General features: G+C 38.3%; 3 protein-coding genes across 3 annotated transcripts; all 3 read left to right on the top strand.

Moving 5' to 3' along the window:
- Window positions 1-4,008: 4,008 nt before the first annotated feature.
- KIF6 (kinesin family member 6) lies at window positions 4,009-162,333 on the top strand. Its single transcript, XM_037405664.1, is given in 22 exon segments — window positions 4,009-4,074; window positions 4,948-5,057; window positions 8,155-8,229; window positions 22,329-22,476; window positions 23,932-24,041; window positions 33,549-33,678; window positions 43,063-43,269; window positions 48,290-48,433; window positions 52,696-52,782; window positions 56,800-56,903; window positions 71,370-71,475; window positions 72,312-72,462; window positions 102,676-102,682; window positions 105,460-105,600; window positions 112,051-112,106; window positions 132,065-132,115; window positions 146,200-146,284; window positions 147,268-147,403; window positions 149,012-149,100; window positions 156,574-156,663; window positions 158,596-158,696; window positions 161,810-162,333. Coding segments are annotated over 22 exon segments (2,211 nt in total). The 3' UTR covers window positions 161,827-162,333.
- Window positions 162,334-168,853: 6,520 nt separating this feature from the next.
- On the top strand, window positions 168,854-177,903 carry LOC119156288 (potassium channel subfamily K member 16-like). The gene is made up of 5 exons (XM_037405902.1): window positions 168,854-169,112; window positions 172,516-172,630; window positions 173,149-173,315; window positions 175,730-175,895; window positions 177,213-177,903. The coding sequence occupies exons 1-5, from the start codon at window positions 168,900-168,902 to the stop codon at window positions 177,434-177,436; spliced, it is 885 nt and encodes a 294-aa protein (XP_037261799.1). The 5' UTR covers window positions 168,854-168,899; the 3' UTR covers window positions 177,437-177,903.
- A 4,713-nt stretch (window positions 177,904-182,616) lies between these two features.
- KCNK17 (potassium two pore domain channel subfamily K member 17) lies at window positions 182,617-209,644 on the top strand. Its single transcript, XM_037405901.1, has 5 exons — window positions 182,617-182,835; window positions 193,955-194,069; window positions 203,884-204,050; window positions 204,622-204,790; window positions 207,617-209,644. The coding sequence occupies exons 1-5, from the start codon at window positions 182,617-182,619 to the stop codon at window positions 207,910-207,912; spliced, it is 966 nt and encodes a 321-aa protein (XP_037261798.1). The 3' UTR covers window positions 207,913-209,644.
- The last annotated feature ends 34,149 nt before the right edge of the window (window positions 209,645-243,793 follow it).

Raw genomic sequence — 243,793 nt, 5'->3', positions numbered from 1 at the left:
GTCTTGGCTAATGGAAGCCTTGTGTTATTTTAAGGTTTTTGTTATTGTTTTGTTACTTGTTACTTCTGTTACTATTCTTACAGCTTCAAACAAAATAATTAATTTAATTAATCCTTTAATTGGCTTTTAAATGCACCAAATAACTTCTGTCCTCAGATATATATATCTGTGAATACTACTTAGAACACTTCTGTAACTTCTCTGGAAAAAGAACACTAGTTTAGAGAAAATTTCACTAGGCTAACACACCATTCTTGAAGGCAATATACCATGGAGCACAACAAAAGACTCTAATTTTTCTCCAAGAGCAGCTGTGTAATAAAGCTGTTTAAGAAAACAATTGCAAGTCTTTTCTGTTATCTTTGTTCTTCTCCAGCTGTACAAGTGACAATTCTGCAGGTGGTCAAGGATTCCGGCTCCCCTTTCAGAAATCAGACTATGCTTTTATGCTGGAAGCAGCTTGAGTCTGAGATGTCTCATTGGCTTCTCTGTGTAGGCCATATCATATTCAGACTAGTCCTATACAAACTCAGTTGGGTGCTCTTCACTGTGCCATTGGTTCAGTTTACAACTCAACTTCGTGTTGAAGAAGGACACCTAAATTATTTGCAGATCAGACTTTGTCCCAAAAGCAGTACAGTCTCATTCACCCAACTTCATATTCCAGCTGCTGAACACCAGCAGATGTAAAGCAGCTTTCCACACAGCTATCTATAGTGTTTGTGTCCACTTCCCAGTTAACTCACAATTCAGCTAAAGTCCTAAATAACACACTTGGCTGTTACATTTGCAGTTTTCCAAGAACACTGTATTTTCCTGCATCTGTTTCAATACAAAACCAAACCAGTCAACAAACAAGGCAACAAGTAACCACAGTTCCTTGACCTTCAATTAAATATCAAATCGTTTCAGAATTCGGGGACTGAAATTCTCTACTCTTCACTTCCAAATCTCTGTCACCCAGCATAAAGTCCAGCCACTTCAGTCAGTAAGCCAGACTCATCAGTAGCCTAACTTAAATGCCTCTATGCAAACACATGCAGCGTGGGGAATGAACAAGAGGAGTTAGACACCTGTGCACACCTGCAGGGCTACAATCTTACTGGTGTCACAGAGATGTGGTGGGATGGCTCCTATGACTACAACTGTGGGAATGGGAGGATACAGGCGCTTTAGGAAGGGTAGAAAAGGACAAGGTGTCTACCACCATGTCAATGACCAGCTAGAGTGCATGGAGCTCCATCTGGGGATGGATGAGGACCTGGCCAAGAGCTGTTGGGTCAGCATTAAAGGGAGGGTGTCACAGCACTATCAAAACTATCAAGCTGCAACAAAGCTTTTACCACCCCATACCAGGTTAACTTCAGTAAATAGTTCCCACACCTTGCCCCAGCATAGCCACCAATCCCTCACAAGGTTTTAAAGGTTCATCTACTGTTTGTGTCATTTTTTCATACTATTCAGGCCAGTCCACCCTGCTTTTTACCCCCTTCTCCTTATCTCTCCTACATCCAGAGAGTACTTACACTCTCTCTCTCTCTTTCTCTCGCTCTCTCTCTCCTTCCTCTGCTCCTTCCCAGTCTCTCTTCATTGGCTGCTCCTCTTCCATGCCCCTTAGAGCTACTGGACTTGTGCAAAGCATTTGACGCTGTCCCACATGACATCCTTGTCTCTAAATTGGAGAGGCATGGCTTTGATGGATGGACCACTTGGTGGATAAGGAATTGGCTTTATGGTCACACTCAAAGACTTGCAGTCAACAGCTCAGTGTCTAAGTGGAAACCAGTGATGAGTGGCATTCCTCAGGGGTCAGTACTGTGACCAGCGCTGTTCAACATCTTTGTTGGTGACATGACACTGGGATTGAGTGTACCATCAGCAAATTTGCTTGTGACATCAAGCTGTGTGATGTGATTGACATGGTGGAGGGAAGGGACGCCATCCAGATGGACCTTGACAGGTGTGAGAGGTGGGCCCATGCAAGCCTCATGAAGCTCAACAAGGCCAAGTGCAAGGTCCTGCACATGGGTTGGAGCAATCCCAAGCACAAATACAGGCTGGGCAAAGAATGGATGGAGAGCAGCCCTGAGGAGGATTTGGAGGAGCTGGTGGATTAGAAGCTCAACATGACCCAGCAATGTGCACTGGCAGCCCAGAAAGCCAACTCTATTCTGGGCTGCATCAAAAGAAGCATGGCCAGCAAGCTGAGGGAGGTGATTCTCCCTCTCTGCTCTGCTCTTGTGAGACCCCATCTGGAACACCGTGTCCAGCTCTGGGGCCTCCAACATAAGAAAGAAGTGGACATGTTGGAACGAGTCCAGAGGAGGGCCACAAAGATGCTCAGAAAGCTGAAGCACCTCTTCTTTGAAGACAGGCTGAAAGAGTTGGGGGTTTTCAGCCTGGAGAAGAGAAAGCTCCGGGCCCTAAAGAAGGGCTACAAGAAAGTTGGAGGGACTTTTTACAAAAGCATGCAGTGATAGGACAAGGGGGAATGGCTTTGAACTAAAAGAGGGTAGATTTACATTAAATATTAGGAAGAAATTCTTTACTGTGAGAGTGGAGAGACACTGGAACCAGTTGCCCAGAGAAGCTGTGGAAGCCCCGTTCCTGGAAGTGTTCAAGGCCCAGGTAGGATGGGGCTTTGAGCAACCTGGTCTAGTGGAGGGTGTTCCTGCCCGTATCAGGTGGGTTGGAACTAGACAGTCTTTATGGACCCTTCAAAGTCAAACCATTCTGATTCTCAATTCTTTGATTTCTATGGGTTCTTCTTCCCTCTTGGCTGCAGTTATTCCACCTCACACTTCCTTCCTGTTTAGTCGCATCACACATCACATTAGTAACCTCTAACATCACATTCAGCAACCCCATCCCTACTGACAAGGGACAACATTTTTTTATAGTTTCAGAGAAATGCTGAGAAGATACTAGTTATTCCATTATCCTATTCCAATGTCCTGTTTTTCCTTCACCCTCTAATCATCAAGTAATATTTTCCATTTGTTTTCATTTTTACCCTTTTGACTTTTGCACTCAACTTTAGTCGGTGATTAGTCCTTTTCCATTTCATTCCCTGAAGGCTCACTATTTATGCCTCATATGCTTTCTGAGACAGTTATTTGTTCAGTTGGGACAGAAAACCTTTCCCCTACTGTTTTTCTTATTTAGGATACAAGTTCAACATACTTTTGCCATATCTGAGTTAAAGAAATTTCTACCCTCTTCTTTAATCAAGTCCCTGATTTTCCACTTAATTTAAATTAGTGGACTTGTAATCACTGTAATTTGATCTTTACCACTATGTCTCACCAAAACTAAGGCCAAAATTCTGTCATGTTGTTCGTGTGACTTTTTGGTAACCACTTCATAAAATAACAGAGTTGTACTATTACTTGTGTGTAAGTTTAGCTCTCCTAACAAGACAACAAACTGTTTGTCACTAGCAGGTTTTTCAGTACCTTTTTGATATAAAAATTTAAAAAATTGATGTCTTCATTGCGTGTAATCTAGGTATTTTCCCACAATTTCTGTTCCTCATGTTTCAACTGGTTAACAACAGACACTCCTCTTCAATCGAGTGGCTTTACATGGATGGTTTCAGCCATAGGAGGGCTGTGTGGCCACACAGGTAACATACAGTCCCACAGACCTGGCAGGGAATTTCAGGTGTGCTGCAGGAGAGAGATAAACACCGCACCTCTCAGGTGGGCAGTGTTTACAAGCTCCTTTTTCTCACAGCCATGACACTTTGGCCTCGGGGGAAAACAGCTGGTGGGGAATTGCCATTAAGGGCTAAACAGGCAGTGACCGGTCACAGAGGGAGCCCCGTTGCTCCCTCCTCCTCTAAGCCCTGCCGAAGCCTCTCAAGGGCGTGAGGACGCTGAGGGGAGCGGGACGTACCTCACACGGGCGCGCGCGCTCGCCTTTTCCCGCCCGCCGCCGTGCAGGCTGGGTAGCGTGCCGTGGTTACCGTTGCTAGCCGCCGGCCGCCCAGCGCTGTGCCGGGCAGCGATGGTGCAGGAAGCCGTCCGGGTGTACGCGCGGGTGAAGCCACTGGGCAGGCGGCAGCAGGCGGGGGTAGGATGGGGACCGGCTGCGGACCGGCTGCTGCGCTGCTGCGGGGTGCAGCGGGGCGAGCCAGAGGGCGTCCGGTGAGGCCGCCTGAGGGCGGGAAGCGGCGGGCACCGGGCGGGCACCCCCTGCAAGGTGCCCTGCCGCGCCCGCAGGCCTGTGAGAGCTGCGGGGTTTGCCCGGGGCCGGGAGCGGAGGGCCGCAGCCCTGTGCTGCTCTCCGAAGCCTTAGGAAGTTAGTAACACCACGAAGTACAGCAGCTTAGCCTGGAGCTATTGGGGGAGGGGGAGAGGAGCTGCTTTCCTGCCTAGTTGTTACAGAAAGGCTCCAGGGAAAACGTTTGGTGCTGGTCACTGGCGGTTCGGTGCTGTTCCGAACATTGGAGGGGAACGTGTGGCTCCCCGTCTTCAGCTGCCTTTGCAAGAAATAATAAAGATAATGGAAGTGTTCCTCAGAAACCGTGCATTTAGGTCTCCATCGTCTTATCTTTTTAAACCAGCCTGACTCATTCTGTCATAGTTTTTCCTGATAATGTCCTTCCAGGCGTTTTGGAGGGTGTTGCTCCAGGGGCTGTGCTTTGTTTTTAATAACAGCTCAGATAGTAACATGGTTTAGTAAGCGAAGCCTGTGAAATTGACTATGTTTCTGTTTCAAATCTTACTGTAGTGTTCCTGTGGCAACAAACAGGATAACATTAATCTGTGCTTGTTTTCTTTTTTGTATAATAGCTGAAGGAAGTTTTGCTCACATGCTGAGTGAAATTTGTAAGAAGTTTTTCTTTAGGCAGTTACAGGTGCTAAGCTTACACGTGTGTTCTATACTTAAGGGCTATGCTGTTCTGCTGGTAAAATTATTTTAATACATGTCCATGCTTATTAGATTTATTCAGTTGACAATGATGAGGAATCTCTGTCCAGTCTGGAGATTGTCGTGCCACATGATTTAGCAGACGGGTTCGTCAATAATAAAAGGGAGAGCTACAGGTTCAAGTAAGTAAAAGCCTTATCCTTACAGTGATTGATATCGCTATGTGTAAGCCTATTCTTAAAATTAAGGTTTGGTATAATTAGGTTTATTTTTATATAACTCCCTTAACACAAGGAATACTTCAGCATATTATGCTCCTCACTTGAACAAGTTTGATAGCATTTGCTAAAGTTGTGGAGTTTTTGCCTATCCATTGCAAGTAATTATACATTTCTAAGTGTTATCTCAAAGATTGCATCTTCATGTATCAGTTCTTCCATTTTTACAGTTTATTTTGAATTTGCATGTGAAGATTGAATGCAGGACTGTGTGTTCTCTTGTGATATAATGAGTTGGCATAGGCTAGCTAAAGATGTCTCGACGTGAAACACTCTGTTTAGAAACTGTGTTTCAGACATAACCAAAACACGGTAAAGAAAACCAGAGATTGTTGAAAGAAAAAAACCCATGGTTGTAGAACATAAATATTTTTTAGAAACTAAAAGTAAGTACCAGCAATATGAGTCAAATATTTTTATCTTTTAAACAGAAAATTTGGAGGCATACTTTACAATTTTGATGATGAAGAAAGCTAGATGTCTAAACACCTCTAACGACAAGGCTGAGGTTGTCTTTTTCCAAGTGGAATACTTTTTATTTTTTATAATACCAGATCAAGTGAATTTGTTGCTCTATGTTATTCAAAAAGAGATCTCCAGACAAACATTGGCAGCTCAGACTTATGTCATTTTACATTGGCTAAGGAAATACTTTCTGCTTGGGAAGAGAGGAGCTGCCCTCTCTGACTAGATGAATATGTGAAACTAGCTTAGGTGGCAGATGCCAAAGCTAGCTATAATTATTTCTGATATTTTTTTCTGATTTTCTAATTTATTAAAAAGTCTCTAGAGATGGATTTTGAGAATCATGCCTTGTTATCCTTAAGACAATGCAAAAATAATGCTATGGAGTAAGAATTTCCGTTTTCCCCCGTAAAACTCATGCTTTCACGCACTGTCTATCCTGGTCACCTCAAACATTCTTTTTTGTTCTTACTCTTTTATATGGGAATCAAACACAATTTTTTAATGACTTGACTGATAAAGCATTAGCAGATAGAATATATGTGTCTATTTTTTGTGTATTGCTGTGTTCCCTTGTACTCCATGGTGCCTTTCTATAAACCACGTGAATTTCTGTGTGAGAATATGGTTCCAGATAGGACAGACAACACAGCAGGGCACAAGCAGTCCAGGAGGTTTCCAGAGTGTAAGGATGACAACTTTCTAATATAAGATTAAAAAGCTTATATCTGCTGCACCTCATAGTTGTAAACATGGAAAAACTGATCAGGGATATTAAACATCGGGCTTGCTTTGGCTGTGGTGGCCATGAGATAATGAAATTCAGGATACTGAGAGAAGAGAGCAAACCAAAAAGGAAGATCATAACCCTGGCCTTCAGGAGAGCAAGCTCTGGCCTGTTCAGGGACCGGCTTGAAAGAATTCCATGACACAGCCCCGGAGAGAAGTCCAGGAGAACTAGCTGATTTTCAAGGATCACCTCCTCCAAAATCAAGAATCATCAGATTGCCATCCAGATGAACAGGAAATGATGCAAAGGCAGCAGGAGGCCTGCATGGATAAGGAAGCAGCTTCTGACTAAATGCAAAAATAAAAAGGAAGTTTACAAGAGATGGGAGTGGCATTAGGTGTCCCAGGAAGGCTGTCTGAGGTATGGCATCGGGAAAGCCTAGATAAGTGCACAGTGAGGGGTGTTTCAAATGAGCTGAGCTGCTAGGATCAGAGGGTTGTCATCGGGTACAAAGTGCAGCTGGAGGCCAGTCATTAGTGTAGTCAATAGTGGGACCCAGTACTGTTTAGCATTAATGACCTCTGTGATGGGACCAAGTAAAGCTTCAGCAAGTTCACAGATGATATGAAACTGGGAGGGGTGATTGATGCACCAGATAGTTGTGCTGCTATTTAGGGGGACATCAAGAGGTTGGAGAAATGGGCAAATAGGAATTTCATGAAGTTCATCAAAGGGAAATGCCAAGTCCTCCCGCTGGTGTGGAATAACCAGACAGGCTCAGGGCTGACTGAAAGCAGGTTTGCAGCAGGCAAACAGCCTCTGGGCTGCATTAGGAGTTGATCCTTCCCCTCTAGTCACCACCAGTGAGATCACACCTGGAGTTCTGTGTCCAGTTCTGGGCTCCAGTGAAGGGATACAAAGATGATTAAAGGACTGGAGCATCTGATGTGAAGAGAGGCTGAGAGACCTCAGACTGTTTATCCTGGAGAAGGCTCAAGGGGATCTTATCAACGTGTATATAAACACTTTATAAGGAGAAGGCAATAAAGAAGACAGAGCCAGATGCGTGTCAGTGGTCCACAGTGATGGGACAAAGTTAATGGGCACAAACTGAAATGCAGGAAATATTAAAAAAAACCCAAAACTTTTTGTACTGAGGGGTGATCAAATACTGGAACAGGTTTCCCACAGAGGTTGTGGAGCCTCCATGTGTGAAGGTATTCAAAACCTGACTGAACAGACCCCTGCTCTAGCTGACACTCATTTGAGCAGGGGGACTGGAGCAGATGGCCCCTTCCAACCTCAGGTATGCTATGATTCTGTAAGACAACTGAAGATATTTTACATAGGAAATGACAAAACTTAGATTGAATTAAATGTCTCCTTGTGACTTACAGTAACTGTGCAGCAGAATGAAGGAAGTAGTTATGAAATAACGTGAGCCTGGCTGTACTGGTGGGATGCTGTATTTGCTTATAGTGTAATCTATTTATCCAGGTTTCAGTGCGGTGCTAGTTACAAACACTGATTCTCTTGATAGATTTTAAAATACGATTTATTTTTTTCTAAGCCACATCATTTTATCAGAGGATTTTATTGTACAGATCTTGTCAAAGCAGCACTGTGTACAGCCTATTTATGTACAATAGCACAACAGCACGCTGTGGTTAAGACTACAGGGAAAACATTGTACTAAGTTATGTAAGCCTAATGATGTAAACATTGACTATTACAAACAAACAAAACTGTATGAATCAAGTAGTGTTTTAAGATTCTAAGCAATTATTATTTGCTTAATATTTTCAGATTTCAGAAAATTTTTGATCAAGAGGCAAAACAAGATGTGGTTTTTGACAGCATTGCCAAACCAGTAGCAGAATGGTACGTTGTTGATCCTGCAAGTAATTGGGGTAACACAGGGTCAAAAATAGCTTTCATTGTACTACTTGGAGGAGAGCTGGCAAGTGTTTGTCTCATTGCCATAAAAGTGGATTGATGTTTTAATTTTCTAAAGACTGACATGTCTGAATCTAGGAGATATGCAATAAACCCCTGAGAATTTTATGTATGGTAAGCTTCCATTTTTAACTCCTAAAATAACACTGCTACTGTTGCCTTTTTTCTTTCATAGGCATAGAAATCCATGTTTAATTTGTTTTTTATCTATACTATAAGCTCACTTCATTGCCTTAGGAAAGTATTCCCTATATTGTTCCATGAAGGGGTAAACCTAATGAAAATCTTATTCCCCCCCGTTTAGTTTTCATTACGTTAAGGACACTCTTGAATTAATACCTGTGGAGATATTCTCAAATTTTGCTCTTGTTATTTTTGTCTTAATGTGCGAGGCAGATATTTTGGCACTGTTTTTGTTTTTCTCCTCCATATAATAATCAAACAATGCTCATGTTTTAAAGTTTGCAAAGGCAAGCATTTAAGACCGACGTAGAAGCACTCTTCGTTCATTGTGTGGACTGAATGCCACTCTGAACCAGGTGGATTTTCCAATACGCCATTCTCTTTGCTCAGTTTATGCCCACATTGCTGAAGTTAGTACTGGTTTTAGTGGGGGAGAAAATCCTACACTGGAGGAAGTAGAATTTCTTCATACTGTTTGTTTGTTTATCAAACTTACTGCTCAGAATCCAAATTTGTAGCAAGTTGAGAAGTATTACTTTAGCTACCAACTTCTTTCTCATTCGTTGTCTGACCCATCTGTTGATTTAAGCTATGATTCTGCAAGTTATTCTTAGGTCTATCGCACTGTCATGTGTACTGTAGGAAAACAGACATCCTCAGCTGGATACGTAGTCCTTCTCAAACTGTTACTTGGAAGTAAAAATATAGCTAGCTCTTCAGAATTTTTTCTTGATTATTTTTCCCCCTCTATTTTCTTCTTAAAAGTCCCACATAAAGCAGGACAATAATTGACAGTGAAATTGAAGACCAGGTGAATTTGAAATTTCACTAGAATAAGTTAAATATAAATTTTTTGTTATATTCTTCTTTCACTCAGAAGGGATTTCTTTGCTTGTCTGACTTTATAACATATAACTTCAGGTTAATTCATTTACTTAACTTTAAATATTTCTGGGTTTAATGGTAACTGCAGAAAAAGTTCTTTATCTTATTTGTGCTTGGAAAGAGAAGGGTTAAAAGTCTCATTGTTACGTACTATGGATTGAACTATCCTCAACAAGAACTTGGAGCATCAAAGCTAACTAGCAACAGACTGACTGATATTTTTCTTTTCCTTTGGAGTGTTTTGCTAGAATACAGAAATTTTTTGAGTTGGATAATTCACCTATACAGTGCTATAGTGAACAGGAATTTATATTGTTTTCCTTTACTTCAGTGCTGGCTGATAAAAATAACTAAAAATCAAAAAACTTAAGTCTATGTCATGAAGCAAATCAATTTATAAAAATCTTTTAAGTGCTTGAAAGTACTGAAATGCTGTTAAATTCAGTGGTGTTTAGGCATACAGTTATCTCCAAACAGCTGAGTCCTTAATGTTAAAATCAATTTATAAAATCATTCTTAACTGAATCAAGACTATTTTGACTCTGAGTGTTTGTGTTAAATGTCAATTAGAATATAAGCTTTGTGTTGTTACTGATAATACTGAAGGATAATTTTGCTTGTGTTTTTATATCAGAGTAGGCAATACCTGAAGTATGTTCCTGTGTCTCATCCTCTTCCTTGATTTTTATGTTTTCTTAGGTAAAACATGTATTTCAAAATTCTTCATAGTCATGAGGTTCCTTGGCTAAAGGAGTCCTGAACTGTACCTGAAACGTATTTCATTCTATAGTTAATGACTCAGTTTTCCTTTCCATTGTGGGAATTAGGGAATAAGAATTGCCCTGTTACTCTGGAAGACGACAGTTTTTCCTAGCAAAGTGTTCTTTTGTTTCTTTTTAAGTCAACGTTCTATTGCAGGGGAAAACTTGAAAATGTACTCAGTTCTGTTGTTGGAGTCACTTTACTAAGGGAATGGTTTTTGTCTGTGTATTGCCAGGGGAAGGAAAGTAGCAGCAAAGTATCAATGAAATAGTTCAGTAACATTTTGAGGCTCTTTGCCATGCATACTTACAGTCATGACAAAATTCAGTTACAAACTTGAATGCTCAGAAGAAAAATCTTGGACATTGTTTAAACTAAAAACAACAATGCAATGTCGTTTTAAAACTAAAAACAACAATGCAATGTTCAGGATTCTAAAATCTTTCCAGTTTTTTCTTGGATGGGTGGGAATTGGAGGCAACTTTTTGGTTGTTGGTTTTTTTTTTTCTTTTTAAGTGTGCTTTCTTTGATGTTGGGCCACTACTTTTTCCCTCTTTAAGTCCAGTTAAATTGTAATCTTGCCTGTGGTTTCAGAGGCACCAGACTTTAATTTTCTTCTTCAGTCGGAAGTGCCAGCCTCTGCAAAACATTATAACCATGTGATTTGCTTTTTTTATTACGTTTTGTTTATGCTTAAGCCATCTCTTACATGGTTTCTTTTTGTCATTTCTTTGTGCTTTATGCTTTTCCTTTTAAATATATATTCTTGTGTTTTTTTTCTGTGCAAAGCCAACTTGATCTTTAAGAAGCAACACTAAACTAACTCTATCAAAAATTACAGAAAATAAATAACATCCATCTCTTACAGTTTGTTAACAATTAAGCATTGTTTTAGTCTAACAACAGAACAAGGTTACTCTTATAATGCTTCAAATATTAGTGTTATGATGATGAATGCAATTAGAAATTAAGAGTAGAAAATGTTAGTGTTTTGGATGAGTTTTGTTTTCAATTCTGATATGGCCAGTGTTTTGTCTTGATCTATGAAAATGTAATACTGAAAATATTTTATCTTCAGAAGTATCATGCAAATAAGAAACAGCTCAGCTGTTTATAAACCTAATGGCAATGACTTAACATTTTTTTTGAAAGATCTCGTAGTCTTCACGTTAGTACTCTTACTGCTGCAGATTTTAGTTTCTTCTGGTGTGCTGTGTTTATCCTAAGAATTAACATCTGTAATACAGAAAGTACTTCACTCTTTTCTGTTTTTTTTTTTCTGCTGCTTATTCTTACAGAAAATGTGGTCAAAATATTTGTATGAACAATTATCCATTCAGACCTGGTTATGTTTGTGACAGTGTGGGAAGTAGTGGCTTGGCTCACCTGCAGGCAACCTCACATCACAGCTGCATTATTACTAATGTGGTGATTTGGGCACAATTTTGTGACTTGGGCACAAAAGACCTGTGGAATCTATATATAGTAAAAGGACACATTTTTTTTGGATGTCAGCCTTAAACAACTGTAGCTTAAAATTTACCCTAAATTGAGAAATTAGAGCAGTAATGCTAGCAGTTATTCCTGGAAGTGAGTACAATTATGACATAATAAAAAGTGAGAGCTTCATTAATGTTTCATTTTAAATTACTGTTAGTACTTCATATTTATTTTGACTTAGATTGCACAGTTTAGAGTTGTTAAAGAAGGCTGCTTATTATAGGTTACAGTTTGATAGCTTTGGTTCAGAGTACCTTTGTGTCACCTTCTGCACTGCTTCTGGTGAAATTCTAAATATATTTACAGTTTTTAGTTAAAATAAGAAATTGTGTTACAACTTATTCTTTTTAGGAAAGCCCTTTTGAAATTTCTAAGGAAACCTGCTTGCACTAAGCTCTCAAGGAAAAGTTACATGCAATTTGGAAATTGGTGGTGTTTTTTGAAAGATGAGGCATTTTGAGATTAGATTTGTTTCATAAATCTGGCAAAGGCATAACAAAAAAATGTCATACTGAGATGATTTATTTTATTTAACATAAACTTTAATCTGAGCTCCAAATGATAGAAGATACCTAAATACTGAGTCTCTGTAAAGACAAATCTTTCCTGAAAACTTGTCTTCCAGATCCTGCAAATGACATTTTTCCTTCTTTTAGTCTTAAATATCATGTCTGAGGTCTGTTTTTTCTAGGATTGTGTTGATTATTTTTATTTTTAATAAAATAACTGTGAATTGAGGTTTTCAGAGATAGAAAGAAGGAAAGTAAGGGACATGGGTAAAATATTTCAGATTAACAAGAACTGAGATGAGGAGAGGGCTGACTGTTTCCCATGATCAAAGATACTGGTGTGTTTTCTCCTTTTTTCATTAGTCTGGTATTTTAACAGTTATTGAATATTTGTTCTAACCACACGCATTTGTTACCATCATTTTAAATGATGGTGTCAGAACTCAAGTCAAAATAATAATATGAAGCTGAAATAATCTAACAAAGTCTAAGTAATTAATTTTTAAAGCTGAAATCTGTTTCTTGTTTCCAGGTTTTTCTCTTATCTACATATACACACAGAATTTAGTCCTTACTTAATAACGTCTCTTTTCTAGAAATGTTTTATTTATGCTTATTATAAACTTCATAAAACCACTTACTTTGAACTTTTTCATTTTAAAACAAAACAATATTAAAAATTACATATGTCTTCAATGTATCTACTTAAATGATCTTTAATCCTTTTGAAGATTGGGAACTATGTCTTGCAATAGGAATTCAGTGTCAGAACAAGCGAATCTTTCTGCCTAGACTTTATACTCATCGTTGCTGTGATGGCTTTGGTGTTCAGGATAAGTTTCATTTACCAATTGCTGGAACAAGATTTCCACATTGTCTGTAATACCTGCCAATGTAAAAAACTTGAAAATAAGGTTCTATTTCTTTGTCCTTTTCATAATGAAGTTTGGAGTAACACAAAAGGAATCAGAGCACTCTGACTTCCCTGAGAGAGACTGTCATTGGTGGTTATAAAACTGATGCATTGAGACCAGTCCGAAGCAGAGCAGGATTTGTAGCAGTTTGTAGCATGTTTTCAGGGATTGTTAAGGACTATTTACTTTTTCTTTCTCTTGCTGATGATTCTATGTGAATTATGCCTACTGCCAACAAATTAGGATAATTAGGTCAGAGGAATCTCTGCAGGTCATCCTGTCCAATCTCCTGAGCAAAGCAGGTCTAGCTTCAAGATCAGGTTGCTCAGGCCCTTGTCCAGTAGAGATCTGAAAATATCCAAAGGTGGGGATCCCGCAACACATCTGGGCACCTGTTTCAGGGCTTAACTACTCTCATCATGAAGAACATTTTCCTTGTACCCTCTTGGAATTTCCCTTCTTGCAACTTATGTCCACTGCCTCTTGTCCTACCACTGTAAGCTTCTGAGAAGAGTTTGAGTCCATCTCTGTAACGATCCATTGCATAATGGCAGGTGGTAATTAGGTACATGCATAGCTTTCCCTTCTCCACGTTCACAGAAAACACCTCCCTTGGCTTCTCTTTGTGTGTAACGTGCTGCAGTCCAAACCAGCTTGGTTCTGTTAGGCTCACTCCAGTTTCTCTGTAGCATGCTGCTTCTGCTGGGGATTTCAAAACTGGATACAGAACTCAAAGGGGAGAGTTTGTTTTTTGTTGATTTTTTTTTTTTTTTTTTTTTTGCCAATTCTGATGGTAACTTCTGCTTGTTCTGTTTGACTCAGCAAAACTGGTGTAGCAGCAGAGGAAGCGGAATTCTTCATTACAAGTAGGCACAAGCCTCCCTGAAGTCATGTTAACGATGAACACAGAAGCAAAAGAAAATTTCGGTGTCCTTAAACTTTAAATAGAACAAATGATCTTCACTGGAAATTAAAACAAAATGTAGCCAGAAAAACCAACCACAAAACAACCTCAGTCTGCTTCCAACCTCTGTCTACTGTCACTGGGCTTTATACCACATTTATATTGTCTCAGATACTCAAGGACGAGGTACTGAATGATATTTTAAACTGTAGTAACTAACCATAAATTGTCTAGCTCTCAGTTGAGGAATTTCTCACTTGAGGAATGTTAAGCAGTTGTAAACATAATGTTATCTATCAATTAAAAAGGAATTGCTTGCATGAGTTATGCTTCTGTATCACACTCTATATTTAGGAATTAGACATCTTTCAGGCATGAGGCAAGTCAGCTGAGTGACTGAAAAATGCCAGCACATAACTCTGTAACAGTCATTTATTTAAATAGGAATCTAAAATGATTTTTAAAGAAAAAGTTAATTTCTCACTATGCACACTTTTAAATTGCCACTAATTATGAATAAATTAGAAAGTGCAAGTTAACTGGTAATTAAGTAAGAAAATTTGAGGGGGAAAAAACACATGGCATTGCTCTCCTTTAACTACATTCATATGTGAGTCCATACTAGAAATAATTGTCCTATGCCTGATAATTTATACAAAGTTGTAGTGACACCTTTTGCTTAGCAAGTTTGTGAGGGAAGAGGCAGGGTCTTTCTAATGTAACCAAAACACCAGTAACCCACCAAAGCCCTGAGCCTAGTCCTGTTCTACCCCAGTTATGTTAGAGAGTCTAATAAAAGATGCTACCTCTCTCTAAATAGCTGGTTTTACTTCTACTTTTAGACCATCATAGTTGCAGCTATACTGTTAACAGCATTTATTTATTCTTCATCAGTGTTACTGGCTAAGTCTTTACATGTAATGACAATTTCATATTAACAGGTTTTTGTCTCTGGACTGTGAGGATCTTTTTTATGACTGTCTTACAACTGGTAAGGGAATTTTTGAAATATTGAACCCTTGCTATTTTAATCAAGCATTTAATTTTTTTTCCATCAGTTTCTCAAAGTCTAAAGGGCAGAAGAGAAAGCATGTTAGAATTCATTTTTTATAAAGCCAAAACTTATTTTCCTGAACAAACATCATTACATAAGCTTATATACTTATTACATGACAGTATTTGGGTTATTAAACAGTTTTAAGGTTGTACTGAAAGTGGAATAATCGAGAAACATTTACTTCAGCTTGCAGCTTGCCTTATTATGTCTCTTCTCTGAAACAAGAGAAGTATTAGGAGTATTCCAAGTTAATCAGAAAAAAATGATTTTTAGAATGTATGTTGGGAGTTCATAAAGTATTAGAAGTACTTTAGAAGTACTTTTGATACATGCAGGCATGTTTAAAAACTATAGTGTGTTTAAGCATTTACACCAGCAAAAAATCTGCATCAAATTGTCCCAAACTTTGGATCCCACCTAAAACTCAGTGAAATTATTTTAAAGGTGGTCATTGACTTAAATAGGCTTTGGTTCATGGTCTTAGTTAATGGGACTTTGCAAGTGGAGAACTCTCAGTGTGTTTTCTAAACCTCTGGTGGGTTAGTTTTTGCTTTTTTTTTTTTTTTTTAATATTCTGAACAGGAAAATACTGAAAGTATTGCAATTTCTGTCTCAAAGATTGTCATTTGGGAGATTTCTTGGTAGTCTGTGCCATAGCTTGGAGGTAAAACTTGAACATTTTTGGTTTATCCCAACACATCATGATAAATTATGTTGCTGTCACAATATATGGTTAAATCTATATAGCAGTGTGATCAAGTTAATCTCCTTAGTTGTGTGCTCAAACTATTTGTTGCTTGGAAAAGGTATACTTTCAATTCTATGCAATCTAGAGGACATGGTCTATATTTTCTTTGTGTTTAAAAAATGTTGTTCTTTAGGTTTGTAAGGTCAAGTACAAGCTGTTGTATTTCTAAAAACCAGCAATATTTTTTGAGTGCTTAAGCAGAAAAGAAGCATTCAGTTCTTTGAGTAAAATGTGAGAACAGATCTAACCTTTTTCGATGTTAAAATCTTCTTGAATTTGGCATATAATTAGATTAGAATTTATACTGCAGAATAAAAGGATAAAGAGGATTTAGGACTGTAATAAAATGATACTTATTAATGGATTGGGCTTGTTTGCCTGCAATTAATGTTGTTATTTCATTAAAACTGATATTAGCTATTGTTAAAATTTTCTTGTTGGTTTATGACTATTTCCTTCTTCTTTTCTCTGTGTGTATTTTCGTCCTCTGCCTTATTCCACTAAGGGAAACCTTTGTTGTATAATTTCAGGTTGTTTAATGATACAAACTTTACTAAACAGACCTGCTTATTACATAAACACTTGTGAATGTATTCAGAATACTTAGCAGGTAACCATGATGTTTTCTCACCAATATCTTGCTTTGAATTGACTTTTCTTACAGTGATTAAAAGCAACAAGACTAAAATTTATCATCCAACACACCTTTAATTACAGCAAACATATGTAAATATAGCCACAAGGGTTTGCATGGTTCAATTTCAAATTAATATATCCAGCCAACATTACATTTTTTTTATGTACAGCTTTGTGATATGTGAGTCTTCATATGGTTTGATGAGATGTATTTTTACAGAAACACAAAAATACACAATTTAAAAATATGTATTGACGCAATTATTAATTATGCTACAAAATCTGGGAAATCCTAATATTGTGGCATAATAAGTTAAATCTAAAATATTAAGATTTGATTTGTTATGTTCAGAGGTTCAGGCCAATGACACTTGTCCATATTCAATGAATCTTGTTCACAGGTACAAAGTCCAACAACTCGGATTTACTGCTCATGCACATGACAACTCAGGTTTTTCCTCTACACATTTAAGTTGGTCCGTATTTTCCAGATAGGAACATGGCATACCTGGTTGTAAAGTAATAGAAGCAAAGCTGAAACAACAAATTATTTGTTGGAAACTGACTTTTTGTATATATTTTTCTGTATTTCTTTGGTTTAAAGCTAGCCTTTAAAATTTTTGTAGGTAAAATTGATATGCATTTTACTATGTAAAGATTGCTTTATGTGGCTTGTGATGAATATTACTTTCTCTTCTTTTTATAAAAGCTAAGCCTGTCACAATATATTATAGATATATGCCTGCATGTTATAGTGTGTAAGGAAAATGAAGTCTCTGAATTTCCTAATGCTGTGAAACAAATGTACAAATGCAGACAAGTTTTAGTCATATTTTAAAACCTTATTTTTCTCTGTAGTAGACTTGACTGAGCTTGGTATTATTAAAAAAAAAAAGCGGCCTTCCAGGAACTCTGACAATCATAATAGGAGTAACTTTGCTAAAATATACTGGAGACAGATTTCTTCAGCAACATTTTAGCTAATCTGTTTGGAAGTAGTCCGTGAACTTCTGAACAGGGAGCTATACAACATTGCATAAGTTCATGAAAAATCGTTTCAGCAAAGCTTCTCCTTGGATTATGTCTTTGATGTGTTTTGTTTGAAGCAGTAAAGAGAAAATTTGTTCAACAAAGTGTTTCCTTAAGCATGCCAAAACTCAGCTTCCTGGGAGAAAAAAAAAATAAATGCGAGCTTCTGGATATTCTGATAACACTGATGATGGAACATGACTGAAAATATCCCTGTAGCGTATGATTTTTATGTATGTGTATTTTAAAGTCTTTACAAGACTGCCGTCAATAACCATGTCAGCCTGTGTACTTTCAAATGCTAAGTTTAACAAAGGTTTGGGATTTTAGTTCGGAGAATCTGAAGAGCAAAGATGCAGATTTTGGCTGGGTGAACTGCAATCTTGCAAAGTAGATTTTGCAGAACAGGCAGAAAAGACATGCTGATTCTCTACCACATTTCCCAGTAGAGAATCAGTTCCACTACTGTTGGGGACAGCTTTAACTTGCAGACTTAATTTGCATCTTCAAGGATTGTTTCGCTGGATGCTGTTTAGAAAATACACTCTTTTTGTCATCTTCTAATTGGTATTTTCAACTTTTTTAGGTACCTATTGCAATTACTTTTTTGTGATGAAAGGGCGAATGCACAGATTTTCTACTCACTATACTAACTCATAGCATCTGAGAGATGCTTCATGTTGACAAGGGTAATTCTGCAGTGTAGATTACTGTTTTTTTTAAATAGCAGTTTGTGAATGGCTAAAGGCTTATGAAGCTTTCTATGTTTTTAGTCTCCTAAAGAGATTGTGCATCTTAGGTTGAAAACAGTAAGTACGTACCTTAAACTTCCTGAGTATTTAGTAAATAGATATTGGTTTGATTTATTGATTAGGTGCTCGTCACTGGTCCACCTACATATACTGTTACTGTTTCAGTGTAAAATGCCTTGGGACAATGAACTAAAATTACATTGATTAAGTTTGGTATTTATTTTTGACTTGAAAATCCTAAAACTGGAAAAAAAGCAAAGTATGCATAGCAAGTATTTGCTATGATAAGAGTTTCTCCACAAGCCTTGCTGCTAAAAAATCCTGTATTCCCATTGATTCCAAGAGAATTTCCTAAAAAAGAAGTGTGAATTAGTAACATCAGGCATGGATTTTATGACACAATCCATGTAGACTTTATCACATACAGACCTTCAAAACTGATATTGACTAATATTCAGAATATTATATCCAGACTGATGGTTACACATCTTCAGTTTTGAAATTTGTCTTTCATAAGCATATATGTGTACACATATAAGCTCTAGTTCTGTTGCGTTTAATTCTTTGTGAACAAGCTGATACAGTAGGGACTTTTCTTTTTTGGTGTGTCTTCTGATTTACTCTTTTCAGGAGGTAAGATCATAGTCTTCAGCTTGCTTCTAAGCCAAAGGAGCTCCATCAGTCCTGCTTGAACTCCTAGTCCCTCATCTCTTATAAAGGTGGTTTTCTTAGAAAGGGAATTTATTCTCCATCCTGTCTTCATGGGGTTGCGCTTCACTCTTTGAAGGCTTTGCCACCAGTTTCGCTGGTGTTATTGGTGGTCCTCTTCCCTTACAGGCTTCCTTAGCATCTCAAGCAGGCTTTTCTTAAATAGGCTTGGTTGTTAGTTTTAATACACTCTGAATGAAATGAATGCTGTAAATATGGAAAGGATGCAAATTATATATGCATGTATGTATAATTATATATAAAAAAGATTGACTGGATTTTAAAGTGGAATTCAACTGTGGAATCATGACTAGCACTTTCATAATGCATCTATGCAATGCAATGTTAATATTACCTGTAATTACAATGGACTGTGGGAATACATTATTGCCACTTATATGTTCACATTTTCTGAACTTTCAGTGTTTTCTGGAAAACCGTTCAGAGCTGTGCTGATGCACTACAATACATTTAAGAAATATATGAGTAAAATAACACAAAGAAAATGCACTGACTGTTGTAGCTGTTTTGACAGCATAATGTCTGTCACATGTGATGATCCTAATCAACAGCTTTCTGTGAAGTACAGGGACCTCAAGTTAATAGTTTGCAGCCACACCTTTACCCCTTTTTTAGACACATTGCAAAACATACTTTTCTGCAGGAGCCACGTCACAGTAGCTGAAAATATATACCTTCAACCACTTTAAAGAAGAGAAGGAGTAAGAAAACTTAACAACCCGAAATGCCAGATCTGGATCAGCCAAAGAGCAGGGATGTAAAAACAGAAGAGTAACTGTGGTGGGTCAGGCAAAAGTTCCAGCTAGCCCAGTATGCTATCTCTGACGGGGACTAACAGGCAGTGTTTAGGGGAAAACAAAACAGCGCATGCATGTAAAGTGACTTCCCCCAAGTGTTATGTTGACCTCTAGGTGTTCATAGTTTAGAGACTTTCTAATTTCTCTGTGTTTAGTAGTCCTGAGAGAATTTTTTTCACTAATTAGTGCAATCTCTACTGAAGCCTGTGTGAACTGTTAGCATCCAAAATATCCCACTGCAAGGAGTTTCACAGTTTAACTACCTTTTGCATGAAGAATTATTTCCCTTCACTTGTTTCAAATCTGCCATTTCTGAGCTTCTTTTGTTACCCCCTACATTCTGACAATGTGTTACTGGCTTCAGCTTCCACGTACTGTGACAGTGGGCACTAGAAATTCCTAAGATAGATGAATGAGGTGTTTTACAATAGTAATTGTTTTGATTTTTAACATCTGGAATCTAAAATCTATATATACTCTGTCTTTGGGCATTTTGATCTTTAGAAACAGATGTTCAGTGTAGTTGCTTTCAATGTATTTCTGGTTTTGTCTCTGACATCCTACTATAATGGATTAAAATAAGCAACTTGGCAACTACTCAGGCCTTTAAATAAACTTTAAGAACCATTGCATCTCTTTTGGCACCAGACCAGCAGCTATCTATATGTGGTTCTTTTCCTCTTATGCAAGGGTTGTTTGCCCCCTTTTTACTTTTTAAAATCTTAGCTTATTTATCACTTTATTCTTGTGCATTTTTTTTATTGAAAATTCTAGCTTTTCTTTAGCAAAATTAGTAGGTCTTCAAGCATAGTAAATCAAGTACAAAGTAGATATTGCTTTTTAAAGTTTTATCAAAAAAATAAATCTTTCGTGATTACTTATTTGTTTTCAAATACTCTTGCTTTATATTTTGTCAGGAGATGTTGGAATTATAGTAGAACAATTCTGAGATGGATGAATCTAGGACACTTTTTTTTTTAAATTGACAGCTGGTGAAAAGAAAATGAAAAACTTCAGTCTAATCTGATTTCTTAATCATATATTCTGTCAAATATAGACTCCTATGAATTCTGGTTTGATTAGCCATCTAAATATTAGTAACTGATTTCATCGCTACTTAGTTTCTGATTTTAATAATTTTTGATGGTTTTATACAGTGTTTGTTTGCTTTTACAGACAAGTGAAAATTCAAAATAATTGTCCTCCATCATTTTTACCTCATTGTTTAGAGTCAGTCAGTGTGAAGTGTAAAACCTCAGAGCACTGAAAATATTTTTCAAGTTAAGGGCATTTAACAATAATTAACAAGAAATGGAATTAGAAATGTGGAAATAGATTTTTAGTATTTTTGTCTTTTGAGACAGAGCTGTACAAGGGAAATGCATGATAGTGAACTATGAGTATCAATAGAAATTCTAAATGTTGGATAACTGAAATTTTACTTTTAATATCAAGGAGGAAATGAAACATTGGCTGATATCTGAAATGTAAATACAATCAAAGGGGACTTAACTGAGAAAGATATCACACTGTCATCATAAACAGTGCAAGAAATTTTGCCATATATTAATAAGAAAAAAGATGCTATATTTGTATGTAAAAGTTGCTCCTTCAAATTTTACTGACTATGGAATCTAGATTACCATAATTTAGGGCACTGCTTTTTGTCCATTGCATTAATAGCCCTCTCTTTTAGAACAAAATCAGGACCAAAAATCTGTTAAGTCACAACTTGAAAATTCTGTTTAGTTAGCCATGGCTGCTGAGCTGTATGTCAGCTGCAGCTAAGTCCCACATTTCCTCCACGGTGTATAGCTATACCACTGTCATTAAGCTTATTTACTGTTTGGTGGAAATCATGTGGAAGTTAACAATGAGGTTGCGATGAATTAGAGAAAGATATTTGAACTGGAGTTTTGTTAAGCACTTCTGCAAGTAGAAAAGGTGAGGAAAAAAAAAAAGATTATTGTGTCTAAATATCATTTCAAGCTATGCCATTGCATCGCTACTATTGCTGTTCCACAGAAGCTTCTTGTACAGGCACAGTTCCAACAGGAAAGTTTGCTTTTACCAGTGTGGTTTTGTGTGTTATCATAGTAAATAAAGATTTTACTACACTGATACAAGCACAGATTCTCCTGCATATCGTAATCCAAGCTAGCAGTAGTCTGCTAGTTTAGTGTAGTAGTATTCTCAGAAAGAAAAAAACACCGCTGATATAACTGTATCCTTACATGAGTTTTCTGTTTGCAAGTAATGAAGTCTCATGAAATATTTCCAGGTTCTTTAGCTGTAATGTATCAATGGTCACAATTCCTGACATCTACAGTCTTTTTACAGACTAAATACCATCCTAGCAAAAAGTTATCAGCCAAAGAAAAAAAAAACATACAAAGGCAGTGTAGATAGTAATAAATATGATCAACTAATGACGACATTGAACAATGGGGCAAGTCAAGGCATCAAAAAGCCCTTCAGTTCTAGACAGCTTAAATTCCATTGAATCTAGAGCACATATCTTGAAGTTCATTCTTGTATTACTGAAGACAGCTTCTATGTAATTAGGAATTACTGTTAACTATATTTTGGTTCTATCTTCTCATTTTTTTTATTCCGTAGTGTTTTGGCAGGATACAATGGTACTGTCTTTGCATATGGCCAGACAGGCAGTGGCAAAACTTTTACCATCACAGGAGGAGCAGAACGTTACAGTGATCGAGGCATCATTCCCAGGACTCTGTCTTTTGTTTTTGATCAGTTGCGGAAGGTATGGGACGTTGTTTTCTATTTTGTGTTTCCTTTTTCAGACTGGATTTTGGATCAAAAGCTCTATTTAGTTATGCTTACAGGGATATTTCTGTCTACCTGCTTCAAAATCTTTGTTTTGTATGTTTTCTTTCTTGGTGCGTCTTAAAGCATCTCTTCTTGTTGCTTTATCTTTCCACCTGCCTTTCTTTTCATACCTTTCACTTGTTCCATTTCTTTTATCTACAACAGTGCTTTGGAAAGTGCTGACACAGTGAAGAGTCATCTGCTTCCTAACCCTAAGTAAGATGGAACAAGAGAAAGTGAATTCGGAGACAGAAAATACAAGACTTTTGAAGCTCTTACTTGTGCTGAGGCAGTGCAATTTGAAAAGAAGGAAAAAAACCTTTTTGCCCAAAATGAGAAACAAATCAGGCCCTTTGTTTTAATAATTTATTGGTTAGAAATTCTATTTCCACAGCTTCCTGTTTGAACAGTTCCTTACTATGTTTTTTCCATCCATCCGTAGTGTGTCTTTTTAAATGGTGTACCTTGAAATAGTGAACTTTCAGTATCAATAAAAAACCCCATGGGAACTAACTAGTCTATGAAAATGAAAATTTCCTATCTCAAAGTATTTTGCAAAACAACTCTAGTGGATTGGATTATTAAACTGCTACTGTGATACTGCTGAAAAGTAGTGACTAATATTTTTTTATTATTACTATTTTGGAAATCATAGCCCATTATTTTGAGGTTTATGTTGTTTGGATTTGGCTTTGGGGAAGGAGAAAATTCTGTCTGCAAAACCTAGTTGTGTTAAGTTACATTTGGCAATGTATTATACAAAAAATGAGAAATACAGGAAACAGCCAACATCATATACAGTGATTAAATGTTACAATAAAGGGAGTGGAAAGCAGTATGTCACTGATGTTTCTAAAAGTAGATCTTTGTTTTGTTGTTGTTCCTTAGTGTTGTTTGGGTTTTTTTAAGCATAGTCTTTCTATCCATGAGAGTTTACCTCTTTATACCATTCTTTTTGTGCTGTAGAAGAGAAAAAATGGCATGTTGCATGGTTCCCGAAGCAGGCTGCCATGTTCTAAGTTTATAAAGAGTTTTCCAGATATAAGGAACCGATAAAATATCCCCAAACTAAACTCATTGGCATGGTGGGGTTTTGGTTTTTTTGGATGGGTGTGTGAGTATGTTTTTTGGGGGGTGGGGGGGGTGGGGTGTGGTTTTTCCTTTTTCTTCTTGAGATGTTATACTTGCGGTAACAGAAAACGTAAAAGTATCATGAATTGACAATGTAACTCATACCCAGGAAAAGAAAAAGAGAGTGAGGAAGCAACATAAAAGTTGTAGTGATGAATTTTTTATTCAGAGGAATTTGTCCTCTGATCTAGCTCTGACATCTCTTTACAGCTCTTCCTTTTTTCTGTTGTGTTTTTTTTTTTCTTTCTTTCTTATCCAGGATAGCAGTAAGGTGTATACAACTCATGTTTCCTACTTAGAAATCTACAATGAATGTGGTTATGATCTGCTGGACCCAAGACATGAGGCCTCCAGACTGGAAGATTTGCCGTAAGTAACGAAACTACAGAGAATCATCAAAAAACAACAGAAATAATTTTTGTGTGTCCTGTTGCATTTTTGGGGGTCTTTTTTGAAACTGTGCTATTGAACTCAGTGTTAATTAACTCAAAGTACTTTATTTTCTCAATTTTAATGACACTGTCTAAATTGTATTTTTATGTATGGAGGATAGGGAAACTAAATGGGAGTAACTGAAGGTAAAAGTGTTAAAAACGGATACTGATATTATGCAGAAGAGATCTATTGCAGCTACTGAAAACTGAAGGTATACTTTTTTTCTCATGACAGCCTTCTCTTTATGTGGTATGCACATGTGTGTGTGTGGCAGAGACGCATTTAACAGGCACTATTTCCTCGCAATAGTAGGGAGAAAAACTCCTTGCTTCTACATGGACCTATTTCTTCCAGGACAGTTATTTTTCTAGGATAAGCAATAATGAAATAAAGTAAGTAACAGATAGAAAAGGCCACAAGGAACTCCAAAGGGCAATGTATTTACTTCAAAATAAATGATTGTTATAATATTTTTCATTGATAAGACAATAGCACCTACTAATACATGGAGAAGGGTTGTAAAGTTTTGTAAATCATGAACACATAAGCTTGGTGCAGTTAAAGTTCTTATGTATAGAAAATTCAAATCCTAGTTTCTATGTTTCTTCTGAAAAAATAGTTCATAGTATGTGTTATTCTTAAAACAGTAAATATGTATAAATGAGTTATTGACCAGATTTACAAATGCCCTGGAATAATGCTGGGAACCACTTTCCCACTCAACCCACTTTCTCACTCAACATGATGGTGACTGAAACATGTAAGTAGCAGTTAAATCACTGCTGATACAAGAGCAGGAAATGTGCTGAAAACTGCCAATGGAGCAATAACAGAAAATCAATAGAATTTTATATTAAAATTTCTAATTATGTTATTAACATATTAAACCTATTTTATTTATTTTAAAAAAATCTTCCAAGTTGTCTTAAAATATAGCTTTAGTTTTCTACACCATATGTAGTATCTAGGATGTATATCTACAAAAAATATTCAAGATTTTCTTTAGAAAAGCTGGTCTAGACATAAGGAGGGCAGCAGACAAACTCAGAGTATGAGACTGGGCTGAATACTGGTCTCATTGCTTTGCTTTCTTCATCTATAAAATGGAGCTAAATTTTATCACTTTATGACATTGCTGTAATAAGGACTATATTTACTGATGTCTTTCATGGTAAGGTTTAGGAATTTAATTTTGTTTATTATCTGCTTCCTGTGCTATACAGAGAGAAATTTTAAATCAGAGACTAATGTGAATAGTTTAATTTTTGTGCCCATTTCTACAGGTGCAATTTTTTTTGCTGTGTGTAAAAAGAGGCTAATGTTATGCTTTTATTCAGCTTATTAAAGTTAGTGCTATTAAGTTATTTAAATTTATTAAATTATTAATTTCATTTATTAAGCTATTTGCAATATTTTATTTTAACTCATTCCATTTATTCATTTTATTAAATTGAATTACTCAATTGAACTAAACTGAATTTGATTAATTTAAATGCAACTTTAAAACAGTTATTTGGTGGTCATATGCCCTGAAAACTACGTCACTTTTTAAAACTAGGTTCTGAATAATTACTGATAATCATGCATTTAAAATCTTGAAATTATTTTATATATGGTGATTCAATTAATCTAAAGAGCAACTCCTTGTTATGTATTAGTCTATTTTAAAAAAGTAAAAGTTGAGAGATAATTTGGTTGTCAATTAAGGATAAAGCACACTGGGATAATCATAATTACCTGTAAACTTACATAGTGTATACTATTGCAGAGTGGGTTTTAGTGAGACAATAAATTTTTCTTTGCAGAGTAACTAATCTTAAGTGCTTAATGGTTTTACTATACATGGTCATTATTGTTTCCAGTACATTGTCAGAAAAATATGTACTGTACACTTAAACTATACCTTCACAGGTCACATTTAGCATTGTATGAAAGTATTTGTTCAATAAAATATAATTTTTTTAAGATAGTAATTTAGGGATTCAAAGTTTAAAAATATATAGTGTCATTCTGAGCTAAAAAGGGAGAACAAAATTGCAGGAAAGGGTAGTTGCGTGATGAACTATATTTTAGTTACTTGATTAATTTTTGTAAATGACTAGTAATAGTTACACATAAGTAAACAGTAATCGAATACTTGAAAATCTATCAGGTGTTCATTACTTAAAACAATTAATTTTTCTGAGAATTTTATGTTCTTGAGACCTTTTAAGATGTGGCGGTAGGAAGCGAAATACAGGATAACCTATAGGATGGACAAGAAAAGAGTTGAAGATAATTGTCATTTTAGAACAGTATACAAAAGATGAGTTAGCCTCGTAAAATATGCATATTGTTTCAGAACAATATTGTTATCCATATTTTTGCAAAAGAAGGGGGTAAAATTTGAATCAAAGATATGTACTTCTGCCTAGCAAACTATGTTAATGACTTTGATATCAGTTCGATGGAAGAGATAAACGCTGAGTGATAGCACAGTAACAGAAGTTGTGAAAAGCGCACAACAGACTTGTTGATAATACTTGAAGAATGAGACATTAAATTGTATTTGATGTATAAGGCAAAGTAAATAATAACAGTGTTAAATATTGCCCGTTGCATCTAATCATCGCATTATTGGATTTGGAATCTCAGCTCCTGAACTCAAGATTTTGTATGTAGCCATTTTATATTCTGTAGACCAGGGGTCCTCAAACTTTTTAACCGGGGGGCTGGCGCGCGGATGAAGTGGCAGGCAGTCATCTGCGGCTGCTTCGTTTCCCCCCCTCAACCCCCAGCGGGGGGGGGGTGTCTGTAAATATCTGGGGCCGGATTGAGGACCCTAGGGGGGCTGTATCTGGCCCACGGGCTGTAGTTTGAGGACCTCTGCAGCAGACTATTAAATTTTCACCTTAATACTGCTGAATCATTTCATTAGAGTCTGCCAGATGAGAAAGGAAGAGGCTTTCACAAAAAATCACTAACTTCTGGAAATAAATTCCTGACAAATGTGTGAATGTAGTTCATGTATCTATATATCTAAATGTGTATAGATTCATATATAGAATTACATAATTTTTTATGTATGCATATGTAGATATATGTATACATATTGATTTATATGTGGATCATGTTTCTAATAGGTACAGATATTTATGCATCAACTAAGTTTGGGGTTGGAATCCCATTGAACATTTATTTTTACAGGAAAAGAACCTGTTTTCATGATGTTTACTTGTAATAGTATTATGTGGCCCAAAGAAGATATAATCTGATATACCTTAATGCTTCAAATACAATGTGCCTTAGTTTACAATTGTAATTGTTTTGCTTATGCAAAGCTGACAGTGTTTTAATTTTGTGACACTGTAGCCGAAGCACAGCATATGCAAGTACAAATATGTTTGAAGAATCTTACTTGTTAGAATGCAACAATTGAATTTAATATTGACAATCTAATTCTGGTTGTAGCTGTAGAGAGTTCCGTGTTTATACAAGGAAATTATGATTGTTTTCAAACATGCAAGAAGTATAAAACTATTTCTTTAAAACACAGCTGCTAGAAGACTATTTGAATTCTTACTGCCATCTCTTGTTTCCATAAAAGATTTGCAGGACTGCTCAAATCAGGAAAATTATTCTGAAGCTCTTTAGATTTGCTCTGCAGTTGTGCAAGAGGCTTTCTTCTCCAACAGGTTTTCTGTTTTACAGTGTATTTGTAATTTATATAATTCCATGATACTGAATCAAACAAATTTCACTCTAGTTATAACCTGGCAGTACAAAAATTAAGAATTTCCTTGGCATTGAGCAATAACACAAAAATAAAGACTGAGATTATAGAATCGTTAGTCATAGATAAAGTCAGGACAACAAATAAGTTACTGCTTTACCTGTCTGAACTGTGGCAGGTGACATTCTTGCATGTGAAAGCAAACTAAAATTAATGCTATTTTATCTTAAATTGTCAGCCTTTAAACTGCCGTAGTTGAGGACTGTTGTGGTTTGACCCCAGCTGGCAACTAAGCACCGCACAGCCACTCGCTTACTCCCCCCACAGTGGGATGGGGGAGAGGGTCAGAAAAGTAAAAGTGAGAAACCTCATGGGCTGAGATAAAGACAGTTTATTAGGTAAAGCAAAAGCCATGCATGCAGGCAAAGCAAAACAAAGAATTCATTTACTGCTTTCCATTGGCAGGCAGATGTTCAGCCATCTCTAGGAAAGCAGGGCTCCGTCACACATAACAGTGGCTTGGGAAGACAAACACCATAACTCCAAACGTCCTCACCTTCCTTTCTCCTCCCCCAGCTTATATACTCAGCACAGTGTTCAGTGGTATGGAATATCCCTTTGGCTAGTTTGGGTCAGCTGTCCTGGCTGTGTCCCCTCCCAATTTCTTGTGTTCCTTCAGCCTTCTTGCTGGCAGAGCCTGAGAAACTGAGAAGTCCTCGACTTAATATAAACACCACTTAGCAGCAACTAAAACCATCAGTGTGTTATCAACAATATTCTCACACTAAATCCAAAACACAGCACTGCCGTAGCTACTAAGAAGAAAATTAACTCTATCCCAGCTGAAATCACAACAAGGAGCTGCTTCACAGGAAGCTCAACCATTAATCAGGAGTGATGTGACCAGGAGAAAATGTAATCTAAACTTCCATCCAACATAAATGATTCCCCATTTTTGTGTGAAGATTCTGTAAAGTCCTCTTTCCTAGGGAAACATACAAGTTTTAGTGTGATGCTGCCTGACTTTTAAAAGAAAAGAAACCCTAGCTAATTTGTATTGAATCTTCTGAGAACTCACTCCCAGCTTATGTTTCAGAAGTTTATTTGAACTATAGATTAATGAACTCAATTCCACAAAAGGAAGACACTTTTAGCGAAGAGCCAATTAACTGCAAACATCAACAATGATACCTATATCAATATATATTTGTAACATTTAGAACTGTTGTGTTTCATGGGGTCAGTGTCAAATATATTAACTTTAAAAAAACCCAAAATATCTGTAACTGAATATTGGTTAACTACATCAAATGAGTTTACGGTTTTCCGTTTCTGCACTGCCCTCCAAGGGCTTTAAGAGTTAGTGAACTACTGACATGCAAAGTTAAAGCCACTAGTATAGTAATTCCTGTGCTGCTTAACAAAGGGGGGGGGGGGGGGGGGGGGGGGGGGGGGGGAAGTACTGAATACTAAAGATTAGGAGAATACAAATATTTGTAAATTTAAGCTTTCCTGTTTGTTAATGGGGGGACAACTGAAAATTGTTCTGAATCATTTCTTCAAAGATTTTGTTTATTATAGTTCAAACAAATTTAAATGTGTAAAATACCTTCACCATACATTATATATTATTTATTCCCATCCAGTTTTTATGTTGATTTGTTTCCTAAAAAACAGTAGGAAGTCACTGAAACTTTCCTAAGGTGACTTCTCTAAAGGCATCAGATGAGTACATTAATTCAGTTCAGGTTATTGCTGTGCAGTTCAAGGCAGTTTTACTTTTGAATATCAGACTTTTTTTTGTAAGATCATTGCAGTTGCCTGCAAATTCTAACAGTTCTTACATGTTTTGCTTGTACATGAACCACCAATCTCATTGTTTCAGTTCTGATTCCTTGTTCTGCATGGTAGGATGAGAGGGGAGAGAAAGACAGTGCAGGGCCTCTTTCTGGATCTCTGTAAGAAATGCCTGATGACAAATAAGTTAATAAGGTAACTGCTTAAGACAGTTTAAGAAAAGGAATATAGATGGCAAGTAAATCTTGTGTCCTGCCAGATACTGGGCACCCTGCATCGAACAGCAGTATTGGATGGAGCCTGAATGGATTTTAGATTTCATCGCAGTATACTGTGCAGAGCAGCACAAACCCTGTCTGTGGAGAGAAAGTCTCCCTTTTAGTCATTTGAGCTATTATATTATTTCCTTACAAGAAAACAGGTCCATTTCTAAAAGGTGTTCTCATTAGAACTTCTTGCGGCAGGTGGTGTGATGACAGGTGGGAGTTGCCTGCAGGCTCTTTGTTGTAATGACCTGGCTGAATTCATCCTATAGCACCATACGGGTCTGAAAGCACAGCACAAGCTGCACCTGCTCAGGTTAACCATTATGTGAATCCTAACTCCTAAATGTGCAACAGTCTCTCAGTCAGTATCAATACACTCCTGTGTCCATAAAGTATAGAACAAGCAAACTGTTTTTCCTGTCTCACATGTTGAATTTGTTGGAGACAGTGGGAAGGATTTCCTATCACAATATGATGTGTCAGGAGTACAGTCCGCACCAATACTTACTTATCTCGTAGTTCTGCCATGTCTCACAAGCTAAGGAGATTATGCTCTAGGTCTATACTTGAAAATCAGGTCTTTGTGCTGTTGAAAGCTGTGCTGGTAGTTAAATAACTGTGAATTTGCTTTGTAAACTTTGCCTCTTGAATCACTGTTGACTTTGTCCTCTGATGTGGTACTCCGAGACCTATGTGTCTGAAAGTTTTTTGGGGTTGGTTGTTTTTTTTTTTTTTTGGATGATACATAAAATTATGATCTTGATCATTCTTCCTTATAACCTAAAGCTCCTTGCAACTTTACATAAAGATTAGCTATAATTATCTATTAGTTTATCCTGTTCTTTGGGACAGACTCCTAGATGCATGCTTGCTGCTTTTCTCTTTTATCCTTTTCCTAAATTTATTATTGGCTGTATGGTCTACTCATGCTGAAGTAGTATCACTATATCCTGCTAACGTGTTGTCATAGAAGGTATGTATCCTCATATGTTATTTTTTTACATCATTATGATTAATTTTTAAATGTTTATAAAGTTTAATTTCTTCAGTTTTAAACCCTAGAGACAGTTATCATCATAGGAAACTTGATTTTTCAAATTGGCATTTTTTTTCTAAAATATTTAAGTTTTTATTTTTTATATTACACAAATGAATGAGATTATATTAATTAATCAAAGGAAGCTTTAACTTCATTGATTGCTACTAACAGAAATTTCATAAATCAAAGCATTTAGTTTGTAAGGCTCCCTTGCATTAATGGCAGCAGCTCAGATGATGCAGGGAAGGACTTGAGTTAATAACAGTATAAAAAAGGCTGATCCCATCCTACAGGTTTCCTAGTCAGCTACAAATTCCATCCATTAAGCCAAATGGAAAAGATTCTTTGTTTATAAAGAAAACCAAACCTTGTCTCTGCCTTCTTTCAGTCATTATGGATAACTCAACTGAGCTTTTCCATTCCAAGATCCAAGTTTGGGCTATGAAATGTAAAAATTTCACTAATACAGAGAACATTCTATAGAAATGTATTATAATATTGTACAGTAACTTTATTAGCACTATAAAATAAATCGTTTTGTTGTTTAGGAACATGTCTTTCTGAGGAAGTTTTGACAGATGCCTCTCAAGATGTGCAAATTTAGACTTCCATCTGGAAATCCTCCTAACAGCTGCAAAGCCACTGTATAGGAGGCTGCCAGTGGTTTGTGATGTCCCCACTGTCTCCTTTCCAAGACAATAATCTTCCAGAACTTTTTGTCCAAACTAATACCTTCCTTGTCTGGAAATTATTTATAACCATTGGTCAATATGTAGTCTGAAAATATCTTTAGGAGTTTAAATATTGTGCCAAGTGTGCATAGTAAAAAAGCATTGTTTTCCTAAACTAGAAAAGAGATAGACAATGCTTACTGTGCAATTTCAAAATATTAAAATTATTCAAAGCATTACAACGTAATCAGAACCACTCTGGGCTTTAGCATGTGATGCATGTACAGATGGGATTGCAGACAGAATTCAAGTTGACATTATCAAAACATTGTTATATGAGAGCAGAGTTATGCTTTTGGGTTTATGCTCTGGATGGGGGACTGTACTAGTTCTCTATTACCTTGCCACACAAAAATAGGGCTATAAGTGGGAGGCAATCATACTTGAAAAAAAAAATTATGACTACTAAAGAAGCATTTTGTGTAACTTTACATGTGTTTTTTTCTTGAAAATAGTGAGTGTATTGCAATGTATTCAATTTCTGTATATCCATTCCAATGTTTTGACCATCAGAGTGTGAACTACTTCTCTATTACTTAAGAGTAATACAACGGAAGGCTGCTTAGCTGCTCAATTTGATTCTGTCAGCTTTGGAGAAAAAAAGACGAGCAAAGCAGAACATAACTGAACCAGCCTGGTTTTAAAGCAGCTTGGAGTAATTAACATGCAAGGACTATCTAGAGAGAAAATCTCAAGCCCCATACTCCCTCTTGTGGTTAACCTTGAGGAATATGGGGGGGAAGTGTGTATGTATATATATGCACACACAAATACATATATTTATGTGTATACATATATATAAAGTATTATCTATACTTACAAGCGGGAAAGTGTTTTTTAAAGAACTTCTAACTTTAAAAAGTTCTAATTTTCTTGTTATAAGTTGTCACAGAACATGTAATTCACCCTGAAGAACATGTCATTCATCCTCAAAATTAGTGTACCTCAGTTTTAACAGATTCCTCACTCTGACAGTTCTCCAAATCCAGTGATGCAACTACTTGGCTTCCATGTTGGGTACTACAGTATGTCCTAACAGAGGAGACCCTAATGGCTACTCAGTAAAGCCAATAAAGTTTAACTCTCAGTCACTTAATCAAAAGAAAAAAAATCTTATGTAAAAGTGCTATTTAAAGAAGTGGAAAGGAGTTTCAGTAATATTTAGTAGCTCTCCTGGAGTTTTTTACCATGTCCTTGGTACTGCCATGTAATGTTCTTTTTCTGAATTTTAAGTCTTAAAGCAGTACAACTAAGAGCATTTGTAACCTCAGTGAAAACAGATAAAATCATTCTGTTTTTAGAATTTGAAAGAAAAGAAGAAAATCTGCTTGCTTTTAATTTAAGAAAGGGATAATTTATATTTGTAGTTATTACCATTTGAGAAGAATGACAAGAGAAATAATCTTGACAAGTGTTATTACAAACATTTTGGCTACAGGTGTGTTGATTCTGAAATAGGCCATGCCTATTTGTTTATCAAGGATATGGTATGGTTTATATACCATTTGTGCTTAAACAGCTGTGGTAATGGCAAAAAAACCTTTTACTTGTTATTTGTTTGTGATCATTCATTTCACCTCTTGCTCTTGAGATTTTACTATATCATTAAAAAAAAAAACAACAAGCTTTTCCTAGGTTATAGATTTTATATATTTCTTTACTAAGTGGAGGCTTATAATAAAGGAATAAAAAGATAGTGACAGAGGTAAAAAAAACCAAACCACTTCCTTTAATGTGTATTATTTACTTATGTTTCTAGTTCTTTTATAATTGGTTTTGGGTTTTATGTGTCACCTTTTAGGCACAATCAAAATGGAAGTATGGAACAAAGATTGCTTTACAACTCTAATTTTAATTTTTGACTTGGTGTTTGTTGTTGGGTTTTTTGTCATGTAGAAAAGTCGTAATAATGGAAGATCCTGACCAGAACATTCATCTGAAAAACTTGTCTCTTCAGGAAGCAACCAGTGAAGAGGAAGCTTTAAACCTACTCTTCTTGGGAGACACCAACAGAATGATTGCTGAGGTGAGAATTGCTGCTGCAAATCTTAGTTAGCACCACCACAGTTAAAATGGTCATAAGCTTTTCCACTCTAAGATTTATATTTTGGAAGTCCTTGGAGATAAAGGAGTATGTATCTTCTTTCTGAGTGTATTTCCACAGTGAAATTAAATAAGCATTTCTCTGATGATAGTTTTCACTTTGCAAAGAGCTTTCTGTTTTTCCTTAGTGAATCTGCTGGTTGTTTATGTCATAATTTACTGCAATTTAAAATAGTGGGGGGAAATTTTTCACATAAACCATATGCTTACTTTTGAATATAGCATGTATCAACATACATACACATGCAAAGATTAGAAAACATATCCTTACAAAGCATTGTCAAACATTCCCACAGAAGTACTAAATTGCCTTTGAAGGAGTTGCTGTAAGAGTTAGCAGTCCCCCTTTTTTTAATTCTTATTGCATAAAGATGTGGTGTTATGTGTAAAAAACCAAATGGTAGTACACGGCAAATTCAAAACAAATATTTACCAATTTGCAAAGACAAGGGTGTTTTAACTGATTCTGGAAAATTCAAATTAAATGTTTCCATATTCAGAATCTGTAGGGTTCCCCCCCCCTTATCTTCATACTAGAAAATACAATGTAAATATAAGAAGTGTACTGTATAATGGGAGCACTGTCAATGTATCTTTACTACAACAAGCTAATTCTATTACAGAGATTTGTGGGTTTCTTCCACTGACCAAGAAGATAAATAATACATCAATGAGGGGAAAAACATTTAAGTATAAGAAATAGTCAGGTAGCTCTCTGTTCCTGCTGGTTGGCAATGTACACCTGGGCACAGAGGAAGAAGCATTTGATTCAGAAAATATAAATAGCCCAAAAACTCTCTTTCTCAAGGAGACTATTTCAGCAGTGACATTTTGAGAGGCAGAAAGATGTTAAGGCAAGAGATAAGTAAGCTGTACTTAAGGGCTGTTAGTAAATACAAATGTTGAGGCAAGGAACCATTTGATGATATTGAAATGGAAAAAAATATACAATTTATAGAGGAGAGGAACTTGAAAAAGTGTAATAGAGGACACAAAAAGATAACATAGAGTTCAAAAGCCTGAAGACCTATCATGACAGTTGGTAATGAGAACAGAAAAAGAAAGTTTATTGCATGGAGAAAGGTCTTCAACATATCTCTGATCAGTTTAGAGGACCTGTGTGTGAAAATGAGAATATTTAAAGAATATTGTGCTGCTGGCTGACAGGGTCATAAATCAGCAATTGTAAAGGGCAATTGTATTACATATTTGGAAGATGTTGCCTAAAGAGAAAATATATCTCAAACACTGAAAGTCATGAACAAATAGCAAGACTAATGAAGATGGTAAGTCATTAAAGGTCAAGATGAAGTAATTCTCAGTAAAACTAAAAGAATATTCTTAATGGGTCAGACCAAAGATATGTCTGCTGCAGTTTCCTATTTTGAACAATGGCCAATAGCAAATATATAGAGAAGAGTAAAAGAAAAACCAAGTAAATAATATTGTTTTTTTAAAAAGCTAACTCCTAACCTTCATTAGTTTGTGTTTCAGACTATTTATAGCTAATAACCTCTGTTGTATTTTTCTTTACATGAATTTGCCCAGGTGCTTTTTTTAGCTTCAGCAAATTTTTATCATGAAATCTCATGTGACACAAAGTTCCATGATTTAACTGTGTTGTGTAAAGAAAAAACTCCTTTAGCTTATTTTTTAATCTGCAACTTGGTAGTTTTATTTGGGGCATGCTAGTACTTGCAAGAAAGCATAAGAATAGACACGAGAATGTTTGGGACCCCAATAGCAGAGAATTCGTTAATCTGTGTGTCTTGGGTTAGCAAATGGCATGCCATTGTTGCTTTGCTGCTTTTGCCACAGCAGGAGTTTTTTGTTATATGAACACTATAAAAGTACTGTTTAATAGGTCTTTAACAAAGAGTACTGAAAAGAAAAAAATGCAGAGAATACTTCCTTGGAATAACTACTACCTATTGCAGTAATATTTACTTTGCTTAGCCTGAATGCTAATATTATTCCAAATACTTCATATGAGGTGTATATTATTGTAGATGTTATGTGTATGTAGTTATCTCATACATTGTTTCTTTGCAATTGCAGCAGGTTCATTGTAGTACAGTTCAATAAGCTTACTGAGCGCTGCTTCCTTTTAGACATTACAGAATTTATCATTATCATCTGGCATTTTTGGCTTTAGGTGACTGTGGTACTTTATATGATGACTTCTCAGAATGAGAAAATAGTGTTTGCAGAAATGAGACGTTAATGCAGAGGTCTAGGGAAGAGGATATACAACATCAATGATAGCTTCTTCTCCAGAGATCCATGTTTTTAAACCTTATTGAATTATGATAACACTTCCTGACCTCAAAAAAGATTAGGATCCTATTTAAGTAAACTTTAAAGAAAAAGACAGAAGATGGATAAATGTAAATAGAGAAGAAAGTTAAAGAAATGCTTGATTCATCTTTTTTAATGGTGAGGAGTTTGGCTATGGGAAAACTAAGACGACTGTCATGGATCATATATGAAATCCATGGCCTCTAAAATCGCATTCTAATGCTGTACCCCTGAGATAAGCCCTCTTTGAAGAGCTGCAGGACCATTTTGAAAATAAAATGACAGTTTAATTTCTGCAATGCCTCTGCTAGTGAAGCCTAACTTGATTTGAGGGCTGCACCACTGACTATGCTGTAAAGAAAGTGATCATAATAGCAGAAGTATTCTGTAGCCTACATTCATTCATTAAATGTCGTAACCTAAGGGGACGTTTATAACTGAATACTTCTTTCCCACACATAATTATATAGCTCATAAGAAGGAAAAAAAGAGGAAGCTAATCTAATTTGTGCAGGATTGGTTTATAAGTCAATATAGGACCGATCCTTTCCTCTAGTTTTGACCTTACTACAGGTTGTAGAAATGGCAAGATGGGATACATCTGTGCACAAATACTTCATAATGTAAAAATCCAAATAGGAAGTTTTTGTTTCTTATGTTTTGCCAGGGAGAAATAGGCAGAAAGCAAACCCTAAAAGCAGATTTCTTTGTTGGCAGCTCTTCCAACTCTAAAGCATGTATTTTTGTTTCCTTGTTTGTTTTTCCCATAAAACAGTTTCTTGTTACATTTGAATGCATAAGAATTTCAGCAACAGATTATATAAAGTAATCTGAATTTAATATTTATATTTTAATCTTTTTAAACCAACTTTATGGTTTAGGTATCTCACATACAAACAAAGGATTTCAAAATCTAATTTGCACATATGACACATAGTAGCAGCAGCATCTAAAAAACCACATGTACAGAAATAAGTGGCCATTTAGGTTGTGTTCACAAAACATTGTATTTTGGTAGATATACAACTAATATGTCTTAAGCTGAAGTGGTCTTTTCTAAATTCTTGTGATCACTGTCCTTTGAAATAATATGTCTGAATCTCTGCAATTTAAAGAATTCTTGGTACGTTTTTTAGTATTTCTCTTAAAATAGCAGAGTAAGGGAGACCTAGTAGTGTCCCAAGGCCATGCATCCATTTCAAAAATGTATAATATCTTTATATGAGATTGGTAGGTCTGAACACTGCAGTTGCATGTATAGTTAGCATTTGTTTTTCCTTTAATGAAAAATTGCTTCATTTTAATTAGAAAGTAAATGTGCGTGGTTTTATACATATAGTACTGCATTGTTTAAATTCGGAAGACTGTGCATACTACACAGTATTTGCTCCATCATTTCAAATGTTTCAGGAACACATGGGGCAAGCAGTAAGCTTTTGGCAATGCTTGAATATGTTTATTTCAAGAAAGAATGAAACTTTTAAACATCTAAAGATAGTTGTGGGGACTGACTTGTGACCTCTGAATTGGACTCATTCCCTCTGTATTTATTTTTATTGTCCATTTGTATTCTCTTGAATATATTTAGAAAGCCACTGGTAGTGTTTGAATGCATTTTTTTCTTGAATGAAATATGAAAAATAAGATTTGAATGTGTGAACATATAAGATTAAATGGCACTTTTGGCAAAAAGGCATGTTATCCATGTTAGAGCTGCATTCCAGAATAGATTACAACTTTCTGCTTTCCTAGGTTGCTCATTGGTGTCAACTGTTAATTTATTTCCACCCTGACAAACCTGTTCTGTAGTATTATTAACACCAAAGGCATCATCATTTCAGCACAGGTGCTTTCACTTCTGTGTGTGGTAAAACAATCACTGGTCATATGTACTACTTTGAATAGTCCTTAAAGCACTTTGGGATTTATGTGGATAAAGGCATTGTATAATCTAGAGTTTAATAATGTCCTCATCAGGGAATATTAGTTACTTTAGAAGTTACCTCAGTTAGCATGGTCTAACTGTGAAACTGTACTTGTAGTAAATATCGAAAGATATATTGCTTTTAGAAATCAGGAAAGTGTCAGATTGCACCTATTCTGATCCTTATATTTTTTTTTAACAATAAGTTTGCAATTTCAACTGTATCAAATGTACCTAAGTACACCTGAAGAGCCCCTTCACTTGTACCATATTAATCAGGAAGGAAGCTAAAGATGTATTAAAGTCTAACTGATCTACTACATGTAAAGGCAGGAACTTCTTATTCTTCAACTTAGATAGCATCATTCTGTTGGAGATGTTGGAGTTTATATTAATTAAACAGATATATCCACTGTTTCTCAACAACTGCTCCCTGAGCCTTGCAGAGACTTACGATGTTCTGTGCTATAAACCAACAATGTGAAAGCACCAGATTATTCTAAGGATGAGTTTCAGCCAGAGAAACAAACTGTGTTATATTCCTTTATTATCATTGGTGTAGGACACAAGAACACTTTTCTTACCATCTGAACAGTGAAATGACAGGAGCTGTCAGAACTTCTTCCTAGAGGTATCCATCCATCTGATTGTAGCTTGAGACTGGAGAAAATCAATTTGATATCAGCCGTGGCTCATAGCAGTGCTTTTCTCTTTTCCCTTGACCTTCTTAAAAGATTTAAAAGTGAAAAAAGCTTCAGAGGAAAAACCCATCTGAAAACAAAATTCTGCACTTTTTCACATAGACATTCTCTAAAAAAAATGGAAACATTCGGAATCAGCCTTTCTTCATTTATGCCTTGGCTAGTCACTAACTCACTCATACAGGAAAATCATGTTCTTCTGATGTCCAAATGTTTTGATTCAAAGAAGAAAGATTCCACTGGAACTGTATAAACTGCCAAGTGGAGATGGTTTGCAATATGGGCTGACTGACTGCATTTATCACCTGTGAATTCTTTTTGTCCCAGCTGTTCTGAACTCTTCCATGCATTTTCTCTGAATTTATTTGGCAGCCATAATCAACACACTATTCTCCCAGATAGTAGCAGCTTCTCTTAGTCTAATGGTGATTTTCAAACAGCTTTTTATATGTTTTTCTCCTAATTAAGAAACTTTCTCCTTCTTAAGTCCTCAATTATTAAGAACTCTACTTAAACCAGTAGCAGCCTATTTCTGGCGATTCTTAGTAAAAACATTTTTAATAGCAGCTTCAACAAATAAAGGATTTAGGAAATATATAAATTCTTGTACAGGGAGGAACTCCTGCAGTGTTTTGTTGATTTAGGATAGACAACACTCAGATTTAGATCTATAACTTAGTCTCCAGTGAGTTTTTTGACCTTTCATGACCTTATATTCCTTGACAGAAACATCTGACTTGGATGCTTCTTGCAGTATAGCTGTGCTGCAGCTTCTCATTTAAGTAGAAACCACCTTCTTGCAACTGTTGTGTGAATGGATTTAATGGTGTAAGTCACAAAGCTTCCATATAGTTTTTATTTCAGCGAACGCAGGTATATCCTGGTCCTGGAGAAAAAGGAGACTGGGTTGCATAGCTTGAAATATCTCTTGTACATATTTTCTAAGATCAAACAAATCATTGATGCTTTACCAGATCATGATCCTGAAAGAAATGTTAGTGAATTCCTCTCTTACCATGACATATAATGGGCAGCAACAGATAACCTGGCATTAATTCCTTTGTAGTGTTCATGTGATATCACAAAGCATCTGAAATCTGCTTATGTGGTTTATGATGTCACAGAATTCCTGGAAAAAATTATTTCTTTGTAAGTAACTGCAGCTCATCAGTTGTTCTATATATAACTTGCACAATAGCAACCATCTGCTGAGAGCCAGGCCACTCCCTTCTTTCTTTTTTTACTTCATCACATCAAATTAGTGTGAGGATGATTTCATATACATATGGTTTGGATACTGCTAAACAAAGCCAAAATGAACTCTGAAAGCTACTAAAGGACCCTTTTAGTAGGCTTGCCGACACTGTCTAGAAAATTGTGTTTGTTTTCAGTTTTCAAACTTTCTGAACAGCTGAATAATGATACTCTGAAATTGTATATGTAAGATAGCAAACAAACAAACAAAAAGGCTGATTTTTGGACTGAGGATGCTGACAAGTTGTCATTTCTGTTGCTGTGTGCTTTGCATCTACTTGTGTGGTAAAAGTAGCAAAGTGTGGGGGATTATGACTGCAATTAACATTTCATGATCACATCCCATTCAACAGTTTAACTTTTTATTGCTTTACTCTTTCTGCAAGAGTTCTAATAAGCTTTCTACATATGGGAACTGCAAAGTGAAGATAGAATCATATTGTAAAAAAGGAGTATTGGTGTATTGACTCTGTATTTATTGGTGTATGGTCTTTATAAAAATAGCAGTTTGGTATTCTAGGCAATGATTTCCAAATCATCTTCATTCATTTTACATGAAAAAAAGAAGCTGTGGAGAGAAAAGCAATGGGATTTCTAATGACCAGTCCAGCAACATCTCCCTGGAACATGTAAAACCAAGCTGTGGCTAGTATATAATAGACAATAAAGACCTAATAGGTCAAATATTGCCCTAAGATTTTGGAACTCAGAGTCCTAAAACTATTTTATTTTTTTCTTTTTCCTTTGATTTTTCTTTCCCCTCTGTTGGGTTTAAACAGGTGTAACTAAAAGCACATTTTGAAATACTTGAGGTTTTGTTGCATAGCAACCTTTACTTTATGCTTCCATACCTGGACCTGTATTTATATTCAATCTGTCTTAGACTTATCTGCAGTATAGTGTGACTGATACCATGACTGTAGTGCAAAATGTCCTCAAATATCAATTGTGTTGAGAAGAATGTCCTTAAATACTCATTCTGTTGTGGATTTTGAGCTGGAAAAATAAAACATCCTGTCCTGCTTCTCAGAGCTGCAAGCAGTAAAATTATAGCTCTCCTAGTAAAATGAGTGAAGCTGGCTCTCATTATTCATGGAATCAGAATTGCTTAATAAAATACATTTTAACAGCATATAATTTTTTCTTAGTATAACTGCATTTAAAATATGATTGGGAGTGTTTTCTTGCTTGACACCTTTCCTGGAGCCTGTTTCCCATGCTGCAACTCACTGCCCCTCCATTTGTTCAGCTTTGCTTCTGAAGACAGCATAGCATGTAACTGCACTCTGATGCTCATTTCACAGGATTGTGAAATGATCCTTAGAAACAAGGCAGTTAAGCAGAGCCAGTGGTTTACCTATATTATTCCAAAATTCCTCATCTGTATAAACTAATGATGAAAACTCTTCTCTCTCTCCCTCTGAGCTTGGCTTTATTAGTTAAAGCAGCCCAAAAATAAAATGGTGCTAAGGCTGTAACTTCATTACAGAATTTTCATGAACAACTAACTACAAGTGTACGCTGTTCCTGCACACCACCTACTTGTTCACACCCTGTATGCGGCCCTTTTCAATTATTCTAGCAGAACTGCTTTCTACAGCTATGCTATGGCTTAATTGGGAAACTGGTCCAGGCTAAATATCTATGGTTTGCAGATTATTATTTTTTTTTTTCCTCTGTTGAACTGAATCAGTTCCCAAAAACAGTTTAGTTGGGCTGGCACTATAAAGGCTGGAAAAAATACTGGGAAACTGAAGGGGAGACAATTCAGCCACAAGTTAATAGCTGTTCATGTTATTCCTGGTTGCAGTCTTTCTGTTAAGAGTTGTCCTTTCTGGATTAACAAGATACCACCTTCAACACCTGCAATGAGCTGGCTATTTTAACATCTAGAATGTTTCATACAATAGCAGGCTGTGGAAAAGCAAAAACCCAATATGTTGGTATATTTAGTCTGAATCACAGGGTATGCCTAGATAAATAATTACTCTAGAATAAAAGAGGAATAAAATAAAGATGAGATTAATGTATACAATTTAGCCAGGAATGTTTTGTCTTTTTAAACAGCTAGAAGTAAGTATAGATTTAGGTGCTAGCTCAATAATATTTAGTAATTTATTTCACTGCCCTATTTTTCTTCAAGTCAGGTATTTATGTCCTGATAACAATGTAATCATACCTGTTACAAATAAAAATACCGTTTGTATGGTATACCTATAATCTCCTATAATCTATATTCTAAAGCTTTAGCTATTTATAAAATGAGGATAGTAAAGGATTCTTTTAGGTTTTAGTTTCCAACAGCAGCTTGATATAACTAAATGAAAGAAGCTTTAGATGCTTCAAGAGTTTTTTAGATGCTTAAGAGAAAAAAAGGGTGTATGTGTGATAACATGTGGTCATTTGAAATCTAAAATTAAATATCTGAGAGGTTTGCAAAATTTTCTGTTTGGCATTTCAAATATATTGGGACCACCACTGAAGTCATACTAAAGCTGAGCATCTCTAAAAATTGACCAAGACTTTCCATGCATCTAGTTAAGAAAGTATGGCAGTAGGTATTCCAAATAGTTGTATTTAAAGCCAAACTTTTAATGAAAACTCTGTCATGCCACATAAAATTCTGACACCGATTTTGCCAAGTTAAATTTTTTCATAAAAGTAATGAAAATGTGAAAGTCTAAAGCCTTATAGAAAGTCCTAGTCTTAGTTACTCTGGTGGCTATCTTGAAAGAAAAAAAAAATTAAAAGTGGGCTTACCAATGGGAAAATTGATAACCGCTTGGAGATCAGGAATTATTAGCTTTCCCTGCAGTTAAGGCACCCTTTTCTAGTGTTCGTCAGCATAGTAAGGCTAGCTGCTTTGCTGATGTATTCACTGTTAGAGTATCTTGGAAGAAGGATAGGTACTTGGTTGCTTGCTGTACAATTTGTCCAGATTAAAGTTATCTAAGTATATGGCTAGAACATGAGTGCCAGGTAAATCCTTCTGGGTTCTGCTTGCATATTTATCACATGTACGATAGCTAAAAAATTTATAGGTGATTCAATTGCCAGAGTATTTAGCTGTGAAAAGCTAAATTTATTTATTAAATGAACATTGCATACTCTTCCTTTCCTTTTGTTGTAGACGCCAATGAATCAAGCCTCAACCCGATCTCACTGCATTTTTACTATTCACATCTCCAGCAAAGAACCTGGATCTGCAACTATCAGACGCTCCAAGTTACACTTAGTAGACCTTGCTGGATCAGAGCGTGTTGCAAAGACTGGAGTTGGAGGTCACTTATTAACAGAAGCCAAATATATCAACCGGTCGTTGCATTATTTAGAACAGGTAAAATTGGAATAGATTGAAATATTTCTCCCTTTACTACATTCCTGTTTACCAATGTGCAATGTTTTGTAAATCTTGATTCCAATATTCACTTAGTTTTAGGATAGATATTGCAGGTTTTTAAAATGATTGAGTTGATAGATCTTCATTTGCAGTAACATATTTTAATTTGGGAAAAGCTTAACAATTAAACAGTGAAGTTATAGCAAGTATACAGGGTTGTATTTCAAAAATAGTTTTCTTGTTAAATTTGAAATAGTAAAGATATTTACAAGATTGCAGCTATATTTCTGCTAAAAATGTCCTTTGTGATCTTCCCCTTCCATGGCTGGGGTCAGGATGTATCACTCAAGAATCATTGAACTAAATTGATTAGTTGTATGTAGTTTAAGGATTGTAATATGATAAAATATTAGTCTTTTCTCTCATGTGTTGTTTTATTCCTCTACCAATGTGAATCTTCAGCCTCTTTGAGACAGGAGTTGCATTTGTTAATGTATTTATGGATTAACTACCATAACTGGTTTTATAGTAGTAGGACTCATAGATACAGCTGCAATAATAGTAATAAATCTCCACAAATCTATATCATTCAGCTGTTATGGCTGAAAAAGTTTTAGCCTGTTTATTTAAGGTGTACTAAACTCCCTATCCTCCTTTCACTGTTGCTTTTTAGTTTTCCTCTTTGGAAAAGGCAAATATTGAGAGAGTAAATTAATCCTGACTAGTCTTACTTTTTTTTTTTTTTTTTTTTTTTAAGAAAAAAAAGACGGGTTAGGATAGTGCTGGTGAATGGAAACTAAAGATGAAACATTTCAGTAGGGAGTTGGTTAACAGTGTAATAATTATTATTGTTGTTAATAATAATTATAATTGAGTGTTTTGTATTATCTTTCCTCCACTGATCTGATACAATCATTTTCATTTCACTATTAGAAAAATAAGATGTGAATCTTAGCATCCTCATAATTTTTGTGGTTGTGGTATCATGGTGAAGGCAGTTCACGCTCACCGATAACTTCTTTTCGAGTATATATTCTTTTCACCAGGTTTATGGGTATTTTCTGGTTTTGATAGCATTCCTTTCAGGTATTTCTTTTTGGCTTAGTATTTGTGGCATTGCTAAAAGACATTTATGCTTATTTACAAAAAGTCAGTGCACATTACATTTATGTCTCCCTTATCTGCTGTGATGCTATAAAACACCAAGCAAGGTTAAGAAACACTTGAAAATCAGTTAAATCTTTTTTATGGATGTTGCTCTATTAAGTTGCAATCATTGATGATTTTCAAGTGTGGATTTCAGACTTCACACCTGTGAGAGAAATTAAGTTCCTTCTAAGATTGAATACATAATACTGTTTTCACAGCACAGTAAACACTGTTCCTGTTGCCAGAAATTTGTTATTTTTTGGAATTCTGCTGGAGACTACATGATTTTTTCCTAAGGCTTCTTTAAAAAATTTTATATACAACAATATCAAGTTGTATATATATATATCAAGTCATTTCATGGGAGAAATAAGGGGCAGGGGGTGGGGGGAGGATAACATGATTAAGTGCAGTATTCAGATTTGTCCCTTTTAATTTATACTCCAGTATATGTGTTATTTAGTAAAATTTACAGTTGAGGAAACCCATTAAAACATAAAATTTTGTGTGTGTCTATAATTGAAAATTCTTCAATATTATGATTGGGAAATATAACTGACTGTTCCACTTACTGGGAAGAATATTCTTCATTTTTGTGTTGTCTGTTTTTCTGTTAACAAGAACAAATCTCTTAAATTTCATTTAAACTATGATCAGAGGTATTTCATCTGTCAAAAAAAGCTTGTCACAAAAGGTGGCAATCAGTTATTTACTATTATGCTGATATTTCTTTATACCCCCCATTTGTTTAAATTTTGCCTTGAAGTAAAATGTCCATATTTCATTTGTACTTAAGGGAAGTCATAAGGATAAGTGCTTTTACAATGGACCTCTTCAGAATCATACAGATTATGCTCAGGATCCTTCTTATTTACTGTATGATTTTATGTATTTATAATGCAACATTGCATGAGCTTCTGTGAGGTTGAATTTAATAATCAGTGTTGTCTGTTTTGAGATATGTTTGGAGTGCTGTAGAAGCAGAAAATATTAGTTTTGCAATGCAAGTTCTAACTTAGTTTAGAATAAAGTTGGAGACAGCACATTGGGTTCTGTCTGGGATTGTGTATTGGTAATAAAAATGTTTTCTAATACTGAATAAAAGACCACTGAAGATGGTTGAAAATAAGTTTTTCTTCAGTGGCAATTGTACCGTTCAATCCTGACCTTACAGTGTCTAATATTAAAGTGCAAGGATTCCTCCAAATCAGCTTAGAATTGTAGAATCATTTAGGTTGGCAAAGACCTTTGAGATCATAAAGTCCAACCGTTAACTCATGACTGCCAAATCATCACTAAACCATGTCTCTAAGCCCTGCATCTACGTGGTTTTTAAACACCTCCAGGGATGGTGATTCCACCACCTCCCTGGGCAGCCTGTTCCAATGCTTCACCACCTTTTCAGTGAAGAGATTTTTCCTGATATCCCATCTAAACCCCCCCCAAGCATAATTTGAGACTGTTTCCTCTTGTCCTGTCACTTGTTACCTGGGAGAAGGGACCAACTAGAGCAAATTGAAGTTGAGACAGTGTGATGTAGCTGATGGCAGTAGGTACAGTTCAGTTTTAGTGTCCACAGCAATGTGATGCATAGGTACTCTTAAAAGTCCCTACTACCATATCAGGGTAGTTTTTGTTGTCTGTAAGATGTAGTAGCATGTTCTGGAATTACAACTGTGGGATTTTTGTATACGTGTAGATGCTCCCTTGTGATAAACAACATAGGGCATCGTGGACCAAATTTAGAGTTATAAATTAACAGTGACACAGCCACATGATTTGACACTATAGTGGAATTAAAATTATATGTATTGCCCCAAAATAGCAGAATACAATGTTCCCGCTGCTGTGATGAATATGCCCATTAACTGTTATTTTAACAAATGCTCCATTTGGGGGATGCTGGAAGATTTTATTTGTTAGTGAATGATTGCTACCCACACCTACCAGAGTTTTTGCTAATAAAATTTGAAATCACTGCCAGCCATCAAATCCTAGATTTATTCACATCCTATAGAAAACATAATTTTCTGGTTTTATTTCCTAATGAACATATACTGACGTTAGAGTAACAGAGAAAACAGGAAATTTTCAATAATTTGAAGTCAAACACCTGCATTTTTTTCTGATTAGCAAATCAGATAATCATAAAATTATCTGTGTTTTGGTGAATTATTTCCAGCAAGACCTGTAGCAAATACTGGAGACAAGCATATGTTGTCCAAACCAAAGTCCAAATCTTTTTTTTCTTTTTTTTTTTTTTTAATATCGAAAGGATAATAACACCTTTGAGTGAGACAATTTTCTGATTATCACAGTTGGGGTTTTCTGTTAGTAGATCCAGGTTCAGATCATGTACAGGTGGTCTCTGTCACTTTGTGAAAGAACATGATTTCCCTCTCCTTCAGATTTCTCCTCTTTCTGTTCAAGATTCCTTGATTGGATTGTAGAGATTGATTTAGTGGTTTAGGTGAGGTTTTACTAAAGGGACTTAAAACCATCATCTTCTGTGTTATGTGAGTCTGTCACATGACAGTACAGTGGCTTCTGCGTCATGAGAACTGGTCCCAGCCTTTCAGTGCCAGTGTGGGAGGCTTCAGATTCTACCTGGGCTACAGACTTCCGGCATGAACTTCAGAAACAAGTAGCTTTTCTGTAACACAGTTCCCATTTTTAATGGAAATAACATATCTTCCCTCTGTCTCTTTTCCTATCTTGTCTATCCAGATCGTAGTCTCTATGTGGCAGAGACTGAGAATGTGCTTATTAAAGTATATGCTAGACTACTATGAGTTTTTTATGCAATATTATAAACTACCAGAGATACAATGTATTTCCATCTAAAAAGTTGTAATAAATGAGATTTGAAAACCTTGATCCAGGAATGGGTTTCCAGTTTCCTTTACAAGATAGTAATTTTCATATTATGCATTTGTCCCTCTCAGGGCTGCCAGTGTAAGATTTAAAGTAATAAGAAATTTTATCTTTCTGAAGACCATTAAGAGAAACTAGTACCAACAAAAAAGTTGATACTAAATTTTCTAAATTAACTATTTTCTTAAGTGTAGCATAAACAAAATATATGCTGGTGTGTAACATTTATTAAAGGAAAAATAGCTCCCAACCATTTAGAATAGCTTACACAACTCATATAGGTACAGTTTTTCAGTACAGTCCTTGGCCAGATAACAGTTCAAATCTTTTATATCACAACAGATCATGAGGTAATCTAGCTTTTTATTTAATAATAATTAGGTCCCATAATGTAAACAGCTGAGAAGGGAAAATGAGAATAGTAGGTGTACCATTTCCTTTTTGGCCAGGGCTTATATATTCTAAACTGAATTATTTCTTTCCAGCAGTACATTGTAATCATGCACCCTTTTATTTGTGTTTTACTTTTCAAGACATTTTCTAGGAAATAAATACAGAACCTTTTAAGAATCACGTGCTTTAAGGTCTCTAATTTTGAATACATGCTTTAGCAAATATTAAGGAAGTTTTTACTTTAATACTACCCATACTTTATTATTATGATAGAAAAAAATACAAGGAAGATTTTCAGTAAGTTTCTGTGTCTTAGGAAAGTCTGTGCTTTTTAGTTTATTGTGTTCAGTTTCCACTTAGCTGAGAGGCTGTAAAGTGAAGGTATGATAAAATTAAATTTATTTGGTCTTTCAGGTCCAGCTCCTACAAAGACATATAAACACACTGAAATTTAAGTTGAAATTACTTCAATAAAATCAGTGGGTTTGCAGCTAACTGTGTATATAAGCATAGTTTTGTTGTATCAGAAGTTCTTTTTACCTGTCAATCATGAATAGACATGTAAATTTAAAAGTATTTTCCATTTTTACTATTGTTTCAGGTAATAATTGCTGTTGCAGAGAAAAACCGGTCCCACATTCCTTACCGAAATTCTATGATGACCTCAGTGCTAAGAGACAGTTTGGGAGGAAACTGCATGACTACCATGATAGCAACACTCTCTATAGACAAAAGAAACATTGATGTATGCTATTTCTATTTTCAGCAAAAATGTTTTCACTTCTCTAAAGATCTTTTGGCTCTTTTGGCTTTTATTACAGTTTGCAATTCAAGTGTGTAAACTTTCATACTTATCCTTAAATGAAAATACTTTAACTTTATTTCCAGGATATGACTTTATCAGTGGAAATCGCAGTAAGATGTAGACAAATCCTTTAGGAAATGTGCTTTTTTCTAGATAATCTTGAGTCAAGGAGCAGCTGGGAAACAACTTGCACCTACCTAGTAATAACTTTTATTTATTTATTTACTGTTTTCTTGATGAATACATCTTTGAGTTATAAAAATGCATTACCAAGGATTTTTTCACAGGACATATTGGCAAGATCTGTAAGTAGGCTATAGATCACACTGAAAGCCTTGGCAGAATTTCTGTAGACTTCTTTAGAGGCACGATTTCTTTGAGTATGGTAGACAACTGGAGAGTTCGCTGGCAGGAAGAGGGAGTGGGGTGATTTGGGGTTTTTCGAAATGTTTTGAATACTTTTGTCTCCCTTCACGAATTTCCTGCCCTGGAACTATATGTAGGGATGTTTTCTTCTCTTTGTTTGCCAGAAGAGCTGTAATGTTTATCAAAGGGCTGTAGTGAATGGGGCTACATCTGCTGGTGACTGGTCACCAGCGGTGTTCCTCAGGGTTCAATCCTAGGGCCAGTTCTGTTTAATACATTTATCAGTGATCTGGATGCAGGAGCTTAATGCACCATCAGCAAGTTTGCTGATGATAACAAACTGGGAGATGCTGTTGACTCTCTTGAGGGGCAGGAGGCATTGCAGAGGGATCTGCACAGATTGAAGCATTGGGCTATGATTAATGGGATGAAATTTAATGAGTCTGAATGCCAGATTCTGTACCCAGGAAGTAATGCTGATCACAAGTGTAAGTTGGGGGAGGAGTAGCTGGAGAGCAGCCATGCAGAAAGATCTGGGGTGCTGCTCGCCAGCAGGCTCAGTCAGCAGAGTCAGCAGGGTGCCCTGGCAGCCGGGGCAAACCACATCCTGGGGTGCATCAAACAGCACAAGTAGCCGGTCAAATGAGAGGATTACACCACAGTATTCAGTGTTGGTGCGGCCTCACCTTCAGTGCTGTGTGCAGTTCTGGGCCCCTCAATTTACGGACATGAAGGTCCTTGAATGCATCCAGAGGAGGACAACAAAGCTGGTGAAGAGCTGGAAGGCACATCCTTTGAGGAGCGGCTAAGGACTTTGGGCTTGTCTAGTTTGGAGAAAAGGAGGCTGAGGGGCGGTGACCTTGCTCTCTACAGCTTCTTGGGGAGGGGAAGTGGAAAGGCAGGTGCTGATCTCTTCTCCCTGGAATCTGGTGACAGGATGTGTGATAATGGTTCAAAGCTGCATTGGAGGAGATTCAGACAGGACATTAGGAAGCATTTCTTTACTAAGAGGGTGGACAAACACTGGAACAGGCTTCCTAGAGAGGCTGTCAATGCCCCAAGCCTGTCAGTGCTTAAGAGGCATTTGGACAATGCTCTTACTAACATGCTTTAGGTTTTGGTCAGCCCTGAAGTGGTTGAGCAGTTGGACCAGATGATTGTTGTAGGTCCCTTCCAACTGATATAGTTTATTCTGTTCTATTCTAAAATACATTGCAATATGAATACATAGAACCCTGCTTAAAACCATTTATAATCTGTTTCCTGGTTTTTCATAACATCAAAACATTCTAATGTGAATAAACAAGGGAAAAACACCTATTAAGCCCAAGACTGTTCTGAAATACAGCGGAAAACATTATACTAAAACTGTACTTCATCTAGTTGAATTTTTTTTCTTGAGAAAATGGACTTTGCTGTTAAATGAAAACAGATAGTTCAGACTTGTAAACATGTAATTATGCAAGCATGATGGCTGGTTACAAATACGTCTCTGTAAGTTTGTTAATGAATTTTTTTAGGCTCTGTGGGATAGGCACTCTTTTGTATATCGATTCATCAGGTGTATGTATCTCACACTGCAATCTAGGTTTTGTATTTTGGGAGCATTTATCCCAAGCAATTATACAGAGTAGGCTACTGACAGTTTTCATGTTCTTGCTTTAACATATACCATCTACACAACAGACCTTCACAAAATCCCTTCCCTGCTCCCCAAAAGCTGGTATAATATTAAGACAGATGTTAAGTCAATTACTAAACATTAAAAAATGTCAGAATTAGGATAGCTGCATAAATATAATTTGGAGTTTTGTGAGTCACTATGCATAATTATGTTTGGTTTGCTTGTCTGCTTGCTTTTTTCCATTGGGTATATGTTTCATTCACAAAGGAAGCATGAGATAGAATTGCCCCCCCCCAGTAGGAGCTGAAATTGTATAGTAAAAGCTACTTTCTTAAGGACCTAGCTTTGTCTCTTGCAATGAAAGCAATGAAGCAGAGAATTCAAAGTAAGAAAGGCCACTCATCTGAAAAGCACAAACAGAATGTTATCCTAGAGAACTAGATTATAATCCTACTTCTACCAGGGTTGTATACAATTTCTTACATCACCTACATTGCATTTTTTGTGTTAGTTTTGCGGAGTGCTTGAAAGATCTTGATTCTGAATTGTAGATACATTAATTATTATAGCTGTAACTGAAGCTGAATGGAAGCTGTTTTGAACAGATGATCATGAAATGACAATAATCAAATATCTTTTTTTTTTTGGTACTTTTGACTTCAGTTTCCCTTCCGTTAAGTGTAGTCATTCCACATACTTGCAGCAAAGCAATACCTGGAGAGTTAATTGATTAATTTCTGTGAAACCTTCAGGTACTGTACTAATAAGCATGGCAGAAAAAGTTGTTAGGAAATTAGTAGCTGTCAGCTTTGATTATAATTTTGATGGCATAGAATAAATATAGCAGAAGCTTACACATTGAACATTAGCTACTCATTAATTTAACATATGGTTCACACTAAGCAGGGCAAAGTGATCTGGTGGAAAATTATGTATGTATTGTACATATAATTGTACTTAATATATGTATAGAACTTATTTAAAATCACATCATCATGGCACAGAAACTGTACAGCAGAGGCAAAGGTAGAGTCCAGCTAAGACTGTGTGTAGCTCTCTCAGTTGTAAGGTCTTCCTTCCCTTTCCTTGAAGACTTATTTGATTCTACATTTATATATTTGGCAATAAACCCTAGTATCTTTCATTACGTAGCTAATTCAGATACCACCCCTCCAAGGACTGAAAAAAGGCAGAAGCCCTGTGGAAAAAAAAGAGTATATTAGCATATGTTTAAATTAGTATTTTAATATGTTGGAGGACTGAAAACTGAAGATATGACCTTGATTCTGAAATACAAGTTTATAACAGTAGTAAAGTTCTCTTAATGTAGGGGTTATATGTACATTCTTACATTTTAAATGCAGATTTAAGCATCTCAGAAAATTTTGTAATACAGTTTATCACTAGAATTTCTAAGACTCCTGAATGGTATTTTTTAATTTGAGCTAACTGAGAACAGTTGCTAGCTTTTGATTCGTTAGATACATGCCAGACCCTGCAAGAGAACTTCTGTATCAGCTGATCTCTAAGGAGGGAACAATACTTAGGGATCCTCAAATTTATTCTGTGCCCTAGATGGGAGTATACACTGGTTGTCACGGAGTTTTCTCCACAACTCAGTATTGTATAATTTTTTTTTTTTTTTAATTCCTTCATCTCTTCCTGTGCCCCACTTTAGCTCATCTGACAGTTTGTTTTTTTTATCTGGTATCATAGTTCTCCTATATGCCTTCTAGTTCCAAATCTCCCAGTTTCTTTCTTATTTATCCTGGACTTCCTCTCTTCCCTTCTTCATCTTTTTTCCCAGCTTCTTTTACATACACTTCTCTAGTCCCATTTTCACTAAAAAAGGGGTCTTAGTTAATTTTCTCTTTTTCTCATAATTCAAAAGATTTTATGTTCTGAGTAGTATGGCTGCCTTATCCTTTATTGCCAGCTGGGGACTCATTTGAAACACAGTTGATCAGGGGATTGACTGGGTCAATAGAACATGTACTACGATTTGTCAGTTCTATATGTCACTGTCATTCATATACTAACATAATTTCCCTTGAATATTGTTGGTTTAGAATGTGAAATGTCTGTAAAATATACAAAAAATAAAAACTTAGTTTGCTGTCTTAATTAGCGGTCTGTCTGACTTACCTGGTGCAAAGCTAACTGAAATTTTTTTTTCCTCTCTCTTTTTTTTTTGTTTTGTTTTTTCTTCCAGGAATCTATATCAACCTGCAGATTTGCACAACGAGTTGCTCTTATTAAGAATGAAGCAGTTCTTAATGAAGAAATTGACCCTAGATTGGTAAGAGTTGTCTGGGAGCAGAGGAAAGGAGATTGCTTGTTTAAAGTTTTAGTAAACAATAACAGTCAAATGGATGCTGAGAATTTTATACTGAATCATCCCATTAAATAGTTTTTAGATTCATGTTCCAAATTTTTCTATAAAATAACTACTATTTTTATATTTTTCTTTTGGACATAATTATAATTGAATGGACCTTTATAAAACCTCTAAAGGCTTTCTCAGCTCTTAAGGCGTCTGAGGAGCAATGGTCACTTTCATTATCATCTTTGTGCTGCTTCTTTTAGGGTGTTAGTTTGTAAATCATAGTCACAGATAACTGGATGTCCCTAAAGCTCATAAAAAATCTGCTAGTCCCTTGAAGGTAGCATGCTACTGCACTGAAACAATTAGTATTAAAAAGTTAAGAAACATACAGACACAGCCCTTCATTGAGATTGGTCAAAGGAATATTTTAGCTAGGAAGAAAGAACTCTGTAAAGTTACCATTAGGAAAAAAGGAAGACACGTAAATGAGATGCAAAAATAGGATTTCCATATTGAAGCATTAGGCTGATGTTCGCATCCCAAAGAGCAGCAGAGGAGCTCTGCAGAATGGGTTAGAGGTTTAGGAAGTGCAGAGAATAGAGGTAATAATCCACATTGGTAAAGCACAAAGCAGTGCCACATAAAGAAAACAAGTTTCTTCTTTTAATGTGCATGACAAAAATGCATTTTATTTTTAGTATTGGATTAGTCTTTCCTGTGAAAGATTTTATATGCTTCTAGCTTGTTACATACCAGATCTGTTTGAAACTGTGCTCTGTAGTGGTAAATTCTACTATATTAAGGTCTTTGTTAGTTTATTTAATGTAATTTTCTGCATTACCTGGGAAATTTCTTTCCTTTGTAAATAATAAGTACACCTATTAGGGACTGATTAATTCAACATAGTGTTGCAGATAATGATAGCTACTGGATCAGCTAGGTTGCATGCTGTATATCAAAGATGTTTTCTGATTTGGGAAGTGTTTGAGATTACACTGGTTGTACCAAAGCAGCATATGTGGATATAATGAAGAAAGAACTGTGGATGCATTTCAGCATACCCTCTGTCTTTGTCACAAAGACAGCAAATGAAAAATTAGCTCATGTTAGCTATTATATTATTCTCTTTATATATAAACAGATAATATTTAAAATGTAGTTGTTAATGACATAATTATGAATTTTTATTGAAATATTCACTCCTAAAGAATATAAAATCTGAATGAAATACTCTACTTTCAGTGGTCCTGTATTTTATGATATACTAATCACAGCATCATTCTTTTTAATGAGCAAAAACATTACCGAATTTCTAAATTACTCATGACTAATTTTTAATTACAAGTTTTATGTATTTTGTTCTCATATGACCGTCTGAACTGGCTAGGAAATGCTTTGCCCTTGAATGCTAGACTGTAGAATTCTAGATTATATAACATAAGCATTTGTTGTCTAAAAATTGGGGATTAGATGGTTGATTATTTCATTCATTGTTATGTGATAGTAATTAACATATTTCAGTTAATGTTAATGATTGTGCTTTTATTTTCTCTTGTCCCTGAAGTCTGAAGGGAATAGGGGATTCTTGTCAGTTCTTCTGCAGGTTTTTTTAATTATTATTCTATGTTTATTTCCAAACAGTTTCTAACAGCAACAACGTAACAAAAAACTAAAATCAACAAATAAGAGCAGCCAAAAAATAAACCCAGTAGACACTGAACAACTTCATTTCTGTCTGTCTGCCCTCTTTTCTCTTTCCTGTGTAGGCTTTATAGTAGCAAATCATGCAAAACATGTATTCCATGGCCACAGAAGCCTTTGATTGAGGTGGAACACATGCAGGCTCCTGAATATTTACTACATCCTGTGGAGCTATACTCCACAATTTTGGTATGTCTCGCTCTGCAGGATCATTTAGCAAGTAAAGCAAGAGTGGACTCGTGAGAGTTAGAAAACCATCCCCTCTTGTGGAAAAGGCAGGGGAACACAGGTACCTAGACTTTACATGGTTCTGTGCTCATTGTGTAATTTGTTGCCCATCTTGACTACCTAAATTATATTCCCAGGATGCAATTTGATTATTCAGTAAAAAGCTGGACTTAAATTATTCTTTCATAAAATCAAATGCCATTTATTTGCTATATTTATCATCTGTAAATTGAATGCATGCCTTATAACAGGAATGCATAATACCTCTGGATAGATCTGAGTGAAGTCTGAGTGTTGTGTAAACTTTATTCTTCATAATGGAGAGCTGACTGTATTTTACTAAGACATTGAGCTTGTTTCTGTCATACTTTTTCAGTCACTCAGCTTTGAACCTCTCTCACTTATGACCAAAGGATTTGTTTTAAACTGAAAACCAAACTTTTGAGCCTGAATTAAATCTAATCTCCCCTGGTATTTATTTAAAAATAGAAACGAAAATATTACGCCTCTGTAGATTCTTTTTGTCTTAATCTTGAAAAGGAATGTTTTATCCATATCCTGAAAATAATATTTCTGTTGTTGCCAGATTGAAGTTAATTATGCTAACAAATTTGAACATTGAACAGGGATGGTTCTGCCAGTTCAGCTTTCTGCCATACTGTACTTGAGCCCCAAATTTTATTAGATCTGTAATTGGCACAGACTACATCAGAGAGTGACACCAGAGGGAGGCAACCTAAAATCGGGTTAAAATGTTTGGCCTGTGGCATTCTTGAAGCACTCTTGCAACATTTGTAATTAACAGTTCACTACCTTAATAGATTCTTCAATAAAAGATTGTAAGTTAGCCTTTCATATTTATAGTAACAAATGTGTTACCAGTAAGTTTAGAGTTAAAATAAATAATTATATGTATGTTTAGGATATTTTGATTTTTAACATAAAATACTCATTCAAAGTTTAAGAGCCATGGTTAAATTTAAACACTAAAAGAAATACAAGTGTTTGAAGGAATTTTAACATCCAGTGAAAATGTGTCATCCATTTGAACAATCTTATTTCTAGAAAGTGTGTGCAATCAAGAATGATTCATTTTTCCTTGAAAACTTTCTTCTCTTGGAAACTTATTTTGCACATGGAATCAGCGTACTCATAGCCATCTAGAAATATCATTGGACTCCTGATCCATTTGAGCCATTATGAAGTGATGCATCTTTAAAATGACCAATCATAAAGTATCCAAGAACTTGCTCATTCATGTTTTAAACTTAGAGATTTGCATATTGTCCCTGCTTTGTAGAATTTGGCCCTGAGAGACCAGTGATTTCTAAAATATCATTTTATGCATATGCTTTTCCAAAAGTACAGGCTCCAATAATGAGCTATGAGAATTTAAAAATCTAGTACAGTTCTCCAAGTCACTTTCTCAGTCATTACTATTCATGAATACAATCTGATTTCATTATGTTGATTTATACTACTCGTTTGTTGTTAGCAACTGATACATCTTACAATTAGAGTATGCTATAATTCTAGTTAGAGTGGAATGTTACATGAAAAAGAAGAAAAGTTAAGATTAAAATACCAAGATATTGTTTTGGAATTTCTGTTTCTAAAGGGAAAGTAAAAAAAAAATTAAAAAATAAAAATAATCACTTTTGGTGTGTAGTTTGCCTTTCCCTAACACAGACATCAGTTCTATTTTAAATGTGTTTTCAATACTAATAAGCAAAACTAATGAGTCAGAAAGCTTTTTTTACTCCTAGGGCAAATTATTTTTCTCTTTTGCAAATAATCTTTTGAACTCTTTCTGTACAACCATGTCTTCTAACACATAGAATTTACTGAGTCTGGAAGACTATCCTTGTTTTTATAAATGGAAAAGAAAAAAAGTAGTGCTTGATATATTTAAGGCATTTGGACTGTTTTTTTAAAAAAGATGTTTAAAAAAAAGAGGAAACCAAAGTATAGTATTTCCATAAACTCAGCCTTGTAATGCAAAAATCATAAACTAGCTAGTAATTTGTAGGTGATGCTTGGTTTATGCCTTGCTCTTTGTAGATGATTGTCCAGCTGAAAAAGGAGATCCAGGAGTTGAAGGATGAGCTGGTGCTGGTGACTGGCAAGCAAAGAACATCAGAGCTTTCACAAGAAGAGCTACTTCAGTAATGGCTTACATTGTTTTCATTTTCTTCTTTTGTGGTGCTACTTTTCGTCAGTTTGTTGGCATAAATATTTACATTCATTTCAGAGTTTTAAATGTCTCTGAGTGCATAAATAAGTGAAGTTAGGTGCCAGGTTAGAATGGCAATTTTTCATGAAAAGCTCTATGAGGCTGCTGGCTATGTTTTTGCAGCCTCAGCTTTGAGGAAGTGAAGTAAATGCAAAGGATGGGAATGCCTTTCAGATGCCAGGCAAAAAGTGTTGTATAATAGTGCAGAATAAAAAAACCCACAACAGTCTCCTTCAAAACTGGATATACAACCTGAGTAGAATTCAAGAAATATTTTTTTTTTTTGCTGAGAAGTATCCTGCTGCAGTGTTAGTTTGACATAGGCCAAGAGAAACCTTGCATTTCTGATACACAATTAATCAGTGTCCTAAAAGCCAAATATTCAAATTTTTTACTGTGCATGCTGTTGAAAATTCATAATTAATTCACATAACTCTTGTAAAATTTTAAAGCTTTTTGTATCAAATCAGTACAGCATGTAAGAATTTTCTATGTATAATGTAGAAATATTTACTTAGGTCTAAATGTTCACAATAATGAAAGTCAGTTCCCAGTTTTGAAAAGCTAATTGATTTTGTGGAATGGACCTATTAAATCTCTGTGCCTCATCTGTAGAAAGAAAGTAGTAATTGCCTAGAGATTTGGTTTGGTTTGGTTAGTATATTAATGGTAACCAAGTTGAAGCTGTGAGAATTTTTAGTCTTATTTTAATTTCTCTTGGAATTGGTCTGGAAGAAAACTACCAGTGCTAACAAATTCCCCTGACATCCAGGGGAAATGGTATAGGGTGATAATGCAACATACTGTGTTGTGATTCATTTGGAGTCGCCACACAAGAACGATTCTTAGGGGAGGTGTGCTGTAGGGGGTTCCAGACAGAATAATAATTTGTTTTTAAATTGATGCTTTTTTAATATGCTGGAAAGAAAATCATAATTCGGGTTATTATGAATCTCAAATAATTAACTAGTAAGGAGGAATCTTACCAAATATAGTCTCATCGTCTCATCAAAAGTAGGTGTGCTTTAATTCTTGTTCTGATTCATGATACATATTTCAAGGAAGGTCAGAGCAAAATTAATCTTTGGAAGTATTCTGTGACTTTTTAGTTGTTCTTTGATTCTGAACACAGATGATCAAAGGTACAAAACATGTCACTGAAAAACTCCATGCACTAAGTACATATTTATTTTGTCTGCACAAGTGTTTACCTCAGGCAGTTTTCAGTAGAAGATGGATGCCAAAACGAAACTGGATCCAGTGGCACATGTGTATATCCAATAATGTTTTTTCAATCTAATAGAATGGTTATGGTAACGCATAGATCTTTTTCTTTCTACTTATGTTTCAGGGAATAGTGTTAGTGATTGCCCTGGAAACAGCTATTAACGTTATGTTAAAATTATATTATGTATGTTTCTTGACTTAGTAAGTCAAGAAATGCCAAACATTTCTTGCAATAATGAGCTTCATTCCACTTGTTTACTTTCAGGGCATTCCAAATGAAATCAGTGGGCTGCTCAATGCAGTTAAAATTGCTAGATGTTTGAAGTTAGTATGTGAATAAGCTGTAGTTCATTCTTCACTGGTGTTTTCTCACTTAAATCAAAGAAGTTTCTTCAGGGATATTTTTTTTTTTTTATATTATTCATTTAATGGAAGGAGAAAACCCATCTGTCAAATGGGCTTTCCTCATAATCACTACAATGTCACATTGTCATTCACTCAGTTTAAAACAAAATGAAAAACAAATGCTCTTCAATTTTCTTGTGAATGCCAAATTATAACACAACACAACTTATCAGTCCTGTGAATGAAGCTACAGCTGTCTGGAATTCATACTTCAGAATTCTGTGTTAAATGGTAAGCATTTACATTACCATGCTATTTTTTTGATTTTATTATTTTATTCTCATAAATGTTAAACATACATGAATTCTGCTGCTCTCATTTTGTTTATTTAAAAAGCACAGCATAAAAAAAAATCAGCTAGACTACATAAGTGGTTCAGAATGTAGTTCATAAAATGCTTCCAAAATCTGAATTGCTTGCTTTGGATCATACCATCTACTTCCTCAGCTGTAGAGGGCTGATCTCTAAATATTTCTTTGAGCTAAAGAATTAGTTTCTTGTTTAGTAAAAAATTTTTAAAAATGTAGAAAATAGCATCATACATCCCAAATAGTAGGAAATTGTACTCTTACAGGCTTCTGCACTGTGCTTTAGAAATATAAGGCCTTCAAACAGTTTGGTTTTTTGTTTGGGTGGGTTTTTTTGTGGGGTTTTTTTTGGTTGGTTTTTTTTTTTTTTTTTTGAGAAGCATGCCAAAAGTAAAAGGGAGAGCCCTTTTTGTTTGAATCATTTGGGATTTTTTTTTTTTTTTGGTTTTGTTATAAATGAGCTCACTAGCAATTTACAATGTGTGCCCAGAAAGTCAGGATTTCAAATCAAGGTCCTGTGTTCCAGAGCACCCACGCTTCCAGAGCCTTTGCCAGTTGGAATTCTCTAGAAACAGGACCGGAAGTACTGGCTTAGCACTTTAATTTATTAATAACTTTACCTTATTTCTTTCAGATATGTATGTTATTACAGACGCTTCTATTTTTTACTTCAACAGTTATATATTGTTCATCTTACTCATGTCCTGGATTTCTCATTACTTCTTTCTGTCTTTCATTTTTCTGTTTCAACATTGTGACATCTGTATGCTATCATGGTATTAACAATATTGCACTGTTGTACAATATAGAGCTTTAACAGTTACTCATACTTAAGCTGTTGAACAAATGGTTTCATTTACAAAGCAGAGCAAATGTTATTATTTGCTGATGTCAGTGTTCAGTATCAGTTGCAAGGTGAAAGAAATAGAAGCATATTACCTTGCCTTATGTCAACACAGCTTTGCAGACAGTGGATTTGTGTGGAAGTTAGAAGGCTGACATAAGCTGTAGGCAATATTAAAGAGAAAAGAAACTACCTTAACTATAAAGTAGTCTTAAAACATCTCACATCAACATCTAACTTAGATGCCTGATTTAGAATGCTATTAAATCCATGGATATCTCTAGAGGTCATTTTTTCTATTACATGTTATAAAATCTTGAGTGGCAGCACAGGAAGTTCAGGTTCCCAACGCAGGTACCTGAGCTGGATGCTTCAAATAACTGTAAATACTTTTCTTTGATCTTGCTATCTTGTTCCAAGGAAACTGAAATTAGAAAAAAAATATCTTATTTAAAATATCTTATTTAAACTATTGACCTTGTACACTGAAACTACTTAAAGACAATTTTAAGTGTCGTTCAAAGATTAGCAAGTTTGTTTTAATGGGGGGGAGGAGGAGGCTACTTACTATTGATACTATTGTCCTGTTTTTTAATATTCAAAAGTATAGCAGTCATCTAATGTCACACGGTTTCAAGAAAGGTAATATAGTATAACTCAGGCTAGTGAGATGTATGGATGCTGTGGTTTAACCCAAATGGAAAAGATAGCATAGCTGAATTTGATTATTTAGATGTTTGAAAAAAATCTTGGAGCCAATTTCCAAAGATGTATGTTTAAAAGCATTTGATCATAGCAGCTTTTTGAACCTCACTGAAATTCGTTGGATACTTGGTCAGCTGAGTTGCTTCTGAAAGTACCACTAAATACCTGTTTGCATCTTTTGGCAGTTTAAGTACTTACTGAAAATCTCTTTCTTCTGAGTTTTTAAGTCTAATTAATAACTGTAAGTGACACAACACGAATTTTTCAAAACTACTTCTTTTGTGTTGTAAGAGTGTCTTGGTCTTCATCCATATGAGTCCTTCTGACTTCCTAAGTAGTTTTCATCCTTGTCCTATGTTAAGTTCTTGATACCTTCTCCTTAGAAGGAGGAGATATTTTTTTTTTTTAAATTTGATAAACTGAAGCTTAGTTTTCTTTTGCTACTTTTACATATACTCTAGAGATTAGAATATGACTACTGTTATGGCCACAAATACTAGCTGGCACTGAGCAGCATTTCTTTATGTATGTGCTTTTGGTTTGTTATTATAAAGTGCTGTTGAAGAAAGAAATCATCTGCTCGGCAATCGACTTGACATACTTCTTTCTGCAAACAACACGCATGTGTAGCATTAATGTAGGCATATTTTTTTCCCTGTATAAACCAGTCCTGTTCCTTTTCTAGGCCATGCCAAATCTCCCTGCGACTTAATGACACAAAGATTCAGATCTGTGTGTGTTTCATCATTGGAATGAATGATTTTCAACTGTGTAGAAACTCTTTGCATCTGTTTGCCACATTGTAGCCATCTAATTCAGAAGAATCTCCTCACATAAGGAGGTAGCAAAAATGGCTTTGCACATATATCTAATAAAAAAACAAAGGGGGATTATATCTGTAATAGGTGTATGCTTCCGTACTGTGTAGTGCGAGTATTTGTGTATGTAATGTGTAATCTGTGTGTATACTTTTTCTTTGATTGCTTTACGAAATTAGAGGCCCTATTCTTAAAATTTTTACCCTCCAGGAACTGAACTTGATAGAACTGGAAAAAAAACTCTAAATGTTTCACGTCAGCTTTGAATTTAGGTAGTCTTTCTGTATGACAGCCTATTGGCTATGTAAAGTGGCAGCATAAAAATCCTAGTTGTTGCCTATAGTAGTAACAAAATGCATGTGGCATTCAAAAATCTATTTATTTCTACTCATTATCAATACGTAAGAGTGTGCTTTAGCTCTGTTATTAGCTGCTTTATAAGCACTTGGTCCTTACTGTAAATATTTGATAATTAGGAATAGAAAGTTAGGAAAGACCATTTGGTCTAAAAAATGTGTTCATATTAGACCAATAAAAACCAGCCAACATTCTATGTTTTTGAAAATTAGTTTATCCCCATACATGTAAATCATTTACCATATTGTTGTTTTCTATTTTCACCTGTTCTTTTTACATTTCTAAACATGAGAACTTAAAATTTTTACTATGTTTATGACTTCTTGATTTTGGACTGATTTTTCTTTTGTTTTGTGCTCTATCATCACTTCCTTTTCAGGAACATTACTGATAACACTATTCAAATCTTACTCACAAGCTTTATTTTCACCATTTGAGAGAATTGCTATCCATGCAGACTTAAAAGATACTTGAAAGTTTAAAGGTCATAATATTTGCTTGTGGAAGTATCATAGGATTCACTTCATTATACCAACTCAAAGGCCAGAAGTTTTCCAAACTTCTATATATATAAAGAAAGCTCCAAAATCATCTTTGAGAGGTTCAAATTACAGCAGTGGTAAAATTTTGAAAATCTGAGGCATTTGTTTTCAAGAATAATTTAGGTTTGTAGTACTTTGCTTTCAGCTGATTTCCAATGGTATTTCTGAGGCTTTCCAACTCATTATCTGAGGCTTTTAAGGAGTTTAAGTCAACATTTTACAGGATCAGCTCCAATATATATAATATCATTGGATTAAAAATTCTGGACTTGTGCATGATTTCTAGAGTATCTGTATAGTTCACAATCTAATATTCTGTGAATCTGTTAGATAACTTGGTATGATTGCTTATTTCAGGGGTGCACAGATTAATGTACAGACAAAAAAGGGAAATGTCAGGTCAGTGGATTTAAAAAATCAGTATTAGGGTTTACATTTCCTTATACTCATTCAATTTGCTATTGCCTAGCTATATGAAATAATTTGATCATTTTTGGACTATTCTTTGTCTTTCAAGAATCAACTACGAAAACAAGACAATGAAAATATTAGAAAATTGCCCCCAAAGTTTGTGGGGTTTTGTGTGGGTTTTTTGGTGGGGTTTGTTGGGGTTTTTTTATACATAATTTGGGAGGAAGTTTTCAATTAAAAAAAAAATTGCATATTTTATTGAAGTTCTTGCAGATCTACTTCTGTTTCATTTTACCCCATCAAGAATATTGTGTTTGGCGTTTTGTCTTACAGTTATTTGTAGTGCCTAGCTGGAGGAATGTCTGACAGAAGAGTCAGTTCATTTTCCATCTGTCTGACTGATTATGCCATTGAGAATGACATTGAGAAGCAACTAGTGTCTCGGAACCTAACCTTTAATTTCCTAAATAGGGGGAAACCCCCCCCCCAAAACCAAACCAAACCAAAAAATACAAAACCCCACAAAAGACACCAAAAAACCTCCATCAAAAACCCTACCCAAATCCTCAAAAAACACAGAAGTTCAGCCACCTGCAACAATTAATTTAGTTTCACCCATATCTTTGTTTCTTAAAACACAGTTGCTGGTATAACTCAATACCATTATTTATAGACTGGCTTAGAATACATTTTCAGTTTACAGGCTGAAACAGAAGCTCACAGTGAATTTGTAGCGTGCAACTTTACTATTACTCAACTTCCTCATACATACACATGTAAACACTTCATATTGAATTGTATTATGTTTAGACTTTCATCTCTTTGCAATCAGTAGCAGAAAGGGGATCTTTGTCTTTCTTGTCCTGTAATAATTTTATTTTCAGTTGTTAGAGCACCATATAGATATTTAAAGTGAAAAAAAGTATAAAAATCTTCCAGACTCTAGACACAGAAGACTCTCAAGGACTTAGTGCTCTTACTTCCCTGCTTCAAGACTGCACCAAATCAATGCAGCCAATTCCAAGGCTATGTTAATAAAAGTATTCTTACAAATATCTACTGAAGGAATTGTTCAAAGGCTTAGATAGCTGTTTCTGTTATTTAGTTACCATGATTATTATTATTTCACCCAGGTGTTAGCACACATTTGTTAAATTAAAGCTTAATAGTTTTTTTCTGGATACTTTGTCTTCTTTGTCATGCTGTTAGCAACAATCCTGGAGATACTTTCCCTTCTTTCTCCTGTCCTCCATAGTGCTCTTGATAAAACTTGCTGCTTAGCATCTCTATGGTCCTGCCATACTGATGCACACTTACTAAATATAATGACAATTCTGCTTCAACTTTCATGCATTTTTAGATAAGAAATATGTGGAGATGTGGAGTTACTTTTTTTAATAACATAGGCATCATTATTAAAGATAATTTTCAAAATTAAGATATAAAGAAAAAATTGATATGGAGTATGTTACTGATAGGAAAGCTATTGCAAATGTCTAGGTAAGCAAATTTCTTTAATTGAGGCAACCTCCCTGATTATCTCAAGTGTTTCAGTAGCTTCTTTGTTTATAGCCTATTTTTCATAAACTTGGATTTCCATTTTGCTTGTCACAAAGTTCACAGCTGACACTCAAAATTAATTGGTCTTTAAGTGAACTTAATTTTGATACATAATATACAGTGTCAGTGATCAGGGGTTAAAAGGCAAGCTCTCCCAGAAATGAATCATGGCACATGAAGCAAGGTCAAAATGAGTCCTTCCAAATCTGTGTTTTGAGACCATGCATCCTGCAAGCTATTGAGAGCTGTAAACTTTAAAAACATACTCTCAGTTGGCTAGGAGTGCTTCTCTGATGCGTTTCAGCTGTGTAATTTGCATCTTTGTTCATGCAAACATATGACTGATTCAGAAGTGGATTTTTTTTAAAAGGATGGAAGTCTTATTTAATGAACGGGTAAAACTGAAGTAGCACAGTGCAACTCCAGAATGATTAGATGAGCACTATCAGAAAAATTGCATGAAATCTAAAGTAATGTGAATAGAAAACTTTTGTGATTTATGTGTGGTCTAAATGGTAAGCAGGCTTCATTAAAAAAGAATTCCCGAAGGGCAGAAAGTTACAGGAGAAAAATATCGTTGGTAAGGTAAAAGCTGTCTGTGAGCTGCAGTTCAGTGTGTGTTTATATTTGCAAAAAAAACTATAAAGAGGGAAATGCTAGAGCAAGAATTTGGGACTGATTCACAGTCACTAACCAGAGAGCACTGTTTAACAGGTTTCTATCCCAACTGTTTGTAACTGTTTGACAGTGAGTTTTCTTCCCAGCATCAGTATGAGAACAGACTTGTGCTTGACACAGCTTGTGTTTTCAGCCTGGTGTTGTGTTTCAAACTCACCTGGATTAGCACTGTAATATTTTCCTTTTGTACTTTCTTAGTATGTGTAAGACCACTACCACAGAGTTTTAAATTAATCTCAGAAATGACATGATACTGTTCCCTTGGCATTGACTTAGAATTTTTTTTTTCTTTTACTTATGTTTTCTGTTTTGTTTTGGTTTGGTTTTTTTCCCCCAATGAGCACTGAGAAAGAAAACACTGTTCTTTGTTTACTGCTGTTTTTCACAGAAAATGGGTCTTTGTTTGATACTTCCATATTTTTCCTCCTTCGGGGAATTTCTGTTGGGAAAACTATTCTTCCTGATACAGCAGGGTTCTGGCAAACAGGCTTCAACACAACCTTGCTCTTATTAGTATAAGTTAGGCCTCCTATTCTTAGGGCAGAACCTCACAGTCCTAAAAGGAAGAATAGAAATGTATGAAAAATACCCTTTTTAGGCTTCCTCTTTAATAACATTAAATTATAAATATTTAATGGTCTATAACTTCCTTTGCCTAACAACATACAACAGAAAAGGAAAAAAAAGGGAACCATTTTGGATCTCCAGAAGTTAGGAAAGACATCTTCATCTGACACTGATTTTAAACATTTTTTCTTGTCACGTGAAATTAGCTATGATTATCCCTGCTCCAGATTTGATTAGCACAAATTCTGCATGGAAACATTACTGAGTGCCTTAGTAAGCTGAAACTAATGAAGAATGCAGCAGCTGGCTTGCTTATGTTATTAACTACAATAAATAACAGACTATTAGTTTAATAATTATTTCTACATAGACATAGAGATTTTAGCATTTCTAAAATATACTTTTAGGGGTGTTTTATATTTGTTTAGTACTGTCAGTGCAAGTGTCTTGTGGCTAGGTACTTCTAGTTCAGATTCAGATTTTCTGATGTAACTCACCAGTATAACAAAATCCCCTCAAATTTAAATAAATTGACCATCTTACGTTAAAAGAATATCAAATTCTGAAATAAAGATACATGCTGCATATTTCCACTGAAGCAACTAAGTGTGTCTTGTAAGCAATTCAGTAATTTTAAATTCTGCGTTTGTAGCTAAACCCATAATTAGGTATCTATTGAATTTCAGTTTCCATCATTGCTTTTTCCTATCAAGCTGAGTGTACTTTGACTTTCTAAGCTAAGCAGTGAGAAGACTGGGGGCTAAGTATTTTTTATAAAGAACTCTCCAGTGTGAAATAGAATTCCTGGTATTGATCTCCAGACAATAGTATAGAGACTATCTCTTTATTCAGGTTTCTTCTCCAGTGAGTGAGAAGTATTTGTTACTAGGCTTTGTGTTGTTATTTTATTACTTGATCTTTGCATTGATTATCTTTATTTTAATTTTCCTTGAGAGATTATACTTTTTGATACTGATGGGTATCTTGCAAAGTGCTTGTAATACGCTCGTTTTGTAAGTTGGTAATAAAAAGATAGAATACCAAAACAGAAAATTATTTCTTCTGCAGTCCATCTCTTATATAATGACAAAAAAGTCTAGCGCTGCTGTAGTGCCTACTCTTCATAAATAAAGTCAAGAAAGAGTGAAAAAAAAAAACCCAACCCAACCTAAACCTCATACTGCTAGCAACAAAGTTTGTAAATACTGCGGAAGGGGCTTTTGTATGTTTTGTGGTTAATTTAATTTTTTTCTGCTTGATCCTAGCTGGTTTTCATTATAAGCTTCAACAAAAGTGTCTTGGGCTTTTTTTCCTCCCCTCTAGTTTATGACGTACCTTGGTACCCTCAACCATGTCATAGAATCTACATACATGTACATCTGTGATTTTTCAAAATTATTTTCCTAATGACTTTTAGCAATAGGTGTAGTGGGAAAATTAACATTCAGCCTGGGATGTTTTGGGAGAAGAAAAGCTCAGTCACAAATATAGAAATTTTTAATGTATGTTATGTATCCCATGCCAAGCATGCTCATTCCTTTTGCAAGTTCATTTACAAAACTCCCTTCTTTGGGCAGGTTTATTTCCTAATTTCTGTTCTGGAAAGGCATGGAAATATTAATCATTATCCTTGGCATAATAGGAGAAGCTGGTCATCAGCTCAGGTCTTTTTGAAACTATACTTATCAATTTTTCCAGGAAATAGAACATGCTGTCTATCTAAGAGGTCTAAGTATATGGTCTCAGGACTGAGCAACAGCAACTGACCAAAAATACTTTGTTTCCTATGTTCTTTTAGTTATTCTACTATGACTGAGTTGGAAAAGGTCCTCAAGAAAAAGAACATTGTTATTTCACCTCATGATTTCACATTACCTTTGCTCTGCCACATACACATGACTCTGAGTAGGCAACTAAAGATTTGCTAGAGGGTTTTCTGGATTTCTTGTACTTTATGGGTTTCTTGTTCCTCTTGAACTTCTAGGCCCAACTTTGTTCAGTGCTGGGCTATTTTATGTGTTTTTCTGGTTTGCCTCTTGCTGACTGTTCTTGCAAAAGTCTTTAGTTGGAGAAAAACTGTTTAATATGCATTCCTGTGGTAGATAACTAAGGAACAGAGTTTAGGTGACTATCTCAGAAGATATTATTATTGCTAAGGAGAAAGGTATTATCCGTCTGTTCAAGGTAACTGAATGAAACCAAAAGCCCTGTCCATTCTCCCTCACCTACAAGAAGGGTGTTCTCACTCTGCCTCTTTTGATGGGAGGATGACTACAGCCTGTGCCTGATGCTTTGACTAGAAAAAATGTGTTTGAGCTGTAACCATAGATGCCCTATATGAATTTCTTAAATCTTTTACAGCTCTATTTTATGTAATTCTGTTCTTTAGGTTTTCATACATTCCATAGATTTATTTCTATTTTAATGAGTATTTATAACGATAAATACAATAAAGTGTTTGAGTCAGGAATAGGAGAAAGAAAAGGATATTCTTCTTGTAGAATTGTATTTTCCTTTGCTTCCGAATCACCTAGCAAGCAGATCTACCTATCTAATATATGTTAGGAAAAAGGAAATGTACAGTCAGTATTCCATTTTTTTTTTTATTCTCTGTCTTTTTTTTCCACTCCTCCTGTAAGTTTTTATTGTCTCCTTGATTTATTCTGTGAATATCTCTGAAAATGAAATGGAAGTAGCATTGGGGTTTTTCATTTGTAAAGCAGCAAATCTGCCATTGTATAAATTCATAAGAGAATTTTTCAATTGTTTTCATAATCCTTGAGCTGATAAATTATTTGGACAAATATTTTCAGTTAACCAAGACCTGTTCATTAAGAAGAGAAACTCCAAGTTGCATCTGTATCACACTGTCAGGTTTTTTACCTTTGTTTAATACTTCAGTATACTGGAAGAACTCCTAGAATATCCAGTGTTGTCAGACTGTGTGTTTATTTTAGAAAGAGTTCTGGTAATTTCTACATGGAAACCTAAAAAAACATCAGGGATGCAGTGATTTCTTTTGCTGTTATTCATGGGGATTTTCATTGTTGCTTTTCTTTTTTTATTTTTTTTTTCTTCAGTGTTTAGGCTAGGTTGGCCTGTTCTTGTTCTAATTCTTAAAGATGAAATTTTTAAAATGTATCTGAAAATACACTGAAGAGTCTGCTGTTCCCTATAATTGGCAAAGAGCTTGAATTGGTTTATAATTTCTGATTTATTTTCTGCTATTTCAGACTTGACTCAGTCCTCTGGTGTTCAAATGTGTTTTGGCTTCTTCATAGTCCTTGGGACACAAAAAATGAATTGGGCTGTTGTGTTTTTTTAAGAATGCCAAACACATTAAAGGTAATGTAAGAGAAAGGAAATAGCAGCTCGTATCTATAACTACAGCTTTTCTATTTTGCTAATCTTGACAAATTAACCTTGTCTCTTGACTGGCAAATAATAATTTTCAAAATAGAGCATTATTTTACAGGAATTATATATTCTTTTCCTTCTCTTGAAGTATTGTAACTTTCTGCAGTGTTATTCCAGTAATGATAATGGTGCAAGTTAGTGTAATTTTTTTGATTGATTCCCATAGTCTAAATCTGTGGTAGTCTGAGTATGGCTAAATCCCTGGCAAACAGGTAATCTTAGTAAGGTTAAAATATCTCCTCTCTAATTTCTAGTTCAAGATTAAAGGCCCATTTTTATAGATGACTTCATATAGTCAGTCTAGACAGTCTAGTTATAAAAAAATATTATTTTACTTGTTTCCTTTTACTTACTGAAATCAGTAAGGTGCTTAAGATATTGACAAATACTGACTTTCTCTGTGTCTGTTTAATCACCATCACATACTCATTAATAGTATAAATGCCTCTCTTTTCGCAGTCCTTACAGAAATGCCTGCCTGCACATATGAAGAATTAATTCTCTTGGTTGTTGTACATTGTGCGTCTGCAGAGTATGAATAACTTCTTGTACTACTGGCCTCTGTTCTGTTGGACTCTTCATGCAGAAAGAATCATGTAGCTATAAGTAAAATTTTGGTCTATTACCCAGTAATTTTTGTAGTCTCTTAACTTGAGAAGCAAGTCAATGCCAGTAATGCTTCTGTAACTAATATTTCTCTTAAAATAGCCTCTCCCTCAAGCTCACATTGACTTAAGGGAGTGTTCTATAAATTCAGAAGTCAGGAATTTTGCACATATAATGAATGGTATAGACAACATATTTGTCTCTTGTTCTTTAACTGAAATAATGAAAATGGGAAAGCACAGTTTATCTGCAACTAACTGAGGGTTGCTGTCTTCTTTTCTCTAGTTTTTCTCCTGTTTTGAGAACTGACACTTTGTCGCAATGAACTCTGGAGGAGATGAATAACCAAACCTGCCTGTTATGGTTTCCAATGTTCATTACAGCATTACAGCTACTGATTTTCAGATATTTATATCCTGAAAATGATTTATTTTTTTCTGTTTGTTGTGTATCACATTGTTTCACCCTCCAGCAGGCAATTGTTACTACAGTATAGTAATGTGAGGAATCTCAGAAAGAAATCTTCAAAAGCAAGGTGATATCCCAACCACTACTTTAGGGTCAACTTTAGATACTGTGATATTATAATGCCTAAAATTTTTGTATGTGGTTGCAGCAAAGTAATTCAGATAATCAAATGACAACAAGATTCCCAGTCCTGTAACTGGTTTGGGATAAATTACTATTAAGCGACATTCAGAAGGCTTCCATATAAAGTGAGGAGCTGAGCAAAACTATTTCAAAAGAAACACTAGGCACAGAGATGATTCTGAACTCCTGCCTTTCTCTGGCAGTTGGTCACTTTATGCTGGTACTTTAGATACCTTTGCTCACTCAGGTTCAGAACCTAAGTTCATCTTCTGAGGATAATAACTTAAATAAACATTCAAAATCATAGTATTACACTGTACAGGCATATGGCTGTCATTGTTGCCCACCGTTTGCCTAGGAGGTTAATGGTAACAGCATTTGTCAGGCATGAAAAAGCTTTTAATCTAAAACCAGTTGATGGAGTTCCAACTTGCACTTTCTGTTTCCTAGAAATTTACCTTAGTAAGTGGATTAAGGGCTAATTTTATTTTAAAAATCATCTGCTCTTTTTGTTGATGATTTGCCACGCACTCTGGAATGCAAGACATGGAGAGCTGGTGGCAGCATGCATCTATCCATATAGCTGTGACATCCAGCCCAGAGGCATGCTGTATTATACTTGTGTAGGTTTCCAGTCTTCATATTTTAATTTGGTTTTAAAAAATCAAGAGGATGCTTCTGTGTGCCAAATTTTCTTATGAAGACTGAATTACTGAAATAAAAATTGCTGCTCCCTAAGGAAGATGTCAGATGTTTTTAAATAAGAACCAATTGCAAGAGAATAAAATACTAACTAAATTTCATTTATCAGAAGAAGAGCAGTTAGGTCTTTCAGAAATCTATAAATACCTTCATCAAAAGATAAGTCCCTTTGCTTGGTGATCGGAGCAGGTAATTTTATGTATGAAAGCTATGGTATCTGCTGATACTTGTAATAGAAAAGAAAGTAGATTGTTCTTTTGCACAAATAATCATATATGTTAAAACATCCTGTGCCCAAAGCTTCTGAAAATCTATTCTCATGAGAGGGCAGGCTTTAGATCTTTTCAGTTGAGATGGTAAAAGAACAGAAGGTTATAAAATAAATGAGAAAAAGAAAAGATTACATCTTAGATGCTTTTAATTCTAGAACAATTCCTTAGCATGTGCAAGTATGTCCTGATATGGAGTTGTAGAATCTGCAAATCCAGGTTTTAGTATCAGGAACAAAAGTACATTTCAATTATATGGACCTTGAAGGAAAATCGCCTACCAATATCATTCAGCTTAGTAAATCTTGTGTTGTGTTTGACACGTTACTTTACATAGTTGTCTGCTTGGTTGTGATTTTTTTTTTTCCTTAAAAATGCTTTTTGTTTTCAGGTTGGATGAGTTAATTGAAGCATTTCTTGAAGATAATGATCCTGATAGCACTCTGGATGTTGGTGCTGACATGCACAAGATCAAGTATTGCTTTACTCGTATAAAGGTATTTCTTATAAACATAGACAAAAATGCAACTGGAGCTGAAAATAATTGGAAGACATTCATAGCTGAAAAGTGTCAAAAGAAAGGCAATGCAGTTGAGAGGCATTGGAAAAGGCTAAGACAATTGAACTGGGAAGTGTATGGAGGACTGACAGGAATTCAAAATTTATTTGGAAAAATTCAGCAGCATTTTGTGGAAACCGGCAAGGATCTCAGCATGCAGTAAATTGTAGGAGGACACTGGAAGATATTGGAAACAACACAGACAAGTTATTCGTAATGGATAGATGTATCTATCTGTATTCGCATTACTATGGAGGCTTTATTTGGGACTAACTACATTGAAAGATATAAAAGTGTAAAACAACTATATCCCCAAATCTGTTATACTAACTCTCCTGATGGTGTTGTAAGCGCTTCTAAATCATGGAGCAAACAAGATATACTCAAACTGAGAAGGACAAGTAAAATTAACGGGGAAAGCAATGTATTTTGGGATATAGTTTTTCAATATGGACATGTATACACTCCTGATTTTTATTTATTGTCTTTAAATAATTAGGGTTTAGTTATATTGTTAATACTGAAAGTTCTGTGATAATACAGAACATGGGAATTTATTTATGTGTAGAAAGAGTAAAGTAAATCATACACTTGGTAGTGAAGATCAACAAGTACAACTTGTTCCATACTTGGCACAACACATATAACTTGACAGTCGACTGGTCGCATCATTTCATTCTGTCTTTTCTACCATAGTTAGACAGTCTCAGAATAGAATAAATACATAGCTGGAGCTCAAGTTGAAAGTGCCCTTTTTTTTGTTTCTTCTAATAGCAACTAATGAATCATTCAAAGATTTCTGATAAAAAACTTATCTCACAACACATCTCTGAAGAAAAAGACACTAACAAAGAATCAGGAGGAGAAGAACTGAAAAGGCTCAAAGAACTTCTGCAGCAAAGAGACAATGAAATCAGTATCCTTTGTGAGGAAGAAAAATAACATTTGGATTTGAGCTGATCTGTCTACAATGGTTTTTGTGTGTGTGAGATAGGCATGAACTGTGTGGAAGGAAATTCTCTCTACTGACCCCACTGGTTTAAAGCAATTACTCAGTTCCCAACTTCTATGTGGCCGAGCCCCTGCTTTACACCTGCTTCTATTTCAGTTGTGACCCAAACCAAAATCCTGGATCTGAGCACTACTTAGCTTCAGAACTGTCCAACCAAGATCCAAATACTGTGCTTCAGACCACTCCTAAAACACTCTCCTCAAGCAAATTAAAGCTTTTTGTAGAATGGGAAACTCTGATGCTATATAAAGACCAATTTATCACCCTACAAAGAACAGAATTTCCTCTAAGTGTTATTTTTAGCCAGATGAAGTGCTACTTTGGGGGCTGTTGGGCTATTTGCCTTTAGAATAAATAGAAAAGTTGTACTTTTTACATGCAACTTTAAAAATTAAATTAGACCTGAAGCTTTTTGCATATAAAAATATTAAACTTCTCAGACGTGCTTTGTCCATTTCAGTGCCTCACAGAAAACACATGAGTAGCTGCATTGTTGCGCAATGGCTGGAAGTTATTTTTAGCGGGTTGACAGAACTGTGGTCAGATGGCAGCACCACTATGCCCCTAACTTTGTGGCTACTTGGTGGATAAAATTTGAATATGGCAGAGAACTGAAAAAAAAGTTTTTGAGTTTATAGGTAACAGATTCTTTCACAGTTATTAGTAAAAAGCAAACACACTTGCATTCTTTGTGCTCAGCAATTCCAGGTCAATTTTATACGTCAAATGAGAATGGCATTTTACTTTGGGATGTAGCATATTACCAGTCTGAACAGAGGTGGCAGGAAAGCTTCTTTATTTCTGCTCCGTCACAGAAAAAATGTTCATTTTCCAAGATGCACTTTCAATAAATCCAGATATAACACTGACTTATCATTCCTTTTTTTAAAAAAATCATTTTTAAGATCTGCATTCCCAGTAACATTTCTTTCTGAAATAAATTATTTCATTAGTATGAGATTGATAGTGAAAAAAAGCAAAATATCTCTATCTAATGCACTTTTGCTTGATAGATATATATAGCTTGGTTTGCAGGGAAGAAACTTGTGTAAATCCATGTTAGAGTTATATAGGAAGACTATAAGAACTAAGACTTTGAACACAACACTGATTTACAGAGTCTGGAGCGGCTAAGTGACTGTACATCATCATTAGAAAATTAATAACATGTCTAATGTGATGAAGTGGTGAGCAGTATGGAAGCTATTTAGTCAAACTATGAGGTCCTTCTTGCCTATGGTAGCTAGGAGCTATCATAACAACTGAATTGTAAAGTATTTTATTATTACTACCTAGTGCAGTTAATAATATTCCCCAAAGACTACTTCGATTTTCTGCTGTTCATTTAGAAGATTAATTAGGATTAAAATGAATAGCATATCAAAAAAACATATCACAGGGACTCCTGTGGTTTTGGCTGAATGCAATTTTCATCAAAAGCCCTCTACAAGTTGTTAGGTGAAACGTGTTTATACCAAACATACTCCAGTAAATACAATGTTAGTGGAAGAAATTTCCTAAAGACCTCTTCTGCTTTTTAATAAACCTTATTGTGAAAGCTGACAGATGTAATGCACTTAACAGACTACCTGTAAATTAAGGGTTTTTTTTTCTTTTGTTCTGAAATTTTGCTTATCACAAAATTGAAAAGGGGAGTGTCACACAATGGCAATAAGATACTAGAGTTTTAATTCCTGTCTGTCTGTAAATGCTTTTCTCAGGCATTGATTGAATGGAATCAACAATTGTGGTCAATGTGTAAATTTCAGTAAAATTTAGTAAATTTTACTGTTTAGTAAAAATGAATCTGCTGTTTGGAAAAACTAAAGTGAATTAATATAACTACAAAGAATATGCCTAACTTCAAATTCACATTCACATATAGGATTCCATAATGTGAATTGTTCCACTTGGGAAAAAAAAAAAAAAAGACTTAGGAATAAATGAAGATGATTGTTGCTTTATAAAAAAAAAGGGTAATTAATGATTTCCTTAATGTAACTTCCAGATATTCTGGTAAATATGCTAAAAAAAGGAAAAAAGACAGCAGGAGATGCTCCTTTCCAGGTTAATGCTGCCTCTGCTGGTTGTACAGTCTTGGAGCACTCTCTTCCTATAAACTTGGAAGAAAATCGGGGTCCGTCTAGCTGTTCTAGTATGAAGCAGGCAAAAGATTTCAGCTCTTCAGTTCATAGGCTTCCTTTTCTTTCAAGACAAACAGGTTAGTGTAATTAAGTGAGCAGTTATTAGATTTTACAAATGGTTTACAGCTTGTCATTCAAATATGTACCAGAACAGGAAAGTTTTATTTTCAGTATCAGCCGTATTGGTCTCTAATTCTGTATTCATAAATGCAGGGATTTAAATTTATAGCCCCTCAAGGTGCTGATGGCTTTTACAATCTGATTTGAATACTCTGTTGAATATCCTGAAAATCCAAGTATACATTTAGTTGCTGGCCCTTGAATCTTTGAACACATTCTCAGAAAAGTGTTTTTTGAGCGTAACTAATTAAAAAGTATTAGGAAATAATAAATTTCTCCTGGAAGGTTTGAAAATACCGAGTTTTAACAAAGAAGAAATCCAATAAAACCAATTTGTTTTCTTTTTTTTTAACCTTTCAGCCTAGGAGAGAAATCTTACATTCAAATAAAATGAAATGTCATTAATTATGCTTCTAGCTCTGATACCAGATGGTAAACATGAAACTTTTTGTGATCATCTTTAAGATTTTTAAATATTTATTATACACTTTAGATATCTGGGCTTTATTTAGCATTTTTAACAAACCTTGGTGATTATTTCTATTGTTAAAAAAAAAAGAATATTATTAAGTAAACTGAGACCTTAGTTCCAGAAATGACAAATAGCTCCATTTTTATACATGTGAGTGGCTTTAGTGATATGGTACCTTTCTGGAGCAAGACCTTAGTAAGTGTGAATAAAGTAAAAATTCTTATGCTGATGTATTTTTAAAAAATATATATTTTAATTATTTCTCAAGTGGTTTAATAATTTACATCATTTGCAATCAGTTAGGGCTGAGCATAAATAATGAATTCACTTAGGATAGCTAACGCACTCAACACCATTTTACCAAGTGCTGTAACTCTGTCAGCAGATGAGTACTATTTGTCCATAGGTGACTTATGAAAGGTTTTTCTCTCTTATGGTAAAGCCAGTGTATTGTTATTCATGCTTTATTCTAATTGAGCTGTTTTGTAAAATTTAATAGGTGAGCATATCAAATACTGTTCATTGAAAAAAGAACTATTTGAGACAGATGGCTGGCACAGGGAATCTGCTGCAATGATGAAGTATTGTCTTTGGTAAATCAATGAGTAAATGTAATTGATTCCCATCTTGTTTGGATAATGAGTTGTAAATTAATATCTGTCTGGGATGAGAAGATAGTATGAGTATGTTTTGACATAAGACATTTTTTTTATGCGATTGGATTGCACATTATATGGTTTTCTCATTCTGAAAGTAGCTGGAAGCTTATTCCCTTCTTTGCACTCCTCTTTTCAATCAGTTTTGAGTCAGGTTGTGATATTCTGTGTCATTTCATGTGGACGTGAAAACCATGAGGTCCTCAATAACAGAGATGCTAAGTATGAACATGGAAGTTCTTCCTTTAGGTTCACTTATAGTTAATTTATTTTTAAATTTTTTATTCATGTTGCTTGAGGGTTACAGATAAATAAAAAGTTATTTTTGGACTATTTTAGGTGGCCATATATCTCTGCATTCCTTTAGAGTGGCCTGACATACTGCTACAAACCTATTCCAGTGCAATTGGCAGCATTTGGACTTAACAGCTATACATTACAGAAGATTTTATGTTGTTATAATGATAATGCCTTAAAAAATTATTTGTTAAAACACTTGGGTTATTGTACTCAGGGAATACTTAGAATGGCAGACATTAAAAAGTAGCAGAAACACTGTTAAAAATGTATGTATTAACACAACATGTACAGCCTTGCCAGTGTGCCTTAAATCCAACCTCAGGAGACCAGTTGTCTCTGCAGGAATATAACTGAGTGTCCAGGCTCTTTTGTGCCTTCATGTCTCTGAAAATGACAGTATTTTCTACCTAATATATAAGTATTATTTATTTTTCTCTTTCTTCTATTTCTTACATTTCTGAAAGTAACAAGCTTCAATATTTATCTTCATATTGTGACTGTTCTATTTCAAAATTTTTGTAGACTGGAGATTATATTTTTCAAATCAACTTGTAGTGTTTTCACAGTTTGATTCTCCATTTGTATTAAGAGCCACGTTTGAGAAAAATGTTCTACATAACGCTTGTAAACATATGCAGACATATTTCATCAGAAAATGTTGAGAAAGGTCTCACTGTGTACTTATGCATAGTACACATAAAGCCATCATATCAGATGTTGTTTTGCTACAGGTGGAGAATTTTAATGAAATTTAAACAAATTTTTTTAGAATTATTAGAGCTTTTGTAGTCTTTAAAATTACATTTGAGATTTTAGATTTTTTTAAATGTATTTGAGATTTTAAAATAATATATAAAATCCAGAATGGATAATGACCCAAAGATTAGGAAAAATGAAACAAATATTTGAGAACATGCAGTAATAGTTAGAATAAGGCCAGAGGGCTCAAGAAAAAGAAAAAAAAAAAAAAAAAGTCAGTAAAAAGAAAGCCAGTACTATGACAAGCAGCCTATGCCACAGTAAAAAATAAAATAGAACTATAAATTAAGGATCAATATCACATGAAGAAAAAGACTGTACCCATATGAAGCATTCCACTTTCTTTGTAGGCAAGTTACTGTTTTGAGATCCTTAGCTGCAAAGTAGCATAAAACCTCAAGTGGTTATTACTATTTTTTCTATTTTATTATAAAGCTATGACAGTGCAAAGATACATTGGTACATTCCTTGGCAGACAAAAACTCTTAGCTCTGTCTGCTGGTGGCTAGGATATAGTTCTCTTTCCTATTGGACTCAGACCTGAACACATTTGTACGCTTCAGGCTCAATTAATCCCATTTGTTCTATCGAAGAATGAAGCAAAATATCTTGAAAGAACACCATCTGGCAAAAGGCATAGTGGTCAATTTACATAACAAAATAAGTTATTTGCAAATATGTAATTTTAATACTCTAATATCCAGCACATATGTATTCTCACTTCAGTTTTTCCTTTTAACCTTCAAATTTCTGTACGGATTTGAAAAGCTTTCTCAACATGGTAATTTTCTGACAGCCTGCTGTAGCATTACAGATAAAGTTGTCAGATTGCTGGGGGACTTGTGAAAGAATGGGAAAGTTTGATAGGAACCATTGCAAAAGTGTGAAATGTTCTTCTCGGGATTTAGGAATTACCTTAGACCTTGTCAGGACTCATAGCTAATTCTTCTAATATTGTCTTACACTCTTAATACAGCTGCTAAATTCCAGAAACTTACGTTGTCAGCTCCAAAAGTTATAAGTACTGAATCATGCACCTTAAAAGTTTAGACTAAATATTCAAACAATTAGATTCCAGAAGAGTGAGTTGTAAAAGATACAGAGGCATAAGTAATATTTACTGTTAATTTTTTGGAAAATATTCCTCTGAATACTAAATTTTCAGAACTACTTGAAGCCATTCCTGGAATCTGAGTTTACAAAATTTTAGGGATATTTCACTTTATCTTTATAATTAGTAACACAGGATTTAAGTATATGCTTCAATATTTCTATAAACAGCAACTCAAACTGCAAATTATATTCACCAGTTAGTATGTCTTGGGTGAGGGAGTTGTTATAGTGGCTAATTGGAAAGGTTTAACTGTTAAGCACTGCAGTTCTCTCTCCTTACATCATCTGAGCTGGTTATTTATGACAATAAATAACAATATTCAAGCAAATTGTTAATTTCAAAATCCACATAAAGCATCTTCCAGTAACTGTAGACAGATTATTTAATTTAGAACATTTCATTTATTTTGCAGTTGATATATTGTATAGCTTTACTATTTGTTTGCCCAGAAACAGATCTTTACCATTCTGTGATAGAAAAATTTCATTCTGTTACTTTCATGCTAGATGTGATGCTGTTTTGCATCATAAAATCTCCAGACTTACCTGATACTCAGTCTATCAAAAAAAGTAATTTATGCTACTAAATTTATGAAAAGTAATGAATGTTAAGAATACAGGAAGCCTTTGGCAAGCAAAGTTTGTTTCTCTCTATGGCAAAAAATATATTATGTCACAGAACTGCTATCTCTGTGTGGTGAAACTTACTTTTACCACATTTTGCCATATGATCTAGCACCATTTCTGCATTGAAAGATATAGGTTATCATGTTTCTAGTCTATCCTGTCCCAACACTGATTTAAGCAGGAGAAATGCAGCAATACTGTTTCACTGCTAAGGTTGAGGTAATAATCTGTGTTAATAGCAAAATTCTTGTCTTGAGTTCATCACAGCAGTAAACTCCTTGGACCAAATTTGTCCCACAACAGGCTGACTTGGAAGGCGAATGAGTGACTTCTACAACCGTACACATCTATATAGGCATGCCTGTGGTTTTATTTTTTTTAATGTCCATCCCGCATTGAATGTGCATGCTCTTTCGGAAGAAACTCAGTTAATATAATACATCTTCAAAGGCTTAACATATCTGTAGTATTTACTTTCCTATACATTCTGTCTTTCTCCCACCTCCTGTATGCCTGAAACTCTGAATAGCAGCCTTTAACAGTAATGACTGTAGAAACACAATGAGAAACAAAGTCTAACACCCAGATTTGATTTCCAAGTAAGTCTTTGGGTACCATTGTAACATATTTCCAAACTACTAATAAATACTAAGTTCTAGAGAGTTGATTTAATGTTAAATGGTATTTTTTTCTGAACAGGTGTGTCTCTAACTGGTTGTTTAAATATCAGGGATCGTATTCAAAATAATGTTGTTAGCAAAATATTGTTGAACACAAGGTCTGATGCCAGTGGAAGACCTGATTAAGAATGGCTGTAACTGGACATGTGGATTGTTGCTGTGTTTTGTTTGTGCTTTTTTCAGTGTATGTTACAGTCTGTATTAGGATGTTCTTGAAGATTAGAGCAGTGGACTATACAGGTGCAGTGTCCTAGTAATGCCCTAGGTTTCACTGGTGACATTGGGTTACATAGCATTGAATTCTGCAGCGAAAATTATACCAGTTTTCATGCTGACAAATTTGTTTTCTTGGATCCCAAAAGACTTCTTTTTGGAGGGAGTGGTAGGTAGGCTACCTGGAAGCAGTGGAAGGCTGCCTGCTGCTGACGTTTTGGCAAGCCAGCTCCCGTCACTGGGGAGGTTTTATGGATTGCATGAGACAGCTTAGAGTGAACAAACCAGAACATTTTATCCTACTCCAAGTGTTATACCATAAAAGGGAAGATCTTACTTTTCAATATCCATCTTAATCACAAAAGACTCTAAATTATAAATCCATAACTACATGAGTAAAAGTGAGCAAAACACTCTTAACATACTCAGTAGCTGCTGTTATTTATTGTATTATAATATCATTCATAAATCTGAAACAGACATAACTCTCTGGCTATGAATTTAATTTATGTTTCAGATGAGCATTCCGGAAAATGCAAAGATGATTTATTGGCACAATAACCTGAGCTTTACAAATTCTTCAATGATTTTATTTGTAATACAATGATTTAGTTCATCATAAAGTGTCCACTGCAGCTTTAGTTTTATTCATGATTCATATCTGGTGGAGATATTGTATGTCAAGTACAAATTCAAATGTGGAACTATATATAATCTTTCTCAGGAGATGTTGTCAATTATTACAAATTAGTAGTTTTAGGATAAATCAAAGTATGGATGAACCTGGCAAAAAAAAGAATAAATCTGACTTATACACATCACTGGAGTGATAAACATTTTGTTGTATTTTTTTTATCATATTATATCACCTCTATTGTACAGATAAGTCTTATTTTGATATAGATCTCAGACTGCTGCTTGCTTTTAGCATAATTCTGTCAGTGTAGGAGATGCATGATTTCATTTTTCCTCCTGCTGGATTTTTTTTTTCTCCTGAAATATAAACAGTTTGGTTACCAGAAAACAGTGTGAATATTGTGACATTCAGAGAACACAATAAATGTCAGTGAGAGCTTCAAATACTTGTATATGCTTATGGGCTTGAGAAAGATTATTTTGCTCTCACCAAAGATTTTATTAGGATCATGTTTTGACCATTTTTGGCCACTTTCTTTACATTTCATTTAGAAGTTGTGAGGGTTTTTTAAAAGTTTCTTTAAGAGGTTACCTGCTGTTTAACCCATTCAGGGTTTAATATTACTTTTGGCTAGGCACTATGCAAGCATGTACAAAAAAGAGCATTCCTCCTGAAGGGCTGACAAGCTGACTAAAAGGAAAGGTGAGAGATGGCTTGTATCAATAGATGGTGATTATAAATAGAGAGAAAGTAGTGATGATAACACACCAACTGCTTAATTCTGAAAGCTAAATATTTTCATCTTGTATTAAGACTTCTCAAAATATTTATCTTGCATATTTTACATATTTATGTTGTATTTTGAGGAAAAAGCTTCCTTCTATTGTTGGAAAACCCACAGAAATCTCCCTAATGGAAAGAATTGACTGAGGTTTTCTATCAGAATCTCTTTTGTGTCCTTCAGTTCAGAAAAAGGCAGGTCTCAACCCTCTAGAAAAATTAAGTGCTTAGGAAGCCTATATGTTTCTTGGAGTCTTTTCTGTGTCTGGTGCTGCTTTGGGATATCAGGACAGACTCTTGGCACTGTGCTCATGACAGATCTTTTGTCAACAAACAGATGTACCCATTTTATTGCTATTTGGTCAGCAAAAGAGCTCACTGGTGCATTGAGAATGTTGTTCAGTCTTGCTGTTGATCTTTGTTATTAGTCAGAAAAGGAAGTATGTGCTACATTTTCTGTTACAGGTCCTGAAAAAAAGTATATACTCCATTTGCTCTCCAGTTGAACTTCTATCAGGTCTTAGTAAGATGTAGTGAATATTTCATTGATGCTGTTAAACTTCTGTAACTAATATTTAAAATAAGACATGCTGTTTTGCTAATTTCTTAAGCATTAAATGTTTTCTGTAATGTAAAGTGATTATTTGCTACAATAAATTTTTCATTATTGCCAAGTTTAAGGACCAAGCAGGAAGTATCAGACTTCACTGCTTAAGGTTTAGGTATTTTAAAAAGCCTTCAAAATGAATTCAGCAAATGTTAGCAGCATATGCTTTTGAACAATTTTATGGGGCTCTATTTCTGGTAAGTTTAACAGTTATTTTCTGGTATTTCAGGTCACAAGGTAAAACATGTATTGTATTGCTAAGGCTCCAATTTATGTCATAAATTTGAACATGTCTGTTTTCAGGCACATGTTTTGTAGCATGTAATTGTGGGAATTTTTTAATTTGTCATGTGCTTTATATATTTTGGTATCTGTGTCTTGAAGATCACAGGTTTATTTCCCTTTTTAACCTTATGAAATGAAAAAAAAAAAAGTAAACATTAAAATTCAAAGTAGTTTCTAGAATAAAATTCCTTTCTTTAAAAGTACATTGATCGCAATAAATACCAAGACGACCAACTCTTGTGAATTTATAGGAGACTTGACTGACTTCTGAGGTTTGTTTTTTTGGTTTGTTTGGGGTTTTTTCCAAAATTATTCTATCTGTACAGCTTCCAAGACCTTTATTTTGTTGGGATTCACAGTAAGTCCACGGTGAGTTTTGTTTGAGTGAGGAGTTCGAACTGAACTTACTGAGATTAGTGAACAGTAAAAACTGAATGTGTTAAGAAGTTTCAGTCTCTGTGGAAATAGCTATGTAAGCAACAACAGATGACTATTCTTTGTTACAAAGAAATATAAATACATGTTGTAAGATTTAATGTGAGCTCTTGCAATTGGTATCCCATGATAAAGCCCTGTGTGTTACGATTTTTGTCATCTTAACTAAGTGTTTATAAATATGAACATAGAGTTATTTTTAGGAGATGAAGCCCAGATTTTGATTTTTGGAGCTAGGTCTCCATTTGCAACATCAAAGGCAGGTTTTGTAAGTTGTAAGGATTTAATGAGAGTAGATCATTATAGTACTTTCATTAATTTTTCACAAACATTGAAACTTAATTATCTTCTATATTGAAAATGCTGTTATGTAAAACCACTTACTGTTTATATGACCATCAACAGCTTTTTCTTTCTCCACATTTATCTAGTTTTACAAAAGATTTCTGGTTTTTCTAAGATGCCCGTCATGTCTTTCTTTCCACTTCTCAGCTGGGAATCTCTTCTGATGTGGAACGTATGTTTGGAAGCTTGTTAAAGATGCTTTTGGCAGTTTTTATTGCCTTCCTCTTGAGTCTGTTTAGATGGGGAAACTTTCCAGTATTTCTATGCTAGTTTACTGTTCCCTTATCCAGATTAGTCTGCTGAAATGTAACCTAGTGTTCCCTGGAAGTTCTCTACTATTTCAAATCTTTTTGGCTTCCTGATTCATTGGCCATATTTTGTCTGTCTGAAAATGCTATTGGATCCTTCAGACTAACTCCTTAAAGATGTTTTTGGGTTTGTGACTGAAGCACTTCAACTCTTGATATTTTAGAGGTAAAATATACTTCTGAAAGTTTCTGTGTACTTGAAGGGTGATTGAATTCCTTTATATATTGACTGTCATGTTTGGCAAATACATCTGTAAAACTTCTTCCATATTTTTATTGCTATGAAAATCAGTCCCAAGAGACTACAGTGCCTTTTAGTAGAGTCACTATGTGCACATTTGTATGCATATGGGTAATACAAAAGACTAGAAGGTATTCCTATTAGCTTAATCTTTAGATATTTCTGTGCAGATACTGCTAATTCTGCTAAATAATAGCATAGTCTAGAGTTCTGTTTTGCTTTTGTTTGTGTATTTAATCTAAAAACTGCCTTTTCAGATCTTGTTCGTAACAGAAATAGATAGTCTTGTGAGACTGCTCTCACTGTATTTGAATATAAAAGCAAACTAGAAATTACTGGAAACATCCCACAAACCCCTACTTTTTCCTGGTATTTGCAATATATTTAACAGGTTTCATACAAATGTTTCAGGCCAATTTCATGCTTCTGTTATTGTACAATTTTTCCAGTGAAGTTGGTGGAGCTATGACTTTTTGCCTCAGTGAGAATGGGGTCTCAAGTTTTGGATGCTTTTTCTGACAGGATCTAACGTTGTACAGTTCACTTATCTCTGATACATTGTCCTTTGGTCTCTTAGGTTTTAACTCTGGAACATCTGTTTAGTAACTGTGCCTTTGTTCTGTTTGTTTTCAGCCACTGTTCAGAAACATACTTGTAAAAGAATAGCGTTATGTTAGCAGGGGGTTATCTAGTATTTAGGTTACTTTGAGAAAATTTGGACCATTATTGTCTTTTGCGTGAAAGAAAAGAGTAAACATTACTGGAGGTAAGGTGATATTTGGTTTTCCATTACGTTATGCACTAAGTTTGGTAGCCTTTACTTCTAGGGTGGGTAAAAGCTCTTACTGATTTTCATTGCAGGGCTGGTCTTGCAAATCTGTGGCTGAGATGCTCTGCTGTAACCATCTAATAAGCTACATTGAAAACAGTCTTTAATCTTTTTATTCCTAGAGGCAGGTAGGAGCTGGTCTAAGACTTCTATCAGTTAAGTAAAATTTGAAACTGGTTTGATTGCATAGATTTATACAACAATTTGAAGCGATTATGTATAAACTTATGTGCAAACATAGATCCTTGAGATGTTTGTAATAATGGGCCACTCTCCTGAAGCAAATGTGGTATGGCTAAAGAAATTTTTTAATGTTGGTAAGCATTTAGCAGGAATTCCAGTTCTTCAAACCACTGATATCTGACTCTGATACATTGAATGGTGGAAGCTCATCATGACAAAATTCTAAACTACTTTTGTATTGTATTACAGTGCTTATGAATAATTTTCTCCCACTTAGTAGTTTTTCTGTTTTCCTGTTTTTCAGTTTTTCCTGATAATATGATTTCTATAAGTGAGTCATTTGGTGACTGTTGAGCAAAATATTTGCTGAAAGAATTTGTTGTTGTTGTTAATGATGCTATGCCAAATACTTGCACAAATAGTCATGCTTGTAGTTTGAGACCCCTACCTAATTTTCAGCATACTTTTACTAGACCTGCATTCACATAAAACTAAATTTCATCTTTTGCTGTCTTTTCTAGTGTCCTAATCATCAGTCTAGTTTCCAATCATTTTCGATAATCAGTATTCTCAGTCTTTTACTTTATTTTGTCTTGAGTGTAACAATCTCTAGCCTTTTCCATTTGGTCATCTCCTGGCCCTCGAACTACTGCTGCCTCTTTGCGTTGCTAAACTTGCTTACTGGTACTATCTTAATATTTTTACTGTTTATTGTAATTCTGTAATTCTTCAAATAATGATAGTCTCAAAAACTATATTCTGAAGTTCACCTCTAGGCAAAACTAACAAAAAAAAGTAATCTGAAAATCTGATGCTGTTAATATTGGATGCCATGCATGCCTTTGAAACCTTCTGCAATTTCTTTTATTCTGCCTATTACAATGTAACTATTGCTTTCTGCTGCCATTTTAGGCTTTCTATTACCTAGAGATAAAAGCCTTTAAGAATATCAGCTTACCATGTTGGAAGTAACAATAAACTTCCTTAAAAATATGAACGGAGAAATTAACTTCTTTAATATTAATAATACGTATTTGCACACTATTTTAGGAAAGCACTGTCTCTCTTTTGCTTATTCCTTAGCAGAAATCAAACCAGTTTCTCCATATTTATGTCTCAATAGAGAGAATACAAAGATGGAGAGTCTGGTTTATCATATCATTAGTTCAAGATTCTTTAATCTTTGGCTTTAAAAACTTTCACTGTCTAAGTGAGATTGATATCTTGGCATCCTTTAGGGTTTGTACATATCTTGATTTATTCTGTCTTTAAAGAAAAGGCAGATTCATGCAGGATTTTTTAATGAAGAGCTGGAGCATTTCAACTGCAATGCTATCTTCTCTTTGCATTGGTTTATACTTCCTGACATTATCTTTAGCTCACATTTTCAAGCTTGTTTTTTCCTTTTGTATTTATGAGGCTGCAGGGATCATTTCAAAAAGGAAATACTTGTAAACGATATCATATGAAATACAAATAAAACTATGTGCATCTAAAATGTCAATGAAAGGGATTTAAAAATAAAGTTTGAAATACTAACTGCAATTCTCTCTCAAAATCACTGTCTTTAAAACCATGAAGTCAATGTGCAATTAACCTTTTATAATCCAGAGGATATCACCCAGAATGTCTCCAACTGACAAAGTGACAAAGAGATAAAAACCTTATCTTGAAAAGATTTTTCTTTTTGAAAGTGTCTGTGTATCTGTTTTCCCCAAGAATAAAACTAAATGTGTTTTCCAGTCCTTGTTTACAATGTATCTGCTTTCAGAGGACAAGCAGTAAGAGAACATAACCTTAGATGTTATTTGTGGGTTTGTGTTACTTCTGATGGATGAGTTTTGTCATGTATTCTGCAAATTTGTATGTCTGTTTTCAGGAGATCTCATTGGAGCCTTTTATATTTAAATTGCCTTAACAGCTAGCTTAACTTTTTTATACTTTCTTTTCTTTTTCTTAAGAATTTCAAAACCTTCTCTTACAGTAAACACAGCACAGAGAAAGCTGTACTGTGATAGAGAATTGTTTGGGGTTTTTTTCTTAAGTGCTTGTCACATCTGACTGCTAAACTGCTGATATCACTCACTTTTCCTGTGAGGCTTGTATTCCTGAAAAAAAAATAATTAAAAAAATCTAAAAATTCATAGCAATACATCGAAATAGTACCTAGACATGGCTGTTGTAAGGACATGTTCCTGTGCCACTGCAAAAACAGACAGCAGCAACCCTTCCTGGGGACAGAAGTGCTCGAAGTATCTGCATCAGTTCCAAGGTCAGATGCCTCACAGGAAGGTATAAAACTCCAACACCAACAGCTGTTTCAGTAACTTGTGGTTCAGTTTGCTTTCTTGCTGATGTCTGCTACTTAAGAGTTTAGCTGCAGTGCTAAAGCACAAGACTGAATATTTCTTCCAGTTTTCAGTTGCTATGATGATGCTATATATGTACCTGGCCAATCCCCTTCTGGTTTCTTAAGGGCCATGTGCATATTTAAAACGATAAGTACTTTGACATTTATAACTAAATCTTTTAAATGCTTGTTTTCTGGGCACAACAGCTTCCACCCCATCAAGGCCTGATGATCAAAACATCCACATGGTTTAAAGAGGGTAGCACAAGGTATCTTATCTCCCACTCTTGGCAGGGGGTCTAGAGTCTGGGGGTGTAGCCTTTAAAGCTAAGAAGGTTAATCACAGAAAGGGTAAGTGCTTAGAAGGTGAGTAGGTCCAAGGCAGTCATGAGATTCATTGTATCATTGCATAACCAAGCAGGATTTATTGTCAGGGCTTCTGTACACCACTAATGCTGTTTTAATCTTTGAGCGAGTACATATAAGCATGTTGTTGTTACCCTATAATGTCAGTTGGACCTCATCACGTATTGAACCTTCATTTAATGTTTTGTTACTTTGTGAATTAGTGCATGCATTTATCCTTATTTTTTTTAAAGGCAAGTTTAAGTCAAAAGGATCTCTTCCCCATGCTTATCTTCCCTCATGAATCATTGCAGGTTGCTCTCATGTGTTGTTCTTAGGCATGTCTTTGAATGAATTTGAAGTTAAATAAGGCTGGATATAAAACTTCAGGTCTTTCTCAGGGTAAAAAGGCCCTGATACAGGTTTCTGAACTTTCTGAATACCTGCTGAATGAATTTCAGTAAGGACTGTAGATTGGAATGTGACATGTTTGATTTTGATTAAAAATTTTAACATACGCTTCTTTGAGATTGAGATTTAAATGAGGATTAACACATCCACCTCAATCCAGATGATTATTATGCAGCATTATGGGAACAATGTGAAGAACTAGTCAGAGCCTACAGTACCACTTTTGCTGGGAAAGAGATGAGGAATAAGAGAGACTGTAGGTTGGAGGTTAGCAAGATCTGAGCTACTAGGGAATGAGAAGTGAGCCCAAGAGAATTATTGAATGGAAAATGGCTAAAGAGAAAAGACAGTAATACGTGTTTTGAAATGACACGTACAATGAAACAACAACAATAGTTGGGAAATGACTGCTTGTCACCCTTAATTAGCCGCTCCCCAAAAAGAACTGAAGGGTCAAAGACAGGGGCCTGACGTGGGGCATGTTTTAGATTTAATGGAGCTTCATTAAATCAGGCAGGCTGTAGGACAAAGTTACAATTTTTAACTGCTGCATATCTAATTGTAGTCCCTTAGGCAATTTTTTTAGTTTTTAAGATAAAGAGGTTGGTCTGGAGTGAAAGCAATCAAATTAATAACAGATTACTTTTTCCTTTATAGATACTTTTAATCACTTGCTATAGAAAAATTATGTTGTTACGGTCAAAGACCTGACTTTGTCATAATGCACATTGTGCAGGGCAAGGCCTGGTGAAACACCTGTTAACAAAGTTCAACAAAATATAATTCAGTCATCAACAGCATTTTCAGTTCATCTGATGAATATCATGTATATGATGCTTTTCTGTTACAGCAGCCCATGTGTTTGTTATAGACACTTTCTCATAAAACTTCCCTTTTCTCTCTGCTACTGAATGAGGTGTAAATAGCGTCAATGCCAAATGTAACAATGACTATGTTATGCCATGTTCGAATCAATGGTCTCTTTGCAGACTTTCCATGAGTTACTCTTCACAGTGCATTCACGTGCTAGGCAGTACAGAGAGAAGAAAGGAAAAATAGCAGAATACCAAAAATGGAATATCAGGTCATGGATGAAGTAGTTGGTGTGTTTGTTGTTTGGAACCTGTTTGATGCTATTTTTCCTGACAAATGTAAAATTGAATTTATTATTACTGGACTGTAATACTTTAAGCAGTCAAATATATAACACTGGCATACAGTTCTAGAGCTAAATTGAGTTTTTGTGTGGCTGAATGGAATGCCCATCTTGGTTGGATTGAAAAATGTCATAAGGCTTTTTTTACCCAAGCATTTCTGCCAAGTGCGTACAGGAAGTGGCTTTGGCAGTTATATCCAAACAAGTAACTTCATTTCCTGGAATCTGCTTTTTTGCAAAATGTGGTCTTTAGGAAAGAAAGTGTAAAGAGGGATGTTAAGGGGTAGAGGAAAGATCACCCCTAAAAGCCTCTAAAAAGAAGTTTGCTCTAATTGTCGAACTCCATTTTTTCCAAGATATAGTCACAACTGCATCATATAATTTATTTTTCAAATTGATGGAGAGTAGATGTTGTCAGGTATAATTATTAGTTGAAAATGAGACATAAGTTGATGTAACATTAAACATATTCTGCTAAAAATATGAAAATGTTATCTGGTTGGTCAGGTGCTATTTTTTTATGTGATTGCAAATTCATCTTGTTCTAGTCTAACTTCCTGGATTTAAATAGCAGTTTATTTTTTTCCTTCTCTCTTTTTTTTTTTTTTTTTTTCCCCCCTATTTTCTTAAGGTTGCTATCCTGAATACTTCAGTAACAGTGGCTGCCTATAATATAAGTGTAGCCTTCATCTTCCTGTGCTCTTAATCTTAGGGTCAAATCGTAGATTTTTTTCAGAGGCTTGAAAAGCAGTAGTTGAAAAGCTGTTTTGTAATCAAATGTTTTTTTAAAGGGTTATTGCAAATTAGGGTCTATATCAGAATTGCTAATAGGGAAAACAATGCATTGAAAAATGTAGTAGCAATGAGTCATACTGTGATGCATCAGATGGGAATCTTGAAAAAATTACCATTTTATTATAAATAATATTGCAAAACCCTAAAGTTTAGCAAGAAAAGTAGAATACTTATGACAGAAGAAATCTTAGTGTCAGAAAAAAAAATGCTACAAAGTTCAGAGGTGGCGGAGAAATCAGAATATATCTTTGAATATTAGATTTAATTGGATACTAATAGAGAGAAAATATATGAAGCTACTTAGTATAACTTGATTTATGTAGAGTTTTTTTCAAGTCATTAACGGTTCTTTTAGTGGATGAAGAGACAAGAAAAAACACTTTGGAAACACAAGTAAAGTTAAGCAAACATTTTGTATACTGTTCCCAAATGGCAAAGGCTGTGCTTGCCATGTCATAAATAGCAGATGCAGTAAATGTAAATGGGGTGGAAGCTTTGCCTTTCCCTTTTTATTTTTTATACTTCTTTCGATATTTATTCTTCATGTAATCATATATAATTTGGCTTTGTAATGTTCATATTTCATTACTTACACAGAGAAACTGCATGCAGTTGTCTTATTTGCAGTATTGTTCACTGACTCCTTGTGCCAGTCTTGTTATTCCTAAAGAAATGAAACTTCTTAGTAAGAATATTTCCCAAATAACGTATGAGCTTCTGTTAACATTTGCTTTTGTATGTTTCTGATTTTTTACTGAATACTTGTGATAAAGTGTATTGTCTGACTGAGGTTGTTAGCTGGCTTGGAATCTTATTGGGTTTTGTTTGCCATATTTTTCCTTCATTTTCACTATTGTTTGCATGCTTCTACTGCTGTGTGGGCTTAAATTATAAATAAAAAAAATCAGCTTTCCATTGCATTGTAGAGGCATTGAATATATTGCATTGAATAAGATCCCAGACTGAGAAGCAGGGCATCTGGTTTTTATTTCAGTCTTTATAATTTACTAAGTTTGTGAACTTATACAAGTGACCTCATCTCTCTGAACCAGTTTCCTCAACTGAAAAATAAATTAGGGTGGCTTATCTTTCTTGATCACTTTGAGACTTCATGTTCAAAGGCCATCTTTAAGTGCAAAATCTTGTTTTTCTAACATTGAGGAGCAGATGAAATGATTTGTGAAAGTAAGACAGTGAATTAGAAGCAGAAACCAATATAAAACCTTGGAAGTCTTGACTCTTATTTTCAACACAGTGGCAACACAGTTCTTGAAATTACTTCTCTTTATTGATAGCTAATTTGTTTGAGAAGCTTCTTTGAAAATCTAGGTTATGTCGGCTACTTAAAATTCTGTGCAAGCGTGGGTAAGCATTTCTATTTATAGTATATTTGATACTGTAGATTCTAAGAGTAAGCTGCATACAAATTATTTCATGCAAAGCTATCTCTGCTTGCTCAGTCAAAGAAAGCAAAGTACTCTAAGAGAGCTGGGAAAGTTCTGAGTGTTAAAATGATGGGGGTTTTTTTATGAATCCTTTCTTTTGCAATACCTCCCCACTTTGATCACCTCTATTTATGCCATTTACATCCAGCTTTACCTCTGGGGAGAGATAATTCTAAATATTTCAGAAATTTCCTTTAATCTTTAAGCGTACAGAGAGAGATAGTGACATGAGTTTGAATAATGGCCAGTGTTTGGGTACTGAAGGAGAATGTCTCAGTTTTGTATCAGGAGCATTAAAACAACTTTACAGAAGGGAATACTAGAAGAAAAAGTCAGAGTCCCAGGCAGACATCCTTTTGATTTTCAGCAGGATTATTTAATTAACAAAAGCCTAATACAAGAGCTCATGGCTCTAAGATACAGCATGTTTAATAGTGAAGTAGGTTTGTATGACAAGGAATTTACATAATATATTGTCCCATTTTGATCTACAGGAAAACAAGCAGTTTAAAGCCATCAAATAAACATACCATACATGGCATTCGGGAAGAATTATGCTATTTTTCTAGTGAGAGTCACTTATTTCAACAGATTTCCAAGGGGTAAAAACACTCTTAATTCTATGTCTTGTCATAAGCAGATTTAGATCTACAGAGGTTATTGGTGCAAAAATTATCTTTTGATCCTTTGATGCATATTAATCATAGAGTTCAGTTGGTTACAAATTTTGGTTACAAAGGAATTGAAAGAAGCAGGAATTCAGTTTCACACTGGGAATTCTGCCAGTCTGAAATGGAATTTCACTCAAATAGTTTACATGACATTGGGGTTTTTTTAAGTGAAGTTCCCTAATCGAGCAACTGAGACCACTGAATTTTCACCAGAAAACCTCCGCTGTATAATGTGTCAGAGAGACAATAGGGGAGTCTTGCCTCTGTGAGCCATCAGCTTTGCTATTAATATCACTGGGTCAAGAATGCCGTCAGTTTTGATTAAACCAAGGGGTTTTCCACTTACAGAAACAAAAAATAAGTAAGATGCAGGAGAAGCCAAACTACATGACTCTTTTTTTCTTCTCAGTTTTAATACAATAGAGTTATTAGGCATCATAAGAATAATTACAGTTTTCTTTTTCTCTTTTTATGTACTGTGAATACTGTAGTCAGAATAACTAAAGCTGACAATAAATTAGTAGGAGCAGACTGTAGAGAACATTTTAAGGATGTGAAATGTGTTGCATGTTGTAGCACAATTGTATACATGTTTTATAAAAGAAAAAAAATTGTATTTTAAATGACGAAGGTTGCCTTCTAATATTATAGATTTTTTTATTATTATTTTTTTTACTTGTTCATTGTCAGGAGGGAAAAAGATTTTGCATCTCCATGCTTATCCATGTGTGCATGTACATATGTTAGCTGTCTTTCTGATTCCTATGAACATACATGGGGAAAAAAATTCCAGCACATGTTTAATTCACAAGATCAGGAATTTAGCTTCTAAATTAATTTACTTTCTATCACCAGTGTTGAGGATGGCAAAAAAAATGTGTAATTGGGTAGTGTAGGTACCCTTCTAATAGCAAGTGATCTGTAACTAGTATAATCTTGCCAAGGCTCATAGAATTTAAATGATAATATATGTTTCTATAAATAGACATCCTCCAATAACACAAAAAGAGAAATGGTCAAGAAGTTGCTAAAGATGCACTGGCAGGTTTCTGGAAGACATTCTGTGAATTATTAATGCAAATGGATGTTGCCAAATCCTAGGCTTTATTTTACCACACTGCAGTATCAAATTGCTCTCTGACATATTTCTTGAGGAATGATTAGTGCACATAAAGGCAAGGAATGACTATTTTGCTGAATGTGGATATTTATTGTTATGGCAGCAGGATTTACTGTTAATGGGATAGACTACATCAACCCTAAGTGCAGGGTAGAAGGCACTTCCTGCCTCAAGGGACAATTTAAGACGGAAATTTCATCAAAAAGATTAATTAATTTTACCGTGGTGAGGTTTCAGGGATTAAATTTGGAGTTAATATGTACACTTGTTTCAAAATGGTATTTGTAAACCTTGACATGATTATTTTTAATGTTTTCTCTGTGGACAGAAAATAATGTGGATAGCACAGATCTTTTGGTCAACTTAGCAGTAATTATGAGATCTCAGCTGTCTCTGCCTGTTCATTCTGCCTTTGGTAAGACAGAAATTAATTCTCTTCAGTGGACCTGCCCTCAAAGAAGATACCTGAATTGTTCCAGTTGCCCAATATCCATGGTGGGATTTCACCTGCAGAGTATGGGAGACTGGGAATTTACTGTCCGGTAATTTTACAGTGCTCATTGCTTTTTGACTCAAAGCTCAAAATATAAAAGTTTATTTTCATTAAGTAGTAGCCTCTTTATTCAAATCCATTATGATGTATTTAACATAAAAACCTCACTCCCAATTTTTGGCAGCAGCAATAGTGTAAGCCCTGTTCATGACCAGTGTCATCCGTGTGGTGCTTTCAGTGTGTTGTATGCCTGAGGTTTTCAGGTGGAGTATTAATTTTTAAGGAATGCATTCCGCTTGTTTCCTTTCTATTCCTTCTCCCCTCTGGGAGCAGCACTGTGGTTACACATAAAAGCTGTTCCTCATTCACCATGCTAGAGTGGGTGTGTCGTGCACCAAAAATAGATGTGCAAAGAGAAGGTCCAGGTGAGTCCCCGGACTGAAGGGAAGAGGTGCTGAGATCTGGCCGCAAAGGGCTAGACATGCTATGTAGTAAAGAATGCTCCATTTTTAGCTATTTCAAGATGACATGACTACTAGTGGGGAGCTCTCACATTCAGTCTTATTAATTTTAAACCTAGAGATACCTATATAATTGAGTGGATGTTTTCACAGTAGTATTGGAAACCAAAGATTCTATTTAAAGTGAAGTTTTGTGTTTATTTGTGCAATGCAATTCTTTTATCTTTTTTGCAATGATGCACTTCAAAATGTACCGCAGTGAAGTTTGGGAAAATGTCAGACAGAAATTACACCAATGCTGAGTTAAAAATAAGTTTCCAACGGGGAACTTAACATTCCTTTTTAAAATTATATCTTCAGTTTTAAAAGTAAAGTGTTTAAAGTATTGCTTCTAAATCAGATGGGTTGTTGAAATCCTATTGGATGGCTTTTTTCTAGATGTTTCTGTCTTCTGTGAGGAGTGCTTGTGCCAAAAGGAATAAACAAGGATATTTGCTTGAATTCCAGAAATACTTCTGTAATATTAATGAAATGTCTCAAGCATTTTTTATTTCCTTTAAGCAATCTAAAGTAAGGACACCACAAAAACATAATTATTACCACACATTACTTTTAGTCTTATTACCACACATTACTTTTAGTCTTGAAATATGCAATGAGGTTTTTGCTTGTATCATTTTGTGTTTACATATTTGTCCTTATACATAGGAAGTCCCAAATTTATCACACACAAGTTTTCAGAGGCCTTTAGCTGATGCATAGGAGTGAGTGGTGCAATACTAACTTTCATTGATCCTCATAGCACTTTAGCCCAACTTCCTTCCATCCTCCTTCACTCTGAGCAGACATTTAGGTGTTACGTTTCTTTTTAATTAACTCAGTTTTTTAACTGCACAAAACAGGAAGTTACACATTTCGAGTATTCCATTTATTATATATCAACACTAAGAAAATAATACATCCACACAGTTGACATTCTGCAGCTGTCCTGTGGCTTCACAATGACAATTTTTAATCTCTGTTGTTGTAAAATTGCCAGAGCGAAAGTACTGTCATACTTAAACTGAAGAGGGATATCAGTGAATACAATCAGATGATAGGAATTCTGTTGTCACACTAGGAACTTAGAAGCATATAAGTAGATATTTGGTACCAATAATTAATGTCTTATTAATTTATAACCAGAAAGAAAAATCACCTTTCAATGGCTTAGCTGTCATAGAGTTTGTTTTCAGTTATATATATGGTGACAAAGTCTGTTTCCATCCAGTGTACACGATTATTTCTCTGCATAGGTTGATATATTAGTGAAGTCTGATATCATTTTTATTAAAATGCAACTTTTCAAAGTTTTTTGTAAACTGTTGTGTAAAGAAAGCCGCGGATCTATCCTAGAATTTTTTGAGCCTTAGCTGTATTGGAACAATGGTAAAAGAAGCTGGAATTTCTCTACCATGCAATCCCACTTGCATCTAACACATGGCTCCTCACCAGTCTTCCTTGAGGTTTTTATAGGTACATATCCTCTTCCAGCTGAGGTTAAGTTCCCTGACTGTTCATAGCTGCCAGACTTCCTGCTTCTGTCCTATCCACCTTTCTGGGCTTTATTAGGCTAGCAAAGACTTACCATTTAAAATACATTGATAAATTTTGAGTGAAACCAGTTAGGGAGTACTCACATGAACAATTCTGCTAGCCAGTGTGGCAGAGGAGTGGAGATGGCAGGGGGTGGAAGTAGATGATCTTTATGGTCCTTTTCAACCCATTCTATGATTCTGTGAATGGCTGGAAAGTTTTTTTCAGAACTTTTTCTTCTGTGAAATCACAAAAGCAAAATTCTTCAGCAAGCACAAAATGGAAGTGTGATATATGTCCATGGCTGGAGTTCCCATGTAGAAAGGATATTTTTATACATGAAGAAGTTATGACAAATAATACAGGGGTTTGAAGGCTTTTTGTTTTGGTTTTGGGGTGGGTTTTTTGGTGGTACAAAAAAAAAACTCCTCCAAAAGGATTGTTCTGGGAGAAGGAATACATGATTTTGTGGATTACATAGGCAAAATAAGATAAAATCAAATAGCATTAACTGCAAAGTCATGAGTTTAAGATGTAATGAAAGAATTGTTGCTTATTAGCTCAATTAACAAGTCATGGGTAAGATTTCATTTAGAATGTCATGTTTACATGTAAGCACCTTGAATTAAATAAAAAAATCAACCTGAGTCAATAGCTGAAAAGAGTCTTTTTAAGAAAATGGAAGTGTTGTTTTATAACAGGTTTTTTTATGGTATACAAAGATTTGGTGTTTACAGTTCCATTCTTCAAGATAGATTTTTATATTATTTTTTTTAAATTCAGAATAAAATACATATGGTCAAAAGCATTTTAAAATTAAGTAAAAAGCCTTTGACAGATGAGGAGAGTTGACAGTAATGAGCTGAAGGTTTAGCTAAAAGTAGCTAAAAGATTTGTAAAGAACAATTTGATAATTTTTTTTAAAAGCTGAAGTGAAAATTCAGGAAAGAAGCCAGTCAATTTGTTCTATGTATAAGTCCAGGTCCCATTTTTATCTCCTCCTTTTCTACTTTGGCTCCTATTTCAAAACGATTACAGATAAAAATTGAATATATGTATGTATTACAGGGACTGGTAATAACCACTCTCTTTCTACATGCACCACCAACTCCTCAGGCTTACTAAAATGCAAATGTTGTATAACACCAAAGGCACAATGTGCTTCATTCCATAGAAAATTCAGCGACTCACAGTCAGTGTAGGTGTTTCAGAGCAAGTGGGCACCTGAGCAAAGTTACACAAGTGTTCTCTAAACTTCTGCTATTGTAAGTGCACAGAACTCCTATTTTGACTATGCCGAAATTCTGGAGTTTATCATATGCCTAGAAGTCCTCAGTTCTGAGAAAACTAGTTAAAACTCCTGAAGGCTCCATTTTGTGTGTGTATTTAGAGTACAATTAATATACATTGACTGCTTTGACCTGTGTTATTTAAAACATCATCAACGGCATGAGAAAGAGGGGATGCTGTCAGTAATTTAACAGTTACAAGGCTTGTTCAGGGAGAAAATGCTTCTTCAGTAGCTGAGTGCTTGAAATTTAGTGTGGTCATTCCTCAGGAATAACATGTCTAATTACTTTTTTAAATCTGGACAGTAGTACACAACATGCTACCATGTTCATCCTCAGAGGCAAACTCCAATAAAGCTTCAACACAGAGAGAATCAAAGTTCATTCTTTTAGAGTTTCACTCTTAATTGCTAATTGTCAGCTGCCAAAAGGAGTAAGCAACAGGACTGGTAAACCTTGCTCATCTTGAATGTAAATAGATAGCAAATTGTAAAATTAATTAATCTAGAGTGCTGACTGGTGAGAAGACATAGGTTACCATGGGGTGTATCTCATGGTGTCTGCTCTCAAGTCTTTACCTCAGCATACTCTGTTCTTTTGGTGCTGGAGTTCCTGCTGAAAAAAAGAAAAGACCAATTTCTCATGAAGCAGCTCCTGCACTCCTGTATTTTATAGCATAAAATATTAAGGTAGCCCCAAGCTGGCACTAATTGATGGTGTAGCCGCTACAGACGTTTTTTTTACTTGTCTACCTAAGTTATAGTGCATACAGAGTTCTACTTCAGAAAACCTCAGTGTCTTAATAAAGAATAAAGCTAAAATTTAATCTGAAATTAAAGGTACAGTATGTTTCCAAAACCAGACTGATGTTTATAACAAGTCCTTCTTCCTCTGCTAAACTGCTCTGGAAATGAAATATGCCTCTTTTGTGGTTTATGGTGTTACTGGCAAGATTGATGGTGGAGATGATTCTCCAGGCACCAAAAATACATGCAGATCTCTACAGATGTCCCTAATAAAAAACTTCACTTGCATTTGGTCCAAGCTCTCATGACTCCATTGTTGTAGGTTGTCATTTGGTAGATCTCTTAAAATATTCTTATCCCACCATTCAGTATCATTTTTCTAAAATTGAGAAAGATACATGCAAAGGGAGAATTTAAATACCATATCAATCACTCAGCATAGAACATGTAAATTAGCCAAATCATGTTGAGAATATTCTATCTTTTTGTAAATATGTTGGTCTGGTTGAAAAAGGCAGACAAATTTTTGAACATAAAAGCCCTTTTTCAGGTCTAAAATAGAAGCAGCAAATATTGCTACTGCAACATGACAAATACATGAAGGATGTCAAAACACTTACAATTAATTTGCTTTTACTCAGTTGTAACTGAAACCTTCATCTTTAGCACAGTAGTCTAAAGTTGGTAGGTGACTCATGCCTAATGTATTGGCCCTTTCTTATATTTTGTAAAATTTTTACAACTGCATCAACTGTTGCAGGGAACAGATTTAGGCTCCTACAAAGAAAGGGAAATGCACAGTTCATTTCTTATATCCAATGTTCATTGTAAACTGCACAATCCAGTATAAGATATATGTCCTGTTTTATGAGAAGTTATCTGAAATGTGTGACCCCAGCATAAGCAAAAGTGAATCTTATTTATTTAGAAGTGGCAGCACTGTTGGGTGGGTCTCCTAAAGTTCTTGTGGGTTTGACTCCATATTTTCCTTTGTATCCACCCCCTGAGCTTCTGCCAAGCCTACCATGCTTCATTTCAGGCTCTCGCTTTGTACCTACTAATTAAGGACTTTCAATGTGTGTATGTATTCTACAACCAAATATGATCTCACAGGCAGTTTAAAGAAGTAAATGGTTGCAAATAGCAGCTGAAAATTATTTTTTTTCTCTTTTGAGACATATGAGCTGTCATACATGAAATGTAAAATATTTCTGCAATAATATCCGTATCAGAACATGAGAAAAACTTAGTTGTATCAATAGATACACTACTTCATTCCTCACTGCTGATATCTGGAAACGTTTTGTTCATGCCAAGTAGCTTCTAACTCCAGCCTCGGCTATTCTACTTCCACTTTGAATTTGACAACTCTGCTGTCCATTGCGTCTTTAAAGAAATTATAAAAGCATAACTAGGTAACATAAGAGTAGAACCATAGAACAATTTAGGTTGGAAAAGACCTTTAAGATCATAAAGTCCAACCGTTAACCCAAGACTGCAAAGACTAGACCGTGTCCCTGAGCGCTGCATCTGTGTGTTTTTTAAACACCTCCAGGGGTGGTGATTCCACCACCTCCCAGGGCAGCCTGTTCCAATGCTTGAAAGGAAGAATGCTATAAATCATTAATGCTAGTGCAGATATTCTACAGCATCTTGAAACCATGCCATGTAATCTGAGAAATTATTAGAATATATAATTAACAGAAACAGAATAAGGCTAAAAATGGTCCTATTAACTGAGTCTAGCACATCCTGGGAGAATATGTGCTCTGTCGGGTGAAGGTGATGACGGTATATTAAATTGCTATTAACAATTTTATTTTATCCTGTAATTCTCACTGGCATTGTGCTTTGCAATGTTTGACAGGTAGAAAAACTAGTATACTAATGTTCCAGAAGATGCAAATGAAGGCAAGAAATTTCCATAGTTTCAATCTTTTCACATTGAGATCACTGTAAGGTTCAATATGGTGTCAGATTTATCAGTAAGGAAACTGACATGTCAGTAAGGAACTTAAAATTGCATTTCTGATTACATCATTAGGCATTAAAGGCCAAGTGGCTTCTTTTCAAAAAGGAGCGCTATTAAAAACATACGGCTGGATTAATATGAAAAATACTTTTCTTACCTGTACTGCTGCCTGAGATTTCTTAAAATAATGAAACTGAAGGAAGTCAACATGATTAAATTCAGCTATCATATCCCATTTGGAGTTTCGTTGTTGTTGTTCTATGATCCTGGAGAATCTTTAAATAGTCAATTTCATCTTGTTTTAAAGTTGATACTTCATTTAACCTTTGATTTTAAAATACAGATCAATATTTCCCTTACTCCTGCACAGGAATATTAATTAATGTAAAGAACTACTCCTAATGGAATTCTTGTAGATGGTTGGTTAGAGGGATTTTTTTGGAAGCATTCCACTTGAGCTTTATCAAAAATGACTTTTACAAAGTTGAAATTGTATTTTTATTCTTTTATTTTAGTAATCTTAAAGCAATCCGATTTTTAATGATCACATATCCTCTAACAATATTCATTGTAGTAGAAATGGCACTTGTCTTTGATTTGTGTTTAACACACTCCTGTACAAGTTTGTTCTTTGTTGTTAGGCATTTGCAGTGTTTTATTTAGTGGTGGTTTGTCTTCTGTTTATAAATTATTTCAGCATATATGGAATAGTTTGTATTGCCAACCCAATAATTTTACGTGGATAAAATGATGCCTAGGTAAATGTCTGTGGACCAATTAACTCAAGGGTTTGCACAGTAGAAATGTTCACTTGTGGAGTGCAGTCTGACCTGCCTAGATCAATGATGTTCAGTCCCACAACAAACGGCTCATAATCTCAATAAACTGTTCTTTTTGCCCTCTTCCTTTCCTGTAAATAAACAAAGAAACTCCAGAGGCAGAGAAATTGAATTATGCCAATGTTTTATTTAATTCATTGACTCTGAATATTCTGGTTTTCCTTTGAGGATTTCGACTTTCCCAAAAAGTATGTTTTGCAGCTCAACACCACAGGGGTACCATGACCAAACCTTGTTTTATGTCTTTCCCATTTTTGCATTGCAGTCTAATGAAGGTAGCCATATGTAACACACATGCTTTTCATGAAGAATTTAGCTGTTCCTTGCAGTGGGGAAGTATTTGTTGTATATTGGGTTGTAGTTTGTTTTCCTATTTCTGAATATTTGTTCTTTGTTGATTCATCATTCCCAAGATTTGTTACATCTACTTTTTTTCCATTCTGAACAGATGGCTCTGATATCTTGGGGGATCCTGGTAAAGAAGTAATTACTTATGCTTACATGCAAACACTTCTAATACCTTAATCCTCTTACAAAGACTTAGCAAATACTTTTACTTTAGCTTCATTTGGAAGTGTCCACAGTTCCTTTGTTCAGTTTGATAAGTAAAAATATATAATAGCATGAACAGAATGATAGTCTTTATAAGCATGAAGACACAATTCTTGTTAGCTGCCGTCCTAGAATTCTTCAGACAACCTTTCCTTGAATGAGAGCTTCCCTTAAGCCAAGGGGACTTTTGCTCCTATTGCTTTCAGTGGAAGGTTTTACAAATCTTATTTGATAGAGCATTTGGTAGGAATGGAAAGACAAAGTCTTCTACTGTGAAAATGTAGTTTCTGCAAAACAGATGTGTGGGCAGATAAGTGGACAGATGCCTTTCTCATCAGAACACATGGTCAGAATAGCTATTCCCAAGACTTTGCTTTTGTTAACAGTTTTAATATTCCTCCCTCAGAACAGTTCAATTTGCAACTTTTAATTCTTCTCTCCTGGAGAGTTTTTTTCCAATTCTTTTTGCAGGTTAAACTGGCAGCCTCTGGCATAAGGGCTGCTGGAAACCCTGTGGAGCTCTCATACCAGGACCAAAGTCTGGTTACAAGGTGTGGTTTTGAGGAGACACTGTGATTCTGTTTTCTGACTGAGAAGATACCAATTTCATGCTATTGTTTGACAGATTTTTCTGGACTTAATTGAAGAGCAATATAAACATTTTCTGTGGGTTTCACACATTAAACTTTATGAAGGTCTTCTCTCTCTAAGCATTAAAGCCTGTTTCAACAAACCAACCTAAAAAAAGAAAGGGGCTGGAGTCAGCACTCGGGAAGTACCGCTTCCAGTTTGAGCACTCTTTAGTCTTTATGAAAAAACACTGCAATAAAGTCCTTAAACATTGTCCAGTATTTATAAACTAGGATCCCTGAAGAAAGCTGCAATGGTATTTGTGGGTGTTGGATAAATTTAAAAATCAGTGTGATTATTTAAATATGTACGGCCATGTTTGATTACTTGTGGCAACAAAATAACATCTAAGTTTATACACTTGCATGCTCTTACCTACTCAGATATAGTCCTTGAGTAATCCCAGTGGATACTATTTAACTTAAAAATAGCATTCAGTCCTGTAATTTCTCTGCTGGCAGTTGAACACCCAGTGCTACGCTACACCCTACATGTTCCTTTATTTTCCTAATTAAAGTTTGTGAGGCACTAAACAGTTGTTGTTCAGGATGGCTGTAAATAGCATTTTTGTATTTACATAGAATAGTATAGAATAAATGATCTGTAGTCAGTGATAGAATAGGGTGCATAATATCTGCCAGGGACTTTGCTGATATGCAGGCTTCTAGCTGCTGTAGGTGTACAACTGAGTCTTGAAATTGCTTTGATCTTTTCATGTCACCTCAAAAAGTAATCAGCCACATCCAAAAGCCTTATTACAGTTTTGCTCTGCTTGTTTTGATTTATTACTGATTTCAAGAGTTTAGCCCATTTTCAATACTACAGCAAGCTTTCTATTTCTTGGTCATTTCAGATCTTGTTCAGAGCTTGTGAGCCATCATTTTCATTCTGCTTTCTGACTTACCCAAGTTCTGTGGGACAGCTGTAACTTGTATATTTTATGAGAGGAGCCTATTGAACCAAAACTTTTTGCTTAATATGAAAGCTGGTGGAGGACACTGGATAGAAGTACAGACTGAAATCAAACATTCAATGTGAATGTTCTTAAACATTCAAATTCAGGGTGCGGATCAAACCTGAATTTCCCCAAAATTTCAGATGTTTGAATTTGCTATAAATAATGTTGGGTTTGTTGTAAATTTCACATTGTGAGTTGGACATACTTGTAGATGGTTTAATATTAAAGCTAATTTACACAACCTAACAGGAAGAGTATAATTAAAATTAAGTTAATACAAAATTTATCACTTTTTAATGCAACCCTGTCAACTGGGATTTCATGAATGTGATGGCAAGAAAACTTTATGCTTTTTCCAATGATCTGAATTATTTTTATGGTAATGATTATTCCAGTTCACATTGTAATGACTTGATGACATGTGTTTCCTGGTTCTCATCCTGTAGGATATGATGATTCTTCCTTAGATAAGAATTTTCAAATGTTTATTTTGTAACATTATGCCATGGTATTAAAGAAGGAGAAGAGAAATTGTTTGGCCTCAGAGTAAAAGAAATTGTTTTCTACAGGTCTAACAGTTTTAGCTGAACTGTTCCACTACCTTGCCATAAAATGTTTTATCATCAATAGTTTATTCTCTCAATTCTGCTTTTAGTCATATCAAGTATATATTGCTATACATAGGTTTCAATTTACAGCTAGAGAGAAACAGAAATTCAGTAATAACTTGTTTTAAAACAACATGCGGTTTATTTGTTTGAATTAGGCCCAGGAGAAACAGCATGACAATAATGTTAGTTCAGCTTTGCACTTGGAGTCCATCTGAAAGAAGGTGAAGCTATTTATGCAATTATAGATTATTTAAGGAAATGGAAAGAGCATGATTGAAGATACAACGTCAGTCATGGAGAAGGAATAATCTTTATTACCGAACAGAATGAAAATACAAGCCTTCCATCAAGTTTCCAATGTTTCTTGCCGTTCTTTACTAGTATTAACGTTACTGTATTCCCTTATTATCATCCTGAGTGTCTCCGTCATTACCCACAGGCTGCAACATTCTTCTGTAGAGTTTTATGCTCTTATTATACTAGTTTATAATCCTAATGGTCCTTTTTAAGCTCCTTTCCTTAGCTACCATTTTCAGATTGTAGTTGTTTACTATTTCATATATTTCTTTGTTTTCTTAAAATGGACTGGATAAACAGAAAATTTCCCCTTCCCAAGAGTTCAGGGGGGTTATTTTTGTGTGCTTTGCTTGGCTGTACAAATCTGCTGCCTCTTAATGTAGAGCTGGAAAATGATTATCAGATTACCTTTAATTTTGGTTGATGCATTTCTGCCAGGCAGAACCAATAATCACTGTAATAGTTTTGTTTTCTAAATCTACTTCTGCTGTTTTTACTTGTACTCTCAAAGGCAGCAACATTGCCAGAAGGGTTAAATACTTTACATTGTAGTGTTATGTATGAGCAAGGGCTTTTCATTGTTTATTTTAGGCTCAGCCATGAATTTCATCTAGGCTTTCTGCACTTAATACAAACCTTTTCTGCAACAAAAGCAATTCTAGAGGGTCAATTCAGGCTGCATATTAAAATTAGTGCTAGTGATGGGATGAATGTCCTATAAAATTCTGCTTGCAAAGCTGCCTGTTTTTCTTCAAGGCAAGCATGAAACATGAACGTTCTATTTTCAGGTCATCATCACAGAAAAATGTATTTTCCTAAATCCGCTTGCTCCTTTGAATCACACAGCAGTAAAGACTGCCCTGTATCTTTCTTTGATTTTCTTATTCAAAAAGGGTGGAGCATTTCTGCATGTTTTGCCATTCAAACATTCCTGGTTGTTCTATTTTCAACTCAAAATTTTTAAATTAGTAACAGATGTGCTGATTCTTTTGACTGAAACAGAGGGTAAATTTTTCTACCATATTTTTATTAAAGTTTTTTAAACTTTTACTGCTTATTGAACCCAGAGTGCTAGTTTTTGTTACCAGCCTTCACCGTAAACAGCATTTTACACTGCAGAAATCTCACTGAAGTCAGTGGGAGGTAATCCTGATACTATAAGTATGATGAAGGGCAGCAGAACGTATTTGGAGTGACTATAAAATGCAGCTAGACTATAAAAGAGCTAGACCTCAATAAGGTGTAGCATCCCAGTATTGCATATCCCAACCTGTTACAGGCATGTTTTGTTAATGTATCGTCCCCACTTACACCAAAATTGCAAAGCAGGTTGCCCAGAAAATAACTGTCATACATGCATACATGTTATTGGTAATGCTGGTCCATTGGCACAAAATGTGTAGAAAACTCTTGTGCAGCAAAACTCCCAGGAAACTTTATAGCTCTTGTGCACAATGGATTTGGGGGTCTCAGTAGGTGTGAAGCAGGAAGGAATGTTTGTGATAGGACACAAGACTTTAGAGGAAAAAAACCTAAGGAAGATCAAATTCCAGTTTATGGAACAGCATTTTGATGTTTAAGTTGTAACCATGAGGTTGAATTAAAGGTGGAGCTATTATGAATTTGTCATACCGCTTTCTGCTCCTGAATAATCTTTATTACTGTAATGTTTTTATGTGCAAATCTCATCCTTTCTCCTTCCGTATTTGTTGACATATGAGTACTTGTGATAACACAGATGCTGGTATAATCTTTAATTCTCCTTAAGCTTTTGAAATTTTTTTGTTAATGATAATACAGGTGCATGATTTCTCACTTGAATCTCTAGGTCATCTAGCAATGAGAACTGGTAAATAATACAGACTGTAATACTTTCTGGTAGTGATTTTTAAAAAGATTTGAAGGCCAAATAGGTCTTGACCTTCTGGTGCGCAAAAGGAAACAAACACCATGTTGAACATGTAAAAGGCAGTATACAACCATTTTTGTAGGTAGAATACCTGCTTTGCTTAAAAGGGGGTGAAAAGCATTCACTAATATATAACTGAAGAAGCTTGGGGTTTTTTCCTTCCAAGAATACTGAAAATATTCAAGGTATGTTTAGGGGCCATTATGAAATGGGAATGAAAGAAATACCAAAGCAAATTGCAGTTTGCTGTTGTGAAAATACCTCTGATTCACACTTAAGAATATTTCACATATTTTAAATTTTTAAAGTTTGGTTTTTACTTATGAGCATTTCAAGTTGTCTTGAGAAATTATACAGTTCAAACATTCAGACTTTAGAGAAGTGGAGTGAAATTAAATTTATTTTTCAGTTAATAGAAATCTTTTGTCAAAAATGCTTTCCCATTGATGGAACAGTGAACATCATCTGGGTGCTTTAAGACCCCTGGGCTGAATTGCTATATTTATCTAAATAGGAGTTACATTAATGCAAATTGTCTGTCTTTTGATGAGACTGAAGTAATTCCCTTTATTTTTTTTTCTTGGGTCAGGAGGAAAGATGTCACTTGGATGTCAGGAAGCTTTTGAAGTCTTCAAGCGGGACCGTGCTGACAGCATAATCATTGAGGACAACAAAAAGCTTCTAAAACAGAGGTGAGTATCACAGCAAGATACAGCTGGAGGTAGACATCTGAGAGTTCATTTTGAGTCTGGGTAGGAATGCATAATTTTACACCAGACATCCCAGGCTTCTGTAGAGAACTTGATACACAAACTTTTCCTTTTCTTACTGAGGATATTTCATATTCAGAAGGCACAGAGTGGTGACAGAATAAAAGTCTGGATAGAACATGAAAGTGGCATGAGGAATCTTAGTGCATATTTCCTCTGGTTTTATTCATCTTTTCTTCATAGCCATGTTGAAGCAATGGGGTAATAGTATTCATGATCATGAATTATCCAGAGGAAGTAAGATCCATGTGACCGAACCAATTATTGCAACTACTTCCATTGTCAGAAATGCTTTACTGGCTTCAGCACTGAATTGGACAGTAAGCTAGGAGATGTTTAACATGTGCTTTTGTCTGTTGTTCCTAGCTTGTTTGCCAAGTGATTTTAGCTTCTCTCTGCCACTTTTGCACTCAAAAAACAGAAAAAATACTTTTCTTCTCCACATTAAATGCTGGCAAAACATTTCAAAACCTTCCAGTGAAGATGGTGGTAATAACATAACATTGAAAGCATCGATTTCCATAAAGCAGATTTTAATCATCTTGGAAATTAATCCACCAACAGTTGTCCATGTCGATTGAATAACAGTACTGTTTCAGTGTCAGTTTTTCAAGTATTAATGTGCCATGCACTCCAAGAAAAATACAAAATTTTGAGATTGGAGATGCCAAAAGCAGTCTCTCAGTCAACTCTTGTAACTAACATTTGCCCTAACAGGGGGTTTTTTTGTTTGTTTGTTGGGGGTTTTTTTGTCTTGGGTTTTCTCCTTCTCCTGCTTTCTTCTGCTTTTTTAATAACATAATTTTCCCACTTAGTAGGCATGAAAGACATTGTTTTCAATGTCATTGAGTCTTATACTCACCTACTTCCATGAAACTGAGGCAAGAAATGTTCTCCACATCTCTGTGACTTATTCAAGATATTGCTATTTGTCACTTTCCTGAACTGGTTAACTTTCTGCCTGGATCTATAACTTGGCCACAGGGACACAAATTGCCAAAATATTAGATGTATGTAAGAATTTATCCATGTAAATTGGATGTTTAATGATGCCTTTCTTCTGATCAGTGTATCAGATGATGCCACATCACTGCACCATCACTGCACAAATAATTACACTGCAATCATTTCTGGCATTGCTGTCAATTGAGCAGAACACTTCATGGTCACAACACAATAATGGGAGCAATACAGTTCTAAGCCATGCCCTGTGTTTCCTCTAGTTAATCACAATTCTTCCATATTTTCTGTTTTATATTACTATGAAGCAAACCGGTATTTCCTTCTGGTTTCAGAACATGTAATAGAGATGGGCAGAACCCACAAAGTTTGATGCCAGATTTGGTTTCCCTAAAGGACAGAGATTCAAACTAATGCCTTGAGTAACCCCTTTTTAATATGCATCAGCTGATTGTTGAAATCACTACTAGTGTGAATATTGATATGCTGGAGCAAGACAGTTTACCCCTGCCATTTGCAGTCATTTTTAGCAAAGATGCCTATAGCTCCAAGTTTACCAAATTAATTAGAATGGATTTATATAAAGTCAAGTCTGTAATTTGGAATGCAGCCTCTGAACTACCAGTTAGACAAAAGCTCTGTTACCCAGCCAGTGTTCAAATTGCACAGGAAGAAGTGTGTGGACACCACATGTTTAAAGATTACCATAACTTCCCTTTATATGTAGGCCTCTCATGTTAATAATTTTGTTTGTAGTTACATAACCACTTCTGTCATACCACAGAGAGTATTTGGTTCACAAATTACTTATTTTTAGCTGTCTTCTTTTTCCTTTGGGTATTTTGGGTAGATTTTCTTGGCTTGCTAATTATCATAGAATCACAGAATAATTTGGGTTGGAAAGGACCTTTAAAGGTCATCTAGTCAAACCCTCCTGCAGTGAGCAGGGACATCTTCAAGCAGATTAGGTTGCTTGGAGCCCCATCCTTGAATGTTTCCAGGGATGGGGCATCTACCACCTCTGCACAACCTGTGCCAGTGTTTCACTGCCCTCATAGTGAAGATTTTCTTCTTTATATCGAATCTAAATCTATCCTCTTTCAGTTTAAAGCCATTCCCCCTCGTCTTATCACTACATGCCTTTGTAAAAAGTCCCCCTCCAGCTTTCTTGCAGGCCCCTGTTAGGCACTGGAAGGCTGCTGCAAGGTCTCCCCAGAGCCTTGCCTTCTCCAGGCTGAACTACCCCAGCCTTTCTCAGCCTGTCCTCACAGGAGAGGTGCTCCAGCCCTCTAATCACCTTCTGGACCCTGCTCTGGACCCACTCCAACAGGTTCAGGTGTTTCCAGTGCTGAGGGCTCCAGAGCTGGGTGCAGTACTCCAGGGGGGTCTCACGAGAGTGGAGCAGAGGGGCAGAATCACCTCATTCAGCCTGCTGATTACTCTTCTTTTGATGCAGCCCAGGATACTGTTGGCCACCTGGACTGCAAGTGCATGTTGCTGGCTCATGTCCAGCTTTTCATCCACCAGTACCCCCAAGTCCTTCTCAGCAGGGCTGCTTTCAATCTCTTCATTCCCCAGGCTGTATTGGTACCAACACCTGCCCTGAGCCAGGTGCAAGACCCTGCACGTGGCCTTGTTGAACCTCATGAGGTTCTTGAGGACCAGGACACGCTTCTTGAGCTTGTCCTGGTCCCTCTGGATGGTATCCCATTCCTCAGGTGTGTCAACTGCACCACTCAACTTGGTGTTATATGCGAACTTGCTGAGAGTGCATTCCATCCCACTATGTCATTGATGAAGATAATAAACACTACTGGTACCAATACAGACACCTAAGAAACACCATTTTTCACCAGCCTCTATCTGGACATTGAGAATTTTACTAGTACCCTCTGGATGCAACCATCCAACCAATTCCTCGTCCTCTGAGCAGTCCATCCATCAAATCCATAGCTCTCCAATTTAGAGAGAAGGATGCTGTGGAGGACTGTGTCAATGGCCTTACAGAAGTTCACATGGATGGCATCTCTGGCTCTTCCCTTGTCCACTGGTGTAGTCATTCCATCACAGAAGTTCACTAGGTTGGTCAGACAGGACTTGCCCTTGGTGAAGCCATGGTGTAACTCAGTACCATCTTTGTATTTTAAAAGTGGGGAAACTTATATAGTTAAGGATAATTTCTCTCTGAAGCTCATTTACTGACTTACTGTTCAAGTGAAAAGCAATAGATTCACACTATCCTATTAGGACAGTTGCCTATGGGAAGTGGCTTTGTAACATCGAAACAGTGATCTTCTACAGCTTAGTTTGCTGGTAATACGAAGCAATCCTTTTTCAGTTTTCTTCTATATATTAATAACTGCTGCACTGCTTAAAAGAAATCCCAGGCAGAATCCAATTTCTGCAGTTTGGACTTCTTATACTTAACTTCCAGAGAACTAAATAATATCCTGTTTCTCAATGCAACCATGTCCTCTTAGCACTGTTTCTCTGAGAAGGAGAAAAATGCATCTCATTTTCTGGTGAAATATACTACCAAGATATCTTCCCAGCTGAGACACTTCAATCTAATATTGCATACTGTACGAAGCTTTTAAATCCCATCCTAAACAATATATCCAGTAGTAAAATCCTACGGAGTTTACAGATATAATGTAAATCCAGTTTCCATTCTGTTATTCTCCGTTATTTTTTTCCACTTTCTCCTTTCATCTCTTTCTGTGTTTCAGATGGTTAGCAGCTAACTTGTGTTTTCAGTATCTATGGATGAGTTTCATGGAAAAGATGAGTTTCACTTTGGTCATTTGTTGTAATTTCTAGTAATTAAAAATGAGTGAATGTTCATTTAATTCACTAAATGTCTCCATTCTCTCATTAGACAGCCTCTGAGTTTGTGTTGGTTTACATTATGAGTTGGAGTTTTGTTTTTCAAAATATTTATTTTTTAATTATTGGCATTTACATTCAAAGAGTGAAGTCTTTGCAAGTATGCTTGTTCCACTAAAATTAGTGGTTAAGTTCACCTTGGGGTTTCATCATGGAATATTTTTTTTGTAGGTAATAGAAGCCATGATTTGGCAACTTCAGCCTTTCTGTGGAGTGGTGTCCATGTAGGATACACATGAACTCTTTTCAGCTAACGATATAATTGTTCACTCATGACTGTTCATAGCAATACCACCTTTATGCAAAATAATGCCACGTTTTTATTGGAGTGTCAGAAATAGCTTTTCCCCTTTCAATATTAGAGACAAATCTTCTGTCTTTATCTGGTTTATTTTATTTGACTATGATTCATAGTCACAGATGGAATTTTTTGGACTGTCATAAATTAATGCCAAATTTCAGTTTATGTTATTGTGCCAGTTTATAAACTGTGGTGTTTGAGAAACAGATGCATGGCCCATTCCACTGTTGGCAGGAACCTACGAATAAGGGCTGGATAGATAGCTGGCTTCAGCTTGTCCTGCTAAATCTCTCTGTGAACATGAATCAGAATGAATAATCAGCAGGAGATTTACCTCTGGAATTACTAAGGAATTGATGAACTTAGTATTTGGCTCGTGGGAGCTGAGGGAAAGAAAGAGAGAATTGCTTTCGGGTGTTTCCCTTTGATCTTTACACAATCTTCGAGGCCTGCTTGTGTGCTCTAGGACAACATTAGTGGAAAAAACTTATATAAAAGTCTCACAGATCATTCAAAGGCTTCTGCCTTCTCTATGTAAGAAACAGTAAGTGCTGAGAAACCCTCCAGCTCCAGCCATTTATTAGCCTTGTTGAAATCAGCCTTGAAAGAAAATGTTCATGAGCAGGTAGGAATGCGGGCACCTGAAATTCTAACTTGTTCCAATTTTACAGAGAAAAGGACTAATTAGTTGAGAAGGGGCAATTTTCCAAACCCCACCTCCCCAGAGGAAAGTCTTATTTCTTTACTCTGTTTTGCCATTGTTTGACTTAGACAGATATACAACTCGTGGATTTCCTCAGTTACTTTGGCTAGACCAAGACTCTTCCCGATCAGCTGAAGACTTGTTTAACAATTAAGTTTTACAGTTCTACACCCACATTCAGCAAGGTTCAACTTGTACATATTCAAGTAACAATTCAGAATTTCATGTCAAGCCTAATGTCCTACACAAATGTCACAATGTAGCAAATCATCCTACATTTTAAAATATTGCCATTTAGACTATTACAATGGATATTTCCTTGAACAAGCCTCAGTTCTGTCAGAGACTCTTGAGACTTTGCCATTGTACATTGAATTCACTGTCATTATTTTTACAGCAGAATATGCTTGGCATCTGAAAGCCTGATATGTATGCCATTTGTCATCAATAGTTTTATATAGTACTGAGTTGAATAAGTGTAAGAGAACAATTATGACAGCGACTGCTGTAAAAGATCAAAATACTACAGAAAAAAAAGCACAAAAGGAGAAGGCATCAAATTCTAGCAGACTGCAGGAAATGTAGAGAATATAAGTGAATTTGGAAAGCTCTGTAGACAGCTGTTTTTCAAGGATCTGCTTAGATCTGACACATATTTCACATACCATGTGAAAATCTGATTATTTAAATATAATAAGGAAGTGGTCATTGAATTAATTTGGAACCTGATGGGAATTTCAGAATTTAAAAAAACCTGATTTCCAGTTTTGATTTGAGGTCAAGCTATTTGCATACTACAAAACCGGAGTTTCCAAAGCCTGATTCATTGATTTGTTTCTATCCTTCTCAGCTTGTTTCTTGCTTGCTACTTGCATATCTTCATGTGGCTAGCTTTGGCTTGTGTTGGTATTTGAGCAGTAGCTGAATATCATCTGAAAGTCTGCATTTGCATAAGAACTATCTGTAGAAAAAAAAATAATTTAGTTTTGTCATACTTTCTCATATTTCTGATTGAGAGGTTTTTTGGTGACTGGGATGTACATTTTCACACAGCACAAACAGCAGCCATCAGCAATATGCAAATTACAGGCTGAAATTTGAAAATTCCTGGTGAGAAGAAGTTCTAATACTTTCAAACATTTTGTTTTGACTTTGCTTGGGTTCTTTTTATTTTACTTTTATATAACTGTATGTTAACACTTTGCACGTAATGTAGCATATTAAATTTAATATTGTAGTATAATATGAATATTTAAGGCAATCCAATCATTAGAATTGAAATAACATAATTTTTAAAATACAAAAGTCAAATAAATTTGTTTTGTCTATCTATAAAACATATTTGTTGCATGGTTTCTTTCAGAAATTATTTCTTTTAGACCAGACAATCTTTTCTGATGGAAAATTGTTTCCAGCTAGTTCTACTGACAAATCAAAAAGTAATTCTGTATTTTATTGTGAACAACTAGTTTAACTTCTTGTTCTTTAAATTACTTCAGTACCATTATGCTTTTATTGACAGGTTTGCTGAAGCTAAATGCCTTGGGGAAAAATTAAATGAAGTGAGAAATAAAATAAGTGAGTACATTTTAACTTCATTTTACCTTTTAGCTGATGAAATCACAGCATTCAGAGGATATGGGAAGAGAATCTAATTTCTAAAAGAAAAGAGTCAATGCATTACTAAGATTTCCAATACAGTAAATGGTTAGGTGATGATAGCAGTAATAATTTTATGTACTGGTTTTGATTATTTCAAATACTATCATGTGAAAAAAAGCTCTGTTCTTTGCTTGACAGGATGTCTAAAGTCTATCAGAAGGAGAAGTTAAAGTATTAGCACTGGGTTTTCTGAATTTTATTTTGGGATAAAAGGATCCAAAACCATAATTTCAAATTGTGATATTGACAGATTAAGGATTGTATTTATCTATAAATTTATATAGCTTCTGATAAAAGATCTCATTGTTGAATTACCCCTCTGCATTTCCTTTGCACAGATTAATTAGAACAATTTTGAGGAGCCCCTCAGCTTCGTGGGGGTTTTCATAATTTTTTGCTATAAATCCCCAACAGCATACTCTTGGCTTCCAGTTTCAGATTGTTTAAAGCCAAAAATCACTCACATATACATTCAGCCCCAGGCTAGGTCTTATCTGATCCTCCTAGGAGTCTTTGATATGTTTGTAGTTGATTTCTGGGTTCTGTTGTTTCAAGGCCTGTAGCTTCTTTCCTAAGAATTGTCTATCCAGTCTCTCTGCCAGATGTGAAACACAGTTTTGTCCTCTATCCCTGAAGTCCTTTGAGATCAGGTCCATGTCCTCCTGTATGCACACATTCAGGTGAACCAAGTCTCTTCAAGCTTCCAGATACAGGCTGTGAGGGGCTAGATTTAAGGGTAATCTGGCATCCAGGTGCAGTGATATAGACCTTGCTCTCAATTTCTGTCTCCTTCCTCTTTGGGTGGCACCAGCACAATAAAGTCATTATCATCACTTCTTGCCTTACAACTGTAGCTGACTTCTGGGAAAGGACAAAAATCTCATGGCATTCCTGACAAAAGCTCTGTACTTTCACCATAGCCGTGATTATATTCTATGTGGTCACGACAGTAGCTACTGCCAGATTCCCCTCCCAATCACCTTCGGGTATACCACAAGTCCCTCAGAGATATTATGCAGTATATTTAAAGTCATGTCAGCTATGCAGAAAGCCTCAGCCATGTTGGCACTGTGTTTTCAAACCGCAGCACAAAGGGTGTTTGGAAGCGATCCAGAGCTAGAGACATCAGGTGCTGAGCCCTGCTGGAGCAGTGTTCTGAACACCGTGTTATTTCTACAAGACACTTGATTCACCCTGCCTTCTCTCAGTAGGCTCATTTGTCTCCTTCAGACTGGCCAGCACATAAATGTCAGTACAGAACTTGTGCGTGGATATCCACAGATTGGCCCATGAAAGCAGAATTTCAATATCCACCTTGCAACTATGGGTCTCTCTGGTGTCCATATAAACTCACATAAATCCTGCCAAGTAGTCTTTCTCCCGTGATAAACTTGGAAGAGCAGGTTAAGCCTACTATCAAGGACAATGCCAAGTAACAGGAAGCATCTCCAAGGTGAATAATGCTTTCAGCTTTTGGGCAGTGGTGTGCACAGGTGTGAACATGAGCCATCACATCAGGATACCAGCTTTTTCTCTCTGCTGCTATCTTGAAGTCCACACTGTCCTGATTTACCTCTGTCTCCTAGATTTATTTGTCTGTGATAAGCCCAAGAGATTTTGTGGCTTAAATAAGGTAAAGCCAAAGTCAGCACTAGGTGTCAAATTCCTTTCTCTTGGTGAAGTTGAAATCCACTTTGGAGCAGGCATAAGTGAACACCAGCAATAAGCAGCCACACACAAGCACATCTTTCTCAGTGCCTGGGGCTGCAACTGTGCTGCTTGAAGACAGAACCCTAGCAGCCACCTTACATATACCTTATATCTTTACAAATGTCTTAGGGGATGAACAAATGTTTGGAGGGTGTTGGAGACAGTATACGATGTGGTGGAACTCATGCCTGTTCTGAAGGTACCACTTGTACTGTCATGTTGGGACAAGACCTGTGTGGTCTGTAAGTCTCCTGAGATTTGCAGGAGTCTAATGTGGCAGCTCTTAGAAATAATGTACTGAAGCAACATAGATGTAGCTGCTCAAGACTCTGTTTCCATGGTTCCCAGCAAAATCTAAAATAAATCCTTGGTTTGGATTGAATCGTTGTGGGTTTTTCTCCAGTAAGTTAGACAAAACTTCTGATAGCTATAGTGCAGTAGAGTATGGCTTTTCCTGCAATTAAAAGCATCTGTTTCAAAATTTGTTTTTGGTTAAGTTCTTCAGTGTTGTAAGTGAAGCAGTGAAGTATATGTGGGAACAGGAACGGAACAAAAATCTGCATATTCATATGTATATCTAGCCCAAAAAACCAAACTGATCCCTTGAACAAAACAAGCAGCTGTGTAACAATTCAGTATCATTGTGCTGAACTTGACAATGCTTATATGCCTCCTATAGGAAATGGTAATAGCTTGTAGTCCACAAGAATATTGAAAAGCTCCTTTAAGAGTCAAACTAGAAATGACTCCAAAGTTCTAAGAAAAATTGCTCAAAATTACACATTTTGGTTTTGTTTTGGTATGTAAAGTTCAATTACAAGTGAAGTGTTTTCAAATTGAAAATTAGTTTTATTTCTCTCAATATTATTTTTTTTTTGGTTGTAAAATGGAAAAACAGTCTTTTCATTTAGTTTGTACTGTAATTCTACCATATAAGCAAGAAATTCCATCCATGTTGTATCCTTTTATAGCTATCCCTAAGCTGATCTATGCAGATTATGAAGACGTACGTTACTTTGTGGATGGTTTTTAAGCAGTGATGTCTGAGGCTTGAGAGTGATCATATTGTACATTCTTTCCTTCAGTTCCTTCTGTGTTTTTTAGTCATAATTTTTAATAAATCTACCTATTATCACCTCTTTAACAATTATTAAATCTTTGCATTCAGTGTGACACTTTCTGGCTTCTTCAGCTTAGTCAATGCAATTACACTAGTTTGTATTACACTAGCAGCCTGAAAAAGACCTTTTGGTTAGGTCTGTCTCATCATAGCATACATATTCAGAAGGCCATTAAGGATGCTAAGTAAAGTTACTAACGTGCCAAATTTTTACTGAAAACGTGGTAGGAGAAATAAGAGTAATTTGTGGCCTGCAACTAGATATTTAATTTACTTTTATTGTTGTTTTGGTTTCTTTAAGCATTCCTGGCTGCCTTGTTGTGCACAATCAAGAACAGATCCCATCAATACCAGTTTCTGTTATTTCTAAGCTACACTTAATAGTATAAAACTATGTACCACAGAGGCCATAGAGCCTATTTCATGCAGTCTCATTATATTTTGAGATAGTGACAGCAGTTGGCTGTAACTTTTATGTCACAATACCCTTTCATACTGACTTTGGAAATATTAGTGTTTTGCAGAGAAAATTACACAAAATGCTCCAACCACTTCTCAATTACACTGACACTTCAAAAACATCAGGAAGTTAGGGCTGGAAAAAGAAATTTGCAGTAAGATTTTCATGGTAGGCTTTTGCTGATGTTATTGCTTGCATAAAAAGATTAAGGGAAACAATGCTGAGATGTAAGCTGGAGTTTAAGTGTGGAGTGACTATAATATCAGAAATGAGACATTGTGGCTAGTATGCGTCTTTGCTACTATACCACATATTCCTGGATTCTATCTCTTTTTATGTTTAATAGCACTCAGAGAATGCAGAGATTTTTACATTATTTTTATGGAAAATAATATGTATGTCTTAGATTTTTCATTATGCTTACTATTCACAACGACCTCCTAGAAATAAGAAAGTGAATTTTATTGTAGGATGAAAACTGTCTTTTTCAAATACTTTAAAATAAATAAATAAATAAATAAAAGACAAGAAAGAGGGAAGTGGTTCTAAGCCAGGTCATTTTACTGCATTATTACACAAACCTCTGTATAGGCACAAACAAAGGAGCAGAGGGCTTTGGTGCGAGCATTGAGGGGCACTTCGTATGGATTTTGAATACGTAGACATGTCTGGATTGATTTCAGTGAACTATTCAGAATTGTTTACGTATGACTAGAGAATGTACTCAAGGACTAGACTTTAAAAGACAAATACAGAAAACCAGCATGAGTCAAACTGGAAAGAAATAACTGAGAGGTCAGTGAACTAATGAGAACTCTGTAATCAGTGTAGGAGAAGTGGAAAGTGGGCCAGCACTGACATACAAGTAAATTTTTGTCTTTCTAGTCCAACATTAAGAACTTTAAAAATGTGTATGTCACACATTATACACATTTAAAAATATGTATAACACACGTTAATTTTCTTGTGAAAAAACATGCTGTGCCACTGCAAGTGTTTTTTTATATTGTGTCATTTCCAAAGAGTTAGGGTCTCTAACAAGATCTATAGGTCCTTTTGGTATTACTGAAAAAGACTTAGTGAAGAAAATTTGCTGCTGAAGCCAAGGATTTGATTTCAGAATAGTGAAGGTATGGAATTTTTCTTGCAAGTAATTGAGTGATTGTGACTAGCATATTGTGATGGGCTGCCAGGCTCTTTTATTCTGCTTCCTCAGCAGAACAGGTGGAGAAAGTAAGAAGAAAAAGCTCATGGTTTGAGATAAAGATGAGGAGATCACTTACAAATTCCTATCACAAGCAAAACAGGCTCAAGTCAGGGAAAATTAATTTAATTTATTGCCAATTAAAATAGAGTTGGATGGTGAGAAAGAAAGACAAAACCTCTGAAGACAAAGCTTCTTTCCTTATCAGGTCTAGCAGGAGTTTTATTTCTAGAATGCTGTTATCAGCAAGGTGGGTTTACATGATTACCAAGAACATTCTGTGTGAAAGGATTCTGACAGTAGGGAGAAGTTTACATCTGAACAAACTGCAAAGCATTAACAACAAAAAAGGTCCAACTGCTACTACATTGATCACACAACAAGTTAGAGTTGGGGGAATTAAAATTACTGTTCTCAGTGTAAATTAAACTGATGTATTCATTCAGAATTCAGTGACCAAAAAGTTGCCTGTATACAAGAATGGGCTACGTGTCAAATGCATGTAAGATTAGTAAAGATTTCCAGTTCATCCCTATAAATGTCTGTGTATTTGGGGGTATTTATATAACTATTAGATTTATATTTTTTTTCCTGAAGGAAAAAAAGCATACTAAACAGTATTTAGTCCCCAAAGGGAAGCAGCTGGTGGTTTTAGTCTGTCCAGAAATCAGCTAACATTGTGATTGACGCTGGGAGAGTAAGGGCAAACTCATGTGGGAATAATAACTGTATGAGGAAACAGGCACTGTCGGAATGAAAAAGGGTAGGTGGGTGGATTATCTGTGCATGATGTTGATGATGCAACTGTACCCACAGGAATGCTGAGATGTTGCACTGCTCTGACTCATTTCAAGCTTTGATTTTAGTGTAAAAGATCACAGGATACCAAAGCCGATTATAACCTTTAGTGAGGACGTGTCCTTGTATTGCAAAGCAAGATTATTGAAGTGTCTTCATTTAATTTGCTTGCAAATTATTCAAATAATTTTCCTTATTTATCACTGTTAATGGAGTGCTACATTGAAATGGTGAGGACTGGAGGAGAGTGAGGGCAAGAAATCATATTGCTCAAGGATAATGTTGATTCTGATTCACTGTCTTGTACATCGCACTGTTGTTTCTGCAAATGTAAAGTAGATATTAAACCTAACCAGAACCTAAATATTGTAAAACCTGAATTTATAATCACCTTTTTCTCTATGTGAAAGACTATGTACATATACATAAAAATTATTTTTTTATGATCTCTCTACTTCCCTGTGGAGGTAAGCCAAGTAGACCTACTTTTAAACTCCAAAGAATATTTTGTGCAAGGTTTTTCTTTATAACAGCACAATTTTATGAAGGGAACTGGTAGCAACCTTTTTGCATTGATAAGAAATGGAATAAGATGAGGTGACGTTTTTGAGGCAGAGGGGGTCTGAGAGCACTCTGTTGGCTACATTGTATACCTACATTGTTTTAGCTTCCCACACAGGCAATAAATAACTTTGAAAAAGGAGAATCAGTTAAGAACTACACCAACGATGACATGAGGTATGTTATGCATATTTTAGGTGATGATTATATGGACTGAAAGAATTGAGGGAAGTCATGCATGAGCAAAAAGCAGTTTTTAAAACTTGCTGAAGAAGTATATGTACTTAGGAAGCATATAATTCTTCCATTGAAGAAAAATATCATGCTTTACGTGGAGCCTAAATGAAATGAAATGAAAATGCTGTGATGATTTGCTGTATGGAAAGAAAATTCATCAAAATCAGTGTGTTCCTTTCTTAAAGCTCAGAAATATTGCTAGTATTATCTATTGATTTTATATTAATATAAATGTCCTGAGTCAGAGACATTAGCTTACTGGACATTGTTTCAGCTATGAATATGGCTATAATAAGGAAGGAATTGCCTTGAAATGTATTTCATTCTTCAGTGTTATATTCTGAGATACTTGCTCTTTTATGGAAATAAACATTGAGGTTTGATAGCTGCTAATTAGTATAATTCACTGTTCTGGTTGAATTCCAGAAAATATCAAGTACTTACACAGACATATCTGATATATGTCCTTGGTGCATTTTACTGGAAATGACTAGTGCAGAAGAAAAATGGCAAGATTGAGAAACTCCAAGAAGAAAGGTTACATTCCACAGGCAAATCTGGTTCAAATGAGATGCTAACAACTCATAAATAAATGAATTCAGTATGCAGATTTAATGAACAGATAATAATATCATTTCACAGCATTTCATTCTTCAGGTAGCTTAGTATGAATTTCTGTTCTCAGCAGAGACCTTTAAAGTCCGTGGAACTTGAAATATTGAAATCTTCACTAAAGAAAAACTCTAGCTAAGGTCACCTTGAGTTCGACTTGTATGAAAATTGAAAATTCTGAAAATTCCACATTTGGCTTCATTGTTGTTTTAGTTGATAAAGCATTAGATACAGTAATAATTGTTTTAAACACACAAATAGTATCATTTCTACTGTGAAATATATTGCAATATATTCCACCTTCGAGGTCTCCAAAGGTGCCTCCTTGAGCTGCATTCACAATTTCACCAAGCTTTATATCACTAATGCTGATCAGCCTTCTCCTGATGTTGAGAGCAATCCATTTTCATGCACTCAGCCAGTCACTTTAGGACTGTCCGTTATTTAAAAGGCGGTTACCTTTAAATGTTTTCTCATTCCTGGTCTTCAGGAATGATTTAACAGGTATGACTTGGTCTTTCAAGTGCTTTTTCTTATTTCACAAGCCTTTCAGCCTATGGAAGTGTGGTCTACTGCCCTTAAACATTACACTGAGTTCTGTGTCAGAAGAGACAACTTGCAACAGCAGCAAGAAAATTTACTATTTACTATTTATCTTGGTCTTTGATCAGAGTCTGTTCTTGATGCAGAAGGCTCCCTGAGAACAAAGTGTTAATATATCCATCAATGCTGGGCATTAAAAAACTAAGGGTTCCAGATTTCCTTCACAGACAGAGATCTGGGCAGTGCGGTGAGCCTAACGCGCTCAGGATAGGCCAAGTACGTGCAACTGGGCATTGTGCAGCGTGTGCTGTGCAACCTATCCAGCACATTCTCTAGGTGCCAAAAGTTCTGTGTGTGTCCTGATGACTTCTGCAAAGCCTGCCCAGTGTCACTCTGCCTGCATTCTCCACGTACAATGATTTATGGGTACAGGGTTTCTGGCTGCCTGGCAGGTGCTACCCTAGCTGGACTGCTCAATACCTGAGAAGTTGCAGATGAAAGCCAAATCAGCAATCTAGAACAAGCTGAAATGGTAGTTTACCATGAGAAGTGGGAAATTTGGCAAGTACACATCAGTGTAGACTGGAAGTTCTCTGAAAAAGAAGAGATTGCCTGTCTGCTGCTTCACCACTTCTGTTCCAGCACTGGGATATATATAAAACTAAAGCCTCAATACACATAGTCTCCACTGGTTTCTTCTCTCCTGGGAAGCTGCCTGCATATTGCAGATGTCCTCTGCCACTTAACAGAGAGTCAGTCTCGGTCTCAGGACACAACAGTGCTGTCAGGAAAAGGAACATGAGTAGTATTTCTATGATACTTAATCTCGGGTGTGTTACTATGCTGTTTACTCCTGAAGGATATCGCTTAGGACTAATATAACAAGGCACATTAGCTCTGCAAAACCTGCAGCCATCTGTGAGAGAAACAGAAGAGAAAACAGGCCATGGGGACAAACAGTCCCCAGATGTAATTTCCCAGCTGGGATGTTATTCAATATGGCCCAGTGCCTAGAAGCCCCAATCTGTTTCTGATCTCCAGGTCAGTTTCAAAGCAGTTTTGTAATAAACGAGGCGTCTTTATGTGTCCACCAAAAATAGCAGTAGCTGTTAAAGCTGAAGCCATTCAGCATGGCTGACACAGTCTTCAGATTCTTTCTCCGTAATTTCTTGGCCCATCTGTTTTGCAACTTAACACTGAAACAACATAGTTCCTATGTGTGTTTGGTTTGGATAAATATCTAATCTTCATGCCATTATGACTGCAGTTTCGGAATCTATTTTTTAAATGTTACATTTTGATTTTTGGAAGCGTGGAACTGAAAACAGAAAAACAGCTGAGTTTCTGCAGATTTCATTTTCTTAACCACCTTGTCACCATCTGCACTTTGTCCTTTGTTAGAAATGTGATTTACTTTGCTTTGCAGGGTGCTACATCTTATTTTTGTTTGGTTACAGCCTCTTCCATTTTAACTTACTTCTTTTCAGGATGAAATACGACTTACTTTCATCCTGACTGTTAAGGTTCTTTTTCTACCGATGCCCAGCTCACTTCAGGCACGATTTCTAGGGCTCAGTTTAGCCAGGGATCTGTAGAGCACAATATAAAAACGCTGTGATTTCTCACAGCGTCTCTCATAAGATCTCTCTCCAAGTGCTGTAATGCAGAAGAGACGTCTTGCATTTCACACAGGCCTGGCAGATAGCTACAAAATGGTAACCGGTTGCTACCATCTTGGGGCAGACTCAGCACTGTGATGAAAGTTTCCACAACCTGTTTTCTTGTTCTAGGAGCAGCCAGTTGGCTTGTAATATAAAGGGGAGAGTGACAGGAATATGTTTTTTCATCTTGCTAGCAGTGAAAGGTTCATGTTAGTGAATTTTTTGTTTCTTCACAGTGTTCATAGTGAGTCAGAGTAATCAATTAACTGCCTTGTTTGTAATCAACAAATCGTATTTTTGATTTACATGAATTTTTGCTTAGAAGCTCAGAAGTCACCGCACTGCGAGTAGGGCTTACTTTGTGTTTGAGTAGTGCAGTTACATTTGCTTAGTATAGTTCTTAACACTTTATGATTAAGCAGTGAATAATAAAGTAATACTTTTAGCTGAATGGGTCCTGAGATGTGCAAACAAGGAGGAAAATCAGACAAGAATATAAACTCTATTATAATAGCATTACTGTGCTTTTCTGAAATCAGGAGAGACAATCCATCTTTGCTACACTTGCTGTAGGCAATGTAAACATTATAAGTCTGACTCTTGTCTCACTTCAGAGGTACACCTAGATTGATGGCAGCTGTAACAGATGCCTGTTCTGCTACTGCTCCAGTGCAGGTCATGCTTGCGCAATTGTCAAAGAAGACAGAAGGGAAGATGTCATTGCTATGTCTTTGTCAGTCCTTGGTTCATGCAGGATTTGTCTTCCCTGCTCTGTTAGAGATGAGACAAGCAAGAGAACCAGGCAGCCCTAGCAGCTTTCTGGCAGCCTTTCTCCTTTTTCTGCTTCTCCCTATAAGAAGAGGATACCATCTTCAATAATATAAAATCATCTTTGCAGCAGCACTCAGGAAACTTATTTTGGAAGGTACAAGTCTTTTGGCTTCAGGGGGCAATGCATATGTTTATGCCAATGCTAAATATTGTCCATTGTTTCAGAGTAGCTTACATATGTTTGTTTTTACTTTCAAACAATAGGCAATGCCCATGGGTGACAGTGCATAGGCTGAATGGGTCCTTAGAATGAGAAAACACGATCTGTCAAATGACTTATTCAGAAAATACCAAACTGAATGAATTCATTTGAAAAGCTTTGTTATGCTCCCCTGATGTGCTATTCTTTAAACAGAGGAACCTTATTAGTGTAACAGTCACTCCAGGCCTAAGATGTTAATGTTTTCTTTGGATCTGTGTTGGAATCTCCATGTGTAGGAAATATTTTCATTTTCTAATTATTACAGATTATGTTCTGTTCTTTAGAAAAAGAATTATTTTCGGGGGGAAAAGTTATGCTCAGGAAGAAACCAAGTAAACACTTTTTACTTAAGGCTTTCACTAGAGTAACTAAAGCAAATGGATGAAGCTCATTGGATTTAATCAAGCTGTGAACTGCCATGACTATAAACTTGGAAAAGTACTTCTCAGTAACAGATTTTCTACTTGTAGGCTGTCTGCAGGCTGAAAACAGTTAGTCATTGCTGGATTGCTACACTGCATTTTGCTGTTTTATTAGGCTAATACGTTCTAAGTCAGTCTATTAAATTTGCTCTTTTAAAGAAAAGATGCTAGATGATCATTAATGTGGTATTACAGGGAGTTCTTTTAAATCCTACAGTCTTTTGTAAAAAAGTTTTCCTTGATCATGTCTGTCTTTAGTACTGGATGTCTGGAGATTCTATGAGTGAAGAGTCAAACCTCCAAACTCCAGAGAAATAGACCTTAGCTTATTCAGAGTAGCATTGTCAAAGAATGATAACCCTTCATAAGCACAAAAATAGAACTTTGTTTTTCATAGGATCTTGTGGTTCATTTACACATCTGGACAGCATTCATGCAGACTTGCAGTATAGGCATACTTACATCTACTAAAGCACAATAGTTATTTTTTTCTAATCAAATTAGTTCCTAAATCATGTGGGACTATGGACGGCACCACAGCTGGTTGTGAATGTTTCAGGAGTGCAATCAACAGAGAATAGCTATATTACAAAGATATTCTCGTGCATTTTATTTAAGGCTGAGGGAAGATGTCTGTTCAGAGCTGATAACATCATTATGCCAGTTATATAGAATCAGGTTGTGTTTTACATTGCTGAGCCATTCAAGAAGCAGACTTGAGATTATCCACAACAGTAAATGTATACTATATATTTATAGGACACTATTTCAGATTTTACTGGGATGCTAATATATGTCTAACGCTCAGAAAGCCATTTCTCAAAGGTTTGGTATTATGAGGAAATGAGCATGAAAAAAATAAGTCATACACCCATTCTCACTCTGACCTTGTTTCCATCACCCTGAAACCTTGACATGCCCTCAAAACATAGTAGGCAGCATATCTAAGCAGCTCCAGCACCATATTTTGTTCTTAAGTTATTTGGGTTTTAGTTTTGTGCCATGTCTATCAGATTCCTAACATCAATCTAGGTATGTCTCATCTGACCAGAAGGTGCACAGCACTATGAGCTCAATTCCAGGGCAATTTCTTGAGTAAGATAGTTCTGAAACTGAAGTATATAGTGAAGCCTAGAACTCTATATTTAATTTTCTATGGGACAGCCTTGACCAAAAATGAAACTGAACATCAGATTGTTGCATAGAAACTGTGAAGCCATGAAGGCAGTATTACAACAGAAAATAATTGTGTCCATCTTATATTTGAATATATTCATTCTCTGTTTAAAATATTAACTGAGGCCAGTGTATTATTACCAGAAGAACTTGGGGGTAACACTGTTTGCCTTTCACTTTGTCTATTCGTGCTTTAAGGCCTTTTATTTATTTTTTAAGCTTCTTAAATTTAGACATTAAAAGAGAGAGAGAGAGGGGAGCTGTATACAAAGCTGTTCCTCTGACTTAATTTTCCATATTCTTTCTTTTCACATTAATTTCTCGGAAATAATCAAGAGGTAAGCTGCATTTAGTCATGTGAGCATTCAGAGCACTAAAATGTGAGCATCCAGAGCACTAAATTCACAGATTCCTTATGCATATGGCATTGCTTTTCAGCCATGCTTTTTGGGCCAGCTTAATAATTAATTCATGAACAAATAGATGTGATAAACAACAGAGTAACAGTTTCCAGATGTGCATCATTTCTGTCTCTTTTCCAGCATGTGAGAAGAAGATAGATACACAGAGTATTTGTTAACTTTGGACAATACCTAAAGGAGCACTCTGGCATCTAAGGTATAGCTTAAATGAAATTCAAGCATCTAAATTCAGGAGAGCTATCTAAAAGAAAAAAAAACACCAAAAAACAACAAAAACCCCAAAACAAAACCCAATTAAAAATACTGAAATACAACAAACTGTCTTTGCTAGTGCATACAAAAGCACCACTTTATTGACTGAGCTGCCTGTCTCATGCCCATTGAGAATCCAGAAATGATGTGTCCTGCTGAAGTCTCTTGGAGTGTGCTTGCTGCTAAACATCCATGCTTGACTAAAACTGCCCAGGCAGCACTGAGTTCAACTTAAAAATAAAACGGCTGGGTAGTGACAGCCAACCTTAGGATGATAAAATAAATTTCTGAGCATTTGTTTCTAAATTCAGAAAGCATCCAGGTTCTGAGTTACAGTTTCAAGATGTTGAACTGCAGTCCAGAGCCCTTAGTGCCTACTGTTGGTTATCCTAGATATCCCAGTGTTCTGTATGTGGAATGTTAGGAATTTATGTGCACTAGCCACTTCCTATACTCTACTTTCTACGGAAAGGAATCCTGTGCCTTTGGGTGAGTGGGAGCTATGATACATGCTAGCATTTCCCTCATCTGGATGAATGGGACCTTGGGGAACACCTCAACAATTACGGCCTATGCAGCCAATTAGTGTCTCTACTTAGAGGAAGGAAGAGGTCCAGAAGGCTGTCACCAGAAGAATTAATTCGGTTTCTCTACAGTTTTGCTCTATGGCCGTATCAAAGCATTTTTTTCTGTAACAGCCAAAACGTACGAAAGGCTAGTAGGAGGGAAAAAAAAAAAAAAAAAGAAAAGAAAAAAAGTGGGATAAAGGATGCTGTGCAAATGCAGGCCAAACAATGAACACTTAGAGGAATGCTGATCAATCAGAAAGTGTAAGTAATCATCTTCTGAGAAAAAAGGTATGATGTAATCTGGCCCAAACTAATGAAAGCATATAGGAAATGAGGAGGAGACTTAGTATGGAGTATAGAAATAGGACAGATTTTAGAGGACTATATATTGAGTACCTCAAGGAATAATCAGTGAAGCCAAATACAGTGTCGTCCTATAGCAATGAGTGTCAGAGACTGACTGTCTCATAAGCTTTGTGTCTGTAAATTTGATCATGCTTGAAGGTATTAAATGCATCAATAAAAACAATTATTGTCTCAGCTGAGTGTGGCAAGGACAGGAACATGCCCTGGTCAGATGTTTTAAATAGTAATCTCAAAATGTGCAGTATCCTACATCACAATAAAACGTACGCATTTGAATCTGGGATATTTAAACTTCAAAGAATGAGAGTATGTTGGGGAAATTGTGTATTTTCAAGTGTGTTTGTTCGTGGGCTGAGTTTAGGCTCTGGTTTGCAACTATGGATTTGGTGTGGAAGTCAGGGTTGTTCTCCCGATTCTGAACTTGTCATCTTTCCTGAAGTCTTCGACTGATCAGTTCTACAAAATACCACCAACTACCTTGCTTGCTCCCAGTGGTCTGCCCCATCTCTTTGCTGGCAGTTACGGTTTTCAATCCTTTCTTCCCAGCACAGCTGGCAAAAGTTTGCTAGTATTTCAGACATTCCAGTTGACTTGATGATAGTGTCACAGCTTAAATTGCCAATATGTTTGTGCTGAGATGCCAAACTGTGCTGGAGTAGCCAGAATGCAGGCAGACATTTGCTTCTACGCACTCTCTGTGGGTGCAGTAACCTTGGACAGCAAACCTTGCAAAGGAGGGAAGAGAGAGGAAAAAGGAGAAAGGAGAGCCAGTAAAATCTTAACCCACCGCAGATGTTTCTTCAGTGAACAAAAGGCAGAAATCTGCTGCAGCAGGTTATACTTTACAATATCTTACCTCCAAGTATTGTCATTAATATTTTTTTAACGCTGATGAGGGCTGTATTTCATACCTTGAAAAATGCGTGTGCTATAGTCAGGAGGCTCTGAGTGCTGCAGCAGTGTTTTTTCTCTCCTGATGCCTCTGACGGCTTTCTGAGAGTTAGGACTTGTCAGATTACACGAGAATTTGGCCAACCATGTATCCCAAAATAAAGCATTTGCATCAGAAATACCGTTGAGCCAGGTTACTAGTGCAGACTACTTTGCCTCTGCACATTGTCCTAATAGAGCCGTCTGACATGTTTTTGCCATTGGAGAAGGACAAAGGTTGCAAAGAAGAGTCAGAATTTGGCCCAAATATTTTTCTGGGTCAGAGAAAGGCTGAACTGTTTGTCTGCTCTTAGTGGTGCAGGATTTTGAGTTAGAACAGAATTATTTTTTTTATTATTCCATGACTTTTCTTACTAGATACTTTTTGTCATAAGTTGTGTTCTTATACATGTTCCGCACCAGATTTTCAAAATATCTAACGCATCTGGTAAGATTTCCAATAACTGTCTCTGAGTATTGTGCATTTGAGACTCGCTGCATTCGAGTATCTCCATTTGGGTTCAATGTCTCCTACTTTTAGATATCTTTCTATACTGTTACAACTCCGACCTCAAGCTCAGTTAAAAATGTATCTCTACAAGGCTCATGGAAGTTATGTGATTACCCTGCTCTCTGTCTCTAAAGGCCTATCTCAATGATTATTTGCTGAGCATACAGCTTTAATTTGTGCTCATTCAGCAGGACTCCTTATCTGACTCAAGTGGATGCACGCAACCTTTTTAATCAAATTTAATAGATCCAGAGTCTTGAGTAGGTCTTCATAGCTGGGTGATAGCTGGGTTCAACTGCATTTCTAGGGGTGTTGCATTGCAAACAATAACCCCAAGTAATTCCTGTCATGGTTTAGTCCTGGCCAGCAGCTCAGCCCCACACAGCCACTTGCTCACTCCTCCCTAGTGGGATGGGGGAGAGAATCAGAAGGTAAAAGTGAGAAAACTCATGGGTTGAGATAGACAGTTTAATAGGTAAAGCAAAAGCTGCATGCGCAAGCAAAGCAAAACCAGGAATTCCTTCACCACTTCCCATCAGCAGGCCATTTTTCAGCCATCCCCAGGAAAGCCAGGCTCCATCACTCCTTAACAGTGACTTGGGAAGACAAATACTATCACTCTCAATGTCCCCCCCTTCCTTCACATTCCCCCAAGCTTTTTATGCTAAACATGACATTAGGTGTTATATGATAACACTGGTTATTTGGGGTCAGCCGTCCTAGCTGTATCCCATCCCAAATTTTTGTGCAAGCACAGCCTACTCACTGGTGGGGTGAGAAGCAGAAAAAAAAAGATCTAACACTTGGACCATATAGCATTATTAGGCACCCAAAATGCCCTGGAGGGTGAATTCCAGGAATTACAGGTTCCCTGGATGTATAAAAGGATGCTCTGCCTGATATTTTATGTAACACCAATGATTTAAAGATGAAGAGAGAGATACAGCTTCCCAGTTTAGGTGTGAAGGCTTCAAGATCTCCTGGATAGAAGGTCTCATTAAGCTCAACAAAGGCTTGAAAAATGTAAAATAATATAAAAATATTAAAAAATAACAAGAAATGAGATGTTATTGATGAAGGCTTCAGCTTGTCATTTAAGTCAGAAGAGACCCTGCATCAAGTTAAAGATCTATCCACATCAATAATAGCAAATATTCTCAAAGGGAGGAAGTTAAGTTTGTGTGTGTACTCTTATCTTGTCAAGTATTTTCACCCTTTAGTTTAGCAGTCTTTGAAACTTGATAATAGTATTATATGGAAGGTCTGATAAAACATAAGAGAAGCTTTGAAACCTGTAATGTGGACTCAAACAAAACAAAAACACTCATTTTTTTTAAATCAATATTTTATTAATTGGAACATACTCATTTTTTGTACCGCCTTGAAGCATATGCAGTATTCATTCTCGGTAATAAATTAGCAGATTATTTCAGCTCCTTGAAACAGTCTGGAAGAACACAAAGACAAGAAGTTAAAGGACAGCCATACTATTAAAGTTATGGATTCTGTCATATTTAGTCAGCATATAGAATACTTTCTTCTGCTTTACATCAGTCTTAATTAGGTTTCTCTATTCCAGTTTGTCTTCTCCATTTCCCTCTTTGCTTTTGTCTCCTGTCAGAAAGCTGAAGTTCTGTGTTACCATTTCATATCTTTTCCATACCTCAGGATGGTACATGTGTCCAGAAACACAGGCCAAAACCAACAGATTTATCACAGCCTTAATGACAGCTGGCTGCATGCTGAGTGAATTCTTAAATTCCCCAAAACTACTTTTTTGCCAAAACATGTGGAGTTGCAGCATTCAACATTTTATTGGGACTGTTATCTCCAAATGAAGAATGACTCCACTGCAAAAAATTATTTGGTATTAGCTGCAGACCTATTTTTAGCTTCTTGTTTGGTGAAACTTCAGAAAACATAATTAGCCGTATGTTGAGAGATGTTCCCCAAGTCTTAAATTCAATTTCTGCAAACCACATTTAAGCACTACCTTGTCCACAGCTTTACACTGTTGGAATCAGAAGTCATGGGGGCTTTTTTCTAAGAATGTGATTCTTCATATTTCTTTGGGTAAATATTTGTGTTTATGAAGGTTGTAGAACTGGCAGTACAAAAGATTGAAATCTTCCATTTGTTTATATGGGAAGGTCTGTGCAGGCAGAAGTACTGGAATTATCCTCTACTTGTGTCACTTACGAACTTCAAGTCTTGCGTTGGGGTGATGGTGTTCTCAGAGGCGGAAAAGTAGAGCAGGTCAGAAGCATTCATTCTCCCACACAAGTATTTGTAGTGAAATCAGAACAAGATTACTTTAATCAAAAACATGCACAGAAAGTATTAAGGTTTCATCAAAAATAAGAGTTTCTACATGAAAACCATAATTTTTTTTCCAAAGGAAATCTAAATAAACTGTCAAATTTCAAATTGGATTAAAACAAATTGCAAGATTAAATCATGTCTGGCTAAGTCTTGGTATGGATTTATAGTCAGGTGCCTCATGATACCATCATGTTCTCTGAACCAGAATTCCTGTTTGGGTTTCTTTTCCCGTAATATAATTACAGTTTCTTCTCAGGAAGTTTTCTGCGAAATGAACTTCAATTTTTGTTGTCATGAAAAGGCAGTTTGGACTATGTGAATTGGGTAAATGTCACCTTTCTATTTCTATTCATAGAAGAAAAATAAAACTCTTGCTATAAGAATGGTGAGACTGTATTTTTATTTTTCTAGCTGAAGGAGAAGTTTTCTTTGGTTCCTCTCTGATTACAGGTAGTCCAGTTCCAACTTCTCATTCTTTTGTAAAGCTTCCAGATAGAAGCACAAGATTTCTTACAACATCATGGTCCATGTCATGGATGGAGCAGAGGTGTATGAGGGCTAGAATGAGGGGAGGGAGGAGCATTTGGGACAGTTCCACACTGCTGGCTGGCCTAACAAAGCTTGCCATAAAAAAAAAAAAAACAAAACAAAACAAAACAAAAACAAAAAAAAAAAACGCTTTGCAGCATCTGTGCTCTCTATCCCAGCTGTGCTGAGAGTAAATTCTGGGTAACTGAAAGTCAAGCCTCTTGGTTATAATAATTTAAAAACCAGTCCCTATATTCTTGTGCTTCCACATATGTGTACTGATTGCAAGCTGTTATCTGTCTGTTCAATCTTACTTTCATTGATTTGTTTGCCTTGCTTTTTTGGTTGACATTGCCACTTGAGATGCAAAACATTGGATTGCTGATGATCTGTTTCTAGCAAGATTAAAGGAAGAGAAATAAAGCCACTAACACCACGTATTGACAGGTTTGGGAACTTGTATGTCACCTTTATTTTCACTTAGCTCATGAGAAACAGCATATTCTCACTATTAGAACCATTTTTTTCAAATAATGGTGGCATTGCCTGTGGCAGCTCACAGTGGTAAAGGAAGGGAGTTTCTGAGCCCTTACATGAAGATAATGTATAGATGTCTTTCTGAGCCTAAGGTAATGGTAATCCATTGAGCTGAATCTCAAGATTACTACAAATTGTTTCATAACTGTTTTATGGCTCAATACTAAGCGAGTAACATCACCCTGTGTGATACAGTACAATAGAATACAAGGTTCTAAACATCCAGTATAGCAAAAAGCAATCTGAGGAAAGAACTGGTACATTTAAATACATTTCACTGAGTATTGACATCAACTGAGTTGCTTTAAAAGCTTTCAAAGCATGAATAGTGTGTGTTGATCATTTAACGGGGCTTTTGTTAGTAAAAATTATTAATTAAGGGGGTTTTGTCTATAGTTACAGAAATGAGGAGCTTGCTTAACTGTAAGTTTTTTGGTAGAGTGTTACTACAGCAGAGAGGATTTATTTGGTATAGCTGAGGTAGGTGACGTTACTTCTTTGGCTTAACCTGTTTCTCAGCAGCTGAAGGCTTTTCTTAATTTTACACATACTTTTAAGTACAGAAGAAGTCATTGGTTTAAATGGAAATAATTGAAAAGAATAGAACTTCTTGTGCATAAAAACAGGAATCATAATATCTGTTTTACAGACAAGGAGTAGGTAGGGGTTTTTGTTGTTTTTGGTTTTTTTTCTAAAAATATTCAAAACGACATAACTTGTCTGTTATACTACAGTGTATTGCATATAATCCTAAAGAAGTTTAATTTTTCATGGTTTTTCGGTGCTCATAGAACAGTCTAATTCTAATAACCTGTGAATTTAAATGGTTTTTCACATTCTTTCAGTTAGACATTTGGCAGCTTTTAATGACTTAATTTGCTCTAATTAGCTTACTCTACAAGTCTTCACTTGGAAACAAAAGGATACTTTTAATTCAGAATGCATGCTAATATCTGCAATAATCACAGGTCTGGGGAAAAAAGTGAATCCACCATGGATATTTTTTATTCTTTCCTTGATATTCAGATATACAACTTAATAAAGATTATGAACAAGTCTGCTTAGAAATTGTTTTAATTTGAAAACTTGAAAGCATAATCCCATCCTCCCTCAGAACACATACACTGCTGAAATTGCACATTTAGGGTTATGTTTTTCCTTCATTGGTTCCATTAATATCTATGAATAATGACTTCCCATGTGGTAATCTAATTATGGTTTGAAATAATTGGTGAACTGGAACAGTGTCATAGATCAAGGAGGAAATTACTAAAAGAAGGGTAAAGGTGAAATATATGGGGCATGGGACCCTAACTAGTAATAATGAGATAATGAAATCAAAGAAAAAATTTGATTGAAGACCAATGACATTACACAGTAGGTCCTGTTGAATAGGAGAACTTGCAGAAGCTCTAGCACATGGGGTATTTAAAACTGAAATGGATGAACAGGAAAAAATGGGCTGTAGGGAACGAACTCTTCACTGGCAAAGAGGTGGACTGGATGACCTCATAGCTCATTTCCACCGCCAGGCCTATAAGTCTGTTTGAGCAAATACTTGGAATTCTGTACGTCTTCTAGCCTCACTTGGACTTCTTTTGTATCTAGCAGCAGGAGATCATTACCCTGTGAAACTGCTTGACAGTAAATAGCTTCTTTTTCAGTCTTTCTTACTGGATAAAGTTAAATCTTAGGCTATGTAGAGCCAACTTGTGCCTACTTCCTTACTTGCAGTAGTGAGAAGGAGAGAGCTCAGAAAACTATTTGTCCTGTGGATCACAAAAAATCCCCTTAAACTTGCCAGCAGCACAGGTGTTTCCAAATGGTGGGAAATAAGCAATGACTTCATTGATATTTGACGTTTTTAATTCTAACTATTTGCATTTTGTGTCTTTTATAGACCATCTAAAAGGAGAGATAACCCAGAGGCGCATTCAAAGGGCAGCTCTAGGTAAGAGGAAAACATTTCAAACAGAACAGGATACAACAGGGGCAACAAGTTCTCTCCCAATGTTGAATCTGCTTGTGGAGCAGGTTGTATTTTCTAGGACAGTTTTTGCCACAACATTTTTACGGTAGTGCATACCATAAAGAACATGGACTCTATGAGCTTTGCCAGAAATTTGGCTCAAAAGGCCTCTGATTTCATGTGTGGTGAGAAAAATAATGCAAAAGTCTCACAGGTTTGGGGGTTTTATGTTGGCTTGCTTTCTTTTCAGGGTGACCAAAACAAGAACAGGCATCTAAACTCTCCTCATTTTTAGGTTTGGGTTTTTTTTTGCTTTCTGATGACTCTAACTTGAAATCCCACTAACAGACATTGATTTGTCCTGAGACTGAGCTTCTAGCCATGTTGCCACAATCTGTCTGACATCCTTTTTAGTTTTCATCATTCCAAGAGGGACCGAAGGCATACACAGGTCATTTCTTTCACATCTAGTTATAGAAGTTGAGAAGTTATTTCTTGCAGTTTCTGTTGACACAGCTGTGAAGCTAAAAGTGTCTATGTAAGCTGTTCACATAAGTGTAAAGTCATCCAAATTTGCTTTGAGATGCTTTAAGCTGACTCTACTGACTTTGTACTGAAACAACCTAGGAGTGTTCATATGAGAATTCTACTTTTGGGACAATAAACTTCAGCTAAAATGTGACAGAAAACTGCTAGGTCAATAACAGTTTAAGCCCTCCTCACTTAGATCCATTAAAGAATCCCAAAATGTGCCTTCATGGACCTTCTTCACAAAAAAAGATAGAGCCAACTTTGACCAGGTTGCAGTTGGTGGTTTTGTTTCTATGTATACATTACACAGCAAACTATTTGTCTTTTAGTAAGGGAGAGAAAACTGGGGGGCTTTCTTTCCTTCCAAAAATCAGGAAAATAAGTTACTGCAGAGTACCAAAGTAATTTCCCCTTTCTCTTTGCAATTTAGCCATCCATCTCAAGTTCTGTTGATGATATTATTATTTCATAGCTTTATCCTTTTTTTTATTTTTATGTAAAAATCAGCACTGAAAATTAATGCTGTCATGTCAATAAAGCCCAGGAGTCAAACTGAGTTTATTTTGATCAGTATGAGACGGAGAAGTGGAGGACGTGCTGATCTCTTCTCCCTGGCATCCAGTAACAAGATGCGTGTGAATGGTTCAAAGCTGCATCAGGGAAGGTTCAGACTTGATATTAGGAAATGTTTCTGTACCAAGAGGGTGGTCAAACACGGGAACAGGGCTCCTGGAGAGGTGATGGATGTCCAATGCCTGACAATGTTTAAGAAGCTTTTGGACACTGTCCTTAGTAATATGCTTTAAGTTTTGGTCAGCCCTGAAGTGGTCAGGCAGTTGGACTAGATGACCATTATAGGTCCCATCCAACTGTTCTGTTCAGTTCTGTTCTATACTATTCTGTTCTAGTACCTGAAGTTCAATCTAAAGATTATATCTTCAGTATAACATAGTATTCTTTCTTTAATTCACTCCAGGTTTTAATACCATTTACTAATTTTATGCCACTTTATGAAGTTAAATCAAGATAAATCATAGCAATGCTGTTTATTAGAAGTCATTGTTCAGTGTTTCAAAAATATTTTCTGACTCTATGTTTCAATCTGCATGATAACAGCTGGTCTTGCATACAGACTTCTTACTATACAGAAAATTGTGTTGCAAACGCTGTTTTTAATAACTGTCTAAACTGCTTTTAATAAAATAAGTAAGCATAATTTCTTCATATCCTTAGGAAATAACATAGTAGTGACTTTACCAGCTATACATTCACATTGTAAATATTCTGTTAGTGTTCAACAACATAGCAGACAACCCGTGTCCTTTTGCCTTTTGTTTTGAGCATTGCTATCTGCTTATCACCGTTAAGTCTGGACTGCACAAAGTATTTTCCAGACTTTTTTTCCTCTTTTGTTATTCTTTTGAGTACTGTGGATATTTTGACTTAATATTTATTCTATGAGTTGGGGAGTATTATTTGCCTGCCTGCCTTTTTGGATGAATGTTCTTCCAAGGAATAACAGGTGTCAAGTCTCCCAGGATCTTCTTCATGACCAGAATGTCATCAAGATATTTTTAAATGAAAACTGCATGCTAAAAAGTCTAATTAAGACTCAGCTGAAATCCCAACATGAAATAAAACACACCATTGTTTCAATTAGAAACCAAGTTAACATCTTCCAGCTGCCTTTTTTTTTTTCCTAACTTAAAGCATTTTATGGTTAAAATTCTTTAAGAAGCTATTCTGCTTGGATTTTAAACAGTGTAGATCTGTCTCCCTCATGGCTCTGCTGAAGATGTGATTTCTTATTGAAGGAAAACTCCACTTCTTAGCCCCATTGTTCTTAGCTATCTCTTTTTAAAACAGCATATGCTGGGAGATAACAAAGGACACAAATAGATGGGAGGTTTCATTGGAGGCAAGGGAGAGCTCCGTGTTTTTCAGTACACAGCCAGAAATGTTGAATACTTTGTGAAAAATTGCAAGGATTATTCACTCTCAGTGTGACTTTCATCTTTATTAATTGTAAAAATACCTTATTATGCAGATAACTTATTTTATTCAATAAGATCTTTCAGAGTAACATGCTTAACTGCATTTTTAGGCAGGATTTAAAATTAAATAATGTGCACCCTGTTGAGGTACTGACAGAGAAAAAGCACTGGGTCTCCAGCATGCTTCTGGATAGAAAAGATGGAGGAAAAGAGTGGAAAGAAAAACTATCCCTTGGTTTGAAAAAGCCCATTCCTCATAAAAAATAAAATGACTAGGTGAGTTAGAAATAACAGATACTTCTGAAACCCTGAAAATGCATACCAGCATTTGCTTTAGTGTGGCAAATGCCTGAAAGCAAGGATTTTGACATCTGTTATTTTCATATTTGGATTTATAACACACATTTTTTTAAGCAAAAAATAGGGAGCTTTCTCCTTATCTTTGTTCCCTCTAAAGCTTTGTCAACATCATCTTTTCCTACATTTTCAAAGTTACATACCTGCTCTAAAGATACTGGTACCAGTTTATGCCCTTGTTCTTGCCCTGCTACATGTTCCTTCATAGTGTGTTTCATTCTGCTAACTCACCTTTCCTTGACTAGAAGCAGAACAGTGTGATCAGTACCAGAATAAAGCAGGGACAGACAGTGCTGTATCAGGGTACATCTGATAGTAGTACCTAAGGGTACTACTGCAGGAATAATAAAGCCAGTGTTAGCAAAGAATTTCAAAGGAACTACTCCTCCAGTGCACTAGTTTGCAGTGCTCAAGGAAGCTGCCACTACTGTATATCCTATACCTGACAAGATGCAAATATATTGTCTGACACATTTCTGCGTATCTGAAGAGGTAGAATCGGAAAATGCTACCACTTGTCCAGAGTGAGATATCATAGAATCACAGAATGACACGGGTTGGAACAGACTTGTAAAAATCATCTAATCCAACCCTCCTGCCGTGGTCAGGGACATCTTTCACCAGGTTGCTCAGAGCCCCTGTCCAACCTGACCCTGAACCCTTCCAGTATAGCCCATGCCACTAGTAAAGCTAGACCACCATGGTTTATTTATGGTGTGGATATAAGGTATGCTTAGGAAGCGTATGATAGTTCTTTCTGCAACCATAGCAGCATCTCACTAGATATTTATAATATTAATGGGGCTAATAATTAATAACTGTCTTGAACTTTTCTGCTGTGATCTGTGTGAATGGAAAGCACATAGCACTTCCAAACTGCTGGTTTGCATCAGAGTTAATCTCTTATTTAAATAAATCCATATTTAAATAAAATGACCTCAGTTTCTTTCACTGCTTTACGTCATGTAACTGAGATGAGACTTAACTTTGTTCATATGAAGCAGGAGAGTCTTGATCTGTACTAATGCCGTGAAATGAAGAGACACAAGTGTTTTCAATCACAAATGACAGAAGCTGAGGGAAGTGGCAGTCTTGTTTTCCCCACACAAATCCTATGCAGTTCATCGAGAATAATAGATGGCCTGTTTTAAGACCATTATTTCTGGTGCTGAAAAATTGTATCTTATGTATCAGCTAACTAAAGCACTTTAGAGAAATAATCTGTTTGAAGTCCAGAATTTTAAGACTTTTCTTTTTTTTTACAAGAGATAAAGCAACATGTCCCCACTGCTGCTAGGCACCCAGAGATGTTTCCTCTAAAACGTAGGTGGGTTCAAGTATTTCCAGTCTGTAAAATATGCTACTTTTAGCCAAAAAAAAAAAACCCAAGAGCCGCGTAGTCGGTTTGCAATGGCCTCAGACTTACAGAGAGATTTGTCTCAGAAATTCATAATTTTGATATGCACAATGTTTCTCTGTGTTATGTTCTTCTATACATTTGTGCTTGAAATATCAAGCAACAGCAGCGTTTTCATAAAAGTTCGCTGTTCTGGTGCGTGTGCGCACTGATTTTATTCCTAGGGTGACCTCTACTGGTGTCACCGGCCCCGCTCTTGTGATGGGTTTCATTTCTTCAGCCCTATTTCAAAGGGGAAAAAAAAAAAAACCAAACCATCAAAGATAAATGCTTTGCATTAAGGTTTATTTTTGGATTTCTGAGTCTGACAGAAATCTGGTAAGATTGTACTTGTTAAAAAGGATTATGATTTTTCACTATTGCTAAGACAAAGATATCAATAGCAAAACTGACTGAAAATTCAGAAACCAGTGCCACTTTTCTCTTTGTGCAATAAAAAAGGTTTACTCTGACAAAGATAAAGCTACTTTTCGATTGCTTTATGCAATTATTGTAACATATGAAGTGTTTTTAGAAATATTTACCAAATCAGTTTTTAAGCAAATGCTTGAAATACTGATGAACCATTAATTTTGAAAACATATATAAGTAGTTATATAGGATATTATAAGTAGGTTAAAGGATCTTCATAGGTTCTTGTTACTGCAGTGTATTTAAGTAATTTTAGTTATTCCAGACCTGTCTTGGAGGAAAAAAAGCATTTATTTTAGCCTGTGGTGACTGTTAAGTTACATACCATAACAAACTTATGCCCATGTTTTTACATGCTGTTTTGTGCTTCAAGCCAGCACAGTATATGGCTAAAACTGTGAGTTCTTGAAGATCTTTTGTATTTTTGTATGTACTAAGTTCTTCCATAAAGATGATCACAATCAGGAAAAATACCATGGAATCGAAGCAGCAGCTAGACAAGCAGCAATGATTCCCTCGTAGCAGTATTTGAGGTAATATGCTTTGGGTTTACTATGTAAGAATTAAGTTTAAAACTGTAAGAGAATGTTTGAATAAGACACCCTTACATCTGTCGCTTCAGGTCTCAAGCCCACACAGACCTTTCTTTCTTTCTGTAAGTTTCTCTTCAATCTTTCTAGGGTGTTTTGTAGTTTTATTTGTTGATAAACAGTTTTTACTGTAACCCTTTTTAGCAGGTTTTACTAGGTGCGATGCTAAATTCTAGAGGCAGCCATGAGTTTTTCCTTTCGTTGTTTCTCCAAGAAAGAGAACACTGCATCTTTACCAGAAATCTTTTCAAGTAGTTTCTCCTGATCTGTCAGAGAACATTCTGAGATTACTTGTGTGTTCCTGTTAAGCTTCCCACATGACCCACTCAACTTCAGCTTATCAGATCTCAAAAAAGAGCAAAGACATCTTTGGATAAAGTGATATTTTTATTAGAAGTCATGAACTTGTAGCACAGCTATCCAGTTCTCAGTTTTATTGACATTGACTTCAGCATTTCACTGTTGTTGGAACAGCTTGCAGTCTTTGCAAGCTTTCTTGCTATGAAGTGTTTTTTCTGAAATACTGAAAAGCTCAGTGTGAATTGCATTATTATTTAGAGACTCCTTCTAGTGACTAGCAAGTAAGCAAAACAGAATCTGGAGATTAAGCTCTCAATTCTCTAATTTAGCCTACTACAATTAAGATATTAGGAAAAAGATGCTATGAGGATAGTTACACATGGCAAGAGGTCATCAGAAAAGTTTGCAGGGTCTCCGTCCTTGGAGTTTTTCATAACATGTCTGGACAACCTAGTCAGCTCAAACTCAGCTTTGAGCAGCAGGTTGGACCTTGCAGCCTTACAAGGTCCCTTCCAACCAGAATGATTCTGTAATTCTAAAACAGGACTTGAGATGGAGTGAGCAAAAAATAAATTAGGTTTTATGCACAGCCTAGTGATTCCAAGCCTAAACTTGTTTGCTTCACCTTCTGTATACCTCAGAGTAGCCTTTCTATTGGCTCTAAAAAGCTGGTAGAATAACCAAGGTTTCCTCCGCAAGAGCTCTTTGTAATAAATAAAAGTCCTGTAATCTAATGAACTGTAAAGCACAAATGGAGCTCTTTCACATCTGTATTTGCTTTGATTTTTTCAAGGTAAAGGCCAGACCTAGAATAGCAGTTTCCATCTGATTGTGTAAAACCCAGGACAAGGGATGAATGAGAAATAACATGGTGAATGTGATATATCCAGTGTTTCAGAACAAGCTATAAATCTGGTGAAAAACTTCTTCCATTTTATATTTTGATGAAACGGCTAAAATAAATTAATTCACTACTTCTTTGCTCAAAAATGTTTGCGTGTTTAAGATCAAAGAAAATAATGATGTGGGACAAGTAGTTGCTAATAATATCCCACAGATGTGCAGAGGTTGGATATATTTCTGCAGATAAGAATCATGTGGATAAGTTGTAATAGTTTCTAGATATGTCAGGATTGTCTCTTCTCAGTATACAGTACAGTGTAATTCACCTGACAGCTACCAGAACATCGAGCTCAATGTCCTTTCCTTCATGGATCATAGTTGTCTGAGTTATGAGAAATGCCTAAATACATGTATACATCTTGCACCTTCTTGAGCTGGTAGCCTAGCACAAACAGCCTAGCGATTCTGCACTGCAGCCAACGGGTATGTTTACGGGAGGACCAGCAAAAGTGTGGCACTTGATACGGGGTACGAGTGTGGCCAGCTGGGACAGAGGGTCCCAAAACCATAATCTGATCCCCACAACTGCCCAAGGTGTATACAGATGGCTCTGATCTAGCCCACGTGCCAGAACATTGAACAACATCCAAATGAATCTTCTTAAAGAACAGCATTCCTGCCGACATGTAATCCTATGGATTTCCTGGAAATTCCCTGGAAAACTCGTACATCATACTAACATTTAGAAAAGCATTTAGGAAACCCTTTTAGATGGCTAGTGGAGTAGCCAGGCGAGAGAGTGGAAACAAAGCGTCTGTAGTACTTTGGTCTTTAATGTAAACCTAACTGAAGCAGGGTCTTAAGACGTATCTTTGCTATTTGCACAGAAAAAAAAATCAGATCCATGACAGAGGTGCTTCAGGCCTGACACCTTTTGTCTTATTTGAGGCAAGGGTTAAACTAAACACTATACAGTGCAACCCCATGCTCATAATACATTGATTTCTCCAACAATGGTGGTGTTTTCCTGTTTTCCATCCCCTCTACTCCTCTCTTGCAGATGAATGGTCTTTTAGAAAAACCTTGTAGCAGAAAGTTCAAAATTGTTCAAGCTGATACTACTGTATACATTTTTTGGTTAGTATTCACCTCTTGAATCAAGGTTAAAACCCCTTTTAATGTCTAACTTGAAGTGACATGTCAGTTGCGTGGTGCATCTATACCTATACACAGCTGAAACAGAAGCAATTAAGTATAAAATATGTATGCTTATTTTTCCCTAATATTCTTTCAAAATGACATTGTTATCAGTTCAGTTTACAGTCCAAAATAAATGCTTCTGTACACTGTCACAAGTTCCACACAGAATACAGGTAAAACACCCATTATTTTTAGAAAACATCAGAACTATTGAATTGATCCCAGAGTTGCTGTGTGCATTGCATTCCTAAATGTGACCCACAAGCACAGGATTTACTCTGCATGCCTATGTATATTGCTTATGCACAGTAAGGCTGGCACTTCTCAGAACTGAGAATTGTGTGTCTCTTTATCTGGGAATCCCTGGGAAGAAACATGGATGCACTAAGCTTCAGTATCTCTTCTACGCTCTGTGACACTCAGTGTGACTGCACCTTTAACACCTTTAGGTATTTCTTATTCTCAGTAAATTTCTGCTATATTATTCTCAGTCAAGTTCTTATCCTGACCAGGCATTGCTTTACAGAAGTTACAGTCATTGCTGTCGTACTGCAACTGTGGTCTGCACATTGATGACAGATATCTTAGCTTCATGATAAGCAACTTCAGAAGTCTTTTCCATCCTTTTCTTTCAAGAGCAGCATGACAAAACTTAGGAAAGAAACTTTTTTTTCTGTGAAAGTCCTTGGATATTGTAGAAATTAACGCTAATGAAACCTCAAAACTTATGGATGACAAACCACACTCCTTCTTGGGAGGCAGAGAAAGATCATTCAGATATCAGGTATGGTTTTATCTAATACTGTGAACAACATAAATGATGCAACAATAATCTCATGTAATCAAATGGTAAAATGTATTTAAGTTTAGGCAAGAATCTGAGTTAGTAGGGGTTTCCTGACTAAGACCCAGCTATGTTACTATTCTAATAGATCAGCTGGCATGTATGGAATACATTAAACTTGAAGCTGCTTTTTTGGGCTTCTTTTTTTTTTTTTTTTCTTCCTCCCCCCCCTTATATTGTACTTGTATATTTGGAAACCAATAGAGAACTTTTAGCCACAATGGTTTCAGAAACTTTCATGGCTTGAGTGCAGCTGACATGAAGGCAACGCCTTCTGTTTCATATGCCATGTATTTTCAGGAGAAAATATATAGATGACTAGTTTCAAAGAAGAAACTTGAGGCAATTGAAGTGTGAGTCTGTATTTAGCCAAAACAGCTTAGAGACTGGAAAAAACAGCTCCACTTTCCAGGTGTGCATTGGAAGTCAGTTAGTTTGAGGGAATATTAAGCCAGTAAAACACTAAACAATACGATGGTACAAAGAAAAGCAGCATACCAATGGACCTGTTTACTAAATTCAGTGATAAAAATAAAAAACATCAAAATACACATGCCCTTAATCCCACACGCATGCACTAACTTGTAAAGTGCTGAAAATAGGACAGTTTCTTTCAATGTGTGCTCATGACCAAGTGGCTGAAATTTTAAAAAAATCTATTACATTAGTATAAGGGGAAAATTGCTCTAAAACCCACAACATAAACTCTTCCAGACATTAGGGTATTTTCTTCTTCTCCTGAGTTTCATTGTGCATACCCATCTTTGCTTTTGTATAAAGCACACACATGGTGCCCGGTGACAAACATAGGTTGACATGGCCCAGGGGAGGAATAAGAAAGAAGGGAGAATTACTTGTAAGCTGATCCTGAATAACGATGGATGGGTAGTTCTTTTTAAAAAAACCAAATGACAGCATATGTTCCCATTTGAAAGCACTACAGCCGGAGTTTGCCAAAAGCTGCAAAACTGATAAATAAAGCAGTAAAAATATTAACTGGATACTGAAGTCAATTCTAAATTTGGTAACTTCAAGTGACTATAAATTTAAGCAGATAAACACAAGACTATCCAGTGAAAAAATGAAAATCTTTGACTGTGAAAGTACAGCTAGAGGGCAGGGCACAATGTTATTTGAGGCACAAGACAATAAATCCCTCGGAGTTTGACTTCTAGGATACACTCAGGTCGAGAAATATATGAGCGCCCCAGAGAGTATAAAGTTCAGGGTCACAGAGAGTTTCTTGCAAAATTTTCTGACTGTAGACAAGAATCTGCCAGATTATTTCAAGTTGTTGCCAGCTTGCAGTAAACTATGGTGATAACACGTGGTATCTCATGCTAGAAATAGTGTTTTTCAACCACGTTTGCCATATTGCTTTGAAATAGTGATCCAGTTAGCAGGTGCTATCATTTCTTTCTGGTACCATGTGATTTGGCAGTGTGAAATGTGTTGTAAATTTTAATACTTCCAGTGCTCCAAAATTGGCCCTTTCATTAGAGTAAAGCCATTATATCTTAAAATGCCTCTTACAATCTTCTTTATGAAAAAAAATCCAAACCCCACAAACCTTTATGATATGAACTGAGCGTCAACTCATGCAGAGCTCACCTTCCTCTCTAAGCAGGCAGCTGGTACCAATTGTATTCTCTGCTTCACTTCACCAAATGGATAGTATCTGACAATGAAATAAAAAGTTAGCCCGAAGAGAAATATAGAAGTCATTAACTATTTCACTACCCAGTGTAGCACTATCAAAACCTCTTTACATCGTGTGACTCAGTGCTTTTAACAAAGACTTCACAAAGTAGGATTCATAATTTTTGCCACTCAGCTGTATATGCAGTTATGCTGATGTAAAGGAATTAATACTCCTTATGAATACATTGCTGACTTTGCTAAAATAACTCTGTTGTATAGAACTAAATGGAGGTATGCCAACAGAAACCCCTAGGATACACAGAGGCAGTGTTTTCCTGAACATGCACATCATACCTCCCCTGCATCCCTGAAACCTGGGTCTGCATTATCCAGGATCAAATTGCACCAACTGCATTTGTTTCCCAGGAGAAGTCACTGGGGCACTAAAATTGCATGTGATATTGTACATCAGCTGAATGGCTCAAATCAGTTGATGCACTAAAAGCATAGAGCTAGACTGTACAATCAAGTTTCATATGACAAACTGTCAAGCAATGAATTAAAAGTCAGCTGTGAGTGAACAAAGCAGATACCACTTTGTGTTCTGTGCAGCTGCAGAAATGGTATCTGATAGTTAATATTTCAGCAGTAGCACCTCTGCACTTCTTAATGTATTGCAAAATTTTTAATGTATACGGGCAAAAGTTGGTCTCGTGAATTTTCAAGTTTTCATAATTTAAATGTATATGAGGTTAATACATAGATAAAATGATCTGATGTTTCAATAAACATTTTCTGTTTCCGCAACGGGCAGGCAGATATGTACAATAAAAAGAAAGTCTTTAGAGGAATAAAAAACGATGGCAAAAAAGAAAGTATTTCTTCTTAGGTATCTATCTTAAATGTATAAGTATTATGCTTTCTATATTTTACTCTATTCGCTCAGTTGTCCCTCTCATGTTATTTTAAAATAACTGAGCCTGCATACTGAAGAATGCTAACATTAGACATGTGATACAAAGAGCCTGTAACCTCTGCCTTAGCCTCCCAGCTTCAGCTGTAGCTGAGATTGCCCGGGCTGGCGGGAGGACAGGGGTGTGAGGCAGCAGCAGGAGCCCAGGGGCAGAAAGAGGCCACTGCAGGGATTCAGGAAAGGTAAAGCGAAGAGGAGAGAACAGAAGTAGCAGGGAATGAGGAGAAGGCAGAATTGGCAGCAGCCAAAAGGGTTGAAATACATGCCACCAGACATAGATCTCTTTTGCTTGGAACATCAGGAAAAAGCTGTGTGTTTATCTGTATATATTACGGTAGGCTGATTCAGAAAGGACTGCTCTTTAGAGCAGAATGCTATTCAGTTCACAAGCACATTGTTGCGATGAGCAGGTGTGACAAAAAGCTGAAATGGAGACTGCAACAGCATGGGAAGACACCAGAGAACTCACAAAACAGTGCCAAACTAGGCATGGCCTGGGTTTGACTTGCCACTGCACCTCACCTGACACTGGACCTCTTCTGCCTTTGTGACTGGAACGCAATAATGCATGTCTAAGTTGTAGCCATTTACTTGATGAAATAGCCAGTGCTATTTTTGCTGCTGGGACCTCATCAGCTTGCAGCGTACTCATCTCTTTCCATTCTGTGCACATACAAAACTCTGCTCTTCACCTTGGCCACAGCTGTTTTTCTTGCTTTCATCACCTGCGTATTGCTAGAGATAATGGGCGTAGCTCTATGCAGGGTTGAGGATGCTGGGGCCTTTGTGTGATAGAGGTACTCATCTCATGTAAAAGGCTTTATTATTAATTCTGAAGGTAACTTACAACCAAATAATCCCTTCTACAGCATGTAATCAGCCACAGAAAAACATTTTTCATGGTGTTTTTATATATGTGACAAAATTCTACCCAAATTTGGCTGCCCTTTCAGAGCTAGTGCAAAAATATTTTTCCAAGCACTAGATGTCTAAATAAATCGGGGAAGGAAAACTACAATACTATGGCCTTGCATCACTCTGTAACAACCAGCAGAATTTGGTTTTCTTCTAGGGAAGTCCTCACTTCAGAAACAGCATTAACATTTTAAGATGTTACTGTCTTCTCCTCTGTATTATTTCCCTTCATTATAGAGGGAATATAATACCTCCTGACCTCAGACACCATAACAGGTTGCGCAGATAAGTCAAACACACTTCAGTGTGCTCAGGAGAGCCCCCTTTAACCACTGCTGAAGACAGCTTTGGCTAAGTCTGGCCAGCTTTGCACAGGAACACGTTAAGGATGCTCACATGGTTGGTGAGCATGGCTCATTTGGGAGGCAGTTACTCTCTAAGTCGTTCCAGTTTGTTCCATAAGATCACATTTCTTTCAAGCCTGGATGCTGTGTATCTGTGAAGGTCATAACAAGTGTGAAGCCTCAGGAGCTCTGCAGTGAGTGTCTCCCCACAAGTTCCTTGTGTAGCTCTGCACTTTCCCACATTGTGCCTTCTCCAGAGGATGAAATCTGACAAATCAGAAAATCCTCATCCCCTGTAATCATTGAAAGGTTTACTGCTTTCCTTAAAGGTTCTGGCGTGATTATGATGGCTGCCTTACTATCCATCGTGTTCAGGTACAATCTGATACCACTGTCATAGCATCTCCTCTGCTGTGATGTTTGCACCTCCTGGCTTGTGTGTTCATTTCAACATTCCAAGCAGTTTATTTTCTAATCTTCTGAGAGTACCTTCTCCACCACAGCTGTCTTCACCCTATCATTCTTTTGTAATCTGCAAATCCAGCAAAGCCTTTCAATGTATCAAATGAGAATTGTGCATGTGCTTTGTCCACCTTGACTGTCTGTGTTAACATGCTTGACCCAAGTACTTTAAATGAAATAAAATGCTTTTCAGCTTCATCTGTATTAAGCTACAGGGCGCTACATCAAAAGATTAATGGTTTCAGCTGGCACACTGACAGGCAGAGGGGTCATTACTGCCCTCTTGTTCCAGACAGAATTCCTCTCCTTAAAGAGAGGGTACACTCCTCAGGCCTCACGACAGGTTGACACAAGATTTATTTTCTTGGCAGAAATAATAATCAGGATGGAAACTTGCATGTATTGTAGAGCAAATCTTTTGGTTCTTTCATTTTTTTTCGGTTAAAAAGGCTGAACATGTTTTCTTGGGAACCTTAAACTATTCTCACTCATTCTAGAAATAGAAACTGTTGTAATACTAGTAGGTAACCTTACATTTCCTTTCATTGCTGAACATACAATCCATAATGGCAAGACAATTTTGCCATCTCTCAGAGTAAGCATGTTGTGTATTGCATGCTAACTAGCTCCGTTAGAAGAGAAAGAAATCCTAAGCTTTTTTCTCAGGTTAACTGAGGCTACTCTTAATATTTCCACAGTTCTCCTTTACCTTGACAAGTTTCTCACATAGTTTCAAGACACCTTCCTTATTTATACTAATTCCCTGAATTCATTGCTTACCAAAGCTAACTTCTCCTTCAGGATTTCTTTTACTCTTCTTTCTGTTCTGCTGTTCCCAGGCACCAGCACAGCTACTGCTGTATCTTCTTTCTGCAACAACTTTGCTGTCCTGGTCTTGTCCTTGTAGGCAAAATGGTCAGGTTGAATGCATTTGGTAGACTTTTATGGCAAAGACGAACTTTTAAAATGAACTGGCAAACTCACTTTTATTCATATCTAAAATGAATATTCTGGTCTTTACTGGGAAAAAAAATATTAAAAGCAACTTAATTCAAATCACTGGTTATTAAGCATCTCTTATATTAAGGCCTAAATAAGCAATTTGAAGAAACATTTCCAGAGAAATGGTTAATGACCCCCATTTCATTACTTACCTCTTGAAAATTGGTGTTTTTTTCCTAATTAAAAGTTGCTTGGTTCGACATAATAATGTCATTGCTTACATCTGACCATTTCTCTTACAGCTGTTTCTAGTCCTTCTGAAGAGCTAAATATGCTTGATCCAATAGAAGAGAAACTTCGAATGCAAATTGAAGAAGAAAAGCAAAGGTATTACTTCTGCCTTAAACTTCTGCTATCCTTCAGAAGATAAATTATACTGATAGTGTATTCCAGTTACAATTCTGTACACACAGCTACCCTCAGGGTTTTCTCTGACATTTTAAAAATGTCAGCTTTGTGGTTCACTAATAGTTTTTAAATTTGTGTGTATGTAGTTGGTTTGTCTGTAAGATGCCGCTATGCGAGTGGGGAAAAGTTATGCTTGAGCTAATGGCTAAAAACAAATAAAAATAGCTAAATGTCCTCCCTGAGGATTAGTATTAGAAACTTGTTGTTTGAATCCAAATGTGTTGTGAACCTTTTTGGCTGATTCAGAAATGTCCTGCCTTCCTTGACCTAAGGGAAACTTTTAGGCTATACAGGATTGACTAAGTGTAAATAACATGCAGAATATGTACTGGTTAACCAACTCTCACTCTAATGTCAATGTAGCCAGAAGGCTAAAAGAAAACAGACGCAAGGATATCAGTTTTAAGCAACTTGCTAGTGTTTATGTTATGTGCAATCTGTGAGGAAGCTTCTGGCTATTTCATACTACTGGTAAAGCCCCAACTCTATGTTAGCCAATGAAGTTTGCATCTGAAAGGTGAATCGGTCTCATCTCCTACCTGAATCCAAGCTCTGGTGACCAGTTGTTTATTAATGGCAACATGCTGAGAAACCAAACAAAATAATTGACAGATTTGACTGAACCTGGATTTTAATTGTTAATCAATACTTATCCCACTTGAATGTCACTAATTTCTTTACTGAATAAAAGCTTTGTGGGGTGAGATTTTTTGTATTTACTGTCTGGTGAAGCTCTTAAATAATATGGGATGTCTCTTCCGACCACCAATCTGTCTCTGTCCCCTGCATCTCTGTTTACTATATATTCTTCTGTAGTTTAAATCCGTAACTGTTCTAGGTAGGATAAAGCTTTGTTCAGACGTGCTGGAAGTTCTGTAACACACTTTCTTTTTCCATATTAGTTACAAAACAATGTTCAATCACTTGAAAGGGCTGAAGGTTGAGATTGAGCACCTGGAGCTTCTTATAGAAAAAGTCAAGATGAAGCTGCAAAAGGACTTCGAAATGTGGTGGTCTGAAGAGGCAATAAATTTACAGGTATGAAATCACTTCCGTTTTCATTTAAATGTAACACCTTTAATCGTTTCTTAAAGAAGTAGTTAATTGACTAGATAGAAAGGAGTATGAAGAATGGGACTTGGTGCCTGATTCACCTGTACTTTGCCAATGTAAATCAGACAAAGCTAATGTGGATAATACTTGTATGAAGCTAACATAAATGAAGCAAAACGTTTGCTTTCTGCTTTATTTTTTGTTTTGACATTCCTCCAGACAACTTGATTGAAAGCAAAGAATGGTCCCAAAATGCCAAAAACTCTGAAGGGACATAAAACAAATAGAGGACATTGGAAAAAATAATCTTTTTTACTGCTAGCAAAACTATGATTTCATCAGGTTTATGACACGTGCATTAAAAGATGGCAGTCATAGCTGTAAGATGGACAAATCCCAGCAAACGTAATTGGTTTTTAGCTTCCTTTGTTTGCAAAGACTCCAGCAACCTTCCAGCTTCCCTAAGCTCCCAGAGGGTCAGCAGCTCACAGCACAGCCCCTCACTCTCTGGCTGAGTCCCACCACTGCTATCATTGCCTGTTTAAGAACCCAGCAGAAACAGAGTGCTCTAGTTTAATGACTTGTGCAAAACCAAACTGACGAGATGACATTTTGAACTGTGTATTGGAAGTTCATAACACAATCAGTCTGAACGCTACACAATTTCACAAACACAGGAGACAGTACAAGAGGGTCCAGAGGGGGGGATCAACTGAAACAATACAGCTTTCTTATGCTCCCCTTCTGACACATTTTTCATGTCTTCCAAGTAGTGGCATGGCATCTCACAGCAAAGCACTGCCATGAAATGCACATCAGCCTAATGACAAAGAATGCCTAGTGCAGTTCATCCCATATCCTTTATTATTAACTGGAAGAGAAGATTCACTCTTTGGGGAAAGTTGTTATAAACAAAGAAGTGTTTAGCTGTGGGTTTTTTTAATTCTTATGATTATAAATTAAACTGTATTATTAAGGAAACAGCCTAAAGTAAATACAGAACTTAACACGTGGAATGTAGTTATCCATAAAGTGCCACCGAACTAGCTTAACTTTGAGTTATTGTTGCAAAATACTTTTCAGGTTAAAATCCCTAACCACATTAGTGGCAAAGAGGATAATGTTTTAGTCACCCTCCTGTCTAAATATTTAGGCTTTTCAAAGCGCTGCAGGTAATATTCTTGAATCCACTGGAGCACATTTTTCTTTATCCCTTAACAGGAGAGGTCCAGGATTCAGCCTCTCATGATTCATCAGTAGAAGATTAGAAAACTGGAAAAAATAATTGGGATTGATTTCTTGGATCTTGACCTATCTATACATCTGAGCTCCCTAAGAAACTCAAATCGGTGAACACATGCTGTTACATATTAAAAACCTGTAACTTGAGCTTAAAAATACTTGAACCAATCCTAAACACTTTTCTCTTTGTTCAGAAGTGTTTGTCCAAGTGAAGAAATGCTGTGTGATTCAGACTTTGTGTTTTCTGAATGAGTCATTGCCTACCTTGTTATTGCTGAGACCTGTAGGCCAATATTAAGCACTCTGAAAAAATCCTATCCTACATAATTTTGTTTTTCAATCTAAACCCAGCAGGAAAAGTCAGAGATGGTTAGTGCACCAGACACCGTGACTGTTCATCCTCAGTTTATCAGATCCTCGCAACATCTATCAACTAACAGGTAAATTGGTCATCTTTCTCTTCCTTACCTTCTTGTAAAAAAATGCAATTTTAGAAGTGCAGTTCACCAGAATGCTTTTGCAGATACCACATTCAAACACCACGTTTCCAGTTACAAAATAAATGGCTATGTAGAAAATATATTTTTATCATTCAGTTATTTTGAAGTCATTTGGAAGGTAGTTTATTGTAGCTCGGTTTTTTTGACTTGGTCTTGGGATCCTTGAATCTGTCACTAGGGGCCCCGTGACAGATAGCAAAGAAAGGCAAGTCTGGTACCAGTCAGTTTTGCTATATGAGGAGACTATATCTCCTTTTCAATGTATTCAAGAAGGTGCAAACCAATTATTTAATATATAGCCTAGATAGATTTTCTGATGAAAAATGTCCTGGTGCTACGTTTATGCAGCATATTATTCTGCAATGATATTGCATTTGATATTGTAAAGCACTAGTGCATCCTCCACAGTAGAAAAATGTAATCATCATGGTTGTTTCATCATCAGCTACTTCTGATTTCAAAGCCTTTAATTTAAATTTGCAGTAATAGACCTTTCATAGCCTTCAAGCAGAGTAGAGTGCAGGAAAACACATACCTGAATGTGCAGGTTTCCATAGTCATTGACAATAAATGGAGGTGGTCTCTCTCCTTGCCTCTTCCTTTTTCTGTCCCCGCCTCCCTCTTCCTTTCCTTTTCTCCTTCTCTCCCCCTCCTTCTCATTATACAGTTAATCTTTCTCTGATGAGTGGCTTCACCTACTATTTTATAACAACACCCTGCATAAATGACATTTCCTGCTTTGCAGCAAACATAATATATCCTATATACCATTAAATAATGAATACTGGATTTTCTTTAAACTGTAAAATCTATTTGAATCTTTACTATAGATACATGACAGTTTACAATAAAAATGTAGTACTCCATAAGCAGTACAGAGAATGAAACAATCCTCTAAAGTTGTCTAAGAAGGCATTTTCAGATGTCTCAAACTGATGAAAACTGACTCTAGTCTTCTCTACTTTGCTTCAGTTCTTACTCTGTGCTGTCTCAAGACTTTGACAGTATTCACTTTGCAAATGGCTGACAGGTTTTAGGCCTAATTTGAGCTTTTCACTTCTGGTTTTAGGCTAAAGGTTACTTGTTCCACAGAAAAGCTGACGGAACAGAACATGAGAGCGTTTTTGGTCTGGCTTAGTACAAAGTCAGCCAAATTAGCTCAAGCAATCCATGACTGTCACTTTAGCTTCGTACTGAACTGAACTAAGGACCTCTTGCACAACGTCTCTGCCTCATTGCTCTTGGGAGCAACAATTTCCAGTTGGTGTGCTGATGCATTGCTCAGGAGAGAGGTATCTTTTGCAATCTGAGCTAGAACTAAAAAGAACATATGATAATGCCCAGGAACTTTCCAGTGCAATGAGAGACTGATTTCGCATCCCCCACCCTATCTCAAAAGCGAAACTGCATAACTGGTTTCTTTTTAATTTTCTTTTAAACTTTTCTTTCAAATGTCTTTACCATTTGTATTTATTACTGGAGGACAGGTCTCAGAAAAGTGTGTCTAGCATTTGGAATAGAACGGGGGAAGGTGCCTGGCTGCTTTCAGCTGCCAAGTTTATTTCAGCATCATGTACTGCCTTGCATGGTCTCTTGTGAAAAATCACATTCTTTATAATGAAGAGTTTCTCTTTGTCTGAGTAATGGACATGTTGACTGAGACTGGATGATCCTTGTGTATAGATCATAGAGGCAGAACAGTCATCTTCTTGAACTTATATTGTAGAGGGTGTCACGATGAATATAGTTTTGTTTTCCCATCTCTATTAATATTGTCACAATGGTCTTTTGAAGTTAACTGCTCTTTCCTCCTTATAGTTCCAGAAAGTTGATCTTATTTTATGTTAGGCTCTTTAAATGTATTTTACATAGGTATGTTTGCAGTGTGATGTATATGGAAGCAGAAACAGTATTTCTGCTTTTTGTGAGGTGGGAGCTGCAGGCTTAACATCCCATTGTGCAAGAAAATTTACTTTTTCCCCTATTTGAGGCAATAACATTATAGAGTAAAAGTTTCTAATTCCACATGCTTTAGGCTTATAAAACAGTAGAATATTTATCTCCCAAGGATTTCCTTGACCTCAGTTGACACAGGAACTTTGCTTACCAGATCGCATGATTGTTTAGGATGAGTCCAGTCTACAATTAATTACATAGTCCTAAGGCACAAATGGCTCTTGGTTTCTAATTCACCTAGAAATCAAGTCTCTTTCTCTGAAATGATACTGCTATCTTCACCCAGAATAACTGCTCGCAAAAGCAGAAACTGACATGAATTATATTTGTTATGATGCGGTGTAAATAAAACCTATTTACAAGATGGAATTCAGTTCACATTTGTGTTCAATAGTAATGAGATCTAAAACTTAATGGGCTGCATGTCAGAAATCAAAGATTGCTGTTGACATAGTAAGCATGTAGTAAAACCATTCAGACAAACTCCTGAGTGTGAATGGATATAAATTAGAAGTAATAAATTACCTGTCTCAGCATATAAAGGATACAGGTATATTCATAATCTTTCTTGAGATTTATATATGGTTTTGAGGCAAAATCTTTTGATCACCTTCTAGTGCACGAGGCATGTGGATTGTTATTGTTTGACACACCTTAATCATGTTACCAGAGAAAATTAAGCCTTGGGAAGGGAATGTGATAGCCTCACATCGCATTTTGTATTAAATCAATTTATAACTGAAATAACAGAGGACGGAAGCTGGTAATCCTTTTGAGGCTTAAGAAGGATACACACATATAAAAGGTAGTTGATTCATGGCCAAACATGCCTCTTTTTCAATCGGAAAAAAAAAATGGCTGAATAGTTAAGTGCTGCAATGAGTCTATGTTAATAAAAAAGTTGAACAGTGAGCATTTCTGCCACAGTTGGTAAGGCTTGATCCTGCCCTCACTAGAGTAAGAAGTAAAACATTAATTTCAGTGACCACAGAGCTCAAGTGGGGAAAAAGGTGACATAAGGGTTATTAGTGGGTTTGGCATAAGAAAAACATTTCTACATAAGGAAGATAATTTCTTGAACAAGTTAATCACGTTACCAAATCTGATGTACCTAAAGCAGCTGAAACCAGTAGTTTGTGTATTGTAGTCTTACAGACTCACACTCATTAACCTGTTGAGTAGCTTCAGAAGGTTTCCAGACCATATTTGTCTTTGCATATGTCTTTCATATGAAGGTTGCAGAAATATTAAATCTCATCTGATCTGAATATATTACTCTAAAATGAAGAACAGCTGTGCAAGGTGGAGAAAGAATGACCCATCTCTATATTTCAGACAGAAAAGGGTCTAATCAGCAATCCCAGACTCACAGTACAAAAAGAAAGGAAGAGAAACCTAAAATAATCATCAAAAAGTTATTTTATTCAAAAGGAATACCTAACAAAATCCCTCAAACTTGAAAGAGAATACCCTACTTGTCTATATTGTCTCTACCGTAAAGCTGTGGTGCTAACTGCAACTTGTACTATATGTACGTTTATGTCCCTTAATGGGTTCCTGTGAAGTCTGCAAAAATTCTTAAAATGCATGTTGAGCTCAGCACTCCACGTCTGCTCCACTTCAGAATTCAAGCACAGTGGTTTTTTCATCCTCATATAGTCTTTTCCCACACTGGCTTTCATTTAAGAAATTTATCAGGTCCTTGTCTGTTTGAGTTACTTCTCTCACTGAATATTTAATTTCACTAGTGTTGAACTGTTCTTGTATTCTTCTTGAATCAAGCAAATGTTGGATAGTTATTCAAATCTTCTAAAAATTTTTGGATTCTTTTTTTCCTTCTCTCAAAAGGAATAGATTCTTTTTAATTCAATCAGATCTTTCTTAACCTTGCTCATTCCCTTTTACTGAATCTCATTTGTCCTATTCCAGCAAATCCCACAGTATGTTCAATCTCAGACTCCTTGGCTCTCCAGCTTCTTCTTCAAAATATTCCTGTCACTCTAGATTTCCTTGGAGATATTTTCAGATAACTGTTCATGTTCTCTGATAGATTTAAGCATCAAATTTTTTAACATTTATTGTCCTGGATTGCAAAATTTACGCCCTATATTGATGCTATGTGAAACAAGGGAAATGTTCACATACATACATACATTGCAGCATTTTCTATTGTAATAATTTTTCATTCCTGCCAATTTTATGCAGGGTTACATGATGATAAAATATAATCTGTGAATAATGTCATTGATTAATGATATTTCAAAGGTTTTCACATTCTGTTGGTAAAACTTAATTTGAACAATTTATCTATGAATCTGCAAGCCAAGTTTAAATTTGTAACCAAATACTACAATGCTCAGTTTTTAAGCATCTTTTATCTTGCCTGCCTTTATACAGAACATCTGTTCCTCTCTCATCCAAGGCTCAGACAATGGAAGAACTGCAGCTGAGGTTTTTTAACATTGCAGAGGTTGCACACCTTCAAAATTTATGCTTTCCATTTTAATCTACCCGATTTTCCACTTTTTTTTCAGCTGGCAAATCAACCACGACACTCATCATCTCTCCAGCTGCTCTGTCCTATGGGCTTGATGGAGCTGATCAGTCCATGGGACGGTTGTCTCTGGCCCTTAGGTTCCTGCAGCCACTCTGCGTATATCTCTCTAGCTGCTGCCCCATCCCATTACTACCCAATTACCCAGAGGGTGGAATTTCAGATGCAAGGTTAAAAAAAGAACTGAGACATATGAAGTTGACAGACCATCCTTAATCTCCAGAAGAAGCAGGAATTTCACTGAAGCTGTCAGGAAACAGTGCCTTGAGACTTCTTAAATTCAACTCAAGGAAATATCAGATTGATTCAGAATGAAAATGGGAATTATACTTTGTCAACAGAACATGAATGGTATTAGAGCTCAGGAGAAAGACAAAGAGGCAGGACTTCTACACCTTGTGTGTCCATCAAAATGCAAAACTGTAATCCAGGAGTTTCTATTTACACATTAAAGAAATGTTGGCTGGAAAGCACCTCTAGAGATCTCCAAACCAACTCCTTGCTTGAAGGAGGACTAGCACCACACTAAATCAGGTCAGCTATGGTTTTGTCTGGCTTTGTCGAGCATCCTGAGATGTCCAGTCCTTCAGGCTTAACACACAGAGAGGGAGATCATTACCCCCTTCCCATGCTGTCATAGTGACTTTCCATTAAATTTAGAGCAGTACTAGCAAAATTTCTCATCTTTTCTCATCTCTGGAGCAGCATCTAACCCTCAGATGAAGGAGGAGAGTCCTGGCTTCTAAGAACAAGCTAGGCTCCAGCTTCCTCTGAGCATACAAACCACTGCACAGAAAAATTACACTCTTTCATTCCCTTATGATTTAATGTATCTTGCAATGCCATAGAAAGATTATCAGAGCTTCAGCATGAAGGATACAAATTATCCCCATCCAAGGTCATCCCTCTACCTAGGGATTAGAGAAATTTCTGGGATACTTAAAACATGGATTTGAGTTCTGCCAAGCTGAGGGGCTCATTTGTTAGATTAGTACTTTAACTGTTAACCTCTTATATGGAAGCAGCACTTTGAGTCATTACAAAAAATGTTTATAAGCTTCCTTGTAAATTTCCTTAACTTGCAGGAGATGAGATTGCATCCCACAGACAAAAACATCTGTCTGTATCCCCACAGGCAGAGGGCAGGAGTTGAAGGTCCACCTCTGAGCACAGTAATGTTAATTTCCTGATTCTGAGCACCAACTCAGTCTAAGGGGTTTTTTTAATATCACCTTCCTGAGGTGCCCAGTACCCCCAGAGCACTCTAACACAGGTTTTGGCATATTGTCCTGGGTCCAGGAATCCACTTGAAAGTGAGATCCCTAGAGGTCAAACCCTGTCACACCCGTAGTGTCTAGGTTTTTTAATGAATCTGGGTCAAAGTCCCCTTTAAAATGGGGATTTAACAATTCTGGAGAATAATTTTCACTTACATTAAATGGAAGAAATTAGTTCAAATATATAAACTACTGCAGCGTAAAAATAAATTACTTCAGCTGACTCACAGTATTTATAAAATTACCCATTCTGTTCATGGCAAATAAAAAGCAGAGAAGCTTATTTCAATGAAAATAAAGCAATGGAAAAGGATCACATTAAGTCACATTACCTTACATTTGTTGCAGGCTAAGGACAGCTGTGGATGGTTGCTATGGTTCAGTTGATGTGTAGTGATTTATTAAACCATGGTTATATGACTTGGATGCCTAGGTATCTCAGGGCACAGACACAGAGTCCTTTTAGAAAATTGAATTTAAGACCCTACATCACTTAGTTTTTAAGAACTGTCAAATTAATGGAAAAAATGTTCAGGAAATCCTAAAGTAGAACTATGATGTGAAGTTCCCAGATATTGTTAAACCACATAGTAGGTAATAACATCACACATCCTTTCTAGCTCCTGTAATGTTTAGGCATAATAAAGTACAGAATATTATTAACATTAAATATGATATTGCTTTAATTGAATTAGGCTGAATCTTAAGGGGGTTTTAATCCATTTAGGCAGGTGTGAATGGTATGGGACTCGAGGAGTTAAAGAGAAACATTTCGTAAACCTGGAGCTGTTCATTTGAAAATGACTTATACTCTTGGGCACAATATCTTCGGCAAAACTGAACCTGGCACAGTGTAATACAGTAAAATTTTAGTAATAAATTTCTTTCCTTTTTCAAGTTCTCTGCCAGAAATATCAATTCATCAGCCAACAGTGAACAAACTACTGCAGAGTTAGAAAAGCAAGATCTTGCCAATCCTGCCATCTACTGGAAAAATCCTAAACCTGAGTCATCCAGTGTTTCCACTCTCTAAGGTTGGCACCAGATCCAGCAGCATATGCAACCCCCAGGGAAAGGAGACAGTCCCTAGACATCCCATGGCAGAAATCTGCCTTCCTAGTGGAGAGGTTCCTTGATAACGATATCTGCAGGGACAGGAATGCACAACAGCTGTTTGCAATATATTTGGCTATCATCAACAAGCCACATCCCAAGTCCTCACTGAGTTTTTATCCAGTCTCCCACTGATTTTGGTAATATTTTTGCCTGACTAAAGGAAGAATGGAAAATGAGCTAAGGCCTCACTTGACTAATAGTCAGTTTGGGAACTAAATATACTATTAAAAACTGTACATCAGATACATCAAAGTGCTTTACAAGCCCTGCTTAGAAGGCAAATACTAAAAATATAATCTTTATGAGCTTATAAGTCATTCTTTCATAGCCACATTCTCTACATAAACCTAATCATCACATGCATTCAACTGAAAATCCTCTTCCAGTAAACAAGTGCTTTATCTAGATAAAAAAAGTCTTGAAAAACAGCTTCCTTTTAGTTAATTAGCATGTGTTAGTATTCCTTCCACAATATCTATATTCTTTCTTTCATTTCTGCTCTCATTCCAGTTTTTCAGAGACCACAAGAGTCAGCCCTAATGAAGATCCAGCTGGGAAAAACAATTCAACCACTTCTAGTAGTCCTACTTTAAGAACAAGGTAAGAAGTGTACCTGGGCTATTCAGAGAAAAAAAGCAAACCAGTAAGTAATATGCCCAGATAACCCTCTACCAGTCTCTTTAGCAGTCTTCTTAAAAAACAAAAACAAAACTGAAATTGCTGATTTTCCTCCAACTTCCAAAACAACACCAAGCTTGTCCCATAGCTTTACACCAAGTAGCTGCATTATCACTATTAAAGAGGTAGTTTCTTGTTTGACCTGAGGGTTTTTTCCCCATAAGCTCATGAATCCTCAAGGTTGTGTCTTCTCAGCAAGAGAAGGGACTCTGAAAGAGTAAATAAAAACATTTGAAAGGAAGAGAGATCAGAGTATACAAGGCAGGAACTGTGCAAAGATTTTTTCATTCTCATGATTTTGTCCTTAAAATATTTTTAATGTCTCTCCTATAAATTATTCTAGTAAAATAAAATTATGCCAGCAGCCTGGGTGTGTCAGGCTTGGCAAAGGTTACACATCGTGTTTTCTCAAAAGAGGTACTGCTTTGTGAAAATTAGCTTAGCAGGTTAACAGAAACTACCTTTCCTTTTTTTTTTTTTTGACAGCTACTCTAGTTTTTCTAATGTGCTCATTTCCATGTTCTTTCCTCCCACCAAAATATCATGCCAAGTCAGTATACTTCCAGAAGATACATTCTTATTGTGCCTAACAGTTCTGGCTATTAAGGCCCTTAGGAAAATATGGTTAAGTCACTATTTTTCCTACTGCATTAATAAGAACAAATCACAAGGGTTTTTTTCTTTCATTTTCCAAAACAATCCATTTCTAGAACAGCAAAAAATCATGGAAAATTTCATCCCCCAAAACCTATTTTTTTCAATTGCATTTGTGTTTAAGAAAAAAAGAAAAGGAGAAGCTAAAATGGAATTTAGTCAGTACTTTCTCAAATACATTGTGTATTTGTTAGATTGTTGCTGATCAAATGAAACTCAATAAGACAATAGTCCTTTACTGGTGTTCTGAGATCACCTTGTAAATCACATTAAAAGATACATTTTATTAAGTTCATAGTTCATTCTATATTTTTTTCCCATTTTGGTTCACTAATTCAACACTGAGCACTTAATTAATAGCACAAAGACAAGGATATCAGACTTCCACAATTACATCCTACTGCAATAGTCAGTAAGCTGTAATTACAAAGGTAGGATATGTTAAAAAAAATGTTTCTCCCTTCAGTTCCCCTTGTCCTTCCATACTGTAATTTTTGCCACTATATTTCTCATTTCACCATTAGTGCCCAGTCTTTAAACAAGGCTAAAGACACAGGGCCAAATTCATAGCTTTCTGAGCTGATTAGAACAGCTACGCTGTACTGCATCGTCTTACACCACTGGCGGATCTGTCCAAAGCTGAGGTAAGTCCATGATTTAACTGCAGAGATACAAGACCTTAGCTGGGACGGGAGACTCAGCAGCACAAAGGAGTTGCAACTGTCAGCAAATATCACAAATGTCATGTGTTTGTTTACTTCCGTATATGCACGAAAATTTAATTCCCTTACGGTAGGCAAAAATACTGTTGATCTGTTCAAATAAATAGCATTTTTTCCTGAAGCAAACAAACACATGGCATAGTCACAACCTCATTTCTTTGGTACACTCGCTATATTAGGCTTTTCCACTTGGCAGTAACTCTGACTCAGCAGTAAAATGTTTTTCACCCTTTGTGAGAGGTTTTATATCTGATAAGCATGTAGCCCTACCAAACTAAAAAGATGTTGGCTAATCTTAAGAATCTATGTAAGAGCATTAAGAAGTCTTGAGCTTGGTTCTCCTCTGTACTGTGCCACCTCTAACAATGTATCTGAAGAACAAAGTCCTCCATGCTGAAAAAAGAGATGAGATAACGCAACAGAAAAAAAAACTTCTTCCTTCTTGCTCAAGTCCACGAGTACACTTTCTTTATTTCAGGACCCCACCAAGTTCTTCTGTTCCTCTGACTGGAGACAGCAAGGCTGATACTGACATCCTAGCTTTCATTAAAGCAAGACAGAACATCCTGCAAAAGAAAGGTAAATCCTGCCAAAACATAGGAAGCCAAACCAAAATCTCCAGTACAGCATTTTAAAGCCAAAATAGCTTTAGTCCACATTTATACTGACGCAAGTGAGAACTGATTCTGGCTTAAGTTATATTACATTATGTTCTCAGCCGTTCTAAACACTTGAGGTTCTTCACATGTATTTATTTTAGTAGTTCAATGCTGCATTGTAAAACTGTGATGTCTGTCTGTTTTTCTCAGTCACCATCAGTAAACTTTCTGGGGCATGCATGTCTGCACAGCCTGCACAGTGTAATTTTTTACACTTAAGTAAATGGATTTGAATGTGGTTTCTTGATGATTAAAACACTTCCAGAATTTTCTGTATACTTTTTCTTTAAACTATCTGGCCTGGTTTTCAGTTGGTACAAATGTAGCTGTAACAACTGACACAAAATAAAGATTACATAAATGATTGTACTGCACCCTACCTTATGATACACATTGGCCCACCCCGGCAGAGTATGACCTTAACAGCTATTTCACTATATCTAGGTCTAGCAAAACTTTCTATGGGTATTTGTCACCAAATCAGGTACCGAGAACAATCATAGTTAGGCAATGAAGTTCACTCTACAGTGAAGATAATTCAAATTGGCAGGAAGCAAAAAGCAATAAATACACCACAGTGGCACTGCAAGGTAGCCTAAAAGTAATTCATTGTGACAAAGAAAAACGACCCGTATGTTGGGGGGGTTTAAATAAGAGTTTTTAGTGGCAGCAAGCAATTAGACAGAAGATGAAAGCAGTAGTGGTTACCCAAGCAATAACTTTCCATCAGCACTTGAGTGCTGGTGACAGCATTATTCAGCAAGCTATCAGCACCTGGCAGATGGTGTTAGCACTGTCACAAAGTGGGGTTTCGGTATCACACTGCTTATCAGAAAACCGTCAGGTAAAGACACAGTGGCTAAAAAAACAGCTTCCCTATGCTCATCTAAAGCAAACACTTAACACACTTAGGCTTTGGGATCCCTTTTGTCTTTATTTAGAAAAGCTGTTGTCAGCTTTCTTCTGCAAATTACATTAACTTGAATTTATAGGCAGGTCACCAAAAGACGGTTGGAGGTACGTGTCTTACAACAAACATTTCAGGCCTTTAGAAGGTCCAAACCTGACTCATTCTGCGAAGTACAGTAACCCATCTAATAAAAGCACAGCTTGTCCTGTGATCATCTCCTAAATTATACCATATCAGGAATCTCTCTCAAATGCCTTTTCCATCCTGATTGTTTTTCAGCCACAGGCTATTACCTGCCCTCATCCATCAGTCTCAGAAGGACCTAGGCATTATCTACATTGACTGCTATTAGACCCCAAGTTATAAAAGGTATTCTTGCAGAACAAAGGACAGTCAGCACTTAAAACTGTTCTGGAGTTTAGTTAGACAAGAGGAGCTGCATACTGCCCTAAGTAGCTGAAAGGGAACGGAGTCACCCTGACAGTGCAGGGCTGCCAGACTCAGCCAGTCACTAGATATAGGCAGGGGAGCAAAGAGTCAAGAGGCTTCATCAGTACGACCCGCGTATATCGAACATGTAGGACCTGATGTGTTGTAGATAAGAGACACCTCAGCAGCAAGTTCTAAGGAGGATTTGGTGTCAACCTGGCCTATGAAAGAAAGGTTTTCTTCCTTGACTACTTATGAAGAAAGGGGAAACCTCCCAGATTTGAAGGATGGAGCCACCGATAGCAGGAACTATTGATCAAAAAATGTCTGTAAATTCTAATTTAGCAAGATGAAGGAGCGTAAAATCTAATAATTAGTACTATTAAAGAAATACTTTGTACTTCAGCACCATAGTGAAACCTGAGGACATTTATGAGGTGCAGTGGTAGCCTTTCAAGCTGGGAGAAGACCATGGGCTGCAAGACTCCACTATTCCTGTATCTGTGATAGCTTTATGAGTTCCCTTTTCCCATAAGCACATCGCTCTTCCTTGACGTGTTTCTAGACTAAAAGGAGGCAACAGGCACAGTAACTGCTGTAGTGTTTGTGCATTATTGGCTATATGGAGTTTCTGATAACAGTTGCATCCAAAGCAAAGGAGAACTGGAGGGTTTTCTTTTTTGGGGTGGGGATGGGGACTTGGTTTTATTTATAAAAGAAAACTATTAGAGGCAAAGTAGAGTTAAGCAGAGAGGAAGAGTAGAACAAGAAGGCATGTATTCTGACTGAATACTTTGGTGGAAAAAGTTATGTGTTAGCAGTCTCACACAAAACGTTTCCTCAATAATTTTCAAACATAGACAAAATAAACCAGAGCGAATTCTTTGCCCAGGGCCACTAAGCTGAGTCAGACAGCTTCATATAGAAGCTACATGTGCTGAGTCCCAGCCCCGTGCTCAGTTGTCTCCTTCCCAAACTCTTCAACAGAGATGTTCAGTAAGCATTTCTGCATTTGCACACTGATGTATTCATTCCCTGCACAATTATGACACACACAGTGCCCTGCAACAAGCAACGTGTGAAAGCACAGGCTCAGCCAAACCAATGTCTGCTAGAACTAAAACATGTCAACATACTGACTGTGCTTTCCTTTATCAGTATCAGCATCTTAGAAGCAAACTGAGGGCCCCACTTTACATTAGCTGGGGGGCGGGGGGGGGGGAGGGGGGGATAAATGTGTGCGAAAGGCAGCGGAGTGTAAAACAAGTTTCATAAACAGAAAGCGTGGGAATGCTCAGTATCCTTGACAGTAACGCCGGGGAGGGAATGAGAGGTCTCCGTGCGCATTACCTCAGGGGCTTGTAGGTTGTTACCATCTGCTTTCTAAACAGAGCGGAATTAAAGCAGGTACCTTCAGAGGGGCTTGCTGGTGTTGCCAAAGCATTGTCATAACTACACTGGAAAGCGTTTCGCAAAGGGCTGCTCTGCAAACCTGCCATTGTGCAGTCTTGAGGTAGAGAAATGAAAATGCAGAAGTGTAAATGAATGATTTATTTATTTATTTATTGTCTTAAAAGTTTAAAATTAAGAGGTTACCTTTTTTCCTTTCTTTTTGTTTTGTGTTTCTGAAGTTTGTTTTAAAACTGATAACACAACCTGAAATATAGTCTAATGTATTCTTTATCTTCTTTCAGGCTTGGGGAACAAATGAAATTCTTGTTACAGTCGACCATTTCCTTTTAGAATCCATTCAAGACCTTTAGTCTTTCCCTTCCTCTTCTGTTTAGAAACAGGTATGAGTAAGTATTTTAGATGTACAGGTTTAATTGGTAAAGGTATAGAAATTGTCTTTCATAGCAAAATCCATTTCTCTGGAATATTTGAATATTTGCACTCATTATCTTCAGCCTGCATTAAGATTAGGCAAAAATAAATCAACCAGTCAGGAGTTTGCCAAATATGTTTAGTTATTAAGAATTGATTTTATGTTTTCTAAATGTTACAATTATCTGATGTATTAGTGTTCTTCTACATCGTTGATCTGAGGAACACTTCTTACTACTGATGGTAGTTTTGTTTGCATTGATTTGCATAAGGCTTTATTAATTACATCTAGTTGGCATCCAGAGATGTCTGTGCAAAAACAGTAGTTATCTGGGTTACAAAATTCTAGAAAAATTCCATTTGAGACCTTTTGCTGATTTTTCTTCCCCAAGGAATACTAGTTTTTGTATCAGATTACTAGAATACTGAGATTGCATTGTAATGTGAAATTAATTTTTATTAAAAACTAATTCTACAGTTTAAAATTTCCCAACTACTTTTTTTCATTTGAAAACATTAAATGTGCAAAATATACACCCTCCCACAATAGACAGGTTTCAGAATAAACAATGAAACTTTATAGGCTTCAAGTAAATCTGGGCAAATACTTGTAAAACACAAATAAGATGTGAAAGTTTAAATGCAGTTTAATTCTCTGTAAAAGTCAATACAGCTACCACATAAATTGGTAAGCTTTTTGCAGATTTTAGGATGTACAAGGTGAAATAAAAGTCAAATCTATCATTGCTTTGGGAAGACAGAGTTCAATGATTTGTTCAGAGGTGGGAAAATCCACAGGGCTTCCCCCTTTTGTATGTTTGCTTTACTAGAGTTTATATTAAAATGTCCTTCTTCTGTCAGAATATTTAGCTGTCTGTCTGTATTTTTATTCTTTTTATTCTGTTATATATAAACACTGTATTTAATATACACTGAACTACCATTTATACAGCTTCATTGAGCAGAGTAGGGCCACCATCCTGCCTCCATCCAACTCAGCTGGCTGGAGAAGAACAGAGCTTCCAAACCATTGCTGGGTGAAGCTGCTGTCTTCTTTGGTTTTCAGTAAAACCCCCATTATGGTGGATTTATTTGAAGTTGGCCAAAAGAGAATTACGGGTACAACATCTCGTTTCTTTTGTCATTGAAGCATTTCCAATACCTTTGGGTGACTGGTTAAGAGAAGGATCTCAGCGCTATCCCAGTACAATCTATGTGACGCTGCTACACTTGATGATTACGTATTCGGTGTTTTGTTCTCAGTTTGCCACACATCTTACTCACAGAGAGAAAAGGTTGCTTGCTCTCCTGTTTCAAAACTGTCTAGCCTTTTTTTACAATGTTGTAAAATTGGTGTGAAATTCAGTCACTATCAGCAAAGTAATACCTGACTGGCAGAATGTTCTGAGATTAAGATTATACCAAACATAAGAAAAGCTTGGACTAAAGTACATCCAATAATAAAAAAACATATAAATATATAAACCCATATAAATAAATATAAAGCCTTTCTTGCTTCTTTTGGAAATTTTCATAATATCATGTGGAAAGAAAACATTGCTCATTCAGTATGTAATAGTCTTAAGAATTAAAGCATACACTTTTTTAAAAACTGACTCCACTCTTCAAAGGTTGCCTCTTGGGTTCATAGGAAAATTCAGGTTGGAAAGGACCTCAGCAGGTCTTTAATCCCACTTCTTCCTCAAAACAGCATTAGCTATGAGATCAAAGCAAGGGCTTTATTCAGCCTGGTCTTGAAAACCTCCAAGGATGGAGACTGCATAAACTTCCTAAGTAATCTGTTCCAATGCTCAGCTATCCTCACCATGAAGAAGTTTTTACTTATGTCCAGTCTGAATTTTTCTGTTTTGCTCATTCTCTTTCTTCCTTTCACAAGACATCCTGTCAAAAGCCCGGCTCCATCTTCTTGATGGCTTTCTCACAGGTGTTGGAAGGCTACTGGGTTTCCTCTCTAAGTCTTCTTGTCTTCATGAAAGCATTGCTTCAGGAAGGTTTGGCTGGCCATAGATGAACAGAATTACTTGTTTTAGTAATCTATCTTCATATAATTTCTAGATCAATTTGAAATAACCCAAGCATTTACCACACTGAAGAAACAGTCAGGGCTTGCATTCATAATGGTCTTGACTCCTGCCTAAGCCACCTGTAAAATAGTATTGCTAAGCGGAGAGATTCTCATGCATATCTGGCTCCTGTCTATTCACCGTGATATCTAGCTGCTGGCTGATTAAATGTTAATCTGTAAATACCATTTATTTGTTATCTCCAACCAGAAATCTAAATACCTTTTTTTGATGGAGATTTTTTGGGGAAATACGGTGCTCTACAGTGCTAGATAACATACAGATATTTCCAGGATTAATTTATAACAGACATTGTGCATCATCTCATCTCTTATTTCAAGGCATTTCCAGTCCTTCTATATAGTTATTTCAGGGTAAGATAGACATCTGCTGGTCTCCTACAGCAGCATAGCCTCTGGGAGGGTCAGGCCATGACCCAGACTTATAATAAATGCCAAAGGGTCTGTTCTCATTTAAGCTGAGCCTGCCAGGGATCTCTACACAGTCTGGGACCACACTAGTGAAACCCTTGAGTTTACCAGCTTTTGGCTTGGGCATTTGTTTCCATGTTCATCACTTCCTGGGCACTGCAGCATTCCAGAGAGCTCCAGGGAGAAAAGGACATAACCTTATGCTGAGTTTCTCTGGCTTGGAAGATGGACAAACCTAATTCAATCTCCCCTTTTCATTCCTGCTTTTTTTTATGAAAGAGGCTTTGAAGTGGAATAATGAGGTTCACACATGTAGCAATGTAAGTATGTATTGTAATATCCTCCCAACAAAAGATTTTATTGTTCTTACCTGGTTTAATCAGTCATAGGATGTGGTTTATGTCAATGTATATGCTGAGAGAACTTCAACATAGTAAAATGTTAAAACCTTGTAAATGTTGCCTGTACCAAATATACAGCTGGTAAATATGAATGCCAACAAACTGAAAATCTGCGAATGCCCAGTTACATACAGCTTGTTTAGTAGCTTCGTATAGAATTTGTTTGTCTTTTCAAAGTCCATTTTTAATAACCACACCAATCGAACTCCTGTTTTTAGATTATTTCATATGAATCACTTTTATTGTTGATTAAATCCATGTTAAATGATCTTTTCCTAATAGGTTTTCTGTTTCTTTTCCTGCATTGTTTGCTTTGAAACCTCACCAATAAGGCAAGCAATGCAACCTAGATATTTATAATAGTATTATCCATGCCTTGATTTGACACCATCACAATAAAATTGAAGACTTTTGACTAAAACTTTGTTTTCCCTTTTCCTTGAGGGAAGTCTCAGGGACCGCACTTGAGATTTTCTAAAGATTATCTTCTGTTCATTTTTTTTTGTCAGCTGATGTGCTTCATTTGATGCAAACAGTGAACTAAACAAAAACTTGTATTTGTGGGCCACCAGCAGATCCACCCAAATGCATTTATACAGATAAAGAACAGAAACAACAAGTTTTACCTCCAATACAGTAACTACAAAACTCCAGGAAATATTTTTTTCATGGAATTTGAGAAAAATAGTGTTGAAATCTTGGAATTCTTTATAACTTTTATTTGAAAAGGTTTCATGTTTTCACCTATGTGAGTGTAATCAGGAAGTAAAAATGGTTGGTTTAAATTTGGAGAACAAAATCGGAAGTAGAAGATTGCCAGATGGTAGTGTCATGCCTGAAGAAATGCAGTGTTACTGATATTTATATTTAACATGGTTCTAAAATAATTTCCTTAACTCATTTGAAGTGCATGGTTTAAAAGTCATTCAAGGAGCAAAGCAAATTCAGAACATTTCAGTATTTCCACATACAAACTGTTCAGGCTGAAATGCATACCCTGTGGAAGGATGGGTCCCTGGATCTTTGCATCCAGTTTGTCATCTAGTTCTGTACAGAGATATTTCTTCCAGAAAAACAAGTCAAAAAATTCACTCTCCGTCAGACGTTTGAGAATGACAGGATCAGCCAAGGTATCTTAAACCATTTAATTACTCATTTTAGAAACACCTTATTTGTATCTATGTAAATTATACTCCTACTAATCACAATGGTATTTTTTCTGGCTTCTGAAATACAGAGCAAGGAAATCATGTCAATTATTTTTCACCTTTTATTTGGCATCTATCCATGTTTAAGAATTCTTAGGGACTGTAATAGCAATAGGAGAAATGGAGAACCCTGAATCCTTCTATTTGCTCCAGGTAATACATGTAAAGTGAGTCATTATCTTGATTGTAGACTAGGATGTTATATTGGGTATCTGTCCTTTCCAGAATGGCTCAGGTTTTCTCTGGGAAAAGCTGGATCCTACTGGGTCAGTCACATACTACAAGGGCATTGAGGGAGGAAATTATGGTAAGTGAAGGAAAAATCAAGGAGGTCGTGTTCAGCTCCGAATTCAAAATGTGTTTTGTGAGAATTCATTCCTTAGGTTTTAGACCAAATGCGCTCTGTTTAACATGGGCACAGAGCAGTGGAACAGCGGGACCCCTGAGGAACAGTCAACTTCCAAGTTCAGGTACTTTCAGGAAGTTTTGCTTTCAGCATTTTTTATTTCTAATGTTTCTGAACTCAGGTTTTATTTATTTTCTAATCAGAAGAACATTATAAGAGCAACAACAGAAGTTAGATTAGACAGTGTGCTTTGTCATCCCATCATCAAAAGGGATCTGCTCGTATTGTTATTTTGGTATATTGTATATTATGCCTTTTTACCCAGAAGCCAAATTTAATTTCTGATGTGGTAAGCCATGCTGAGTTCCCTCTTCCAGATTCAGAACTCACTCAGAAATCATGAGTCTTCCATTTACTTCTAAATGTCTATCTTTGAGTTTCTTTTTTTCCTGTGGCAAGACATAACTTCTGGGATACTGCACAGAATCTTGTTTTGTTTTATTCCTATATTGCAAACTGGCACTAGGGAAAAACAAAACAAACCCAAGCAAAATAACTTTGCAAACAGAATGCTGATTTCTGTAACTTGAAAACTATAGGTACATATTTCTGTAGCTTTTCCATGGAAACAAATATGGCAGCATCAGCTACTTACAGGCTGTTGTCTTTCACATTTTTAAAGCACACTGCTCTGCTCACCTGTATGGAACTGCGCATGTTTATGAAAATACTTTCTTAAATGTGTGCTTCATGGTTTTGCTCTTGCGTTTATCTGTAAGGTCATTCAGCTATAAAGTGGTTCATCTCCAACTCCTATTTACTCTGCAGTTTCTTCTGCACGTACAGTTGATTTTGTGGAACAACAAGCTGTACCTGACAGAAATCAGATGCAAGAGAGAAGTTCTTTTAAGATACCCTGAAAGTAATTGTCATCCTTAGCACAAAGGGAAGGCCTTCCATCAGTGATAAGTAAGTTGGACATCTCAGCTGCTTCAGATCGATTTGCTTCATAATGTTATTGCAGTGCTCAGTAATATTAATGCCACTATAGCTTCTACCTCCCAAATGTTTCACTTCAGCCAAAAAGAAACACCAGAGCCCCAAGGCTCTGTGTCCCTGCACATTGCACTTCTCTACTGAAATCTTTCTGTCCCCTGGTCCCAGACAAGTTCCAAGATGTTCTTCTGAGAGTTCTCCGCAACACTTTTCACTTTTCAGAGTGACAAGAGGCCTTCTGCTGCCAGTCAGTCATCCTCTTCAGGGTGGAGATGGCTGGCCCTAGGCAAGGCACACAGTTCACATGGCAAGTAGAGGGATTTTCGCAGATACGGATATGAATGAAACCATTTTTTCAGTGTTTTTTCTCTGAGAACTACCTTTTGTTTGAAGGTAGGTGAAAAACAATCGGAATACTGAGCAAAGGAGGGATATCAGTATCCAGAACATGTTAATGGGAGGGGAGTTTAATAACAAAATTGCAGTCCTAGCCACGTGGCCTTTTTGCTCTGTGTGTTTGTTTTCTTTCAGAAGCAGTGTGGCATAGGTGACACTTGCCATAAAGCTCTTCCTACAGAAAAATATGCAAGCCCAGCTCATTTCCAGTGCATGATAATCATTAAGGCTCCCATGAGTGAACCTCTGATAGTTTTTTAGCTAACAATTAACGTTTAGCCCTCCTTCCCCTTTATGCATTAGGATTAAAAGGGCAATACGGAGACTGAAAGCAGTAGGCATGAGTGGTTCAGTCTCTAACACTACGGACTAAAGGGTGCAGTGATCTGACAGACAATTCAGAAGCAGCAGGAAAGCCAGGCAGTGAGGGGACTGATCTCAGTAGGGTTAGACAAGAAAGAGGAAGCCTGTCTTGTGACCAGGCTGAATTCAGGATGTTTATGAGCTTTATCATGCTGCTTTCACTGGTGCCAGCAATGTTTGTATGGTACAGTCAGCAGCTATTGACTTTTCCATTTATTCAGCTCCATACTCTTCTTTGTTCTGGGAAGTCTGCTGTAATTAGAGAGGTTATAGTGTTTTCTTGTACAGAAGTCTAGTGATTAGAGTAAAGCTTTACTTATCAAGACTTTAAGAGCCTGTCCGTGACTCTATATTTCTATGACCCTCGGTAAGTCATTCAGCCACAGTTTTACTTCAGCTTTCCAGCCTGGGAAGCAATACCAGCCTCAGAGGGCTTGCATCAGGCTTCATTCAATTGACATCTTTGGATAAAAGTTGTTTTAATAGGAGAAAAACGCTATGATTCACACTCTTACTGAGCCATTAATGCTCTCCCTTGGATAGAGATGGATAGAGAAAAGATGTGGAGGGATAAAATTTGCCTTAGGCCTGATACCTGTATGTTCTGTTAGAAAATTCCCCAGGGCACTAGCTGGGAACACGGGTGTGTGATTCCTGGGTGTCCTGGGTAGCACACATCTTGGAACAGTAACCTGTTAAGTACTGAGCAGGGACTGGCAGCAGCAGAGCAGCAGCATGCCCCTCCTCACCATTCACAACCGGCAGATCAGCTGGACTCCGCTGCTGGTACTAGGGTATCTCTTTTACCTCCTCCTGGGCGCCACGGTGTTCCAGCTGCTGGAGAAGCAGGCAGAGACCCACTTTCGGGACCAGTTCCAGCTGGAGAAGCTCAAGTTCCTGCAGAACTACACATGCTTGGACAGGCAAGCCCTGGAGCAGTTTGTACAGGTAAGAGGAAAAGGCTCCTGTTATTTTGGCTCAAGCATTATTTTGGTTAGAAGAAATTATATTGTTGTGGCCAAGCATGTCAGAAATTGATCCGCTGTCTCTGACATTAAAGGGCTAACTGTACAAGAGAAAGGCAGAGGTTTCTCAAGCCCATTCACATAGCTCTTTATCTTGATCTATTGCATCTTTTTCTTTTCCCAGTCATGAGATCCCAAAATATGTAAGTCTGCTGATGCACCTTTGTGCTGCCTTGCAATAATTTAAACTTCATGGTTTCCAGCTCCCTTATTAATTACGTATGGGGACAAAAAACAAGAATCAAACCTACAAGAAGTAGGTTGCCTTTCCAAGGTTCTCCAGTCCAAACCTGTGCAAATTCCGCCCCTCTTCTGTACTAGAATTTGTCTATTGCCTTTGAAAATTGTCCTGCACTTCCAGGCCCTTAAAGAAAAGATAAAGTCAACCATCAAAAACTGTGTTATCTATCAGGGCCCTGATTCTCATTCTAACCAAACTGGATACTTCCTAGGATTGAAAGGTTTATCTGAATCTCCAGTACCCTAGAAACCTTAGGGAGAGTTCACACATGTCCACATTCTCTTTCCTCTGGCTCCATGGAGCTTCCTTAGCACTGCTGCGCCACTCTGAGAATCGCATCTTGCTGCACCCCTGCTGAATTAGATCTATTTCACTTGTAAGCTGTTCCAGACAAAACCGGCTGAGGGCACCAAATTATCATCTTCAATGCACCAAGCTTCAAAATATTTAGACTTGATAGTCCACAAGATAAATGTAAGCACAGGTACCTTCTGCTTACTTGTCATTTATACTTACTTACCTGTCATTTTTAAGACCTCTTAAGAAATTTGTCAGGATCTTACTAATAGTAGGGAATAGAAGTCTTTCCATATTAAATCTCTAACTCTGAAACTAATGCAGGAAAGCAATCATCTCTCTGTACTTTGTTAACTATATGATTAAGGAGGTCTGTTCATCATGTCAGAAGCTCCGGTCTGAAAAGTCATGGTATTCAGGCTGTGGTCAGACACAGCCACTAGGTTCAGTCCCCTCAGCTGACACCTCAGTAAGGTGTCTTGTCTTATTGCCAGCTCTTTAAACCTAAATCCTGGAATCTGACAATAGCCCAGGTTTCTTTTTGCATATCTCTGATTACTAAGTTACCACTTGTAATTCATTAACTATGGACTTGACTGTGCATGAAGCAAATTCTTGCAATTCCATGTCCACAAACTGCATTGGCTCCGCTTGGCTAAAACTGCATAACTGAGAGGTGGCCCTGAGCTGCAGCTCCTAAACTGAACAGCCTGGAGCTTTGGGAAAGGCAAATCCAAACTCTGCAACCTAATCTGTCTCTGTCAAACATACTTTTGTCAGGAAATTATGCCATTCTGAGAGCATAACTGAGAAGCAGATTCATTAAGTAAGGAGATACCTTTTTGAAATCCTGTTTTGATTGTCTATACTTTTTCAGCCTCAAAGGAACTGATCTAAATATAAAGTGAGGACCAAATCCTTGTCTATGACCACAAGTGGCTGCAATGTGCATTGGCAGGAGGACAGGAGCAGAAACGGCAAGCAGTTTTTATTGTCTCCACATCCTACTATAACTTTATGTAGGCTTCATACTCTCACTGTAAATTATAGCACATTGCTTTTACTTACTGGCTACTTCTGCTCCCAAAGGCAACAGCTGATGTTCACCAACCAGTCGACAGCTGATCTGTTCACACTCCAGCCCTAACAGCTACCTGAGCTGCAGATGCAAAGCAGCTAGGAGCCATTATAACTGTCCCACATGAACCTCTTTCTTTAGGGATGTTTCTCCTGGGCACCAGGGTGCCATTTCTTTCATCAGGTTGTACTTAAAAGCAACAATCCTGGCAAGAAATCTGGCCTTGTCAGACTATGTCTGAAGTGTTCAACATTCAACATTGTCTTACTCTACCATGTTGGCTTTCATGATGTGAATGTAGCTTCTCTGAACTCTTGTGCATTGAAATGGGTAGAACTGACAAGCGTTCCTTAAAGGGATGAATTAAACCTGTGATTATTTTAAACATTTTCAAAGGCTCACACCTCAGTTGCTTGTGTGTGTTCCTTCTAGCCAGTAAATAAAATAGTCAGCTCTAGATAATTTGACATGTCAAATTCTTCCTAAGAACAGGATTTTAATGGATAATGTAAAGTTCTTTGTCATACTGAAAAGAAACTCTGCTGACACTTCAGTCATGAGATCACATGTGACAATACCTAGCAGCCCTACCTGACGGGCTAGACCAATGCTGTGGGAGATTTTGCTGAAGGAATAACAGTAGCTATTGAACTTACGATACTCAATCCACCAGCCCTGATCAGCTAATATTGCAGAACCCATGACAAATTAGATACCTCATATGAATATGTTCATCAGATAAGCAGTCCTTCTGGTAGTGGTCAACATTTGAATTGAGAAAGAGTATCTTTGGTCTCCTACTCCTGGAACCAACTAAAGCTGGAGTTGCTGTTGAATTTTTCTCATGTCTTGCATCATACAAAAGTCTCTAGAAGAAATGAACAAGTAATTCCTTCAGGCATTTGGCAAAATTATGAAGGCTGTGACCTGGTTTATAACAAATAGAGATTCTTGAAACCCCAGCTGCTGAGCAGAGGGCAACCAGTCTCCTTCAGAGAAATCCTCAGGGAGAGCAAAGGAACACAACCTTCACTAAGGCAGCTAACAAGATTTGATACATAAATAGGAGCAGCATTTCTTTTGCAGAGAGGGGTTTTGGTCATCTGGTGAGAGCTCTCTGGAATAGCATAGAATATTTCATTAGCTAACTTTCAGACTAGGAGAAGCCTAATATTCATTGAAAATTATTGGGAAGTCATGGCCCAAAACAGAAATTCATCCTCACTAGTACTTACGTGGAGGAAACGGAAACAAGCATGTTCCCCATGCCCCTCCCCACAGACACAACCATACATTTACACATACCCAAATTAAAAACTGGACTGTGATGACTAGACCAGGGAAGGAGAGAAGAGGAACTGCCATTATTTTTTTTATGGCATAACCTCAATTTCTTTTCCCAGTTTGATCACTCTGGGAACTCCCTCCACTGCCTTCCCCTTAGCCTTCAGCTGCCTATGGAACCCATCTTACTTCACTGGCCAGTTGTCCAGTGACAAGAGTTCAAGTTTCTGGCCAGCTCTATTTCCAAGTTTTGACATGTCAGCACAAGGCCATTTCAGTCAAACTCTACCCTGTTACCTATACTTTTTACTGCTTTGCTTGCTCAAGATGGAAAGAAATATTTATTTCTCTCTTTTTTTCTGACATTTTTCCTGATTTGGCCTAATGGCTTGCTCATCTTTGTTCCTTTGACCTCTTCTGCCTCAGGTCCTCATGGAAGCATGGGAAAAAGGGATCAACCCAGAAGGAAATTCTACAAATCCCAGTAACTGGGACTTCAGCAACTCCTTCTTTTTTGCAGGAACGGTTGTCACCACTATAGGTGAGGTACCTTCTTTCCTTATAAATTGGGGTTTCCTCCAGCTGTCCTGTAAAGCCCCCAGAAACATGTGACTGGTGCACAGAATACATCTGCAAGACAGTCCTGACTACTGTGGGTTATGGTTTTCTATTGGTTTCCATTTATACCTGTTATTCTTCTGTATCCGGCATATTATACCGGCAAAAAAATCCAAGTGCCTGCCTGGTACATGCAATATCATTTCATACATGCACAGCACGTCTTGAGGTTGCTTTGAAGCACTAAGTTGCACTCACCCCAAAATCAGAGGCCTATAGAAAATTACAATAGTCTTTCAAGTAATATTTTCGTGTTAAATTTTCTGTTAGTAGTAGTGAATCCACAGAGCTCCATCGTAAGATACGGTAATTTGCAGGGAGATTTAATTGCAGAAAATCATAGGTCCGCAGGTTCCTTAGCGTAGTTGAGCTTCCAAGCCTAGGAACTTCCCACGATGGCCTGCAGCATTCTCATGTAGCTGTTTTCTTCTTTTTTTCTAGGTTATGGTAACCTGTCCCCCAGCACGGTGGCAGGGCAGATCTTCTGTGTGTTTTATGCCTTATTCGGAGTGCCCCTCAACCTGGCCTTCCTTAACCAGCTGGGAAGAGGACTCAATGCCCACCTGATGACCCTGGAAAGATGGGTGCAAAAGCCAGGCCGTGCCCAGGTACAGTGTCTATCTATCATTTCTTTCCACTATTTTAAAACTAATTAAAGTACTCTTCTCAGATAGGTACTGTAGCAGCTAGATTGGATTTCCTTGTGCGTGCCTACATTTTTCTGAAGCACAGCAATTACAGTCCCCTCTATATCAGAAAATTGATATGCTCTATTTATCTACAATGGTTTTAAAGCAATTTGCTTTAGGGACTCTAGATATACCTTTTTAAAACCCAACTCAGCAAAACTGTTAAGCAGTCATGGCCTCAGTTTGGAGCAGGGTCCTTAAGCTCTGGTGCCCTTAGCAGAATAAATGCACATGCACACATTGCTGAATCCAGCTCCTTTTATCTAGCCCATGCTAGCATCTGTCCAGAATCTAGCTCTACACTGTGGAAAGGCAACTTGTTTTTATTGGCCTGCTAATTTGACTTGAATTACCTTCCCTGATTGTGCCAGCTATTTAGCACTTCCTTCCTTTTCTTTTCTTGAAATGTAAATAAATACTCCTTCTCCTTAGTTCTAGTTTATCGGTGAATTGAACTAGTCCAGATGTACTGGAATAAAGGCAGCGTTGATAACAGAAAAGACATGAAGGTCGTTCATAACAAAGCTAGTACACGTTTCTGGATAAAGGTTCAATTAATTGATCCCTTTTGTTAGGGAAAAGGGAGAGTAGGTGTGTTAGATATGTTGAAACATTTCAGAGTTCTTGCACAAGTTTTTTTCTCTTCTCAGTTTGTAAAAACCTCTGAGTCACTGCATCCTTTACCTACTGGTATAGCTGGGAAAGCTATAAAGGTGCTGTCAAATGCAGACTTGGTTTATATGAGCAAGAAGCTCTTTAGCTGCATAACCTACGTCTGTTCCCCAAATACATGCAGCTCTACCACCAGCAGGATTTTCATGCTAGTATAACTGCATCTTTCCTGAGATTTGCAATAGCACCTCAGGGGGGTGATCTTTTTTTTTTTTTTTCTTTTCACTTCCTGAATTAACAACTTATTTCTGGCAGAACTCCTATGATCAGACAAAACTTTGGACCTGTATCTGCTTGTTCACTCTGAGAAGCCTCATCATCTCCTTTTAAACACAATTTAGTCATGCTTTTGGAAATTAATTACAATCGGTTCTTCTTCATTCCTGACTTACTGTCCCTTATGTTATAGGTTTGTACCAGAAAGTTCCTAAAAGCCAGAATAAAAAGTAATATTGTGCATTTCAACATAAAATTTTATGCAAACTTCATTATCTAATTAAATGCTATCACACTTCCTGAATGAACTAAATGAGAACAGATATCACCTATAACCATGTCAATCAGTAATTTTTAAATGCTTTGCAAATGAGGTAAGTATTATTATACAGCTAGAGAGACATGGTACATAATCTAGAAGTGATTTGTCAAAGTCAGTCACCCATTAGGCTCACGCCAAGTCTCTCAAGCTCACCGGAGTATTTCACGTGTGAGCAGAAAGAGAAAGGAAAACATGATACCTGGGCCTTCTACTTTTTATAGAGTGGTTTGGCTCTTCATCCAGTCACAATAGACCCATGCATAGAAAAATCATACTCTGGTTTGAATGCCCTTGAGGGCATTTTTAAACAATTGCAATGAGTTTGCATCAGCCCACACATCACTAGTCAAAAGTTCTCTAGACTGTGTAGCCTGGAAATCCATGAGTTCCTGATCCACAGTGCTAAACTCCTAAAATCCCCTGTCATGACCCATTCCCTGACCATTCTGTGTACCTATCTATTGCAGCCACATATGCTGTAACTTATCTCCCAGAAGGCAGACGTTTGTACTGAGAGACACAGATCTGCCCTGTGCTGACAGAAAACAGTTCTGCTCTGAATGCTTGTAAGTGAAAAAAGCAGGCAAACTGACTTCACTTAGATTTCATCCAAACATATTTTTGGCTGAGCTCTTGCAAGCCACTATATAAATCTTTGGAAGCAGCCATGGTGAAGAGAACCCTAATTTGTTCTTGCCAATCTTTCTATCACAAGTTATGCAATACTTGGTGATTTTTCTTCAAAGACAGGAGCCAACTGATTACAAGAGCATCTCCACTTGAACAGAAATAGTGAAGTGAGTATTTCATTCCTATGGTTTCCATAATAAGTTTGAAAATATGACTTGAACATACTTAAAAACTCATTGCAAAGAGCTTTAAAAAAATCATCCTTTCTTTCCTGATTTTGACTTTTTTTGATTCAGGATTTGATACAATATTTATGTGCAGGGTAAAGAGTGAGGTCAGCCTGTAGTGTATGAAAGCGTTGGCTCATCCTTCCTTTTTTGGATATTGCTCCCAGGTGGAGTGGGTTTGTGATTCAAAAGCAAAACAGACCTAGCAATTTCCACTAGACAACTTCTCAGTGCTGTTTAACTGCCATCTTTCTTTTATCTTTCAGGTGGTTCAAACACTGGCAGTAGCCATCTTCCTGACTGCTGGGACCTTGCTTTTTCTAGTATTCCCACCATTGGTCTTCAGTTACGTAGAAGGCTGGAGCTACGGAGAAGGTTTTTACTTCACCTTCATCACTCTGAGCACCATTGGATTTGGGGACTACGTAGTAGGTAATAAAGAAGGTGAACTGGATTGAGCTTTGCTGAAATCAGTTACTCTAGTATAAAGCTAAATACAGAGAGCACAGATATCCATTTCACTGTAAATGTGCTACAACAGCGAGCTGAGCCAGACAGGCAATACTGAGCTAATACATTAAACGGCATAGGCATTTTTCCCTTGGCAGCTAAGCTGAGAGTCACCAAACTCTTTTCACGTATGCCACTGAACACCCATTGAACAGTGACTATATCCAAACTGGTACGAATGTGATCCATGAGTGACAGGTGAAATATAAATGAAATCTCTTTGTCAGCGTTAAGCCTTTGAACCACCCTCTCCTAACAGTCATCTGTTTCAGCAAGTGCCTACCATTTCCCAGTAAGTGATCAGTACTTACAAGGAGGAGAACATTACCAACAACCCTGGGATGCCTGTGAAAGAAAACAAAGGCAATGAGATTCCATAGCCTTTAGAGATCTAGGATGAGACATAGCAGAGACACGTGAAGGGGTATTTTTCCACCCACTTATCTGAACAAATGTTCTTAACAGATTATGTATAGTGTGTTTATTTGTTAAAAACACTAGGGTCTGTTACATCACAAGTAGTACTATTCCTCTCCTAAAGGCCCTAAATATGCCCCCAAAGGAGATAAAAACCCATTCCTTGCTGAATGTGGGCACTGTGGAATTTCATGATGATCTGGATGACAGAGACTAAATGGATGGCTGGAGTGCTGTCCTGTGCCTGTATCAGCTGCACCAATTGTGCCTGCTATGAAAATATAAACTGAAGATTAAGATTCCTATAACCACTTACCTAAAATGGCTGCACTTCCCATATGATATTCTCCAGGTGATTTTGAACCCTGGTTAGTGAGGTATATCACCCTACAGAAAGCAATCGCTATATCACTAAGGTAATAAAATGTATCTCTCTAAATCACCTGAGGTCCCTGGAGTATCTCTTGAGTAAAATATGGCCAATATGGATTCAGAATTGGTTTTCCAAGATGGTTTTTTTCTTTGTCAGTGGCTAGGAACACTCAATTTTGCACATCCCTGATTAACATTAGATACAACTATTCTTATTACATAACCTCGGCTTCAGAGTTTTGATGCCAACTGGGCTAAGCTTAACCGGACTGTTGGAACACAAAAAAAAAAAAAAAAAGAGAGAGAGAAAAAAAAGAAGAATGCTCATAGATCACACCAACTTGTTAAACATATGCTTTTGCAGGGGGTGGAGAGGGTGTATGAGTATGTGTGTTGTTTGGCAGACCAAAGCTGTCAAGATTAACATGCAAAGTTTCCTGGATTTTTCAGGCACAAACCCCAACAAGCACTATATCCCAGTGTACAGGAGCCTAAGTGCAATTTGGATTGTTTTTGGCTTGGCCTGGCTGGCTCTGGTCTTCAATGTGGGAGCTGACTTGATGGAAAAATTCCTTCAGCTAAAGTGGCACAAGCCTGGCTTAAGCTTGGCAGAAGGAGCCACCACCAAATTGGAAGATGAACCTGAACAACCTAGAATCCACATCCCTAGCTGAGCAAGGTACACAGAAAGCAGTCTTGAAAACCTATCTTTTATCTATATCTCACACTAAGCAGGCCCAGTGGATAAAGGACTAAAGCGCAGGTTGTGGACTGTTTCCTAAGGAGTAATGTTTCAGATGCATTGGAATTTCCACACACTATGCAGGCATCAGCCAATTACAACCTACGAAGAAGTAGCACGCATGGTAAAACAACTGTCCCAGGATTCATTTTACACTTCTCACTCAACAAAGGCAAATTCCCCTGAAGTAATCAGTTATTATCCTCTCTCTTTCTCTAGTGGAATTCAGTTCTTATGGTCACTCATTTTCAAAAAATCCAGAGTGACTGCCTCCCAGCTCCAATAAGAAGCCATGTCACCAAGAATCTCAAGTGGAAAAAGTCAGGTACAGAAATCTTTCTTCATTTCCAGTCAGAAAACAAACAAAAAAATAGAGGAATATCGACAGTAATGACCATCTGCTTAATGACATCCATCCAATTAAGATTCATTTGATACTGTCTGAAATCAGCAGCTTTCATATAAAATGATAACATTTCTTTAGTTCCTGGGCTAAAATGTTTCTCTCTTACATTGTGCAGAAATTATGTGTCTCTCCAGCACTGCCTGGACTGTTACAATTCATTTCAGAACAAACTGACAGCTCAAAGCAGGCCCTTATCCTTAACACTGTTCATTTCACAGCCACTTGAAAACAGCACTTTAAACTAAATCTAAATGCATGCAGACTTTCTTATTTCCAGCCAGATCACAAATATTACTTGAGTCTGGCGTTTGCTTTGGGCCAGTTCATTGAAGAATTATCATGTACCATACAGAGCTGGTGCTGTCCATTTACCTCTAAATAAGGCTGATGAAAGCCTCTCGTGTTAAATCTGATCCTCAGTCATCTGCATAGTGTCACCACGAGAAAAAGGGCGTTTGGTTTTATCATAGTTATTGTAAGTCAAAAGTAGCAGCAGCCATCTCCAAAGAAGCAGAAAAGCCAAAGGACATATAAGTACTTAATAACAAAGTAGTCACTGAGATCTAAAACCGTAGTCATACTCTGTATTAAAATAAACTATAGAAACTTGATAAAACTATTATCCTTTCATTGAGTTCCATACTAGATTGTTTATAACCATCACTAACACATTCCATGGGTATGCATGTAATTATGTACATACTGCTATTTATTCAGTATGTTTATAACTCACAGTAACCATCAATTAATCCTCTTAGACTCACTTATAAGTGAAACTTTAATGTAAAGTGTGAGTGAAATATGACTAGGCATGTATGGGATGTATGGGCATGGCTGGCAGGCTGCAGTAACATCAAACTTTCAGCGCCTGCTTCGATTTTGGGGGAGTGTCCGTAAAGCGTGTGGGGACATGTGTAGGTCACATCTCTTCCTGCATGCTTTCTGTGCTAGATTTTTACTTCTGAAGAGGGTTGTTCTTACATCTAACTTGGTGCTTGTTTTCTTTGCTAGTTGCTGACTGCTGCATAGTACAGTGTGGCTGCTCAAACCTGAGATGCTGGCATATAAGAATGCCAGCTATGGTTTACTCAACTCATTTCAAAACTGAGTTTTAAAATGCTTATCCCATCTAAGATTTCCCTCATGTCTTACCACTAGCTACCTCACAGATTTTATCTCCTCAGTTTTTGCACTGATCTTTCTCTATGCCCTCAGCTATTCCTATAAATGTGTGCAACAGCTTTCTTTGTAGCCTCTGTCACAGAGAGCAGCCAACTCTCTCCTGTCCCGCTTTTTGTATCTTTGCAAATCTCATGGGAAGCCTTCCCTCTCAGTATTGTCTATTCTTTGGACATAACATTTGCACATGCACTTGTTAACATCGTCACCATCGCTGTACTCTGTACCTGCCTTGTGTCAACACTACAAGACATTTCAGGCCTGTTTGCATGAAAGACAAAACTAAAGTTCTGCTGACTTTTGCATCTAACCTCTTCCCTTCACCTTGCCTTTTGCCATGCCTTCCTTACTTATCTAGCCACAGCCAGCCACAAAACATGCGTTAGTCTAAAGGTGATCCTATGCAGTGTTTTACATCATGCTGCATGCCATAAAAAATGATAATGAGGTTTATCAGGATAGAAAGCATGCATGCACCATTTACTGGCAAAGTGTTTGTTAAAATCATTCTTACCTGAGATCTGAGAGCAGGGAGTCTGCACTGTTTTTACTGCAGTCCAGAAAATTGCTCCTGTATCTGATACCGATTGTGCAAAGTAGCAGCATGGTGAGACTATCTTCTGAATTTTTTGCTACTGCTACTTTTAGTAAGGCTGAGAGTAGCTGCAGCAGCTCTCAAGCTGTCTGCCGGAAGACTCAGAAAGACACCTTAAATCAAGCATATGGCCATGCTGGAACAGAAGAGAGAAAGCTACTGATGACCTCCCCTGTGTTACACGAGTGATAGAAATTTCTTGCTCACTTTGTCAAGTTTTCAAGATCCTGAAAAGATCCAAAAGATCATGCACATCTGTAATCAAAGTTACTTTGAGATACATGCTGGGAGCACTGGCCAATTTCTTGAGCATGAGTGGATCAAGTGCTTTCTAGCACCCTTCCTCCCTCTAACAAAAATGAAGTCAACAAGTATCAACTGATCAGCTAAGAAAAATGACTTGGAAGAACTGTGCAATCACAAGGGCTTGCTAGGAGACAGAGGAGTGCACAAAAGGGACTCTTCTGCTCTTTTATTAACCCATTTTACCAGTGGTGCAATCCTGCACAGCATGGAGATCACACAACCTGCTACAAGATGCTCAGCTCAGATCCATGGAAAACTGCAGTTCTGAAGCCTCTGAATGTAGCTCTGCAGCCTGTGGCAGAAGTGATGGCCCAGGCACGGTTCATCTGTGATTTGGAAAAGTCACACATTGTCCTGAGCAGCTACCACCTGTAGTCCAGGGCAGGGCAAGAAGCAAGTGTCCTTCCAGGCTTGCACTTACCCTCTAAGCCTACTTAGCAGGCCCTTCCTCATCCTCAGATATTACTGGTACCTTCCAGACAACACCAAAATATCATCTGCAAATATTTGAGCCGTTCTCTGTGGAGGTGTAAATAGAAGGCTGACACACAAGTGACATTTCTGAGTATATTCAAGAAAATCAGCCATTAAAATATTATACGATTCTGTGAAGATTTGTGGTGAATATTGATCCCTTCTAGCACGCATGTGGTTGATGTCCCGGGTTATCCCAGTCTTGCTTGTAATTACAAACACTGAGTCTTACCTGTAATTTTTTTTTACATATTTTATCTTTAGTATAAACATTAAATGCTGTTTAGTCCATAGTGTTTCAGGTTGGCTATACCTAGTGTGCTTTGTATAAACTATCTGATTATAATGCAGCTAAAATATCAAAATGAAGCTCAAAAGTATCCTTTTCCTGATCTTATATGAAAGAGGAGACTTGAGTACATATACTTTTTAGTGCCTTTGCATCTTCTCTTTCTTATATATTTTTATAGAAGCCTTTTTTCTTTTCCATTTTAAGCAGAATGATATCTTGAAACTGGAATTGGTCTATCCTTTACATATTTTTTTTTTCATCTTGCCAGTAAAAGCATGAGTTTATGTAGAAGAATGAAGGTAGTTGGTTGATTAGCATTGATATATGCGGCTGTGGCCTTGCCTCAGGGGCAGTGGGTTGATTGACATGGACGATGTGCAGCTGTAGCTTGTTCCGCTAAGTGGTTAAATAGCCCTGAGGATGGGGGGGGTGGGGTGTGTCAGATGGAGGAGGAGCAGTGTGGTCTGACCTCTGGAGGAAGGAGATACAGTACAGGGGATAGAATCTGACAAACGGTAAAGCCTTGTCACAGTTTATTAGTTTGATTGTGCTGCAACAATTGGTGCCCTGTGTGAGGCCCTTCGGATTATGAGACAGTGTAATGAGCGGTGACAGCAGTAATGGCTGTGCCAGGGGACATTTGAAATTTTGAACAGTGATGGCAGTGCCCAACGTATCGGAGACAGGTGAGGATAGCCTGTGATCCAGATCATGTTGAGATAAGCAGAGAGAGCCTGGGGATCTGGATCAGACACTGGTAAAGGTGAGCCGTTGGGATCAAAAAGAAGGAAGCCTTACTGCCGTGGAGTTAAGAGGCTGAGGGCAGTAAGTGGTTGGGCGGCTGAGGAAGAGAGATGAGGAAGAAGCAGAGAGAAGACAGAGAGCGTGGCCTGGATGAGGAGAGACTAGGAGAAGGCAGAAGAGGGACTGGCATGAAGAGTATCTTGGTATGTGATGGTAAAAGACCTTGTTGTGGCTGATAGTTTTGATAGTGCCGCAACAAGTTTATGCAAAGCACCTCCCAGAAGAACATAAACTAGCACATTATCAGAGCTATTCCAGTGATACAATACCTGTTTGAAGGCTGACTGATTTGTCATAGCATGGACATTCCTCAGCAAAGAAAAAATTAAAACCAAAAACAAACCAAGAAGTCAACACAGGGCAGTGTGAGAAGGCTTTACCATCTGACGGAGTACAAAGGCATTGTGTTCAGAAGTTCACTGGGCTTATTCCCCTTTATCTCATGTGCTGCAGCAAAGCAGGTAAACTGCAAACTTTTTATACGCTCAGAGTGATTTGCTTGGGTTTGCTGCTGGTGAGAGGATGGAGGGGAGCATTTGGTGTAGCCCTGTAATTTCTGACAGGCCTTGGGAACTAACTATATGGAGAAAACGCTCCTGTCTCTCACAGGAAAACCACGAACGATAAAAGGACGCTCACAAACTTGCCATCTTTACAATTTTTGATATGGAAAAGTGGGTTTGGGAAACACCTGTCACCGCCTCTGGAATCGGCTCGGCAGCTGGGCGGGAGGGGAGCCCCGCCGGTGCAAGCTGCCGCCGGAGCGAGCCGCGCCCGGTGCCGGTACGGGGGGCTGGATGAGCGGGCGGGCCGGGCAGCACCCCCGGGGGGGCGAGCCGGGCTCGGGGCCCGCCGGGCGGCACCGGGGCGCAGCCTGCGGCGGGGAGCGGGGCGGGGCGGCGGGACCAGCTGCCCGGCCCGGCCCCGGTGGGAAGGGGCAGGTCGGGGCCAGGCCGGGGGGGAGGCGCTGGGGGCCGGCCGGGCACCCTGCCCTGCCCGGCGCAGCCCTCCGCTCCTCCCGCCCCCGGCCCGGCAGCTTCTCCGGCGGCGGGGCCGATGGTGGCGGCGCGGCAGCAGCGGCGGCGGCGGGGGCGCTGGGGGGTGCCGGCGCTGCTGCTGGTCTACGTGGGCTATGTGGGGCTGGGCGCCGGCGTGCTGCAGGCGCTGGAGCGGCCGGCCGAGGTGCGGGCGGCCCAACACCTCCTCCGGCAGCACTGGGAGCTGCTGGGCAACCACACCTGCCTGCAGGGGCCCGGCCTGCAGCGGCTCATCCAGGTGAGCCCGGGCTCCGCCGGCACGGCAGCGGCGGGGAGCTGCGGGACCGGCGCCGCTCCGTCCCGGGCGGGCGGGGGGCAGCGGAGCACCGTCGCCTCCTGCCTGCGAGTAACCGGAACGCCTGTGCCCCTCGCTGCCTACGGGCACACGTGGCCCGGCCCCGAGGAAGCTGTCCCCGCGGCGTGGGAAGGCCTCCCGGTCTGTGGGCAGCTCCCCGCGGCGGGCGGTGCAGCCCCGCTCCGCTCCGTGCGGTGGGGGCCGTGTCCCGCCCCCGGCCGCGGCTCCGGGGGTTGTGCTGGGGCTGCGGGGCTCGGTGCCTTCTGGTCCGTGCCATCCTCCCAGGGGGACGTGCTGGCGGAAAGGTTTCGCCGTGGTAAGTGTAGTTGGTGCTTACGCTGGTGTCAACGGTTTGTTACTTGTTAGGGAAAGGGAAACAGAAAATCCTGGTAACGCAACTTGAGGGTATTAATAATGTTCCTGAGGATGTCTGCAGGGTGGTTGCAAAACGGGGGCCAAAGGTAGTCTTATTAAAGTACAAGTGGATGCATTTTTATGATGTAGATATCAGCAAAGCGGGATAAATGGGTTCTCAACTTGCTCAGGTTTTGTCTGAAAAAGAAAACCCTATGATACTGAGGCAACTTGAATATTTACCCAAACCCTTCCAGTTCTGGCGCTGGAGGTTGAATATATACTGCTTGCTTTGGTCTGTCTGCCTCCAATACATGTTGCCAAACAAACACAGAAAACTTGGGGTGTTTTGTAAAAGCAGTGTTCGGTGGTGGCTGAAACCATAGTAGCTGGCCACCAGAATTCAAAGGACCTAAAAGGCACGTGGCTGTTTCCAGGTTTGTTTTTTTCCAACAGAGAGGAAAATGCAGAAACCATCAAACAGAATCTTGTCAGGAGTTTCAGCAAGGCCCTGGCAGACAGAATTATGCTGATAACTTACGTCAGGCTCTCATCCCTTGACTTTCTAGATGGTAAATTCTCTGTGGCAGTCAGTGGTATGTTGAAGACATGATGTAAATCTGGACCCTTGTAAGCTACTGTGTGATATCTACTCTTATTTATAGTGTGGTGTGTACTGCGCTGTCTGGGGAATATGGCCAGAGAGAAGTGAGAAATGCACCAGAGAAGACCAGTCTGGCACTTCGTAGAGGCAGGTCTGAGCTGTGCTCCATTCAGCAGTGGTCTGGTCCGTTGAACAGTGTGTGCTAGGCAGGGCTCTTGCTCTGAGGATGGAAGGCTTTTGCTTGATGAATCACAATAACGAGCTGATAGTAATGGAGATAAGATGATGATCACAACTGGATAGGTAGAAAGGCCTTTTTAATGTCATTTGGATGTTTGTTTTACTGTAGGGTGACCTCTGCTAATTCCTGATACTGTCTGGTAGTCAAAGGAATAGGACAGCTGCCCAGATCCCTTTAGACGCTGTTATAATAAGCTGTGTGAGTACTTAATTGTGACCTAAGCAAGCCCTAGATGAGGAAGTTACAAAGAAGTTGCATTTTATTTTACAGAGTGTCTGCGCATACCTTCGTACTTGGAGAAACCATAGTCTGAGTTTGTAAGGCTTTGTGTATTATTTGTAATAACTTTTTCACAGCGAGAAATTAATCTTAAACACATAATCTGCAGAACGGCTTTCTTACGCTCCTTTCTAATTTCCTGTGTAGCAATTGCTTGGATATTGTAGGTGTGCTCAAGAAAGTGAGATGGTTTTCTTTGCAGTAAATTGCTACTGCAGTAAATTGAACATATTTTATCAGGCACTGTCATCTGGCCCTCTTCAGATAACAAACTTGTATTCTAGATACACGGCTGATTATTTGCTAATTAAGAAAGACATATAAAGCGTGTTTGTGAAAACATAAAGCAGTGTGTGAATTTTAATTGCTTTGATGTTACTGACAGTTCCTCATTGTTTTCTAACAGCTCTTTCATCCTAGATAATTGTAAAGTCTGTTTATTTTAAGTGTATAGGGGCCAATATAGAATAAAATCCCAGTTTGCTAAGCAATGTACAAACATCATTTTACAACCTGTTTATCGCTCAGTTCCTAGTTACCGACCGAGAGTAGAAATCTGCTGTTCCAGCCCTTGCACAGATGGAGGGCAATAGAGAGCTCCTGCTTTGAGGAGCCAGGAGGAGAGCACAGCGTGAAGATGGGCAGGAGGAAAGACAAAGACAAAAGCAAACAGACCGTGCTGTGGTAGCTAGAGCAGTGAATTCTCATTCAGTAATTTCTATGGCTTGGATCCTTTCCAGGGAAGAAGTAATTTCCTAGTTAACAAAAGAAAAAACAGAAGGACATGGAAATAGCAGACCAACAACAAAAACTTAACAGCAGAGGAGAAAGTGTTAGAAAGTATGATATCTGTAGTGGTGGGTCCTTGTTTCCCACAGCTGTTTTGGTGGGGGGGTTTGCCTGGAAGGACTGGCTGGCTCAGTGGGATGAGCACCTGTGGGATGCTGAAGAGTTTCACTTCCCTAAATAGTTGAGGGTTGCATGTGCAAATGTTTTGTATATAAGCAAATGAAAAATGCATGCTCGTATGTTTATACATGCATATATATGTATATGTATATCGGGAAGATGGATTTGCATTTTTCTTGGCTTTTGGTACTTATGTTTAGAACCAGAACATCATAGGGGACAATGGAGAAATTCTGGCCATGTGTCTTCTACTGTGCATCCAGTAACATCTCAAGGAAGATGCAGGTCTGGTTTTGTTGACCCATCTAACCCTAGGCTGTTTTTCTAACATTGTATACAGTCTGTGATGTGAACACATGCTCACCAGGAACAAGACCGAGAGCAAACAGTTCCTCAAGAGTCATTAGGCAATATACAAAGAGGGCAATATCTTGCTTTTTGTTATAAATATGGTGGTGGTTTTCACATGCGAGAGTTACTGGCTGTGAGGTCGCAAAGGAAGCTCTCAGTGATAAGACTTGCAGAAAATGGAAACGGATGCAATGATAAGCTTTGAATGGCAGGCTTCAGGTGATACACCCTCAGTACAGCAAAGAGCAGTAGCTGGACTTAGCTGGGGAAAAGTACGTAAGAGTGTCTGCCCAGGCAAATATGTTGGTTCCAGATTTGAGAAGTGTACAGAAAGTGAGGCTGCACACAGAGGGTACTTTCTGTACTGGCTGAGACCCTCTCTGATTTTTTGGGGCTGGAGGACACCTAGACACACTACCCAGCGTGATGGACTTCTAGTGTGTGAGTCTCCCCGTTTTACTGCCTAGGGTGAGTGTATGTGTAGCTCTGCTGCAGCTGAGCGTTCCTTCAAACTCAGTCCTTTTCCTGCATCATTTGCAGTGGTTACAGACACCGGTGTAGCTGTAGCTGCTGCACTTTTCAGTATCTCTTCAGTCAGATGATTGGCCATATGGCCAGACTTGGAACAGTGTGTTTTCTGTGTTAGGGTGTTACCATGACATTCTTTTCATGGTACCCTTCCTTTTCTGCTATAATCCTTTTTGTTATACATATTTCTCTAATACAGCTGTCTCCTGAATGTATTATATTGTTCTACCCACTATCTATTACGGTAGATGCATAATGTTATTTAAACCCAGTTAGGTACATAAACTGGGAAGGAGAGAATAAAGCAGAGCTAAATGAAATATTCTTTCCTTTTTTTTGTCTAGCAAGACTTTAAGATAAGTGTAGTGAAAAAGTCCTAATTCTAAAGGGCAGGCCATAAACTAAAAGCCTGCAGGTGCATCTAGATACTGTTATCTCCAGAGTCAACAGCTACAGCTACTCAGAGTTTTAGTTCATGTTTACAAGAGCAATGAGATCCCACGTGACTGAAAGATCATCATCAATACCTTGGCTTGCACTGACATTGAACCAGCAGAGATTTGTGCCAGCTGTCAGGAAATACAAACCTGCAAACAAAGTTTACTAAAATCATCCTGCTCACAGATGATGCAGCAGACTGACTCCTAAGGGGTGAGCATCAGAGATCACTTGTTGGTGATAAGGGACTTTAAAGAACAGCATTGGCTCTTGGTATTGTGAAGCAATGACATCTGTACAGCACCAACTTTAGTCAAATAGCCACTGGCTTGTCACAGATGAAATAGGGTTGATCCCTTGTAACTGTTCTTTCCATTTTCCTTCTTATCAAAATGAACTTAACCAACGTAGGAGTTACAGCCAGTTTGTGGTTCTCCAGACCCATTAATTAAAAAGCACCATGGATACCTTACCAAGTGCATTCTGTGCTTATAATATCCTGTTATGGAATACTTTTGACAGAAGTTAAAATCTTTCCAAGGCAGTAGGCATATAGTATTCTGTAAGGCAATAGGCTAGCACTGTTGGACTTCTTGGAAGGTAAGGAGGGGACTTACTGATGAACCCGTGGTTCTGCTTAGTTGGTTTGCTTCTAGGTCTTCTGATCAATGATGTAGTGTCTAGTACCTGTGTTTAAAAAGAGAAGGAGGGGGGGGTGAAACACAGGAACCTATTATATTTATATACCTCTGCCTAAAGACATGTTCTTTGGTATTACCTCATTCTGTTACAGCTGGTCAGGCTTGGTGGAATGTAACAAGTAAGGAAGCATAGCAAGCTGGAATTGACCGATAACTGTCTCAGCAGGAAGGTTTGACACACACCACTAGCAGTGGCTATCTAAAGTCCAGGGGAGGGGGGTGCCTTCTAAAAAGAGAAATGGTAATAATTGCGAGTTGTTTGAAGATGTGGGTTACTTTTACACGTACTTGTTCATCATGCACTATCCTTTTTAAATGTGCAACTAAAAGACAAAATAGCTGCTAGAGAACTTCTTGATTTTACAAGGATGATGCAAAGCAACCTGCTGTGCCCTGTTCTGCAGATTATACAGGCAGTTCCTTTCAACAGACCCTGCGTATTTCCATTGCAGTCCAGCTCTCAAGTTACAGTGGGGTTTGGGAAGCAAACAGTGCCTTGTCCCATGAATCATGCCACAGATTCTTCCTTGATAGAAAAGCTTAATTTTCATAAAAAGTACTAGTGTCTTAGGGTGGCATTGGCTGTAGCATTACTGTACTTTACTACAGCTCTTACTCCTTTTCTGTTGAAGAATAAGTCTAGATACATTTCAGAAACCATAGTACAGACCCAGCTGCAAAGTAAAAGTGCATTTGCCAGTACAGCTCATTTAGCCTAGGTGAAGTAGTACTAATTATATTAGCAAACATGGTTGGGGGAGGTGGGGGGACAGTTATTTGATCAGGTCTCAGGTTATTCAAGTGGTGTGAAGTTAAACCAGGTGGATTCAATTAGATTCATAATGCACTTTGTGCCTGCTCTTCCTTTGATCAGAATTCAGGTAAGTTTCTCCTCCAGGCAAGGACAGGAGGTAAGAGCTCATTGCTGGGAAAGGTGTGTTTCATAATCTATTTTTAAATTTTTTTGAAGTTAATTGACCTTGGAGTGAGTCCAGAGGAGGGTCACAAAGATGGTCAGAGGGCTGGAGCACCTCTCATCTGAAGACAGGCTGAGGGGGTTGGGGTGGTTCAGCCTGGAGAAGAGAAGGCTCCGGGGACACCTTACTGCAGCCTTCCAGTGCCTAAAGGGGCCTGCAGGAAAGTGGGGAGGGACTTTGTACAAGGGCTTGTGGTGGTAGGACAAGGGGTGATGGCTTTAAAGTGAAAGAGGGCAGATTTAGATTTGATATAAAGAAGAAATTATTTATTATGAGGGTAGCAGGACACTGGAGCAGGTTGCCCAGAGAAGCTGTGGATGCCCCATCCCTGGCAGTGCTCAAGGCCAGGCTGGATGGGGCTTGGAGCAACCTGGTCTAGTGGAAGGTGTCCCTGTCCATGGCAGGGTGGTTGGAACTACATGATCTTTAAGGTCCCTTCCAACCAAACCAGACTATAACCTTTGTCCTTACAATCTGAGACCAAGGTTAATGTTAACTGTTTTCTTCTGATTTACAGCTGGTATTCTGTAGACATAAATGAATGTTTACATGCCAACACTGCACAGGATTTCTAGGTCACAAATCCTGAGTGTGTATTTTCTCATTAAGCTAAATGGTATTTTGGTGCCTTGAACATCTCCCTTCCCTCCTCGATAGATTGTGATGGTGAGGACAGGATGAGGCAAACAATTGTGGGGAGGGCATGTACTCCCTGCAAAAGTTTGGTGGTTGGGTTTTTTTGTTTGTATATGAACATATAACTTCAAAGGAATTTGGGAATTAAGTTTCTTACCCCAGTCCATTTGCATGTTTTTTTACCTGCCTTGAGAACTGCTTTCAATACAACTAGGAAATACTGCTTTTGCCTGCAAATATATCAAGATTACCGTGGCCTCTGGCCAAAATGCTGTAGTTCAGAGGCACAGGGCAATGTGTGTTCACACAAATGTGTGTTCAGAAACACAGTGACTGGAGCTGTGGTTTATGAAAGGGTCGTTTGTATGACTCCTTCTGTAATACTTTCCTCCAGAAAAAAGTAGCTTGTGTGCGTCTCAATTTTTGGTTGGTTTGTTGGTTGGGGTTTTTTTTCTCCTCCCTAGAAATAAGAAATTTTGAGTCTGAGAGTCAGGAATTTTTATGGAGATCCTTCATGGGGCCATAATCTTCTGTGGCTTCACTTTCCCTATTTTCACTGTATATCTTGCTGCTCTTATGGGAGGGCAGTTAATTAGAATCAGTTTGATCAATCCTTTATATACATTTTATTTTTTGCTGTAATATTGTAGAAGGAAAGAGAAGCACTTTCTGAAGAAAGTGGATATTGCAAAGAAGGTAGCATCTCAGTTGACATATGCCTTTGTTCCTCACTACTGATCTTTTTTTACTGATCCTTACTACTTTTTTTGGAAGCTATTCCCCGTGGCACGTGCAGTTGTGACTCAGCACAGAGATGAAAGAGTAAATTTTTAGCTGCTGTTAAGGAGGTCAGAGTAAGCAGTGTTTGCCCCCTTTGCAGCACGTGGTGCTGAGGAGCCATGCTGCAGCCGTCAGGGGCCCGCCTGCGATAAGAGGGTTCTGGAAGAGCAGAAGCGTGTCAGTGGAGGAAGCTGGGAGTTGCCCAGAACTGATAACACAGCACGCGTAGTAAATGAGAAGGACTTACAAGTAGGGTTGGAGGGTAGAGCAACTCCACAGCAAATGGAAAAGAATAAACATTTTGCAGGAAAGAAAAAGATGTAACGCTCAAATGTCTGGAAGGAGCTGAACTCTATAGGCTGAGTCTGGATACCTAAGTGGGTGTCCTGGTAGAAGCAGCAACCTTACTTTGTGCGTGTGTGTGTGTTGGTTTTGTTTGGTTTTTTTTAAACTAGACAATATGAACCAAATGCAGTAGTCACTGTGAACTCTAAATTATTATTGGGGGGGGGGGGAGAAATAAGTGCAGAGAAATTAAATTACTTATGTTGTGCAACTTGTCTGTCAGTAGAAACCAAAGTGGAAATGAGTTCTGTTTCTTTCTGATTATATTAAACACCTGCCTGTTTCCTTCCTGTTCTTCTTTGAGTTGCACACATTGAGCTTTCAAGTTCCCAAAATATCAAGCCCAAGTTCTGCAATTTCAAGATTCACTGTGTTTGAGCAGCTGGTGTATTGACTGGGGTCTTAGATCAGATGAGTATCTGCTCTTGAACACTGGATTTGAGATGCTACTTCTACTAGGTGCATTTTAGGTGTTTGGGGTTTTGGGGTTTTTTTTTGCATTTTGGAGCAGACACTGTATAAATGACTAGCCTAATTAAGAGAGAAAGGAAAGTCCCTAGGACTTCACCTCAACATTGGTGTAAAGCAAAACAAAAAAAAAACTCTCTGGTTCTTGAAAAGCCAGGCTGAGTGAGCCATGTAGATGTGACCCAATGTATAGGATTCAGTTCTTTTTTAGTGCATCTTGAACCCACAGGCCAGAAGTGTTTTTTTAAATCATCAGCAGAAATGTATCAATGGCTCTTCAGTGGGGAAAGCAGGGAGAATGCAGCTCTTCTTTTAGGGTGTTTATTAGCTGGGGGTTTCTTGCATTCCATCAAAAATGATAAACCACTTTAAACTTTTCTATGAAAAAAAGCACTAGGCAAAAGCAGAAGTCTGGAGAAACATTAAATTAGGGCAAGTGTACACCAGTACCCTGAATGCCCCTCAGCCTTCAGGAGTTTGCTGGCCAATGGTTTCCTGTGCCAGAAGTGATTTCTGTGTAGTCATAGCTATCTCGAGGTTTGTCTGCCATGAATCCGCCTCTACGGGCGTATCTGTAGGGAGGCAAACCCCATTAGTTCTACTGTTCTCAGAAGAATCAGTCTTTTAATTTTCTGTCACCTTTGTCTCTAAGGATGGCAGCAGTGGCTCACTCTCCCTAACAGTAATTAACTTGACGTTTCTCTTGGGAGTGTCCATTTCTTCAAGTGGCTTTGATTCATAGGAGTATCCAGTGGTCCCTGTGACAGGCACAGTGGGCCTGATGGTTAATGATGTTATCTGGATGCTTGATAACAAGATTTAACAAGGAAATGGTTAGCTCAAGGCTTCTTCGTGAAGGCACTTGGAGACCCGCTGCAAACATCCCAAGTGCCCAGTCCCAGGAAGCAGCTGGTACGCGGTGGGCTCAGGGCTTGCGCTTTGCCAGGGATGGTCACACGGTACCTCCCTGCCTGTCCTGAGGAGCATCGTGCTGCTTAGCGCGAACACTTCAGCCTACCCGCAGGCTCTTGGCACAAATGCTGTACTCGCTGGCAGCGGTGTCACCTCAGGAAAAGTTAAGACAGCGACGCCAGGACGGTGTGCTGCTATAAATCACCGCAAAGCTGGCGTGGGTGCTCGCAGCTGCTCGGTCCCAACCCATGCAGAGCGGAAGCGGTGCAATGGTGTGAGATTAAACGCTCAAGGACTTGGGTGGTGCCGCTTGCTTCTCACGCGATGTCTTGTGCGGGCCGCTCATTTCCCCTGCCTGCAGAAAGGAAGTTTCTGTTCCTTTGGGTCAGTTCAGCCACGGTTTCTTGCAGTCATCTCTGGTTCTTGGGTGTTTCTGGCTTTAAAAACTTGATGCTGTGTGTAACATTGTCAGCTGCTGAGCTTGTATCAGCAGGACATCAGGCAGGAGAACGGACAATGAGCATGCTGTACCTGGTGGTGATCAGTTTGATAATAAATTTATCTGAGAGCCAGACTGTTGCTGTTCCTGCAGGTATGCACCTGTTCAAGACTAGCTACTTAGAGATCACAGGCTACAGAAGGAACATTTGAGAGAATAAGTAACAAGCTGCTTGTTTTCAAATTTAAGCACCGCTTTCTGGAGGGGAAAAAAATACAGGTCATCTGTATAAAATTCCAGTGTCTCCCTTGCCATGTGGTTTAGTTTGGGAGTTATTTAAGTTCATGGGGACGGTGATTCCTGACTAGGCCATTGTCTGCAGAATTTCTTACACCACTTGACCTGAGGTTTAAGAACAGAGAAAGGTCAGAGCCTGTATCCCGTGCAGCCTGACAAACCTCAGTGCAGACACTAGCCCTGGAAGAAGGGGTGGGGGAGAAATCACACACAGCTATTCAAAACAAATCCCACTGGAGGCTTTCTGATACAACCTTTTCTCTCTGTTTTTGGGGTTGTTTTTTTGGTTGTTTGGGGTTTTTTTGGCAGGGGGACTTGATTCTTTCATGTCGTTAATGCTTGCATACTAATTCTTCCTGTGAGTTGCCCCACTCAAGTTGCAACAACTGCCCACAGAAGGAAGCATAATGTGTTATAGCATCTGGGGCTTAGCCCTTTCCAGAGCAAGGGCTCTCTGCTCTCTCTTGTGCGGAGAAGACCATGTTGTTAGAATTTTGCAGATTGTAATGTGACCTTGAACGGTTTAAATTTCCTCGAGTTCTGAGTAGGTGAAGCTATTTCTGAGAATGCAACTATCAAACAATGTTTCTTACTCAGAAAAGTATGTGTTGATCTCTGAGCTGCTCTCTGCTCTTCATGTGAGAACTAGTAGCTCTGGAGAAAAGATGATAGTTGCTGTAGTTAAGCTGCTGCTTGGGTCTCTGGAAACAGTTTTTAATCCACAGCCCAGTATAGTGTTTATATAAATTCACTCGCAGTGTGTTGCATCAGTAAAATGGGACAAAGCTTCGCTGCTTTGAAGGTTTGAAGTGCTGGTTTGCTTGATACATGTATAAACTACAGCTTCTTTGTAAAACCTGCAATGGCTGCAAATCTAACCTGAGAGTGAGTCCTTTTATGCTCAACGATGAAAGCTTTATCAGCAGCCTTATTGTTAGGATAAGGATAGTATTATTCAGTATCTGCATGCGTTCCTCGGAGGTGATGAATCTTGTGTATTCTCAGCTACACTTTGCATTCAAGGATAACCAGCTCTCTAGGATTCTTGGTCAGTGGGTGTGAAATTTCATTGTACATATTGTGATTAACATTGTTTTGGAAACAACTCAGTATCATTAACTTCATCAGAATGAGAAGGTATAGTCAGATGTGGACACTGTTAAGACATCTGACATCTTATTTCAGTGTAACTGCACAATTCGGCATAGCAACTTCTGAGTCTTTCCCAGGTGGATTGGACAGAATCGGGCATCATGCTAATCTAATCCATTTATTCATATTTATAGTGCCCAATACTGGTAGACTGGCAATTCTGTGTAGTCTCCATCTCCTACAACACATATGCATTCCTCCCCAGTACAGGCAAGGGATCTGTATCACTTACATATGCATGTATATTTGCTGTTCTGGGACTTCTGCCATCAGAATACCCCATCTGGAAACACTTTATCTTCCTAAGGAATATGTCTTCAGGCAGTCTTAATAACTGACTGGCTAGGCTTCCTTTATGTAGTTCTTGCCCTCCAATCTCTTCTCCATTTACCTGTATGATCTAACACATGCATGTGCAACTTTCTTTTATGCTGTAGATGCCTTGTCCTTAGAACCAGTATGTTGGCTTTTGGCTTTTCTGACCTCTTAGCTCTTTAGTCTCTAAGGCACAGGATATGCTCTGTTGAAAGGGAAACAACAGGGTTGGAAGTAGTTGTAGTTTGTGACTTTACCAGCCAGCACTGCAGATGCCAGTCACATGAACTTGCCATAAGGGGGTTTGTGGGATCTCATATTATTGTCTCTTTGCAGGGTATCATCCAAGCCTACAAAAGCGGCATAACCCTCCAGGGAAACACCACTAGCCTGGGCAGGTGGGACTTCAGTGGGTCTTTCTTCTTCTCCATCTCTGCAATAACGACCATTGGTAAGAGTTCTCTGCTTGCAAGGTGGCCTCGTAGGTGGGAAAGGATCAGGAGTGAGGACCTGTACTGTAAGATGCTCCTCCAGCTCCATGGGGCTTCACGTAGCTTGTCTGTATCATGCAATAGGTAAGCACCCACGAACCTAGCCCTAGAAATGCTTGGTCAGTGTTAGCACAGTAATGATCTCCAACTCGCCAATAATTAGCTGGGTACATATCCCTGCTAAGTTACACAGGTCTGGGGGCCTGGACTTCATGGTGCTACACTGCCTGTACTTTCCCAAGCCTCGTGCTCCCTGAGAGGTCTGAGGCGAGTTGTGCATTGAGATGAGCTTTTCCTGTCACAAGGAGAGGGAGTGATTTTAAAAAACTCTTAATACTGGCTGTTGAATCTTTGGAGGCTATATTTATGAATTATTTCTTCTTGCTACCTGTATGAGGTGAGGACCTGCTTGTTTAGGTGAAAGTCAAGTGGCTGGATAACTGAAACGATTCAGTTGAATTGGGTTTCGTTTGAAAATGAATTGGGTTTCATTGCTGAAACCCAGCTGAGTAATGCAAAGCCATGAAGGAATGATGAAAATAATTGGGAGAATGGAAACAAAAAAATGTATTTTGGTACAGTGTTGCTTAAGGCAGATGCTATTAATTATTGTCAGTGTGTGTCCCCAAAACAATTAATAACTCACCCTGACATCTTTTTCTTACTGTGTGACCTAGTATTATAAAAACCATGGAGGGGAGGGTGTGTGGAGAGATGGCGGCTGAATATCAAAAAGCCCTTACAGGTTTCATAATTTGTGTTGAATCTGTCAGCTTTCATAAAGTTTGTGGTTTGGGTTTTTTTTGTTGGTTGGTTTTTTGTTGTCGTGGGTTTTATTTGTTGGGGTTTTTTGTTGTTTTTTTGTTGTTTTTGGGTTGTGGGTTTTTTTGTTGTTGTTGGGTGTGTTTTTGTTGTTGTTGTTTGGGGGGGGGGATGTTTTGGTGTGGGGTTTTTTTAAGATCGAGAATTTTCTTTGTGCACCCAGGTGGAGCACTCTTGATTTCTCTGATCGTTATTGAAGAGGCATTAGCTTCAGAACATGAAGCCCCCAAACAAGAGCTCAGGGGGGGAGAGAGGGTTTTTTTTGCAAGGGGGGTGGGTCACCCTCCTGTGGCTCAGTACATCTTTCTGCCTTGCTCCTCCGCACGTGTAGCTCCTGCGCTGGGCAGGCGGCCCGGGGCGCGGGCTGTACCAGAGGGTGGCGGTGGAGGCTCACCGAGCGCAGCAGCTCCCGCCCGCCGCCGGGACGGAGCATCTGCCCGGAGCTGCCTTGCTTGCCTGAGCAGTCAGTCCTGACCGGTTTCTAAGCTGTCAGAGTGACTCTGTTTTACCACAACCAATTTAAGTTCATTTCGGGAATAATCGAATTTGTCATGTACAAATAGAAGGGGTTTTTGTGATGTTGGCAGAGATCTCAACTAAACATTTCTGGTTGTGACTCCATGAAAGCCTAAACTGATCTTTTTTCCCTTTTTCTTCTTGCTGTGTTGGGGTAGGGGGACACACAAGGACAAAGACACTGACTTGATAGCAGGAGCAAATAAAAAGAACCAAGTATTACAGCTCTCTATCTCATCTTTTTAAAGCTGATGCCGTGACCGTAGGGACTTGTTCATGATTTTTCAAGTTGTGGAGTTGAGAATGCTGTACAAGTCACCTCTATGCAGAGAACTTGGCCCTTGATTTTGCTTTTTCAAGTTAAATTGTTAACTGCGTACAGGTTAATGTCTTCACACTCCATCAGTAACAGTATGTTGTAGAAGAGGAAAATACAGATGGCCTCGGAGCCTCACCTTGAGTCTGTTACCCATCGCTCTTTATGCAGGTTCTTGAGATAGTGGCTGGTGCAGCCCCATCGGCCCAGACATCACTGCATGACTGAGAAGGGTAATTGATGATGTCAACTAAAGAGATGAGGTCCTTTCCAAAGAACACAATGAAGTTCAGAGGCGTGGTTCGCAGCAGGAAGCTTCATGTACAAGGCATGACTATGGGGTAGATGACACAGCTAAGGTTTTTTGAGGAAGGTTTGTTGAGATTTTTATGTCTTTATGTGGCAATGAAGAGTTTATCCCAGGCTGTGAGTATAGAACCGCTGAAAGCAGGTCCAGCTTCACAAGATTAATGTATAGGAGTTAAAGACATTCTAGCAAATGAGCTCAGAAAGGGTAGAGTTATACTGGTAATGGAGGAGAGAGTCTCAGGAGTTTAGGGGTACTACATAGTGGCTTTGATGAAGGATCTGGGTGGAATCTACTCCACATGTTCAGGCTGCTGGAAGTCCTTCTTTGTCCTGTTTGCCTCTTCCATTTTTTTTCTCTGCAACTAATGCTGTTTGTGCCTTGCTGGCCTCTTACATGCCATAATGTCTTTGTGGTTTTTGCATCAGCTATTTTTAACTTGGTCTTCTCAAACAGCACTGCCAAAGTAATTTTCACTTTTGACTTCATCACTTCCCTATATGAGTTGTTCTTTCCACTCTGTCAGCTTCTGTTTTCTGCTTTAGGTGCTTTAACGCCCTTCAGAAGGCTTAGTGTGTTTCTCAAGTCCTTACCAGAACACTCTCTCACTGGGATACAGGAAGGGATGTTAGCTTCTTTCCCTGTTAACACCAGCTGAGGGACATTAGCTTCTCCACTGACAGTTTGAATCCCCCACACCTGCATTTTCAGCATCATCTGTGCTGTACCCTTCTTCCGTTTAGAATCATGGAATCATTTTGGTTGGAAAAGACTTCTGAGATCATCAAGTTTAACCTTTAACCCAGGACTGCCAAGTCATCACTAAAACCATGTCCCTAAGCACCACGTCTACATGGGTTTTTTTAAACACCTCCAGGGACGATGATTCCTGTTCCAGTGCTTGACCACCGTTTCAGTGGAGAAGTTTTTCCTAATATCCCATCTAAACCTCCCCTGATGTAACTTGAGGCCATTTCCTCTTGTCCTGTCACTTGTTATCTGGGAGAAGAGACAGACCCCCACCTGCCCACAGCCCCCTGTCACGGAGTTGTAGAGAGCAACAAGGTCTCCCCTGAGCCTCCTCATCTCCAAACTAAACAACCCGAGTTCCCTCAGCCATTCCTCGTAAGACTTGTTCTCTACACCCTTCACCAGCTTCATGGCCCTTCTCTGGACACATTTAAATGAAAGCCTCATCCATTTCCACTAGTGATTAAAAGTAGTATGCAAATTTTGTTTAAAAAGCAAAGTTCTAACCTGCAAGCTGGACACACTTGCTACCCTAGTCCCAAAGGTTTAAAAAACAGATATGTATGAACCAAATTCTGTTGTTTAAACAAGTGCCCCAAAGCCTACGTAGTTTTTGGCCAATCTGATCATCTGAATGGAGCTGCATTTGTAACTTTTGATCATGTGGGAAGGGCAGTCCTGGCCTTCTGCTGATGCCTTGTCAACATTGTTAAGCTTCCATGCTTTCTTCATTGCTGTCTCTGATGTGTTATGTCAGATCTTGTATGTAATCTCACTTTCTGCAGATGTTTCCATAGGGACCCCCTCTCTCCAGTGCCTTAAGAATCATCTTCAGAGTTCCTTTGGAGCTGAAGTATTAAACAAGATTAAAGAAAGAGAGACTAACTGGCTGCTGGTTTTATCTCTGACATCTTTATCCCTTGCTGTCCCAAAGTCTCTCCTTTCTGTGTTTACTGTCCTCCTAGTTAGTTTGGACTAATGGGGCACAGGTCAAAGCAAATTCAGAGTTGGGCACAAGATGAAAGTTCCTGAAATCAAACAACCACAGGGTGGTGTAACTTCAGAGAAGGTGCTAGGGAAAGGATTTGTGATGAGACTGACTGTTGTCTGTGCTAGCCTAGGAGGAGAAGGAAGAGTATTGTCCCCATGAGCTTCTGAATACAAGACACAGTTTCTGAGATTCTGCCACCACTAGCTTTTAAAATCAAATCGTTTAATTTTTTGGTTTGTTCTGTTCATAAAACTGAGGTGCCAATGCAAGTACTGGAGCTGCTTGGGGCTTCTGAGTCCTGTTTCTCTCTCTACCACAACTGGAAGGTCTTAGCAAAGCCATCTTCCATGGATGCATGAATTGGAAATAACTGTGACTTCCCGGATCAGGTGTTCTGAGCTCAGTGGCTGTGTCCAGCTGACAAGTGTTCCTGCCCTGAGAGCAGACTTGGTGGGTTTAATGTGAAATACCATGAGAAGCCTGAAGCCAAGCACATTCATTTGTTTTATGTAGATAGCGCTTGCAGAGAGATTTGAAAGTTTGTAGGAGGATAGGAACTCCAGACTTGCTGATGTTCAGTTGAATGTAGGTGGTACCAAATGACCTCTGAATTATCCTATGATCCTAACAAACATTAGGAATTTCAAGTTTTCTGGTACCTCAGAAGGTCTCTAGTGCAACCTTTTGTTTAGAGCAGTAAGCTATGAGGTCAGACCAGGTTACTGAGGGCTTGACCAGGGACACCTCCCAGCTAAGCTGGGCCCATGCTCACATTTTCAGGAACCAGGCAAACATGTCTTAAGGCTGTGTGAGTAATTGATAGGTTGGTTTAGGGGTTTTTTTCTGCTTTTTCTGCTGAATTATAATACCTCTTTTCCATCTAAACTGAATTTGGATATTTTTGTTTTTTCTCAATGCAACAGTTGAATTCATCATAAACAAAACTTTTCATTTAGCCCAGATTAAAACATTCAGGTTACTTGTAAGGAGCACAGAGAAAAGAAAAGTTTAGATCTCCTGAAAAGTGTTGGAGGAGCTGGTGATGGGAGCAGCTTGGTGGTTTGAGCATTCCCTGAGGGTGCAGGAGACCACTGTGCAATTTCCTCCTGTGCCTGCAAGAATAGGATTGTGGCTCACTGGAGATCACCCTGACTACCAAGTGGACCATCTTTCTCCAAGTATTTAAATGTGTAACGCAAAATAAGGTAATTCTAGCACTGACACCCCTTGTTGAACTGCCCAATGGCCCTGTGGATCAGGCGCTGGTGTGTTAGGTGAGACACCTGGCTCCCAGGCTTGGCTGAGTGTTCAAAGCAAAACACTGTCAACAAAAGCATTCTGTAAATTTGGCATTAGGTCCTTCCTGTGTGGGAAGTGAAGGCTTGTATCCACTCAGGTAGGAGAAAGAATTAAACCAAATCACATCAAAAGTGTGTTTGAATGCTCACTGATGAAGTTACTGGTTAGAGAAGTAACTAGGTATTCCTCCAGCTTTTGTTTTAAATCTAATTTTGGGTGGGTTTTTTCCCCTCCCAGCTAAAATTATTTGGTGAATTTGCAGATGCTTTTCAGCCTGCGAAAGATTTTTTTATTATTTTTTTTTTTTCATTCTAAGCACTTCTTGTTTAAATACTCTTTTATGTCCGGGCAGTGAGAATGGGAGCCAAACAAGCCTCCCATTGTGGCTAGCAGGAAGCAGCAGTTGCCTCAGCTGAACTGGGGGCACTTCGAGTAGGATACTGGCTTGCAAATGAAGAGATCTTTTACTAATAATCTGTTAATTGCACATCAGTCTCCTCCTCTTAGCAGTCTGCAGAGCCTCTGAATCCCTTATGTACAGGAATGTAATGGGCAAGCAGGAAAATAAAACTGAATCTTCTCAGTATGTGTAACAGAAGCACACAAGTTAAAGCATGTAGATATGAACAGTTAGAAATAAAACCCCTCTTATCTTGCTCCTTCTAAGGAAAATTAAGTTACAGTGCACTTTATTTCAAAATGAGAGAATCTATACAGGCATGTAATCCAGCCCCTTCAGTGAAAATGCTTACACTTGGACCTTTGTGTAGTCAAGAGCATCCCTTAGTGTCTCTTGGCACAGGCGAGTACCAGGTGACATCCCAGCAGCAGGTTCATGAGCGATGTGACACAGCTGCCAGTGTACTTTGGTTTAGTCTTTGAATTTGGTTCGGGTCTTCTAATGCATAGCCCTCAATGGTATAAGACACTGATACCCTCTTGCAGTTTACTGAAGAGAGTAAGTCTCATTTATTCATTCCTGCTTGAGTTTTATGACAATTGAGGCTTATGAAAAACTAAGTTGGCATCTATTTGTCTAGTCCAAAGGCAAGGGAGTGTCGTTAGCCAGATGTAAATTGCTGGCTGTTTTGCATAATATGAAGTCTCCTGTGCTTTTTGATCCAAATTTGTATCCTCTATAAAAAGCTAATGGAACATGGATTTGTGGCATATGTACAACAACTGCTTACCAAGTCTTAATAAAACTATTTTGAGCTACTGAGCCCCAGGGAAAGGAGAACCAGATAAGTCATACGAAAAGCAGATCTGGTGTTTGGTGTGCTGGACTTACTGTGCACACTGGACTTTTTTACATCATTGAATTTGGTGTTCTAAATTAAATGTAATGTACAGTTTAACCTTAGATATTCTCCAGTCATCGCTATGTGGGGTCCCTGAAGGCTGCTGTGCTTCATGTAGTTACCTGAGATCATGGACCTGTTGTCTTCTCATCTGACATTTTTCTCCTGAGACTGGATAACCTGGAAAGCTCTGGTAAAAAGAACTTCCAAAGCTATTACACAGTCTTTCTAAACTTGATATAGAAGGAAAAGAAGGGAAGGAGGAGGAAAAGAACCACAAAAAAAGTGCACAAAAAAACCCACAACCTTGGGAATGGCTGGCCATACAAAAAAATGTATGTGACTCATGTTCAGACTCCAGCCTTGCAGTAGATGTCCCCCAGCTTTCTCTTGGGTTCAGACCAGCCTGCAAAGCACCCTGACTCCATAAGGAAGAGAAACTGGAACCAATCCACTGAAATGTGGCATAACCAGTGTGAAACAGATCACACCAGGCACATGTCCCTTAAATTCACTTAGATGGGGGTCATCTACCAGCTGTACTTGCCTGCATATGTCTCATTCTATCGCACCTGTTAGTCTAGAAATGGTGAAAGCTGGCAGAAGTCAGCAATTGGATGCAGTGGCAAAAAGTGTGTAAACATAGCAGAGCTGCCTGTAAGTGAAGAACATAGCACTGGAATCAAGGCTGCTGTACAGGCTTATTTTAGCCCCTTACTTTAACTGTATTTCAAAACAATCTCTAGTTAGTAACAGCATCCCATTCTTTCCAAGGGATGCTCTGCCCCCTCCCAGGGACAGGCTGCTGGAGCCATCACTTTGGAGGTATTTTACGTGTTACGATATCCATTAAACCCAGGGGCTCACAAATCAAGCCCAAAATTACTGGAGGTAAGGTCTTCCAGATAGTAAAATTTTGAATTTGTGGGGGTAGGAACGAGATGAAAAGACAGCCTGTATACATACTGTGAAACAGATTACTGCCAGGCCTTTTTCTGGAAGTAGTTTGCCAGTGCATGTGCAGAATTAACTGTTTGCAGAGTTGCCAGGGGAGAGATTTTGTGAGTGCAAAACTTTGCACAGAACATGTAGATGCCCCAAGCTCATTGTCACACACCTTTCTATGTTGTTGGTCAGTGGCTTACTGGCATGGGACAGAGGTTAGTGAAGGAATGGGGCTCCATCTAGTCAGCTGTGGATGTTTGTGCTTCCACTTACCTTGCATACAGAGCTCAGCCCTTGGATGTCTCCCTCCTGGGGGCTGCTCTCTTGCCCTGGGCTGTACCACCTACAAGCATGGTAGCAAGACATCAGTGACAGGAGCACCTCTGTGCTTGCACTGCGCCAGCATTTGGGTGTAGGTGGGAGGGGATAGCATTATTTGGGGTGAAAAGATAAGTTTTGCCAGGCTATGTCAATCTTGTATAAGGACATACACAAATCGCTAATGAGTGGAGGTGATTTGGAAATGTAGTCAGGGCCACAGGTCTCTGACTGGCTAAGTCAGAGGGACCAGGTTAAGGAAAGCCAAAGACCTGACAGAATTAAATCTGATCAGGGACAACAAGGGCAGCAAGAAAAGCTTCTGTAGGTACATCGGTGGTAAAAGGAAGAGTAGGGAAAGTGTGGGCCCTCCCTCCAGAAGGAAACGGGAGACCTGGTTACCTGGGATATGGAGAAAGCTGAGGTACTCAATGACTTTTTTGACTTGATCTTCACTGGCAAGTGCTCCAGCCATGCCACCCAAGTCACAGAAAGCTGTGTGCTGCAGTCGACATGCTGAAGGGAAGGGATGCCATCCACAGGGATCTTGAGAGGTGGGTTCATGTGAACCTCGTGAAGTTCAACAAGGCCAAGTGCAAGGTCCCACATGTGGGTCAGGGCAATCCCAAGCACAAATACAGACTGAGCAGAGAATGGATGGAGAGCAGCCCTGAGGAGAACAATTTGGAGGAGCTGGTGGACAAGAAGCTCAAAATGACCCAGCAATGTGCACTGGCAGCCCAGAAAGCCAACTGTATCCTGGGCTGCAGCAAAAGCAGCGTGACCAGCAGGTTAAGGGATGCAATTCTCCCCCTCTACTCTGTTTTCGTGAGACCCCACCTGGAGTGCTGCGTTCAGCTCTGGGGCCCCCAACAGAAGAAGAACATGGACCTGTTGGAGTGAGCCCAGAGGAAGCCACAAAGATGATCAGGGGGCTGGAGCACCTCTCGTCTGAAGACAGGCTGAGGGGGTTGGGGTGGTTCAGCCTGGAGAAGAGAAGGCTCCGGGGACACCTTACTGCAGCCTTCCAGTGCCTAAAGGGGCCTGCAGGAAAGTGGGGAGGGACTTTGTACAAGGGCTTGTGGTGGTAGGACAAGGGGTGATGGCTTTAAAGTGAAAGAGGGCAGATTTAGATTTGATATTAGGAAGAAATTCTTTACTGTGAGGGTGGCAAGACACTGGTACGAGTTGCCCAGAGAAGCTGTGGATGCCCCATCCCTGGAAGCACTCAGGGCCAGGTTGGATGGGGCTTGGAGCAGCCTGGTCTGGGGGAAGGTGTCCCTGCCCATGGCAGGGGGTTGGAACTACATGATCTTTAAGGTCCCTTCCAACCAAGCCATCGCTGAATCTCTTGTCATGCATTAGTCCTTTCCCTGTCTTAAAATGCATGCTGTGAAATAAACCAAATTTAAACACAGCTTTCTTGTGGCATAAAACACTTGAAGTTATGGAAGTGCAAGTGCAAATTTACAGGATTTTTTTTAAAAGAAAATGTGGGGAAAGAAGACAAATATTGCCCCAGTGATGTTGAAGTCATGATGCTTTAAGGATCCAAGCAAAGCTGTGCTTGCAGGGCAGTACCTTTTATCAGACCCGTTCATACGACTAGAAGAAAAAGGCAAAATTTCAAACATTTTTTTTTTCTGTCTGAAGTGTTTTACTCGGGTTAAATATAATTTCTTTGGGTTTATTGACTCTAGGCAACCATTTTGACAATTTAAGCTTAAGGTGTGGTGCGAAAGAGGAGTATAAGGAAGGAGGTAGTGTTAAGTTCGCTAGTCCTGTAGGACAAAGGTAGAAAAAGGTTGTTATAATTAAAACACTATTGTTGTGATTCAGAGACCATCTGATAGCCATGCAGGATCATTTACCAGCAAACCCTATGCCAACAATGCTTACAAAAACTGAACTAAACGGAAGTTTTGCATTTACGTCAGATCCCAGCCAGGACAGTGGGTAGGGGAGAGGAAATTCACTGGTAAATGGAAAAGGAACTAAGCAAAATTGGCAGGGAAAGAAATGTTATTTTCCAGCCTACAAGAGGATATGACAAACAATGGATGTAACTTACAGTTATTTATAAAAAATGTCCTTTTTGAGCAGTGACCTTCTCGTCTAACTTTTGTAGAAGATAGAGGTTCACCCCTCTGGGGGAGGAGGGCAAGCAAAGAATGTTTTAGATTTAACACCTCGTTCCTTCCCTGCCTAGGCTATGGGAACCTGAGCCCCAGCACTGTGGCTGGTCGAATCTTCTGCACCTTGTTTGCACTCTTTGGGATCCCCTTGAACCTTGTACTCCTGAATGAAATTGGGCAGCTGATGCTCTTGGGGGTTCAGCATTGCGCCCATCGCCTAGAGGAGGTGTTTCACTGGCAGGTAAGCAACATAGACGGGTATGCCTCACCCTCAAGTTCAGGAAAGAAAAACCAGAAAGGGCATTGTCTGTTATTTGGGATCCTCTGACTAACAAGGACAGCCTGCTTACCTATTTGGCCAAAAAAAGCAATAATACTCAGGAATAACTGGAAGCAAATAAATTTAGTTTATGACAGCCCTATGAGGTGTCAGATAAGGTTGTTTATTAACTGAGGGAACTTCTGTGATGAATGGCTTCCCCTACAGCAACAGAAGTGCTAGAGCCTTAGAGCCACGCACAGTCCTAGAAAATCTGGTGTGTTTGTAATCATTCGCAGTTAGAATTGCATGTGTAAGTTATGTGGGATCATTTGCAGAACAGCCTTTAAACTGGCATGAATCTAGGACTCGTGAAAGTGATGCCCAGTTTGTGTTGACTGGGAGAGCCACACCATTTATTCTAGTGGAACGTCGTAAATGTTTGTGTATTTTTATGGAGTCCAGGATCATTTTCAAGAAACTGAGCTGGACTTTCACTGCCACCCTTCTTGTAATAGTCTCTTCTCTTTTTTTTTTTTTCCTGTTTTACTAGAAAAAAGCTTCCCTCCTGATTAAGACCTGTGCACTGGTAACTGGCTTGTTATTGTTCCTCCTGCTACCTCCCTTGTTGTTCTCTGACAAAGAAGGCTGGTCTTATGAAGAAGGCTTCTACTATTCCTTCATTACCCTCAGCACCATAGGGTTTGGAGATTACGTGATTGGTGAGTAGTTCACATCTCATTGTTTTCACCTACTAAACATCAAAGCCAAATGTGTGGCATATGAAGCTCCCAGCTTGGCAGTTTTACACCACTAGCAATCCACAGACTTGATGATAAATAAGTTGTAGTCGGCATTTGACAGGTTGGAGAAGATATGATTTCTGAGATAGCAATGCCACCTGTGGAAGAGCAAAGAAATTGTTTCCCAGTCAATGAGTAATCTTCCAGCATTCAGGTGATCTGTCCCATGAATGACTACAACAGCAGTCGGGAGTGCTATGTTTTTAATCACAGCTGTCAGAGATGGTGCACTTGGTGTGCTCCAGTGCATCAGCAGCTATTTGTTTTAAGCAGATGCCGCTCTGCATCACCATTAGCGGACAGTGACCATTTCCTTTGTCAAAATCCCAGACAATTGCTGTCTAAAAGGCAGCTTAAGTCACTTAGGTGTAGACTGTCAGGCACCAGGCACAGCCTAGTTTTGGTTGCCAAAGCCCTTTGCCAGAGGAAATGGGTTTGGACCCATGCCTGATGCATTTGCTGAAACACAGGACACACCTTTTTGATAAAGACTTTCTCATTAAAAACAAATTGATTATAGAAACACATGCACCCTTGAATCCCTGGAAGACAGAAAGACTAAAACATCTTATGACAGATTCTTAATTTTCTTTTCTTCGTAGTTCTTGCTTGATGCTTAGCCAGCTTAGCGGCGGTTACCTTAGGACTTCTCTAATGCATCAAAAGTATGACTAGAGCTTGTGTAGGCACACTTAAATGAGCTGGAATCAAGTTAGCTTGGGTAAGGGTAGCCAGATGGAGCTTAAGAAAAGCTAGCCAGTTCAGCATTTTCCTGTGCTGTTTTATAGATGATGCTGAACTCTGTGCTGCAGCAGCTTCACTTCTCTCAGTTCCTGATAACTAATTTTGAAGCTCTTCACTAGTATATCTCCCACTTCCAGACATACCTTCACCCTTGTGGTGCCTTTGTAACTGGCGTACCACCAGTATGGGAATAGGTTCAGTATGGGAATAACTGAATAAGTCAGTGACCTGTGGTACGTAGAGGCCAAACCACCTTGGGCTTACAATCCTGTTTGTGGTTTATGTCCCAGAATATGTAAGGTCAGGGCACAGGTTCAAGTGACTGTCATGCTGTTTCCCCACTAGTGTGATCTCTGGCACTGTTCAGAACCAGATAAATTCTGGGGGATATCATATGCTAGGACTGATGCGCAGTGTTCACTTTGGAAACAGCTGTTCTGGTTTTGGTGGATAAACAAGCCAGGTGATGGCACTTGGATTTGAAGCCATACAGTAGTCCCTAGCCTGTTTTATTTTGGAATATTGATGTAAGCTTCTCTCACTGATCCTGGAATCTGTTAATTTACACACTCCATAAGCCCTTCTATTGGACACAGGGTGCCGTTTAGGTCCTAAACTGCTTCTGATCTTCTAATCCCCAAGACTGCACCTATCAGTTGGTCTCAATGGATAAAGCCTTCTCCTTGGAAGCCTCAAGTAGCCCTTCCCTCTTGTTTTCATTTATTATTTAGACGCAAACAATTTTTAAACCTTTGCATTCAGCATTAGTGAAAGGTGCTTGTTTGAAGGATTAATGTAATACTCTTCCTCACTGAAGTTCACCTTGATGTAGAAAGCCAGCCCAAAGAGTAGTTGCCATAAGAAGTAGTTGTTAGCTCCCAAACGTTTATCAGTGGCTTAGTGACAACCTCAAAATGTCTTGTGGTCCCATTACATTGAAAACACGTATAACATTTATTATAAAACACATAATAACACCCAGTAAATGGATGTAAAGGATTGGCTGTTTAGTATGGCTCCACTGACCAGTTCCTTGTTAACACAATCTTGTAGACAGTAACAGTTCGTGGACCAGGATTTGGGAACTGCTAGTCTGTACGGGTCATGACTGGACAGTATTCCCGCCTACAGCCAGTCACAGATGATAAATACCTAAACCAAACCTTCCTAAGGTAAGGAAGCTAAGTAAGGGACCTGAGAAGCAGTCAGGAAAAAGCTCATGCAAAGACTTTGCTGCCACTGATTTATGTCCTGTACCTTACCTGTGTTTGTAAGGGTACCCCAGCCTGCTTTACAGACGTAGCCCACGCACTTCCTGGGGTTGAGCTTATTGCTTTGCTTTGCCTGTATTATTATTAATATTACTACTGACACTAACTTAGCTTGTAGAAACCTCTTTGTACTAAACGCTGTGGAAACACAACCAAAACTATGGCTTTGCTCCAGAGGGATTGCAAAGTACCTAGCTGAGCAACCAGACAGAGGTATCATAATTTCAAGCTGTCTTCCAAGGCTTGGTTGTTCTTAGAGGTTCTAGGGCTGCTCGGGCCCCTTCCCTCCCGCTCTTAGAGACTCACTCACTTGCTTATATCTAGCTTAACAAGATGCATACACCAGTACATAAACCTCACTTACCTCTCTGCCTGCTGGGGAACCCTGTTACATATCAATAGAATAATGTGATGCTGAGTGGTATGCAGAGAAATGAAACCGTGCTCTTAAATGTGAATCATTTCACTTTGACACAGATGTAATTCGGGATTTATTTTTCTTTCTTATCTGTAATCTTTACAATTTCCATGGAGTTCTAGGCTGTTGCTGACATGTTATGAAACATACTTGCTTACAACATCTGTTCACATGCTCAGTAGATGGCATCTTTATGTTTTATATAGAAATCACTCATATTAGGTCATATTTCCACTGTCTTTGCTTTACATGTAATGTCTTCTTTGAGGCACTCGATGCAATCTAGAAATGTTTTGGGTGATTCTTTTGTAGGAATGAACCCAGACCGCACCTATCCAGACTGGTACAAGAATGTAATCTCTCTGTGGATCCTGTTTGGGATGGCCTGGCTAGCATTGGTTATCAAATTTTGCATCAACTTTCTAGAAACCTCCAGTGACTTCTGTCAGTGCAAGAAGAAGAGCACAGAGATGGCAGAAGACTTAATGGATGGCAACAAAAATAGTATGACAGGACTTCATGATGTGGAGATCTGCAATGACAAAGACACAAAAACAAAAAGACCAGATGAATCCCACACCTACACAGCTCCTACAGAAGCACTCTAGGGAAGAAATATACCCTTGGTAACTCATAGGTTTTAGTGCACCAGAGATGCACCACTTAGAAATGCACAAATGGAACTGCCCTGATGTTCACACAGGGTGAAGGCTTGTTTGTTGGGCTTGAAATTCCCCTATTCTGAATTGAGAAAAAAATGACAAAAAAAGTTTCACTTGAAGCACCACCAATAATTACCAGTGGACTCTTAGCCAAAAGTAGATTTACAGAGATATTACCTACCAGTCCCCCTCAGTGTATGAGGTACGCTTTGACATCTGTATGCAACACTAAGCTGTTGTCCTTTTCTTTGGATGCAAAGTTCTTGCAGTATGGCATTTTGCAAATGCAGAAGAATTTGCAAAGTAGAAGACCAAGTGCCGTTTAATGCAGGAAACAAACTGCGTGTTGCTAAAAAACTTAACGAAAAGCAGTATTTAAAGCCACTTGGCAGTCACTGCAAATGTGTTCCATCGCCTGTGTGCTTGTGCTTGCCAAAGCTGGTAACATGCTTTTGCTCTCTGATCATTAGTACGTGGATGACAATGAGGCAGAGCTTGTTAGAGGTGCCTAATAGATAATTCAGGTTTTTAATAGAAATTTCTACATCAGAGGTCCACGAATATTAAATAGAAGTTAGGTAGTTAGGCTTCCTTATTGCAGAACTAATGTAGGCTCATCCTTTGTAAAGTATTTTGTAGACCAAGTGTCATCAGCTAAATGTGGCAATTCTTTTAGATAATTTTTTATTTTGCCCTGTCTTGGAAGCCAGAAAAGGAGGACTAGAGGCAATTTTAAATGCTAGTGCCAACATTATCCCATGGCTAATGTTAACAAAGGGCTACTTTAATCTAGAAACAGACTGAATCAAGAGATGCTATTCTGACGAGCTTCTTATGTCATATATGAATCTTTCTCCTAACATCTTTTATATAGGCACAACTTATCTCTACATCTGTGGAATGCCAGACATGCTTATTTGGCCTTTGTGGCAATCATGAAACAGAGCTGGTTTTGTTTCTTTTTTTTTTAATTCCATTAAACTATCAGAAATCTTTTGATAAATTATGCCATTTACAAAAGGCCCAATAGACACTAACTCCTGATGTCATTTATATACACATATCTAATCTTCTCATTTTCTTATTCCTGTTGTGCCACTTGCATCCTAGAGGATTAACTTTGAAAACTTGACTGTAGCAATAAACCAGAACGAAGCATTTGGGTGGGTCTTCAGGTTCTGCATTGGACCAAGATTGGAGATGTGTCCACTCCATGGACAGTGAAGAAAAGACTGAAAATACGGTCTGTTGAAATACAGGACTTGGAAATTAGAAATCCATAGCTGGATTCACAGAAATGCAGTGAGTGAAAAGTTCACGGTCTTCGGCCTTACCTTCTAGAACATGTGTCGTGAAAAAAATGTTTCCAGAGTAGGCCAGTCTGAGTGTTGATATGTGGTGGAACTGATTGTAACAGAACATGCAGGAAAGGAATCTGTTGGATGAAATTTAGTCTTGTCAACCTTTTTTCAGCCTTTTTGTCATTGGCCTTTTTCCGACTCCATTACTAATAAATATTTTGTCAAATACTGTTTTAGTGGGCAGCAGAGATAAGAAAGGGACGTAGTGGAAATCTCAGGTCAGAGTTGGGAAATATGCAAAATAAATACATTTCAATTTTTTGAACATTGGGTAATTTCTTTAACACCTTTTCACATAAATTTTTCTGTTTCTCCTGTGTTTTGTCTTGTTTATTTCACTGATGGATACACAAAATAGGTTTTACTAATGTTCATAATGGGCTGGCCTACAACAAGACCAAGGTGTATTTCTTTAAACTTAGATGAATCTCAGTTCCACAGCATAAAATGGGATACCCTTCTATGCATATCCTTTGCACCTTCTTTCAGGTACAAAACTTAGTAAATATAACTGTATCATAAATCTGGATGCCCAGAAGGCAGTTAGAGTTTCTACTGGCAAAGCATGGGAATGACTATGCTAAATCTGTTTCAACTTTAACTTGAAATGTCACGGGCTCTGGGGATTTTTACCACCTCTGATCTTCAATGACAAGAGTTTCTTCTTTCCAATTCAAGTGTCTATTATATTAATCACATCTGATTCATATTCCCATGCATTTGTAGTTCATGGATGAGGTTTTCAAAAGTGCCCTAGAAGTTTGGGCTCCCTAGCCCCACTGAAGTGCAGAGTTGCATGCCTTAGGACAGCTAATACACACCTTTGAGAGCTAAAAGGAAGAGGAACTCCAGGAGTGGTCCTGAAAAAAAGGAAAAAGCAGTAATTCTTCACAGATCTCAGTGCTTCCACTGTATGTCAGGGTTCAGCCACAAACCTAAGCATGTGGTTGGGTCTCAAGGTGACTCGATATCTGCCCCAGCAATCCTTGCTGATTCACTTCTTTCTTCAGCTGTGCTGTTGTCTTACGCAGCAGCTCACCGTCAGCGCAGTGGTGCCTGCTTGCAAGGCACATGTACCTCCAGAGCTGCAGTTGCCTGCTTGAGTCCTGGATCACCTGAAAAAATATGAAATAAGTGGGTCAAATACCATCTCTGCCTGGGTTCTCTGATGCCAAATTACCATGTTTTCACTTACGAATATCCTTTTATTGACAGTTCCTCAGGCAGCTTTTGATACAGACAATAGATATTATTGTATCTGAATCCCTGCAAACTGCTGTGGCCCTAGTCTTTCTGTTCTTTATAAAGCTGTGTTGTGGTTAAATGACATGGAATAATTTGTTCCCAGAGGGATGAGAAGAAAGGGGAGTTTTGCAACATCACAAAAACATCATCACCAATGTGTCTACTCTACCAAAATATGAAAGGTTATCTGCTCAAGGGTAAAATAAAGAAAACAAAAGCATGGTGCTGTTATCATTCTTGTCACAGCTGACTTGCAGTCTGCTGTAATCTGCATTGGAAAATTACAGATGCTCCTTGATTATTTTTTTTTTTTGTAATGTGTTGTGGTTTAACCCCAGCTGGCAACTAAGTGCCACTCAGCTGCTCACTTAATCCCCTCTGTAGTGGGATGGGGAGGAGAATCAGAGAACAGTAAAACTCATGAGTTGATATAAGAACAATTTAGCAATTGAAATCAAATAAAATGCAATAATAATAACAATAATAACAATTGTAATGAAGAAACAGGGGAGAATAAAACCCAAGAAAAATGAGTGATGCACAGTGCAATTGCTCATCACCTGCTGATCAATGTCCAGCCAGTCTCCAAGCAGCTCCTGGCCAATGCCCTCCCCCCTGCCCCAGTTTATATACTAAACATGGTATCCTATAGTATGGAATATCCCTTTGGCTAGTTGGGGTCAGCTGTCCTGGCTCTGCTCCCTCCCAGCTCCTTGTGCACCTGCTCACTGGCAGAGCATGGGAAACTGAAAACTCATTGATTTAGAGTAAGCATTACTTAGCAACGACTGAAACATCAGTGTGTTACCAACATTATTCTCGTATGAAATCCAAAACACAGCATGGCACCAGCTACTTAGAAGAAAATTAACTCCATCCCAGCCAAAACCAGGACAAATGTTTTTTCCTGTTTGGGTAAATGTGCAGTTTCCACTAATGATTTCAGGTTGGACTTTCACTGCTATTACTCTTCACAAGTCAATTCTTTCCTTTTATCCTGTTTTCTTCCTTGGGAGGAGCAGGGGCTGGAAACAGGTTTGGTTAGTAACGGTAGTTGGGAATATTTATGTAACATCAGTGTCCAGAGGCTTTTTCACAATCACATAGAGCATAATGTGCTTCTGACCTTATACAGTTTCCCAGAAAATCAATCCCTTAAAGCAAGAAAATAGGCCTCTCTCTACCTCCCCTACTCCGAGGACAAGTTCTGGCTTCAGCCTCAGTGTTTGTCCTGCTGGCTCTTTCAGCTAGTCCAAAAGAGATGTTTACCCCTTGGGGAAAGATATGTCCATAAATACGTAGTAAGATGTTACAGCAACATAGTGCAGACTGCTCACAACTGCGCAGTTTTTAATAGTCCAGTTGACTACAGTATTTTAAGGTCCCTAGACTAGAACAAAAAAGCCCTTTTTCCATGATGGTCTCTGAATCAAAAAAATCCAGGATGAAGTTTTTCTCACGGTCATTGGCTGATGAGATCTTATCTTACAACTGATACCCTACTGTACAACTGATATCGCAGCTCAGTTTAGAGCTGGGACTCTTTAGCCTAGAGGAGAGAAGGCTTAAGGGGATCTCATCAATGTATATCAACACCTGCAGGGAAGGTGTAAAGAGGATGGAGCCAGGCTCTATTCAGTGGTGCCCTGTGACAGGACCAGGAAATGGACGTAAACTGAAACACAGCATCTTCCTCCTGAACACCACAAAAGACTTTCTCACTATGAGGATGACTGAGCACTGGCACAGGTTGCTCAGAGAGGTGGTGGAGTCTTCATCCTTGGAGATACTCAGAAGCCACCTCAAGGCAGTCCTGGAAAACTGTCTGTAGGTGGCCCTGCTTTAGCAGGGGGGTTTGACCAGATGACCTTCAGAGATCCCTTCCAACCTCAACCATTTTGTGATTCTGTGGTTCAAAGTCAAGCCATCTCCCTCCTCGTAGTCCATAGTCCACAGCCTGCCACTCTCTCCAAAGTATCTCCATTAACATTCACCTGGGACTCTCAGCAGGCCTGGTAGACTTGATTCTTCCCAGAGAAAAAATGGGTCTTCCCAGTCTGAGTGAGCTCAGTGGGGTTATCTATGTACATTTTTCATAAAAACTTGTAGAATTTTCCTTTATCTATGCAGGTATCAACCAAGATTTAGGTTCCATTGTGTTGGGCAATTCATAGACCCTATTTTTATCTCACAATCAGGGAACAGCTTTATACAAAGGGTGGTACAGAGCAGATACAGGTGTGGAGTTTTTTTGGAGGGGGTCCTCCAGATGTTTAGAGAGCATTGTGTCATTCCAAAAATGTTCAGTAACGTTCAGCTTTTCAGCTTGGTGTAGCCTCCCGTCATATCTGCCTGCAAGTTCCAGAAAAAGGATTCAGTGCTTCATCTCTGACACACTTCAGGTAAGGCAAACCTCATTTTTGTTTACCCTTTCTGAATTAGAGACTAAAATCGGTACAGGTGGCTACTTACCAATTGAATCCGGGTAACATTGTAATGTAATTAGGAATATAATATGAGCCTGCCATCTCTGTAAATAAATATTCTGGCTGATGGAAGAGAGGGATACAATAAAAACTGGTGGTTTTCAGTACTGTTACGCCATGCCTTAGGGAACCATGTGCTTGATCGTGTCTCCCCTTCTAGTAGTCCTGGCTGTGTGTGAGGTAGCATCAGGCAGATAATTTTTGTAATTGCTCTTGAGTACTTTTTTTGTTTTAGGAGATTTCTTCTTTTACCTTTTTTTTTTTTTTTCTTTAATGTATATCTATCTATCTCATATAAGTAGTGGAAACTTACAGGCAAAACAGAGTTGAGTCTGAACGTCTAAGCAACTATCTGTTACACTGTGTGGTTCTGGGCAAAGATTCAAAAGCTTCCCAGAAAGATGGAACAGTATCTATGCCCTTAAAAATTCTCATCTCTTAGGACTGAGACCCAAACAGCTGATTTGGCTTTAGTTTTTTTCTGAGATAAACTGATACACGTTTTAGGCTAGCAATAAGCAGGTAGAGATGATCTCTGATACCTTTGAGGTCAATGCGTGTTGCAGCAAGAGCCACTGAAATGCTGTCGCTGCTGTTGGAGGAGACAGCAGCAACGTGGCATTCAGAAATGTGCATACTGGAATAGGACAAATGAACCTTAAGAAAACACACGGAAACTGTTTTAAGATCTTCAATGGTGAACAAGTTTTCAAAGGTTTATTGTATTCTAAAGCTGTTGATGTTAATATATGTGCAGATAGGGTCTCTGAAAGTTTTTATTCCTTTTCAAGTTTTGAGCTGAGGATCCTTTATGTTTAAGGGAAGTTGTACCAGAAGACTTTCCCAGTAAAAATTTGATGGATCTATAGTGCTAGAGTCTAGATGCTGGAGCTAACCTTTCGGGCAGAAGCAATGCAGTGTAAGTTAGAGAGGCTTTGAAACGGTTTTAAATTTTGTGGTAATACGTAACCTGTTTCTTCCCTGCTACTGACTTAAACTCACTGGAACATAACATTTAGTTCTTGAGTAACACAAGTTTCCAAAATCTCTAAATTAAAACAAGAGCATGCTTACCAAATCAAGCTGTAACAAATGAAAACAGAAAGGGGGGGGGGGGTGGGGGGTGGGGGGGTGGAAATAATAGGAAAGAAGAGGTGGAGAAGGAGAGAAGCCTGTGGAGTTTGTTACTCATTCCTAAGGAGCCTGCTTATCAAACTTGATTAGGTTCATACATTTCCTTTCTGAAATACCTTCAGAAAACCTCTCTCAAATAAATGAATTGGTCTGTATTGAGTCAGTGATCACAGAAAGGCTTCAGACAGCCATGTGCCTGAGTGAATAGGAAGGCTCAATGCATAAAGTCAGGGTTGTACAAATCTGCCACCAGAGGCAACACTGAAGAAGATGAAGACCCAGATGTGGAAACTGAACAAGGAGGCACACAGTAAGGATAGGGTCAAAAAGGAAGGATGAGTTGAGGCAAGCAGAAATCCATTGAGGCAGCATTTGCCTAGCTGGCTATGATATATGAGGAATGGGTAATCGGGGGAGCTTTCAATATAATTAAGAATTAGGATTAACCTAATTTGGATAACTACTGATCAAAAACTCATGATTGTACCATAATTGGTATTACTCTCTACATAATTTTTTTACAGGTTAGAGTTGCAAGACAGTGTTTTTAAAGCATTTCAGTTCTCCTTCAGATTAATGCTGTTGTTAATCTGTTTTCCCAGTACTCTTTTGGATCCAGCCAATTAGAACATTATCCTAGTAATAAAGATCCACTACACATCAAATAGATGAACAAGGCATCTTCCAAATACAAGTTTAAATCAATAAGCTTTGGGTTCGAATGTAAAAATGCTAATTTTATGAGATACAGCGCAGAAAAATATAATCCTAGAAGGCAAATGGGGTGGATGATTGCTTGATGTACTGGAACTATCTGGCAGCTTGATTTCACATGCTTTTGCTGTCAACAAAGGCCATTAGTTAGGGGCTTCAAAATAAGGGAGAATTGCTCCTTAGTAACCGATGAATGTAAGTCAAGACTTTAATGGAACATGACCACTTTGGGTGCACCCAAAATAATGCCTCGTCTCAGATCTTACTAAGGAAATTGAAGCGGCATCACCATTTGGTTGAGAGGACTTTTGAAGTCTTACAGCACTTTCAAGCCCAGAGATTGAAAAATCCTGAGTCATACTTATCAATGTCTGCCCTTTGACTTTTAAACTCTTACTGCAGTGCACAACATTGCATCTCTGCATGTTTGTGTGAAAGAAAGAAATGGTGCTACCGGTGTTCCCAAGTATTTTAAGGTCACATTAATTCCTACAGCACATTGCCCACACAGATCCAACCCCTTTCCCAGCAAATAAAACAATCTTTCATTATTCCTTCTTCATAAAGTGTTTCTTTCTCATCCTTTCTTCTGGTCTTGCTTTTGCCTAATCAGACTTGCTCCTGCATGAGTTCCTCACCACTCCTGGGCCAAAATCTGCTCTGCTCTTCATGTTTCCTCTGTGTGCTGAAACCCTTCTGCTGTGCCAGGAGAAGGTGTGTACAGCCGAGTCCTCCTTCGCTGTGCTGGGGCCAGCACTGTAGAAAAAGCAAAGAGAAGGGGGAGAAGCAGAGGATTTGCAGGGACTACTTTTCCTGCTCCCACTCTCTTCTCTTAGTGATGTTAACTTCAGGAGCCCAACTGTGGAGATGGCTGAGGTTTCCCTGATTAACCGGTGCAGAACTGCACCAGTTCTGATCTGCTAGTCTCCATGAGGGGAGCGGGGGCGTCCAGACAGTCTCAGATGACTTGCTTTCAGGTTGGTTTTAATTCACTGGAAAGCTGAAACTTTTGTTGTCAGCAGCAGCCATCACGCTCCAAACTCATTTGGCTTGTGGAGAATTTGAAGGAATTGGCAACACTTAAGATCTGCAGGAAAAGCCTGAAGGAAGGTGGTGATGGCTTCACACAAGTTTGCCTTCCTTTTGAGACAGCATTAGCTGCAGTAATCCAGGAAGTATCGTGCAGCAATGAGTGACCCAGGGAACTGAGCAGGGAATAGTCTTCCCCAGGGATCTCTCTTGAGATCCAGCAGCTCTGGATGTTATTGCTATTTGTTCCATGATACTGTCAGCTTTTGAGCTCAGAACAGAATGTTTCAGCTGAGCAATGAGTTAAAGGCACAACGAGTGAATATGCAGATATCTTTTGATGTGACATAAAATACAATAATGACAACCAGTAACCACAAAAGAGTATAAAGTGTTCTTGTTATGATACTGGACTAAAACTCTGGAAAGTTTAGGACCTGTCAGAAATTCTGCATGATTTCACAAACAAGGATGTGTACCACTCTGTCTGCATTACCCCTATATAACCTCTAATTCTCAGTGTAACAGTACAATATTCTCTGCTGTGTATGGAGTAACTAACAGTGAGATTCACTGAATCCAGAAAATAGTGAAAGGCACTAACCAAGCCAGTAAAAAAGAAAAAACAACAACAACAACAACCCCAACAAACCGCCAAACAGGTAGACGGGACCCCATTCTTAACTCAGGCATAATGAAGTGCTTTTGTCTGGGCTATGCCTAGATGTTAGACGTAAAGCCAGTGCTTTGTCATGGAAAAAAAATAAATAAAGTTCTTGGGACTCATGTCTGGGAAGGAGGGACCCATTTTCAAGTCTCCACTCCAACTCGACTAGGGTAGGGCAGCCAGCAGTATGACATGAATGTCACCTACCTAAAGTTCACGCCTAGCTAGGGCAGGCCATCTCAGCCACTCTTGAAGCTGTTTCACAGCTCATAAATTATTACTTTGCCTGTGAGGTAGGGAGCTATTACCTTCCCTCTCTCAGGCTTGATGAATCACTACTTGTGTAAATCTTTGTATGGATTTAGCCCTTAGGGAACGACTGCAATAGGAAGGGAAGGAATAGTCCAGTGTTTGGACAGCAGTAGCCAGTGGTGCGAAGGACTGCTGGCACAGATGGCATCAAGTGAGTTCTCATGGGTCTAGATGCTTGTTGGTTCTCAGACACTGTAACATTTTGGTAATTAGAGGGACTTGTCCTATAGCAGAGCCCTTGGCCTTGAGAAAGGTAAGCATGTTCTCCATATAATGCATGAGAATGCTTAGATACGTAACTGGGACACCTCCTTTGTTCTTTAGCAAAGAATTGTCCATGTGAGTTTGCAAAAATAACCAGAAATGAAAAGAGCAAAAGGCAGATGCAGAAATGTCTGACTGACTAGCACCTGTTTCCACACAGCACTTGGTCGCAATTCCTTCAGCAGACACAGACACCTATACATGACTTTTCCGTTTGTGGAAACCCAACAGAGACACCTCAAAACTGTGGGCAGCCAAATGGTTAGGGAAGTCATTTAGGTCAAAGTGACGCAGGTTTATATTTTTGTGTGATTAAAATCAAGGGGTTTAAATCAGTATCGCCGCAAAGGCCCCAGGCTAAACAGAAGTTAGTCTTTCTCAGCCTCCTAAGCTCAATATTTTTGCAGGAATGGAGAAAGGCAGCAGTTCACTGTATAGCTCTCTTGTGAATGTACGGGGGATGTGAAAATGTGGCATTTAGGATCCACTGCCACAAGTGTTAAATAGTTACACCAAGTGAGACAAGCATACCTGCGGAGACTGAAAAAAACTTGACTCAGGGTACCAAGCAGCTCCAGTTCAGATGGTGCAAGAGACTTCAAATTCTAGCTCCAAATCCTAAGTGAGCACCTGTTGAGTAGCTCATAGCAATTTTGAGAAGGTCACTAGAAGGTCACTAGCCCCTAAATAGTGGGGCTGAGGCACCTACAGAGCAATCACTACTGAAGAGCCCTTGGGATGCCAGCTGTGATGCAGAACTGGTTAAGCTCTGATGAGTTCAGTTAAGTTACATCAGACCTGAATGATCTTTTTCAAAGGATGTAGCTGTACCTACAGCTGGAACAACTGTGCAATGCCATTACACAAATAAATGACGTGCAGAAAGAAAGTCAAACTGTAGGTGGGTGAGCAAATCTCTCACCTATAAGCTTCCACACCATTTGCTTTGCAGTAAAAGGGAGCTGTCAGAGACTGCCAATAGGAGCTGCATCTCCCAGGCTTGCCCTCCCTTATCATATTTCTAAGCAAAGCCAGCTGATTAAGCAGGGTCTAGTGTGATTAACCTTACATCTGGCTTGAGACCTGCAGAGCAATCTGTTGATTAACAAACACAGGTGCCTTCACTCAGATGGGTACAGGAGGGTTACTTTAGGTCTTTGTTTAAATGCCTGTTAACTTGCTGTATAGTTTGGCAAGCTGCCGTGGGTCAGAGCACTTCTAGCCTGAGACATGAGGAATGCTGAAGCTCTGCACATGCACAGACACATGCAGCGGTACCTGTATGGTAGGAGCGGGGTTTTAAATGTGGTAGGTTATGCAAATGAGAAATAGTGAAGTATAGTGGGGGGAATATAGGACTGTGTCGTAGGAGCATGTGTTCCTGGAGTAATTCAAACCTTATCTGCACAAGGAAGTATTTGCTAGTTAACTTCAATTGGTATTGCTATATAAGGAAACCCTCCTAACAAGTATAAAGCTCATATTTCTTTCCCCAAGGAAATAAATGTTTATCTTGTTAGAATAACTGTTGTATTCTGGAGCAGCACAGTTAGGCTGGCAAATCTTGGAAGGAGGAGTAAGATCTCTCTTCAGGCACTTACTTCTCTGTAATTCAACTTTTTCAATCATAAAATGGAATTAATGTTTCTTATTCTGTAGCTCCCAGAAATACAGAGCAAAGTCACTAAAGATTTGTAAAATAATCTTGGAAATAAGCTCTCTAATGCACTCCTTTAATGTGGTGGAGTACTGATAGCATGGTGTGAGTACTCATGTGGTCCCTTAGACTAGCTGTTGTCTCTAGCTGGTGACAGCACCCATGCAGCTGTTGAGAAAAATGCCATGTGGTCTGCATGGCTGCCAGTTTCTCAGAGGTGATCTCATTCCCATCTAGTGCATTTCTGTGCAGGAAAAAGATGTCTAAGCACACCTTAAACTTCAAGAGGTACATCATGCTAAGCTCTAGCTAGTGTGTGTGGCTGCAGGCATGCAGTCCTGAATGACAAGTGAAAGGTGGTAGCTTTGGAAAAATCTTTTGATATACAAGAAACCCAGGGAATCGCTGTCACTGCACAAATACTGAAGGGCAGTTCCAGCCTCCCCTTACCTCACCCATCTCTAAATTTTTGTTCTTTTTTCTCCTTCTACTGTTCTTTAAAATGTTTAGTTTGACTGAAAAGGACAGTGTAATGTTGCAGATCGATTTGTTAAAGACTAGGCAAAGAATTAATCTCACCCAATATTAGGCATCTATATATAAATAAACCAAAGGACTTCAAGGGTATGAGTTGTCTGAGCCGCTTTTAGAGGAAGATGAATTTCACCTGAGCATTTGTGTATGTCTTTCATTTACTTGTATAGGAGGCCTTGGTATTGTGCACACTAAGATGTCAGATGAATCATATCCTAGAGGTCTTTATTCGCCCTGCATCTAGGCCTCTGATTAGTGTTCTGTGTTGATGGAAATGAAGCAATCACTTTTGCTTTTATTTTAGGTCAGTTTCACATTTTGGTTTTCAGGCATTTGGCAGCTGTGTAATGTTTGGTTTGCAAACACTCCCAGGGAAAGTCTCAATCCAAGCCAATTATTTTCTTTACAAAGAGATAAAAACTCAAACATTCTTTGCTCTTGCACTTCGTAAAACATTTTTCTGGTTTTCTATCTCAAAGCATAAGCTCCAGGCTCAAACTGCTTATCCCTATACCCTTCATTTGTTTAAAGGTTTCCTCTTTCCACACTTCAACCAGGATTTTTGTGTGGTTCTGGGATTGGTTTTTATGGAAGTTGGAAGTTTAAAAAAACCTCTTCTTTAACAGCCTAGTTATCCTGGGAGCTGGAAAAGGTATGGACACAGTGACCCCATGGAGCACAGGCACATGGACTACTGCTGACCTATTCCTACCTAAGCTGGTACATATGATGCACAGCAGCTGTCTTTGGAGAAACCAGCTTTGGTTTAAAGGCAGCAGGCTTCTTTGGAAAGACCCTCCCTCCCAGGCACTGTACTACACTTTGGCCCTCGTGCTTGTGCTGCTGGCTGCAACGCTGCTGGATTAGATGTCTCTGCACCCATGCTTTGCTGTGTGATGTAGACATGCCAGCAGCCATCACTTCACACTTCTGTCACGCCCCCTTCATTGCCATGCAACAGAGAGTGCTATTCTTAGGAGCCTTAATAAGTTCTTAGGGGCCTCCAAAGAGGAATCACAGGGAGTATTTAAAGCCAACACTGTCTGTAAATTGTTTATAAAAGCCAAGTCTCGCTTCAGCCATTTTCCTGTTGAGAAGTTCTCAGTCAAACGGCAGATCCAATCTGCATGCTTCCTGCCCCTCGTAAGTCTACAGATCAAGATAGTAGAAGAACATTAAATATACACCAGATACTTGATGGGATAAATGAGCATATTGTGATTAAAGGCAGTGGATAACATCTTCAGACAATGGAGATTTGTACAAACTTATCTCAGCCAAGAATGTAGGCCCACAGTCACATTTTCAGCTAGAATTGAAAGTTAACTCATAAATGTAAGAGATTTAGACAGCAGGTCAGTCAGGGTTGTCTAGTCCTTCTAGTACTGGAGGCCAGGCAGTAGGAGCTTTGGGCTCATTCCGCTTAAGCCCCAAGTCAAGAATACTGGTGTCTTGTGTGTTGCTGGCGCAGGAGCGATGCCTCTGTTTTTCACTCCCACTCTTCCTTCTCCTTTGTGGACACAGCAGCTGCTACATCCCTTGAAGCAAACAAGGGTCCCCTTGACACAAAACAGGCACTGAATCTGGACAAGACCACCTACCTGTCTGAAACAGTTTGGTTGGTCTATGTTGTTGTTCTTCAGGGAATGTTTTGTGTGGGATGTATGCATTCTCATTTGCACAGCATAAACTAAACTTAAGGGATGCTTGTAGGCAGCCCAGGAGCCACTTCCAACCCATCAATGAGTCCATCTGTACCCTGAGCAGTTTTTCTTTTTTTGATCAAATGGGTTTAAATGATGTATTTATCTGACCATGTAATTTAGTACCCAGCTGTTAACAAGCTGGACAAACCTGTCTTGTAACGATGGTTTCTCCAGTGTCTCTTGAGAGCAGAGATACAAGTTACAGGAATATACCTGTTCTGATTCTTTTTTAGTTTTCTTTCCATCTAGGGATCTTGAAAGGTTTTACTGCCCTGTATCTTTTGAGCATGGACTTCTACTATGAATAAGAAAGAGACAGCAATTTTAGTGGCACTAGAGATGAAGAAAGCAGATGAGAGAGTCAGCTGAAAGATAATGCCATCAGACACCAAAAGCAGATAACATGACTTCAGAGACTTTTTTGTTTTTAAACAGATGCATTAAATGCTTTAACTTCTTCTATTTCTTCAGCTAAAATGTTTCCAGTCTTTTTCTTTAAAGACAACTTTCTTCACAGTGTTAGAGAATGCAGAAATCAACATTGGGCTTGTTTGATTGCCACTACGCTAAACAGCAGACTTCTGGCATTAATGGAAAATGCCAATTTAATTGGAAAGATCTAATTTTCCATTTCCTGCATCTGTGAAATGTGATTTTAAATATAAATGAGAGTCAGACCCAAGGGGATGATCCAGATTGATTCATTGAAATTAACATCAGTGTCTGAGTGGATGCTTTTGTGTGAGCTTAAGTGATTTGTAAGATGGATAGATTAGGAAACAGAGAGATAGTTGAGTGAGCAGGTTAGCAGGTGAGATGTGAGCAGAGTGCAGAAGTCACAGTTACCTGAACGGAAGAGAGCACAAAAGGGGGGAGCTGCTGAATGCAGGGATGACAGTTAAACTACAACGGGCAGTGGTGGTTTTAGATCCATCTCTCTTCTCTTCATCAGCCTACCAAAAGATAAGAGATGTTCCTGGGGCCTGAGGTGAGTCCCTGTCCTGCTCCTGAGATTGCAGCTATGGGAAGTGCTGGGAGGTCCCTCACATGCTTTGCTGCGTGTGGGAAGACCTCTCCCTCAGGCAGCCCAGGCATTACAGCAGCTGATGTCCTGAAGGCAGTGCTGGGGATGCTCTGTGTAAGGGGAGTCTTGTAATGGCAGAGCAGCTAGTCGTGGTGAGGCAGAGGAACACCGGTGGCAAAGTGCAGTGAAGTTGATGAGGCAGTGATGAAATCTAATTCACTCTATCTTCTTGCAGAGTTTAAAAGTGTTATAAAGTGAGGATGAGTGGCAGCATTGTCCAGCTTTCAGTGTAGGTCAGGGGTCCTCGAACTTTTTAACCAGGGGGCCGGCGCACAGATGAAGTGGCAGGCAGTCATCTGCGGCTGCTTGGTTTCCCCCCCAGCCCCCGGCAGGGGCAGGGGGGGGCGGGGGAGATCTGTAAATACCGGGGGCTGGATTGAGGACCCTGGGGGGCCGTATCTGGCCTGCGGGCTGTAGTTTGAGGACCCCTGCTGTAGGTTGTCCAGGCTGTAAAATGCTGCATTTTCCTTTGAGTGGCTTCCATACAACAGCCATAAACATGCCTCTCTTTCCCTGCTGTTATCCCACTGCTTATTGTTACTGGTCTCAGCAGCTCTGAAACAAGGACAAAACACCTTGTTCATTGGAGCAGGCATCTGTGAAGGCATTTTCCATTACCTTCAATATCACTGTCTTTCCCATCTCTATCTTTTGCAGCCTTGCAGCATAAAGGTTACCTGATCCAGGCTTTTCCCTGTCTGTGGTGGGAATTTCTTGGTACTCTGGGGTGAGGAGAGTCAGGAGCTGTACAAACTGTCTTGGTGTTGTTGGGGAAGTCATATATACTAGATATTTGGTTTTATTACCTTATGGTGATTTGTGAATGCTGGGCTATGCCTGCCCTTTCATTGTTGCAGAGCTGCCCACCAGAACTGGCCTGTATGATGTTTTGTATGGAACTGTTGTTTGTGAACACCAAATTATGCATGGGTTACTTTATTATTCCTGTGTCACTCATGCATACTCTCACAGACAAGCCAATTATCAATTTGGATCATACTTTTTGTTATAAAAGCATGCATGCCTATATGTAAATCTACACCAAACAGGTCTGCTTTCATACGCTAAATCTCAGCGTTTTCTTTGCCTGTGTTAACTGAGGCAGAACACATCTGTTAACCTCGGAGGTGGGTTGTAGAAAGGTGAGTGCAAGCCAGTGAACGGGGTGGTTAGCTGGTAGTTTAGAGGCCTGGATTCTGTCCTCTGTTTTCATTTTGACCTGCTGCTTGACCCTGGGACCTCTCTATTCATCCTGTCGGTTCCGATTGATGGGTTTCATTCACAGTCTGTGCTGGGTGTAAGTAGTCAAGTGAAGGGAATCGGGGTGTCAGGGTATGTCTGCATTGCAGTATTAAGCTGTGCTACTGCCTGTGCATTTGCCTAAACCCACTATTGTGCACAAAAGTCTTGCTTGTGTGGCTTGGATTAAGTGATAAAGCTCAAGCTATTCCCAGCTGCTAATCAGTGGATTCCTGAGAATGCCTTTTGTTATGTATTCTTGGCTTGACAAGAACTGTTGACTAAAATTGCTTGTATCCCAGAGGCACCCTGCCCACACCTCCCCCCCACACCCCTGGCTAGGGGGTCACAGTAGCTGCTGTGTTGCATCCAAGGAGGAGCCAGGTAAGCAAAGCAGGCACCAAAATTATTTGTAAGGTATAAGACAAGCTCCTATTTCTCTGCAAGCCATACAACTTTCGTCATCCAGTTACTGCCTAGCGTGCCTCACTCGTGTACCAAAGCAAAATGCCCCTGTGTGACTGGCTCTGGAGATTTCCAAGCTGTCTCCCTTTCTTCTGCCCTTTCCCACTCACAGGAACAGTGGAGGTGCTGCACTAGGGCAGGAAACCTGCAGAGCCCTACCAAAACCCTCCCATCAGACTGGGACCCACTTCACAGTGAGTTTTTTCCGAATTTGTAGCCCATGTGTGTTTTCTAATATGAATTGCTTCAACCATTGGCAAAGAAATTTACTGGTTCAATGTAAAAGCCTTTTATCTCTCAAATTTGGGGATACCTGAGTGTTGCAAAAGTCAAGCCTTTCACACCCTGTCTAATCTATGACTGGTGCTGGTTTGAGCCTCTTTTCTTGGCAAGGCAGGACAGGAGTTGCAGTTCTTCCATAAATTTCTTAACACTCCAATAATTTAAGAGAGAAAGATTCATCACTCACTACTATGCAGGTTTTTTTAGGAATGATTGCTGGCAAATATCAAGTATTTCATGTCTGAAAACTAACATTTTTTGCTGTCCCTGATTTCTCAGCTAGTGTATGAGGTTACTCTGCCTACTCCAAAGCTGTGATTGTTGATGACTGTTTTGCTGTTGAGATGTAGGAAGACCCACCTGAATACCTTTACCTTTTCACAAAACGTTGCTGTTTCCTGACACCATTAAGTATGGGCCTCTATAATTCAAGATACAAATGTGACCAATGATGTGTTTTGTCCATGAAACAAACAGCTGTTATTCACCATAGTAAATTAATCAATCTTTTCAAAGTAATTTGCACATTGGATTATAATTTAACCCTTATCTGGAGTGTGAACCAGGAACCTGAACAATGACCAGACGGTTAACGAAAGTAAGTGTTGTTTCCTCATTCCTCTCAAGTGCTTATGCAGAAAATTGATATTGTAGCTCTTGTTCAGCTTGTGTATTCATAAGCCCCTCTCCAAACCAGAGTTTGTGTGGCACTACTAACACCATTAAAAATTACAGAATCCAAGAAGGACTGTTTCTGCAGAAAAGAGTGGAGAGTTAAAATCCTTTGCCTTAGAGATAACTGGCTTCTGAACGGTGCATTCTCAGAGCATGGCAAGTTGCACATGCATTGGGCTGATAAGGTCTTCCAAGAAAGAAATGTACCTATTGAACTGTCCATCAGGTGCCTTGCATTTTGTGGGTGCTTGGAATATAACTAACTGTTAAAATAAGTCTGGAGACTCAGATCATGCTACCAGGAACTCTGTTGACATCAGTGAGATTAGACCTGAGGTTGCTATTTCTTGTCTTTTTTTTTTTTTTTTTTTTTTTTTTAGGTCAACAGAGCCCTTTATGGCTGTGATAATCAAGTTCAGATCAGTTCTATGATTATTTTTTTTTCATTACTCGGTTATGCACTGAGTCTGAGACTCTTGTTAAACTAATTTTCAGGATGCTGAGAATTCATTTTATTTCTTTATTGTTTGTGCTGCAAGTATACATTATTTCCTGAGAGACTGTCTGGCTGAAAGTGACCTGAAGGCCACAAAGTCAATGCTACAGGTAGGAGTAAGACTCGGAAGTCCTGTCTCTATGACAGTTATTCCAATCTTAAAATACTGTTTACTCAGCAATGTGATTTTCAAACATGTGTGATCCAGATTTCTTTAAAGAGACATCATGGCAATCTTTTAAAAAACATTAGCCTACTCCCATGCCTTGAGAACCCTCTTCATTCTGCTTTGTGGGTCAGAACAATTCCAATACCCAGACAAGTTCTTCATGGGAAGAAAATCCCTCATTAACCTCAAACTAGACCTAACCAATGAGATTTTTAGTTATGATTATAGCAATGAAAACTAAATTACAATCAGATGTTGTTAGAAGCACCTGGCAGAGGGAGTCGCATGGGGTGAGGTTCATGCAATGTAGACACCCGCTTCTGAACAAGATACTAGGTGCCCCTGTTAATGGAGAGAAAAAAAGATAACAGCTAGGGCATGATTCATTTAATCCCCAAGTTGCTGATGAAAAGACAGCAGATAAATCTCACTAGAAAAGTATCTATTTCCATTAGCTTAGCATGACTACCTCAGATTCACATCATAAACATCTAGAGTTGATGAGATAAGCTCCCCCTGAGGATGAGATCCCACACAAAAGGTGAGTACAAACGTGGAGGTCACCCTGTGAAGCGAACTCTGTAGTGCCAGAGCCCACAGTCAGGAAAGGAATTATATTTGCAGGATGCTGGAGAAGTCACCATTTGCAAGACCCACAGTCAGAAGCTCTGGTGCCTGCAGGAAGCTTGCACTTAAAATGCCAATAACAAGATTTGCAAGATACCTGCCAGAAAAGCAAAGCATGGCATAGGCTGAAGGGGCTCTGGTTATCCACCAAGTTGGTTAATTGAACAAGAACGAAGGTCAGCAGGATGAGATCATGCAGGAGCCTAGCAAACAAAGCTCTTTAGTCAGACTAGGGCATGTTTACGAGACCAATACACCCAGCCTGTAAATGCCTCTATGTCAGAGGTGCAGGCAGGAAAGCCCTGTGGGCACTTGTGTGTATGAGAGGATGTGATGTTCCCTGTAGCAGAGACAGTTGTTGCTCCCTCTCTACACTATGAGTTAGTCTTACTCTAAGGGCGCTGGGACAGCCTGAATGTGATATGAGGTTTCCATTGATTCTTGTGCTCCAGACTGCCATTTCCATCCCTCTGTCCCCTCCATATCCCAGATTTCAATCTCTGCCCCATAAAGTGATTTCTGTGTCCCAGAAGGAACAGATGAGTAGCAAATATCTCATCTAAAAGAGAGCTCCTAGCCTTTCTCTCTGGAGAAGAGAAAGCCCCCATTTGTAGTTGCTATAACCCTGCAGGCAGCAATGGCTGTAACACTTGTTGTGAGGCTGGGTAGGTGCTAGTGCAGCTAGCTCGTGCTGAGCTCCTTGATGCCACAGCTACACTGCCAGCATTTAAGCTAACATCTGCCTGCATCCATGTTAATGAGTGTGAAGTTAGTTCAAGCACTGCTACACGCGTTTCGGTGACTACAGCTCAAGTGTGTGCAGAGGTTGCTGCCCATAGGTTTGCAGATATTGTAAGGCTGAGATCTGGCGTTAACTGTAGTGGTTCAGGAACCTAAATAATCTTGCCTGATGTCTTTATTATCAATGTCAGCTGAGTTCCTCTCATATTCTAGACAAACCTAGCTACTTTGGCAGGCCTTTTATATACTCGCATGAGGGTAAGAGTGGTAGTTAACAAGCCAGAAAAGGTCTAAGCCAGTAGTTCCCAAATGCCGGGGTTGTGGGACATGCTGTGAAAGTGAGACAGGTTACAAGGTCTGCCACACCAGCAGGGAAGTGTCTACTGCAGCTGCTCTCATGGGGAGAGCCTGGCACAGTGCTGAGCACACAGTGACCTGTGAGCCAGCTGCAGACCATGCACTGGGGTCCCAATCAGCCTTCTTGGGACACCAACATAGCACTTGGTATCCCGGAGTTCTGACTTCTCAGTGTGATTCTAGCTCATTTCTGTAAGTCATGATTAAGGGGGGGGGGGGGGGGGGGGGAAAGTCAGCAGATCAAAATCCATGTGTATTCCTTAAGAACCATTACTTTAGTGAGAGACTGTTAACGCCATGAGAGACTTCCTGAGCACTACAGAGATTTCTCTGTTAACAAGAACTTTATGAAATGTTCATTATCACCACCTACCTACCAGGGGGGCTAACAATTTCACACCCTTTTTATTCTTAGCTGCACATTATACCCTCTTAACAACATTTTAAAAATAACTGCAGGAAGAACTGAATCACACATAATTTGAACAATTAGAAGTGACAAGCTGTTTTTCTCATCTAGTAAAATATGCCATTTGGCATACTTTGCTGTCTAGCAGAGCTCTTTTATTCACACCACTCCAGTCTCTAAGGAAGACAAGCTATTATTATTATTATTCCATTGAAGAAATGGACATCTGTGCTTTCAACAAGATTAATATATGGAACACACCAGAGTTATTTTATAAACCCTGAATTTATTGTTATGAAGCAGACCCGGGAAATTGAAGACACAAGGCCAAGCCAAGTGAGTTCTTGTGAAAGGCCTCCCTTCTTGGTCTGGAGAGTTAGCCAGACAAAATGAATCAGCCTTCCTGCATGTAGCATCTCCTATTTATAAACTGGGCCTTGTAATGGTACTTGGTCCTCCACTTAATAAACCTTTAAAGAGTTTGAGAAGGTAGTGCACTCCATATCAGAGGTGGCATAGCTGTTCTTTAGGCAAACCAGGGGCCCTGAGTTGAGGATGTTATGCAGTCATCTTTATACTAGCCAGACATATTTTTCCTTTACACCTATGAACAGTCAAGCTCAGGTTTCTTGCTGAGCAACTAGCTTGACCTACCAGGCAAGCTGAAAGTCAGGACCCACAAAGGGTTTGTAAGGATGCTTAAAGCCTAACTCCTATGACCTTTCTCCCTGGAGGCTTCCCATAAGGCATATCCTTAAGCTTCTATATCACTTTTAGAAATTAGTAATTTGTGTCTCATTTTAAGATGTATATATGTGCCTAAAGAGGTAGGTAAATGGTGAGTGGATATTTCAGAAGTGCTTTCATGTCTAACTTCCATTAAATCAAGCAACTGTTGGGTGGCTTAATGCTTTGAAAAAAAATCCTAGAAAGAAGATTTCCATAGTTGAATACATTTATGTCTTTAACCTCTGGTACCCTATAAGTAAAATGAAAGCTATCATAACTGCCCATTTGCTTGGGGATGATGACAAGATTTTGCTAGGAAATGAGGAGGTCTGGAGCATGAGCACCACTAAAGTGAAGTAAAGATGAGGGAGGTGAGAACATCCTAGTTGCTGATGTTGTGTCTCTTGCCATAGGGAAAAGAGGAGGCAATGAGCTGAAGCATTTCTTTTTACTGGACCCGTATTTCTCATTGTTGCATACTGGTTAGCTTCTTGCATTCACACATCTCTGATCCTCTTTGCTCTGCTCTGCTCCTCCCACCTGCTACATACACAGCTTATCTCATCCCACCCTCTTGGATGGTAATGGAAGGTTAATTATCCAGTAAGAGACAGTATGACTCCTTTCTTCTATCTTTCTGGGCACTGACATAGTACTCATAATTATCATATCTGCTTCAAATAGCATGCTAGGTATTTCAAGAGGTGAAAAATGCTCACTGTTTGCTACCAGCAAATCCCATTCTTTTCTTCTTGCCGGATACAAATCCTTTTCTTCATCTGTTTTCTAGAAGCAAATCAAACATGCTTTCATTGTGCGCTCTATTAGCAGAAAAGCAATGTCTAATTCTTAAAAATGTCATGTTGTTTTCCTGTCCCCTCCTATCCCTTGAGGCTAAGTAATCCCTTGTGAAAAATCTGACCCTATTATGGTGGAACTGTGAACTCAGAAGAAATCAGTAAGTGTCCGCTTGCTGGTGTGCCAAACAAATCTGGATAAAGCACATAAAGATAAGACTGATCCATTTCCGTGGTCCCAAAGGGAGAAGCTTAGTGCATTGCTGTGCTTCCTTGCATAAACTGTAGTGACTACTGAACAGGGGGTCTGCCTGGTACCCAGAGTTTCTTCCTTTCTACAAGGCATTAATCTTACTCATTTTAATTATTCACGTATGAAATCTTTGTTCAGGAGCCCAACAAGTAATCCTGTTAGTACTGTGGTTCTGGCATGTAGTATAGCCGAACCCATGAAACACTGATGTTCCTTGACTCTTGCATGGGGGGCAGGAACTGATCGTCCTGCTTGCTTTGCAGGATCACACTGCAGAGGATTCATTCCAACAATTATAATTTGCCCCCTCAACTACAAGTCTTTTTTTTTGTTTTGTTATTAGACATAGATTTATAGTCTTTTTAGCAATGAAAAAGTGTGTTTAAATGCAGGTGAATTCGAAGTGAGGTGTTTGATTCTGTATGTGGTTTGGGAGAGGTGGGAAGAGGGACTGCAGGCTTTTCATCCAGAAGTAATTGGCTGCAGGAAGAGAGAAATGAAGGAGGCTGCATGATGCAGTTGTGGAGTGGCAGAGATTAAAAGTAATGCTTTGTAAAGCAGTCAGATTCTCAGTCTAGTTGCTGAATGCATGTAGGAAGCAACCCTACATTGGGCAGCCACACTGTGACTAGGTATGCCTGCCTCCAGCGAGGAATATATGTTAACAGCACTGTTCTCATCACTGGTAACAGGAACAATCAAGGCAGTTTGCCTCCAGAGCAGTCTTTTTGTACAACAGAAACAGGACTGCTGGACAGGGGCTTTTTACAAGGACATATAGTGATATGACAAGGGGTAACTGTTTTAAACTGAAAGAGGGTAGATTTAGATGAGATATTAGGATGAAATTTTTACTGTGAGGGTGGCAAGGTGCTGGCACAGGTTGCCCAGAGAAACTGTGGCTGCCCCATCCCTGGAAATGTTCAAGACCAGGCTGGATGGAGCTTGGAGAATCTCGTCAGTGGAAAGTGTCCCTGCCCATGTCAGGGGGGATGGAACTAGATGATCTTTAAGGTCCCTTCCAACCTAAACCAGTGTATGATTCTATGAATAGTAACCTTACTGCCCTCTCTTCATTTGAAGCAAGTCATAATTTACAGCTATACCAACGGCAATCGCTGCAGCCCTCGGGCAACTGGATTACAACTCCAGCTAATGCACAAAGGATTGAGCAAAAGCTACACCTGTTCTCTACAATATATATTCTACAAATGGTCTAAACTGGTGACAAGCCCTACAAATCCCCTTGTGTCATATTTCTAATCTGGGTAGCCTGCATAGGGCTGTGAAGTCAGTATCCGTTGCTTGTGTAGTTGCAAGTGATTTATGATTTTGTGGGGTAACCTGAACATTTAAACCAGTGACACAATTTATCTCAGGTTCAGTTTCCATTGAATCCTAAAAGCTTGTGCTGGTGGAGCTTGTGCTTACTTCCTGATCCTTAGTGCAGCAGCACAGTCAGGGCTACATCTAGAGTGGGGCCATCTGCCCTAAGCCATTAATTTGGGTCCCAAAGAGGCAGGAGGGTGCCAAATTCACAAACCTGGAAAAGCTCACTCTACAGCTGTGTTATGAAACATCTGTGTTTTCTTTTTGTGTTGAGCTACAGTCTGGGGAATAAATTAAGAGTTGTTGGGTTTGTGGGTTTTTTTCCCTGTAAAATGATTTTTTTAAAAATGAACTGAATTTTTAAAATTGGAAATATTTGCCATTATGTGAGGAATAATCTGATGGGTAACAGCCTAGCAAGAGACTGTCAGTTTAGGTCCATAACTCTTTTTCTGCAAAAATTCACTTTCACAGCCTCCTGCTTTCTTTTCTCTCTCAAAACCGTTTTATTAAAATTATGCCAAAACAGTCCAGATTTTCAAAAGTGAAAATGTATTGCAGAACTTGGACACCCTCCCCTGGAGAAACAATTGCCAGCTCAGAACAATCCCTGATAGGGCAGGAGATGTGGTAATGGGGGATGCGGAAAAAGCTGAAGATCTCTTTTCCTTAGTCCTTCTGTCTAGACTGTCAAAGTCTGACTTCAGCCTCCCAGAGCTGTGTGCCTTGTGGCAGAATTTGAAGGAGACAAAGAGACGAATATTGCTAATGGCAGGGGAAGATTAAGTTAGAGACTGCGTAAACAAATGCATCAGCACAAGCATGAGGACGTGTACAAGTCCTTGGGATGGGATGGCGTAAATCCAAGGGTTATGAGGGAGCTGGCTGGTGTCATTGCAAGGCCATGCTCTATCATATTTAAACATTATGGTAATTGTATGAAGTCCCCAATGTCAAGAAGAAAGGCAAATGTCACACCCACCTCCAAGAAAGGGAAGGAGTATCTTTCTTAGCAAGAACTTTGCCAGCAGGACAATTACTTCAATTTGGCATTCATGAGGCTGCATTTGGAGAACTGTGTCTAGCTTACAGGAGGGAGTCCAGCAGAGGACCACCAGGATGACTGGAGTACATGACACATGAGGAGACACTGAGACAACAAGGTTTGTTTAGCCTCAAAAGGAGAAGGGGAACAGGAAAGCTAACTGCTGTCTTCCACTACCTGGGTAGGGGCAGGCGGTGAGGTGTATGCTACAGAGGAAACGGAGCCAGATTCTTCTCAGAGATGCACCAGGAGAGATACAAGAGGCAGTGTATGCAGTTTGCAGTAAGGCAGACTCTGACTGAATATAATGAAAGAAAATTTCATCCTGAAAGTGACTGTGCACTGGAACAGGTGCCCGGAGAGGCTGTGGAGTCTCAGACCTGGGAGATTTCAGAACGTGGCTGGTCAAGGCCTTGAGCAACTTCACCTTGTGTTGAAGCCAGCCCTGCTATAAGCAGGTAGTCTGGTCAGATGGCCTCAGGGTTGCTTTCCAGCCTGAATTAGCCTGTTGTTCTGTGCCTTCTATGTGTTGGGGCTGGGGAGTCTTTCATGAGCTGCCTTTCCTATGTGTATTCCCAAAGAGTAAAAGAGCACAAGGCAGTCGAAAGTGTATGTAACTGTTAAGTCACAAAATAATTCCCTTACCCCATTAGAACAATCAAGGAAAGTAAAACACTTAAATGGACCAGACTGTTCTGTTCTTAGCTTACTGCAGTCTGGTAGGTCATGATTCCAGGTGAAGAACATGGGTTTACTTATGTACTGTAAAAACGAGAGCATTTTGCAAGGCAAAACCTTCTGGCTTTTTAGAGTAGGCTAAATGTATTTGCAATGACTGGAATATTTTCCAGTGTGTCTGAATGCTTTCAAATGTAAGGAAGTCTGAAGCAAGGCTGCTGATGGCTCAGTGAGGAGATCGTGACTTCTAGTGTATGGAATGCAGTATCATCTGACACATCTGTGTGCTGGCCTTCTGCTAAGATCTTCTTTTCCTGCAATCCCAGCATTGCATTGCATCATCAGTCAAAGCTGTTCTCTTTTAACTCCTAAATTTAACAAGTGACTAAAACCTTCAAATCCACATAAAAGATGCTAGCCTCTAAAGATTGGCCTGACATCTTCTTTTGATGCTGGAGTTCATTCATTTTTGGATCTTTCCACTATGAAAGTGAATATGCTGGTTAGAATAAAAATCAGCATAATAGACAGACAAACACTTATTGATTAAAAACACCACTCCTTAATGCATCATCAGTTTGGTATGGACATTTACCAGCCAGCATGATCTTACTAATATAGTGAGGCCAATACCAGTCTATAGCAAAGACTTACAGAAAAACCGTCTGGTTGCACGATACTTCTATTACTTTCATGCAACACACAGTAATTTCACCACTTTCAATTCTACTTTCAAATTTCTGTTCTACAAGAATCTGTAGGAACATCTTGTATGCATTCACCACCCACATGAACACATGCATACACATGCACAGTGTAAAATAGTCCATTAATGGTTGTTATTCATATGCTCTTCGGTCTGATATTTACAGCTGCAGGTTTTCTAGCTGAGGTGACCAGCCTAGTTAACACGGTGGCAGCACAGGTGTTGCCACACAGGTATTCCCTCAGCTGACATTTACACAAACGCTAGTGCAAAAGTGAGAAATTGTCTCTCTAGAAACATCCTGAGTATCTGAGGGTATAGCTAACTTTTTCTTCTGCATGTGAAATGGCACCAGACTCCTTCATGTGTTATGATGAATGTTGCCTGTGTTTTAGCTCATCTTCCAGACTTGGTGGAAATGGCAAACTGAATGTGCAACAGGCATATTCCCAAGGGTTTTGAATGTCCTGTGTCACTCTCAGCTAGCACCCTGCAAAGCACAACAATGGCCTTAGGACAGTCTCTTATGACAGGGCAGATCTGTGTGACATCCCAGGCCAGGTCTGTCTTCTGCACCTTCTGTGGAGCAGTGCCATACAGAGTCCTTGCAGCAGCCAGCTCACCTCAGTTCCTCAGTGGTGTCTGAACACTGTCCTGCTTGCAAGGCTGATTTTTCCGAACTCCATACTTCCTCCTCTTGGCCAAATCTAAATTCAGTCCTCATTGACCAGCCTCAGCTCCCATATCTTCCCATGAAAAAAATTTGCTCCCAAAATGTTGTCATTCTTTTCTGTCATGTAAAGAACCACTCCCATGTACCTCCCTTGACAGCCTTACACGCATGCTAACTCGTGCTTCAATTCATCCTGTTTAGCTAGTGTGCCTGACAATACGATGTGGTGTGCTCTACCTTATATTAATACCCATACTTTGAGTCCAGAAAAGCCCCTTTAGTAGCCTCATGCACTAGTAATGATTCATTTCTCTAATAAAAGGTTAATTCCATTTTTTCTTGTTCATCTTATCTCTTGGCCCAGAAAGCTACAAACATTTTTTGCATATAAAGCTGCCAAAACCCAGATGTCTTACACAAGAGCAGCTGCTTAGGACTTTGTCCTTAGCTGGCTGGCAGTGCAATGCTAGAGCGGAGCCCAGTTTCCTCCCCTCCTGGCTGCAGCGCAGCTTTGATTACACAGACCCTTGAACCTGCAAGTTCCCACATGGCAGTGAGATCTCTGCTTTGGCTTTGATTGGGTCATGAAAGTTTTAGCAACATTGTTGCCATGCACCTAATCTGGGGATGCTCTGCAGCCCTGAAAAGAAAGCTGTTCAGGAGGGATACTTGCATACAGGTATGTCTGCCAACAGGGCAGTTTCATCAGTTCTAGGGCAGAGGCTACCTGCTGTAATTAACTATCAGTTCACTTAAAATGACCTCAGCATCTCTGATGGTCGCCTTAATACTACATGTTGTGTAGCTTCAAAGTTCCCATTTTTTGTAAGATTTTTTTTTATTGGCTTCTGATTTATAGAAAATATTCATGTCTGTTGTCTTACTCCTCCTCCTCCCTCACATACCTTTACAGTATTTCTTGGTATTTATCAATATTGAACCCTCATCAGCCTGTGTGTAACTAGATAACAGCTTAATTACTTGTAGGAGTACAAGTCCCACCCCTGTTAGTGTGCATTGGAATTTCAGCTGACAGCCTGCTGTGCATTGCACAGGGACAGGCTCTCCAGCCTTGCACTTTCTCAACTAAAGAACTAACTGATTCTCTCTTCTGCAATACTGTACAGTTTAATAAAAAAATGTATGATAGCAGCTTATGTAGTCGAGGATCCAGGTGTAGAAAGCAATACATAGGCCAAACATTGTATGTTTCAGAAAACAGAAGCAACAATATATGCAGCAATTTATTGTGTTCAGTGGCATTTATACTCTGGGGTTCTTTCCAGACTGAACATTTGTTATTTGATTACTGTAGGAGTTGTCTATGCAAAAATATACTGCTATTTGCTTGTCAACATACATACGCAACTGCAGTAACTTTGCTAGTGTTCTGTGTGGATATTCTTGTGCCGCAACAAGGCTGTAAGCAAAGGGAGCTGTGCTGGATGTGTATGCTTGTATTCCTCACATAAACCTGTGGCCACTTGAACTTAAGTGAGCTTTTGTATATTGAAAGAAGCAAAAGCATCAGATCTTACATGTCATCCTTCTAAACTCTCCCCTATTTTCATATTGGTGTTTTCAATTAATTCCTTGATACCGCTGTGGATACTCTCTCTGAGTCTTTTCTCAAGCCCTGATTCTGCACTCTGGCAGCAAGCCCCCTAGCCAGGCAGAGTCCACAGGCCTGGGTTGATGCAAACATAACATTCAAAACTCATCTCTCCAGATTGGAGTGCTAGTAAGAGAGCATAGAATTAAGCAGGGCTCAATAAAAATTGCTTTTACAGTAAAGCAGGAAGGAAAAGAGGATATGATAATCATCAAGGTGTGAAATGACAATAGCCTAGTAAAGAACTTCAGCTGTGTAAGTGGAAATATTTCTTAGAAGCTGCAAGATATAGTCTCAACCTGACTAAGGAAATAAACCACACTGAATGTGGTGTCCAGATTACAGGTCTATATGAGAAAATGGTATCATAAGAAATTAAAGCAAAAGATCCAATATATTACTTAAGATTAAATAAGGTTAAAGTAGCAGCTAGAGATCACAAGCAGAAGTTCAGTAGGGGAAAAAAAAAAGTCAGCAGGGATGCAATAACTTTTCCAGTCCTCTGTACTCAGGTGGTCACTTCCAGGTGGCAATGGCTTGTCCCCCTGGGGTAAATCTGGGTGTGTTTCATAACTAAATAAAAAGAGGCGATCAGTGATGGTTGTTTAAATGCTGATGCTTCCATGACTGCCTTTTCATACATTAAAAAAACAGGCCAACCAGTGCTGTGGGACAATTTGGCATGGCTGCATCAAGGATTCCTACAAATTGTGAGTGGCTTCTTCTGAATCTAAACCAATATTCACAGAGGAGGTACTCTCTACCAGTTTGTTTGTAATGCCAGTGATGCCTGATGTGTTTGTGCTAGCTCACCATTCAGCCTGAGAAAACAGAAATCTAGCTATTGTATGGAGACCACTTTAAGAGGTTTGCTCTTTTATGTCTGCTGGTGGAGAGAAGCTGTTGAGCTGTAGCAGGGTACAAGTGTGTACTCTTTCCATAAGCATAGTCCAGTCTGGTGTACAAGTACCTGGGTCAAGTGACACAGACCCATAAAGGTAACTGCAGCTCACCGACTCTTTTCCCCTGCTCTCCATGTGTGTTTTACTATGTCTTCATAAACTGTTGTGAGGTGAGAACTGGTACCTGATACATGCCTATTATGTGGTGCTTAGAGACTTAGTTTGGTGGTGAACTTGGCAGTCCTGGCTTAATGGTTGGACTTGATGTTAAAGGCGTTTTCCAACCTAAATGATTTTATGATTCTGTTTATCCTGTGGCTGTTTTACGCAGCAGAGAAGGTGCACATGACTGCATCCTTTCTGAAGATCTGTTGCCAGATTGTTCCTCCCATAATAGAAGAACTCTACACCTATATGTGCTGGCTGTTGAATTGCAGACTGATTTGAAAGTAAGGGACTTTGGTGGTGGTGGTTGGAACTTTGCCTCTGAATACTGTTTGTGCTACTTTTCCAAAATTTAGGGAGTTAAAAATTCTGGTATAAGTTGGTGCTTTTTTTCTGATACATTTTGGGCTTACTATCAAACTCAGGCTATCACTCCCCTTTTCTTTTTTTCTGAAAACCCCTGTAAACTTTGCTTCTGGCAATATCTCAGAACATGATTGCATAATTGTTTTAGTTGATTCCCCCTACTCTGCTCCCCTTTCCAGCACAGTGCTTGTTTGCAGTTAAGAGGGCGATTTTGATTTTTCACTGCCTCGTGTGTCAGTGTACAAGTCTGAAGGGACCTTTTTATAATTGTAATAACAAGTCTCAACAAAATCAATGGCACTTTCATTGCTGGACAAAGCATCCATTTTCTTTTGCCCCCAAGGAATGGATGCCTTATTGCAGAATGGTGTTACAATAGAGGCTGATGATCAGCAGTTACAGAGTAAAGCCACATCACATGAGAGCTCTGTCAGGAGGCTGCCTATAATAGGCAGCCAGCAGAATTTGGCTCCCACTTACACTGAATTCTCTTATCAATAAATCTGGCATCAAAGGAACTACAGTCATCTTGTAGATTTTATGAGCTTGCCTGAACCACACTGATGTGGTGGCCTCTGTCCTTGTAGCAGCTCTTGCTATGAGTTGGAAAGGTGGGAAAGTATTATTGTTCCAGTTTGACATGGGTAAAGGAGATTCTTGAGCAAATGCCTACCCAAGGTGACACATCAGTGCAGTGACTGAAACTGCTCAACTTAATTTTTAGGTGCTTGACTTGGCTTACAGTAGATACCTGTAGATTCAACAACAGGTGCTGGAGGATCTTACTTCCACACCATCGCACAGGAGCATGCCCCTGCTCCGGTCTCACCCATGCTTCCTGGGTTCTTTTCCCATGAACACAGGCACAATGGGAAGAAAAAGACAGAGGAGAGAGCCTGGTGCATGCTCAAGCTTTACCTTGTTAAGGGCCTTGGACATAACTGGGACATGTCCCAGCCTCAGGAATATGAGTGTGTTTTCCAGAAGCACAGAGGCAGATTAAGGTGCTGTAGGACATTGTGACTAGCCTAGCCAGTACTGTTGCTTCTTCCTTTCACTACTTTATTCTGCCTCTGACAAGGGTGCACCAGTTGTGCTGGTAGAGCTGCTTGTGTGGTCACTGTGTGAACCAGATTGGAATACTCCATCCAAAAAATAATTTCCTTTTATAATAATTTTCTCACTGAAGTGGTTGCACAAGGCTGTTTACAGCACAGCTGCACTACTGAGAGATAGCGTGCCACTGGACAGGGTGTAAATGAGAGAAGGCATCTCTGGGGAGGGGTCTGTAAGGAGAGGAGGGAAATGATGCTTTAAACAAGAATAGCTGTGAAACTCTTTGTAATGTAGAACTACAGCCAAAGTCAGTTAGCTCATCTTCTTGAGCTTTCTCTATGGTCACTAGTGAGAGATAAGCTCTTTCCAGTGATGGAGAGCAGGAGTCCTTATCTCCCTTCATTGATTACAGAGGGACCCCAGACGTTAAGTGCTTAACATTAGATGATACAAATACTCACAAAGCAAGCAGTGAAGCCAAACCTCCACCATCTCAGGCATTTTTTCTCATGCTGCCTTCATATTAAGGAAATAACTTTCATTCTTGTGCCAAGAGCCTGCCAAAATAGCATAACCATGATCCTGAGTGTAAAACTATTTTGTAGATCTGATCAGCCAACAAACAGGAATTGGAATCCTCGCTACAACTACCAGCCCTGGTAGTCCTCATCTCCAGGTTGTTTTTATTTTTGGAAATTATACAGTGTTTAACACAGGGGCCTATCCCCATCCCTACCTACTACTGACTATCTTTGAGAGTCTGCCTTGACTTCTTTTTTTCTTCCTCTGGGTAAGCCTTTCTTAGTCTGTGAGCTGTATTTCACCTCTGACGTTGCTTACCCAGCTCCCACTCCACCCTGAATAGTGCTGCAAAATGCTCCTTCATTAATTCAAATGGAGTCTGGGCTAAAAAAGACTGAAAATCCTGGACTATACTATCTTCTCACTGATCTGGAACAAGGAGGCTGCAGTTCCTTGTCCATCGATAGCAGTTTCTGTCTTCTGTGGGATCATGTGGCAGTGCACATTTGATATGGATAAGTCATGATGTCAGGATGCCATCTTGGGCAGATTAGTTGCGGGAGAGCAGATCCTACCTGCTGAGCTACTCCTTCAAAATGTTTTGAACATCTTTGAGCCAGCAAAGAGGGTAAGCATTAGTTCAGCACCTCGCGTCCTGAGACTGCAATAGTTTTGATCCATGACTATGTACCCTGGGAATGGAATTACTCTCTCAGAGAAGCCCAGCCTGAGAAAGGTCTGCCAGCAAAGCAAGCATCCTGTATTTTCTTTTGTGAGGATGGTATTTATACTCACAGATACTCTGCTCAAGCCGTATCAGAATTTGCAGTGTTTATAAGCTGAAAAAGGACCACCCAGCTATTGCAACCACACGGTTGTCAGCAGCCATCAACCAAGCAAAATGATTTTGCATGTTAATTGACCACTGAATAGCATGCTGTGACTTTCTGTCTTTTTTTTACTCATTCTCCCTGTGACTTACAGACTAAGAAATCTACCATACTGTAGGTCTATTTTTTGGCTTTTTTCAGTTGGCAGGCATGCAATTCAGTTCACACACACTGCACCAAACATGGTTATAGCACAAATCAGATGGCAGATTTTAGTTAAGTTATTCTATGGATGTAGGCTATACAATAGCTGCACTAAGATACAAGCACCTGCTTAAAACGTACTACACAGAAGTATTTAATGCAAGATCAAGCTATATCCTGACCTTATCAAGAACTAGTCAGATCCCACAAGAAGATACAGTTTCATGATATACATGGGAATTAAAACATGTATCTTTCAAAGGTTTTGCTGTATTCAAATTGAAGTTATAATGTTGTTGTGTCTTAGATCATTCCAACTCTCAGTACTGGCACATGTAGTTTTAGTTTATATCTGTCTTCTGTGGCGTACATCCAGTGAAAACAAGACATAAGCCAATGTCAGAATGTCCTTATGCAGAATCGCACTGTTTAACTAAATCTGTGCAGCATCATACCGTTTAACTAATACACCTTCCTGTTTAAAGCTTGCTATTCCCTTCCCACTCTCATACCCAGATATGCTTATTTAGTTTTTCTTGTGTTCTACTTTAGCCCATGTTTAATGAAACCCTCCATATAAAACTATGAACAAAATCATTCCTTTTATAACAAAATGCAAGATTATTTTCAACCTAGTAATGGGAGTTTAGGCTATTTATAGTCAGTCAAAAATAAGTAATTAACAGTACGTAAGAGTTTCTTGATAAGTCTTTGCCTCTTTCTTATGAATCTGAACATGCTGACAAGATGACCATTAGCAATTTCCTTCCTCTTCCTCTTCTATTTGGAAGAAATGGAAGCACAGAGGCCATCATACAGCAGTGTAAACGCTTTGGCAACAGCACCAGGTGAAGGTAGCCCTGCCCTGTTGTGGCTGGGGGAGCACCATCCCCACACCTCTGCAAACCAGTCCCTCACTTGTGCTGACATAACTATTTGTGGGGCCATGCTATGACCTAGCCCACTGAACACAGATGAGTTGCAAATAGGTGCATCTCTCCCCTCAAAGAGCTTTTTTACTGAGGTTAATTTTGGTGCTGTCGTTCCCAGCACAGCTCCATGAATGGTTGTGTTGACACAGTGGAAGGGCTGGTATGAACTTGCAGCCGGAGATGGGTGGGATGGAGGCAGGAGCTCCCCAGATGGGTTCATTGCTGAAATCTCCGTATCACGTCAGTGCAACTTGGGTAGATGGTGCCAGTAAACCAACACCCAGTCCCAGCTGAAGGTGAAGTCTGGCAGGTCAGTGCTGAATTACTGGCTGGCCATGCTGACTCAGGAGAGATAAGGAAAAGATGTGAGCTATTCCTGTGATAGTGAGACCAACTATCAGGCAAAGGTCTTGATGAGAAAATATGGCTTTTGTTTTAAAGGCTGCACCGTGATACAGAGTTGTGTTACAGTAGCACTAGCAGCAGAATGCCATTTTGCCAAACAGCTATACACAGGGAGTAAGACAGGCCCTGTTTCAAATGCCTCAAAAATCAGCAGGATATGATGGAAAATACTGTGTTTGGCCTTAATTCTCCCCATATGTCAGAGAGGTAAGCCATCTCCTGAAGGATGAAACATAATAGCTGTTTTCCCATTTCAGAATTTTCCACGTTTCTATCCCTTGGCTGGGGTAGGTCTCTGCATCTATTGGCAACCCCCAGTTTGGCCAGATAGCCACTGACATGCCCTGTTACTCCAAGTGATACTGGCACTGGAAAACCTAAATGACATCAGTGTCTGAGTAAGGTCTATCAATTACCAAACATGGGGTCTGGAAGAAACTTTCCCTCACTTCAACCTGCCAGGAATTGTTCTATTTATCTATCCATCCATCCATCTATCTAGTTTTCTTCTGTAATGTAGGACCCCACTCCTAAATTTTCTGCATATTGTTTATCTAATATACCCTTTATAGGGAAATAATGCAGGGAACTAGTAATGCCCTTTGATACCCTGATGTCTTCCTATGGCACAGCTTGTGTTGTAGTCTTCCCTACAGAAATTTGCTGTAGTAGATATCTGTGGTCTGTGGTAGGGCATGGAGCAGATGGCATGTGGAGTCTCGGAGGAGAGGTATCTTACAGGTTTGCCTGCAACAGCAGAAGTACTGGACTAAGGCTGTTAGCCAAGAACCAGGCTTTTTTTGCATGTTAAAGGGAATGACAGAGTTCCTCAACATTTCCCCTTGCAGTTTCTCTCTTCCCTCCTTAGTCTTAGCTGTAAGGATTATCTCAGGTTCCTGAAACTGTGTTGCTGTTTTATCTGCTGGAGTGACGAAGAATCTTTCATGATTAGCATTGTTTCCTGCCTACAATGATCCTTTTCTTCAGGACCTCCATCAAAATCCCTTGGGAAATTCCGCTGGCACTCACATAACTCACTGTTAAGACTCTCCCTTCCTTCCATGCCTCAGTCTTCTGATAGTGGTGCCCACATGACTAGCTCATGTGTTGGTCTACTGAGTAAATTACGCTGCACCACTGCTTTTCCATAGTCATGGTCTTCACATTGTGGTTTAGAGAAAAAACGCTCAGTATCAGCCCTAAATCAAAATATCTCTGTCAGTCTTCTCATGTCTCTCTGAAACTGAATCCTTTAGTATTAGTGATGAAACTGAAGCACTGTTTCATTCCAGTGCAAACGTCCACACATCTGCTATCCCCACAGTCTCTGCTGGCTGCCAGATCCAAACCAGAAATGATGCAGTTGTGTTAGCATGGTCCTGCCCCTGAGCACATAAGCCTTGCTGAGAGGCAGAGGATCTGGGCTTGGTTGCAAGTACCACGCTAAAGTCATTACTTCTGTATCAGAACTGGCTCATGTCCAGGCAGCTTGGGGAGCAAGCAGAGCAGCCCTGGGACCACCTGCACCCATCTGTCTAGAGACATCCTCATCACTGCTAGCAGACAAGGGCCAAACCTACAAAGCACAATGCTACTTCATGCAGTAGACTCTAATGCCCAGCTATCCTGACACTGAGAGCAACTCCCAGCCCTAGGTTCCCAAGTCCAATGCAACCGGAGAGTTGAATAAAGAACCTAAAAACATTACTTCTGAGAATCTCGTTTTGAAGAGGAGAACCCCAGGTTTTACATCTAATGGTGTAAAAAGGAATGTAGTCTAAGCAAGGGAAGGAATATAGTCTAGCAATGGATCTTGTCCTAAAGCTAGACACTGAAATTATGTTAGCCTTGTTAAAAAACCAAAAGGATAATTGAATTTTCCTCTACTCAGCATCTTTAAATGCTTTAATCTCTATAGTGCAGCTAGGCAGAAGAGTTTCTCGGGGATCACTATATGAGCTTCACCGATTACCTGTGCAATTTGGCAGCAGTAGAGAAGCCAGTTACAGCATCAGTGGTGAAATGCTTGCTTACTTAGGTGGAAAATTATTAGCATAGTTTTCTTGTTACCTAACAGCGGTCTGAATACTTGAAAGGGATGAAAGAAAAAGATCATCTTCATTCTTTCCAGCTGTACCAAATAAACAGCATTCCTCTGCCATGTTTGTTATTGCTTACAGAGCAGGCAAAGAGACCCATTTCCTTCTCCAGCTTTGATGCTTATGAAAAATTGGAAATTGCAGGGACACATCCTGCAGCTGCCTTCAACCAGCAAAGAGTTAATTGTAATTGCCCCTCCATGTGGCACTCAATAGGAGGATGATAAAACCTTATCTACACTGAAGAAAAAAAAAAATCTCACCAGAATAACAAGCATTGCATTGAGGGAAAGGAGGTTCAATGAGCAAAGGCTTCTTAGTGCTAGGAGGTTTTGCAGCTTTTACTGTATTTGCATAGTCAAAGCAAGCAACCTCTCCCCACACTTTATCACAAATATAAAGATATCAACTGAAAGTGCTGCACAGTTAATTTTCATTTGAGAAGCAAAAGAGTTTATATTAGTCTCAGGGAACTTTATCTAGAGCTTCTAATGACGAAAACATTTTTCTGACAAAACACAAGATAGGGCACCTCCGATCAACATACTTATAACCTGTCTAAGGTAGATCAAAATTTTCAATTTTGAATCTAGAAAACTGCAAGCAAGATCAGCACTGGTGTAGCTCCCTCTTTACACTTGTGCAGTGCCTCTGTAATTACAGTGTGTAATTTGCCTTAAGGACAGTGAATTCTCCAGACATTTGTGGAACAAAGCCCTTAGGACACTGAGCTCCAGAACCAAGTTAAACTTCAAGCCATGTAATGGGATTGAATGTTTAGTCTTTACCTTCGTAAATTGCAAATTTATGGAAACAGCCATTGGAAGTAAACACTGAACTGAAATGAATAAGTATGGCTACTCAGGGTGTT

The sequence above is a fragment of the Falco rusticolus genome, chromosome 12 (genome assembly GCF_015220075.1).
Source record: "Falco rusticolus isolate bFalRus1 chromosome 12, bFalRus1.pri, whole genome shotgun sequence".
Classification (NCBI taxonomy): domain Eukaryota; kingdom Metazoa; phylum Chordata; class Aves; order Falconiformes; family Falconidae; genus Falco; species Falco rusticolus.
This window is presented reverse-complemented; position numbering and strand designations above follow the sequence as displayed.

Bases quoted from the DNA above. Each gene is read 5' to 3' on its own strand.
- LOC119156288 (XM_037405902.1), top strand. From the start codon at position 168,900: ATGCCCCTCCTCACCATTCACAACCGGCAGATCAGCTGGACTCCGCTG. The intron at 172,631-173,148 runs GTGAGGTACCTT...CTTTTTTTCTAG, and splicing joins AACGGTTGTCACCACTATAG to GTTATGGTAACCTGTCCCCC. The intron at 173,316-175,729 runs GTACAGTGTCTA...TTTATCTTTCAG, and splicing joins AAAAGCCAGGCCGTGCCCAG to GTGGTTCAAACACTGGCAGT.
- KCNK17 (XM_037405901.1), top strand. From the start codon at position 182,617: ATGGTGGCGGCGCGGCAGCAGCGGCGGCGGCGGGGGCGCTGGGGGGTG. The intron at 182,836-193,954 runs GTGAGCCCGGGC...GTCTCTTTGCAG, and splicing joins GCCTGCAGCGGCTCATCCAG to GGTATCATCCAAGCCTACAA. The intron at 194,070-203,883 runs GTAAGAGTTCTC...TTCCCTGCCTAG, and splicing joins CTCTGCAATAACGACCATTG to GCTATGGGAACCTGAGCCCC.